General features: G+C 40.1%; 2 protein-coding genes across 6 annotated transcripts; one reads left to right on the plus strand and one right to left on the minus strand.

The window, feature by feature from the left end:
- Nucleotides 1-33,540: 33,540 nt before the first annotated feature.
- On the plus strand, nt 33,541-213,016 carry KMT2C (lysine methyltransferase 2C). Of its 3 annotated transcripts, XM_081344870.1 has the most exons (61): nt 33,541-34,068; nt 78,292-78,380; nt 84,257-84,295; nt 86,199-86,337; nt 87,487-87,696; nt 94,395-94,531; nt 96,574-96,683; nt 125,799-125,961; nt 126,785-126,956; nt 130,185-130,299; nt 131,517-131,689; nt 132,221-132,381; nt 132,767-132,904; nt 135,758-136,464; nt 141,782-141,898; nt 142,260-142,376; nt 142,852-142,953; nt 145,396-145,500; nt 147,732-147,913; nt 148,688-148,852; nt 149,780-149,889; nt 150,688-150,753; nt 151,369-151,581; nt 156,934-157,062; nt 158,342-158,461; nt 159,910-160,040; nt 160,789-160,975; nt 161,203-161,301; nt 162,206-162,253; nt 166,217-166,357; nt 166,512-166,544; nt 166,663-166,779; nt 169,046-169,184; nt 169,565-169,779; nt 169,946-170,019; nt 171,059-171,241; nt 172,109-173,923; nt 177,811-178,112; nt 180,814-182,561; nt 184,103-184,214; nt 184,734-184,812; nt 185,156-185,219; nt 186,313-186,545; nt 186,734-188,449; nt 189,700-189,909; nt 191,064-191,228; nt 194,287-194,428; nt 195,494-195,632; nt 197,028-197,206; nt 197,414-197,550; nt 198,596-198,848; nt 199,633-199,772; nt 201,468-201,575; nt 202,507-203,623; nt 204,623-204,759; nt 205,424-205,566; nt 205,836-206,004; nt 206,784-206,900; nt 207,544-207,617; nt 209,085-209,193; nt 211,059-213,016. In XM_081344870.1, exons 1-61 carry the CDS (start codon nt 33,932-33,934, stop codon nt 211,149-211,151), a joined length of 14,784 nt encoding a protein of 4,927 aa, XP_081200996.1. In that variant the 5' UTR covers nt 33,541-33,931; the 3' UTR covers nt 211,152-213,016. The 3 variants fall into 3 exon arrangements, with proteins under 3 accessions (XP_081200996.1, XP_081200997.1, XP_081200998.1); XM_081344871.1 differs by lacking the exon at nt 84,257-84,295; XM_081344872.1 differs by lacking the exon at nt 84,257-84,295 and having other exon boundaries at nt 156,937-157,062.
- A 208-nt stretch (nt 213,017-213,224) lies between these two features.
- On the minus strand, nt 213,225-239,102 carry GALNT11 (polypeptide N-acetylgalactosaminyltransferase 11). 3 transcript variants are annotated; one of them, XR_014028584.1, is made up of 12 exons: nt 238,597-238,825; nt 232,300-232,632; nt 231,361-231,484; nt 231,070-231,236; nt 229,888-230,013; nt 227,691-227,940; nt 226,568-226,685; nt 224,471-224,623; nt 223,439-223,657; nt 219,631-219,761; nt 216,310-216,447; nt 213,225-215,277 (listed from the first exon to the last, which is right to left on the minus strand). XR_014028584.1 is itself a non-coding variant. In XM_081344874.1 (12 exons), exons 2-12 carry the CDS (start codon nt 232,592-232,594, stop codon nt 215,146-215,148), a joined length of 1,827 nt encoding a protein of 608 aa, XP_081201000.1. In that variant the 5' UTR covers nt 232,595-232,632; nt 238,971-239,102; the 3' UTR covers nt 213,225-215,145. The 3 variants fall into 3 exon arrangements, 2 of the variants coding, with proteins under 2 accessions (XP_081201000.1, XP_081200999.1); XM_081344874.1 differs by lacking the exon at nt 238,597-238,825 and adding an exon at nt 238,971-239,102 and having other exon boundaries at nt 219,631-219,735; XM_081344873.1 differs by having other exon boundaries at nt 219,631-219,735.
- Between the last annotated feature and the right edge of the window lie 30,638 nt (nt 239,103-269,740).

The raw sequence follows: 269,740 nt of genomic DNA on the forward strand, positions 1-269,740 counted from the left end.
CCAGTACTAGTCAACGGACCAGGACTTGGGGACCCCTGTCCTAGGCAGTACAGCAACAGTTACGGTGCCAAGGGATCACAGGATTATCCAGTTGATCTTAGGAAGGCTCTTAAGCTGGTGAAACCTAATTTAACATGACTTGGTAATAAATCTACCAACATTTTTATTCTAGTAACAGCTGATTAGAACAGTGTTTCTCAAGCTTGGTCTTTTTAAGATTGGAATTTTGGCAGCTGAAAGTCCATACATCTTAAAATAACTAAGCTCGAGAAACACTGCTCTAATCAACTGTTACTAGCATAAAACTTACTTGCCTGCTTGAAGGATTTTACTCCTAATCTTCCATTCCCACCTACCCCCAGCCTTATTTTATTTCCAGTGGATTCTGCTAAACATCAGATTTTGCTTTTAGCTCTTATCAGACCCATCCAGAAGGCAGCTTGACATCATCTGTTTATGGTCTTGGAACATGCTGAGACCTAATCAAAACAAAATCCTCACCCTTTGACCAATCTTCTTATACATGTTCCTAATCTATCCATCACATCCAAAGGAGAATCTGTGCCTCCAAAACTTTGGTTTCTGCTACTCACCACCACCACTATCTTTAACTTAAGATAAGCTAGGGCATTTGAAGTCCACAGGTAAGCAAAGCCTTCATTCTTGTACTAAATTCCATTTCCAGATGCTTAAAATGGAAAATTAAGATGGAAAAACAAAGGCAGGTGAACTGCCTGATCCTTCTGAAAGATTATAGTGAAAAGCATGAACCATCTCTCCCCAGGCTTTCTGGCTGTGCATTAGCATGAAAGTTGAAGATTTTAGAACGAAACCAGTCATTATATCTCAGCAACGCAAGAGATTACAGCTATGAATCCTTTTGCTGATCTTGGGAAAGGCCAGCACTCAAAAGACTGTGCTGTGCTTGAGATGCTTGGAAAATAATTTGGACAGTGGCAACGAACCAAGTTCTTTTCATTAAAAGTCTGACAACTGTGAACTGGCCCTTCATCATGTGCTAGTCCTATAAAGACACCAGGAATGACTGTAAATGTGTCCCTTGTAGCATATTACAGAGAACATTACAGGAAGGCTGTTCCAATGCCAGCTTTTTCTTAGCTTAATGAATTTCTTTCAGGATCTCTGAACACTGCACTGAGACCACCAGTAAATTTCCTTCTAATCTTTCTTGGATAATCTTTACAAGGATTGGATGGAATTCAGAATTCTTTCCCTTCTTAAAGAAGAGAGGCAAAATGGTTTTTTTGGCAGGGAAAAATTAAGTCCTGTATGGCCTCTGATAATCAAGATAAATGTGGTTTAATAAAAACTGGGCACCGTCTTCATCCCTATCGTCAGCATGGAGAATTGGCTTTGTGGCCATTCAAGAGAGCAAAGAAATACATTTTATCTCAGGAAGGCATGCACTCATAAATCAAGCTGTACAAAAGGAGGCTATGCAGAGTGTTTCAGGGATATTTATTTGCCTATTCTGTATCTGTTGACTATCTTTTCAGGGATTCTAAGGTTATCCACGCTAATAGGCAAAATGAAGAGAAAACTAACCCAGGTTGGTTGGTTTTGTGTTGCTGCTCCCCTGACTTTTAGTACCACTAAAAGCAGCTATTTCATTAGGAATATCCATATACAGTCCACTCTAACAGGATCCTCGGAAAGTCTTGTAGTAAGAGGGCTATGAGATCTGGCACATTTTGTAGTCATTTCTAGTCTACAACATTCATAGAATGTAGAAGAGAGTCATAGGGCCGGAAGGGATCTTGGAGGTCTTCTAGTCCAACCCCCTGCTCAAGGGAGAAGACTTTATGCTATCCCAGTCAAATAGTTATTCAGTCTGTTTTTGAAAATCTCTAGCAATAGAGTATCCATAACTCCAGTACATAAGCCATTGCATGTATTAATTGTTCTCACTGTCTGATAATTTCTCCTTACTTCTAGACTGGATCTCTCCTTAACAAGTTTCCACCCATTACTTCTTGTCCTAGTGCTTGTCTGAACAAGTTTGCTTTGGAGAATAGGTCAGCTCCCTTTTCTCTGAGACAGCCTCTCAAGTACTGGAAGACAGCTGTCATGTCCCCACTATTCCTTCTCTTTGATAGATTAGACATTCCTAGATCCCTCAACTGTTCACCATACAATTTAGCTTCCAGACCCCTTATCATTTTGTTCCTCTTCTGTGCCCACTTTCTAGGGTTGCAGCATCTTTTTTGAGTCATAGTGAGCAAAACTGGTTGCAATATTCCAAGTGTGGTCTCGTTAGTGCAGTATAAAATGGTTTTGGCTGTGGTTTGTTCTCCAATTATATTGTTTTAATATAATTCCATTTCAAGCTACAAATATTTCCTATCATTTCAAAGTTATATCAGCATAAACTTATTGAGACCTGTTTTTCCACCAAAGGAGTAGTTAACAAACATGTTGATTTAGATCCAACATATCAAAATGTAAGAAACCGGACCATTTGAAGTGCCAATCAACAAGAGAACCAATCAGCTGCTCAGAATTCAAATATAGCTCCAAACAACTGGCCACACTGGCACACAAGACGTTTATGAGCTAAAGAGAATAGGACAAGTAAATCCTGCTGCTGATGTTACCTAGCTTGGTAACGAAATGTTCAGGAATTATATTAAAACAAGCTTGGAAAACACACCACAGCCAAGATCTAAAACTCAAGCTACAAATATTTTCTATTATTTCAAAATATAACCTGGTATTATCACTTCCTGAAATCTTGATGCTATCCCTCTGTTGATGCAACGTAGGACTGCATTGGCTTTTTTGGCAGCTACAGTTCACTGCTGGCTCATACTTAAGTGGTGGTCCACTAAGACATCTAGATCCCTCTAACAACCCCTTTAGAAGAATGATTCTAAACTATCCAGGTCTAGAAAGAAGCAAAGGGAGAAATGACAGCTCAGTTTTTATAGGGGAAGGAATGCTGACTTTTCCCTGAAGTTATGTGTCCCCTCATGCTATCTGTGACTGATTTTGAAAGATCCAGTGTCTTATTTTATGAAGCCAATGTGTTTTGTACACTTAGATCCAATTCTGTGTTGACTTTTTAAAGAAACAAAAAGGGATAAGGAAAATATATTTCGCACTACGGATTCAACCAGGCTCCTTGCCACCATCTCATCATCCATTTATGAATCATTTTTCCGACTTAGCAGAGTCTTTTGCTCTTGATGGAAGAGCACATAAACAACACCGATAAAGGAACAAGAAACACACTTGAGATTTACTACTGTTTTAATATTTCCTCGACTTGAATTAGATCAGGACTTGTACTTTTGGACACAAAACAATACATAAGCCAGCTTTCACCCAGAATATACCACAAGAACCACTATCTGTAACCCAGAAATTTTCAATTAAAATGGCATCCATTCTGGCTTATTAAACAGTTCTGAGTAGCCATCCAAGGGTGTTTAAAAAGTAGATTGTCAAGGCCAAATAGATGAAATGAAATGAAGAAATGTTTTGAAGAAATGAAGAATGGTTGCAAGAATTGGGTATCTCTAATCTAACAAAGAGAAGGACTGGGTGTGATATAATAGAAGTCTTCCAATATCTCAGGAGTGGCCACAGAGAAGAGGGGGTTGACCTATTCTGCAGAGCAGTTGAAGGCAGAATAAGAGATGCAAACTTTTGAAGGAGAGATCCAACATAAAATAAGGAAAGATTTCCTGACCGTAAGAACAATTAGTCATTGGAATAGCTTGCCTTCAGAGGTTGGGTGCTCCATCACTGGACATTTTTAAGAAAAGATTGGACAACCATTTGTTTGGAATGCTCTATGTTGTCCTGTTTGAGCAGAGGAATAGACTAGAAGACCTCTGAGGTCCCTACTCTATTATTCTGTTAAAAGAGAAAATTGAGATACAGCATGATGGTAGATTTCCAAAGGTTTGTCTTATAAAATACTTGTTCTCCATCTTTTTGCAGAGCAGCAGCAGAACTCCGAGACTGAAGCTACAAGGAAGTAGATTCAGGTTAGATAACAAGGAGGAACTTTGTAGTGACAAGAGCTGTTGAACAATGAAATGGGTTGCTTCAGTGGAGGTTTTGAAACAGGCCAAACAATCAACTGTCTGAAATGCTAGCAGATCCTGTGCCAAGCAGAGGCTAGATTACTTCCAAGACAGACCTAGAAAATAGTGACACTTTTCATCATCATAAGTCATTGCTAAAATCAGCCTGGCATATTCCCAAAATCTGATTTGAACACGTATGCTTCCCTTTCACAGGCTTGTGATAGAAAGTGTGCCTTTGCTATAAACAAGCATTCACTGTCTACTGCACATCACATAATAGGAAAAAAAAATAGGAACATGTTTTCATCTATCAAGATCTAGTCTTTTTTCAGTAGCATGTATTGGTTACAATGATCCATATCCTGGTAACCGCCAGGTTCTTTCATTGTAAGGTGCTACTTGTGTCATTGCCACTTCAAAGCACAACATTCAGCAGACAAAATTCCAACTGGTTAATATAAGTGAGACTATATTCTTCCCACTCCAATAGAAGTTGTGCCTATTCCTCTTTCAAATCTATTAGGACTCAAACAAGTAGCAGCTCTTGTTCTCTCAATTTGCTGTGTGCTAAGATGAACAAACAGGCAAGAAATAGATAACTGCAGATTAACACTGGATAGAGCAACCATAGAGGCCTTGGGAAAAATATTCAAATGCTCTGAGCTGTCTACACCTACAAAAATCAGAATCACGCAAGCCTTGGTAGTCCTGTAGTATTCTATGGAAATGAAAGTTGGACTTTGAAGAAGCAGGATAATGCCTTTGAACGTTAGTGTTGCGGAAGACTCCTGAGAATGCTATGGACAGCCAAGAAAACAAACTAATGGATCATCAAACAAATCAACCCATAATTCTCACCTGAGGCACAAGGTTCAAATTATCCTACACATTATGCAAAGGCCTAGCTCTCTGAAGAAGACGCCAGTGCTGGGAAAGGTAGAAGGAAAGAGACTCATAATGGAGGTCACACACTCAACCTGATTTTTATCTAAATGGCATGGGTCCGGGTTACTTACGGGAGCACCTGCGGCCGGCATCAACTTCCCTTCGTCCAGTGCGCTCCCACAGAGAGGGCCTCCTTAGGGTGCCATCGGTCAAAGAGTGTCAACTGGCGGCCCCCAGGGGGAGGGCGTTCTCTGTGGGCGCGCCAGACCTGTGGAACCGTTTACCGGTGGAGCTCCGGATGGCTCCCGACCTTCGCTCCTTCCGACGTGACCTAAAAACATATTTATTTGAACAAGCCGGCCTGGTCTGATGGGTTTAGGGGTATTTTAATGTTATTGTATTAATTGTATTGAATTGGGCTGTAATATTTAATATTTTTTTAACTTTTGTATGTTGTATTTTATTGTATTGCCCTGTACACCGCCCTGAGTCCTTCGGGAGAAGGGCGGTATAGAAATTAATTATTATTATTATTATTATTATTATTATTATTATTATTATTATTATTATTATTATTATTATTATTATTATTATTATTATTATTATTATTATTATTATTATTATTATTATCATCATCATCATCTCTGGGCAGTGGATTAATGATCTGGGTAGGGGTGATTTAACCATCCATCCCCTGTCATGGTCCAATCATTTTCTTCTCCGGCTAGACTTTCAGTACGCCACCCCCCGCCGCTGGGAGGCGGAACTGACCAGGTAGTTCCACCCCAGGCGCCTGATGGACCCTGAGAGGTTCTGGACGGAGCTTGGGACATTTCCTGCTTCCCTTGCCCACGGCTCTGCCGAGGCCCTAGTGGCAGCCTGGGAGAGGGCGGCTGCTGGGGCCTTGGATGTGCCTTTGCGGCCTCTGACCCGGCGTGGATCCTGGGTGGCCCCCTGGTTTACCGAGGGACTCCGAGAGATGAAGCGCCGGAAAAGACACCTAGAGAGTCGTTGGAGGTCCAGCAGATCCAAATCTGACCAAACACAGTTGAGAACTTATCTTAAGTCTTAGCTAGTGGCGATGGAAGCAGCAAAGCGTGCTTACTTTTCCGCTCTCATCGCGTCCGCAGATAACTGCCCAACCGCCCTGTTTAGAGTGACCCGCTCACTGCTTAATCAGCGACCGAGGGATGACCCCTTGCAGGGTAGGGCTGAGGAATTTGTACAGTATTTGCAGGACAAAATCGCTCAGATCCGGTCTGGTTTGGACTCTCACTGGGTGGAATCCGGCAGAGTAGAAGGGGCAGGTCTTGGTTATACCATCTGGGGTGAGTTTGATCCTGTATCTTTGGATGATGTGGACAGGATTATGCACAGACTGAGTGCTACAACCTGTTTACTGGACCCATGTCCCTCCTGGCTAGTTTCAGCAGCCGGGGAGGTGACAGGGGGCTGGCTCCAGGCAGTTGTCAATGCTTCATTGACAGAGGGTGTCTTCCCCTCCGCCTTGAAAGAGGCGGTGGTGAGGCCCCTCTTCAAGAAGCCTCCCTTGGTTCCGGCCTCGTTGAATAACTATCGTCCTGTCTCCAACCTTTGTTTTGTAGCGAAGGTTGTTGAGAGTGTTGTGGCGCGTCAGCTTCCGCAATTCCTGGATGAAGCGGACTATCTGGACCCATACCAGTCCGGTTTCAGACCCGGTTACAGCAGAGAAACGGCATTGGTCACACTGGTAGATGATCTTTGGCGGGCCCGGGACAGGGGCTGTTCCTCTGTCCTGGTCCTACTTGACCTCTCAGCGGCTTTTGATACCATCGACCATGGTATCTTGCTGCAACGGCTCGAGGGGTTGGGAGTGGGAGGCACTGTTTTACGGTGGTTCTCCTCCTATCTCTCAGGCCGTTCGCAGTTTGTATTGGCAGGGGGACAGAGATCCACCCCGAGGCCCCTTTCTTGTGGGGTGCCTCAGGGGTTGGTTCTCTCCCTCCTGTTTAACAACTATATGAAGCCGCTGGGTGAGATCATTTGTGGTTTTGGGGTGAGGTATCACCAATATTAACTTTTATTAACAATTTTAACTTTTGTACATTGTATTTTTATTGTATTTGCCCTGTACACTGCCCTGAGTCCTTCGGGAGAAGGGCGGTATAGAAATTAAATTATTATTATTATTATTATTATTATTATTATTATTATTATTATTATTATTATTATTATTATTATTATTATTATTATTATTATTATTATTAATATGCGGATGATACCCAGTTGTTCATCTCCACCCCAAACCAACCCAGTGATGCCCTTGACGTGATGTCCCGGTGCCTGGAGGCGGTACGGGTCTGGATGGGAAGGAACAGGCTCAGGCTCAACCCCTCCAAGACCGAGTGGCTGTGGATACCGGCATCTCTTATTGTCCAACATGTTCCATCTCTTTTGATGGGGGGGAGGTATTGCCCCCCTCTGAAAGGGCTCACAACCTGGGTGTCCTCCTGGATTCACGGCTTAATTTGGAAGAACATTTAACTGCTGTGACTAGGGGGGGCCTTTGCACAAGTTCGCCTGGTGCGCCAGTTGCGCCCCTTTTTGGACCGAGATGCCCTATGCATGGTCACCCATGCCCTTGTCACTTCTCGCCTGGATTACTGTAACGCTCTCTACATGGGGCTGCCCTTGAAGTACACCCGGAGGCTTCAGCTGGTGCAAAATGCGGCCGCGCGGGTACTTATGGGAGTTCCTCAATACTCCCATGTTACTCCACTCCTGCATGAGCTTCATTGGCTTCCGGTTGTCCTCCGGGTGTGATTCAAGGTGCTAGTAATTACCTTTAAAGCCCTACATGGCTTAGGCCTGGCTGTACGCTTTGAACCCGGGAAGCCTCCAGGAGATACTCACGGACAGGTAAACCTCCAGGTTAGCTTGCACTACTTCATTTCACAAACCTAATTTGGAAGGTGGGCGAAGATAAGACAAGTGAAGATAAATCTAGTGCCTGGGTTCTGTATCTTGAAAAAACAAGTCACAGTTGGTGTATTTGCGAGACCACCTGCTGCCATTGTCAACTTCCCATCGCCCGGTTCGCTCCCAGAGTCGGCCTCCTCAGAGTTCCGTCAGTTAAGCAATGCCGGCTGGCGACCCCTAGGGGGAGAGCCTTCTCTGTGGGCGCGCCGAGCCTCTGGAATGAACTGCCTCCGGAGCTGCGGATGGCCCCCAACCTTCGGTCCTTCTGCCGTGACCTGAAGTCATGGTTGTTCCAACAAGCGGGCCTGGACTGACTATGGTTTTAAATTTGGTTTTATGGGGTTAAATTACTATGTATTGAACATATCTACTGTTTAATTCTTTTTAAAATTTTGTATTTTCATGTTCTTTTTTAGTTTTTATTGTTGTGAGCCGCCCTAAGTCCTTAGGGAGAAGGGCGGCATATAAATATAATCAATCAATCAATCAATCAAGAAGGTGATCAGCAGCAAGGTGTATGGATTCAGTTACCGTGGCGATGGAGGCACCATTGAAGACTAGGTTGAGGCTAGATTGTCATGGAGAACATCTATCTCTGTGGTCTCCAAGAGTCAAAAAGAATCTGATAACGCTCAATCAACATCATCATCCAAATCCAGCCTGTACAGCCAGGTCAAACTGAATTGGTTGGATTGACTGTATGGCTCTATGATGCAAGTCATAAAATAACTTGAACGAAATCAGAACTACCATAGAACTGTGTGATTGTTCCAGCAGTTGTGGCTGTTGCAAGGTAGGAACTAGTTTTCAGGGTTTTATTTATCCAGGATGGGGAGAGGAGACAGGTCAAGGACTAATAGGTTTGTTTTTCTAATTGTCTCCAGCCTCTTTGGTGCAGATAAGGAATTCGTTGCTTGTAAATGTCAACAAATGCTAACCTAAAAGGGTGGGGGGAGGGGAATGATAGGCACTTCTCTTTTTTAAAAGCAGAATGTAAAGAAACTTTCAAATCCCTGATGGATTTCCCCAAAACTAAGTTTAATCCCTACAAAAGAGTCTACTTGGCTTAGACATTTCATCCAATTTAAACGAAGAAAGGTACACCATTTATGGATGGGGAGACAAAAAAACAGTAATGTTACGTGGGAATGACCTTGGAAGGCAGGAGAAAGTGTCGCATCTTTAGTGCGACAGTGAAATTTGAGTCTGAAGGAGAAGCGGGGGGGGCATCTCTCTCTCTCTCTCATATAAGTGAAGGGAGAAGGAATATTTTTAGATTTTCAAAATTCTGTTAATGTAACCTTAGAATAAAGATAGAACTAAGATTCTTGGCTGTGTTTCTTGTCTGGACTATTCAGAAGATTAACACAAACTGAGATATTTATCAAAATTTTAAAACAAGTCTTTTTAGCCAGACTATAAATCAAGACTAGTTTTAATGTAACAGTTATACTGACAGAATTTTGCAAGCCTGGTTGTGTTTCTCCCTCCCTTCTTTAATCTTTGCATGAATTAGGAAGGGTCTTGTCTTGACACTTTTTCTCAAACTACTGTCTGGCCAAGGATCAAGCCCCGTTTATCTGACTATTGCCTTAGTGGGGCTTCTTCCTTCTGTCCTGCAAAGGCATTCCCTATGCCTCTCTAAGTCTGAACTAAATACGATGGTTGATTCAGATCGTTGTACAAAAACCTTTTCTTCACACAAACTTTTTAAAAATAGTGTTTATGTGTGTGAGTTCAGCTAAATAGATACGGATGAATGCAGGGATGGATGGATGGAAGATAAAGAAGAATAGCTAGACAGATAGATGATAGACAGATGGGTAGATGGATAAATGAAGAGATAGAATTGGATACATGGATGACAGATGAAAAGTTTGATAGATGGATGGATGCATGGAAGATAGATAGATAGATAGATAGATAGATAGATAGATAGATAGATAGATAGATAGATAGATAGATAGAGATAGATAGATAGATAGAGATAGATAGATAGATAGATAGATAGATAGATAGATAGATAGATAGATAGATAGATAGATAGATAGATAGATAGATAGATAGATAGATAGATAGATAGATGCATGCATGGAAGAGATAAATGCATAGATTCATGGATGCATGGAAGATAGATATACAGACAGATGCATGGCAGATAGATAGATAGATAGATAGATAGATAGATAGATAGATAGATAGATAGATAGATAGACAGACAGACAGACAGACAGAGACAGGCAGGCAGGCAGACGGATGCATGGATTCATGGATGCATGGAAGATGATAGATAGAGATAGATAGATGATAGATAGATAGATAGATAGATAGATAGATAGATAGATAGATAGATAGGCAGATAGATACATGGATGCATGGCAGATAGATAGATAGACAGACAGACAGACAGACAGATACATGGATTCATGGATGCATGGCAGATAGATATGATAAAGAATAGATAGAAATGGATAGTTAGACCAGTAAGTATGTAGGTGGGCAGGCAACAAATAATCTTCCAGAAAGACCTTTTAGGAATGTCTCTCCTTTCCAAGCAAGGCAGATATATTAGCGCCCAATCAGTCAAGTTCAAGATATCACTGCAAATGGTGATCTTATTATGGGTTACAAATTAGCGCTGAAACTGTTATGTCCATTAAGCAATGGAAATCCAGAACTTTCTCTCTTGAGCTTTGTACTTATCCAGCCAATTCATAACACTGGCCTTTGACAAAATATTCTTGGAGGACAATTTCACTGAAGGGAATTATGCATGAGATGCTTCAGTGAACTGATTCCCTTTAAACATATATCCCCTATTCCCATTGTGTTCTCAACAAGCTTCTAGCCACAAAAGCTACGATGACAAAATAGTTCTACAGCAAATTCTACACCAGCCTTCACAGTCTTGATGCCTCCCACAAATGCTAAGGTGTGACTTCCAGTATCTTCCAATGAAGCTTTCTTTTAAAATCCTTGTGCAGTTGTAGAATAACACAAGCCAATCTCTTCCAGCCACAAAAGAATCTGAATTTTCTGCTTGTTCTTTATTCATGCAATGATTACATTGACCTCCTCTCCCCTCCCAATAAGGCTGAGTGTCATACCATAATGTAAACTTAAAGAGAATTAAAAGAAAAAAATAACCAACAAATCCCAATGCAGCAATTGCTTGCTGTAGGAAGGGGTCCTGGCATAAAATCAATTGCTAAAAGCTTTCTGGAACAAGCAGAGCTTGAGAGTTTTTCCTCAACACCAAGAGTTTAGGCGGAGAATTATTCCACAGAGAGGTGGCTATGAAAAAGGCACATGGCTTCTGCTGGCAGCATTCTGTTAAGGATGGGCCCCTCTTGGTGGTTTATTAAGTCTTGGATGGACAGACAACACTAGGAAGAAAAAAGCTTTGCAGTTGAGATGCTTTGTTTGACTTACAATCAACTTCATTTGATTCGATCTTTTTCCCAATCTTTGCTTCAGAGTAGAGCATGCTCAAAGATCACCGCAGATGGGGACTACAGCCAAGAAATTAAAAGACACTTGCTCCTGGGGAGGAAAGCCATGGCAAATCTTGACAGCACACTAAAAAGCAGAGACATCACCCTGTCAACAAAAGTGTGTATAGTCAAGGCTATGGTCTTCCCAGTTACAATGTATGGCAGTGAAAGTTGGACCATAAAAAAGGCTGAGTGCCAAAGAATTGAGGCCTTTGAACTATGGTGCTAGAGAAGACTCCTGCGAGTCCCTTGGACTGCGAGGCGATCAAACTGGTCAGTCCTAGAGGAGATCAACCCTGACTGCTCTTTAGAAGGCCAGATCCTGAAGTTGAAACTCAAATACTTTGGCCACCTAATGAGAAGGAAGGACTCACTGGAGAAGAGCCTAATGCTGGGAAAGGTTGAGGGCAAGAGAAGAAGGGGACGACAGAGAATGAGGTGGCTGGATGGAATCACTGAAGCATGAGGCTAAATGGACTCCAGAAGATGGTAGAGGACAGGAAGGCCTGGAGGAACGTTGTCCATGGGGTCGCGATGGGTCGGACACGACTTCGCAACTAACAACAACAGAGCATGTGTATGTATGTATGTATTAATTTTTTATAGGTAGTCCTTGACTTACAACAGTTCATTTAGTGACCCTTCAAAGTTACAAAGGCACTGAACAAAGTGATTTATGACCATTTTCACACTTACAACCATTGCGGCATCCCCAGGGCCACGTTGAACGATGTCACATGACATTGCGAGTTTGACATGTCTGTCTTATGTTAAGTCATATGAAAAACTGATTTCAGAAAACCACTAGATGGCAGGATCTGTAACTCCTTGCTGCCACCTAAAGGTCATCTGGAGCTCAGCAGTTCAGATCTAGTTCTGCCTGCTGCAGCATTCATTCCCTACAACATAACAGGTTAAAAACAAGAGATGAAAAGTAACACAGTGTTAGCCATCTGGCATTCAGAACAGAGCGTGAGTGACATCTTATACGGCTAGAACTCAGAAACGCAACTGCCAAAACAAATTGCTGGCATACCTAAGTAAACCCTGAGTTGTGAAATTTTAAATATTTTGAAGAGGAGGAGGAGAAAACAAAATCCATTATTGTTTGGTCTCCAAATGGCATTTATCAAACCACATAGGTGGAAAGAATCTGTATGAATTTCTTAAATATAGTTTTCTCAAGACAGGTTTGTTCCAGATGTGTTTAAACTATATTGCAATTGACCATGATGGCTGGAGTGGTAGAGTTGATGGTCTGACACATAATCAAAGTGCATCAGACTGGAGGACTTTGATTTACGTCCCCTGAGTAAGAGGGAGGGTTTAGGTTTAGGTTTAGGTTTATTAAATTTATATGCCGCTCTTCTCCCTGAGGACTCAGGGCAGCTCACAACAATAAAAAGTTAAAAGATATAAATACAAAAATTAAAAGAGGATTAAACAATATAAGAAATAAGAACAGTTTAAACCAATAAAAAACCAAATTTAAAAACTATGATCAGTCCAGGCCTGCTTGTTGGAATAACCAGGTCTTTAGGTCACGGCGCAAGGACCGAAGGTCAGGGGCCATCCGCAGCTCCAGGGGCAGTTCGTTCCAGAGGGTCGGTACGCCCACAGAGAAGGCTTCCCCCTGGGGGTTGCCAGCCGGCATTGCCTGACCGACGGCACCCTGAGGAGGCCAACTCTGTGGGAGCGGACCGGGCGATGGTAAGTTGACATTGGCAGCAGGTGGTCTTGCAAGTACCCTGGGCCTAAGCCATGTAGGGCTTTAAAGGTGATTATCAGCACCTTGAATCGCACCTGGAGGGCAACCGGAAGCCAATGCAGCTCGCACAGGAGAGGTGTAACATGGGAGTATCAAGATATTCTCATAAGCACCTGCGTGGCCACATTTTGCACCAGTTGAAGCCTCTGGGCACACTTCAAGGGCAGCCCCATGTAGACAGCATTGCAGTAATCCAGGCAAGAGGTGACAAGGGCATGGGTGACCGTGCATAGGGTATCTCAGTTCAAAAAGGGGCACAAGTGGCGTACCAGGCGAACCTGTGCAAAAGCCCCCCTGGTCACGGCAGTTATATGATCTTCCAAATTAAGCCGTGAATCCAGGACACCCAAGTTGTGGGCCCTTTCTGAGGGGGGCAATATCTCCCCCCCCATCAGAAGAGATGGAACCTGTTGGACAGTACAAGATGCCGATATCCACAACCACTCGGTCTTGGAGGGGTTCAGCCTGAGCCTGTTCCTTCCCATCCAGACCCGCACCGCCTCCAGGCACTGGGACATCACGTCAAGGGCATCACTGGGTTGGCTCGGGGTGGAGATAAACAACTGGGTATCATCGGCATATTGGAGATACCTCACCCCAAAGCCACGGATGATCTCACCCAGCGGCTTCATATAGATGTTGAACAGGAGGGGGGAGAGAACCGACCCCTGAGGTACCCCACAAGAAAGGAGCCTCGGGGTAGATCTCTGCCCCCCTGCCACTACAAACTGCGAACAGCCCAAGAGGTAGGAAGAGAACCACTGTAAAACAGTGCCTCCCACTCCCAACCCCTTGAGCCGTCGCAGCAGGATACCATGGTCGATGGTATCAAAAGCCGCTGAGAGGTCAAGTAGGACCAGGACAGGGGGCTGTCTAACAAGAGTAGGGAAGGAGAGTTCTGGGTAATAAATAATAATAATAATAATAATAATAATAATAATAATAATAATAAGAAGAAGAAGAAGAAGAAGAAGAAGAAGAAGAAGAAGAAGAAGAAGAAGAAGAAGAAGAAGAAGAAGAAGAAGAAGAAGAAGAAGAAGAAGAAGAAGAAGAAGTTGGAAGGGACCTTGGAGGTCATCTAGTCCAACCCCCTGCTCAGGCAAGAAACCCTATACCATTTCAGGCAAATGGCTGTCCAGTCTCCTCTTAAAAACTTCCTGTGTTGGAGCATTCACACCTTCTGGAGGCAGGTTGTTCCACTGGTTAATTGTTCTAACTGTCAGGAAGTTTCTCCTTAGTTCCAGGTTGCTTTTCTCCTTGACTAGTTTCCATCCGTTGCTTCTTGTCCTGCCTTCACTATGAGTGCAGCAGCAGCCAAAAAAACTAATACAATCCTGGGTTGCATAAACAGAGGCATAGAATCAAGATCACATGAAGGATTAGTACTGCTTTATAAAACCCTAGTAAGACCACACCTGGAATATTGCAACCGATTTTAGTCACCATACTACAAAAAAGATGTTGAGACTTTGGAAAAAGTTCAGAAAAGAGCAACTAAGATGATCAAAGGCCTGGAGACTAAAACATATGAAAAATGGCTGCGGGATTTGGGTTTGGCTAGTCTAAAGAAAAGAAGAAACGGGGTGACATGATAGCAGTGTTCCAGTATTTCAGGGGTTGCCACAAAGAAGAGGGGGTCAAAGTATTCTCCAGAGGGCAGGACAAGAAACAATGGTTGGAAACTAATCAAAGAGAGAAGAAACCTGGAATTAAGGAGAAATTACGGAGAAACAGTGAAGACAATTAACCAATGGAACAGCCTGCCTTCAGAAAGAGGGAGCTGCATCACTGGAGGTTTTCAAGAAGAGACTGGACAGTCACTTGTCTGAAATCCTATAGGTTGTCCTGCTTGAGTGGGGGGCTGGACTAGAAGACCTCCAGGTTCCCTTTCATTCTATTCTATTCTATTCTATTCTATTCTATTCTATTCTATTCTATTCTATTCTATTCCATATTCTAATCTATTCCATATTCTATTCTGTTCCGTTCCATTCTATTCTACTCTATATTCTATTCTATTCTATTCCATTCCATTCCATATTCTATTCTATTCCATTCCATATTCTATTCTATTCTATTCTATTCTATTCTTCATTCCACTATTCTATTCTATTCTATTCTATTCTATTCTATTCTATTCTATTCTATTCTATTCTATTCTTCATTCCACTATTCTATTCTATTCTATTCTATTCTATTCTATTCTATTCTATTCTATTCTATTCTATTCTATTCTATTCTATTCTATTCTATTCTATTCTATTCTATTCCTAAATTCTATTCTATTCTATTCTATTCTATTCTATTCTATTCTATTCTATTCTATTCTATTCTATTCGCATGCAGAGGGAGAAAAGGCTACAGCTCATGGCTTTCATCCCCACAAAATGAGGGCCAGTATACACGCGCAGACGCACGCGCTCTGCAACCGTCCTTGCTCTAACTGCCGTTTCGTGCAGAAAAACTCGGCTTCAAAGCCTTCACACTCCCTCCCCGGCGGGAGTCCCAACAGTCTGGTTGCAACATTGCTTTAGCCTGAGATCCTTCCACGCACACCGAAAAGTAGGGCCTCAGCCATTCTTCCCTTGGCCAACAACAGGGTGCGGAGGGAAGGCCCTTCAAAGGGAGGAAGAGAGCGCCCGAAAGACTCCTGCGAGTATAAGCCTGGCCCGGAAGGACCAACCGCTGGGCAGCAGCACCCAGCAGGCCAGGCGGGGCAGCTCATATTGCTGGATGCCAGATGGGCAAGGCATCCCAGGCGCGAGCGCCCTTGCCAACGTCAATTTGATCCTACGAACGGGCAGCCACGCTCTTTGGAAATCCCCGCGAGCGGGGAAAGTGGCCGGCTGGACATCTCCCCAATAGACCAAGGAGGGAAGCCACCTGTTGGTGCCGCCGCCCATCTTTCTTCAGCCAACTCTCTCCCTTGCAAATGCACCGCGGCAAACCCACGCGCTGTGATCTGGGTGGGTGGGAGACCCAAGTGTTTTAAGAATAAGTCTAGACACGCGCAAGGGGTGGAGGAAAGTTGTGTGTGTGGGGGGGGGGGAGAAAGACACTAGAGAAGGAACACGCGCAGGGGAGCTTTCTCCACGCCCGCGCGTGGGTCTGACGCCGAGGCGAGATGGTAGAGAGCGAGGCCTCCTGCGTGGCTGACCGCTGCTGTGGCCTCGAGAAGAGCCTCGCCTTCTTCGAAAGAAAGTGGCGCTGACAGGTTGGCCCGGCTGCCTCGCCTGCTCCCTCTCGCGGAGTTCGCCCAAGAGCCGCTGCGCCCTGGGAAGTTCCGCGCTGCCCGAGCAGTCCCCGCCTCGAGCGCTTTCCAGCTCCGAAGGATGACGCTCGCTCGCTCGCTGGTGCTCGCCGGACGGACCGTTTTCCCAAAAAAGCGAAGTCGCGCGCGAGAAAGATCAAGCCCCCTCTCTTCGCTCAGGCCGTGGGAACCGTAGGCCTCGATCCGAATCTGGCGAAGGACCAGGGGTTTGGGGGAAGGAGAAACGTCCCTCTGAAGCCCAGACGGTTTGGTTGGAGAGCCTCCTCATCGCTAGTTTTAGCTTCTACGTTTACAGCTTACACTTCCACTAGCAGAAGCCAACTTATTTTTCACTTATTTAAAACATTTATACAGCCACTGACATTTCAGTCAACTCTAGGCATCTCCCAAGGATGCAGACCAGAGCAAAGTTTTTTTGGGGGTGGTGGTAAATCGGGTGAGGATGAAGGAAAACCAAATTATTCCTACTGAGTTATTAGTGGGGAATGATATATGCTGCTGGGGCAGTCGTTTCGGTGCTGTATCTGACAAAAAGACTCCATTGACCATAGGTAAAAACAACCATAAACGAATCCCTTTTGAGAAAACAAGTGACTGTAGCTCTCAAAATAGGTTTATAATAGGTTCACTCCACTGTCATTTTAAACTTCAAGCAAATATTTAATTATAGACTTGCATTCAATACTTATAACGAGCTGCACTGGCTTCCAGTTGCCTTCCGAGTGAAATTCAAGGTGCTAGTGATGACATACAAAGCCCTACATGGCATGGGTCCGGATTACCTGCGGGAGCACCTACTGCCAGCCTCAACACCCCTCCGTCCTGTGCGCTCCCACAGAGAGGGCCTCCTCAGGGTGCCACCGGTCAGAGAATGCCGGCTGGTGGCCCCCAGGGGGAGAGCATTCTCGGTGGGTGCGCCAACCCTTTGGAACTGCTTGCCTGCCGAAATCCGGATGGCCCCCGACCTTCGCACCTTCCGGCGTGACTTAAAAACCTACCTATTCCAGCAAGCCGGCCTGGCCTGATAGATTCTGGGGTTTCATTTGTTTTACTATTGTTTTACTGTATACTTACCTTGCTCTGTACACCGCCCCGAGTCCTTCGGGAGAAGGGCGGTATATAGAAACAAACAAACAAATAAATAAATAAAACAAATAATAACTAGAGTGAGGAAATTTGGGGGTAAAAGAGATTGAAGATGAACCTAAATCTGTTTCCATCTCTTTTGGAGCATAGGCAGCCAGCTCTGATACAGGTGGCTACTTTGCCTCCTGTACTAAGCCAAACCTAAATATGGTGTATATTGTGTCAAGCAAATCATTGATAAAGTCAAGGTTAGGAAATCATGCTAAGGTTTGGTTTATTGGCTAAGCCATAAGTGGCTGTGTTGCACAAAACAAGCCTTGCTGGACAAACATAATGGCTGCATTAACAAGATATGCTAAGCCGATGCAAGAACTGTGGCTTAGAATTCAGAGTAAAATGAGAACAATGTATATTTGTCTATTGGCTTTAAAGGGGTTATTTAAGCCTGAAGAACAAGCTAGTGTACAAGAACTGTTGTGTAACATTTGTTCCTCAGCCCTCTGTGAAAACTCCCTGCCGTTAACAGATCCTGTGAAATTGAGCAATAACACAAAAAACTGCTTGTAGGCCAAGCAAAATTTTTTGCTCTGGTGAAAAATATATTAACTTCCAGAAGAGGAGAATTTCTGTAGCTCAGGATTGAACTGTGGAGACTTTGGTGCTTAATCAGCACTACTGAATGTGGCGTTTGCTCCCTCTTTATATATGGTAATTTACCCATGTTGGTGGGACTGAGATTTTTTTGATTGTTTGTCTGGTGTTAATCCCTGCTTATCTGAGTACTGGTTGTGGGAAGGAAGGAAGGAATAAATGAATGCATGCATTCATGAATGATTTGGACAGTCCAGCCTTGAGATATATTATTGGGTATTATAGCCTGCTGATGATTCCAGGCCCTCAGCCAATGGGTGACCTCCACTCAGCAGTTTCATGTAGATTTTAAATACAAGGAGAATCCTGAGGCTTTCCACAAATGATTCCCCCCCCACACACACACCCTGCACTAACTGGAACAGATCACAGAGAAAGGAGGTGTGCCACCCTATTAACAGTATTTCCCACTCCCAGTCCTTGCCTCCAGCCTAGAAGTTTCGGAATCAGTAAGAAGATCAAAGAGCACAAGGATGGATACACTTCTCCAATCCATCCCATCCATCAGCAAGTGTGACCAATGCCATGTCCATACTGTGCCTTGGCTCAAAACCTCACTGAAATGGGTCGAGGTGATATCTTTGTTCCGGGATTGTCTGGAGCTGTTGCTTGATCACTTCTCAACAACCTTCCCTTAAAAGGAAAAGTCAGAGGAGACTGGTCAAAAATAGTCCAGGATCATTGGCTACAGCTATGGCTTCTTAAAGAGGGGGCATGCCACGACTTCCTCTTTCAAAGCCAGAAGAAAAATCTCTCTGAAGGAAGCTGATTTCAGGACATGGTCCCAACCCACAGATCCACTCCTTAACCCAGGAGGAGCCTGAATCTATAAATGGTCAAGCTCACATTCTGAAGGGCATACTCACTTCTTTAGGAATTCCAGTTCAAACCCATTTTTGTGTTTATACAGAACCATGCCCCAGGGGCCTCAACTTTCTCAACCAGAGTGGATTTGAATGAATTATTCACCAAATATTCCTCACAATGGCTCTGCAGATGTTCCTTCCCCAGCAAAAACTGAGCTATCCTAAAGAGAACTAAACCGGTGGCTGCTGGAATTTACAATAAAGAAGAAAAATAATGCTGTTTTGTCACTTTTGTCGCCACAATGTCATTCTGAATATGGGGCTTTAATTATGCTTGATTATTACTCAAGGACACTTCTTTTTCTGGAGCTCCCCAAAAAACCAAAATGGATCCAAAATTGACACATAGGGAAAGGCCACAGAGGAATAATGGGGTTCAAGCACTCTGCCACTATCCAGTATAGGTTGCAACTAAAGTCTCAGATGAATTGCGCACCTGGTTCTTTGGGAAACAACCTAACAGGCTTCCTCTCCCTATAAGGTAAGGTCACATCAGTAAGGCAAAGGGCAATCAGAAAGTCATCTGGCCCCGTTAATGGACTCATATTAATGCCTTCCACTATTCAGCCTGGTGCAATTAAAGGTAAAGGTAAAGGTTCCCCCTCACATGCGTGCTAGTCATTTCCGACTCTAGGGGCCAGTGCTCATCTCTATTTCAAAGCCGAAGAGCCAGCGCTTGTCCGAGGATGTCTCCGTGGTCATGTGGTCGGCATGACTAGATGTCAAAGGCGCACGGAACGCTGTTACCTTCCCGCCATAGTGGTCCCTATTTTTCTACTTGCATTTTTACGTGCTTTCGAACTGCTAGGTTGGCAGAAGCTGGGACGAGTAACAGGCGCTTACTCTGTTATGCGGCACTCGGGATTCGACCTGCCAAACTGCTGATCTTCTGATCGACAAGCTCAGTTAGTGGGTTAGGACACCCACTGAGCCACCGCGTCCCTCTGGTGCAATTACCCTTAGGCAAAAATGGCTTCCAGAGTGTAACCACTGTAATGCTTTGGGGCCTTTATGACTTGAACAGGCCTATAACTGCCTGCTGTTTTCTACAGCCCGACCTCAACCAGATGACCAGAGTCACACAGATGACAGCAAATCTCTTTCCCCCCCTTCCCCAATTTTCCTGTCTTCCAGCTGGTGCCAAACCTGGGATTCAAGTGAGAAATGTTTCTAAGCGGGGAACTCTACCCAGCTCATGCAGGTCTTGGTAATACAAGTGAGATCAGCCATTTCATCCATGATTGAATTGTGAATGAAGACAGATTTATTACAGAGTAACCTAACATTCAGGACCAACATCCAGAGTTGTTAGGTATCATAACATGCTATTAAGGAGCCAAAATATAAAGTGATTACTGGGATTACCGAGGACTGAATGTTAAGACAGTTCTCAAATAATAATGGCCCTATGGCCTCGAGCCATCATATTCTCACATCTGTTACAATCTCAATGTTCCTGCTTGCCATCTCCCCACCCCCCGCCCTAATTTCCTCCCGTCTCTAGTTCCCCCTGCCCAGGCCAAAATACTCATATTCCTAACAACTACTAGCACCACCCCTCACACTACACACCAACTCAACCATAGGCAATCTAGCACAGGGCTTTTCAACTTTTTCACCCATTGTACCACTTTTAGGATATGGAAATATCCGAGTACCACCAGTCACCTAGCAAGGTGTCAAAAACTTGATGACCCCCACCCCCCACAAAAAGGAAAAAAGTGATAAAGTACAGGTAGTCCTTGATGTACAACAGTTCACTTAGTGACTGTTCAAAGTTACAATGGCACGGAAAAAAGTGACTTATGACCATTTTTCACACTTATGACTGTTGCAGCATCTCCAGGGTCTTGTGATTTACATTCAGATGCTTGGCAACTGATTCATATTTATGATGGTCACAGTGTCCCAGAGTCACGTGAAGTGACCAAAACCTGCTGCAACCACCCAGCAGATGGGGGGGGGAGAATAAAAACCAAACAGCCCCCCACTGCCAATTCTCAACAGAAATGCTCACACCAATGAAAACTTCAGACAGGAGAAAGAGCACAGGCAGCGGCTGGTGGCTTGTGGGGCGGGGAAAAGGGGGCAGCTTCACACACACCCCCAAAATGAAAGCAGGATGAAAACTCCAAAAAATGACCAGGAAAAAAGGTTAAAACGGGAAGAGTGTCTCTTCTGAACAAGAAAAAAAAGATCACATCCACATCCAGCTCTTGGGGGTGGAGTGGGGTTTTTTCATTTTTTGCCTCATTTTGCTCTTTTAAAAAGACTGCCCCCCAACACCAGAAGTTGCGCGCCATCACCGTTCGCCTGCTGCGCCCCCCATAGACCCAAATCCCTTCTTTCCCTTCCTTTGAAACAAACAACACCCCCCATCCTTCTGTTCCTCCCTTCTGAATTACAATGAAAGAAAAGTTTTTTCTTTTGTTTTTTCTTTTTGGAGTTTTCATCCTGCTTTTGTGAGAGGGCAGCATCTGGGGGGTTGAAGCTGCCCCCTTTCCCCCCCCAAGCCACAGCCGAGCAAGACACCTGCCTGCCTGCCCAGCGGCGCTCTTCCTCCTGTCTGAGGTTTTCATTGTTGTGAGCATTTCTGTTGAGGATTGGCACCAGGGGTGGGGTGGGGGGGTGTTTGGTTTTTATTCCCCCCCCCATCTCCTGGGTGGTTGCAGCAGGTTTTGGTCACTTCACATGACCCTGGGACACTGTGATCGTCATAAATATGAATCAGTTGCCAAGCATCTGAATGTAAATCACAAGACCCTGGAGATGCTCCAACATTCCAGCTGATCGGTGCTTCTTCTGGGCTCAGCAGAAGCGCCGGGATCAGCACCGAGCTCCAGCTGGAGACTGGCGCTCATCCTGGCACTTCTGCTGAGCCCTGGCAGCCCCGAAGAAGCCCCGATCAGCTGGAAAGCGGCACTGATCCTGGTGCTTCCGCTGAACCCTGACAGCCCTGCAGCTCCAGCCGTCTCTCATCATGCTTGTGCAGTGCCGCTGCCGGTTCAGCTCATTCCCCTCCCCCGCTACCACTTTTCTAGGATGGTCGTGTACCACCTGGCAGGTGCCAATGTACCACAGGTAGTACACGTACCACCAATTGAAAAGCCCTGATCTAGCAGACAGTTGTCAAACTTGCCACATCACGTGACGTGTCACGACGTATCGCAACTTTGCATTGCCGGCAATGGGGTGGGCACGGCTTCAGTATGATGAAACCAGCCCGTGGGCTGGCAGTTTGACACCCCGGATCTAGCATCTCACAGGAGCATCAGGGACACAACCTAGGCACTCCTGTCCTCATGTACTCAACAGCCTGTATGGGTCTATATTCTGTAACAAATTCTACTATCCAATGAAAAAAAAAATTCTGTAGTTCAGGATTTGAATTGTTGTGGTCTTGATGCTTTTTGAGCTTGGTTGTTTTCCTGCAGTGGTTTTGCTACTACCACGTTTCCTCAAAAATGAAACCTACCCCGAAACTATGCCCAAGCTTGATTTTTTTGAGGTTGGGCCTAATATAAGCCCTACCCACAAAATAAGGCCCAGCTATGGTAAGATCGTCAGCCAGATGGTGTGTGTGCAGGGAAACAAAAAGTTTGTAGGAGTAAAAAAAAAGTTCAGTCAGGTCTTCCAACTTTGCAAGATCTTTTTTTTTCCCCGTGAAAAGTTGGAAGGTCTGATTTTTTTTTAGCCCTACACTCTCCATCTCCTGTACATGAAAATAATAAGACATCCCCACAAAATAAGATGCAGTGCCTATTTTGGAGGCCCCAAAATATAAGACCAGGTCTTATTTTCGGGGAAAGATGGTATTATGTAATATAGATATTTTGTTACATTATCAGTGTAAGGGACAATGGAGTTTCCTGGTTGTTAACACATAGTCCCTTGCCCTAACACTCATAAGTAGGTTGTAGTTTCTTCCTTGATGATTCCTTTATTATGCTGTTTTCTTTTCTTTCCTGTTTTTCTTGTGCTGTTTCCTGCTTATTTGGTGTTGTCTGCTGGAGGGTGGGATAACAATAGTTTATATATATATTAATAATAATTTATTAAATATATATGCTATTTGACTCCCAGCAATTCTGGATGGTTTACAGTGGTTAAAAATATGCAGAAATCAATACAGAAATTGCGCATGCACAGGCGCGCACACACCACACCACACAACACAACAATAATTGAAAAACAAAACAAAAACCTTGAAGGAAAGACAAAAGAAGAAAAGGGTGTCAGTCATCCTTGCAAAAGATCTAAGCAAAGAGCTTGGGATGTGTTGTAGATTGTTTGCTTCTTTCTCAGCGTTTATTTGCATCTTTTAAATTGTACATAAAATTGGATGTATATCTATTCATTGACAACTGATTTGTCAGAATGCCAGGTTTTATCATGCAGCCTGTAGAACCGTAGCCCCTTCCTGCCTTTCCTATCCAGGTATAAAGATCACCACAGAAGTATTTATGGTTATGAAGGGATCCAGGCCATCTCCAAGTCTATGGGAAATGTCCAACCTTTACTCTGGGCAGCTGGTGAGGAGCAGATGAACACCTCAGGTGGTGTGCAGCTGGACCTCAATTGGAGCCAACGCCTGCTAGCCACCAGCCATTTTATGTTCAGCCAGCAGGGAATCTCCACTCCATTAAACTGCAGGGGTCTCTTCAGCCCAGCATCAGCCTCTGCCATAATTCTTCATGTCTCCATCATTGCTCACATGAATATCCAAGATGACTACACTTTCAAGACCTCCAAGCACTCTGCACATGTCAAAAGGTGTGCTGGCAAGTGCCCTGTGGGTCATTCCCAACCACCTACATTGACCTAAGTGTTATCACAACTTTTAATCACAGCAAACAATAAACTATAAAATATGCTATCTTGACCTGGTCAGCCAAACCCCTCCTACCCTATTACATATTTCCTCCTTCTCCTGATCATGTGCCTTACACCCCTCCCCTTTCTGGGATGGACTTCCTCCTTCTTCTCCCTGGGGACTCTCCTCCTCCATAACCGGCAGATACACGTGCTCCTCCATAACCGGCAGACACACGTGCAGACACTGGGAGTCGTTACTGTCTTTTGACCTTGAATACCGTCCATACATCATCTGTCTACACCTTGTCTGCTGTAATCTCATCTGCATGCAAATAAAGGTATTTCTGGATGATCAAGGTATTTCATGAGTTCTGCTATCTGGAAAAGAGCTGTTAACAGTGATAACATCTGCTTATACAGACCAGCACAGGGGTCTTAACAAAGGGATCAATCACAATACAGCAGTTTGATCCAGAATAGTCAAAAGACAATTAAATTCCTTCTGTCTGCAATCCATGTGTGTGCATGTTATCTGCAAGCAAGCTTAGTTAAAAGGCAACCCATATGTGTGCATGTTATCTGCAAGCAAGCTTAGTCAAAGGCATCCTTTGCCATTCAATTTCTAGCCAGCGTCTTAAAGTAATTTGGATAGACTTTGAAATGCAAATGAATTTCTGCTCAGATCTACTTTGAATGTTTACAAATGTTCCTAATTGCAAAGAGAGACTGTTTGTTTGTAATCTCCCTGTCTGTCTTCTCCAAGCTGCCTTTCACCCAAATTTGACTGGGAAGATCAGAGATATCCTGTGTTGCAAACCCAATTGTGTTCAGAGATGAATTTTACTCAAAGGGGGAGAAAAGTTGGTCAGTTTGCTAAACTCCCTTTGTTTAACAGACCTCTGAGGGCAGCCATAAAAGGGCCATAAAACAATTAGTTACCTTGGTAACTAAGACCCTGGTCTACTGCTGAGTGAAAGAGGCCCCTACCCTTAGAATGCAGAAAGTAAACAGCAAGCTTGGATTTATGTTAAAGCAGGCAGCGACCTCTGGTGGCCAAACTGAAACGTTTACACTGTCTGCAAATTTAAACTGCATGTGAAGCTGTATAGACAGAGAAAGATATTGATTCACACTTATGACAAGCCATGAAAGCATCTTTATATGGAAAAAAACAAGTGATTTAGCTAACAATCCTAAAATATATGTTTTGAATCTCCAGAAGGGAGATTATTCAGCAAGCCTACAGTTAAGTTACCTGCAACTGAACGCCTAAAGCAAAGCAATCCTACCCAGTCCCGCTAGCTCTAAATAAAGGAACAAGGAGCAAATTAACAGGCTTGCTTCCAAACAGCAACCTCTAGTGGTCAAAGGGTGAACTTTATTGAAGTACCCACTTATGCAAGCAGCACCCTGGTGGCTGCTCAGCAAATATAAGGCTTGTTCCCAGGCATGTGTAGAGTGTCCCCTAGTGGCTAAAGGGTGAACTTCCCTGAAGTCTCTAACCACACAGAAGGCATCCCCTCGTGGTTAAAGAGCGAAGTTTGCCAAATTAGTTAATAATACCTAGGAAGTTTTCTGTATCTATCCTAGCCATGGCGGAGTGTCCCATTGATTCAGAAGAGCTGGTTTGACCAGACAACCCTGATTTGTACAAAGATCATGCTGTAAAACCTAAGCGTACAATAAAACCAACCCAGAAACTCAGGGAAAACTATGAGGCAACTAGAAATGAATTTTCCAGTAATCTGTCAGAACTATGGGACAGAACTGCATACTGCATGTCAGTTTTGCTGAGCCTTAAGGATAATCCTGTTGAATTAAGAGGCTCTATAGGTCGTCTATCTGCAGCATATGAAAGTTACCAGCAGCTGTCTGCAAAATACACAGGCTTTTTGAATGACTCTAATGTAGATGATTCCTCAGCAGAACTAACCAACATTGATGAACTAAACCAGCAAAGAGATCTCCTAGTGCAGGGGTCAGCAACCTGAAACAGTGAAAGAGCCACTCGGAACCGGTTCCCTCACAAAAGGAAAAACTGGGAGCTGCAAAAAAATGTGTGCGCATGTGCGTACATGCATGCATGTGCAGAACAGGGTTTGACTGAAGAGTGGAGCCAAGGCAAGATATGCACCTACCCTGCATATTTGAATTGATTGGTTGAACTTTTTTAGTCCCACTTTTTTTTTGGACTGCACATGGCAGAGAACTGGGAGCCACAGGAGACGTCTGAAAGAGCCGCATGCGGCTCCGGAGCCACGGGCTGCAGACCTGTGTCCTAGTGCAAGATGCAAAGAATAAGGCAGAAATCCGTATTGCTGAACTGCAGGAGACCAGATCCCATAGATCCACATCAACTAAAGTCACAGTATGTTCTGCTAGATCCTCTCGCTCCAGGGCTTCAATGATACATGACAAGCTAGTGGAGGCCTGTGCGCTTGCAGAAGAAAAAAAAGTGCAAGTTTCCTTTTCAGGAAGGAAGCTGAAATAGAAGCCCAAAGCAAGCCCGCCAAGCAGAGGAAGAAGCCCACCAAGCAAAGATGCAAGCCCAAAGTGAAGCCCGCCAAGCAGAGGTGGAATACAAAATAAAGATTCTGCAAATGGAAAGGGAGGAGGCAGCTGCCCGAGCAAAGCTGAAGGTCTATGAACAGGCAGCGAAGGAAGGCACCGATGTAGATTGTTCCATCCCAATAGAAGTGGAAGATCCGATGGAATGCACCAGCCAATATGTGCTAAAGCATAATGTTTGCAACGATGCAGAGCCATCTTCTGTACTCCCCACGAACAACGCTGTCCTGACTCACCACACAGAGACCCCAGAACCGCAAAGGCCTGCACCTCTTCAACACCACAACACAAGTGCGCCAACTGTACTTCCTATGAACATCACAGAGACCCCCAAACTGCAAAAACCTGCACCTCTTCAACACTACAACGCAGGTGCGTCAACTGTACTTCCTACGAACAGCACACAAATCCAGCCTGCACCTCTTCAACACCACAACACAGGTGCGCCAACACTTCAAACTGCATCACCTCTCGCCAATGACAACGTAACTTCCAGCAATCAACAACGGTTGAATCGACAGCCAGCACAAGCCTTAGGGACTACACCACAGCTGAATGCTCTTGCAAGATCATTCTATCCTGGTACACTTCCCCCTTATTCACCAGAGAACTTTCACACCCAAGGGGTCCCACGAGTTTCTTTGGCATCAAGGAGTGAGGGGTCAGACCATTCTGACCATGCCAGACACATGATTCGCTGAGAGCTCCTCAACTCTAGCCTCTCAAAGTTTAATGACCGTCCAGAGACCTACAGATCCTGGAAAGCAAACTTCAAAGCTGCTATTGCTGATCTCAACTTCAACACCAGGGAGGAACTTGATCTACTCATAAAGTGGCTGGGCCCAGAATCTGCAGATCGTGTTCAAGGACTGAGAACAGTACATGTTGACTCCCCAGATGCAGGTCTCACTGCTGTGTGGGCAAGACTTGAACAAACCTACGGAAGCCCAGAAGCATTAGAGAATGCCTTATTCAAAAGACTACAAAACTTTCCGAAGATAGGCAACAAAGACAATTACAAGCTTCAAAGACTAAGTGATCTCCTCATGGAAGTAGAATTGGCAAAAAACAGACCCACGTCTAACTGGTCTGAGCTACCTGGATTCCTCCCACGGTGTCAATCCAGTGGTGTCAAAACTGCCATACGGCCTGCAGGAGAAATGGACACAGCAAGGCTTAGACTACAAAGAACAATATGGTGTTTTTTTCCCCCATTCTCATATTTTTGCAGGTTCATCAGCCACCAAGCCTGGAGAAGAAATGATCCCAGCTTCAACTACAGTGAACCCAGTGTGCCTGCTTCATCATCATCATCAAGGTATGTTAACACAGCAGCTCAACACAGAGACTCACGTGGAGCTGTGCTTACAAGAAGAACGGACATCTCGCCTCCTGTACCATCTCCTCCTCAATGGAGTGATTCAGGTGGTGGGGATGAAGATCCTAATCGTCAGTGTCCTATTCACAAAAAACCTCACCCTCTCAGGAGATGTCGTGAGCTTAGAGCTAAGACTATACAAGAGCGGAAAGAGGTTCTCCAAAAACTTAGAATATGGTACAGATGTTGTGCTTCATATGACCATCTTGCTAAAGATTGTAAAGTCTGTGTCAAGTGCACAGAATGCAATAGCGACAAGCACGTTACAGCTATGCATCCTACTCCACTTCTAGGCAATCCACAGCAACCATCTGCATCCAACCCTGCTTCAAATTATGGCGGGGAGCAGCATGGCAGGGAGCAACAAAGTCATGCTCCAGTCACAAATGTCTCATCTTCACCCCAATCTCAACTTAGAGACCTTGTTCTGCTCAAGGACCAACAAGCTCAAGAATTGAAAGGCACCAAAAGCTTTCATCAGACCCATCACAGAACTTGTCCTGCTTGTGCCTCTTGAAGACTGAACTCGTTGCCTTTCCTGGTTGGATCCCGTCTTCAAGAAGAAAAGTGATTTGAACCTTAATCTAGAATATTTTAGGCCTGAAATGGCAGTTCTTATTATTGCAATATGTATTTATTTATTTATTTATTTATTTATGCATGTTTATTTCTTATATCTCTCAGGTTTTTATGTCTTATATATCTCAGGTTTATTTCTTATATCTCTCAGGTGTTTTATGACAACAAGCAAATCACAAATGTGTATTTGCATTTGAATAACTGCCATTATATGATTTATATAGTGGTATTATGTAATACCACTTGGTGGAGCAGTGGGCTAATGCCTCCTTAAGTAACACCAGCTACCTGCAATTAGTGCAGGTTCGCATCCCACCAGGCTCAAGGTTGACTCAGCCTTCCATCCTTCCGAGGTAGGTAAAATGAGGACCCAGATTGTTGGGGGCAATTAAGCTGACTTTGTAATAATGCCGCTTGGGGGTGTGTGAAAGCCCTAACAAGCAGGCATATACATAGAATGAAGGCTACTGCTAAGCTTGTAAGCCGCCCTGAGTCTTCGGAGAAGGGCGGGATATAAATGTAATAAAAATAAAAATAAAATAAATAAATAAAATACCAGACGGGGAGTGTGCTGCCACCATGTGGTTGTTTGGGGAGATTATAATATGTTATCTTGACCTGGTCAGCCAAACCCCTCCTACCCTATTACATATTTCCTCCTTCTCCTGATCATGTGCCTTACACCCCTCCCCTTTCTGGGATGGACTTCCTCCTTCTTCTCCCTGGGGACTCTCCTCCTCCATAACCGGCAGATACATGTGCTCCTCCATAACCGGCAGACACACGTGCAGACACTGGGAGTCGTTACTGTCTTTTGACCTTGAATACTGTCCATACATCATCTGTCTACACCTTGTCTGCTGTAATCTCATCTGCATGCAAATAAAGGTATTTCTGGATGATCAAGGTATTTCATGAGTTCTGCTATCTGGAAAAGAGCTGTTAACAGTGATAACATCTGCTTATACAGACCATCACAGGGGTCTTAACAAAGGGATCAATCACAATACAGCAGTTTGATCCAGAATAGGTGGTATTGCAAGAATGTGAGCATTTTTTTTCATCCTGACCAGCAACTATTCAGAAGTATTGGCAAAGATAGATTATTATGAGAACATATCCATATGCCATACATATTCCAGATTTTGCAGCCATTACACTGTGCATGCCCATTATGCATGCCCATTGGCCTAGCTCATTTCCTAGCTCCAAATTTCATGGGTTGTTTTTTTCAGTCCAGTGTTTTGCAAAATATGTGGAAATGGAATAAATAAATAATATATCCCAATTTCTGTCTGCTGCCCTTCCAAATACTGGTGTTTTCAATAATGTTACCTCTTGCTTATGGCCTTAGAGATAATGTCCCTTTTTGAAAATAAGCCTTTTTTAACCAAAAAGATAAATATGGTTGTTTTAAATGCACACTCAGGAGATTGTAAGGTTTACCCATGATATCTTCAAAGGTCTTTGAATTATAGCAATTTTGTTGTTACTCTTAACAGGTTACATGACTCCACAGTAAGCAGACTCACTTAAAAGATGATAGTTCAATCTAAAACTGTTTTCTGACAAAAGAAAGAAATACTTTAAAAAGGTTGGGAAGGATGACGATCAGAAGCAAAATAAGCTTCTTGAATAACACATCAAGTGAATATTACATGATGCCAGAAATGTGCAGTGAAGTTCCTTCTAGTTATATGCAAGACAAAATATTGGAAAGTTAAACTTCTAAATTTGGCATAAAACAGGGAAATGGAGGGGGGCAGGAAAGGCAAATACTTTTTTGAGCACTTATTTATGAATGAAATGTAAATACGATCGACTCCCTGCTATAGTGCATCATCATCATCATCACCCCCTAAAATCCTGATTCTGGGATACGAAACTGCATACCCTTCCTCAAAATGCTCTCTGCCAGTAGAGTTTGGGCTGCATTCTGTACTTGGCTGGACAAGTTAAATCCCATGTAATGAGGCTTAACCCCCTCACTGAGCCTCAGAGAATCTGGGCAGGGGGCCAACCAGCTAGGCCCGTATCCCTGGGGAGCGGGATTAACACAAGCGCCATCCCCTTCGCCATCCCTCCCCCATCCCCGGAGCAGTGGCAGAATCAGCAGCTGTTGCAGCCAAAATTTCTGGAAACCAACCCTCTCCTTAGGCGCTCTCCCTCGCTCCTTTTCTCTCACACACTCTGTGCCAATTTCATTCCCCCGAGGCTTCGGTTACGCTGGCTCGGGTCTCTGGTCTGGAGCCAAGCGCCTCCAGTCAGCGCTAGAGGAAACACTCGAGTATCGGCAACGCCCTCTGTGTGCGTACAGGTAACACGCGCCCACGATGGCCACCTTTGCGGCGCGGCTCGAACGTTCCCCGCCTACACCTCTCCCCCACGTCCACCTGGTCAGTCTGCGCCCTTCCCTGTTTCCAGTCCGGCCTCCGCTGACCTCACTGTGGGAACAATCGGTCTGATGACGCTCCGCCTATTCCAAGGCGGCCAGTTTCTGAAGACAACCCGAAGGCTGGAGAGACGTCGAGGTGAAAATTACAGTTGTGGTCACGAAGTCCACGTGTGCATATTTGCTCAGCGTTTTGCCGGCGATTCTCCAGGCGCCCTCCAAGCGAGCTAGGTCTGGAGAGTCTTCTAAGCCAACCAGCGATGTCAGCTGGCCGCATCCGAAGCAGTGGGGAGTCGGTCCCGCTGAATTTCACGGACCAATTCGTCTGAATCCAGCCAAGAAGTGAGTCGGCTGCGTTCAGGCTGGAAAAGATAGCGAAGCAGCCTTTCCCAGTCTGACGCTGTCCAAAATATTGGACCAGCTCTTTTTATTTGTAGCCAGCAGAGCCCCACAGCCAACATCTCTGAGAGACATCAAGAGGATAATGTCTGGTGAATAGTACAGTATTGCAGCCAGCTTTCTGGTTTTGAAGAGTAACACTTCTATTGCAGCAATCATAATCTGATTCAACTTTTATATTAAAATCGCATTTCTATTTTATAACTCCCCTTCTCAGTTCTTTTATGAAAAACTGGAACAGATTCAAATATGTCTACCCAAGACTTGTGGATTGCTGTATGACTAAAGAACTAAGCCAACGTTTTCCAAACTTGGCAACTTTAAGCAGTGTAGACTTCAATTCCCAGAATTCCCAGCCAGTAGCCAAATCATTACAATAAATCATATTATACAGTTGGCACACAGGCTGAAGTTAACACTAACTGTAAACATTGACACGTTTCCTTAACTCCTTGTTTTAACCTCTTCACAAGCAAAGACTTTGTGTTATTTAATGTATCTGAGATAATACCATCCTGACTATATATCCAGAAAAGTGTTCAAATGAAACATTGTATTTACTCAAAATACTAAAACAAAAGCAGCTGAACTGCATTATAACTTATGCTATTTATTTCTATACCACCCTTCTAATGGTTTTCTGTGGGTTATAAAGTACAATATTATTAATATGTACTACTATTAATAATAGAAATGGAAAACAGAAAAGCTAAGACAGTGGTTTTGAAAGGCTTCAGAGAATAATTTTTTTGAGTAAGAGAGGGCTTGCTTCATTGTCTGAGCAATATAATTGTCGTATAAGTCTATAATATATAATAAAATCAAAATCATGAATTTGAGATGGACAGTCATATAAATTGAAATATGAAATTTAAATAAATAAGGGCTCAACCATGGCAAAGCTGGAAGGGTTGTCAAATGGACTGATAGGAACTAATGCTTTATGTTCAGGATAGGCTGCAAATTGTGTAAGGCTTTGAGTTCAGAAAATAAAGTTGGATGACCCCAAATAATTTTAGTTTCTTCAGTAAACTACTGTTTAGCAGACTCGATTTGAGTACACCTCTCAGCCATGGGGAAAAAAGTTTGATTCATAAAGGATAAATAAATTCACAATAGCTCAAATTCTTGAGAGGATGGAAAGCGGTAACAAAAAAATTGAAAGGTCCTGGGGGGGGGGAGGGAAGCCAGATGCCAAAGACTATCTTGTTCCCAAACCAGCTTCGAAGAGGGCGCCTCCGTTGCGGAGAGAGGTGGGCACGCCTGACACTTTGGCACCTAACACCTGCAGGCTGGGTTGAGACGCCTTGCAGGGTTGCGTGCAGCGGTTTGTTTAGCACAGCTGACAACTCGCGCGCGCGCGCGCGCACACACACACACACACACACACACGAGCGCGCGCGCTCTGCTCCTCGGGGGCCTTCCTGGGCTCCCCCAACTCCGGTCCGTTCGTCTCTCTGCTCCGGGCTTCCAGGTTTCCCGCCCAACCGTCGCCAGCAGAACCCGTGAGGTCAGCGACGGCGGCGCGTCGAATGAGCTGTCTGGGCTGAGAAAAAGGGGTGGCCGGTGGGCGGGTGGCTTGGGCAGGCGCAGTGTGGGGCCCTGCTGAGGGATGGAGGGAAGGAGGGGGAGAGAGGGCGGGGCGCAGATCGAGCGCCGCCACCGTCCTCCCCTCCTCCTCCTCCTCCAAAAGAGGTGTTGAGGAGAAAATATCCGCCCGCCCCTCAACTCTTGTTTGTGTGGGGCAAGCGAAGGGGCACACCGCCCCTTAAGTCGACGCGGAGCCCTCCTTGCGCCGTTCGCGACGTCGATGGTGGCTGCTCAGCAACCGCCACCTCAGGGGCGGGGGGGGAGGGGCTGGGTCGGGCAGCCCGTCAGTCAGCCGGGCCGTCAGTCACGTGCAACACCCTCTGAGGCAGAGCCGACGCTACCTCTCCCCTTCCCTCCCCCCCTCCAACTTCCTGGCTCGCGGCCGGGCCTGAGGGGACCGAGGGAGGAGGGAGAGCAGCCTCAGGTCCTCCTCCTCCTCCTTTCCCCCTCCCGTGACACTACAGACGCACATGTATGCCACACGCGGGGGCGCGCGCTCGCACGCACACACACACACACACACACACACACAGAACCCTAACCCCCCCCCGCGCCTGTCCGTCCGCCCGCCCTGCGTTCTCGCTCGCTCGCTCGCTCTGTCTTTCAGCAGCGGCAGCAGCAGCAGCAGCTGGAGGAGCTGTCAAAACTTCATCTCCACCGCCCTCCGCCCGCCCGCCGCCTCCACTTCCCCCCAGGGCGGGGGAAGGGCGCCGGGCCAACGTACAAGGAAGCGACGGACTCCTCAGCCGGAGCGCCGCCGTCTCCAGCGGCTCTCGAAGGCCGCGTTTGCCAGCCGCCCGCCAGCGCGCCCCAGAGGGGAAGGCGTCGGCCGTGCGCGAGGGCCTCCGCGGGCCCCCGCCCCCCCCCTCCGTCCAGCCCCGCCGGGGGTCTAATTGCGTGTGACTGAGGCGGGCCCTCCTCCTCCTCCCCATGCGGCTACCTGCGCGCTGGTCCGCCGCGGCTGAGGCCAGCAATGCGAGGCGGAGGTAGAGGAGGAGGCGGAGGAGGAGGCGGTCGTGGTGGCCGAGGAGCCGCAGGAGAAGGGGAACCCCAGCAGCAGCCGCCGCCGCCGCCGTGGCCGTTGGAGCAGGAGGAGCGTCGGGATCGCCCTCGTCCTCCCGCACTCTCGTCCCCGCTCGCCGCCCTCCATGCTTCCCCCCAGTCCGGCTGACTAGGATGTCAACCGAGCAGCCACCGCCGACGCCGCCACTCCGCGAGCCGGGGGCTTCCCCCACGGCCGCCACGACAGACAAAAGACCGAGGGGCCGGCCTCGTAAAGATGGCGCTTCCCCTTTCCAGAGAGTCAGGAAGAAGTAAGTTCCGTGCTGGCGTCGCTGCGGGCCAGAGGAAGCGCGGAGGAGCGCTGTCAGCCCCGCCGGGGCGTCCGCCCTCTCCTCGGCTACTCCGGTTGCCGTGTCGCCGGCTCCCCTGGCTCTTCTGCCGCCTCCTCACCTGTGCCCTTTGCCCTGCCCCGCTTCCCCCTTCTTTTGTTTTTGTCCTTTCCTTGCCCCAGTCGCAGTGCCATATTGGGAATGGCCCGTCTCCCCCTTTCCCCTCTACTTCCTTCTCTTTTTCCCCACCGTCCCCCCCACCTTCACCTCTCCCTTGCTTTCAACTTCCATTCCCCTTTCTCTCCTTTAACACTAAGGAGGCCTTTTCTATCCTTTTTTTTTCTCCATAACTTTCTTCTTCCTTATTTGTCACCCAATTTTAATCTAGTTTTTTTTAATTACTTCTAGCTTCATCCACCCACACATCCCCATTTTTAAAATTCCTAATGTTCTCTTTTTTTAAAAAAAAAATTATTTTGAAGTGATTCTCCCAGAAGTGGATTACTTCCCTTCCGCCCTTTTTGTGGTGTACATTGCAAGTCCACCAACCTTAGGCATATAATTGTGTAATGGGAAGCTCCTCCCCAGGAGCTGTCAAAAGCCACAGCAAGGGGTAGTATGCACAACTAGCAGAGAATGGCTGGTGGAAAAACTGGGTTGTTTGGGCTTTGTTTCTGGATTCTGCCATATTTTCCCACTTGAATCCCAAGAGTTAATAGAATTCTTTAATGTGCTGAAATCAAACTTGTGTCTCATTCTTGCAACACTAGTTGATGTAAGTGTGGAGGAGCATCCTGTACTTTGTATTTGGCAGTCAATCAGGTAGTTTCGGTTTCCCAAGAAATAGAAAGTACGAATATATTTTGTATAGAGGTTCAGGACTGCTTTAATATTCCTCTATATATTATGTTAATTTGGGCTCACATAATTCCTGGATTAATATGCTTTTTGTGTTCATTTTGGAAGAGTGCAACGTGCCACACAATCCCATGAGAGCAATGCTTTTCTTATGACGACTAGCAAACTTTGGAAAATAACTATTTTAGATTTTTATTTTCCCCCTCCCCCCAAATTAATGTGCTGTACTTACTTAAATGGAAAAGCTACATAGGAAAACCTATAAACCATTTTTATGCTTCTCTACATAATGTTGCTGTTTATATTTCTGTTTAATAATCTATTCAGTTGATGAGATAGTAAAACAAGCTTTTATCCGCAAGCAAAATTCAGACATGTATTTTTCATGTCATTTTTTACCTTCACTGCTTCTAGTATATTACAAAATGTTTAGAAGACAATGTATTTTTGCTTAAGGAAGGTGTCTAGTTTGTCAATTGATTTTTAAAGCACCAGAATACCATTAAGTCTTTGTCTAGAGTTCTTCACAGTCATGGCTAGAAGTTCTGGAAACCATGGTTCCAGCAGAAATGGAGAACAGACTGGATAAACTTTTCTGTAGTTGGGTATTTGACCACTAAAGTTTATAATATCTCATCTGCTAGATAGTTAAGACCATGATGCAAGAGAGAAGTATCCTATGACTGTGAAATTGCTTGTATGTATATAGTATGCATAAAAAAAACTATGGAAGGTGCTGTATAAGACAATTCTTCAGCAGGTCTGTATTTTTAAAGTAGTGCTTTAAATTAAAATGTATATAAAATTTCATAATGCATTCTTGTTGACTACATTACCATTATAATTGCATATTCATAATTTTAATTTCTTATTAAGTATTTTGCTAAAATGCTTTTCTTTTTGGATTAAATTGTATATGAAATTAGTTGTAACTTGCATTTCTCATTAGTTGCATGTATCATATTTATCTTTTTCCTTAAGAGCTAATATTTTTTAGAAAGTGGCCATAGGTTTTCAAGTATTCCTACAACAGCAAAAATTGGAAAAACAATTGTATTTTAGTGAAAATTTAAATTCAGAACAGGTTCATAATAATTATTACATTGATAGTATCTTTTGGCAATAACAAGTTGTCTTTCCCTCTGTTTCTACCAGGTTTGCAAAATAGATCCAGATAAGGTATTTTGGCTAGTACAACTTATGCATTTCTACTTGCTATTTGAACTATTGCTTACTTTCTATGATTGCTTACCACTCCCTTTGATAATGCAGCTGTTTTTATTTGGTTCCACATGTGGGTTATACATTTTATTGAATGATACTTATCAGTGACCTTTTCATCATAAAATAAGTCCTATTGTATTCCCATCGTATCTGCTATGTATTCAAAATGGACAGTGATTAATATTTATATGTATGTGTGTATATATGTGTATGTGTATATATATATATATATATATATATATATATATATATATATATACATATATACATATACACATATACACATATACATATACATATACATATACATCATATACATATACATATACATATACATATACATATATACATATATACATATATATATATATATATATATATATATATATATATATATATATATATATATATATATATATATATATATATATATATATATATATAGGATGCACACACACACAGTGCTTTTTTTCTAAAAAAAAAGGTGCCGGAATTCTCATCTTGTTAATCTTATTTATATAATTTTATTTATTATTATTATTATATATTTATATTATATATTTATATAATTTAAAAATTATATATTCAATTCTTAATGCATCTTTCAGGCATTCACCAAATAAACTATAATTTGTTGTGAGCATCTCCTTAAATACAAACAGCTCATAAGCCGGACCTATCTATATTACCAACCACATTATTGATGGTTTGTACATACCATTTTAAAGATATGATCACATTGGTTCAAGTGAATGAGATGCTCCTATAACCCAAAATGCATGCTATTAATTAATCCCTGCCAAAATAGTTATTTTCATCAGACTTAGTTCATGATGAACTTAGAACACTAAGTTCTGTTTTATCAAATTAATCATGAAGACAGCATAGTAGGCTGCCATGGGGTGAAAAAATGTGGGATAGCTCCCCCATGTTTATATACTGCAGGTGGGTATAGTAAAGATGGAATATTATTTTTTGTCTACTTGGAAAATGATGTGTTGCACCTTAATAGAGGAGGAGACAACTTTTGCATATATAGTATGACATATATTGAGTTCCTTTTGGAAGGACTAGCAGTGGGAGATAATAGATGTCTAATACAAGTGAATATGCTGCCTTCAACATATATGTGTTTAATTGATGGAGTCATGTTACTGACAAAATAATGAATTGCAAAGAAATTGTTATTAATATATAAGTTAAAACATTTTGTTTCTATTTCTTTACAACTGCTGATAAAAAATGGCCTGGCTATGTTCAAATTATACACACAAGAGAACTGACTGTCTGACTGTCAGGAAATCTCAGAGATGTAGGTTAGATTGGGGAGGTGGGGGGGGACATAAGGACACCATAAGGAGACAATGCAAACCAGTTATATACTGTTGCAAAAATAAAGGCTACCCAGATGTCTCCATGAAATGAACAAGAGAAGACTTTAACTGAAAAAAAGTTTACCTTGCTAATCCTGCATGGTTCTAAAATTAAGAAATGCCCTCCCTCGGGAAATGCATTTAGCTTTAACTTTTTTTAGAAAATGAATTAAGACACAGCTTTTTAATGAGCATTTATAAAAACATTTTTATATAATGTGTTTTTTAGGGTCCTACTTATTTGGGGCTGAATTTTGTATTATACTGTATAAACTAACAGCCAGCACCAGCCTGCAACCTGCCTAAACGCAGGGATCCGGCGATGGACAGGCACGGCCAGTGTCGTAATTCACAGGACCTTTAATGGGCCTCCCCCTCCCCCCAGGCCCTCTTCCTTCACACCTGCTGCTAAGCCGCGGCTCGGGCAGCCTCACGTGCCTCCTCTGAACTTTGCGCGCAGCCGACGCCGCAGCAGGTGTAGACATTTGAAATCAGTAAAAATAAAAACGAACTTCGGGATCTAAGAAAAAATTCTTTATTGCTGAGCTTTCGTCAAGCTGTTGACATCATCAGAGCAAGGGCTGAATGATAAGGGAGTCAGTACATACACTTATATGGTAATAATAACGGTCAAATTGTGGAATGTGGGTGTGGCCTACTCGTGACAAGCTCACTCGTGTATAACCACAGTGGTTCTGGCTTTGTTGTAAAAGCCGGTCTCTGTTTGATTTTTAAAAGTTGCGCCTACCAGCTTCCTTCCACAGCAGAATCAGGCCTGCGACGACCGCACGCGAGGGAACGAGACGACCTCCTTGACTCTACATTGAGCTAAGAGCCTGTCAGCCAGCGCATGACTGCCCGCGGGAAGATGAGGCTTACCCACCAAACAGCTGGTAGGCGCGACTTTTAAAAATCAAACAGAGACCGGCTTTTACAACAAAGCCGGAACCACTGTGGTTATATATGAGTGAGCTTGTCACGAACAGGCCACACCCACATTCCACAATTTGACCATTTTAACTGCCATACAAGTGTATGTACTGACTCCGACTTCCTTATCATTCAGCCCTTGCTCTGATGATGTTAACAGCTTGTTGGCGAAAGCTCAGCAATAAAGAAGAATTTTTTTCTTATATCCCGGAGTTCATCGTTTTTATTTATTTATACACACACACATTTTTAATGTGGGTCAATGAGCTCATAGTAAAAAATGACTATAAAAGTTTATCTATTGAAATTGGTAAGATTATTTCCAACATTTCCATAGTCAATTTTGTAAAATGCTTCAGTTGATAGATGAATGGATGTTATGTTACTGTTTGCCTTTTTTAAAAATGTACTTCAAGAGGTTTACTGCATTTATCTACAAAAATACAAAAGTAAATAGTAGGGAACAAAGATAGGGTGAAGGAAAAAAGAGAAGTGTGGAATAGAGGGAAAAGGAAAAAAAAGTGTTGGCTTCCAACTCCCTCTGTTGCAATAAAATAAGGTATCAACTTCTACTTTTCTATAGTGGTATAAACTAGCCATTTCTGTAATAACAAATCAGTCTAATCAGTAAAACTCAAAATCAATGTATCATTTTCCCCCCCTTAAGCACAAAGTCCAGAAGCGGTCTCCAAGTAGAAACAAAAGTACTTATATTCTTTTCTTTTATCAAAACAGTCAATGTAGTCATCTCCGCTAACTCCATTTTTGTAGCCATTCATCCATGGTGGGAATCGAAACATCCTTCCATGTTTGGGTGTAAAGTAGTCTTGCTGTCGTCAACTTATATAAAATAAGAGTTCCCAATTTTGTTTACACGTCTTTTTACATTAGGCCCAAAAGAAAGGTTTCTGGTTTTATCTTTATATTCACTTTAAAAATTTTCTGTATTAGAGTATTAATCCTACTCCAATATTTCTTTGTTTTATCACACATTCATCACAAATGATAAATAATCCCTTCTTTACATTTACATTTCCAATATTTCATTTGAGATACCTTTAAATACCAACAATACATCATTTTATAAAAGTTTTCTTTTACATTATAATTTAGTGTGGATTTTAAGCCTTTTGTCTACATATTCTCCCATTGTTCAGGCATCACACTATACCCAAAGTTCCTTGCCCACTGAATCATACAATGTTTTTCACATGTTCACTTTCCAAATTTAATTTCAATGAAGTTTTTAACAAAATCAAACCATAACTTTTTATTTAGTTTAAACCCTTCTTTCATTTGTATGTAAACTAATGACAGACATGATCTGATTCTAACTCTTCCTTAGACCTGAGGATAGGGTCACTGAAATTAAAGGATATTATTTTACCATAAGTCCACCAGTCCAGCTTCACCACCATTTCCTTTCTGAAAAAAGCTTCTTGGGGAGAAACCCATGGAGGCAACTTTATAAAAAACCTTGTTTTGTATTTGTATTTCTTATTTCATAGTATAAGCTAATAAAAACACTGCAATAAAAAAACTGGACATCCCAGGTCTCATCCTGCCTCAATGGCTGTACATAGCAAATATTCAGCAAATATTTCTGCAATACTGCAATAAATGCTGGGGTAAGGTTAAAAAAAGGACGCGGTGGCTTAGTGGGTTAAGACGCTGAACTTGTCGATCAGATGGTCGGCAGTTTGGCGGGTCAAACCCCGAGTGCCGCGTAACAGAGTGAGCGCCTGTTACTCGTCCCAGCTTCTGCCAACCTAGCAGTTCAAAAGCACGTAAAAATGCAAGTAGAAAAATAGGGACCACTACGGTGGGAAGGTAACAGCGTTCCGTGCGCCTTTGGCGTCTAGTCATGCCGGCCACATGACCACGGAGACGTCCTCAGACAAGCGCTGGCTCTTCGGCTTTCGAAATGGAGATGAGCACCGGCCCCTAGAGTCAGAAACAACTAGCACGCATGTGCGGGGGAACCTTTACCTTTACCTTTAAGGTAAAAAAAAAGTTTACAATCTTTATCTAAAACCAAAAAGGCAATAATTGGCTTTTAAAAGAAAATCCCTGTTTATCCCTGACCACCAAACTTTTATCTGAATTGTGTTATATGGACACAAATGTATCACATATATTGTGGGGCTATATATTTGTAAGTTTTCAAGAAGATACTTGCAAGCCACTATACACCTCTTTGTCTTTTTCAATCCTAACTGGTACATTAAAAGATATTGTAGAAGCGGCAGAAAATGATTTGTCCCAATATGCTAGTTCTAACTACTTAATGGCTTACAATTCAAAACCAAGGTCTTTGGTTGCATTGTTAAATTCAGTATATATGAAGAATATAGGTCTTTGGAGACACGTGATGTATAAATTATATGTTAACTCTAGTTTGTTTATATTCCATATTGTTAAATAGTTTGGCTTTCTGTCAGGAAGATTAGTTCATAGTTCACACCAAATAGATTTACTATCTAAGTAAAATTACAGGGTTTTTTTTCTTTTGATATGGTAAAATCATGAATGATACATGGTCTGGCTGGATCTGACAGGAATTGCAGCCTTCTTTAAAGATGAAACAATCAAAAATAGCTGCTGATTGCTGCCATTATCTCCAGATCTCATGATCCCAGGGCTATTTTTTTCATTAGTGCCTGAATGATCAGGGGACGCAGAACCCAATTTGTTAGTTTTTTCTATGGTTGATGAAAGCCACATGCGATAAATAAGCAACTTTGGTAACCATGGCTATCCTTTAGGATTAAAAGGGTATTAAATATATGCAGCTGTTATCTTCTAATTTCCAATTTTATATCTTAGGGATAATTATAAATTTAAAATATATAAAACCTTGTTATTTCTGTATCCATACAGTTTATTTTGAAACTATGCTTGCAATATTAAATTTTATACGACAATTATATTTTACGTTTCACATTCTAAAACTATTGCCATTCTGAATACCATTTGTTTAGAATCTAACTAAAAAAAGTGATTCTTTTGAAAAGACTTTCTAATTTTATGTGATTCACTATGAATTAATTTAAGAATTAAGTTAGAATTAAGGTAAAGTTAGAATTAAGGTAACTTATTTTGATATACTGGAAAATGTTTACATATATTGCATATGGTAATTTTAATGTCATAAACTTTAACGTTGAAATGAAATAATAATAAGCTACTAAAGAAAAGCTCCTAAAGAATAGGATACTTGAAAATCTGAGTGTTTATACCTCTTTACTTTGGTTATGTGGTTTTAAAAGACATAGAAAACAACAATTAGATTACTTAAGATTCTATTTGCTAGTCTGCCCAAAACATAGGAATCGCATTTTATTTTGAAACAATCCCAGTGAATAATATTTTGTGACTAAATCAACAATAATAAAAAATACCCCTTTTTAAATCTCTCCTATAATTAATCTTAAATGAATTTTGGTGTATATTTTCTTCCACTTATGCGCTTAAGTCTATTTAAGCATTTCATTCCAGCTAGTAGTATTTTAGAAAACTTAAGGCCTTTGGGCTTTTGGAAACCTTTATTCAACACCGTGATCAGTTCCCATTCAGTCCTCAGCCAGAGCTTTGACAGATGTACCAGCTCTAATGATTAGAAAATATTCCAGTATATTTAGGAACCCCCTCCTAAAATCTATAACCTTTGATTGTATGTCATCTTAGTTCCTCATTTCAACAAAAGTTCAGAATCCCTCCATTATGTTTGTTTTTCCACAAATATAATCAACAGGCTGGTGTGTATATTTGTAATTGGAAATGAATGCAAGCCTGCTTATAACACTGCTTTTCATAATCATCTATGAGCCTTGGTGGAGCAGTGGGCTAATGCCTCCTTAAGTAACACCAGCTGCCTGCAATTAGTGCAGGTTCGAGTCCCACCAGGCTCAAGGTTGACTCAGCCTTCCATCCTTCCGAGGTAGGTAAAATGAGGACCCAGATTGTTGGGGGCAATTAAGCTGACTTTGTAATAATGCCGCTGGGGGGGGGGCGAAAGCCCTAATAAGCAGGCATATACATAGAATGAAGGCTACTGCTAAGCTTGTAAGCCGCCCTGAGTCTTCGGAGAAGGGCGGGATATAAATGGAATTAAAATAAAATAAAATAAATCTAATTATGAAGTGAATGTAAATGAGGGACATCTCTCCCCCCCCCCCGGAGGTTATCTGTTCATTCTATTAAGTTAGATAAGGTGAGCACACTCCAGGTCCCTTCCCTTAAATCTTGTTACCTGATGTTTCAGTGGCCACTCCAGCCCTTTAGAATAGTCTCCCACTTTTAGCTTTCTGGAAGGCCAGGGCTGTGAAGATCTGGCTCTTTCCTCAGAGTATTACAGGGCTGTGATGGGGATTGGGCTGAGAGCTTGTTTGGTTTGGTGCCGGGGGGTAGTGGTGGTGGAAAGGGTACGTTCCTTTTTATCTGTTATTGTTATGAGCCACTTAGAATCATTATATCAGACAGGTGGCCATATAGGTCTTATATATGCATACCTACAGTTTCAGTTGTGGAAAGGCTATGTATATGAAAATTCACCGAGAGGTCCAGAAAGAGGTAAAAAGCCACGTAAGCAATATCTGATGCTTTCATTAGCAGTTATATTCTATCCCCACCTATGTTTCACACAAATGATGAGATGGGTGATAGAGCTATGAATAGTAAAATGAGAATGAAACTGTAGATTCCTTTGTTAGCATTACATATTATTAGGTCCTTAAATCTTTGCAGGTATTAAAAAAGTAGAGAATGTTCAGTAGATTTCTTCTGTTTGTTGGAATGCCTTATATCTTGGAAAAATAGCTACCTTTATTAGCATCTATAGCACAAAAAGAATTGTTGATATTGGGATTAAAATGTCTTTATTTGTAGTTTTTATTTTTACATATGTAGTTTTATTTATCATTTATATATGTAGTTTCATTTTTGTTGTTCAGTTATATTTTGTTTTTTTTTAAATACTGTGGACATTCCACGAAGGATAGTTTCAAAAACTTTGAAATAAATAGTAATTTAGTTAAATAATCCTCTCATAACTAATGTTTTTAAAATTATCCCCTTCCTTCTGGCCTGTGAATACTTGTATATTGCCACCAGACACCAAGAAGTACACTGTAGTAGCTTCCAGCAGATAAATATAAAGGTAAAGATAAATATAAAGGTAATTGTAATATTAGATATAAAAATAATATTAAAATTAACAACAACCAGAATTGACAGTAATATTTAAAAATCGCTAAAAAAAATCAGGTTGCTGTCCTTCTGGATATTCTAATGGATTAATCCTTGGGGATATTATTTTATAGTAGTACAAGTTCTTTCTCAACTAGGAACACCGAAAAGGGGTCTGGAAGCTGCTATATAATCCCTAATCTATTGACGTACGTCAGTGATGGCGAACCTTTTAGAGACCGAGTGCCCAAACTGCAATCCAAAACCCACTTATGTATTGCTGGGTACCGGGTGGGCATGGCCCATTGGGTGGGCATAGCTGTGGTGGTAACGGCAGACTGGGTGGGATTAAAAGTTCAATCAATCAATTCCAACTTTGCGAGATCTTTTTTTTTTCCTGGGAGAAGTTGAAATTGATTGATTGAACCTTTTTTTTTTGCACACGGCGGCAGAGGCCTAAAGGAAAAAAGTTTTATAAAACCCAGCTGAAGGCCTAGGACTGGGGCAATGGCGCGTGTGCCCACAGAGAGGGCTCTGCGTGTCACCTGTGGCACCTGTGCCATAGGTTCGGCACCACAGACCTATGTATTCCACAGGTTATATCATCTTCTGCCCTGTGATGTTTTATGTTTATTATAAATCCTGCAATGGGGGGTCCTTGGTGCTTTCTGAGCTTACTTATTTTCTTGCAAACATTTCATTACCCTAGCTAACATAATCAGTGCTAGTGTTCTTCCTAAATCTCTAGAGTGTTAGAGTCATGTATGAGCCATGTTAAAAAAAAACACCCTAACTTTCAAGCAAAACACCTTTGAGATAATTATGATCTGGATGACTGAGAATCTCCACAGACATCATCATCACTTATTTCCATAAAGAAACAATGGCCATCTGTACGATTTGGCTACGACATGCAGGACATCATAAAGCATGATGGGATGGGATCTGTCACTATGTTAGTGTGTGGCAGAAAAAGGGTACTTGTCTGTGTGTAGCTTGGGAATACAGCTAAAAAATATTCTCATTTTGAGAATCCCCCTTACACTTGCAATGTGTCAGGACATGAAATCCTGTCCTCCTCCATCAAACATTTTCCGCTAGAATTCAGTTTTGATGAGTTTCCAGGAAATCATCAGTGTGATTGCTAATCTATCCTCAGGGCTGAGTTTATGTCATAAATTGGGCCAGAAGTAAGAGATACTTTTATCATGATCCTCCTCCCATAATTTATTTCAAATAAAGTAGTCCAGGTGGATCAATTATGCTTAGATAAGATGCTCTGGAGATACCTGAGAGCCAAATCATGGACAACTTTGAACTGCAACTAGAGTTCTGTTGGCAGCTAAGCCAATTGGAGAGCCCAAAGGACAAGTGTTATAAGAGTGAGGAAGTTTTCATTTATCAGTAAGACATCTTCTGCATTTTGTGTGATCTTCAAAGGCAGTCCTGAGTAGACTGCATTGCAGTAGTCCAGATGTATACATGTGGGTAAAGAGTTGATCCCATCCCCTCATGCTTTATGATGTCCTGCATGTCCTAGCCAAGTGGTACAGATGGCCATTGTTTCTTTATGGAAATAAGTGATGATGATGTCTGTGGAGATTCTCAGTCATCCAGATCATAATTATCTCAAAGCTGTTTTTTTCAAAAGGCAACTGGGCTGTTTCTCCTTGAGGAAGAAGAAAATGTTTCACTTATCATTCCAGAAGCTTCATCTGTTGTGACGGTGAGGAGAGGGAAAGATAGGTACTGACAGTTGAGATGGTGGGGGGAATGGAAGGATGGAAGGATATAGTTCCATCTCCTCACCAGCCAGTTTCAACTGTCAGCACATCCTCCTGCTATCACAACTGATAAAGCTTTTTGGATGAGAAGGGAAATGTTTTCTTCTTCCTCCTCAAGAAAAAACAGCCCAGTTGCCTTTTGAAAAAACACTTTTGAGACAAATGATCGTGAGTCTTTTGATGGTGAACTTGTGTCTTTAAAATACAATTATATAATAATATCTAGCTCCCTTCCTAGATAAAATGTTTTAAATGATGGAACTGCATAATTTAAACATATTTGCAGGAGTGTGAATACCTTTCATCTTTTTCTGCCCTTATTTGTCGCATAGGATATATTTTTGTTGCTGTGATAAATTTATTTATTTATTTATTTATTTATTTATTTAGTTAGTTACATTTATATACCGCCCTATTCCCTGAGGACTCAGGGCGGTTTACAGGAAATTAAAAAATCCACCATACAAAAGTTAAAAAACCAAATTAAAAAATATTAAATTGACCCTGTATACTTAAAACCCCAATTAAAAATTTCTCCTCAGCCTGGGCCTGAGAGCTCAAAGAGCCAGGTCTTCAGGCCCCGGCGGAATGATCGGAGGTCGGGGGCAGTCCTCAGCTCCACCGGCAGCTGGTTCCAGAGGGCAGGCGCTCCCACTGAGAAGGCCCTATCCCTGGGTGTCACCCGCCGGCAATCTCTCACCGGCGGCACCCTGAGCAGACCCTCCCTGTGGGAGCGCACTGGGCGAAGGGCGTTTGATGCCGGCAGCAGGTGTTCCCTCAAATAGCCCGGACCCAGGCCATGTAGGGCTTTATAGGTAATAACCAGCACCTTGAATTTCACCCGGAGGGCAACCGGAAGCCAATGCAGCTCGCGGAGTAGAGGTGTTACATGGGAGTATCGGGAGACCCCCATTACAACTCGCGCGGCCGCATTCTGCACCAGTTGAAGCCTCCGAGTGGTCTTCAAGGGCAGCCCCATGTAGAGAGCGTTACAGTAGTCCAAACGGGAGGTAACAAGCGCATGAGTAACTGTGCGTAGGGCGTCTCGGTCCAGATAGGGACGCAACTGGCGCACCAGGCGAACCTGTGCAAAAGCCCCCCTGGTCACGGCTCCTATGTGGTCTTCAAAATTGAGCCGTGAGTCCAGGAGGACGCCCAGGTTGCGAGCCCTATCAACGGGGGGTAACACCTCACCCCCCATCGTTAGAGGTGGAATAAGTTGGTTAACCCGAGATGCCGATATGCACAGCCACTCAGTCTTGGCGGGATTGAGACGAAGCCTGTTTCTCCCCATCCAGACCTGAACCGCCTCCAGGCACCGGGACATCATGGAGAGGGCATCGCTGGGTTGGTTCGGGGTGGAAAGAAAAAGTTGGGTATCATCAGCGTACTGGTGATACCCCACCCCGAAACCACGAATGATCTCGCCCAGCGGCTTCATATAGATGTTGAACAGGAGAGGCGAGAGGACCGACCCCTGAGGAACTCCACAAATGAGAGACCTCGGGGCGGATCTCTGCCCTCCTGTCAACACTCTGAAAGATGGAAATACCATCATTTATATCCTGTGCCACTCAGTACTTTCAAAAAGTACCTATCCTGGTTGAAACCTAAACTGTGACTTGCAAGGAACTCTATTCTTCCAGTCTCTGCATTTTTCAATAGAAGTTTACAGAACGTCCTGCCAGAAAACAATTATCTGGCCTTGCTGGATGGCATCTGGGGCTCCACAGGCTTCATTTCATCCATTTTTTAATGTTATATATATAGAAATGAGTCAGGTCATTCACAAAATTAGAATGAAGTGTTTGTCGGTTACTGAAAACTTCCAAATTTACTTCTTTTTATTGGATCTTGTGGGAAGGTTGAAATCAATATGAAAATTTAGCAATAACCTGAATGATAGGCAACAAACTGAACTTAGGGAGCGTGTAGCTTCTGTTGGCGAGTCATTTGATTAAACAAGGTAGTAGAAATACCCTCCCTCAAGGATCAGATTTGTAGCTGGGTGTGCTTCTGCATCAGAGAATATCAATGCAGCCCAAGGCTTTTTTTTTCTGCCACAGAATATCTTTTCTCAACTCATGCTAGTTATGCTAGCCATGATGCCTTCTAGCATTTTGTGTTTGTGTGTGTAATTTAGGCTTACCGGTAGTATGTTTTTTTAATCCAAGTTATTCTTTGAAAGCCATAGTTTTTAGCAACCCCTAATTTGGGCACCTTCAAGATTTGTAAACATCAACTCCCAGAATTTTAATTAATGGACATGCTGCCTGGAGAATTCTGGGAATTAAAATCAACATATTGGGAGGATACATAGATTAAGAAGCTTGCTTTCTCATTTACTGTCACATCAAATCCAGATAACTAGTTTGATCAATAAACCATGGTTAAGTTGATTTATGAATCCAGTCTAAAGGTTGTGTTTATTTATTTAATTTTTATGTCGCCCATCTCACTTAGAGTGATACTGGGCAGCTTACAAGATAGTTTTAAGTAGATAATAGCTTTGAAGGGTTTTTGGATATTTCAGTTACTATAAAATGCAATAGCCAAATTGCTACTGAAAAAAAAAGTGGAATGTGGAATACAAGTTTTTAAATTTTAAACTATCTGTTTACACTATTTATAAAGCTCTAAGTGGACTGATAACTAGCTGCAATTGACTGTATCATAATTCATAGAATAAATGCTTGGGTTAAAAATGTTTGGGTTAACCCATGTTTGATTAACTATAGTTTATTGAAAAGCTCACAACTGATTTGGCTTGCACAAGACAATGTCATATACATTATGCTTTGGAGATAATAGCTACAATGACAAACTACAGTAAGCCAGACCTAAATAAACCACATGAGGCTTAGAATGCTGGAAAAACCCTACCACTATTTTTATTCTCTGGCTTGTCTTTGAATTCCTACCTAGAGCAGTTGAAGGAAGAAACCTCCAAGTTGTGGTTTCCCTACTTATAGAAAACATTCCGCAGGGAACTTTGCCTGCTCACTCCCATATCAAGCAGACATTTTATTGATATTCTATAAAGTAATCTGATTATTAATTACAGTTTATCACTAGGGCTGATTTTATGTTTTATTCCATCTGATTGAATTTGCTTCTACAAACTACAGGTGTCCCCTATGCCTCCTGTAATGTGATGTAGTCATATAATAAATGGAATAATTTAACATAGTGTAGTGTGGGAAATGCAAACACAGTTGCTTGGGAGGATAGTCGCAGTGTGATGAGGTTGCAAAACTTGGAGAATGCTATTTTTATTGCTGAGGAGCTGTGAGTGGCATACATGGGAAAGGTTTTCATAAACAAAATACTTGGATTTAAAAATTAGAATGTAAATATATGCATTTCACTTTATGCATTTTCAATTATATAAAATTATTTTAAAGCTTCTCTTAAAGAAAAACTACCTGCAATGTGATATGCTTCTTTTAGAATCTATGTATTGGCACAATAATGCTTCAGAAAGTTATTGAATGTAGGTAGCCCTTGACTTTTGAATACAATTAAGGCCAAAATTTTTGTTGCTAAGTGAGTTTTGCCCTGTTTTGTGACCTTTCATGCAACAGTTGTTAAGTGAATAATTGTAATTGTTAGTAAAATGTTTGTAAAGTGAATCTGGCTTCCCCATTGACTTCGCTTGTCAGAAGGTTGCAAAAAGTGATCACATGACCCCCTGGACACTGCCACTGTCAGAAACATCAGTTGTCTGAATTTTGATCACACGACCATTAGGATGCTACAACAGTTGCAAGTGTGAAAACAGTCATAAGTCACTTTTTTCAGTGCCATTGTAACTTTGAATGGTCACCAAATTAATGGTTGTAACAAGGACTATCTGTACTGAGCCAACATGTATATTAATTTTTAAAATTATAAAATTAATGTAGAATAGGATTTATTATGAAAGGAGACAGTTTGTCCATAATTATGTCATAAACAGATATAAACCTGAAGTGTATCAGGTGCTCCATGAGTCGATAGGGACTATAAGAGGGATTCTAAAATTTTATAATACCAGAATTCCTGAAATAATGAATTTGTGTAGACCTCTTCCCATTATTAAAATAAATGATTTCACTGGGGTTAGGGTTGGTGAAGAAATACATACATCACTTTTAATAATTCCATGTGTTAATCTGTATTTTACAAGGACACTCAAGTTTTGTGATACCCAACTGCCTACTGGGGCATGCACTGACAAAGGTGAGGAGAAAAGCCTGAAGCAAGTTGGATGCATTTCTACTCTGCTTGTGTATCAGATTATGATTAAAGCAAAATTATGACCCCTGTTTCTTATGATGACTAGAGTTCCCCAACCTATACTTTGAGAACACTTGAATTATGACATTGTGACCTATATTAGGACAATATTATTTTCAATCTTGGGTTGCACAAACTATGGTCAACAAAGTCATTATTTCCTACCCTTTATCTCTAAATTCTAGATCTTTGTGGGTTTAGTTATTACTTCATCTTACATGCTGTTCCATTTTCAAAGTCTTTGAATAGATTCCAAGTAAGAACATAAAGATAAACCTTAAAATCAAGAAAGCCATGATGTGGCAACCAAATTTTCAGTAGTAGTTACAGAGGTGAACCTAGGTATTCCCACAACTACTCAGGTCACTGCATGCTGCTGCATGCTGAACTAGCTGAAGCTTCCAGAATGATCTACATGGGTAGCTCAGCATAGAATGAATTGCAACAATAGGAGATGATAAGGCCATTAAAGATCAAGAGCAAAGCTCTCTGTTCTAGAGATGGTTGTAAATAGTGCACAGGATTTAAGTGCATGAAAACCTGACAACAACCTACACTTATAGTTCAAGCAGGAGCTGTGAATTTAAGAAAAACCCCAGATTGTAAACTAGCTTCATCTGTGGGAGGTAGTCCCATTGACAGTCCAAAATGGTTTATCTCTAGAAATAGTTGGTTTATAAATGTATAGCCAAGTGTATCTTTATAATTTATTTTTGCCTTTGTTCATATACTCTCAGTTAAATAAGGCTGTTTAATGCAATTTGAAATCTTGTCAGTGTGTTTTTGGGGGGAGAGAAGGAGAGAGTCATACCTATTTGCAATAATAAAACTATTATTTTAATTATTCCTTTTTATGTATTAAATATATCAGTGCATCTTGCAGCTTTTTGTGATTAATTATAAAAATCTTTGTAGAAAAATATAAAAAAATTAATGAACTAAGTAATTAGAATCATATGATAACATAACCCTGACTAATAAAGGAAAATATTTGTAGCTCAGAGTTGAAGTGAGAGATTCTTGGTGCCCTCTTGAGCCTTGTAGTTTTCTTGCAGACATTTCATTACCCAATCTATGTAACGTCATCAGTGGTAGTCATAGCACTGCTAGGTGCTACCAAGCTCCAATGATGTTACCAAGCTCAGAGAACACTAAAGACTCCTCATAACCCCGATTATCAGGGTTACCCTCGTAAATACTGAAAACCAATATTTAGCTTAATTAACTTCTAGAACACTGTGAAATGGGACACTACCAGCAGCTTCTCCAATAAAAATCACTCAAGATGAGTTCAGTCTGCTTGGAGAAAGTGGTACCAAATCATAAACACTTTTAGAGTAATATTAAATTTTTCCCCCAATGCAGCTGGAAACCTATTAGTATGAATGTGGGGCTCATAAAATTGATGCATAACACAAGCAAAAAGTAGACTGCTCCTTTCTCAGCTAATTATATTTCTGAATAGTCTTCAAAGAAAGTTCCACATAGAACACTTTGCAGTAGTCTAGGCAAAATTTATCTACTCCAGTAAGTGTGCAACAGACACATCAAATAAATTACATGATTTATAAATTTAAATGTCAAACCTTGGCAAAAGACCTGCTGGCCATGACCTCAACTGCCCTTCCAGCAGTAGCATGAATCCAAGAGGATCCCTGAATTGTAAACTTGCTAATTAGGGTGGGGGGAGAACTTCCCCATAAAGTGACAGCATTGGAGCTAATGGGACTCCAATGATCCAGTTGTCAGCCCATCTTCAGTTCACCCAAGGTCATTTTACCGTAGCTGGACTTAATAACTTCCAGGCAGGGGACAAGATTGCTATGCATCTTTAGCTAGGCCAAGAGTTCTGATATAGAATTGATTATCATAAGTATATGATGATATCTCATCCCAATCCACTAGATGACTTTTCCAGTGTGTGAAATTGGAGAAGAGATTGAGCTGTACATCTCCTGTCCTCAATTATTGACTTATAGAATCAAGAGGGAATGGAACTCCAGCCTTTTCAGCCAGTCCAGAAACTGTACCATGGTCAATGGCTTTAAAGCCACTGAGAGATCTAATAGGAAGGACCAGGATCCATGTTCTAAAAAAGATCATCAAAGTAATCATTGTAACTTAAGTTCCATTCCCATGCCTGAATCCTGACTAAAGAGTCCAGATAATTCCTTTAGCCAGTGTATCATATGGCTGGATCCTTGAAATGGAATATTGGGTCACTGGGCAAAATGGGCACATTGAGGGAAAGTTCTAAACAAAAGTGACATTCTCTGGTATGATGGTATTCCCTGATTCTGGGAATGTAAGTGGAAGTTTTCAAAATACTGTAAAACTAGGACAATAGACCATCTTTGTGGATTCAGATAAAAGATTAGCATCCTCCCCTTTAAACCACTTAAGGCCTCTCTATTGCCTTTTATCTTCTTTGTGTTTTAATGAATTACAGGTAGTCTTCCACTTACAAGCACATTGAGATCAGAAGCAGCCATGTGACTAAACCCAATTTTACAACTTTTTACAGTTATTAATTGTATCACATGGTTGTGAGATCATATCTCATGGTTTTTGATCATGTGGTCTAAGTTCGAATGCATTCTTTTGAATGGACTTCTTTTGCCAGAACCCTCAGATTTTGGTCTCAAAAAGTTGTATATCATGTTCATGTGACTTCAGGAAACTGGAACCAGTTGTAAATATGAGCTGGTTGCCAAACGCCCACAATGCAGTCATGTAAACCTATGGGAGGGTGGGGCATGTGACATTTTATGAGGGCTGGAAGTCCTTAGCTGCCTTAGCACCTTTTTTGAGGCACTGTACCTCCAAACTGTCATTTAAACGGTTGCAAGTTGAGTACCATCTATAAGTGAAAATAAAAAACAGTACAGATATGCAGTTTACAAGATTCTCTAATCTAACTCTTTCTCTCTACAAATTTGCTCTGAATCTTGCCTTTAAGCTGCTACAAAGGGCTTAATATACAGCTCCTTCAAGTGCCATTGACAATTTCCCAGATCCTATTTTTTCCTAGCTTTATTCAGCAACCAGGGAAGCATGGATTGAATCTACAAATAGAATAGAATAGAAAATGGAATGGAATGGAATGGAATGGAATGGAATGGAATGGAATGGAATAGAATAGAATAGAATAGAATAGAATATTAATACTATTAAGGTTTGTTCCATTCTATATAAGCTAGAGAGTGTCCTTTTCTTATTCTAGTTTTTTTATATATATATTTAATACTGTTAAGGTTTGTTTTATCCTATATAAGCTAGAGAGTGATGGATTTTAGAATTTATAGTTGTTAGTATATGGTTGCTTAGGTTTGCTTTTTTTAATATATATATACCTTGTATTCAGCTCTGGGAAGTAGGGGGGGGGAGGGGGGGAGGTAGGGGGGGGAGGAGGGAGGGGGGAGGAGGGGAGGTAGGGGGGGAGGAGGGAGGGGGAAGGGGGGTTTTTTAAAGGAAAATTGTATTTTAAAACTTTTCAATAAAAAAAAAAGAATAGAATAGAATAGAATAATAGAATAGAATAGAATAGAATAGAATAGAAAATGGAATAGAATAGAATAGAATAGAATAGAATAGAATAGAAAATGGAATGGAATGGAATAGAATAGAATAGAATAGAATAGAATAGAATAGAATAGAATAGAATAGAATAGAATAGAATAGAATAGAATAGAATAGAATAGAATAGAATATGGAATGGAATGGAATAGAGAATGGAATGGAATGGAATGGAATGGAATAGAATAGAATAGAATAGAATAGAATAGAATAGAATAGAATAGAGAATGGAATGGAATGGAATGGAATGGAATGGAATGGAATAGAAAAGAAAGGGAACTTGGAGGTCTTCTAGTCCAGCCCCCCGCTTAAACAGGAGAACCTATACCGTCTCAGGTGGTGAAGATCATGCCCAAGAGCACCGTATCCACTTCAGAATTCCCAATTCTAAACCACCAGCTGTCAAACTGGGTGCCATAATCTGGAAAATTCTCCAAGTGCTAGTAGCACCAGAAAGAATGAAGCGACTGGGCCAAAGCCGAAAGGATGCTCAGCTGTGTATCTGATGGTGAAAGGAAAGTTCGATGCTGTAAAGATTTTTTCTCTATAGGAACCTGGAATGTAAAATCCATGAATCAAGGAAAGCTGGACGTGGTCAAACAAGAGATGACAAGACTGAACATCGACATCTTAGGAATCAATGAACTAAAATGGACAGGAATGGGTGAATTTAATTCAGATGACCATCAGGTATACTACTGCAGGCAAGAATCCCTCAGAAGAAATGGAGTAGCCTTCATAGTCAATAAAAGAGTAGGAAAAGCAATACTGGGATACAATCCCCAAAATGACAGAATGATCTCAGTTCGAATCCAAGGCAAAATATTCAATATAACATTAGTCCAGGTCTATGCCCCAACCACCAGTGCTGAAGAGGATGAAATTGACCGGTAGAAAAATAGGGACCACTACGGTGGGAAGGTAACAGCGTTCCGTGCGCCTTTGGCATCTAGTCATGCCGGCCACATGACCATGGAGACGTCCTTGGACAAGCGCTGGCTGTTCGGCTTTGAAACGGAGATGAGCACCGGCCCCTAGAGTCGGAAACGACTAGCATGCATGTGCGGGGGAACCTTTACCTTTTTTTATGAAGCCCTACAGCACCTTATAGAACTAACACCAAAAAATGATGTCCTTATCATCATGGGGGATTGGAATGCTAAAGTAGGAAGCCAAAAGATAACTGGAATAACAGGCAAGTTTGGCCTTGGAGTACAAAATGAAGCAGGGCACAGGATTGTTCCTGAGGAGGAAAGCAATGGCAAATCTAGAGAACATACTAAAAATCAGAGACATCACCCTGCCAACAAAAGTGCATATAGTCAAGGCTATGGTCTTCCCAGTTGCAATGTATGGCAGTGAAAGTTGGACCATAAGAAAGGCTGAGCGCCAAAAAATTAAGGCCTTTGAACTATGGTGCTGGAGAAAACTCCTGCGAGTCCCTTGGACTGCAAGGCGATCAAACGGGTCAGTCCTAGAGGAGATCAACCCTGACTGCTCTTTAGAAGGCCAGATCCTGAAGTTGAAACTCAAATACTTTGGCCACCTAATGAGAAGGAAGGACTCACTGGAGAAGAGCCTAATGCTGGGAAAGATCGAGGGCAATAGAAGAAGGGGACGACAGAGAATGAGGTGGCTGGATGGAGTCACTGAAGCAGTAGGCGTGAGCCTAAATGGTAGAGGACAGGAAGGCCTGGAGGAACGTTGTCCATGGGGTTGCGATGGGTCAGACATGACTTCTCAACTAACAACAAGAACAACAAGTCAGAGTTACCTAGGATATGTACAATTACAATATTTTTAAGATCTTTATATCACATAAGCTGCAGCTGAAAGTTGTTTTAGACTCTTAGATTCTCTTAATTTTCCCCAAACAGGGTTTCTGGTCATGAATGAGATGTTTTTAAAAATCAATATTTGTCCCTATTTCTCTGTTCACAGACTTACCAGTGAAATTGCTGCAGGACCTCAAAAATGGGACAATCTCTCTAAAAAAAAGACATCCTTCCTTCATCCAACTGGGTTGCAGAAAGATTTGTTGGATATGTCTATTGTTCCATAATTAACATTGTGATTCTCCCCCCTCCCCTGTAGTCAGACTTAATAGTACAGCAGCAGCAACAGGAATTGAAACTACAGTTACCAGCTATCTCACAATCTAGACAGAGATTGGATCCACTAGATTAGAAGCTGTATAGAACTGTGTTAGCTTATGGTAACAAGAGTCAGATCAAGTCTGATACCACCTTTTCAGATTAATAGTTTTTATTAAAACCTCAAAATCTTTCACAATTACAATCTTTACAATCTCGACCTTCTTCACTACAATACTATAATATTAAGAGCTCTATTCAGTACATAAGCAGGACTAATATTATCAAGGGTAATATCTGGTTGTGTTTGCTGTGGATCCTTGTCTTAGTTTCTCATCTTAAAGGTAGTGAAAAATATGTGAATGTCCAAAAATGTTTTAAATGTGTTCAGGGAAATCTTGTTTTGAAGTCTGAAACGTTACTACTGTGCTCTATAGTAATTACTGTGAGATTTAGAAGTTGCTGGCTACACCAATTCTGTTTTTTATCTCTGAAATGTTCTTTTTAATTTTTTCTTCACCTTATTTCTTTTTGAAAATCATTCTGCTTTTTTTATTAGTCCCCTTGGGTCCAGTTCTGCAGTCCTGGTCTCTAAAATTCATTTGGAGTCAATGCTAGAATTAAATGAGCTTGAGATATTTGAGGCAAATCTTCCATTATACCAATCTATCATTGTTACCCCATTGTCACAATTTAAAAATATTAATGGCAGAGCATTTTATACCACAAAGATTTTTCTTTAATTTTATTCATTATATTTCAATATTTTTACTTCTCTTTCAGAGTCTTGCTTTTTAAGATAAACATGTTTGATTTATTCAGATCTACTGGTTCTTTGGATTGCTGTTCTAGTAATAACTTTTAAAATTGAGTTCAGTGACAGTTGCACAAGTGTAATAAAACAACACCAGATTGTGACCTTCATGTCATGAGCCAAATTAGAATATGGTAGCAATGCACGATATGGGATGGCATCAATTACTTAGCAGTTGCTCATCTTTTTTTTCTATAAAAATGTTTTTGGCATAGTGTCACATTGGACAAACAGTGTAATGGTGACACTATGAAAATTGTAACAGAAGCTTTGTATATATGCAGTACAGAAAATTTTACCTGTTATTTCTATGGGATGTCCAACACATCTTTCTGAGTGTATTCATTTTTATTGTTACACAATTCCCACTTATTTTATTTGTACCTGTTTGTTCTGAAATGTATATGCAGTTCAATTTCTAAAAAGAAGCTTATTTCAAAATGACTAAAAATAGTATCGAATTTGGTGGGAGAAAATATGAGACATAGTTGTATTTATGTTAAGTCTTGAGTGGGGGAGGGGAACCAGTGAATTTTTTTGGATGACAATGTAGCTTCTCATTTAAAAAGACGATGATGATGATAGTTGGAAAAGACCTTGGAGGTTATCTAGTCCAACCCCCTGCTCAGGCAGGAAACCTTATACTGTTTCAGACAAATGGTTGTCCAGTCTCTTAAAAACTTCCAGTGTTGGAGCATTCACAGCTTCTGAAGGCAGGTTGTTCCACTGATCAATTGTTCTAACTGTCAGGAAATTCCTCCTTAGTTTTAGATTGCTTCTCTCTTTGATTAGTTTCCATCTGTTGCTTCTTGTCCTGCTTTGGAAAGTAGCTTCTTCTTTGTGTGAACCCTTGAGATATTGGAATACTGCTATCATGTCCCCCTTCTTCCTTCTCTTCATTACACTAGACCACAGGTCTGCAACCCGCGGCTCCAGAGCCACATGCGGCTCTTTCAGCCGTCTCCTGCGGCTCCCAGTCCTCTGCATATGCAGTTCAAAAAAAAAAAGTGGGACTAAAAAAGTTCAACCAATCAATTCAAATATGCAGGGTAGGTGCATATCTCGCCTTGGCTCCACTCTTCAGTCAAACCCTGTTCTGCGCATGTGCGCATGTACGTGCATGCGCACACATTTTTTGCGGCTCCCAGTTTATCCTTTTGTTAGGGAACCGGTTCCGAGTGGCTCTTTCACTGTTTCAGGTTGCTGACCCCTGCACTAGACTATGTTTTAGCCTCCAGTCCCCTGATCATGTTTGTTGCTCTTCTCTGTACTCTTTCTAGTCTCTCAACATCTTTTTTACATTGTGGTGACCAAAACTGGATGCAGTATTCCAAGTGTGGCCTTACCAAGGCATTGTAAAGTGGTATTAACACTTCACGTGATCTTGATTCTATCCCTCTGTTAATGCAGCCTAGCACTGTGTTGGCTTTTTTGGCAGCTGCAGCACACTGCTGGCTCACATTTACGGTAAGTGATTGTCCACTAGGACTAAGATCCCTCTCATAGTTACTACTATTGAGCAAGGTACCTCCTATACTATGCCTGTGCATTTGGTTTTTCTTGCCTAAATGTAGAACCTTACTTTTTTTGCCATTGAATTTCATTTTGTTAGATAGCACCCAATGTTCAAGTCTGTCAAGATTCTTCTGTATCTTAAGCCTGTTTTCTGGAGTGTTGGCTATTCCTGCCAGCGTGGTGTTGTCTGTAAATTTGATGAGTTCCCCATCTATCCCTATTCCTATAGAATATATTCCTCTCAATTCCTATAATATAGGAAGCTGTTTTCTAGTTTGGTAGAGATGACTTGAAACAGGGGAAAGGAGAGCCCCCAGTTTAGATTGTGGCCGAAGGAGTCAAACTGGTTACTTTTTAATGATGTATTTGGATGAGGACCTGTTATTTTTAGAAGACAAACTCATGTAAAATAAGTTACATAATGCTTCCTTTGTTTCTGTTCAGCTGAACCTTGTTTTGGCCAAAGCCAGTGAAGGGGCTGGAAAAGGGACAAGAAAAAGAGAAGGGAATGGTATCAACTGTGGAGTACATGGTTGAATGGTAACTGTTTAGTATAAAAGTGTATGTAGCTTTCTGTTAAAATAACCTAAGCTGTAAGTAAGGGAGCTTATTGCCTGATGATGGAAATGTTTTGTTTTCTTAGAGAAAGAGTTAGCTAGGAAAGGAGAATAAGTTCCTTCTTGCCTCCCTCCACGACGATTTACAAAAATACACCTTTATAGAATAATTTTGCCCTGAGAATTTATGGAACTGAGGAGACATTTCCTTCCCAAGGATGTGTGTGTGTGTGTCTCATCCTCCTTTTGATGCCTTCCCACATTTCTCTTCCGCTTTATCTGAGGAGGCCTTGGTGGAAATGATTGGCTAATATAAGGCCAGTCGGCTCGTTCCTCATGTTTTCAACCGGCCGGTAAAGAGTTAAGGCAGAGGCCGTAAGCGTCTCTGAGACTGGCTGGCTATTCCGGTTGCTTGAGGGAATCCAGTCCGTGCTTTTGCATTGCTCGGAAGAGTCGGATCTACTTTCCCCATTCTTTCCCCCCTCCCACCACCACCACCACTCTCTCTCTCTCTCTCTCTCTCTCTCTCTCTCTCTCTCTCTCTCTCTCTCATCCCTTCCCCCCCTTCCTCCTCCTCCGACAGCTTTAGTCTGTGGTTGGAGGGGGCCGCCGTAAGAGCCAAAGTTGGGAGGCGGTTCGGGGGCTTGCAGAGCACTTCCCCGATCAGCGCCTGCTATGGGGGTTTAAACGAGACAGAGGAGCGCCGACCGCTTGGCTTCGCTGAGGCTGCTTGCGAAGTAGCCGGAAAAAGTGGAGCGCTGCTTGATTTGGAAGAGTAATATGGCTGATCCAGTGGAGTATGGAGCAATTTGTTTTTCTCCGTACGACGCCGAGTTTGGATTCTAATATGTATAAATAACTTCTGTCGGATTGTTAGCTTTGGGCACGGGTGCCAGCCAGCCTCTTTGTTCTTCCAGAGGGTTTTGGTGAGAAGATCCAGGCTGTGCATAATGTTAGGCAGACTGAATTGGACGTCGGTGAGTATCCTTGTCATTAACTTCTTTGTATTGGAGGGCTGAATATGACAGGAGCCTCGGGCTCTTCTGTATGGCAGGCTGTGTTATAGTGCCCTGGATACGGTTTTAGGTTTTAAATGAAAGAAAGAAATCCAGTAGGATCCACCCTGTCCTGGAAAGTTTTCAGGATTAGATCAGACCTTTGATATTGTCAAGCTGTTTGTTGATCGTGGGAATAGTTACAACAGTATCCGTTCAGCATTCTTTAGTGAATTCTTTCCAGTCAAGTGAAAAGATGTCAGAAATGTGTAAAAGTCCGCTGTCCACATATCTGGAATGCTGAAAAACTCTTTTATGCTGTTCATCAATCTTACCTGCTATATTGATGAATAGGCCAGGGTTGGGTTGAAGCCATTTTAAAATTATGGTAAGTTTTCTTTTTTTAAAAAAATAGACCATCTCTGAAAAAAATTGGTTATGTAACTTTTGTTTCAGTGAACTTAATAGGAAAAGGAAAATTCCATCCAACATGTAATACAAATTCAATTAATTTTGGATAATGTGTGCACAGTTAATTTCTCCAGTAACTTTATCATACTGTTCATTGCAAGTCCTTTAAAAGATACACATATTTTGATAACCATGTTTACATGTCAGTATAACTTAAACCTCTTAATTTTGTTTTATTTTTGAATATTTTGGAGATATTTTTTTAATTTTTCCAATATAATTCTGCCCACTTGAGTTATATTGAAACAGGTAGATCTTTGTGAGTGTTGCAAGGCAAAACATTTTCACAATACAGTGTGGGGAAAAAGGTGAAGAAATATGTCTCTAAATTAAAATGCTACGTATTGCATTTTGAAGTTGTCTAAGTATTTTATTTTATTTATTTATTTTAATTCCCTTTATATCCCGCCCTTCTCCGAAGACTCAGGGCGGCTTACAAGCTTAGCAGTGTTATTTTACTGCAAAATAAGACGAATTCTAGTAATAAATAGTGAGCTACTGTTGAAAATATTTTTATTTTCAATACTTTTTAAATGAATATAGATACTATTCAGTCAGCAGTGGTTATTACAACTGTATTGATGTCCTGCTAAAGTGTATTATATAATAGTTTTCTAATAGAGCAAAAACACTTGCTACATATCTTTAATACAGCAGCCTTGGACAATTTACTTTTATTTAAAAATTTGCCATCACAGCTTAGTGATTTTTTAAAATACAATTTATGTAAAATATTCAGTATCCGGTGAATATCAGCTTGGCACATAGAAACTTCCTGTGTTTATATATTTGCCACCTTCCTGTTGGAAAAAAAAGCAGTATAAGTGGTTGTGTTTACACAAAGTCATTTTTATAGTAAAAAATGTAATTAACAAACTATACAATTATTATTGTTTGGATTGTATGTGATAATCCTATACTTTATTTTCAAAAGTCAACACCATGTCATTCAGCAGAACTTATTTCCAGATTATAGGACAGCAGCTGAAGAAATGACATTACCTTGACATCTAGTCAGTTTATTCTTTAAAGTATGAGTTTCAAATACTGTTTTTTCCCTTTAAACCAGGGGTGTCAAACTGCCGGCCTATGGGCTGGATGCGTCACAATGAAACCGCACCCACCCCATTGCTGGCAATGGGGAAAAAGCTCTGATACATTGCGCGATGTCACGTGATGTCGCGAGTTTGACATGTCTGCCTTAGACTTATTGGTGTTGCTTTTGTTTTGCTTTTGTACTGTGGAACAGTAGAAATGTGGTAGTTCATGAGTTTACAAAAAAAAATTTAATCCTTAGCCATTACATAGTCAACATGGCACTAACCTTTTGTAGTTTAAATAGTAGGTGCTATTAGTTAGCTTTTCTTACTAAGTGGCTAATTCATTGCTACTTAATTTTCTTTAAGAAAAAAATGAGTATATTATCTTGACATTGTATGACATTTGCTTTTTGCTTTATTGATATTTATTGTAAATGTAGCAAATTACATATATTTTGTCACACAATTATGTATTCAATAAGGTAAAGAGAAAACACCGGAGTTTGGAAGATGTTAGGTAATTGAGGACAAGTTTTTAAGAACAAATTAATATGCTATAGTAATATTATTTGATAGAAGTAAAATCTTCCTAAGATTTTTTTTAATTTAAGAAAGGTTCTTTGTGAATGTAGGTTCAGTGGGTGAATAAATAAATAGGTTTATTCTAATATGTTGCATTCTTCTCTAGAGAAAAAAATGGATATTATAGAACTTACACGTTGCACTAAGCAATATTTATTTAGTTTTGGGATAGAGTCTTGTGGGAACACATTAGTTGCGGTGTTGCATGGTGTAGCCCCAGTTTATATGTTCTGATGCATTATATTCAGTTTGTATATCAAACACACCCCTATTGGAAAGTTAGTTATTGCTTGTTCACATTTTTTTTTTATTGAAAAGTTTTAAAATACAATTTTCCTTTAAAAAACCCCCCTTCCCCCTCCCTCCTCCCCCCCTACCTCCCCTCCTCCCCCCTCCCTCCTCCCCCCCCTACCTCCCCCCCTCCCCCCCCTACTTCCCAGAGCTGAATACAAGGTATATATATATAAAAAAAAGCAAACCTAAGCAACCATATACTAACAACTATAAATTCTAAAATCCATCACTCTCTAGCTTATATAGGATAAAACAAACCTTAACAATATTAAATATATATATATAAAAAAAAAACTAGAATAAGAAAAGGACACTCTCTAGCTTATATAGAATGGAACAAACCTTAATAGTATTAAACATATATTAAAGACAAAAAAAAAGGAAAAAGAAAAAAAAACCCTTCTCAACCCTATACTTATCCTAAATAAACTCCATCCATTTTATCCATTCCATGATATAACATTCTTACAAATAATTTTCCAAATTAACCAAGGATCCCAAATCAAAAAACTTTAAAGTCAACTCTTCTGTAATCGACCGTTCCTCTTCCAGTACCACATCTATAATTATTCCAAACACAACAAAAAAGAAAAAAGAAAAAAGAAAAAAAAAAAAGATTGCAAACAAAACTTGAACTTTAATCCAAAAAAGCTCAGCCTTTCCACAAAACCACCAAATATAAAAATATATTGCGTCTACACCCAAATCTTTTCCCCCCTCCCCTACTTGACTACTTGACTATATCGTAAAAGTTCCAAAGACTTCTGCGATTCCTGCTACTTTCTCTTCTTAGATCGTTTTGCAGCAGCACGCGTCACCCTCTGTTTTATAGATTCATCCGACGAGGTTATATCTTGATCTCCTCCAACACCGTTGTCTTCTATCTGACCATCTTCGGCCTCTTGATGCACTCCTTCTCCAGATCCCTTTCCAGCTTCCAAAAGTGTTAATGGCGTTGCATTTAAAACATTATTGTAGAAATCACGCGCTTGCATCACAGTAACCAAACGGTACTTTTTACCTTCGTGCGTCACCATCAACCCCACTGGGATCTCCCATCTGAACCTTATATCTCGCTGCTTGAGCTCTTGCACAAGAAATGTAAAATCCTTCCTTCTCCTTAGAATCTTTGGAGGAATTTCTTTTAGGACCAAAACTTCTTGATTAGCAATCATAACTTTAGTATCATAAGCAGCTTGTATAACTTCATCTCTAGTTTCCCTTTTTGCAAAATATACCACCACATCTCTAGGCAACTTCCTCTGTCTGGCAATCCATGAATTCACACGAAACACTTTGTCCATGCCTCCTTTTATTTCAGATGCTGGCTGTTTCAACACTATTTCAAAAGCCTCAGAAACCAGCTGCTTTAGATCTTCCTTAGTATTCTCCTTTAAGCCTCTAATTCTAATGGCAAACTGCATCTGGAAATATTGAGCAAGACACAGTTCCTTTTCCATTTTATTTTCATTCTCCAATACTTTTGCTTCTAATATAGCATTCTTTTGAGTCAAGTCTTCTAGCTTTTCCTCCAATTCTTCCACACACCGAGCCACTTTACACACTGAAGTCAAGATGTCTACCCTCATTGCTTTGAGCTTCTGTTCCATCCTCTCCTCCATTCTCTCCTCCAATTTCTCCAATTTCTCCTCCATCTGTGCAAATCTAATATTAATTGATTCCAAAATTACCTGGGTATGTTTTTCAAGAGCATCTTGTAAGTCCTTTGATGTCAATACATCAGGAGGATGCAGCGCCTGCAATAATGATTGTTGCACGGGAGAAGTTCCAGCACTCCGAAGAGTTTTAGGGGGTGGTTTAGCCGCCATCTTTTACCAAATATGACGCACTTTCACTTCAGATTTGTAATCCAAAAAAGTCCATCAAGCTGGAGAGTAAAACATAGTAATCCTCTTTACCATTTCCTCTTGTATCGCTCTGCCTGCTCCTTTAAATCATAGTCATTCCTTCAGGCAGGGGTGGTCGCAGACGGCTGGCTCTGCTCCAAGAGGTCAGGAGCAGAGGCGACGGCCAGCTGGGAGCAGCCCAGGCTACGGGGGAGTTCAATCCTTCAGCCGCCCAAGCCATAAGCTCAGGCGGCCCTGGAGAACTCTACCCCTACCTGGGAGCTCGCCCCCTCCTCTTCTCCCGAGGAGGGGGCTTCGGATTCGCCCGAACAGCTGATCGGCGCTGTTTCGGGCGAAAAAACAACAGCTGAGCCGCGGGCAGCCCGGGAAGGCTCCCTTCGTCGCCGCGGAGCCACCGGAAGTCCGCTTGTTCACATTTTTAATGCTAATTCTTCTATATTACTGTATTGCAGAATGAAAAAATGTTGCCATCTATGCCAGTTTAACATTTGATGTGCTGGATTTTTTCCAAACAGCTGCATCCATTCTCTGCTCAGAGGAACTTTCAGTTAAAAGAAAAAATGGTGAAAGTAAAATGAATATAAAATTCAAAATAGACATTACATTTACAGCAGTTGCTAACTTACAGAATAGCACAAAATGCTTTTCATGAAATTGTTTATTGATAGAGATTTACAGATTATTTTTGAGATATAAAACTATACCTAAGGCAGTATGAAAATGGCAGTTGACTGGAAACTTTTGACAGGCAGACAACCCTGAGTTTGGAAAATTGTCAGAAGAGATAGTTCATCTCTAATATAAAGCTTGACTGCAGAATTAGAGAAATTGTAATAAAAATTTTGGCACTGCTTAGATGAAGTTTCACTAGTGAGGTTTAAAATTGCAGGTGTTTTATAACTCAGTTGTGAGATAACAGGATTTGTGGTACACTGACAAAACAGCTGTGATTCAATTAAATATCTATGGAGTCAGGCCTTCTTATTGTCCAAAAAAGTCAAGACTGTTAAGACTTAGAAATACTTAGCTTGTTATTTCCAGGTATTAGTATCAATTGGTCAGACATTGCTGTAAAGACATGTTTGCTTGATTAACTGTTATGAATATAATAGGTATATTTTAAAAGATATATTTTGAAAATTTAATGCTGTAGTTTGATTTTTCTAGAAACTTCCCTTTTGATTCGGTGATCTGTAATTTGATCTTTTTCCTGGTATTGCCAGATAACGTGGACTGCCTGCCTAGTTATTTTAGGCTAGATTGCTCTATGCTGTTTTTATAGAATAGTATTATAAAGTGCCCTTATAAAATTGGCAGTCTAAAAATCATTGCACAAATAAATCATTGTCTACTAAAGCAAATAAGCTTCAAATAATTTGGTTAGTAGAGACGTCATATGACTGATACTTTTTGGGGAAAAGAAGCAAAAATAATGAAGTCTAATGGTACAAATGTTTGTCTCACTTAAAAGTGGTAGTTTCATAAGACACATTATGAAGTTGAAAGAATCAAGAAATGACATTGTGTACAGTAAAACTATGATTTAATTGCTCTTTCCACATGTGTAAATGCAAGGAAGGGTAACATAGTTCAGTGACAGCATGCATTCTGAATGTCAAAGGTAGCAATTGCTAATCCTTCCAGGATGTGCAATGCTTGGATCTCCAAAAAGTGCTTCAAAACTCATGAGAGTGCAAACATACTACCTTGTTGGCAAAACTATAAAACGGCTGTGCAATCGTGAGAAAATCACAGCTGCCTGAGGATGTATCACCAAGTGCTATTTTTGTGCTCCCACACAAACTGAAGTAAGCATCCAACCTTTTGGCTTGCCTAGGCTGCATTGAATGAAGAGGAATTGTCCTGAGCCACATACAAAATATATAGTGTGTACATATACACACACAATAATATTAAAGGTTTATAATCTTGTGGGCTAGATTACTAGCTGTCTAGGGCTGTGGACTAGACATGCCTGCTCTAAAATATCTATAAGCCAGAGTAGATCTGCGACTGGAGAAAACTACATTATATAAACATAATTGCTTTTCAAGACTATCCAGAGACCAACCGAGTATCTTTGGAGGATAGCAGGAATGCTTGGAGTATAAACTTTGTGTGTTTGTATACTCTATTGCATGTAAAGGCTTTGCTATGGACCGTGGACAGTTAGTGGTTGTGTTTAAGGCTTCCATCATGTCTGTGTGCAGTTTTTAAACTAGCTGATTAATTTTGAGAGACTTAAACTAAAGTAAGCTAGGTGTTGAATAATAGCGTTTAAGTGTCTGAAGGGTGTAAACTCTGGGGTAAAGCCTAACAGTGATCTTTGTGATAATTTAACTTCCAGTTAGGATGGTCAGATATATACAAAAGATATTTGTGCTTTGTTCTTTCTGTGATAATATTGTATATGCCTCTGCATTAATGTCAGAAGCACCTACCAAGGGGCTTCTGGGCTCCATGATCTCATATTAATGAAACTATTTTCTACATTGTAGACAGGCCACCAGAAAAAAACCCAAAATTTTATAGCTCATGGTTTTGTGAAATGCTTAGTTTAGCACACTTGTTAGCTGTGCCTTTAAGGAATCTATTTTAGTAGTATCATGGGGTGGAATCTGTTTGATGAAGATAGAAAGGTATAAAGATGCTGGATACTTCTTTCTTAAACGGATTTGAAATGTCTTTGTACCAGAAAGTTCGTAAAAGCTAAATAGGAATATACTCAATGGAAAATCCATATTTTCTAACACAGACTTGATTAACATATTAGTTAGCCATACTCAATACAGAGATATTATTTGGGAATATTTATTTATTTATTTATTTATTTATTTATTTATTTATTTATTTATTTATTTATTTATTTATTTATTTGACTTATATACCGCCCTATTCCTGTAGGACTCAGGGCGGTTTACAGGGCAATTAAAATCATACCATACAAAAGTTAAAAATTTAAAACAATTAATTAAATTTAAAGCCCAAAGTTTAAAAATTAAAACATTTAAAACCCAATTAAAACCCCTCAGTCTAGGCCCGACAGCTCAAAGAGCCAAGTTTTCAGGTCCCGGCGGAATGAGCGGAGGTTGGAGGCAGTTCTAAATTCCATCGGAAGTTGGTTCCAAAGGGCAGGTGCACCCACAGAGAAGGCCCTCTCTCTGGGAGTCACCCACTGGCAATCCTTCACCGGCGGTACCCTAAAAAGGCCCTCCCTGTGGGAGCGCACAGGACGATGGGAAGTGGATGCTGGCAGCAGATGCTCCCTCAGATAATCCGGACCCAAGCCATTTAGGGCTTTATAGGTCATCACCAGCACCTTGAATCTCACTCGGAGGGCAACCGAAAGCCAATGCAGCTCGCGGAGAAGAGGCGTTACACGGGAGTATCGGGAAACTCCCATCACAACTCGTGCGGCTGCATTCTGCACCAGTTGAAGCCTCCGAGTGGTCCTCAAGGGCAGCCCCATGTAGAGAGCATTGCAGTAGTCTAGCCGGGAGGTCACGAGCGCATGGGTGACTGTGTGTAGGGCATCTCGGTCCAGATAGGGCCGCAACTGGCACACCAGGCGAACCTGGGCAAAGGCCCCCCTGGTCACGGCTCCTATATGATCTTCAAAGCTGAGCCGTGAATCCAGGAGGACGCCCAAGTTGCGAGCCCTGTCAACGGGGGGTAACACCTCACCCCCCATCATTAATGATGGAACAAACTGGTTAACCCGAGATGCCGGTATGCACAGTCACTCACTCTTGGCAGGGTTGAGACGAAGCCTGTTTCTCCCCATCCAAACCCGGACCGCCTCCAGGCAACGGGACATCACGTCGAGGGCATCACTGGATTGGTTTGGGGTGGAAAGAAAAAGTTGGGTATCATCAGCATACTGATGATACCCCACCCCGAAACCACAAATGAGCTCACTTAGCGGCTTCATATAGATGTTGAACAGGAGGGGAGAGAGGACCGACCCCTGAGGAACTCCACAAACGAGAGACCTCGGGGCGGACCTCTGCCCTCCCGTCAACACTGACTGCGAGCGGCCCAGGAGATAGGAGGAAAACCACTGTAAAACAGTGCTTCCCACTCCCAACCCCCTCAGACGCCGCAGTAGGATACCATGGTCGATGGTATCAAAAGCCGCTGAGAGGTCTAACAGGACTAGGACAGAGGAACATCCCCTGTCCCGAGCCCGCCAGAGATCATTCACCAGCGCGACCAATGCCGTCTCCGTGCTGTACCCGGGACTGAAGCCCAATTGGTATGGGTCAAGATAATCAGTTTCCTCCAGGAACAGAGGAAGCTGATGCGCCACCACACTCTCAACAACCTTCGCCAAAAAGCGAAGGTTGGAGACCGGACGATAGTTATTTAAAACAGCCGGGTCCAGGGCAGGCTTCTTGAGGAGGGGTCTCACCACTGCCTCCTTCAAGGCGGCAGGGAAGATACCCTCCTTCAAGGAAGCAGTTATTACTGCCTGGAACCAGCCTCGTGTCTCCTCCTGGGCCGCATAAACCAGCCAGGAGGGGCATGGGTCCAATAAACAAGTGGTGGAGCTCAGTCTCCTCATGGTCCTGTCCACGTCATCGGGGGACACTGGATCGAACTCAGTCCTGATAACATGCTCAAGACCACTCGATTCCTCCATGTCAGACTGCCCAGTCAGAGTCCAGACCGGTCCGGATCTGAGCGATTTTGTCCGCCAGATGACTAAACTCCTCGGCCCGCCCCTGCAAGGGCTCCTCCCTTATCTCCTGATTAAGGAGAGAGCGAGTCACCCTAAACAGGGCAGCCGGGCGATTATCTGTGGACACGATGAGGGCAGTGAAGTAATTAGACTTCGCCGTCCTCATCATCGCGAGATAAGACCTTGTAAAGGTTCTTAGTTGCAATCGGTCAGATTCAGACCAGGTAGTCTTTGACTTATAACAGTTCGTTTATTGACTGTTCAAAATACAACGGCACTGAAAAAAGTGACTTATTTAATTTAATTTAATTTAATTTAATTTAATAACATTTATATACCGCCCTTCTCCCTGAGGACTCAGGGCGGTTCACAGGGCAGAATAAAATAGCAAATACAAACATTAAAAAGAGATTAAACAATTGCCCTAGTTAAAAACAATAAAAGTACAATTCTAAAAAACCCCAAGATAAAATTAAAAGACCAAAGATAAAACAACCCCACCGATCCCCATCAGGCTAGGCCAGCTTGTACAAACAAAAATGTCTTGAGATCGCGACGAAAGGAGCGAAGATCGGGCGCCATCCGGAGCTCTACCGGTAGCTGATTCCACAGCTCCGGAGCGCCCACAGAGAAGGATCTCCCCCTGGGGGCCACCAATCGACATTCTCTGATCGGTGGCACCCTGAGGAGGCCCTCTCTGTGGGAACGCACAGGGCGCAGGGACCAGTGGTGGGATTCATCCAGTTCGCACCAGTTTGGCCGAACCAGTAGCTAAGTTTTTTTGCCCAGGCCCAGAATGAACTTACGGAAGCGGCATCCACACAGAGAACTGGTTGTTCACATATTTGAATCCCACCACTGCTTACAACCATTTTTCACAGTTATGACCATTGCAGCATCCCCATGGTCATGTGATCAAAATTCAGACACTTGGCAACTGGATCATATTTATGACACGTGCAGGGGTCATGTGATCCCCTTTTGTCACCTTCTGACAAGCAAAGTCAATGGGGAAGCCAGATTTGCTTAACAGTTATGTTACTAACTTAAGAACTGTAATGATTCCATTAATGATTGTGGCAAGAGAGGACATAAAATTGGGCAAAATTTACTTAACAACTATCTCACTTAGCAACAAACATTTTGGGCTCAATTGTGATCATAAGTCGAGGAATACCTGTATAAACTGATTTGTATTTTAGAAGTATTTTGTAACGGTGAATATCTTCAAGATAAATGAAAAATCCTTTGGGGGAAAATAATTCTGAAGGCTGGAGAATATGATGTATTAACTTGTATTGTTCAGTTACTAATGTGTTGTCTCAAATGGTAAAAGAAAATCATATACAATCTTGCACAACTTTTTTTTAAACTAAGGTTACAATTTCAAATTGGAGATAAATTCAAAGGAAGTATGCAAAACCACAGGTATATAAAGATGTGACTGGAACTTTTTTCAGTATTTTGTATCATCACCTCTTCCAGTATCTATAATAGTCAACTCAAGTGAGCAGTTGAATTTAATAATAATAATAATAAAGTTGGAAGGTACCTTGGAGGTCATGTAGTACATCCCCCTGCTCAGGCAGGAAACCCTATACCATTTCAGACAAATGGCTTAAAAACTTCCAGTGTTGGAGCATTCACAGCTTCTGGAGGCAGGTTGCTCCACTGATTAATTGTTCTGCCAGGAAATTTCTCCTTAGTTCTAGGTTGCTTCTCTCCTTGATTAGTTTCCATCCGTTGCTTCTTGTCCTGCCTTCCAAGTACTTTGGAGAATAGCTTGACTCCCTCTTCTATGTGGCAACCCCTGAGATATTGGAACGCTGCTGTCATGTCATCCCTTGTCCTTCTCTTCATTAAAGTAGACATACCCAGTTCCAGCAACCGTTCTTTATATGTTTTAGCCTCCAGTCCCCCAATCATCATTGTTGCTCTTCTCTGTACTCTTTCTAGAGTCTCAACATCTTTTTTACATCGTGGTGAACAAAACTGGATGCAGTATTCCAAGTGTGGCCTTACCAAGTCATTGTAAAGTGGTATTAGTACTTCACGTGATCTTGATTCTATCCCTCTGTTAATGCAGCCTAGCTCTGTGTTGGCTTTTTTTGGCAGCTGCAGCACACTGCTGGCTCATATTTAAGTGATTGTCCACTAGGACTAAGATCCCTCTCATAGTTACTACTATTGAGCAAGGTACCTCCTATACTACAGCTGTGCATTTGGTTTTTCTTGCCTAAATGTAGAACCTTACTTTTTTCACAATTGAATTTCATTTTGTTAGATAGTGCCCAGTGTTCGATCCTCATGTATCTTAAGCCTATCTTCTGGAGTATTAGCTATTCCTGCCAGCTTAGTGTTGTCTACAAATTTGATGAGTTCCCCATCTATTTATTTATTTATTTATTTATTTTTGGGACTTATATGCCGCCCTATCTCCCAAAGGACTCAGGGCGGCTTACAACAATAAAAAACAGCAGTACAAAAATTAAAAAACGAATTAAATAACAGCCCCAAAATAAATTAACTACAATTAAAAATTAAAACATATTTAAAAACCCATCATCAATCCAGGTCAGCCTGATGGAAGAGAAAAGTTTTGAGGTCGCGGCGAAAGGACCGGAGGTCCGGGGCCATCCGAAGCTCAAGGGGAAGCTGGTTCCAAAGGGCTGGTGCTCCCACAGAGAAGGCCCTCCCCCTGGGGGTCGCCAGCTGACATTGTCTGGCCGACGGCACCCTGAGGAGGCCCTCTCTGTGTGAGCGCACTGGGCGATGGGAAATCGTCCCCGGTAGCAGACGGTCCTGCAAGTATCCCGGGCCTAAGCCATGTAGGGCTTTAAAGGTAAGTACCAGCACCTTAAATCTCGCCCGGAAGACAACTGGTAGCCAATGCAGCTCACGCAGGAGGGGTGTAATATGGGAGTATCAGGATGCTCCCATCACTACCCGCGCAGCTGCATTCTGCACCAGCTGAAGCCTCCGGGTGGTCTTCAAGGGCAGCCCCATGTAGAGAGCATTGCAGTAATCTATCCGAGAGGTAACGAGTGCATGAGTGACCGTACGTAGGGCATCTCGGTCCAGATAGGGGCGCAACTGGCGCACCAGGCGAACCTGGGCAAATGCCCCCCTGGCCACGACTCCAATATGATCTTCAAAACTGAGTCGTGAGTCCAGGAGGACGCCTAAATTGCGCGCCCTATCAACGGGAGGCAACACCTCTCCTCCCATAACCAAAGATGGAACCTCTTGGACAAGTCGAGATGCCGGTACGTAAAGCCACTCAGTCTTGGCCGGGTTGAGCTGGAGCCTGTTCTTCCCCATCCAAATCCGTACCGCTTCCAGGCAACGGGACATCACGTTGAGGGCATCACTGGCTTGGTTCGGGGTGGAGATAAAGAGCTGGGTATCATCGGCATATTGATGATACCTCACCCCAAAACCACGGATGATCTCACCCAGTGGCTTCATATAGATGTTGAACAGGAGGGGCGAGAGCACTGACCCCTGAGGCACCCCACAATTAAGGGGTTGACCTCTGCCCTCCTGTCTATCCCCTCACCCAAATCGTTGATGAAGATGTTGAAGAGCACTGGGCGCAGAACAGAGCCCTGGGGCACCCCAGAATTTGAATGGACCTATTCTCAGGTTTTTTCAAAGAGGTCCAAAGGTGATTTTAATCTGACACATAATCTTCATTTAGAGGAACCCTATGTTACAATAATTTAACATGTTATAATTTCTAGGTTAAATAGCCAATGAAGTGTAACTTTGAAAGACTTCAAAACTTTAATGGTTTTCAGACTACACAATTTTATGTAATAATAAATTCATTAATTCTTTGTGATGCAGTTTTTTTAGTTTATATAAATAATAGTAATGACTGTTACACAGTATAAATCAGCATTAGAGTTTACAGCATTATCTAGTTCTATTTATGTTTACCAAAACAGTTATTATCCTTCTTTGTTTGTTTAACCCACGGTTAATTCAAAATTTGTTGTCATTGAATCCATACCAGGCATGGATTCTCCATGCCCTTACTATAGCTGAAAGACTGATTGCAAAGATAAATGTGTGGCCCCGTTTACTCAATAGATTGAAGAGTTGGTTGCACATGCTGTTCAGGGGTGGATTGCTTATAGAGGTAAACTTTGTATGGATAATTACAATGAAATAAAGGATTCATTTACACAAAATATAATAGATTTGAGTATTAGGATATATTTGCATAAGTTTTCATTAGATAATTATATATGTGTTTGCAACTGTTTACCGTAACATACTTTATTTTTCTGTTTTTTGACTTGTTTAAAGAACATTATGTATTTTTTATGTATGTATGTGTTTTATTTCATTTGCTTTTTTCAGTTTTATTTTAAGAACGATAAATATTATTAAAAAAAGTAGTTGAACCCAAACCAAACTAAAAGGAATAATAAGTTAACTTCCACTAGAGTAGTTTTCAGAAGCTTTGTGATGATTCCTTAAAATCGTAGCTTCTATTTAAAAAAACCTTGAAAACTAGTTTTTAAGGGGTAACCCTTTCACTCTAATGTGAGTACTTCAGTTTGCTTTCAAGACTGTGAATTAGCTCTCAGTAATTATGTTTCCAGAAAGGTAGAATTCTCATTTTAAAATCTGTAGTGGAAAAAAAAAAGGAAAACAGATTTAATTGAATGGTTTATAAATATGCCAACTGAATAGTGTATCCAAGTGTTGTCAACCAAATAGGTAATTACTACTATCCATGGAGTATTTAGAAATCGTAGATTTTGCTATATTGAATTTATAAATAAAAATGTAGGTGTCCTTAAATTGTATCTTTCAGTGGAATCCTGAATGAAAAGAAGTTGAAATTATTTTGAAATGATACAAAGTTTTTAAAAAAATCTGATAATTTGAATATTTGGTTACTAAGTATGTATAGTTGTATAGAATTTCAAAATAAGCTTCTATGTGTACAAATGTTTGGACACCTTGTCAGTCAAGTACTTTTTATAGTAACCTCAGGGGGCAGAAATAATATCATCCAAATGTTTCCTGTAATATAGAGTTACTTTTGGATCTCCTCCCCTCCCCTTTTCCTTACAGAACTTTTCTAGTTCAAAATATTTTCAGGTTTTGCTACATATGCTGCATATTTGGTGCCCTTCCATAGATTTGATTAATATTCAAATATGATGGCACATAATTAATCGCTACTGTATAGGCCATTCCAAATCCTTTATGGTTGATTGGAGATAAATTTTGAATCTGTGTAGTTAAATACAGTATCTTTGAAATGTATTGTTTAAAATGTTAAACCAATAATTTAGAAGATCTTCAAGTCTTGCTTAGAATCTTCCATAAATATGTCTTTGACAGAACAGAACAAAGCAAAACTGATAATATATCCCCACTTTCAAGGGATTGGATGACTTTTTTCCAGAACATGTGGGAAAAAATGGGAGTCTGAAGTGGAAGAATATCAGAACTAATAAACTGAAAGGATGAATGTATCAGGTCTGAAGGCAGAATATGCACCCACACTGTAGATGAGAGTTTTCAAGTAGCTTGCTCTTATTTCGAATAAGTTGCTTAGGCTGATGTTCAAAGCCCAAGATTAAAATAGGACTTACTGGTTCTCTTTGTTACTAGGCAACATTGTAAGTTGTGACTTGCGCCAAGTACCTAGGAAAAAGAAGTAAAGAAACTTCTTTCAACTATCTTAACAAGAAACTTTTGAGCTGAAGCTAGCATTTTGTTTAAAAAAAATTTCTCTAAATTGTCTACTGTTGTTTACTGCAGTTTCGACATTTCCCCAGAAATAAGACTGGGCCTTTTTTTGCCTCTAAAAGAGGCACCAGATCTTATTTTCGGTGGGTGGCTTTTTCACTCACCTCCAGCACCAACAGTCCCAGCCAGCCAGCCCACTTCTTCTGCGGCCGAAGGAGAAGCTTCATTCTGCAGTGCAGAATGGAGCTCCAGCCTGCATTTCACAGTCAGGCCTTCTGGGGAGGTCTCTGCAGCAGAGAACCGAGCAATGGATTCAATCCATAGCTCGGTTCTCAGCTGCAGTGGCCTTCTGTAAAGGCCTGACTGCAAACTGCAGGCCTGTGGATGCCTGAGAAGAATTGGGCCAGTGAGGAGTGGTCTGGCTGCAAGGTTGTAGGGCAGCTTCCTCGCCCCGCCCTAGCTTGATTTTTAGGTGTGTGCCTTGCCCCAAAGCTAGGGCTTATATTAGCCCCACCCCAAAAAATCAAGCTAGGGCTTATTTTTGGGGTAGGCCTTACTTTCGGGGAAACATGGTATTTAACAAAAATTGGCCAGCAAGCAGCAGTACTTGGGAATAAGGGCTTTATTCCATAATGGAAACAGGATACAGTATAGGTATTGCAGGAATGTCTTGTGCTTAAAATTGTAAAAGGACTGTATAATTATATCTCACAGGGGTTTTGAAAAATCCTTTGTGGATAAGTTATACACCATAATATAACAACTCTTCAGAGGATTTTCATTAGATATAAATGTATTCTTAGACATTACAGTTAGGAAAAGTCAATTGAAATGTTTTCATGTACCGCCTATTAAAAGAAGTGGATGTAGTATTAAAATATGATCAAGAGCTACTCTAAAATCCTTGTAGTCACCTTTTAGTGTGATAAAAAGGTAGAAATGCAGTATTTTAATATTTAATGCAAATATTAAATATCAATCTTTAAACCTCTATTTCTATTAAATCTATTATTTTATATCTGAAACATTGATTTCAGAAAAGTTCTCTGAGCTTAACACAAGGATATGTCAAAGGAGTTACACTTGGAAAGTAGACTGGTTCCACTACCAGCTGTTGTAAAAGTTGCATTGGACATAAAGGGACTTCACATTTATTATGTAGGTGGAATGATGTCACTTGATTTGATTATGCCCCTTTCAAGCTGCTGTGATAATTACCTGCTTGTTACCTTCGGTACTTGTTTGCTTTTGCTGTCATGCCCTAATTGCTATATAATTTTGTCCCTGCCAATTATTACCATGCTGTAAATTTTTACAATGAGGAAATAGAAAAATAGGAGACACATCAGTGTGGTCTTCATAATTTTGACTGAATATTTTCAGTGATATATCTTGACATATTATCTCCGAGGTACAGGATATGATTGTAACTTTTGGAATATATCTTCTTTCTTCCTTCTCATATGAATACAACTTTATTTATTTTCACTTTTCTCTGAATCAGGATTGATTGTTAAGTTTATCGGAAGAATTAAGTTGAGTCTATTGATTTGATTCTTAAAATATCAATATTTTCCTAGATTTGAATAATGTTCACAGCAATAATGACCTATTATTCTCTCATGATTTCATTATCTTTCATGATTGCAAAAAACTTGCAACTGATCTGGAATTACCTATTGGTATTGCACAGATTTCTCTACTGCTTAAATAAGAAAAAAGTATTTACATTGGATGCTGTGTTTAGAGCATGAAGGATTACAAGCATCACACCTACCTTAATAAATTGTACTGAACACAAAGGAACTTACTTCAAAGGCCTCAACTGAAAGACTGTTTTATAAGAGTGCTGCATAAGGTTTTTTTTCAAATACATACAACTGTTAACTACAGACCATGTAATAAAGATTTTTCTTTGATCAAAACTAGCAAGATAGAGGAGAAAAAATACATATAAAAGGTCACATCAACCATAAAGCATCTGCAAATAGACCATGATAGTTTAATTTTGTTCTAGATAAATTGATATAAGCATTAAGAAACATTTTTAATATGCAGTATAAAACTCTACAAGACTCATATAGTGTACTGCATAAGCCTTAAATATTTGTATTATTTTCCCCCCAATAGCATTTATATGTTGTATAGATTTAGTATTATGGATTCTTAGACTGAAAACAAATAGTCATTTTAATAGAATCATTTTCCAAATCTAAAAGCCTACAGACAACTGAGAAATCCAAACATGTTATCATTTGTAATTTTAAATGCAATAGAAGGGAAAAATCATTTAATATTTTCCTAGAGAGAGAAAATTAAATAAACTTTAGTTAAAATTAAAAGCAAATTAAATTCAAACTAAGTTTTTTTCGGATCTATCCTCTAGAGCAGGGGCTAGATGCTTCGTGCCAAAACTGCGCCCACCCCATTGCCGACAATGGGAAAAATGTTGAGATACGTCGCAACATATCACGTGACGTTATGAGTTTGACACCCGTGCTCTAGAGTGTTTTACAGTGCATGGTTCTACAGTCGTATTGGGAGCACCAAAGTGCTTCCAGATTGAAAGAATTAGCTGATGACATCATTATTGCCCAAGGGGCACCTAGTTGGGGATTCCTTTCATGTCCCCATTAAGCTGCCCTCCAAAGTGGTACCCATCTATCTACTTGCGGTCACCTGCTTTCGAACTGCTGCTTTAGCAGGAGCTGGAACAAGTGATGGGAGTTTACCCCCTCACATGGCAAGCCTGTCAGTCGTCACCCCAGCATCCCAGCCATGTGAGCTACCGTGCTCCACTAACAGGATTGATTTATAAAGAAAAGTAATTTATAAAGAAAAGGTTGTGAAATATTTTTTTTAAAAAAGAAAGGAACGATAATGGGAAATGAGCATATGGATTTTTATATTAAGATGACACTAATCCACCAAAAGATTTTTTGCCATGTTTACTGGACCTCTCAGAGAATATTTTTAAAAGGTTGGCTGTTAAATTCTTTATGTTAAAGGAACTTACTTTCATCATCATATCCGCTTCATGAGTGTATATTGCATAAAAATGAAAATGAAAATCAAACACCAAGCATTGTAACGATCATTTTCATTGTATTACTCTCACAAATAACTGACATCAATATTTTAACTGCAGAATTATTATAAAATTAAAATACCAGTGAAAATATCAGATAACTGTTGAATTATTATAGATAATGGAAAGTATATTTGTGTGTCTTTTCTAATTTTTGCCCTTTTGATTTTGATGTTTTTCCCACCACTTTTCTTACAGTCTCCAATAATATTGCAAAGTTTCAAATTTTAGACCTACTTTTATCAGTCGAAAGCTTTTCAAGTTTATAATCTATATAAGTAAATATTTTTGTTTGCTTTAAGTTTAGAACAAGCAATCTCAGCTGCATATGCACAAAAGTACTATCTTATATTTGTATCAAAACAAGTTCTACAGATTCTACTTTTATTTATTAATCTAATTTATATACAGTAGCCGCACATCTCTTGAGAAGTGACTGGGTGTTGTGCTATTGCTGGATTAAACTTGGTATTGTTAATAATTGACCCAAAGACTTTATATTTTATTCATCAAATAAAATTGTTGCAGTCTTATTTTGAAGTTTAAAATATGGCCAAGATCCAAAGATAAATACTCAGTTAGTTTAGATCACAATGTTATTTAGAATGGAGAAATCTGTTAAAAAGATTTGCTCATTACTATTTAAAGGAGGGGATCCCCTTTAGGATCCAGACTCTTTTATTAAAGTACAGGTAGTCCTCAATTTACAACAGTTCATTTAGTGACCATAGCTACAACGGGACTGAAAAAAGTGACTTATGACCAGTTTTCACTCTTACGATCTATGATCGTTGTAGCACCTCCTGGTCAGGTGATAAAAATTCAGATGCGTGGCAACTGGCTCATGTTTATGACAGTAACGGCGTCCCTGGGTCACGTGATCCCCTTTTGCAACCTTCTGACAAGCAAAGTCAATGGGAAAGCCAGATTCATTTAACTAACCGAATGACTAGTGATTCACTTAACAACTGCAGCACGAAAGGTCATAAAATGAGGCAAAAGTCAGTTAACTGTCTCACTTTGCAACAGACATTTTGGGCTCAGTTATGGTCGTATGTCGAGGATATACTTGTGGTTTATTTGCTTCTGATGTTACATTAGGAGCAAGTAGAAAATGTATACCTCAACATTTCTCTCTGTTGTACATTTCACCCATTAGTTTTGGTAAGATTTAATGTTTTAGGTTTAAGAAAATTTATTACTGTAATGAGCAAAAATAATTTCCTGGATAATTTTGTGCTTCCCCCCCCCTAATATTATACATTGTATTTCTCTTTCGTAGGCCTCGAAATAGAGGAAAACCTACGGTGGAGGATGAAGACAGCATGGATGGATTGGAGGCAGCAGAAACGGAAAACAGTGTTGAAATTGGTAAGGCAAATAGAGTAGGACTGATACAGATAGATCTAGCAACTGTCCAAATTGAATTTACGCACTGGAATAGCTAAAACGGTAGCAGGGTCGATAGCATTTTAGCTTTAGTCGCAAAAGGGAACTTTAGAGTTGCTAGGCCAGAAGCATCACATCTGGCAGCCACTCTGAAAGCAGCCATGAGACAGGATGGTAGCTGCACTTGGAAGTGCCATTTTGGTATTGGATCCCAGTTGGAAGTGGGAGTCCTTGCAAGGGCTGCCAATCCCATTAGGCAACTTTGGTTCAGTGTGTCGTGTGTGAACCTAGCAATTCTATTCCAAAGGTGTTTTTTCCCCCCAAAAGGCTACTGGACCACTTTGTTTTTTTGTTTTTTTTCCTTTGAGAAACCTCTCGCTTCTCATCCAAGAAGTTCTTCAGTTCTAACTGACAGGTGAGGAATGAAAGGATTTCTATTCTTTGCAGTCATTCGGTTGTTAGCACTCTGAGATTCGTTGAGGCCACTTCAGAGTTGTCTGAATCCAAGTGTAAACCGGTGTGGAACCTTCCTGGGATTGCTGACAGGTGGTGTCGTATTTTCCTCCTCTGTTGAGGGAGGGTGTTCAATTTTGACATAAATGGCCTCTTCGACTTCTCTTTCAAGCCAGGGGTCTTTTCTGTCCAGAATGTGAACTTTGATGTCTTCAAAAGAGTGAACTTTCTCTTTCAGATGCAGATGGACTCCTGAATCCTGCCCTGATGGGATTGTTCTCTTGTGTTGTGTCATGCATTTGTGGCTCTTTCAGTCGTATGAATCAGGACATGATGTCAAACCATACATCATTTATTTGAGTACAGCAGGGGTGCCAAACTTGCAATGTAACGTGACATGTCATGACGTATCGCGACTTTTTTTGCCATTGCCGGCAGTGGGGTGGGCCCGGTTTCACTATGATGCATCTGGCCTGTGGGCCGGCACTTTGACACCCCTGGAGTACAGATAGTCCTCGAGATATGACCCTAATGGTGCCTATCCATTATGGTCACATGTCACAACAGTTGTTAAGCAAAACAGCCTCACTTACCAACCCCACTCCTTGCTTTCTTTGATGCAGAAATTAAATGAATAAGAGAATGGTGCCTCGGGGGTAGGGGAGGCTTCCCAAGGCTACCCCCACCACTTGAGGCACCCTATGCTCCACTTCTTGACAATCTTTCAGCTTTCTTCCCATCCAGCAGGCAAGGGAAGATCAGACCAGTTGCAATTTGGAAACTCTGGCTGCCTTGACCTCTCCTTGCTTGCTGGGTGAGAAGGAAATGGAGGCTTGCCAGCACCAGCTGATTCATGCCTGCTACAGCTGCCTGATCTCCAATGGGTGGATAAGTGGTTGCAGGGACCCAGCAGGTCTGAGCATCCTTGCAGTCAGTTGTAAGAGCAAATGACTGTGGGGTTACTGTAGTCATCGTAACTTTGAAACGGTTGCAAGTAGTTCTTGGGGAATCTGATGTAACTTTGGTTTGCTAACCGACCTGTCCTAAGTCAAGGACTATCTGTATTGAATGTTATACAAAAATACTCATTTGCATTGGGTGAACCCTGCCTTTGTGTGAGAGTTATCTATCCCCTTCATCTCAAACAGGTAATGCCTGCATGCTTTGTTTATGATGTGCCTTTAAATGGCTCACTCTGACATATTTGCAAGACACTTCAAAGATAACATTTACTTATTTCTGATATGACCTGGACTTCACTTTAATGTGCTTCCATAATGGCCTTTTGGTTATGGAATGGTTTCCTTGGACGGTGTTAATCAACCATCTACTACATCTAGAAGAATATCTATGTGGTGCCAGTTTCTTCTCATTTTTTTCCTTGAGAAGAAAAACAGGCTAGACTCTCTTGAAATAGTGATTACGTTGCTTTTGATAAAAGCTGACCATTATCAGTTATAGACCAGTGTCAAACAACATTGAGTCCGTCCATAATTTATAGATTGTTACTAACAAAGCTCAAAGGACTCTTGAGTTAAACTTATTTTTAGATTTATTTTGATTGGGAAAAAGATGAATTTTACAAAGTAATGGAGGGCAAGAAATACAGTCCTGTTTGTAGTTCTCTTAGTAGCCTTATTAACCTTGGATTGATTGTGTAATTTGGTTTTGGAGGTATATTATAATAAATTTCTGTGTTTTTGCGTTTGGATGGTTGATTCCCAAAAGTGATGCTTTGGGATTATTGTTCTGCTCTGTAGCAATTAAGATGTGTTCAAAACAGTTCTGTTCCATATTGTTTAGCATATATGTGAAACTGTATGAAATTTACCGAGGAATGGGGAATGGAATAACTAGAAATTGGAGATACCCCAGTTTCTTCAATGCACTTTGGAACCCTTGAACATTTTGAATCTCTGCATGGGATTTGTGATAAATAGAATGAGCTGGAACCTAATCCAAAGAAGACAGAAATGTTGCTTCATCTGCCCAGTTTTTGTGATTTGCAAAGTGAAGTGTTGAACAATGGCTTTGGATGGGACTTAGTTCAAGAATCAGATTGATAATTTAGGTATGCTAAATTGGCCTCTTCCATGGCAGAGATAGTTTTGTTATTTACCCAATACTTTGGTTGCCCTTAGGTAAGAAATGTCAAACTCGTGACGTCGTGCGACGTATCGGAGCTTTTTCCGAACTGTGGTGGGCGCGGTTTTGTTGTGATGCGTGCGGCCTGCGGGCCGGCAGTTTGACACCCCTGCCTTAGGTAGACTGTTACATTGAATTATTAGGCCTTGCAAAACAAACTGAAACTAATGAAGTGAGTTTATTATTTTTATTTTATTTATTTTATTTTAATTCCATTTATATCCCGCCCTTCTCTGAAGACTCAGGGCGGCTTACAAGCTTAGCAGTAGCCTTCATTCTATGTATATGCCTGCTTGTTAGGGCTTTCACACACACCCCAAGCGGCATTATTACAAAGTCAGCTTATTGCCCCCAACAATCTGGGTCCTCATTTTACCTACCTCGGAAGGATGGAAGGCTGAGTCAACCTTGAGCCTGGTGGGATGCGAACCTGCACTAATTGCAGGCAGCTGGTGTTACTTAAGGAGGCATTAGCCCACTGCTCCACCAAGGCTTATTAACGGGCACTGATAGATATTATCGCATTATGGCAATTCTGTCTCAACTGCAGTACCTGCTAACTTGTCTTGTTTGCCCGCTCTGAAGTTTTGTTACTTATTCTGTTCTGAAGTTGCATAAGATGAATCAAGATAAATCAGTCAAGTGAGCTGGCAGGGTCAGGGGGGATGTCCTTTGCCAGACAAGGCTGCAGGAAATAGGATCTTGCTGATTAAATTCCTTCTTGTTAGGCAGCCAGTTAGGATGATTGACAAGATGTTGTATGCATTGCCTAAGCACTGCTGGAAGGCTAGCTGCAGCCTTACCATCTGCATTTATTTTCAGTTTTGTTCAGCAATTATTATTTTTTCAGTGCATAAATTACAGTTTTCCATGCAAGGCATCTGGGTGATCACTTGGTCACTCAAAAGAATCTTGAGGAGCTCAGTCTTTACTACAGTTACAACTTTTGTATTGTTTCATTTTTGGGTGCTTTTGAGTCATCATTGACGTCTGGTGACACAAGTCCCTGCAGTTTTCTTGGCAAGATTCTAGAAATGTTTACCCATTGCCTTAAACTGTCCCAAGGTCATCCAACTGGGTTCATCCATAAAGTGGAATTAGAACTCGCAGTCTCCTGGTTTCTAGTCTGGTGCCTTAAGCACTTCACCAAACTGACACTCATATTTATAAGATGGAAAGGAGGTATTTTCTTATCTAGATAAAATAATATTTTAATTATAAGGGGCCTCTTATTAGTACAGCAAAGAAAATCATCTTTGCTGGAAATAAATTGCTAAATAAACATTTTTTTCCCCAGGGAACTAAGGATATATTCCTAGTGGACCGATGGAAATAGCACGTTTAAATACCTGGAGGTAGTTTATCATATGTCTGGCTCCAGAAAAATTGATCTAACAAATGTGACACAGAGTTCTCAGTGTACAAACTGCTTCCATACTTGTTTTTTTTTTCAGAACAAAGGTTACTGCTACATACGTGCAGCCTTAAACTTTTCTTAGCCAAATGCAAGGCACAACATTTATATGGAGCCTAGGTTCTTTTGATTGCTTTATCTCCTTGGAATGATGTGATATATTTGTATTTCTACCTTAATAATTATTGTTTTATTTATGTTTTAAGATGGAGTCTCCAAATGTGGTAACTTTAAGACTTGTTGATTTCAACTCCCCAAATTCACCAGCCATGGGGAATCCTGAGAATTGAAGACCACTAAAGTTGCCAAGTTTGGAGACTCTACCTTAAAACTTATATAATACAATAATTATTTTAACATGATTAAATCCTTTTCAAGAGTTAGGTCTATAGCTAGTGCCAAGATTATTTGAATTACGGTATATTCATGTGCAGCTCTTAATTCTATTGATTTTACCTTTAGTGTTATAACATTTATAACAACGTATAATTTTTAGACTTGCCCGCTGGCATTCAGGAATACAGGTAGTCCTCAGTTTAACAAACGGTCGTTTAATGACCGAAGTTAGGGTGGAGACTCCAAAATCTATTTGCAGGTTACAGGGGCTGCAGCCCTGTAGTCACTTGATCACATTTTGGATGCTTGGTAACTGGCTCAACTTTACTGCTGTTTGCAGTGTTCTGTGATCATATGACTATGATTTTTGACTTTTTTTGTCAGTTTCTGGTATTTACCTCTGGCCAAAAAAACATTATGATTCCTTCAATGACCGCCATGTTTGCTTAGCAACTACCTCAAAATCACCTGCTTACCAACTGCAAAAACTTAGGGCCGTAATTCCAAGTTCAGTTATAGTCATAAATCAAAGACTATTTCTGATTGAAACTGTAGGGCATGGGCTTCAGTTTTGATGTTTCTATAATGAAATTTTATCACCTACATCTAAATCTACTTCTAAAGAGATTTGTTGGTAGACAAGACAAATTTTGCATTTCATTTCTCTCAGATCATAATGGTGACATTAACCTTTATAGTTACCATTTTTCAGAGTTTGTATCATTAGGTAACAGCCAGTGAAACATGAGAATTATTATTCAGTCTGACCACGAAAAAAAGATGTGATTTAGCAATTCTATCTTAAAATTTTATGTGAGGGTTATTTTATATTACGGTATTTTATAACTGACAATATTATTTTATACTTTTGCAAAGTACTTTTGTAATTTATTAATTTAATTTTTAGTATTTAAATTTTTAAACCTGTAGTACTTATATTTTATTGCCTTACTTTATTCTTAACTAATTGAATCAGAAATGTTTATGTTTTTCCATCTGAATTTTATGAAAGCTATTATGAAGCTATAATAAAAGTGTTCCATTCTAGACTCATACATAGTGTTTCATTATAGTTTTATATTTAATTTACAGGTGTTTTGTGGTAAACATAAAAATTAATTAACACTGTTATAAATACAAAATTATGGATGAGTTTTGTATTATCAATTTTACCTTTTATGCTGGTCAAAGACCAAAGTAGGCAGACTGAACAAGCTGTATTATGTTTCATATTTCACGATACTATCGCTCAGGGTCCAATGTCGCTTGTAGTGAACATGACAGTCTTCCTGTTACATTGGCTAGAATGTTGCTGTATCTGAGACTGTTACTGTTCCTATCATAGATCAGCCTCCATATGCTGGCTGTTGCTTAGCTCTCTCCATCCCACAAACAATAGCCAGATTAATGGAAAAAATTGATCGGTCTCCATCATTCTGCTGCATTAAGAATTCTAACAGGAAATATCTTTCTTTCACTATAGCTGAATATTGTTTTTATTATTTTTAAGAATTCTCTAGTTTTGACTACCGTGATCAGCTATCTTTATGTAAGTACATAGCTTAATTTCATAGTACCTTGAGTTTTATCTGGAGCTAAGGAGGGACACAAATTTTAAAAAAATGTATTATAGCCTATTATAGCCTTCAACCAATATCAGCCAAACACATCAAACAAAGAACTGACTGATCTCACATTTTCAGGTTGAAGCAACAAGGGTGCTGGTTTTCTGGGGCAGGACTAATGCTCTGTAATAGCTGGGATTAAGCTAGCCCACTCCTTAATATTTCAAAAGCGTTTAAGACAGTTCCAGAATGTCTTCTGGAGCCACCTTTATTTCTTTTTAAACTATTTATAGTTTTATGTTTAGGTTATGTTCTTTTATTATTTTTATGGCTGTTATACTGTTAATGTTTTACATGATTTTTAGTAATGTATGTAAGCCTCTGACTGTCTTTGGATTATGATGGGTAGATAAATAACAATTCATGCTTAATTCTGTTCATTTGCTCTAAAAATTGTTTGGGGTGCTCATTAATTCTGTTTTTATGTCACAATAAATTCACAGTACTTAGTAATAATCTGCTTTGAAAAAGTTTTAAAAAATAAGTATATTCTCTCTCTCCCTCTCTCTCTCCCTCTCTCTCTCTCTCTCTCTCTCCCTCTCCCTCTCCCTCTCTCTCTACCTCCCCCCCTCAATATTTTTAAGGTGTTTTTTATTTTTGCATTTTTATATTTTATTTCTCACATTTCAGTTTGGACACTGACATGCCATTTCAGTACCCTTTGCTTTGTACTTCAGTTAACCTTGGGTCCTTTTTTGAATATATTTATTAATATTATATTTTCATAATCTGTGATGGATTTAGATTTAACTCTCCTCCTAGCCTGGTAGAAGTGGACTTTCCAAATATCCTTTACCTCATAACAATTTTTGTGTCCTACTAAAAATGTTACAGTAAGAGTGAAGCAGGTCTATTGAATGGGGTGAGACTGATAAGAGTTAGAAAGCGTTAAAGCTAATGAAGTTCTACAGGAATTGGAAAAGAACTTCCAACTATCATACTGTAGTGATTCACAGCTGCTGTGAAGACAGTCACAAATCAGTCTCTGCTTGTTCAATTGTACAGCCTAAATCTACATCCACCACATTGTTTACATTCCTGAAAGAGAGAACAACAATAATTAAATTTTGAGGCCTTGCTCATGGTCACTCACGACTTGGTCATTTCCTGTCTGGATTATTGCAATGCACTCTACATGGGGCTATCCTTGAAGACTATCCAGGAACTTAAACTGGTCCAGAATGCAGCAACGTGCACAGTAATGGGGGTCCCTAGGTTTGCCCATGTAAGGTCCTTGTTGCTTGAGCTACAACAGTATCTTTCAGCTTCTTTCTGGGTGCAGTTCAACATGCTGGTCATTACCTTTAAAACTAAATGGCACAGGGCCTGGTTATCTGTGGGACTATCTTTTCCTAAGGACCATCTTTCCTACCAGGTGAAATAGGATGGGCTTGCTCCTAGTCGCTTCCCCTCAATATCACCATCTGATGGGAAGCCTGCTCTTTCTATGGCAGTCCCTACTCTATGGCACGCTATCTCCCCTAAAGTTTGGCAAATCTCTATCCTCTTAGCCTTCCATAAAGATTTAAGATCTGATTCCCCCCCCCCCGCCCCCATCCAGTGTTTAGAGAAGATTGGATAATTAAAAGTTTGATTTGGTGCCAGGTCTTTGTTGTTTTTAACATTTTAATGTTTTGATCTATTTAGTTTTATAATTTTAATATTATTTTATAGATTGTTTTGACTTTCAATTGGAGCCACCCAGGAAAGTGGTATAACTGCTCTTGGTTTGAAAATGGAAAAAGTGGCTTAGAACAGAATGGCTTGTTTTGTTTAAACACTTTAAAATGAAATCTATAATCAACTTACACTCTCCTTGCTAAGCAGATACCAGGGAACAATTTACAGAGGAGGATGCCCAAACTGAAGTGGACAATGACAAGAAGCTAACACCAGATCTCCAGTGCTCAGTCGCTGTGGACTCTGCCAACACCGATTATTCGGTTGGTGTTGAAGCAAAAAGCAGGTTAGCAAGGCAGATTCAGAATGAGTGAGAGGATGGCTGAGACTTTTAATTGTCACCTGCTACTTTTTTTTAGATTATTTGTCTATAAATGGTTTAATTGTGTTTATTCTATTCATTCCTAACCAAGAGAAATAGATGGATGTTTCATAACTTTTCCTGTAACGCTACATTAATAATAGCGGTTATAATAGTGGTTCGGATGAAATAGAAATCAGAAATCAGTCACTTTATTAACTAAATTTTAAAATAGATTTATTCTGCTTTCTTTTTAAAGAAAAAGCACTGAAAATAGCTGTGAATCAGTTTGGATTTGTTTTTCTGCTTCGCAAGAATATTTTAGTAAATTTATTTATTTATACCTCACCTTTGGCAGCGAACATACCAAAATATCTCTTCCGCCTTCTCCTGTTTTCCTCATAAAAACGCTGTGAGGAGGATTGGGCTAAGAGAAAGTGACTGGCCCAAGGTCCCCAGCTGGCTTTCATATCTAAGGCAGTACTAGGATTCAGTCTCCTGGTTTCTACCCTGGTGCCTTAGTCCTTTGAACAAACTGACACACAAATTTGGTGAAAATGAGTTACTAAATGTCCAAGCTGTAAGTTTTTAGCAAACATAGACAACAAGGGAAGCAAAATTCTTGTCCTAGGGAAATATAGTTTTTCTCAAACTTTACGTTCGCTTCTCAGAGAATTGTGCCAAATTATAATTTTAATCTAACAGAAAAATCTTATTAAACACATTGTGCTTGATGTCAGTTATTTAAGTACTTAATTTTAAATTATTTTTTAAATGTAATTATATTCAAGATTAAATTTAGGGTTTCATCCCGGCTGTACAGTGCAGCTCTTGACGTGCTATTTCAGAGTCTCGCACCTTCAGCCTGAAAAGAGTTGCACCCCATAATACAGGCAATCCAAGAATGCTTAGCATTGGATTTTTTTTTAAATTCATCAGGGATAACTATTTGAAAACATTTACAGGTGAAGTTAGATCTAATTTAATTATTAATAATTTATTGACTGTATTTAATGTAATTGGATGGCAAAATTTCTGTTTCAATTTTTTTTTAAATTTGCATTTTTAAATACCATTTGAACTTTCCCTTTTGCCTTTCTGGTCTTTTTTTATTTTTGGTCCGCTTGTTTGTAGCAGTGAGCAGGTCTGCGCTTTTTGTTACTGTGGGGAACGCAGCTCATTAGGACAAGGCGAGCTTAAACAATTCAGTCCAACTCCAGGGTTTATTGCTCCATGGAACAACCAGCCTTTAAATATCAATGAAACTGTTGACAGCAAAGATACCATTGATGAGAATATTCCAAGGCAGAACCCAGTCCTCCACAAAGCAAGAGGACAAAAAAAGTAAGCATTTCTATCTGTTACAAAATAAACCTATTTTATCTAATATTTTCTTTCTAAGCATAATATTTTGAAGCAGCGTGGGGTTTTAGTCTGCTTATCTGTTTGTTTAATAAAACAAATGTTAGTTGTTAGCATAAGGTACATCCAGAGTGTTTCCTAAGTGGGAACTGAGAATCAAAAGCAGAAGTTTCTTACAGAATATAGGAATACATTGGTTGACAGGAAATGTCAAAGAATAAAATAGAAATAAACATACAAACACACACACAATCCTGGAGCACGGGTGGCTAGAAACAAGAGTGATAAGCCAAAGTGAAGCAGAATTTAGACAAAGAGGCTGCGATGCTACAGAATGAACATGCAAACTATACTGAGAAACATTCATATCAGAGGACTGTTGTATGGTTACTCTTTTATAATCTGTGGAAGGAGAAGGATACATATTAGTAAGCACAGCTGTAAGAACATCAAAAAACTGGCACTTCCTTTTTAATCCCATTTTCTTGTCTTCGTTTTTGCATTCATTTCATATTATCTGTGCCTAAGGAGCATTCTATAGCAGCTGTTTTTTGAGAGCTTGAATGATGCACTTATACATTGAAAAAAATTACTTAAAAGATTCTTGAGCTGATTAATCAAAGTTTTTGTAGCTTATGGGAAAGTGCAAAATTACTTTACTTGGAACAGCTAACCATCTCTGTCCCCGAGGAGGATGATGCAATCATACCCTAGTGCCATCCTGGCTGGGCTCCAAGTTTTGCCACTAAAGGGTTTGTTTGTTAGAGTTTCCTTATTGGTGGTGATTTCTGGGCTGATGCCAGTCAAACAAAAGCAGTGAAGTAGGAAATGAAACAAAAACTATGCAAAATAAGTATTTTGGACCAATTTAAAGTGGATCATTTTTAAGGAAAGTCTAGATTACAATATTTTAACATACTGAAAGTACTCTAACTTCTTATTTGAATATGTAATCTGTTTTCCCCTTTTTTGCTTCATCTTAAGTATAGAAACTTTTAAAGTAAAAAGTTAATTTATTCTACATAGAATTAATGGGTTGAATACGTGTCAACAAACCAACAACAGGTATTTGAACAATCTCAAATGTTTTGAATGTAGAGAGGTGAAATTTCCAATAACTTGAAATGTAATTAGGCATATTCCTGATCAGTATTAACAGTTTGTCACTCTTGTGGTGTTGCAGATCAAGGTACATTTTTGTTTTTTTTTATATATGTAATTTGTGCTGAAGTTTTTTCTTAAATTGAAATGCAAATTATATCTAGTCACATAAAATTTATATCTAGTCAGTAATTAATTTTAGTGAAATAATGTTCCCTGTAGAAAATAATGGAGATTACCTTGACAGAACTAGACAAGTACTATTATATAAGAAGGATGGGAGATAAAGCACTATCAGACTTACAAGATCCTGTTAGCAGAGCCTATCTCGCAAAGGTATAAGGTAGACATGTCAAACTCGCGATGTTATGTGACATCGTGCAACATATCGGGACTGTTTTGCCATTGCTGGCAATGGGGTGGGCGGGGCTTGCACGTGACGCATCTGGCCCATGGGCCGGCAGTTTGACACCCCTAGTATAAGGTATTCCTCCACTTAACAATTCATTTAGTGACCATTTGAAGTTACAACAGTACTGAAAAAAGTGACTTATAACCGTTTATCACACTTAATAAGTGTTGCAGCATCTCTGGTCATGTGATCAAAATTTGGCCATATGGCAACTGACTCATACTGATGATGGCTGCAGTGTCCCAAGTTCATGTAACCCACTTTTGCGACCTGACAAACAAAATCAATGGGGAAGCCAGATTCATTTAACAACCTTGTTCATTACTTAACAACTGCAGTGATTCACTTAACAACTATGGCAGGAAATGTCATAAAATTAGGCAAAATTCATATAATAACTACCTTGCTTAGCAACAGAAATTTTGGACAACCATTTGTCTGAATTAGTATAGGGTCTCCTGCCTAAACAAGGGGTTGTTAAAATTGGTGGGTAAGCCAGATTCACTTAAAGAACTGTGTTACTAACTTAACAACCGGGTGATTCACTTAACTGTGGCAAGAAAAGTTGTAAAATTGGCAAGCTTAGCAACAGAAATGTTGAGCTCAATTGTGGCTATTTGTAGTTCTAACCTTCACATAGAATGGATTTTTTTTTGGTTTGGTCTATTGGCATCAATCTTGCAAACCCAATGGTGCTTTACCACCTTTCCTCCTTATATCCCAATGAATCAGGAAGGATCTACCTGGGTCATTTCCATAAACTTACCTTCTTGGTACTTGCTAATTGTTTAAGAATGTTTCAGCCCTCTCTCCTTATCTAATGGTGCCTGCATATTTCTGTCAAGGTTATTGCCTTTATTCTCTACAACAGTAGTTACAAGTCTTCATAAATTTATTCCAGTCTTAACCTTGTTTTGCTTATGCAGTTGTTCCACAGGGATGACTCTAGAAATGTTTATGCAACTCTTGATAATCCAATTTAAACTTGTTTGCTTCACATTGAAGAATAGTTTATTTGTTGTGTATTTGGGTTCTGGGTTTTCTTTTAAATTGGAATTCTTACCTTTCTATGTAGCTTTCTGCCAATATATAAGGAAAGCATTTTTAATTATAGGGATGTTTAGGTTTTTGTGCTAGACTTTATTTTTATTTATTTGCACTTCTTATTTCTTAACCACCCATCTCCCTCAGAAAGGAGCTTTGATTAATGTACAATGCAGTCAATAAAATCAACTATTAAAATCAGAATAATTTAGGATTAAAAAATTTATTCACATAATTGATTCAAATGGATAATCTGACAAAGGTGGCTAACAACATGTTAAAGCAACGAAAACAATATTGGCAAAGAATGAAAAGCCAAAAAAGTCACCAAGGATAAATCCAACAAAATAATTGATGAGCTGGCAAAAGGCCATTTGATCTCAGGTCCTGAAGCACATGAGTGAGGGACCTTTTATGAAAGGCTAGGGATGGAGCCAATCTGATCTAGGATAAATAGAATGATTTGGAAGGTGGGTTCTATGCAACATACAGATATAAAAATCCCTGAAGCTATAGTTGGATTAGCGTGGAAAAGTTATGCATTTTCTTTTCCAAAATTGAAATAATCTGAAGAATACACAATATTTGGTACTCTCTACAAAGTCTGATATGTCTGAAAGATACTCTTTTTACTTGTTCTTTGCAAGTTACAGTTAAAGCAAAAGAGTTGTAGAGAGCAATAATGGACAGTAGGAATAACCTTGAGGAACAGGAGGAAAAGCAGCAACCAAGACAATGGTCAAATAAAAGTAACTTGAGTCCAGGATAGAACTGTAATCTGAGAAAACATCTCAGACTTGACCATTCCAAGTTCTGGCAAATATAAAGGGAAGTAGGGAGATAGAATAATCAGTCTGGAAAGAATCTTACGGAAAACTTATGCAAGTAATTCTTGATTTACAACTGGTCACTTAGTGACCATTCAGGACTATGACAGACCTCCACAAAATATTTATGATCCAGTTTTGAAATTCCCACATCACTCCCCCTCCCCTGCAATCATATGAATGCATTTTGGCCACTCAGTAACTGGCTCGTATTTATGACATTTGTAGTCTCCTGGAGTAACACGAACACAGTTTACAATGGTTTCATTACAAACTGGCATTTACTTCTGATTTCTGACAAACAAACAAAAAATAGTAAACAATGTGTTCGCTTAACAAGCACAGTATTCACTTAATAACTGCTACAAAAATGTTATAAAAATGGATCTAGTTACATGGTGGCCCACTTTATGACCATCGTGGCTTACAAATCTAATAGCGTATAGTAATATGTTGAGGATCACCTATAATAAACTAGTACCAGCATTCAATACCATTGGCCATGGTGTCTTTCTAGGCCAATTGAGAGAGCTGTGGGTGGGGTGGGGATGACACAGTTTTGTGCTGGTTCATTTCTTCCTCTGATTCCAGGCTCAAGCAGTGTTGATAGGGTACTTTATCTTGAACTCTGCTTTGTGGGATGCTAGGGCTTGGTGCTTTCTCTGCTCCTTTTTAATATTTACATGAATCTACTGGGTAAGATTATTTGTCACCATGGGGCGAGGAATCATAAGTACACTAATGATACCCAGTTATGTATCTCCATCCCAAATGAAGAGAATTATGCTGTGGGCATTCTTTTGCGGTCCTTGGAGGCTGTGGAGACCTGGATGGGGAAACAACAGACCTCAGCTGAATCCTAGTAACACGGGATGGCTATAGGAGAGCCCTTCTGTATCCAGGAGTTTATTATCTTTGGTCTGCACTACCCCAGAAAGACCCAGTTCATAACTTGGGGGCCTCTTGGACTCACAGTTCCTGCTCAAAGAACGGGTGGCAGCCATGCTTAGAAGGGCCTTTGCTCAACTTTGTATTGTGTGCCAGTTATGCTCTTTCTTTCCTGGGTAGGATGACTCTCCATTCAATCACTCGTGTCCTGCTCACCTCTCGTCTGCACTATGTCAGGTCCCCAAACCCTCATTGTTTCCCCTGCATATATATTCTACTTTTTAGGGCCTGCCATTCTGCTGGGGGGAGGGGGGGCATGCTTTCTCTTGGGATAACTTTCGCTTTCTACTTTCCCTCTTGCTTCTATCATCTTGAGAAAGGAATGTGTCTCCCTTCTCAGGGAGACGGTTACAGTAAAATGAAAGCTGGAGAAGACCGTGAGATGCACGCCAACTGTACCAGCCGGCCAGACTTCGTGCCACCTGTGGATTGGCTGGATTTCAAATGGACATTATGACTTTGGTGGGAGGAGGAATATCACTAGCTTAACTATACCGTTTGTGCAGGTTTTCCCCCAGATCTCGCCTTGACTTCCCTACTGTCACTGACCCATAATAAAAGTATCCTTTTGAGACTATGCCTGTTTCAAGAGTTCTGCTTTCTTGGGTGGTTAGCTGAGGTGGGTCCTTACAGACTATTTGCAACACACTTTTACATGGAGCTACCTTTAAAAAATATTTGGAAGCTTCAGCTGGTGCATAGAATGTGGCTGGGCAAGCTATACAGGTAGTCCTCAACTTAATTTATTTTATTTTATTTATTTTAATTCCATTTATATCCCGCCCTTCTCCGAAGACTCAGGGCGGCTTACAAGCTTAGCAGTAGCCTTCATTCTATGTATATGCCTGCTTATTAGGGCTTTCGCCCCCCCCCCCAAGCGGCATTATTACAAAGTCAGCTTAATTGCCCCCAACAATCTGGGTCCTCATTTTACCCACCTCGGAAGGATGGAAGGCTGAGTCAACCTTGAGCCTGGTGGGATGCAATTGAGTCCAAATTTTCTGTTGTTAAGTGAGACATTTGTTAAGTGAGTTCTGCCCCATTTTATGACCTTTCTTGCCACAATTGTTCCCCTTTGACTTTGTCAAAATGTTACAAAGGGATCAGATGGACACTGCAATCATCCTAAATATGAGTCAGTTATCAAATGTCTGAATTTTGATCATGTGACCAGGGGGATGTTGCAATGGTCTTAAGTCACATTTTTCAGTGCCGTTGTAACTTCGAATGGTCACTAAATGGACTGTTGCAAGTTGAAGACTACCTGTGTCAAAAGATGGGTGCATGTAACACCCTTGCTCTTTTAACTGCATTGGGTGCCAGTTTGCTTCCATGTCCAATTCATAGTGTTGGTTGTGACCTATAAAGCCCTAGATAGGGCCATTTGGAACTGTCTTCTCCCTGTTACATCGGCTTGTCCCACCTTGTCAGGCAGGCAAGTATGTTACAGATCCATTCAGATGCCTCCTTTTAAGTCCTAGATTTTCAAGTTTTATATATATGCTATTTTTATATTTTAACATTTTATTGCATATCATCCAGAGTCCCTTTCCGAGAGAGATGAGAAGTTCAAAAACACGAAAAATAAATCCATAGCTTTGGTTTCCTAGTCTGGTCTACCTCAAAGAGTTGACAACAGCATGTTGAAAGAAAATGTTCCGTTCATTCTCTGTCATCTTCTCATGCTGGTTTAACATGGCATAGTGAAGCCATGAAAAAAACTTGATTTTCCTAAAGCAGGAGCAGTTGCCCTTGAAGTTAGTATGTGACCTAGGAGAATTTAGTCAGCACCACTTCTCTGCGCAAATATGAGGTTGGGAGGGGGGGGTCACACTTGCTAGTTCTGGGGCTCTAAATTGTCTTTTATTCTACATGAAATTGATTTCTGCTAAGTGAAGTTACCATTTCGTGCTGCCTGCTGTGCAGCAGAAATATAATTTAGTTCACCAAGACATAGGAAAATACAGCACTTATTTCTTTTCTGCCTCTTTATTCCATGCTGTTGCCCTTTTTCTTCCATCCAAATCATCCTTTTAACAGATATACGGAGGAGACTGTTCGTTCAGAATAAAGTTCAGTTCATTCATGAAAGACCAAGTAAATTACAAAAATTATAGCTCTCCCATGAATAAACCAGCCTGCATTTTTGGGGAGGGAAAAAAAAGTTGGTAATTCACAATAACGGAACAAGTTAATTAGAAGTGCAATCAGGTTTTAACCAAATGAATTTTAAAAATCATATAATTATTTCTTTATTGTGTAAAACATTTTACTGTTATGTTAATGTGTAAAACACATCCTGTATGTGTTATCTTTAATTATATAAAAATTTCTTGTACTCTATGCAGAGACCAGAATATAACAACCTGTACCTGTAGAAGCATTGAAGCTACTCCTGATGATCAGGTAGTTGAAGTCTGGGATGAACTTAGAATGGTTGGCTTACCAGATGACATTGATGTTCAAGCCTTATTTGAACCAACAGGTATTCTTCACATATTCTTAACAACTTTTAACTCATTCAAAACATTTTTATTTATTTCTGTCATTTTGGGGTGGGGGGTGGGGACAATCTCATTCTCCTTTAAAAGAAAAAATAATAGTATTCTGCTATAATTGTAGCCATATGAGGCTCTAGGGATACAACATGAGTACATGTTGCAATATCTATCTTAGGATTCTAATGAACCTTGTGAAATACAGGTAGTCCCTGACTTACAACCATTTGTTTAGTGACCATTCAAAGTTACAGCAATACTGAAAAAAGTGATTTACAATTTTTCCTTGCACTTGACAACTATCACAGTATCCCCTGGTCAGAATTCAGACACTTGGCCATTGGGGTGTATTTACAAAGGTTGCAATGTCCCATGGTTATGTGATCACAGTTGGCAACCTTCCCAGCTGGTGTCTGACAATAGGAGTCAATGAGGAAAATCCAGATTCACTTAATAACTGAGCAATTCCCTTAACAATCATAGCAAAAAAAGTAATAAAATCAGGTATGACTTATTTAAGAACCACTTTGCTTACCAATGAAAATTCTGGTCCCAGTTGTGGTCTTAAGCCGAGGACTAACTATATTTAGGTAAAAGTTTCCATTTGAAATTTCAAACTGCCCTGTTTAACCCATTGTAATGTTTCATTTGTGTTACAGTTTTTCTGATGTGTGTATATATAAACATATTTTATCATTAGTCCAAGTTGGACTTGTCTCCTAGGCTTTAAAAGGGTCTTTTCAATCCTCCTACCTGTTTTAATAGAGCATGGTGGGCTGGAAGTCCAGAACTTTTAACAGGTATATGTTGAACTGAGTTTTGATACCCAAGATTAATACAACGGATAAATATTTAGATATTGAAATGCAAAATTTATATCCTATGCTTTTAAGAACAGCTTCTTAGATTCATTTTTCACGGTGACAAAGAAATAATAAGTAACTACTCTGAAGAGTTAGACCTTTTCGCAGGGTTGAAGGTGAATAGAAAGGTATGAGCAGGGCTTTTTTCCTCATAGAACGCTCAGAACGGAGTTCCGGCACCTTTTTTGGATGGAACCTTGTAGGGTAGGCAAGGCGGGTTGTATGACATGTGTGAGTTCCGGCACCTTTTTATTTTACAAAAAAAGCACTGGGTATGAGACTAGCCAAAACATTTTAGTTCTCTGGAAGATGATTGTTCCACAGTCTAGGAAGACCTTTGAAGAACACATAGCTCCGAGTGGAGATAGCCAAGCAGGTGACAAAACTCACAGTTTCACAAATGAATGGGTATAGATGGTAAGGCAACTAGAAATAAAGTTTACCTACTTACTTATTTGACTTTTAGGATAAGTGAGCTACACTAGCAACTCAAATGATAAATTGTAATCATTAAAGTTTGAATAGAACAGTAAAAATTGTTCTTTTTTATGATTATCTTACAAAATATTCCAGAAGCAAAGTTAGGCAGAATAATGTAAGCATAGTTTGCATCAGTGCTTTTTTTGTAAAAGAAAAAGGTGCCAGGACTCACACATGTCATACAACCCGCCTTGCCTACTCTACAAGGTTCCATCCAAAAAAGGTGCCGGAACTCCGTTCTGAGCGTTCTATGAGAAAAAAAGCCCTGGTTTGCATGAAGATAATATATTAAGAAAGAGACATGGGTGCAATATTTCATTTTAATATTCAGTTTAAAAACAAATTCAGATTAGGGATGACACACTAATTAGGCAGAAAGAGCTTTGTTCGTAATGGGGCCTTCTGCTATACTATTCAGAAATATCTTCATGTCACATGGTAGTAATACATGCAGGTATGATTTCTTATGAATTTTCTGAGATCTCAGTTTATAGAAATTCAAAAGACCCTAATATTAGATTCCAAATTTCATATTTATTTGAATTTCTGATAGGATCAAGTTATGCCATTTGTCTTTCTGTTATACATTGGTGCTTTTATCTATTCCCTTTGAAGCTGAAAGTTAGATATTACTTGGCAAAAGCAGTCAACCTAATTGATTAATTTGCTAACATCACATGTGTTAGGCTATTGTTGGGCTCATCACCGCTGTGCGGAATGGTCACTGGAAGTTTGCCAGACAGAAGAGCAGCTGCCAGCGAACGTGGACAAAGCTGTTGTCTCAGGGAGCACAAAAGTGAGTTTGAAAATGATTAAGATTACATATTCCCTAAAATAAAGTAAAATCTAAATCCTGTGTCATGAATGCTGAAAAATATGGAATGCAGTGATGATATTTGCATGTTACTTCAAAATACATATGAAATATATTTTTCAGTTATTAATTTCTAATAGGTCAGTAAAAAATAAAATGGGAGGTGGTACATTTCACTAGCAAAATGTCAGCCTCCAGGTAACTAAATAATCATTTTCTATCCCACCTCCCAGCCTTGCAAACGAGTACTTTAAAAAAAACACACCAAGATTTTCTATGTTTACAGTTGCCTTAAAGATTTTGGCCCAGTAAGCCAATCAATTTTAAATACATTGATTTTAGGTAAATATGAACACAGTTGCAATAAATAGATTTAGGTATTCTTTTAAATGTAATAAATTAAAGTATACATGATGTTCTGGTGAGATAACAAAGATTTTACTGAGGCTGGAGGAATTGGAGAGGATGAAATATCTTTAAGAATAAATTTAAATAGTGTATATGGTAACTTTATATTGGTACTAATGGGAGTGACGTTTTGTGAATTAGTTTAGAACACAGAAAATACTTTTTTTCATAACATTTTTAATTCACTTCAGGTTATTTGTTTTTTTTTGGCTGGGAGAGAATGTCTTTTGTTTTAATGCAATTACAATGTTTTCCCGAAAGTAAGCCCTACCCCAAAAATAAGCCCTAGTTTTGGGGTGAGGCACACACCTAAAAATCAAGCTAAGGCGGGAGTAGGGGGGGTGGAGCTGCACCACATGCTCCACACCCGCTTACCGTTGCATCCAGGCCTCCCATGAATTGACACCTGCCTCACCTCGCCAGCCCACTTTTTCTGTGGTTCCCCCCCCCGGCCTGCATTTTATTTATTTATTATTTATTTATTTATTGAACTTATATACCACCCTTCTCCCGTAGGACCCAGGGCGGTTCACAAGGCAATTAAAACAATATTACAAGACAAAAGTTAATAACAATTAAAATAGATTAAATTATCCTTGATTGAAAATCTAAAACCCCTATAACTCTGATTAAAAACCCAATTACAATAAGTTAAAAATTAAAAATTCTCAGTCCTGGCCGGAAAGCTCAAAGAGCCAGGTCTTCAGGTCCCGGCGGAACGAACGAAAATCAGGGGCAGTCCTGAGCTCTACGGGCAGCTGGTTCCAAAGGGCAGGCGCGCCCACAGAGAAGGCCCTCCCCCTGGGTGTCGCCCGCCGGCAATCCTTTGCCGGCGGCACCCTGAGAAGGCCCTCCCTGTGGGAGCGCACAGGACGAAGGGAACTTGATGCCGGCAGCAGGTGTTCCCTCAGATATCCCGGACCCAAGCCATTTAGGGCTTTATAGGTCATCACCAGCACCTTGAATTTTGCCATCAGAGGCCTTCTGGAAAGACCTCTGCAGCCGAGAACTGAGCTACAGATTCAATCCATAGCTTTGTCCTCGGCTGGATGTCAACGTGGAGCTCCATTCTCAGCTCCAGAGGCATTTCCTTCAGCCGCAGAAGAAGTGGGCTGAATGGGCAGGGCTATTGGTGCCGTGGCGGCAATGTGAGACTGTGGAAAAGACACACCCCAAAATAAGACCTGGTGCCTCTTTTGGAGGCAAAAAAAGAAAAGAAAAAAAGACCGGTTCTTACTTTGGGGGAAACATGGTATGTGATACTAATTTTTCGTTTCCTGATATGGTTAGTGGCTGTTTTATAACTCATACAAAAATGTAGCAATGATTAGATGTGATATGGAAGTGTTGAATATGCAGTATAAAACTTACAAATGTTACATGCAATTTAATGTTTATATCTAAGATAGGAAGACAATTCATGTCATATAACAGCAACATTTATTCTCTATTCAAATTGCTTTTCTGGGTCATGAATGGAGGTTGTTTTACATTTTTCTAAGAATTTAGATTTCCCCTCCTTGACTTATAAACCCCCTCCGTCATATTAATAGAGATCCCACCCCATGAAAAAAGTGCATGAAAATATATTTTGATGAATGCCCTAATTTGTTTTATCCTCTGGGATAAAACAGTATTCTTTTTCATGTTTAGTTGAAACATGCATATTTAGCAGCAGCAAAAAACCTCTAGTTTATAGATAAGTAAATAATGGTATATATAGTATGCTTTCAGTGTGTTTTCTTTAAGGAGATAGTTACAACAAATAAGGCCCTGCCAAAACCAAAGCACCTTTCCCTGCTTTGGATCCAGCTACAGGCAGTCCTCGACTTAACAACCCTTCATTTAGCAATCATTTAAAGTTACTGGAAGACACCAAAAAAAGGTGATTTACAATCAGTCCTTGCACTTATAGCCATCACAGCATCAAAATTTGAGTGGTTGACAACCAGCATGTATTTATGATGGTTACAGCATCCTGGAGTCATTTGTGACATTTCTAGTCGTCTTCCAACATAGTCAGTGAAGAAACCCTGATTCACCTAACAATCACATGATTCATTAACAGCTGCACAGATTTAGTTAACAAAATGTGGCACAAAAGGTCATAAAATTGGGTACAACCCACATATCTGCCTTACCAATAGAAATTCTGGTCCCAGGTGTCGTAAGTCAAGGACTACCTTTACATGCACATCTGTTTAAAAAAGCATACCTTTTAAAAACAGTCAGCTGCCTCACTAAAATTTTTAAAAGTTTAATTAAACTAATGATTATTGTTATGTATAAAATTTAAAATCTATTTAAATGTATGTAATTTCCTTTGTCAATGAATTGGCTAAATGTAACATCATTTTGAAATATGCCTTGCTTATGAAAGTCATTAATGATTGGCTTATCATGTGGCATTTGGAAATTGAAAAATGTGAACCTATGTCATTCTTGCATTTGTAGAAGTATTCTTAGTTTGTGAGCAAGATGGTGATTTCAAGTTAGATTATATCTCATTTTTATGACACTGCTTTTAACATATGATCTTACCTTTACTTGAATGGGCTTGTAATGATAACTCATATTTTGATCACCAACACATTTGGACTGCTGTAATCTTCTCTTAAGCCAGGCTGTTTTGGAAATGATTTGGAACTGGTCACTGGGCCAACATGTAGAAGTTAGATTTTGGCATGGCAAGCTTGCTGATGCAAGATCTTAAGGTTGCCAAACTCATTAGCAGTAGGCTATTGGGATGATATGGCAAAAACATAGTCCTTCTCTGTAGTGCCCCCCATTCTTTGGAAGAAAGTTACATTCCCCCCCACCCCCCACGACATGTTCATTCTTGCATTTTGTACATTTCTGTTGCTTTCGTATTGGAATAGCTTATATATAAGAAAAAAGAGATAGTTGATACTACCTGTTTTCTTACTACTTAAAATATTTTTTTCAGGGATAAATAATTATTTTTATTTTAACAAGGACATGTTCTCTTCAAGTAATAAGATTTAAAGATGACAATGTAATGTTTAATTTGTTCTTTAAAAATTAAATTGTGTTTGCAAATATGTATATGCTTTGTTTCATAGTGTATTCAGAGAGGGAGGGAGGGAGGGAAGGAAGGAAGGAAGGAAGGAAGGAAGGAAGGAAGGAAGGAAGGAAGGAAGGAAGGAAGGAAGGAAGGAAGATCATGTAAAGGTAAAGGTTCCCCTGCACATGCGTGCTAGTCATTTCCAACTCTAGGGGCCGGTGCTCATCTCCGTTTCAAAGCCCAAGAGCCAGCAGGTTTTTTCAGGTTTTTCAGCAGTACTAAACATTATAACAGCATAAGTAGATTCTAAAAGATCTCTTAATACAGTTGGGAATGCTTCTTCCAAATTCTGCAATTCCAAGGAAGGTAGCAGAGAGGGTTTTTTCCCTTTCTGGAAATAAAGCTACCTGCAATTGCTTTTTTCTTGGCAAAGCACAGAGAACCAGGCGTTCTTCACTTTCTCATAATGTTCTTTCTTGGGTACAGCATCTCTGCCAATTTTAGTGGCTCAATAGATGGAACAAAAGAACCCACTTCTGATGTTTCAGAAATTCTGAGATTCTATAGATACAAGTTTTCTCTTTCACATGAAAGAAAATATTAATCAACAAATAAAAACATCTCCAAAATAAAAGCTGTGGCTAAATCCCCCCCCAACTATTGATAATTGATTACAAGTTAAAATTTGTAAGAACTAATATATTTATTTCCCTAGAAAGAAAATTAAAATAATTTGCACTTGGCTTCATATGAGGAAGCTTTCTGTTCATTATGTCAAATGCAAAAAAAACTTTATTTGAATAACCATTATACTCTTTGGGATTAGTTTTATTCTGAATAATTGAGCTGCTGTAGATAACTGAAAGCTTGCTTTGGTTTCAATGAAGTCTGGTTTTAGGGTTTGCCAGATTATATTGCTATGAATGTTCTGGGATCTTCCATGTCTTAATATCCTTATTTTTATATTATTGTCCACGCATTCTGTCAGATTGCCTTTGAAGAAGGTCTTCAGCAACTGAAGAAAGCCTCTATTTATGCTTAAGTATTATTCATCATTGCACTCATGTTAAACCTCGCCTTTATTATGCCTACATAAATTAGAAAGACAAAGTATTCCACAAAGAATTTGTCCTACACCAAAATGCAGAACTCTTCTAAATTAAGCCTCCTTGAAACACAACAGTAGCATTTCATTTTTTTTTTCAAGTATTGAGTTGGCAGCAACATAACCCAAGTTGCCCAAGTTGCTTGAGATTTTTTTAAGCTGCCCTCCATCTTCTCCTTGTGAAGGAGAGCACAGTAGGGGACCAAGTACTCCATTCTTTGGTTTTCCCCCTTCATGTGTTTCACACTTGACCTTTAAGAAAACAAAGCCATCATGTGGAGAAGTCCCTTTTCTTCCTCAAAAGAGAAGAAAAAAGATCAAGCAGGTTAAAACGTTCAGCACTTTCATATGTGGCTGTTGCTCACCCTGGGACCATGGAAGGGGTGAGCAGGGATTATCCCTATCTTGATAGAAAGGGACTTTGATATAGCTCGGAGGGAGTGGTCAAATGAGCAGGTACAAGAATTGTAAAGAGCTCTCTTTGGGGCTACTTTTAGGATTAAGGAGATAGGAAGTGTGAGATGTAGCAACCTTTCATAGAATCACATCAAAGGATGGATGTGGGAAAGAAATTCTGCACTTGTTGCACTTCTGCTTCTACAGTAGTAGCAAAAAATTGAAAATTTGATTAGAGGCAATAAAAGCAGGAGGTTGAGGAAGAATTAATATATCTTCCTTGGAAACTGAAGCTTCCCTTTAACATGCTGACTGACGTCAGTAAGCAATATGTAGTTCTAAAGATGCTGCATCTTTCATTCTTGGTCAGGTTGTTCGAGGTTGTTTGGGAGGTACAGTTCAGGAATAATTAATTAAAATAAAATCATTAAAAGTGAGTAACTTTTATCTTGTAGTATGAAAAGTCTTCATTGTTGTAGCCCTTGAACTTATCAAAATGATCTTCATGAATCCCTCATCAACTTGAATTTGCAATCCTCACTTTAGAAGTTCAACTGCAGGTGGTCCTTGGTTAACAACCATTTGTTCTGTGACCAGTTGAAATTATAATGGGACTGAACAAATGGTATTTACAACCAATCCACAAAATTCTGGCCAGCACAGCGCAGCTGCAGTCACATAATTATAATCCAGGTGCTTAGCAACGGACTCATATTTACAATAGTTGCAGCCATCTGTACTCTTTCCTTCTGGCTTTCCACAAGGGAAGCCAATGGAAAATCCAGGAGAGAATAATAAATAATAATAATAATAATAATAATAATAATAATAATAATAATAATAATGATAATGATAATAATAATAATAATAATAATAATAATAATAATAATAATAATAATAATAATAATAAAGTTGGAAGGGACCTTGGAGGTCATCTAGTCCAACCCCCTGCTCAGGGAGGAAACCTTATACCATTTCAGGCAAATGGCTGTCCAGTCTCTTCTTAAAAACCTCCAGTGTTGGAGCACCCACGACTTCTGAAAGGCAGGCTGTTCCTCTGGTTAATTGTTCTCACTGTTAGGAAGTTTCTCCTTAATTCCAGGTTGCTTCTCTCTTTGGTCAGTTTCCAACCCTTGTTTCTTGTCCTGCCCTCTGGTGCTTTGGAGAATAGCTTGACTCCCTCTTCTTTGTGGCAGCCCCTGAGATATTGGAACACTGCTATCATGTTACCCCTCACCCTTCTCTTCATTAAACTACACATACCCAATTCCAGGTCACAAGTCTCTCTTACCTAGCCACTGGCCTGCTTGTGAATTGCCTGGGACATGCAACTTCCTTCCGCCTTCTCCACTGACTTTACTTGTTGGATGCTGAATGGAAGATGCAAGGAGTTCTTTGCTTAACAACCCACAAATCTCCACTTAATCATGGCAAGAGAGAGTGAAGACTACCAATATTACGTTTTAAAATTAGAATTGAATCGTTTTACTATGGCTTTTCTCTGGAGTTTTTCAGAGTGCTCTACTTTTTTGAGATAGATACTGTGCCAGCCACAATAATTGGTCATTCCATTGCTGTCTGGTTTGAGAGAATTTGCAAAATCACTTAAAATATTGTTGTTTTCAATTTAATGTTAAAATGTCAGTGAGAGTGTCCTGGATTTTTTCTCCCAGAACAAGTTTACAAATTACAACAATTTTTAGATATTTAAACCACCCGATGCTAGGAATTTAGCAGATGTTTTTGCCATTCAAAAATGCTTAATGAAACATTATGTTTGTATTTTAAACATATTAATAAAGGAAATTAATACTTCATATAATTCTTTAGCTTTTAGTATATTTCTGTGGCAATACATAACTTGCACTTTGTAAGTAACTTGGCTCTGTAAGAATTCCAACACATACCAACACATACTAGCTATCTGTTTTGCTTAATAGTCCCTTACAGTCCCTTTCTGACTTAGGAATCCAGTTAAAAAGGCATGGAATGTATGTGCGTTAGATTGAATAATACATGAAACTAATTACCAGAATCTAGCTAGCTGTGTTTTTTCAGAAATTACATAGTAAATAGTACTGTAATTCTACTGTCAAGCTTATTCTGATTTTCATTTACTTTTTTAAATAAATATTTTATTAATTTTCTAATTTTGCAATCATAAGTTCTTAACAAACAACATGTTGTCTAGGTCCATAAGTAATTCAGTAATACATATTAACTTCCTCAATCTTGATCCAATACTACACCTTCCAGTACTTCCTCTCTTCTTCCGGTGATATACATTTTTTGACACTAGGCAAATAAAATTCTTATTGCTGTTAATACATATACAATTGAATATCAACATCTTTATCACATTTTTCTAATAATATACATAATATGAATAGTGTCAGATTAAAATATCTTTTCTAACCAAAACATATCTCAATTGCATTTGCACTTAAAACCCATTTATTCAACCAATATCCTGTTTTTCCTGCTTTTTAAATTTTTTTTGACTTCCCATCAATGTTCAAAGTGTCTCTATCACTTATAGTTTTCTCATAATTATATATGGGTAACCAAAAGTGTCCCTTATTCAGACCCTGTTAGCATTTTCATATTTCCCTTCTCATACCAAAATATAATATTCTAGTTGCAATCCTATCCTTCTAGTTATAATAATACTTTTATTTCTAACAATTATCTATTACCCATGTTCAAACATCTATTTAATAATATAATATCCCATCTAATGGGTCAAAATCTCTATTTTCTTCAGTCTTATTCTAGCTTTCTTCCTTTGCCAACTAACTTTCCAAGTCAATACATTTAAATCATGAAGTAGTTCTTCCTCTATTTTTCTGTATATTGTTTGGAATAAGAAAAACAATTTGATTAAAGTATTTTTGGAAGAACGCTCAGCCCATTTATATTCATTAAACAGCCTCCCTCCTTCTCCAATTTTCCACAATTCTCCTAACAGTTTTATCTTCCGTCGATCAGCTCTTCTTCCTTATCCTCAAGTGTGTTCTGAGATTTTGACATGTTAGATATCTTTTCCATTTCCGGTATTATTGCTACGACTTTTAATTCTTTTTTTGTCTGAGTCTGTTGATTCCTTTAGGTCAGTGGTGGCAAACCTATGGCATGGGTGCCAGAGGTGGCACTCAGAGCCCTCTCTATGGGCACCCACACCATGCCCTGGAGGTGGCAAGTGTCCCTCTTCAACCAGTCACCTGCTAATTCACCAAGGTCCCACGTGGCTGAATGCATCCTGGCACGGCTGGTTTACCTCCCCCACATCCTGTCCCTCCTGTCCTCGCATGCTCTCCTTTTCCCAGGCACAACTCACTGCATCACCTCTTCAGCTGTTGGCCAATCATCCATCTCAGAGGTGGCTTCTTTGAACTGCTGGTGATGGGTTGCAGAGCCCCAGAGTGTGCCGGTCGAGGGGCTGGCAGGCTGTGGCTACTGACGGACACTGTCGGCCCCCATGCGCTCACTGGCCTCTGTGTGCAAGGGCCGATGGTGTCAGGCAGCAGCCGCCCAGCCCTTGCCTTGCCCCATGGCAATGGCATCCCCACCCTGCCTCGTCTTATCCTGCAGGATGAGCCTCCTGCCTACCGCCCCACCTGCCAGAGACCTCCTGGAGCTCCCCCAATTGTCTCTTATATTGATTTCAACATAGAAAGAATTTCTTTCTGAGATTCATCAACATTTTCTTGTTGGTATATCAAGCTACTGCTAAGCTTGTAAGCCGCCCTGAGTCTTCGGAGAAGGGCGGGATATAAATGGAATTAAAATAAATAAAAATAAATAAGCTGGGGGCTTTAAAGACAAGTGTTAGGGATGGTTTTTTACTATTTAAAGCTAAGTATGGAATATCCATTTTGTTTTTGTTTGTGGTCTTTATAATCCAATCTGTTTGGGTATTTAAAAAGTTTCAGTCAATTGTCATTTGTACTCCAAATTCTAAAGCCAGCCAATTAGTCCATCCTTAAACCTCCCCTAAACAAATATAAGCAAAATGCAAGTTTTTCTGTCCAGTGATAAACATATCCTTTCTGTCCAGAGAGAAAAAAGCAATTAAAAGTTGTTCATCAATCAAAGGTTTGTAATCCAAAGTATTCCGTCTTCTCAGTCAGTAATGCATGTTTTTTCTACAGGGAAATAGCTCCACGACACAGTTCTGAAAATCAGTTAGTATTTGTATTTGTAATCCAGGCAGGCCAGTTTCAAAATAGCTTTATCATCTCTGCCATACAGATAATCAGCCCAAGGGTTTTTTTTCCTCTTTTCCCAGCTGCAGTCTTCAAAAGTGAAAGTTTCCAAGGACACCAAAATTTTTATCTGAATCTGGGCTTTAAGCTAAGTTTCCTTTAAAAATAATAGATTGTAGTGCTGTGATTCACCACTAGCTGTCGTTGACACTGCCTTCCAGCTTTTTAAATCCAAACTTACATTGCAAGCTTATATTATATTGCAAGCTTTTCAAGTCTCTCTTCTGAAAAAGTCTCAAAAGCACTTTTACTCCCCAAATTTCAAAGCTATATATCTGTATTGATTCCAAATTAATCTTGTAATTTTCTCTGTTTTCCTCTAAGCAATTAGTTCACCGCTTTTCTTTTCCTTAGGGAATAGGGCAGACATTCCCCTTCCCTCTCTCATCGGGAGGGGGGTTCTTTGCTTTGGGCAGTTTTTTTTCCAGGAAAAAGTCTTAAAGTCATAAAGAGAAGATAAACTCTTACCCAGATTCATCCACGTTGCTCAAAAGTTGCTCATTTTTTTTTCTTCAGTTGTCAGCAGCTTCTGACTGGCCACACAAATGGATCAAACGGAAGGGCCACAGCCCCCTCCATGATCAACGAGGGTCCCCTCAGTCGCCTCTCCTGGGCAACCTTTGACCCTTTTTAGGGTCCCCAGTGGGGTAAAATTGAACATGGAAGACGGAGGCCCATCTTCCTGCGTCCATCACACCGCGACACCTAACCAGAAGCCTTTCATTTAGTTTTTAATAAGTTCAATGAATGATGAAGTATTTTAGGTGACAAATGTATCATTGCAATCTTTGGGACTTTTGTATTATACCAAAGTTGATCCTATGGCCATATATTTGTTAGCCTGTTTTAGAGGCACCAGCCATATGGAATACTTTCATTGCAAAGCCTTCTTGGCCATGTATACTAAGAAATAACTTTCTTTTTAGCAAACCTCTTTTTCCCCTCTACTGAAATGCTGCCTCTTAGTTTCCCATAAAGCATCAAAAGAAAATCCTGCTAGAAATATTCCATATCAATGCACTCTTGGCAGTGAAGCAGGGTAGCAAAGAAAGGCTTGTAAGGACTTTCATTGGTTCTTCAGTGATGTAGAAAAAGACCCTTTCTTGAACTCTACATTTGTACGTCTCTTCTAGAATGGAAGAAGAGAGGCTGTCCCTACAAAGAACTTTCAAAGAGAGTTTTGATGCTGAATAAAATAAAATAAAAAATGGAATGCTTTGCTTTGAGCCTAAATGCTCAAAGAAAAGACAGAGTGGACAAAGCTACCCACAAGTGAAGCTGACAGAAAACACACAAAAATACAGAAACAAAAGCCTGGCCGGACTGTCAGAGGTTCATAAAATAATCTATATTCCAGATGAATTCCGCTGTAATGCTATCAAAGCTATTTTGTGAATTCCTAGAATTAATATATCATGATAGAACTTTTACATACTTATTTTCATTAATTGATAAGGAAACATTTAAATATAGACTTGGATCTAGACGAGTACATAGATGTCACAGAATTGATAAAATTGATAAAAACAGGTTTCGCTTCTTCAGACCTCTAAAAACCCTCCTGCTCCCCCCCACAAATTTGTAAAGAGCAAGACATATCTGATTAATATATTAATTTTTTATTAGAATTTTAGAATGAAGACCTAATATACCTTAACTTTACCGAAGCAGTTTGTAGAGCATTTTATATTTTGATGTGAAAACCCAAGAATCACTTCTCTCCTGGTTTGAAATCATATTCATAGAGCACTTAGTAGTAGTTTAATATCAAACTGGAGAGATATTTCAGTGGGATGCCATGTAACTCAGTCCTGAGCATGGTACTTTTCAGCAGATTCATGAAATTTTGAATTGGATGCTTATGAATTTGCAGAAAACTACAACATAGCTAATATCCTAGAAGAAACAAAACTGAAAACACTCTTATTGAATTAGACAAGCCCATTAAAAATAAAAGGGACACGGTGGCTCAGTGGGTTAGGACGCTGAGCTCGTCGATCAGATGGTTGGCAGTTTGGTGGGTCGAATCCCGAGTGCCGCGTAACAGAGGGAGCGCCTGTTACTCGTCCCAGCTTCTGCCAACCTAGCAGTTCGAAAGGACGTAAAAATACAAGTAGAAAAATAGGGACCACTACGGTGGGAAGGTAACAGCGTTCCGTGTGCCTTTGGCGTCTAGTCATGCCGGCCACATGACCACGGAGACGTCCTCGGACAAGCGCTGGCTCTTCGGCTTTGAAACGGAGATGAGCACCGGCCCCTAGAGTCGGAAACGACTAGCACGCATGTGCGGGGGAACCTTTACCTTTACCTATTAAAATAATAATTAAACAAGGCTTAGCAGAGATACAGATGTATTCACTATTTACACACACACACACACACACACACACACACACACACACACACACACTCTTTAATCCTTAATTTTATTGATTAAATTGTATTGCCCAGACAAACAAACGAAGGAAAAGTAGATCTTGGAACTACAATAAATCACAACCTAAATATAAGTCGATACTGTGATGTGAATGCTAAATCTGCACTTTTCAAATACATCAATATAAAAGGATATTTTCCAAATAATGGTAAGAGGACATTTTATTTTATTCTGTGTCACTAAGACATTATCTTAAATATAGTGTCAAATTCAAGGCACTTCAATTTAACGAGAATTAAGAGAAACTAAAACTGGTGCAAAGAAAAGCAAAAAGGCTGAGGAGGAATTGGAAACTAAATCTTACATGGAAAGACTGAAAATACTAGGTGTGATTTCCCTTAAAACTAGTGGTAGTTAGGCTATGATTGGACTTCATTAAAGCTTGAAAGATTGTCACTCAGAAGATGATAATAAGATATCTTCTTTATAATTTTAAACTGCACCCAACAAAATAATGACCTTAAGTTATAAGAATGCAGATTCCAGCTGAATGCTAGAAACATTTCCTAACAATAAGAGTGATTAGTGACAGTGGAACCAATTATAGAAGAAATTGGTGAGCCCCTGTCCTCTGGATGTATTCAGGCAAGAAGATGAACTAAGACTGTGGTGTCACATCCATCACCACAGCAACCAATCACATCTGTCTTGCTTTCCTTTAAAAGAAGCTCGGGTAGCTGCAGTGCTGTATATTTGTTGTTTAGGTGAGACTTTGTGGGCAGTTTTGATATGGACGTAGTAAAGGTAAGTCATTTTAAACAATTGATTTCATATAAATTCATATCTTGCTTCATTTACAAATTGTAAATTACAAATTAAGATGTGCCCAGGTAATTTAAATAGTAAGTGGTGCAATTTGGATTTTAAAAACAAATATTTAAAGAATGTCAAGGATGCATCTATTTTGCCTGCTGATATTATGCAGAGAGTGACATATATTACAATTCGTTTTATTAATTTGCAAATGTGAATTAACAGCTATGGAAAGTTATAAGCAATAAAATCAGCTACGAAGGAAGATGCACTTTACACTGAAGTATGTATGAGGGAAGTTAATTTTCTTTAATTACTTAGTTACAAATAGTTTTTTAATAGAAATACAACAATAATGGGTAAAATAGCTTAAAGTAGAAAGTTTACTTGAATGTTTGCAAACAATTAAAAACAAAATAAAATCCTAATTCTATCACTTTATATACACATACACATAGTGTTATAGCAAATTGATTAATAATATGCAAGAGAAATAGAAATAGCCCTAGCTTCAGTATTGTTTCTAAGTAATAACCTTATTTCAGTGTTATAATTGTTATAAAGGAACTTATGTAATAAATTGTTGGCAGAGGTTTTTAAACATATTTCTTTATGGAATCCTTGTTCTGAAAAATGACTTCTCAAGAAAATGAGAAAACAATGTGTAAAAGATACAGCAGGGTTTTAAATTTGAATTGTGAATAGATTAGGCAATGGTAATAAATTTTTCCCCAGCATTTTCTGTCAAAAATTCATTAGGAAATTCTATTTTGCAATTTTGCCTAAAATAGATTAGATTATCTGTATGGAAGCAACTATAATTAGTTAAATGTAAATTGAGTTGGGTTCAACTCTTGTGAATATATGAACAGATTTGCATGACACTTAATAACCCTTTCAAAATCTGTTTAGTAATCTCGTTAATCCTGTTGCTTCAGCCAATGTTTTTCCTTTCTGCTTCCCCCCAAAATCAGCATTTTACTAGTCCATCAATTATTCTTATCATCTGTCTAAAATATGTAGTTTTTGGTTACTCACTGGAGATATGATTGCTGTATTGTTGAGGTTGGACTGCTAATTGGTTCTTACTGCAATATAATACCTAGAGCAATCTTCAAATTTATAATTCAAAATAATTTTTCTGTTCTGTCTCAGTGTCCAACTTTAAAGCTGTACATTACCATTAGAGTATTGCTTTAATTATTCTTATCTTTGTTGTGATGGAAATATCCTTATCCTTTATGATCTTGTCTACATTTATTATTGCCTTCCTCCTTAGGATTACTCTTCTTTATCATCCATTTTTATTTATTAAACCTAAGAAAACAAAACTGCCTACCACCTTCACTTCCTCACCATCAGTTGTAAGTTCACTCACATGCTGGCTGACATTATCTCTGCCTTCTTAATATTTAACTAACCAGGATTTTTCATTTCCCATTTTAATTTACAAAGAGCTCTTTTGAGTTATCTTAATATTCTGATAATAAAGTGATGTTTGCATATCTCAATTGTTAATATTTCAGCCTCCAAAGCTTCATCACTTTCAATCCTGCTTTTCAGCAAATAGTATTTGCTGAAGAAGTAAAACGCATTTAAGGACAATATGCATCCCTGTTCCACAGCTTTCCTCTTTGGAATGAAGTTGTTTCTCTAAATGACTTCTTTCAATAGCTTCTTGTGCCTTGCAAAAGTTCCTCAGATGGAATAATCAGTATTCTGGTACGCTCATTAGCGTTTTATGTCTTAAACATTCAGATATAATCTCCACTACCAAGTGAAATAAAGTAGCAAGGTAATAGTCAGCAAAGCAAAGGTAAATCCTCTTCTTTTATTTTGATATCTGATCTTGTGTTTCCAATTTTTTTAAAACCTGGCTGTTCATTTTTCATTTCTTGTCTTTCTTTCATATATGACCCTAAATAAAATATGGAAGAATTAGCGCAGTAGTTCAGTCATTTGCTGATTCTCTTCTGCCTGTGTTCTTCCACATATACATGATTTTTGCTATCTCTGGACTATACAATATTAATACATAAAGCAATCTTAAACTGCTGCTTCTTTTGTAACCTACTTCAGCAGCATCTGTCATACTTCACTTTTGTAGTGCAGTCAGTTCCTGACTATATTCTCTCTCTCAAGATGTTTCTTGTCATTCTAAATTCAGTTTGCAAAAGGTTTCTGTACAGTATTTCTATTTTTCTTTGACTTCATCTGTCACTGTTACATCTGTTCTATGGTTGTTGTTGAATATAACTTAGTTAATTTCAATATTGTTCAGTTAGTAATCTTCATGTGAAGAATATACTGTTATGTTGCTTGAAACAGCTGTTGCTGTGAATTATGAAGTGAATTCATAAATCTTGTATCCTGAATTAATCCATATCTTCCTGTGATTCCACTCCCCCCCCTAGATTTTGCATTCTAACTATCCCTGATTATGTTTCTGGACATTGCATCTAGCACTTCCTGCTGTTTGTCAGAGAATTCCTCAACATCTTCCTATATTATGAGTTTGTAGGTTTATATATACTTGCATAAAATTGATACTTATTGAATGTTCAGTCATTATAGTAGATGGTGAATAGCCAAGCAAAAACTTAGCAATGTTATTTTTTAGTATTGTTACCACTTTATTCTGTTATATCTATCACTTGAATTATACATTCACTTATCACTATGTAAAAATTCTAATTTGATATTTCAAGTTTTAGATGATTCCCACTTCTGATTCTGTTCCCATTATGGAATCTTCTTCAACGTCTTGCATCTTGCATGGTATTTGCGTAGTCTCACCTGTTATTGTCACTTCTCTTTTTGTCTCCATTTTTAATTTTTTTTTAAAAATCTTGCTTTCTACACAGAGTTCAACCTAAATCTGTTATTTGAAAATAAAAATCACCCCTTATTCCACCTAATGAAATTTCTTTCATTTAAATTTGTCAGAAAGAAGTACTCTTTTGTGTAACATTGTAACTGGGATTTTCTTGGGTACAATTAGATCTGTATTATCAGAATAGAGTATAGTAGAGTAGTGTAGAGTAGTATAGAGTAGAGTAGAAGTTGGAAGGGACCTTGGAGGTTTTCTAGTCCAATCCCCTGCTCAGGCAGGAAAGCCTATACCATTGCAGACAAATGGTTGTCCAGCCTCTTCTTAAAAACTTCCAGTGTTGGAGCATTCACCGCTTCTGGAGGCAGGTTGTTCCACTGATTAATTGTTCTCACTGTCAGGGAATTTCTCCTTAGTTCTAGGTTGCATCTCTCCTTGATTAGTTTCCACCCATTGCTTCCTATCCTGCCCTCAAGTATTTTAAAAAATAGCTTGACTCCCTCTTCTTTGTGGCAACCCCTGAGATAATATTAAAATGTTGTTTTAGAACTTGATGACAAAGACAGGAAAATTGGGAAGTCCAGGAAGTTCAAATGAATATAAAGATTATTGTAACCTCATGCTTCTTTATAAGAATCTGAACTACCAAAGTAGATGGATGGTAGATAAGAATCAATAGAATTCAAGGTGGGCTGGACCTAGATCTCTTGTGGGCACAAAGAGACTTGAGATTGTTGACTCCTACCTCAGGTTCATCCTGGTCATTTCCTTCATCTGATTACTTGTCTTATGACTAAGTATACAAAGACATCCATTGGAATGTTCCTTAATTTTGCAAAACCTGCATTGATTCTATAGGCGTATCAATCTGTCTCAATATAATCTTCCTCCCAATTCCAGAAATCCAGGCAGAGATTTAACTTCTTTTGCCTAATGTCCTCTCCATGTTCTTGTGGAATTTCTCTAAATCTTAAACAAAATTCTTTTCTTCCAAGTTCCAATAATAATAAATTGTTCAAATCCTTCTATATCTCCCTATTTATAATTGTTTTATTTTGCAAAACTTTGTAACTTCTTGTAAATCTGCAGCCCCTTGTTTTACAGATTCTCCAAACTTTCTTAACTACTTTTTGATGTTTTTTTAATCTCTGCAAATACTTCTTCCACTTCTTAGCTGCTGCAATCATCTTCTTACCAAATTGTTCAAACATTTTCTGCAATAAATCTGATAAAATACCCTTATCAATAAGTTATTCTAGTGAACCCCTGTGTCTTTCTCACAGTTTGGCAATTTTTCTTGTGGTTGCCATGGTGAGAATGTGAAAATATGTCAGTTACAGTGTGAGCATAAAAGGCAGGCTTCTTTTAGTCCCAATTTGGCTGTCTTTGGTCACAATCAGATTGTCTAACCCATATTATTGCAGCCTCTTGTTTTGTAAAATCCACAATTATTGTCTTTATATATAAAACAGTCCACCTTCCCACAGAGTTTGGTCTGCTAGTCTAATTACATTTACTATTTTCAAAGACACTTTCATCAAAGAAAAAATTATTTCTTCTATTCTTTAAAATATCATTGTTCTTTTCTGTTTGATATTTATAATAATATAATATAATAATAATGAGGTCTGAGAGTTATTACATGAAAAGCAAAAAGAACAAAATGCTTGAGAGGCAGATGAAATTGAGAGGGAAGCCAGGTTCTGCATTTCAGCATAAGGTGGTCAAAATCCCACTTTTTTATTTTATTTGGATCTGCAATTAACATTGGCAGCTCATTTATTTTATCTGCTACAAAAATGTCAAACTTCTTGAATTCTGCGTGGTAATTCAATCTACTTTGTTCATGTTTTTAATTGGACAATTCAGAGATGTAATAACGCTTCCTCTTTTCATCATAGGCTCTAGGATTAAATTGCAAGGTACTGTTATATGTATTGTGTATGGAATCTGGTATTCAATGTCTAAAATAATTAAGGAACATAGCCTTAAGAGGCAAACTGTTGTGCTTTTCTCAGTCTTTGCCATGGAAATAACCATGGGTGCTTTAACTTGAATACTTTATCAAATACCTTTTAGATGGGATTTATTTCATCGCAGTGTTCAAAGTTTCTATCCTTTTTGGTCTTTCAAAATCTAGGAAAAACAGTTGTTCAACATTGAATTACTAACTAATACTTCTTTTTCTTGGTTTTTAAATTGAGTTATAGTGTCAAAGATTCCCTCCATTTGATATTCAAGATTTACACAACAGGACTCACTTCTTTACGTATTTCCTCAAGAGATCTATATGTCTTCTTGAAGGTCTTTGCCCAGATGTCCCACAAAATTCAGTAAATTATCTTCTGTGTATAGAATATCTTCTGCAAAAAAGATTTCCTGACATGAACATTTGTATCTTTTTAGTCCCAGGAAAACACCATTCTTTTCTTAGGCATTAAATTTTTTCTAATTTAAATTTTGAGAATTATGAACCATAACGCAAGTATGACAGGTGTTATGTATTCTGCTTTTGCTTTATTACTATGTTTTTTTTAATTTTTAATTTTTATTGAAAAGTTTTAAAATACATTTTAAAAAACATAAACTCCCTCCCTCCCCCTCCCCGCCCACTTCCCCTCCCTCCCCCTCCCCCCCCCCCGACTTCCCAGAGCTGAATACAGGGTATAAACTTTAACCAACTTAAGCTAAAATATGCTAACCAACTAAAAAAGACACTAAAATTCTATCACGCTTTAACTCCTCTTAACATAACTAAATAACTAAATAATAATAACTAATTAATAATACATCATATAATATTAATACTTATTCATATACTAAATGAAACTTTCCAGTTCCATATTTATTCTGAATATAATCAATCCATCTTCTCCATTCCAAAATATATCTCTGTTGCGATTGTTCTTTCAAATACGCTGAAATCTTTGCCATTTCCGCCAGGTTTGAAACTTTTAAAGTCCACTCTTCTATAGTAGGCAGTTCCTCCTTCTTCCAATATTGCGCAACCAAGAGTCTTGCTGCCGTAATTAAATTTAACATCAATTTAGTATCTATAACAGTACAATCTGTAATAATACCTAACAGAAATAACTGTGGAGAAAACCTTATCTTTTTCTTAAATATCTTCTGCATATTCCACCAAATTTTAATCCAAAAAGCTTTAACTTTTTTACAAGTCCACCATATATGATAATAGGTTACATCATCACAACCACACCTCCAACATTTAGGCTGATAATTCAGATACATACATGCTAATTTTTTAGGATCTAAATGCCATCTATAAAATATTTTATAAAAATTCTCTTAAATTTTGTGCCTGTGTAAATTTCACATTTCTGACCCATATCTTTTCCCAGATATCCGTTATGGGCTCCTGAAAATTCTGGGCCCATTTTATCATGCAATCTTTAACAAGTTCCGTTTCTGAATGTATTTCTATCAGTGCATTATATATCATCCTTATATGCTCTGGACTTTGATCTCTTATTTGTTTAACCAAATTTTCATCAGTTATCGAAATACCAACTTTCTGATCTTCCTTCCAACTAGGTTGTAACTGCCCATACTGAAACCAAGTTCACACTATTCTTTCTTCTTTTAAAATATTAAATGGCTTTAATTGCCATACATTCCTTTCCATTCTAAGAATTTCTTTATATGTAGTCACATCATGTTTAAATCCCACACATATTTTCTATTGCATGTTTAGGTATTGCCCAAATTGGTATTTTATAATTTAGCTTATATCGATATTTTTTCGAGACTCGCAACAGGGCATACCTTAATATATGTGTCTTAAAGATAGTATCCACCTTCTTATCATATAATAAATATGCATGCCAGCCAAATAATAAATCAGATCCCTCAATATTTAATAATCTCCCTTGTGTTAGATTAAACCAATCACTAATTGATGATAAAGCCGCAGCCTCATAATATAGTTTAAAATTGGGCATTTTAAGACCACCTCTTTCACGTACATCTTGCATTATCTTAAATTTTACTCTTGGTCTTTTTCCTGCCCAAACAAATTTATTAATTGCCATTCTTCCAAATTTGAATCTTTTTTGAGTATAGGTATCATTTGAAACAAAAATAAAAATTTTCGTAAAACATTCATTTTCACTGCTGCGATTCTTCCCAATAAAGACAAGTGTAATTTTTTCCAACTACATAACTCTTTTTGTATTTTTAACCATAACAATTCATAATTATTTTTATATAATTTCGCATTTGAAACTGAAAGATATATCCCCAAATATTTGATCTTTTTAACTATTTCAAATCCTGTTAATTTTTCTAGGACTACCTTTTGTTCTGTGGTCATATTTTTAGGCAATATTTTAGTTTTTTGCGTATTTATCTTAAATCCAGAAACTTTTCCATATAACAATATTAACTCCATCAGGTCTACAGCCGACTGACTCAGTTGACTTAATGTAATAACCAAGTCATCCACAAACGCTCTCAATCTATCATCTTGATCTCTTATGTTAATTCCCTTAATTTTATTTGAATCACGTATCTTAATCAATAATATTTCCAGTGTTAAAACAAACAACAAAGGTGACAACGGACACCCCTGTCTTGTACCCTTTTCAATATTACATGGTTCTGTCAAACTACCATTAACTATTATTTGAGCTGTTTGCTTCTGATATATTGCTCTAAAAACCCATCCCCAAACTCCATCTAAATATAATAATAAAAAATAAATAAAATAAATAAATAAATAAATAAATAAAATAAATCTTCTCTAATACTTTAAATAAAAATTGCCAATTCAATTGATCAAAGGCCTTTTCAGCATCCAAAAAGATCAGCGCTGCAGAGACCTGGTTATTTCTCTCCAAAAGTTCCAATAAATCTACAATATGTCTCACATTGTTTTTCATTTGTCTACCACTTATAAATCCTGTTTGATCACTATGAATCATTTGCTGCACAACCTTCATTAATCTATTTGCTAAAATTTTAGCAAATATCTTATAATCAGTATTTAAAAGCAATATTGGTCTGTAATGGTTTGGGTAAGATCTTGATCTTCCTTTGGAATCAACGATATAAAAGCTGTTTTCCACGATGGAGGCACTTGTCCTCCAGATTGAATTGTTCTAAATAATTCTTTTAGAGGTTCCACCATTTCTAACTGTAAATTTTTATAATAAATGGCAGTCAAACCATCTGTTCCTGGTGCTTTACCCACTTTAAGTTGTTTAATTGCTAAAATAATTTCTTCAGCATTTATCAATTGATTCATCCCTTCCCTTTGCTCTTGTGTAAGTACAGGGATATTCACTTCTTGTAAATATCTATCTATATCTAAACCTTGAATTCTATCCCCAGCATATAACTTAGAATAAAATTCAACAAAAGCCTTTTTAATATAATTCTGCTGAAACACCTCTTTTCCCTTGTATTCTGTCTTATCTATGTTACGTGACCTTTGTTTTTTCCTTAACAAATAAGCTAGCCACCTACCCGGCTTATTAGCATTACAAAAAGTATTGTGTTTAACATACCGTAAGTTAGATGCCACTTGATCTGCCATCAACATATTAAACTGACCTCTTAACAAAGTAATTGCTTCCTTCGCCCTCTTATCAGATGGGTTCAAAATTAGAGCCTTCTCTTTCCTCTTGATTTCCTCCTCTAACTCTTTACGCTTATATTCCAATCTACATCTATATTTATTATTCAAATATATTAACACTCCTCTCATATAGGCTTTACTTGCATCCCAAACCATTTCAATGGGAGTACCCTTATGCATATTTTTATTAAAAAATTCTTTCATCTGTTTTTTACATTCATCCACATTTTCTTGATATCTAAACAAATTTTCATTTAATCTCTAAGACCTCCTATCTTTCCTCTCCTTATCAAATTCCAACCATACTGGACTATGATCTGATAAAGTTCTTGGACATATCTTGATCTTCTTAACCCTAGAAAAGAAATCATTAGTAGTTAATACAAAATCAATCCTAGAAAAAGATTGATGTCGATCAGAAAAAAAGTTAAAATCTTTTTCTTCCAAATTTTGTTCTCTCCAAACGTCTCTCAATTCCAAATCATCTTTCATCTCAAAAAAAGATTTAGGCAATCTGGCATGATTTGGAGTACTTTTAAAAAGACCTTTTTTATTTTTCTGTGTGTCCAGCACGCCATTCCAGTCTCCCATCAAAATACACGATTTATAATCCCATTGAATTATTTTATTATGTAAAAATTTATAAAATTCTCCTTGTTGTTGATTAGGTGCATATAGTCCAACTAAAAGTATTTTCTTGCCTTCTATTAAAAGTTCAATTATAACATATCTTCCTTGTTTATCAGCTTCAATTAGATTGGCTGTTAAATTCTTTTTTACATAAATAACTACTCCATTTTTCTTATCTGAAACAGACGCGCTAAACTGTACACCCACTCTGGAATTTATCAAATATTTTTGGTCTGATACACGAATATGCATTTCCTGTAAGCACACAACATCATTTTTAAATTGTTTCAAATACTGAAATACTTTCTTTCTCTTTTGCGGGGAGTTTAATCCATTAACATTCCAGGTTAGAAACTTTGTCGCCATCTTTTGCAACCTGAAGCTTTCAGAGCGCGTCTTGCAAAACCACAAGCACCTGCCTCTTCGGTCTCACTCCTCCCACTGCTTCACTATAAGTAGATTCTTGAGATATAATTGTGGATTTCTGTTCTTCTTGTTCTTGTCTCATTCGTCTGGTTGCAGTCCGTGTCATTCTTTGTTCCTTAACCTCTTCTGACGATGCCTGGGGCTGCACCATTTCCGAAGTTTGCTGAAGTTCTTTAACCATCCGCGAGATAACTTCTTCATCTCCCTGTATACTCTCCATTTGTGTCTGTCGCGCTCCATCTTCCTACCTTTAAATTCTGGGGATGGCGGAGAACCTGCTTTCAGTATATTAGAATAAAAATCTCGTGCCTTCAAAACTGTATTGAGATGATATCTCGTACCTGAATAATTCACCACCAAACCTATTGGTATCTTCCATCTGAACTGAAGCTGGTGTTTCTTTAATTCATCTGCCAAAAAAGTAAATTCTTCCCTTTTCCTTAAAATTCTTGGTGGAATTTCTTTCAAGATTAAAACTTCTTGATCAGCAACTTTAAATCTATTATTATAAAAAGCTTGAATAATCACATTTCTGATCGATCTCTTTGTAAAATAAACAACCACATCTCTAGGTAATTTTCTTTGCCTGGCAATCCAAGAGTTAACACAAAATATTTTATCTATATCTCCTATAATTTCTTCCGCTTGGCACCCCAAAATCGGTTCCAGGGCTTCTGCCAGTAACACTTTCAAATTTTCCTTTGGGTCCTCTTTCAATCCTCTTATTCTCAAAGCAAACTCCATATCTCTATATTGTATCATAACCACCTTGTCCTCATTTTTATCCATTTAATTCTCAGCTTCTGACATTTTAGCATCCAATCTCAAATTATTTTGATGCACCTCTTCCACACGTTCATCCAAACACTCAATGCAAACTGCCAGCCCCTGAAAAGCCACTAAAATGTCCTCTCGTATTTCTTTATTCTTCTCATTGATAAGTTCAGATATTTGCTGAGATTGATTTTTTTAAAGCATCTTGTAAATCTTTTAATGTTAATGCGGGTGCAGGTGCCACGGGGGGTGGCATCAATGCCTGTAGTGAAGAATGCTGAACTGGTGACGCACCAGCACTTCTAGGAACAGAAGCTTTAGCTGGTTTAGAAGCCATTTTAACACCCAATTAATTTTCGTTGCGCACTTTCACTTTTCCATTCAGCTTGCAACCTTGTTTCTCCCCTATTCAGGTTTCAGGTTTATTCAATTTCTATACCGCCCTTCTCCCGAAGGACTCAGGGCGGTTAACAGGGCATATATAAATAAATAACAGTACAAAAATTAAAACGAGATTAAACCAATGCCCAATTAAAATACAATGACAATAAAATAATAAAAAACCCATTAAAAAAAACCCTCCCCATCAGGCCAGACCAGCTAGTTCAAAGAAGTGGGTCTTCAGCCTGCGGCGGAAGGAGCGGAGGTCCGATGCCATCCGGAGCTCAACCGGCAGTTGGTTCCATAGTGCCGGAGCACCCACAGAGAAGGCCCTCCCCCTGGGGGCCACTAGTCGACATTCCCTGACCGGAGGCACCCTGAGGAGACCCTCTCTGTGGGCACGCACAGGGCGGAGGGGAGTTGACGCCGGCAGCAGGTGGTCCTCGAGGTATCCCGGACCCATGCCATGTAAGGACTTGAAGATCATAACCAAAACCTTGAACCTCACCCGGAAGACAACTGGTAACCAATGCAGCTCGCGGAGCAAAGGTGTAACATGGGAGTACCGGGAAACTCCCAAGACAACTCTCGCGGCTGCATTCTGTACCAGTTGGAGCCTCCGAGTGGTCTTCAAGGGAAGCCCCATGTAGAGAGCATTGCAGTAGTCCAGGCGAGAGGTCACGAGCGCATGAGTGATCGTACACAGGGCATCCCGGTCCAGATAGAGCCGCAACTGGCGCACCAGGTGAACCTGGGCGAAAGCCCCCCTAGTCACGGCCACTATATGATCTTCCAAAGTGAGTCGTGAATCTAGGAGGACTTCCAAGTTGCGAGCCCTATCCACGGGGGGTAAAGACTCACCCCCCCATAAGAAGAGATGGAATATTAAATATCCAAATCCTTAAATTCACTTTTAAAACAATTTCAAATACTTTGCGCAGAGTGACTTTAAAAAAAACACAATTTCTTCCTTCTCAGTCTTTATATTTTATGATATATTCCTTGTCCTTTTCTTTTTCACTGACAATTCACTCCTGTGCCATCTTTCTTCCTTTCTTTTAGTATAAACCACAGTTAAAGATCATATACTTGCTGTTTCAAAATTCTCCTGCACAGCTCTGCCTGCATCCAAGTAATCCAAAATACAATGTTGATTGCAGGGATGGTTGCAGCGTCCTGCTCTGTTCCAAAGCCTTGGAACAGAGGAGTCCCCGAGTCCGGAGCTAATTCAGGCTCCGGGGGAGCTCTCACCCTTCAACCCCCAGAATAACAAATGTCAGAAAAAATATTTGATTTCTCTGACATGCGATGGTGCCACTGTGATGATGGGATGTAAAAGTGGAGTGAAAAAATTGCTGTCACAACGTTTTCCTTCTATTACAGTTTGGCATTGTGCTAATCACAGACTAGAATTATCAGTAAGTGATGCTGCCAAGGAAACTTCAGGAATAAATAGATTCCAATCATTTATTAATAAACTGTATGTCATATACCATGCTTCACCAAAGAATAGCAGAGAGTTGCATTGATGTGCAGAATTACTGGGGACTGAGCTGCTGAAAATTAGAAGAATTTTAAGTACCCGATGGGTATCATCTAGTTTGCGTACAGTTTTGGTTGTATGGAATAATTTTGAATCCCTTGTGTATCATTTTGAACAAGCAATGCATGATCCTACAAGAGATAAAAATGATAAATGCACTTATGATGGCTTGAAGAGAAAAATAACATCTACAGAATTTTTATTGGACCTAGGATTGATGTGTGACGCTCTCCAAGAATTGTCAGATTTAAGTTTGGATCTACAGGACCGCAACATCAACTTATATAAGGCAAATAAGAAAATAAAAATACTGGTACAAGTTTTTGAAGAAAGAAGACAGAACTTTGGGCCCTATTATAAATGTGCTGTTGCTGCTGTAAGTGATCTTCGCTTTCGTGGAGTTTTACTTCACAAAAGAGATTCAAAAAAGGATCCTCCCATTGACCCAAGTATATTTTATACAAAATTGAAAGAGTCAATTGAAAAAAGATTACTTGATAGCAAAGATGATGAGTTGGGCGTATTGGTCTCTCGTACTTGATCAAAAACATTGGCCTGAAGATGTTAATACTCAACTGACATTTGGAGAAGTGGAAGAGAAATGATTTGTGGATTCTGTGAATATATTCTCGAAAAGACATATCCAGAAAAACTTGCATTTGATACGGACTCTGAATACCATTCCTATTTCTACAAGTGAATGTGAACGTGGGTTTTCACAGATGAATGTAATTGCCACCCCAACAAGAGCTTCGTTAAAGACTAAGACAAATTTCAGCACTTTTGTTCATCAAACTTGTCGGACCACCTCTGAGACTTTTCGATCCTTTAAAGTATGTTGATCTGTGGTTACTCAGAGGACGACATTCAGCCATAGATACTAAGAGCAAGGAAAGGAGTCAAGAAGATTTGCCAGACGAGAATTGGACCAAAGTTTGGAATTTTCTATGAACATTTGCCTTAAATACAATAAATTAAATGTATGTTAAGAATTGAATATATAATTGTTTAATTATATAAATAAATATATAAATAAATTTATATAAATAAAAGATTAACAAGATGAGAGTTCCGGCACCCTTTTTTTTAATAGAAAAAAAGCCCTGAGGCAAACTATAATAATACTAAATTTATTTAACTAGTACAACTTCTGCTAAGTGTTCACATAATGTTCTGCAGGATTTTTGTAAAACATTTTGCCAAATAGTTCCGTAAGGGTAGTTTTATTGATTGTTCAAAGCACAGAGACCAGTTGAAATATTTAAATTTTTATATTGCCAAAAAAAGGAAATTAGTAGAACTAAAAGATAGCGGAAAGTGGTTATGGAGAAAGAAAGGAAACATTTTTCTCCTGAATTCATTTAGTAAATGCTTGTGAAATAATATACTATGAAAAATGTAAAAATTATTCAACTAATGTAGTCAAATAGAGCAGTCCAAAAGGAAACAACAGGTTATATTAATATAGCTTTTGTTGGTGTAGAAATTAAGCTACTACTTTTTCATCAACTATTAATTTTCTCCAAAATTAGCTCTGTATATACAGCTTAGCAATAAAAAATTATGATACATCTGGGGAATCTTATTTAAAGGTAGAATGTTAAAGTTCTCAGAGAATTGATAAAGCCACACAAATGAACAATTCAGTAGCGAGGAAAGAAAGTTATCATGGAAGGACAAATAAATTTTTCCCTAGTTAGACTGTTCCTCATAGAGAGCTTAAATCACAATGTGTGGCTACAATGTCAGAAACACGTTTAGTAATTAGAACATAATCGTGCTGCTCCGTTCAGTATGACTTTCCACTCTAGGAAATGAGTGAGTTTTGTCTACTGAAAGGAGTCTGTGATCTCCTAGCAACCTCTTTCTTTATAGCTAGATGGGAATGAAGGTTGAGGCTTGGGGAGAAAGAGATGGGTGAGCTGCTCTGCTTTTTACTCCACTCTCCACTTTGTTTTTGTTTGGAGTAATTGGAGTGATTGAAATTCCAGATCATGAATAACTCATGAAAATGGTAAGGTTAACACGCAAGAAAAATACAAGTCAAAATAGCATCAATCTCCTAATTTTCCTATCATATTTGTTGTGATTTCTTCAATCATACTGTGTCAGGATTTTATCTTCTTAATATTAGGCTTGCTCATCATTTGATAAGAATGCACTGAAACTTGTACATAAAAATTATGTGTTGAAATATTTGCACTCTAAGAGGAACTCCAGTAGATCAGATCAGACAAATAGAGAATTAACCATGGCTAATCAAATGTCTCCAAGAAAGATGGGGCAGGAGAATGAATATTTAACTCAGTTAATATTTAACTCTCTCGGTAAACAATTGAAGCTGTGAGGTGAACCTGAACATGAGTCTTCCTATTCTTTACCCAGCCCTTTAACTACTACACTTCCATGAGTGAGGGGAACAGGACTTTGGCCAGGAGCTAAAAGAGATTAATTGGTCCAAAGTCAGCCAATGGGCTTCAGTAGTGAGAGGAGGAATTGAACCCAAGCTCCCCTATCCTACATCATTAGTGCTGATGTCATTGCCTAGTTTCAATAGCATAGCAATAGCATTTAGGCTTGTATACCGCCCCATAATGCATTATAGCATTCTCTGGGCACAGTTTACAACATAGAAGCATTATTTGCATATTGCCCTCAACAATCTGGGTCCTCATTTTACCGACTTTGGAAGGATGGAAATCTGAGTCAACCCTTAAGCCCTGTTGGAATCGAACTCCAGGCTGTGGACAGAGTTTGCCTTCAATTCTGCACTGCACCACCATGCTTTGCTTTGAAATACCAGTGTACTCTATGGCTTGACATTAGTGGTTTCAACCTTGGCAATTTCAAGACGAGTGGACTTCAAGTCCCATAAATCCCCAATCAGCATACTGGCTGGGGAATTCTGGGAGTTGAAGTTCATCCATCTTAAAAACACTGCTTTTATTTATTTATTTGTTTGTTTGTTTGTTTGTTTGTTTGTTTGTTTGTTTGTACCCCATCTTTATTATTTGTACAAACAATTCAAGGCTGCAAATATATCCAATACACTTTCCTCCTATTTTTCCCCCAAGAACAACCCTGTGAGATAGGTTGGGCTGAGAGAGAGTGACTGGCCCTAGTCAGCTTTCATGGCTAAGGTGGACTTGAGCGCAGTTCCGATTTCTAGCATGGTGCCTTTAACCACTAGACTAGGCTATGCTGGCTCAGGAATTCTGGGAGTTGAAGACCACGAGTCATAAAAGAGGCAAGGTTGCCTACCCCTGCAGTAGACCAAACAGGTCTCATGCTTTACATGATATACCTTGTGAATTATAGGTGGTTTCTATTTTTAAAAACCCCTTGTGAAACATTCCTCTGATTAAAAAATGGGGTTTTTTTTGTAACAATTTTAAAACCATTTTATTCATGTACTTTGTAAATTTTTCTTTGTTAAGAGTCAGACTGATATAAAACAATACACCCAAGTCTTTTGAATCTTAACCTCTTATTTGTAATATACAAATGTTTTTGCTGTGGAGAAAAAAATAAGATTCTTAGCAGCTGTTGCCAAAGCCTCCTGAGCATGTTTATTACATCTGGTAGTTGGCTGTTTTTCTGTATGAATTCTGTAAACCTTGGTAGCTTTAATGGTTTTGTATTTTACACACACACACATGTGCACGCGCACACACACACACACCACTTGGTTTATAAAGTGGGTTTTTTTTGGTAAAGTTGTAAAATGCTTTTAATTGCCAGCATACTTATATTATATGAGTTATAAAGATCAAATACAGTTAAATTTTCACTCTCTACCCATACTTCTTTACCTGGCACTATAAATTCTTTTCTACTTTTCTCAAGGCTAGTTGCATAAATAAAAATGTCAAAGTATAGGGCTTGTCATATGACTTAAAAAGCATAATGGAAAATGACAAATTATTCTCTCAACAGAGAATTTCCTGGCACTAGTTGGGGCACAACAAAAATTCTGCTCTACTTCTATATTTTCTTTTGCATGTTTATACATAAACAGAAAATCTACTCTGTGGTTAGATCTAAGGCACTAAGAATAAATGAAATTAATGAAATGAGCTGTAAGCCTTAGTGTGTTACAATGGCTTAATTGATGGATCAGCATTTGTTGTTTCTACATTTTAATCTCAAAATAGAAAACGTTTGAAGGTACAGGAAGGATTTTAAACGGGGAAAAGAATATTCTATTTATTTAGTGTACAGGTTGAATTCAATCCATTTATTGATATAATTACAATTTTAGAATATGGCATTTACTTGTTTATCGTTGCACCTGTTGAGTGGCTAATTTATGATATGAACAAAGTGTGTATTCCAGTTGCTATAATAAGTAGTGAATTTGGAAATAGGCAATCTAAGTTCTGGTAGGCAGCTATAAATTTTAGACAGATCTGAGACAAATTTCTATGTCTTCAGTTATTTCAAAGAAGGAATTAATTTAGGGGAGAAAGCAGAGTATTAAAATTCTGAGAAGCAGTGCTGAGGGGCCCTGTGTTTTGTATTTCAGCGATGTGCGTACTGCAAGCACCTTGGAGCCACTATCAAATGCTGTGAAGAGGAATGCACCCACATATATCATTACCCGTGTGCTGCTGGAGCAGGCGCATTTCAGGACTTTAATAACTTTTCCCTTCTTTGTCCAGATCATATTGATCAGGCTCCACGAAGATGTAAGTAACCGTGTGGTGGGATTCAATTATGTGAACAACCGGTTCTGTGTGTGGATGCTGCTTCCAGAAGTCCATTCTAGGCCTGGGTAACAAAAAATTAGCTACCGGTTCTGCCAAAGTGGTGCGAACTGGCTGAATCCCACCACTGAAGTAACCCTATTATAAAAGAAGTTCATAATCAAATGTTTGTTTAGTTATTTCAAATCTCTATGGATTTGATTGGATATTATTTGTGCAGATTGGTTTGGCTCCCTGGCTGTTGTTTTCCTATCATTGATTTTTTTAAAAAAAATGGAATTGGTTGCACAATGAGCATCTATATAAATTGAAGGAATAAATTAAAAAATAAAAGGAATTGGAATAGGGAGATCTGCCCAATATAAAGGATTATAGGCAAGGAAATGGTGCAAAATTAATTTTTCTTCTCTACTATCTAGTAGCAGTTCAAGTTAAATGTTGAGAAACGACAGAAGTCAGATTGCCTTATTATCAGCTAATTTAAGATCAATTTGGTCTGCTCTCTCATCTTGCAACATCTTTTTTGAAATATAAATGGCTGTTCCTGCTGCACTCATGTTTTAGTAATGGCAATAATTTCACTAGCACCTGCTTTAATTTTAAATATAATCTGTATATAATAACAGTCATATGGACATTAAATGTTTTATTTTCTGGGTCCATATTTTCATAATATTGCTTGCATAACCCTTATGTAACACCTGAATAAAATTTATAGAATTAAAAAAAAATATATCTAGCTGTTTCATCTTTTGAAGGTTATTTCCCCTATAAAATAACACAGAATTCTTCTATTAATTTGTAGCCAAGGAAGAAGCTAACTGTGCAGTGTGTGATAGCCCTGGAGACCTGTTAGATCAACTTTTTTGTACAACCTGTGGCCAGCATTATCATGGAATGTGCCTGGATATACAAGTGACCCCTATCAAACGGGCAGGTTGGCAGTGCCCAGATTGTAAAGTGTGCCAGAACTGCAAGTAAGCAAAACTGGAATATAAAGTGCTATGGCACTGGTATCTCATTTTAAATTACTGTGTGTAAGTAGCCCTTCTTTGTGACCACAGCTGGGACTAGAAACTCCTCAACTAAGTCCTGCAGTCAATAAGTGGAAAATTGTGATCATGATAGCCTCATGACTTCACTTCTGCTTTGTCATTAAGTGAATCATATCATTAAGTGGAATACCACATGATCATGACTTACAATTTTACTTCTGTGTTCTCCATGAACTCTGATTAGTGCTAATCAATTAGAAAGCACATAAATGCTAATCATTTGTGATTATAGGAAGTTGTGAGGGTCATATTTTTTTACACCCTTGTAACGTCAAACCATTACTAAGTAAGGCAGTTGGTAAGCGAGGTTTGCCTGTAGTGTTATGAAAAGATGAAGTAAAACCTATGGTTTTTTTTTTTGGGGGGGGGTGTTGGGTTCATTAGAAGATAGGTTGTTGTGGATATGACATTGTCAACAAATGACACTTTACTGTATTTGCTTTACTACATAACCTAAATAGGTTTGCTCCTAGAAATTTTGATTCTTCCGCCATTTTTGTTTGCCTGTAATGATTTCTCTTCTATTTATTTATTTATTTTATTTATTTAGATTTATATACCGCCCTTTCCCGAAGGACTCAGGGCGGTTTACAGGATATTTAAAAGAAAATCAATACAAAAGCTAAAAACAATTAAAAAGATTACATCATTCCCTGAGAAAAAATAAAAACCCCAGTTAAAGTTAAAAAAAAATTTCTCAGCCTGGGCCAGAGAGCTCGAAGAGCCAGGTCTTCAGGTCCCGGCGGAATGAACGGAGGTCGGGGGCAGTCCTAAGCTCCGCGGGCAGCTGGTTCCAAAGGGCAGGCGTGCCCACTGAGAAGGCCCTCCCCCTGGGTGTTACCCGCCGGCAATCTTTAACCGGCGGCACCCTGAGAAGACCCTCCCTGTGGGAGCGCACTGGACGAAGGGAGCTTGATGCTGGCAGCAGATGTTCCCTCAGATATCCCGGACCCTCGCCATTTAGGGCTTTATAGGTCATCACCAGCACCTTGAATCTCACCCGAAGGGCAACCGGAAGCCAATGCAGCTCGCGGAGTAGGGGTGTTACATGGGAGTATCGGGAAACCCCCATCACAACTCTGCACCAGCTGAAGCCTCCAGGTGGTCCTCAAGGGCAGCCCCATGTAGAGAGCGTTGCAGTAGTCTAAACGAGAGGTCACGAGCGCATGAGTGACTGTGCATAGGGCATCTCGGTCCAGATAGGGTCGCAACTGGCGCACCAGGCGAACCTGGGCAAAAGCCCCCCTGGTCACGGCTCCTATGTGATCTTCAAAATTGAGCCATGAATCCAGGAGGACGCCCAAGTTGCGAGCCCTATCAACGGGGGGTAACAACTCACCCCCCATCGTTAGAGATGGAATAATCTGGTTGATCCGAGATGCCGGTATGCACAGCCACTCAGTCTTGGCAGGATTGAGATGAAGCCTGTTTCTCCCCATCCAGACCCGGACCGCCTCCAGGCAACGGGACATCACGGTGAGGGCATCGCTGGGTTGGTTCGGGGTGGAGAAAAAAAGTTGGGTATCATCAGCATACTGATGATACCCCACCCCGAAACCACGAATGATCTCGCCCAGCGTCTTCATATAGATGTTGAACAGGAGGGGCGAGAGAACCGACCCCTGAGGAACTCCACAAATGAGAGGCCTCAGGGTGGACCTCTGCTCTCCCGTCAACACCGACTGCGAGCGGCCCAGGAGATAGGAGGAGAACCACCGCAAAACAGTGCCTCCCACTCCCAACCCCCTGAGATGCCGCAGTAGGGTACCATGGTCGATGGTATCGAAAGCCGCTGAGAGATCTAATAGGGCTAGGACAGAGAAACAACCCCTGTCCCGAGCCCGCCAAAGATCATTCACCAGCGCGACCAATGCCGTCTCCGTGCTGTGCCCAGGCCTGAAACCCGATTGGTACGGGTCCAGATAGTCAGTTTCATCCAGGAACAGAGGAAGCTGATGCGCCACCACACTCTCAACAACCTTCGCCAGAAAGCGAAGGTTGGAGACCGGATGATAGTTATTTAAAACAGCTGGGTCCAGGGCAGGCTTCTTGAGGAGGGGTCTCACCACCGCCTCCTTCAGGGAGGCGGGGAAGACACCCTCCTTCAAGGAAGCAGTTATTACTGCCTGGAACCAGCCTCGTGTCTCCTCCCGAGCCGCATAAACCAGCCAGGAGGGGCACGGGTCCAACAAACAGGTGGTGGAGCTCAGCCTCCTCCTCATCCTGTCCACATCATCAGGGGAAACAGGATGGAACTCAGTCCAGATAACATGCTCAAGACCATCAGATTCCTCCACGTCAGACTCTGCCCAGTCTAAAACAATCTTCTCTAGATGTGGTCTGTGACCTATGAAGAATGGAGAAAGTAATCTTTTGGGCATGTTTTTCAACCGAGTTAGAAATCCGTAGTGTAGTTTTAGATAAATGCTGAACATAATATACCGGTAATATAAAACAAAATGCATCCCCAACTTTTTACACTGTGTTTGCTATTTACTGTGTCCATGTCAGTTTCAGAATCAAGGCAAATCTGTATTACACTCCACAATTTATTTAACCACTGTTGATTTTATTACTTTTTAAATCTTGTTTCATGTTATTACATTCTGAAGAGACCTGATAACATAAAATTGCTGTATTTATTCCTTAATGTTTGTGAGGCCACATACACACATGCATCATGAATATAATATGCTTTAGGACAGGGCTTTTGAACCAGTGGTATGGGTACCACTATGGTATATTGGCACCTGGCAGGTGGTATGCGGCCATCCTAGAAAAGTGGTAGTAGGGGAGGGGAATGAGGTGAACCGGTGGCAGCACCGCAGAAGCCTGAGCGAGAGATGGCTGGAGCTAGGTGACTGGTGGTCCTCGGATGTTGCCATATCCTAAAAGTGGTACAATGGGTGAAAAGGTTGAAAAGCTCTGCTTTTTAGGATTGTGTTCTGTTTCTTATACTTGAAATGGTATATCCATTAGAAAAGGGTTGATACTATGACATTAGTCACAGACATTGTGTTTCAGTGAGACTTTAGCATTTCATTAGCCTACTTGCCTGCTCTTGTTGTTACATTCATCTGTCTTGCTTCATACTTTAAAGAATTTTATCTTTTGATCCAATGTAACTTAAATTATGGATCTATCCCTTAGGCAGTCTGGAGAAGACAACAAAATGCTTGTATGCGATACATGTGACAAAGGGTATCATACTTTTTGTTTACAACCAGTTATGGATTCTGTACCAACAAATGGGTGGAAATGCAAAGTAAGTTTAAATTCAATTTCCTAAATTTAGAGTTTGTGTCAAATTGAAGTGTAAGTTGATTTTAAGAGTAATATTCAAGAAGGCTGTTAGGAGTGATGTTCTTCTTCAGAGCCTTCTTTTTTTTTCTTTTTTCTTTTTTTTGAGAAATGCTGCTGCTCAAATGACAGAATGGAATTTTATTTACATTTTTAATTATTGGTTGTTATTACTACCATTATATTGTATTGAAAACTGCCCAGGCATTTTTGAGCAGGTGGCAGATAAATAGTTGTATAAATAAACTTTAACAATATAAAGATATCATTTAAAAGATATAAATTGCTGATCAGGGGGCAATTTAAAAATGGTCTATATATACATCTAACGGCCGTGACCAGGGGGGGCCTTCGTACAGGTTCGCCTAGTGCGCCAGTTATGCCCCTTTTTGGACCGAGATGCCCTATGCACGGTTACCCACGCCCTCGTCACTTCTCACCTGGATTACTGCAATGCTCTTTACATGGGGCTGCCCTTGAAGAGCACCCGGAGGCTTCAACTGGTGCAAAATGCGGCCGTGCAGGTGCTTATGGGAGTATCTCGGTACTCCCATGTTACACCACTCCTGTGCGAGCTGCATTGGCTTCCGGTTACCCTCCGAGTGCGATTCAAGGTGCTGGTAATAACCGTTAAAGCCCTACATGGCTTAGGCCCAGGGTACTTGCGAGACCACCTGCTGCCATTGTCAACCTCCCATCGCCCGGTTCGCTCCCACAGAGTCGGCCTCCTCAGTGTTCCGTCGACCAGGCAATGCCGGCCGGCGACCCCCAGGGGGAGAGCCTTCTCTGTGGGTGCGCTGACCCTCTGGAATGAGTTGCCTCCGGAGTTGCCAACGGCCCCTGACCTTTGGTCCTTCCGCCGTGACCTGAAGACGTGGTTGTTCCAACAAGCGGGTCTGGACTGACTACGATTTTTAATTAGGCTTTTTACTGGGTTAAATTGTCTTGTAATTTTGCATTTATTGTTTAATTCTCTTTTAAATTTTTTACTCTATGTTTTTTAATTTTTACTGTTGTGAGCCGCCCTGAGTCCTCAGGGAGAAGGGCGGCATATAAATTTAATAAAATGAAATGAAATGAAATATAAGCTGCATTGTTAGTTGATTGAAGTTGCTGAGTTAACTGATGTTTTGATACCATAAAATAATGTGGCTAAAAAAAGCTCATTTTTTGGACTTCCAGAACTGCAGGGTATGTGCAGAATGTGGCACACGGATCAGTAGCCAATGGCATTACAATTGCCTTATGTGTGACAATTGTTATCATCAACAAGACAACCTGCCTTGCCCTTTCTGTGAAAAATCACCCTATCCAAACTTGCAAAAAGAAAGGTTGCACTGTCATATGTGTAAAAGGTGAGAAGTGTGTTTTTTATTCTACCTTAATTTAATCCTCTACTTGTTGTTAATGGTTTCCAAATCATTTCAAGAAGAATATATCAATATTACTCTTTTTTGGTACTTACCTGTTGCATCCACTACTGATCTTTCTGAAAATTTAGCTTAATTTCACAGAATAGTAATATGCACAAGAACTGAGGCTAACTGGCCATGAAATTCAATTCTCAAACTCTCTCACCAACTTCTGTAGAATCATATATCATATTCTATAAAGGTTTGACTAAGAAGTGTGGTCGGCTTGTTACCATTTATAATGGAACTTATTTCTTGTTAAGAAATTATATATAAGCGTACACAATACTCTTTTTTTCTTCATTAGTGAGCATGGCATATTACACCAGTTATCCAAGTAAAACAATAAATATTAAAAGGCCTAATTTGAAATGATCCAAAATGTTGAAAAGACCTTTTTGTCCCACTGAAAATGTATATTAGTGGAAGAAATTAACACGTTAATCTGAATTCTAAACCTATTATTCCCTGCAGATGGATACACGTAGGATGTGATAAGCCTTCTGACAATGAATTGGATATTCATTTTAAAGAATATATCTGCAGTCTTTGCAAACATGCAGACGTAGATCAAGAACATACACAAATGTGTGACATTATGGAAACTGAACAACTTTTGCCTGAAGTTGACACAGGTACCATCCACCTCTTCTTTTATCTCTGCACCTCTTGTTGTTTCTTCACCTGAAGTCTACAGATTTCTTCCTTTTCCAGATTATTGCTGCAATAAAGCACAATTCTTTTTTAAAAGTCTATATTGCTGAAATGGCTAGATAAAATTTTTCAGGCCTCCAAATTTTAGTGTGACTGCATCTCGTATTTCATTTTCCTTCCCACTGTTTAACTCAAATAGGAACCATTCCTAATTCTTTACAATGTACAAACCTAATATAGAAACACTATTCAGAATAGAATGGTATTTGTTACCCAAAGTTTTCCGCATGAGTTGAATGAGAAAAATAATTAAATGTACAAGCTTGATAATGTCTTTACTTTTTTATATCTATGCACATGAAATAGAAATGGAAAACATAGGTTCAGAAGACATGGGAAACAAGAAACCGCTAGTATCTGAAGGTAGCCTTGATCAAGAATTGATGGTTGAGTCTTCTACAGATGATAAGGCCGTCCTTTCTTTGACAGCAGAAGATCATATATGTATGTATATAAAATGCAATCAGTGCTCTAAAATATTTAGAAAATGTAACATTTGAGCAGTGCATTTTCTGTTTACAATAATAAGGGTTTTAGAATAAATAGTTCCTAAAGATTATAGAAGAAATAGAACTGTGTTTTGTATAGATATTCACCCTGCAATCTTCTGATGAAATATATAATAAAACAGCAATTCTTTATTACAAAGACCAGAGATAAAATGTATAACTGAAAGAACAAAACAGAAAAATAAGACAGCTTTTAGTCAGTGGATTTAGTAACATATTTCTGATCTCCTTTTCTTCAATTGAATTTTTTCTGTTTGTCGTTCTCACTGTATAAGAGACTCATTATTTAGGGGCCATGATAGTTTTCTAAACTATTCATTTTTTGGTTGGTTGAATAATTTAAAAGTATCTTACATTATCATTTTATTGATTTTTTTAGTGATATATAAATGTGAATGAATAGCATTGCATAATTTTGTAAAATAAATAATTATTCAGTATTAGAATTAAAGCAGAACTTTTAAAAAGTGAGAATATTTTTATAGACAGAGAAAAGTCAGTAGGACCTTTAAGAAACTCGCATTTCTTAAATTATGTCAGTTTATGTAATACAAATTTGATATGTCATAATTTAGTTAAAATTGTCTGAATAAATAAATAGATTTTTACCCAGATCTGTTTCTGAGCAAGGTAGATTAATAAATAAATAAATAAACTAATGCTGAAATAAAATACTTTATGAGTTTCAGCTTATAACCTCTTTAAAATCACTTGAGTAACAATAGCGATAGCAATTGCATTTAATGGCTAAATTATTAACTGGCCCATAGCATTTTACAGCCCTCTCTGGGTGTTTTACAGTATAACATTATTTGCATATGGCGCCCAACAATCTGGGTCCTCATTTTACCGACCTCGGAAGGATAGAAGGCTGACTCAACTTTGAGTCTTTTCATGATCAAACTCCTGGCTATGGGCATAGTTTGTCTACAATACTTCACATTAACCACTGCACTACCAGGGCTCCCCTTGGATGTCAGCTAATTGTTCATCGTGATATATAAATTATTTTATAAACTATGATAATTTAAAAATCCATTAGACTTAATACAAGTGTGACAATGTAAACAAAAGACATTTGTCTACTTATCTAATTAGAGATGAAATATTCATAAAAATATAATTTCTAGTTTGCTGAATTTGATATTAACTTTATAAATGTTCTGGACCAATAAGAATAAAAATACAATATTTATATTATGAGATCCAGTTTGCTGTAGTGGTTAAGGCACTGGTTAGAAACCAGGATATTTTGATTTTAATCCCAGCTTGTGCACAAAGCCAGCTGGGTGACTTGGACCAATCAGTCCTAAAAAGCAGGCAGTGGAAAACCACTTCTGACATCCTGCCAAGAAAACTATAAGTCAGCAATAACTCAAAAGACATATATTATATTCTAGTTATATATTCTTATATATATATATATATACATATATACATATATATATATATATATATATATATATATATATATATATATATATATATATATATATATATATATATATATATATTCTTATACAGGTAGTTCTCGACTTACAACCATTCATTTAGTTACTGTTTGAAGTTATAACAGCACTGAAAAAGTGACTGATGACAGTTTTTAGCAGTTATGACCATTACAGCATCTCCATGGTTACATGATCAAAGTTCAGATGCTTGACAACTCATATTTATGATGGTTGCAGAGTCCCAGGGTCATATGACCCCCTTTTGCAACCTTCTAATAAGCAAAGTCATTGGGGAAGCCAGATTCATTTAACAACCATGTTAACCACTACAGTGATTTACTTAATACTTGTGGCAAGGTCATGAAATGGTATAAAACTCATTTAGCATCTGTCTTGTTTACAACAGAAATTTTGGGCTCAACTGTGATTGTAAGTCAAGAACTACCTCTATAAGTAAGGTGTGGACATGATATAAATATATATATTTATTTTGTGGCGATAGAAAATGTTCCCCCTTTTATAATGGTAAAACTCTGGGCTATTTAACTGACCGGACATATATTTGGTACCTAAAAATAAAATATATTTCTTATGTGGTATCTAGATGGTGGATTTTTAATTTCAAGTTTAGTTTAGTTTAGTTTATTAGACTTATATACCGCCCTTCTCCCGTAGGACTCAGGGCGGTTCACAAGGTTTTTTAAAAGAAAACAATACCACAATTACAAAAATTTAAACAATTAAAATGATTATATTAACCTTGAATATAAAAATCCTAATTAAAATCCAATTAAAACCCCAATTAATACCTTCAGTCCAGCAAAGAAAGCTCAAAGAGCCAGGTCTTCAGGTCCCGGCGGAACGAGCAGAGGTCAGGGGCGGTCCTAAGCTCTACAGGCAGCTGGTTCCAAAGGGCTGGCGCACCCACAGAGAAGGCCCTCCCCCTGGATATTGTCCGCTGGCAATCTTTTACCGGCGGTACCCTGAGAAGACCCTCCCTGTGGGAGCGCACAGGACGAAGGGAGCTTGATGCCGGCAGCAGGTGCTCCCTCAAATATCCTGGACCCAAGCCAAGTTGCGATAAGCTAATTTCTAGTTAGGTTAAGATAAATATATGAAAGGATAGGTTTATCAGTAATTAGCATCAGGATGCTAACTGGAACCATTTTTTCATACAGTGTTACAAAACTAAAATTCAGAATTAAAAAACAGTCTGTAGACATTTAGCTGCTTGCACTTTCAAGATTTAAAGGGGAAAAAAGTATTTTTGGAAGGATGTTGCTTTCTATAGCAGTACCATTGTATGAGACTAAAATACAATATCCTCATTTGATCAGGCCTCTCATTAGATGAAAAGAAATGTGAACTGGAGACACAGGTTTCCAGTCATTTTGATACAGAAGAAGGGGAAACATCTGTTAAATATACTCCTGCATCTGATATCAATCTCTCTGATAAAAAGAGGGAAACTTCAGAAAATGTTCCAGAAATAACACAGCAAGAATCAGATAAACAAGCTGAAGAAACAAAACCATTACAGACAAGCACTGAGTTGGTGGAAGTGCCCCAAGAGGAATGTCAGCTTCTTCAGATGGAACCAGAGAATATATCCAAGATACCTGAAACTTTCATTTTGGCCGGTAAAGAACCAGTCTCCAGTCCTAAGGAAGAACAGTCTGAAGCAGTGGTCGTTCTAGAAAGTACAAATGGAAGAGACACTCCAGAAGTGTCATCTCTTCCTCAAAGTGAAAGCTGTCCAACTGAGAGTTGCCAGTTGGCAGGCAAATCTTCAGAATCATCACCTGAGATGTTTCCCCCATGTCCATCATCTGTTAATATAAGCAAATCTGTTGATGCATCTTCTTTGCCAACATCTTCGCTAGAGCCAAGTACATCCCACGAGATGTTGCAATGTCATATGTCATCATTAGAATCTGCTGCAGTTCTTCCAGCCACATTTGTATCACTCACTCCAAAAATTGGAATGGGAAAACCTGCTATCACCAAAAGAAAGTTTTCTCCCGGCAGACCAAGGTCAAGACAGGTAAGCATGTTTGCTAAAACTCATTGCAGCCTAATACAGGTAGCCCTTGACTTCATTTAGTGACTGTTCAAAGTTACAACGGTACTGGGGAAAAATGAATTATGACCATTTTTCACACTTACAACCGTTGCAGCATCCCTGCAGTCAAGTGATCAAAATTCAAACTTGATAACTTGTTCATATTTATGATGGTTGCTCCATCTTGGAGTCATGTGATCACCTGTTGTGATCTAACAAGCAAAGTTAGAATAGAGCAAAACTCACTTAAGGCTCAATTGTGGCCGTAAATCAGGGATTACCTATAATAATCATTATTTTGACCATGCCTTCCAAACTTTTTACTATGACTTATAATTTCATTGCTATATATTTTTGTTTTGTTTTATTGTTTTTAGTTTTGTAAGCCACCCATATTTTCCTTGTGGAGGAATGGGCGGCAAATAAATTTAAGAATAAAAATAAAATAAATGATATTATTTTTTTTTAATTTTAATAAAGTTTATTTTAAATATTTACAAACACATACACACTAAGTATATACATTTCAAATTGAGAAAGAAAGGGAAAAGGACAAACAAACACTTAACAAGCATACATATAAACTGACTGGGGATTAAAATCCCCTGTACAATTATACATAATTACATCCCGGTAAATCTTAAATCTTATTTAACGTTGTCTATTTCGACTATTAAATATTATCATAAAGATTACTATGAAGTGTCATATTAACTATTCTAGGTTTGTTCTATTTTTTAACCAATCATACCATCGTTCCCAGTTGGTGTAATACATAGATTCTTGTTTCTGTTTTAAGATATAGGTTAGTTTATCCATTTCAGCACAATTCAGAATCTTATTAATTAACATTTGGTCCGTTGGAATATTTATATCCTTCCACTGTTGAGCGAAGGTTATTCTCGCTGCTGTTGTAACATGTACAAAGAGATACCAATCTTGTCTATTAATTAGTTTTGGTTTTATACCAAGTAGGTAAGAGTCTGGAAGCAGAGGGAAGATGACACCAGTTATTTGTTTTAACCAGTTTTGGACCTTCTCCCAATATTTCTTACTCTGAGGGCAAGTCCACCACTGGTGGAAAAAAGTACCCTTGGCCAGTCTACATTTCCAGCATTTATCAGAGGCGTCTGGAAACATTTTGGCTATTCTAGCTGGCGGCAAATACCATCTATAAATCATTTTAAAATAGTTCTCTTTGAATGCCGAAGATAATGTTATTTTCATCGTTCTGGCCCATATTGTCTGCCATTCATCTAGTTGGATCGACCTCCCTATGTTTCTCCCCCAGGCTATCATTGTATCTTTCACAATCTCATCATCTATATATCTAGCTAGGAGGAGATTGTACATTCCAGAAATAAATTTTAGTCCGGGGCCTTCCAAACTTTTATCGAAGGGTTGACTAGTTTGGGAGATGCCATATTCCTGTTTATCCTTAGAAAACCTAGTTTGGATTTGAATGTATGACCACCAGTCTATATCTATACCTTGTGTCTGTAATTGTTCTCTAGATTTCAGATTCCCTTCTTCGTCCACCAAAGTCTTGTAGGACCAGTTTCTTTTCAGGTTGTGAACGGTCGGCTGGGTTGTTATCTCCAATGGAACCACCCATTTGGGAATCTTAGTATACATTCGTTTTTTAACTTTTTGCCAAATTCTGATCAAAATTCTCCTAATGTAGTGGTTAGTAAAGTACTTGGATGGAGTTTTTTGATATGACCATAAAGTTGAGTGCCATCCTTGGTTAAGGTCAAAGCCTTCAATAGTTAATATGCGTTTCCTCGACAGGGATACCCAATCTTTAATCCAGAGGAGTGCAAAGGCTTGATAGTATAACTCCCAGTTTGGAAGTCCCAAACCCCCCCTTGTTTTGTGCTCCTGGAGCATTTTTCCCTTTATACGTGGTTTTTTACCCCGCCAAACAAATTTCCCTATTGCTTGATCCAATTTCCTAAAAAATTTGTTGTCTAAATTTACGGGGGCCGTTTGAAATAAAAAAATCCAACGTGGGAGGATGTGTGCCTTGATTGCGGCAATTCTGCCCAAAAAAGATAATTGAATATTTTTCCACCTGTCAAGGTCTTGTAGTGTATTGGCAAATAATTTATTATAATTAAGTTCTTTAATATTGGAACATTTATTGGTTAGTTCGATTCCCAAGTACTTTACTTTTTTAGCAAATTTTAACCCCATAATTCCTTCTATTTCTTTTTTCTTTACATCAGTTAAGTTTTTGGAAAACATTTTGGTTTTTTCTCTATTTATTTTCAGTCCTGCCACCTCACCATATTGTTCAATCCTTTTTACTAAATTTGGCCCAGAGACTAGGTAAAATAAATGATATTATTGATATTTGTTATCCTTGAAAGAGGGATTGTGGCATTTGAGTATGTTACTGTACCAATAGTTATCAAGGCATATTTATAATAATAAATGGAAAAAATCTCTAAGCTAATAGCATTTTGAAAAAGTCTAATCAAAATTAAAAACTGCTTTTAATTTAGTTCTGAAAACACAGTAGATGAATCACATCGTTTTTTTCTAATGCTGCTTTCTGTTAGTATATTAGGGATAATTATTATTTACTGGTTTTGCTAAAAGCTTTTTATATTGTTTTTTTTTGCTTGGGTTTTTTTCCCAACAGAAAGGATATTTTTCAGTTTTTGTTCTTTTTTGTTTAGGCTGTTTCAGTTTATAGAGCAAACCTTTATTTCTTGCAGGTAGTAGAGAGCTATGATCACAAAGATATGTAATACAACTTATTTAACTCGCTTCTTTAAATCCATCACCTTGCTTGTGAAGATAAATTATTTCACTAGTAATTGGTGAATTTATTCATATTTTTACATTCTACTAAATTTTATTTTGTTATTTTTATAATTTGCTGTCATGAGCTCCAGGCATTAAACTAAATGACTACATGTTATAACATAATGCTTCAACTACGCTTATCTTTTTTTCCCTACTTGTACTTTATAAAGAAGTTAAAAGGTAAAGGTAAAGGTTCCCCCGCACATGCGTGCTAGTCGTTTCCGACTCTAGGGGCCGGTGCTCATCTCCGTTTCAAAGCCGAAGAGCCAGCGCTTGTCCGAGGACGTCTCCGTGGTCATGTGGCCGGCATGACTAGACGCCAAAGGCGCACGGAACGCTGTTACCTTCCCACCGTAGTGGTCCCTATTTTTCTACTCGCATTTTTACGTGCTTTCGAACTGCTAGGTTGGCAGAAGCTGGGACGAGTAACAGGCGCTCACTCTGCTACGCGGCACTCGGGATTCGACCCGCCAAACTGCCGACCTTCCGATCGACAAGTTCAGCGTCCTAACCCACTGAGCCACCGCTCAGTTAACGTTAACGTTAAGTTAACGTTAAGATATGTCTATTGTAGTGTCTATGAATTGCAGTTTAATTCCTTTTTGTTCCACGCCAGGCCAGATACTATCCTAATATAGACACATGTCTGAATTGTCTATCAAGCAAGATTATTGTACCAAGTAAAGCTTAGAATATTTACAACATAAATCTTGCTTCTTCCATTTTGGTGGTATTTCATCAAAATATAGAAGCTCATTCTAAATAATATCTTAAAAAGAGATCACGATATAATTAACTCATTAAATGATATCATATGCTTTTGAATGCACGGTTCTAAAAAGAGACTCTTCTCTGAAAATCTTAAAGGCTGAGTGGAGTCCGTCTCCTAATCAGGCCCGAATAATAGCATTGGCTGTGCATAAAGCACAGACTGAAGGAACACATTAAATTTTCTGTATGAAATGAAAGCAAACCTTAGCTGCAAAAGAAAAGGAGATTTCCCTCGTAGAGCTCAGACTTTGCAGCAATAGCCAACATCCTGGCTGCAGAAACCAGACCTCTCGCTAGTGCTGACACCAAACAAACAGGGATGGAAAAAGTGGAAGAGGCAGCTCTCCCTTAGACACAGAAGAGATGGCTATATTGTAGAGACAGGTATCCACCCTGTGCTTGTACCTAAGCCACAGAAGAAGGCAGACAGCCAGAAAAGAAGCAAGGCTTGGGTACTTGGGCCGGTATTATTACAGAAATGTTGAAGCAACAGTAAGAGGGAAATCTTTGATTAATTTAAAAAGAGGAAGAAGAGTGGCTTTGAAGGGAAACAGAGAAGAAAGATAGGCTAAGAGGCAAAAGAGTCAACACAGGTCCCTAGACCAGGGCTCCCAAAAGCCCCAGTCCATGGACTAGTACTGGGCCGCAGCTTGCCAGCAACCAGTCCGCACAAACAAGCAAAGCCCCATCTGCGAGATGCAGGCAGTGCACAAAACCATGCACCCTTCAGTCCACGGAAAAACATATCTCCACGGTGCCCAAAATGGTTGGCGACCTCTGCCCTAGACAACACATGCAAACACTCGCATATTCCCAAATTGTTACTTAACTACTCATCACTTTTCTCCACAGCTGCTATTGTTACTCCTCCTCGTGAGTGCTGCAAGAGAAAATCATCCTTTTCTGGCTGCTTTCTGCTGCTTACTTCCACACACACACTTGTATTAAGTCTCATTAATTTTTGTAAGAAACAGTTATTTTAAAGAAGATTTCTGCCAGGATTGGAGCTAGGGATAATACGCCCTGAGTCTTCGGAGAAGGGCGGGATATAAATGGAATTAAAATAAAAAATAAAAATAAAACTCTGAATTTGGCTTTCTAGCTTAATGTGAGGGATGGATTCTTACATATGAAAGTTATATAGAATACAAAAAACATCGATATTGAATGAATGTTTTGAAAATATGTGAATGCAATCCTTAATTCTGAATAGTGTGTAATAAAATATATTGCTTTTAAGATATGTAAGAAAGTAGACATGATTGTTATCGATTTTATTTGATATATAAACTTAGTTACATACTATTAAAAATAATGCTTACACCACATACTGCTCAGATATCTCAACTGATCTCTTGTCTTTCATATTCATATTGCAACTTTTATTTTAAATGCTGTTTTGTCTGCTGTACTTAATATTTCTGGCTAATAATTTTGTTTCAAGTGATCTAATCTACTGTCTCCAATTTGCAGTCTGATTTTAAGAGTATTAAAGATCTTTATATAACAATTGGCAAAATGTCCCCAAACTTGTAAAAATCAAAGTTATAACTAAAGATGAATTGCATCTTTTTTATTGTCCAATGGCTTTTTATTTTCCTATCAATGTTTTTATATTTTTATCTTCAACCACATTTCTATCTTCATTGCAGCATAATCTTCATTTATAGATGTAAATGCTTTATACATTTATTTTCTCCTCTTACATTTTTAGGGTACTTGGAATAGCCATACAGCAAGCCCACCTTCCTGGTCCCCCGACATTTCAGAAGGTCGAGAAACATTTAAATCTAGACAACTTCCAGGAAGTGCTATTTGGAGCATCAAAGTGGTAATTAATCTTCGCTTAACTTTATTTCAGTCATTCACCAGAATAGGTAGTCCTTCACTTACAACAATTTGTGTAGTGACTGTTCAAAGTTACAGTGGCACTGAAAAAAAGTGACTTATGACATATAAAACTGTGGCCGCATCCCCATGGTCACGTGGATGATCAAAATTTGAATGCTTTGCAACTGACATATATTTCTGACAGTTGCAGTGTCCTAGGGCCATATGATCACCTTTTTGTGAACTTCTGACAAGCAAAGTCAATGTGTTGAGTTACATGTAGTGAACTACTGCCTGTCAGCTGTATATTACTGTAATTGTTAATTTGTAAGAACTAATTCAGTTGTTCTATATTTAAATAGGGTCGTGGATCAGGATTTCCTGGGAAGCGGAGACCACGAGGCTCAGGACTTTCTGGAAGAGGTGGGCGTGGGAGATCAAAATTGAAGAATGGAATTGGATCAATTCTTGCTCCGGGGGTAAGAATCTATGACACAGCATCTTAAATTAATTAGCCCAGTGCTAAAAGTCATTGCTGACTTTTCATAAAATAGTTGTTGATATAATACAAAATGTCATTAAAATATTTCCTGTGCTGATGTTTGACTGTGCTATGCAGTTCAACGTGGGCTGTTTTCAAGGCAGATACATCTCTGAATGTATCCCAACTTTTCCACTGAGACCAGTACATTAAAAGCTCTTCATTGTTGAAAGTGTTGAGGAAGAAGAGAGAAGATCTCTAGAAGGATGAGCCATGGGCCATAAACTGTCTAGTATATAAGATTGTGGAAGGGCTGCATGATGGTGCTTCGTTTTCTTCACTGAAAGACGGATGCAGTCATTCAAATGCATATGGCTTATTTGTATACATTTCAAATAATTTATGATCTGTTGTGTAACTATTAAAAACTGTTACTAAAGTATCTCATTTAATTCTTCTGTTCCATTTTGCAGGTCACAGATGTGGATAACTCATCCAATAAAGATGAAGAAGAAAACTCCATGCATAATACTGTTGTCCTGTTCTCTAGCAGTGACAAATTTACTTTACATCAGGTTGCAATACTTAGATGTACTTTGTTACTTTCTGTAGAAATCTATCTATCTATCTACCGTGTTTCTCTGAAAGTAAACCCGCTCCCGAAAGTAAGCCCCAGTTGAATTTTTTGGGGGTGGGCCTAATATAAGTCCTCCCCCTGGAAGTAAGCCCTACCTAAGAGCCCGCATGGGCGGGCTTCCTCTGACAAGGTGAAGCCAATGGGGGAGGGGAGATCCTTACCGCCACCGGGCTTGTTCTGCAACCTCATGGCAGTAGCATTGGGCAGGAATTGGCAAATGGCCATTTTTGGTGTGACGTAGCCATTTGCCACCAGCCGCAGCCATTTGCTGCCTCGCGCATCGTACCCAATGCGGCTGCCATGAGGCCTGGCGGATCCTCTCATGTTCTAAGCCACGTGCCATTATACCGGTTCCCTACCACCCCCCGGCTTGTTCTGCAGCCTCATGGCCACGCCTTTGGCAAGAGCAACGCGGCTCAGCTGAAAGCAGCCGCAGAACAAGTGGAGCAGGTTCCCCCCTCACCTGCCAGAGAAGAGAACTTCGCAGCTGTCAACAGAGCCACCAAAGCAGTAGGTGAAGCGTTGGAGGCTTGGGGAGGGGTAGGTAAGGGGTAGGTAAGGAAAGAAATCCTTGCTCCCCCCAGGAATTGCCTTTGCTTACCTGACTCCCAGTCCTGTGGTGTGTCTCCTTCGTGATCTGCTGCTGCATGCAGGGAAACAAAGTTTTCCTGGAGAAAAAAGGTCAGTCAATTCCAACTTTGTGCAAAAGGAAAAAAAAAGATCTCGCAGAGTTGGAATTGATCGATTTACCTTTGTTTTCCCCAAAAAATCTTCGTTTCTCTGCACATGGCGGTGGCGGATTTTGAAGGAGAAACGACTTGGGGCTGGGAGTCTGGTAAGTAAAGGAAGGCAATTCTTGGGGGAAGCGAGGATTGCTTTCCTTTCCTACTCGTTCTGCAGCTGCTTTCAGCTGAGCAGCATTGCTCTTGCCAATGGCCTGTTCAACCACCCTCCCCGAGCCTCTGGTGCTTCACCTGTTGCTTTGGTCAGCCTGGCGGCCCCCACCTCAACATTGTCCACCGCTGCCAAGCACAGCTGCCCCAGAGCTGTAGGGGCTGGCCTGGCACAGGAAGGGCACGCACCCAACCCTCCTGCCACTGCACAGGGTAAGGCTCCACACCTGCCCCTGCTCAGATGCCTCACCTCCCCCAAGCGTTTTTTTTACTAACCTGTCTTTCAGCTGCATTGCGTTTCTGCATTCACTTGTCAGCCATCGCTGCATGTTTGTGGGACTACTGTTAAAAAAAAAAGTTCAATCAGACTTTCTAACTTCTTGAGATCTCGTGAGAAGTTAGAAAGTCTGACTGAACTTTTTTTTTTTACCAGTAGTAAACACGCGGTGATGGCTGAGAAGCGAACAGAGAAACGCAATGCAGCTGAAAGGCAGGTTAGTAAAAAAATGCTTGGGGGAGGCAAGGCATCTGGGCGTGGATGGGGCACGGCAACCTTACCCTGCGTGGCTTCAGCAGGTGTCTGGCAGGGAGGGAAGCAACTCCATTCTCCCCCCCCCCAGCAACTTTACCCTGCGCGGCTTCGGCAGCTGTCTGGCAGGCAGAGTAAAGCAACTGGTCCACCACCATGCTCTCGCTATGTTGCTTCTCCACCCCATGCACAGGCCCCGCCTCACCCCCGACGCACTCACGGCCTACTAGTGCCAGTACCGGCAAAAAGTAAGCCCTCCTTACTTTAGAGTCCAAAAGAAAGTAAGACAGGGTTTTACTTTTGGGGAAACACGGTATCTATCTATCTATCTATCTATCTATCTATCTATCTATCTATCTATCTATTATCTATCTATCTATCTATCTATCTATCTATATATGAATACATACATACATACATACATACATACATACATACATACGTACATACTCAAACAGAAATCTCTTCTCTTCCACCCACCCCTGCCCAAGTCATGTCAGCATTACTAAGTCTATGGTTCAGTTCCGCAGATTTTATTTTTTTACATTTCTCACAGATACACTAGAGCAAAAAATATGGCTTTCTTGATTGTAACAGCCCACTCCATAATTCTGATTTTGTAGATCAGCAATATGCTTTTCTATTTAAACAATTGTTCTTTTGTATATTAAAAAAGAAATTAATTAGATTGAAAGGGGTTTTAGTGTCTTAATGTTATTTTTTTAAGTGGCTTAGGTATAAAATCAGCTTCCTTCACAAAAATGTGAAAATTTTACAATAATGTATATATAGATTATGGCAATAAGTGAACAGTGTACATCTGAATTTCTGAAAGGACATAAGGAACATTTTAAAAAGGATAGACATGGGTATATAGCCATCAGGTGCTCTTGGGGCTGGGTGAGGTTGGTTTGCCTAATGCTGTCTCTTGTATAAAGATACCTGTTTTATATTCCAGGATATGTGTGTAGTTTGTGGGAGTTTTGGACAAGGTGCAGAAGGCCAATTACTTGCCTGCTCACAGTGTGGTCAGTGTTATCATCCATTCTGTGTAGGTATTAAGGTGAGTGTTTTGAAATAACCGTCCTTGTATACCTATTTATCCTTAAAAGCCCTGTGTGGGAGAACATTCCGTTATATAATCCTACCCTACCTGATTGAAGTCATTTCACTGTGATTTAGAACTGAGCCCTTTTTGTAGCTTCTCCAGGTCTCTGGAATGCACACCTAGCTGAACTGAGAAATGCTTTTTTTCCCCCAGAAACATCACTTCCTGATAAGCTTGTTTTAATAATTAGCCAGATAAATTCATTTTTAATTTTTAGATTTTAACTTGATTAATTTATTTAATGAATTTAGATAGCTACCCAATTTACACATAGGCAACTCCAGGCAGCTTACTGTATTTAAAAAATACACCAAATAATAAAAACCCATAAAAAATCAACCACTTATCACCCACAATACAATTAAATCTACCACTTAATCAGATCATGCTGATTAAACATGCTGACAAAGCCATGTTTTTATGGCCTTTTGAAAAAGCAATGGGAGGGGTGTGGCAAATCTGTCTTAAAGGTAAAGGTAAAGGTTCCCCCGCACATGCGTGCTAGTCGTTTCCGACTCTAGGGGCCGGTGCTCATCTCCGTTTCAAAGCCGAAGAGCCAGCGCTTGTCCGAGGACGTCTCCGTGGTCATGTGGCCGGCATGACTAGATGCCAAAGGCGCACGGAACGCTGTTACCTTCCCACCGTAGTGGTCCCTATTTTTCTACTTGCATTTTTACGTGCTTTCGAACTGCTAGGTTGGCAGAAGCTGGGACGAGTAACAGGTGCTCACTCTGTTACGCGGCACTCGGGATTCGACCCGCCAAACTGCCGACCTTCTGATCGACAAGCTCAGCGTCTTAACCCACTGAGCCACCGCGTCCCATAAATCTGTCTTGGGGGCATGATATTCCACAAAGAAGGGGTCACCACTGAGAAGGCCATTTTTTGTGGTTCCAGGTCATTCCTAAGTGATAGGATCCATAACATAACCTGTCTCCCTGTCCTATTGGTCCAGGTGTATGTAATAGGGTAGAGGCTTATCTGTATTGTAGGCCACTGAGAGAATTTAATAGTATTTATTTTATTTAGTTATTTTTTATTTTTATTACATTTATATCCCGCCCTTCTCCGAAGACTCAGGGCGGCTTAGTAGCCAGTAATAAAAACATAAGTATCCTTATCTATATCTGACATTTAAGATTTTTTTAAATCTTTTAAATAATCCTTTGTAAATATGTCTATAATTTATTTGCAGTTTGCAAAATACTTTAGTGACTTTTATACATACTATAAAAGTGATATTACCTTGCTACAATGTTCTACATTAAATATAATGTATATAATTGACCTTTGCTGAGATTAACAGCAAGTGGTATATTTATTTAGTTTTTTACATTTATGAGACTAAATCTGGATTGTTAAAGATTTATGCAGAAATAATATATTATTTGCTATTGTATAAGCTGTTTTTTCAAATGTATTATTTTCACAGAAACAATTTTCCATATAAACAAGCATTTAACTTAAAATTTGCATAGATTTCATGAAAAAAATTGCCTTTCTAAAAGAATATAAATTTAAAACACTTTGTAAAGGAATGCCAGTAAAAGATATTCTAATTGGTTCTGGAAATCAAAATTCCAAATAACTAACAGAAAAGGCCAATTAACTAACATGAATGAGTCAGTTGTTCTACAAAATTTTTTAAAAATGATTTAAACACATTTCAACAAATGTAATGACAGATATTTTGAAAAAAAAATTTTAACCTAAATAATTTGGCTAAGCATGAAAGCTTTCAACGTTTAAATGTCCTTGATTGTCAGATTAGGAAGTGATTGAAGCACTTTAAAATTTTGCAATTTTATGTAACACAAGGGATTCCTGTTCCTGAATATAGGCACCATAGTAAGCATGGAAACCTTTTGTCTCCAGTGTTTCTCAATCTTGGTTACTTAAAGATGTGTAGACTTCCAATTCCCAGACTTCCCAACAAGCATAACACTGTGAACATCCAATTGCCTCAGGAAAATAATGTCATTTGAATGATGTTGATGGATGCTAAGATAGCATCACCCAATGAATGGTGATAAAATTTCTCCATTACATTTGAACAAGTCTTAGGGTTGTTGTTTTTTAAAAAAATCTGTCTATTTGGAAAACTACTTATGGCATATTTGACATCCCTGGAACTGACAAATTGAAGTTTTGTTAATTTTAATTATATGCTGCCTTTTCCTACACAGATTACAAAAGTGGTACTCCACAAGGGTTGGAGATGTCTGGAGTGCACTGTTTGTGAAGCCTGCGGAAAGGCTACGGATCCAGGAAGGTTACTTCTTTGTGATGACTGTGATATCAGCTACCACACTTACTGCCTGGATCCACCACTACAGACAGTTCCCAAAGGAGGTTGGAAGTGCAAATGGTGTGTTTCTCTATTTTTTTTTAATTCTGCGTATTGAATGGCTTCAAACCAAATCTTTATCATGGTTATAGACCAGCTTATTCATGAAGGGTTTTTGCCTGAAATTTAAACGTGCATTTCAGTGAACTATTGGGGGTGCCTAATAGCAGTACATAAAGTATGATCATATTTTAATTAAAGTTCAAATAATACCAGTGGGACAATCATACATGTCTTCCAGTAATTGAGAATCCCAAGCAGAATAATGTAGGATCTTAAATTGGGAATTAATTTGCAAATGCTTTGGAATTAGGGAACTTAAAGACTAGGATGATGTATCCTGCCCTTTAACATATATATATTTGGGCCATTGGAACTGGGGTGACTTAGAATATCATGGTAGCCATGACAACCACGAACATTTGCCGCCACATAGTACATTAATAAAAGAGTATATTTGTAGCTCAATGTTCAACTGTAGAGTCTGTGGTAATCTTTGAGCTTGCTTATTTTCTTGGAGACTTTTCATTACTCAGTTAGGGAACATATTCACAGAAGATGCACTAACGATGTTACCTAATTGGGTAATGAAACATCTGCAAGAAAATCAGAGAACACCAAGGACTCCTTATAGAATATCATCTTCTAAAATTAATTGAAATAGAATCTCTCTAGTTGGTGACATTTTGCGTAATTTTAACTATTAAATGAGAGGATTAATGTTTTGTTCATTGGATAGTACTGAAAAATAAGCAAATGCAAACTAAATGTTTTTCATGTGTTTGTGTTTTAAAGGTGTGTGTGGTGCAGACACTGTGGAGCTACTTCTCCTGGTTTAAGATGTGAATGGCAAAATAATTACACACAGTGTGCTCCTTGTGCAAGTTTATCTATCTGCCCAGTCTGCTGTTGCAGTTACAGAGAAGAAGAGCTTATTGTGCAGTGCAGGCAGTGTGACAGGTTAAAATTTCTTTTACATTGGGAACAAATTTTTTTTAATTTGCTTGGTTTTACTGTGTTCCTCTATATTTGTGGGATGAACTTTGGTTTTTTAAAAAAATCAAAATGATTCTTCATATTGGTTTTTATTACCTAATCTATAAAATAGTTAAGTTTTTATCAAAGTGTTTTCTTTCTCAGTCACGTTATGGGGGTTATAGCAATGACAGGAACATATTCTATAAATTCTTGGGTAGCCTGAAGATATTTTGAAGAATATTGTTTAAGTAACCATTAATTATTGATTGATTCTTCACAGCCACATAAATATATTTGGTCATAGTATGTCATTAACCTAGTCCTTCAGGTCTCCCAATGGTGCAGTATGTATGGAATAAACAGCAATCCCTTGAACAAAGAAATCACTAATTTAAAATATTTCCATAACTCAGAAAGTAATTGATAAAATTAGCAAGACCCCCTTAGATTCATTTTTATGTGCAACATTTCTTCATAATCTTCCTAATTTACCAACATAGACAAGAAATTGAACTCATTCCAATCCCAGGGACCTCAATCTCTTATCAAAACAATTATGCATGTCAATACGTCTAGTCAATCTCAAAAATTGAGGTCTACTGGCTCCTTCAGATTAAGTTTCAAAAAAGCTTCCTGATATAAATCATCCACCATTGGATCCTGAACTTATTGGATTCAATAAGTTTGTCTTATTGAAACAGTTTGGTTGAAATACATTTTGAAACATATTTGAGAATGCTGGAATTTTATAGCAATCCCCAGTTCAATTAACTGGCCCCAAAAAAATTTTAATAACTAATTTTAATAAGCATCTTCTGGGTTTTTCTTTCCAGGGACAATATTTGTATTGCATGATAAAATTGCATGCATTTCAATCAACTCCTTTTCCATCTATACTTTAACTTTCAGATGGATGCACACTGTCTGTCAAAATTTAAACACGGAGGAAGAAGTGGAAACCACAGCAAATAATGGTTTTGACTGCACCATGTGTAGACCATATATACCATCAGCAAATGGTAAATTCACCTGCCGTTTATCTAATGATAATCAAAGGTCTAGAGACTAAAACATACGAAGAACGGCTGCAGAACTTGGGTTTGGCTAGTCTAAAGAAAAGAAGAAATAGGGGAGATGATAGCAGTGTTCCAGTATCTGAGGGGCTGCCACAAAGAAGCGGAGGGGGGGGTCACGTTATTCTCCAAAGCACCAGAGGGAAGGACGAGAAACAATGGTTGGAAACTGATCAAAGAGAGAAGCAACCTGGAATTAAGGAGAAACTTCCTGACAGTGAGGACGATTAATCAGGAGAATAGCCTGCCCCCAGAAATCGTGGGCGCTCCATCACTGGAGATTTTTAAGAAGAGGCTAGACAGTCACTTGTCTGAGATGGTATAGAACAGGTTCTCCTGCTTAAGGAAGGGGTGGGACTAGAAGGCCTCCAACGTCCCTTCCAGCCCTATTCTAATAAAAGTACAGTAGGATTTGTTGTAAAGCTTCTCTCTGACAGATGTTGAGTTAACAAAAGAGACAGTGTTTTCTTTTGCCAAGGTATTTTCTTAATGTTGCATGATCAGTAATAAAAAAGGACATTAAAAATTGCCAGTTATCTTAAAGATATATTATTAGAAAAGGAATTAGGCGAAAATTGTAATAAAATGTTAATAAAAATAAAGTAAAAAAATAAATTGTTTAGAGTAACAGACATGTGAAAACTATAGATTAATGAGGATTTCAGTATTAAAATAATGCTATTGACAACTGCATAACCTGCTTAATTAAATGATAATTTTCACTGTTATTTTTTCTTTTTCTAGTGCCTTCCTTTGAATTCTGTGAATCATCTGTTGCAGCCCAAATTCCATCAAAAGCAAAGGAACTTGGTAACCATTAAAATTCTTCATTCTCTGCATCTAATTTTGTTTCTACTAATAATTCAATGTTGAAGCTAGAATTATGCCTTAAAATTATATAATCAATATAATTGATTATAATAGTTGGTTTTTGTTAGCTATTCCCTTGTTCATTTTTAAACCCAGCTGATACCTTTCATGAATAAATGTTCAAGTCCTCCTTAATGGAAGTTAAATTGCTTAAGTGAGCAAAAGATTTTACTTAAATAGATGCAGGCAAACCTTTCTCTGCTTGCCCTTTTAGATATGTTCTTTGAAAGCCAGATGCATAATTTGACAAAAATTGGAGTGATTTACTCAGTCTTTATCTTTCCCAATCTATTTATGGTAGAACTTATTATTCTCTGTGTAACTGTGTAACTTCATTTACATATGTTAGGTTGAATAATGTATGGAATAGAATCTTTGTAAAATATTATAATTATAATGTTGGTTTTCCTTTGAAATAATTGTGCTGTCTTCTCTCTTAATATTAGAACAAATAGTCTTCCATGGTATATTAATTGCAATGTTTTTAAATATTGTGCTTATAAACAAAATTATTAAAAGTGTAAATTCCTGTTGTGGTTCATGCCAATTTTATAGACCCACCGAAGACGTACACTCAGGATGGTGTCTGTTTGACCGAAACAGGGATGTCTCAGTTACAGAGCCTCAATGCTGTTGTACCAAGAAGAAAAAGGGCAAAGCCAAAGCTTAAGTTGAAAATTATAAACCAGAATAGTGTTGCTGTACTTCAGACACCACCTGATGTCCAATCAGAACATTCAAGAGATGGTGAGATGGATGACAGTAGAGGTAATTATTATATGCTCTCTTCCATTTTATTGAACTATTTGTTAGTGGGTATCATGATGCACTGTGGAAGAGGGAGGAATTCATATAACAAATCCAAAGCACAAAGCAGAAGGAATTTATAACAAGAACAATAGCTGGCTTTAAAATTGTATTAGTTGACCTGGGAAAAGTTCAAGATTTGTTGAAGCGTCCAAAAATCAGGGTGGTAAATGAACAGATGCCCAAGAGAGGAAAGGTGTCAACGATGCTAACATCAGATGTTCCTGCTTTGACAACAGATGGAAAAGAAACCATTTTTCTCTATTGCTTCTAGAGTTAGTTGATGCTGGGAGGGGAAATGTGGATGAGAGTCCAACTAGTCATAACAATAATAACTCAGCTGTGGAAATCCAAAGTCATTGGGCCCAGAGTTGATAGAGTTTTGGTGAGCTGAAGAGCTAAGGAGAAAGCCTGGGCATCAAGCTAATTAGGGAATCTGATTTATGACTGTTTATTGGAGGAGGGAATTGTGCTTTGATACTTTGTATCCAGGGGAGGGGAATTTAGTTTTTGGTTTCTACTACGTAGTGCCTATACTTTGTTTCTTGAATAAAAGATTCTTTAAGGTAAACAATGCCTCAAAGTTCTTTTGAAGAGTTTCATCTGTCGGAACCATGACAAAAGGAAGGGAAAGACTATCTACTTAGACCAGGGGTCGGCAACCTAAAAAAGGAAAAGAGCCACCGGGAACCGGTTCCATCACAAATTAAAAAAACTGGGAGCCGTGTGCGTGTGTCCATGCACGCGCATGCGCAAAAAACGTTTTGCGCATGCGCACACGGTTGCCATTTTTTAAAAAAGTGAGATGGAACCGGTTCCCGGTTGCCCGACGGCCCGTCTGCAAAGCTGCAGACGGGCCGCGGCAGCTTCCTCAAAGAGCGGCACCGCTGCCCGTTCGCCCGGAGGTACGCGCGCACCTCTCCAAAGGTTTGGGGAGGTGCGCGCGCACCTCCGGTCGTTCGGAGAGGTGCGCGCGCACCTCTCGGAACGGGCCGCGGCGTCGCTCTTTGAGGAAGCTGCCGTGGCCCATCTGCAAAGCTGCCGCTTTCGGCAGCTTTGCAGACGGGCCGCGGCAGCTTCCTCAAAGAGCGGCACCGCTGCCCGTTCGCCCGGAGGTACGCGCGCACCTCTCCAAAGGTTTGGGGAGGTGCGCGCGCACCTCCGGTCGTTCGGAGAGGTGCGCGCGCACCTCTCGGAACGGGCCGCGGCGTCGCTCTTTGAGGAAGCTGCCGTGGCCCATCTGCAAAGCTGCCGCTTTTGGCAGCTTTGCAGACGGGCCGCGGTAGCTTCCTCAAAGAACGACGCCACGGCCCGTTCGCGCGGAGGTACGCGCACACCTCTCGGAACGGGCCGCGGCGTCGCTCTTTGAGGAAGCTGCCGTGGCCCATCTGCAAAGCTGCCGCTTTCGGCAGCTTTGCAGACAGGCCGCGGCAGCTTCCTCAAAGAACGACTCCGCGGCCCGTTCGCGCGGAGGTACGCGCGCACCTCTCCAAAGGTTTGGGGAGGTGCGCGCGCACCTCTGGTCGTTCGGAGAGGTGCGCGCGCACCTCCGGTCGTTCGGAGAGGTGCGCGCGCACCTCTCGGAACGGGCCGCGGCGTCGCTCTTTGAGGAAGCTGCCGTGGCCCATCTGCAAAGCTGCCGCTTTCGGCAGCTTTGCAGACGGGCCGCGGCAGCTTCCTCAAAGAGCGACGCCGCGGCTCGTTCGCGCGGAGGTACGCGCGCACCTCTCCAAAGGTTTGGGGAGGTGCGCGCGCACCTCCGCCCATTCGGGGAGGTGCGCGCGCACCTCTCCAAACGGGCGGTGCCACTCTCCATTTGGAGAGGTGCGTGCGCACCGGGCGGCTGGGAGCCGCAGAAGACGGCTCAAAGAGCCGCATGCGGCTCCAGAGCCGCGGGTTGCCGACCCGTGACTTAGACTATATACTTGATCAAAATGGTGCTTACGTTGGCAGCAGATCTGAGAAGCAGTGAGTGTCACTGTATAATTTTTATTTAGCTGAATATAGGCAATCCTTGGATTTTCATCCCTCCACAGCCATTCCAAATTGCAACAGCCCCAAACTAGGGATACTTAGGATGGGTCCTTGGAATTCTGGCTGTCACAGTGTCCCTACTTGATGATTGTGATTTGGGTGCCCTGCTTGCCATTATGACAGCACAGCAAGCCATAGTCACCTAACTGCAATTTCTGATATTCCTAGTTGGTTTCCCAGAAGCAGAGTCAATGGGAAAACCAGCAGGAAGTTAGAAGTCCCAGTTTCTCATGATAGCTACCTATGACATTGAATGCATTGAAAAACACCAAGTATTTAAACTCATAATATCAGTGGATCAATTTTATACATTGGTGTTTGCTATTATTCTTTGTTGAAATGTATGACTTGAGCAATATCACACAGCAAACAATATTTTTACTATCCTATATCATTTAATGAAAAGAAAAAAATTGTCTACAAATTTGTAATGACGTGGTTAAATGTATGTAAGTTATTAATGATACCATAAATCTAAATCAGGAAAATGGCTGATTTAATATATTTTAAAATAAAGTATGCTGATTATTGGTTTACGAAGAGCTAACCTTCTCATGACAGATTAATTTACTTTTTTTTAAAAAAAATAATGCATTCTGTTAGCATTAAACAAACATGCTATAGAATGAAATTGGTAAGGCACAGTGATAGAGGTAGCAAAATGTTATATCAGGCAAACATAGTTGCCACGGCATGCCTTGTTCTTTGATCTCATGTACAATTCCAAGTATTGTCTATCCCAACAGGATTTTACTTTAGTCCAAGATCAGATGATAGAACAATATAGAAAAGCATAATATTGCAGTATTGATATGGTGAGCATAGCTGAATGGGAAGACAGTGAGAACAATATCTTGTCACTGTTAGGTAGCATTCCCAGTCATTGACTAGTGTTTCCTTCAATCTAGAAATTTCAGCTCTTTTTGGATTTCCACTCATCTTAGTGCAGAATGACTTCAGAATTTCTATGTGATGACATCATATAATAGAAAGAGACGTGAGATCCCCTGAAGACTTTCAAGTCTAAGGGTAGATAATCAGGAATATCTCCCTGTGTAATACATTAATAAATATAATAGTAGACATTGAATATTGAGTATATGTAGTCCTTACTTAATAATCACTCATTCAGCAACCATTCACCAGGTGGTGCTGAATGACTTGTAGTTTATACAAGGTCTCTGAAGTTACAGCCAATGCAACACCCTCACAGTCATTGAGGCGTTTGGTGGTCACCCACACAACAGCAGAGGCACTTCAACTCCGTCCCACCTATGTCCATCTCTACCCTTTTGGCACCCTGCACAGCGGCACTCCATGGCAGCAGCACTGAGACTGAGATAGAAGTCCAAGACCTTCAGTAGTCTCAGCCAGCTGCCATCATCCCCAGCCACTACTTTAGTTCTGCTGCCCATCGACCAGAGTGGGGAGTGGCACCTCAAGCCTGCACCTTGGCCATGCACCCAATGCCACAACGCAAAGCCCCAGCCACTCTGCATTCTTCAGATCCTGTCGTGCCTTTCTGACCTTTGTTTTCTTCCCACTGCTGACAAGATGCCCTTGGCCTGGCCCTGTGCCAACTGCTGCTGGTGCCAGGTTTTCAGGGAGCTACTCACACGGTTCTTCAAATAGTGTGCGTGCCATTTTCACTATACATCGGAGTCTGCAGAAGCTTTCTGAAGGCTTTTTGAAGCCTTACAAGAATGGCACACATGATTTGGACAAAGATGGCAAAGTTTCAAAAGTCATATGAAGTATGGTAAGAATGGCACGCACTATGGGCAATGCCATGAGTATCCTTGGGAAGAAGTCTTGGCATAGTCAGCATCTGAGGGACCATCTCTTGCCAGTCACAGCCACCCGACCCACTAGAGCGGGGAGACAAGGAATGTTGTGGATTCTGTCCCCTAAGCAGATACATCTGGTGGGACCTAGAAGAAGGGCCTTCTCTGTGGTGACTCACTCCCTTTGGAACATCATCCCTGCAGTAATTACAGGGGCCCCACTTTGACAGTCTTTTGGAAGGCCCTGAAGAGATGGTTTTGCCAGTGGCCCTGGAGAACCCATAGTGTGATCAAGCCTATCAAATGGCTTATTTAATGGTGTGCTGTTGCCAGGAGAAGGTGGTTGGGGGTCGTTTATTTTTTTCTAGATTGTGTTTTCATTGTTTGTAAGCTGCCTACTCTTGCTGTGAGCAAGTAGGCAGCTATATAAATTTTATAAGTAAATAAATAAATCTTCCTTGCTTAGACAAGTTTGATTATGTCTTGTCAATGAGATAGGAAGATGGCAAAGATCAGCTGGCACAGCAGGGCCGATAGAGTCATTAATATAAGAATATTATTGTCATTCATCGATATAGTGCCTAAATATTTTAAATACCTATTAATACCTGTACAACCATTATATTACAATGCCCAGTTGTGTCTTACAGCCTTTGTTTATCAGCTGCCCCTGCTGAATTCATTCCGAAGCTTCTTCAGGAAGTTGGGTTCAGTTATCTTTAACAGATAAGCTTCCATATTTTATTGGAGCACATTTTATATGGAGCTGTCTTTAAATACTGGATGGAAATTTCACTGGTTTTAGATGAAGCAGCAAAATTAAAATCTGGTATATATATTTGAGAAAAAGCCAAGCCAATACTTAAAGAGCTGTGTTAGTTATTATCTTGAACCAAGTAACAACGCTGTTTTGGGACTTTAGAGCCCTAATTAACTTGAACATCAGTTTGGCCTTGATGTAAGTTTGCTTTAATTTAATCCATTAGGGTCTCTGGGATGTAATGGGGTAAGTAATATTTTTTACATATATGCCAGCCTTTGTACAGTGGCACTCCTGTGAGGTAGGTTGAGCTGAGAGAAAGTTAATGGCCTTAAATACTTAAGGAGCTTCTGTAACAGAGTTATAAACTTAATTCTGAGTTTCCCAGGTCCCAATCCAGTATCTTAACCACTACACCATGATGCCTTACAAATAGAATATGGAATATAGAATAAGACTTCTTTAACTTATGTTCCTGTGATAGGGTTCCCTCTCTTTTACTATTTGTAAACATGCTACATAACAGCATTTAATCTTTTCTACCCTTTAATAATCCTAGTAACGGTATTTTCATCTGTTTAGTGTTATTAGTATTCAATTTTAATGGGATTTTGTTATGATTATTTTCAAAGGTTCTTAGTTAACTGAAGAGTTTTTTATGTGGGCAGTTAAGTGAAAGTGTATAAATAACTCCTATCTTTTTCTCCCTCACTTTTTAACTTTTTTTTAATTCAGAAGGAGATCTCATGGATTGTGAAGGAAAATCAGATACAAGTCCTGAACGAGAACCTATAGATGATGATCCTAAGGGAATGGAAGCAACTGAAGGGATCAAAAAAAGAAAGAGAAAGCCATACAGACCTGGTAGAGTACATAATCCAGATGTTTTCATGTTTATTAGGTTTATATGTATTGACTATATATTTATACATAATATTTTATTTAGAAATGAGATTAGTTAAGTGTTGTGGAGAATTACCCTATCTGGTGTATACTGCAGTTTCAGACAGTGGTTTTCATTTTCAAATACAGGTAGTCCTTGACTTACAACCATTCGTTTAGCGACCATTCAAAGTTACAACAGCACTGAAAAAAGGATTTATGATCAGCTTTCACACTTACGATTGTTGCAACATCCCCATGGTCACAGGATCAAATTTCAGGCCCTTGGCAATAGGCACCATGGTCATGTGATCACCATTTCTTACCTATCCAGTTGGTTTCTGACAAGAAAAGTCAATGGGGGAAGCCAGATTCAGTTAACAACTGTGGCAAGAAAGGTCATAAAATGAGGTTCAACTCACTTGACAATTGCCTGGCTAAGTATGGAAATTTTGGGTTCAGTTCTGGTCGTAAGTCGCGGACTATCTATACTGCCTCTATATCAAGATGCATATGCCAAAGTTACCAAACAACAGAATAACTTTTTATGAATTATTATTATTAAATAGATACATCTTGATAGCTTCCATGTAAAAGAGGTATAAACTTAGCACAGTTTGGTGATCACAAATTTTGATGTTTAAGAGAGAACATCAAAGAGATGTTCAAGAGAGAAGTGAGTGTTTTTTCAGCTGATATTTCTATTAATATACAGGTCATTGTTGGATTAATATGGGCAACTGGTGGATTTCTTATGCATTATATTGAATTCTTATAGAGGGGAGCTATATCATCAGGCATAAACTATAGATACTCAGTTTTTGTCGATTCCCTATTAGATGGAACTAGGAAAGAATTTTCTTTGTAGGAGGGCAGGCTGTGTAGAAAAGGGCCAGCACCTGTGCTGCTATTGTCCTGCCTCTTTAAGCCTCTCCCCAGCCAGCACAGCAATGTAGGCTATAAAAGCTGTGTTGAGAGACAGCTGGTGTGGTGATGCTGGTGAGAGGGAAGGAGGTGTGTGTTTGTATGTGGAAATAAAGCAACTACAAAAATTAAATACAGATTAAAGAATTGCCTTTAATGGCTTATTATTATATTTAAATGACATGTATTATGTACAAATGGCTATTTACAGAATGTCTACATTCCAGGATGTCTCTCTTTATTTAAATAATTATAATATAATTTAAGTAACACAGTCCCCTATGTGGAATGGCTATCTAAATTTTCTTAATAAATACTGTGAACATACCTTTTATAGGCATTGGTGGATTCATGGTACGCCAGCGGAGTCGTACAGGACAAGGAAAAATGAAAAGATGTCTCTCTAGAAAAGATTCTTCTGGCTCTGTAACTGAACAAATACCCAACAGAGATGAAAGTAGGCATCTAGCAATTTACTCTCATACTTCTGTGTTACTGCCATGTCCTGTAACACAAGATCATTATATTTTAATTAGTCAGTTACTTTTTTTTAACCTCAGTTTTTCCCCCAAAAAGCTTAATTCATTGTCATTCCTGAAGATACTACATGACTGCATCCTTGTATAAATTCATGTATTATAGTTTGAGACAATTTTCCAGTTTAAATTAAATTCTGTCAGATTTACTCTGAACATAAAAGCATAGTTCTACAATTAACCATTCTTACTGGAAACTTTTACTTTCTGGTAAAAAGCATCCTTGTGGCAGTTCATTTATGCAAAGCTAATATATCACGAACAGATGCATAATTTAGTAAACAGATGATAAATGGAAAAACAAGTGACTGCCTGGATAGGTTCCTACAGTTTTCTTGGCAAGGTTTTTCAGAAGTGGTTTGCCATTGCCTCCTTCCTAGGACTGAAAGAAAGTGACTGGCCCAAGGCCACTCAGCTGGCTTTGCAACTAAAGCAAGATTAGAATTTGCGATCTCCCTGACCTAGCTTAACTCTTTAACCATTACACCAGTGGCTGAAATTCTAAAGAGAGCTAATGGCAAAGGAAGATGATCATAAAATAATACCTTTAAAATATACCTAAAATATTTTAGCATATTTTGTATGTTAGTATATTTCTAAACAGAGGGATGCGGTGGCTCAGTGGGTTAGGACGCTGAGCTTGTCGATCAGATGGTTGGCAGTTTGGTGGGTCGAATCCCGAGTGCCGCGTAACAGAGTGAGCGCCTGTTACTCGTCCCAGCTTCTGCCAACCTAGCAGTTCGAAAGCATGTAAAAATGCAAGTAGAAAAATAGGGAACACTACGGAGGGAAGGTAACAGTGTTCCGTGCGCCTTTGGCGTCTAGTTATGCCGGCCACATGACCACGGAGACGTCCTCGGACAAGCGCTGGCTCTTTGGCTTTGAAACGGAGATGAGCACCGGCCCCTAGAGTCGGAAACGACTAGCACGCATGTGTGGGGGAACCTTTACCTTTACCTTTTATTTCTAAAATGGTCTGCACCTTTTGAACTGTCAGTCTGAAAGCTAGCTCTTTCCATGAGGATTGCGGATGACATTAAAGACACTTCCTTTAGAACAGGAGTGTCAAACTGCCGGCCCGCGGGCCGGATGCATCATGCAAAAGCCGCGCCCACCCCATTGCCGGCAATGGCAAAACCGTCCCGATACGTCGTGAGTTTGACATGTCTGCTTTAGAATGTGGTGCTAAGTTTTAGAGTCTTGCATACCAGTTCCACATGTTGCCTTTACATCACTTTTATCAGATTTTCAATTTCAACTTTTGCTATTTTTAAATCAGGAAAAGAATTAATCAGTAACCCTCCTCCTGTACTTCAGCTAGTCTGGAGTGAAATAGGATTATAATATTGTATATGTTTGATATTTCTAGGTTGGAGTGAACAACTGCCTGATACACTTGTTGATGAAACTATGTCTGTTTCTGAAAATATGGAAAAAATGAAAAAACGTTATAAGAAAAAGAAAAATAAGCTTGAAGAAATTTTCCCAGCATATTTGCAGGTACTCTCACAGCATGCAAAATATTTTCCCTAAGAGCATTATTTGCATGTAGTAGATAAACTATTTGTAATTTAAGAAATTGCTTTATAATTTGTAATCAATTAACACTAGTATTAATTCTGTGAATGATATTTTATTGTATTTCTGAAAAGTAAAATATTTATTTTAATATAAACATAATACATTATGTTTTAAATCCATTAATATAGACATATTAATATATCACTAGTTGATTATAGTCTAATTAGCTGAAAGAATGTTCTGTTTCTAGAATGAACACACTTTTGTACGTTACTGAATTAGCCAAGAAGCAATAAGGTTATTTAAATTTTTCTTATATAGTATTTAAAGAAACTAAATTAATGGCTTGAATTTTATGATAAATGAATGGAGGGAACTTCATAGACTGAGGAACCTGTCTGATAAATACTTTTCTGGAGAGTAGTTGTTGCCTTCCTAAACAGAGCAGAAAAGGATAGACAAACAAATCACATAAAATTGAATATTTTGAATGCTTTTAAATCAGAAGTGACCAACATCAACAATTTTACATATAGAATCATAATTGCATTAAATACGAGTGTGTTTAATGACAAGAGCAGTTACATTTATTAACTATAATCTTAACCAATAAGTATTTGAATCTGTTTCAGTTCAGATTCAGATTCAGATATAGGAATCCTGTGGCTTATAAAGACATTTTAATTAAATGCTTGCTTTCATTGTTTGTTGTTTGTATTAATTCTAGGAAGCTTTCTTTGGAAGAGAACTTTTAGACACCAGTAGGCAAAAAAAGCCAAGTTTGGATCATTTATGCAGTGAAAGCCTCAGCATTTCCTGCAAAGCAAGTCTGAAGACCAATTTCTTAGACCCATCCTCAGATCCACTGCTGAGTTCAGCTTCCACTTCCACTCCCTCAAAATCTGGTCCGCAAGGTACATAAATCTGAAGATATTTTGGCACAGGGTGGCCCTGGGCGCAGAGCAGATGAGGCCTTGCTAGAAGAGCCTTTTAGTAAAAGGAGCACCCGTTTTAATGTTGTAGTTACACTTTAACGGATCTACTACCCTGGGTAACTGAAATGTTTATTTACTAAGTTTGAATGTTCCATTCCTGGTGCCATCTTTATTATGTTTGCGTCTGAGCTGTCTATTTTCTAAAGGTACTCTGGATGACCCGTTAGCTGCTCTCGTGCTGAACACTGAGGACGACATCCTTGGAATTCTTTCAGATGATTTAGTGAAGCCTGGGGATCATTCAGGTATGATTGGAAAAATTATTCTTTGTGATGTTCATGATTACTGGCTACTTATACTTGAAACCCAAAGATGCTTTTTTCACGAGGCAACTGGACTTTCTTGTTTTTCTTTCTCTTATCCAAGAAGCTTCTTCAGCTCTTGAAACATTGAAACAAATATACTTGAAACATTCACTTAGGGCTCTTTTTGATTCACATCATGGTGTCTGAGAAGCCAAAAAGCAAATCATTTTGCTTTTAAACTTTCGTATTTCTTTCCTTGTGAGCCCTTCAATGTGTATGAATAGTCCTGGGCTTAGGACCACAGTTGGGATTTCCATTGCTATGTAAGGCAGTTGTTAAGTATGTTGTGCCCGATTTTATAATCTTTTATGCTACAGGTGTTAAATCACATTGTCATTAAGCAAATTCAGCTCCCCCCATTGACTTTGCTTGCTGAGAAGGTTGCAAATGGTAATCATCTGACCTCAGGATGCTGCAACTGTTCTAAAATAACATGCCAATTGCCAAGCCTCCAGATTTTAATCATGTGATCATGGAGCTGCTGCAACAGTTGTAAATTCAAGGATCAGTCAGAAGCCACTTTTTCCAGTGCCATTATAACTTCAGACATTCACTAAAGAAAGGGTTGTAAGTTTAGGACTACCTGTACATGTATTTGTATATATGCATAATTTTTAAATATGCTTCTATTAGTTGAAGCTATTATCTCTTGCTTTGCTTAATACATCTATCCTTTGTTTTTGTTATTGTCCTTTATTACTCTGGGGATAACTTTCAGTGTTTCTCATATCCATGAACTGTTTCAGCATGCAGCTATATACTTTTGATTTGTTCTCGCTTGCTTGCTTCATTTTATTTTATTTTTTGTTATAATCATCCATTTTATCTGGTTTGGATCCTGTAGGTCTTGATTTATGCACTTTCCAGGTTGAGAACTCCTCTTCCCCTTTTGGTAAGGAAATATTTAGTGGATGATCGGTGTTTAGAAGTAGTTCTGTTTCCTAATGATTTCAGCTAATTTTTTTATGCATGCATGGTGTAATAACTCTTCTGTTGCCTCACTTTCTTTCATTTTTCACTACCTTTGTGCAGTCTTGCAGTGTAAAATGCCTGTCTTTGTAGTGCATCTAGAAGAAGTTGATTTTTTTATTTAAAGAATATTGTGAATAACTACAGAATTGTCGTATGTGTGCATTTCACAATATCAAGTAACACATTTCTCTTGAACTTAAAGCATTTCCTGTTTCTGTTCAGAGTAGTGGACCTTTTATTTACTTCAATGACTATAAAAATATGGGGGGAAAATCCCATGTTTTAATTTGGCTTTGGAATGTTATTGCAAATATAAGTAAGAATATCATACATAACACCTAAGGTTCATATTTAGAAAAGAGTGATTTTGGAAAAAAAATTAAATGTACTATAAGAGCTCTAAAATTCTACAGTATTTTCATTTCTGGTAAGTGTTCTGCTTTTAAACATAAAAAGTCAGTCTTTTGAGATAGGCCAGGTCAGGAAAACATGTACTGCACAAAGTACAAAAACACTTCATTATTATAGGTTATATGTTCCCTGTTATATAATGACAATCATGTCAGGGTTATCTTGAGTTTCTTTCTCACCCCCTTTTCCCTCCCAGAACCCAGATTTAAGGGGATATAAATAGTTCTTGACTTATAACCATAATGGAACCTACCCATTAGGCTTGCAAGTTTTTATGGTTGTACAGCGGGTCATTATGTGACTGACCCAATTTCACATCCTTTTTGTGTGTGTGGTGGTTGTTAAGTTAATCAGAATGATCGTGAAGTGAATCCATGGTTGCTAAGTGAATGTCTCAGTCATTAAATGAACACCACAGTTGTTAAGTAAATTCTTTGTTTGCTATGTATCATTTTTGCTGAAAACCAGAAATAAAAGCTGGTATTCAGCAAAAATGTTGTAAAACACACTCATATGACTGCAGAGTGGCACAAACAGCCATAAATGCAGGATGGTTGCTGAACATCTAAAACACGTTCACATGGCCATAGGTGGTGGGCAATTGTCAGAACTTTGGAATTGGGTCGTAAATATCTGAAGGTTGTCTGAAGTTATCTGCAGATTGAATAATCACAACTGGACTAATTTTTGTTGTTAGTTTGAGAGACATTTCACTGCCCATCCAGGCAGCTTCTTCAGTCAGAGTAAGGCAGTTAGGCAGAGAGTCGTTGGAATGTGCCATCTCCTGCCACACCAACCTCAGGGGTTTCTTCCCCAAAGTGTATTGCAAAATGTTGATGAAGATTCTCAATCATGCAGGTAGAGTTGTCTGAAGGTTGTTTGAAGTTTTCTGAAGGGTGAATCATTGCAACTGGACTGATTTTTTGTTCTTAGTTTGAGAGAAGTTTCAACACACTTTGGGGAAGAAACCCCTGAGATTGGTGAGGTAGGAGTTGGTACATTCCAACGACTCTCTGCCTAACTGCCTTGTTCTGACTGAGCAAGCTGCCTGGATGGGCAGTGAAACATCTCTCAAACTACGATAAAATGTAGTCCAGTTGTGATGTTTCAACCTTTAGACAACAACAACAACAACAATGTTGGAAGGGATCTTGGAGGTCATCTAGTCCAACCCACTGCTCAGTCAGGAAACCCTATACCATTTCAGTCTCTTCTTAAAGACTTCCAGTGTTGGAGCATTCACAGCTTCTGGAGGCAGGTTGTTCCACTGGTTAATTGTTCTAACTGTCAGGAAGTTTCTGCTTAGTTCTAGGTTGCTTCTCCCCTTGATTAGTTTCCATCGGTTGCTTCTTGTCCTGCCTTCAGGTGCTTTGGAGAATAGCTTGACTCCCTCTTTTTTGGGGCAGCCCCTGAGATATTGGAACACTATCATGTCACCCCTCACCCTTCTCTTCATTAAACTAGACATACCCAATTCCAGCAGCCGTTCCTTATATGTTTTAGCCTCCAGATCATCTTTGTTGCTCTGCTCTGTACCCTTTCTAGAGTCTCAGCATCTTTTTTACAAAACTGGATGCAGTATTCCAAGTGCGGTCTTATCAAGGCATTATAAAATGGTATTAACACTTCACATGATCTTGATTTTATCCCTCTGTTAATGTAGCTTAGCACTGTTGGCTTTTTAGGCAGCTGCAGCACACTGCGGCCTCATATTTAAGTGACTGTGCACTAGGATTCCGAGATCCCTCTCACAGTTACTACTGTTGAGCAAGGCAACACTTATACTGTACCTGTGCATTTGTTTTATTCTTGCCTAAATCTAGAACCTTCCCTTTTTCACCATTGAATTTCATTTTGTTAGATAGCAGCCAATGTTCAAGTCTGTCAAGATCCTTCTGTATCTTAAGCCTATCCTCTGGAGTTTTGGCTATTCCTGCCAACCTTCAGACAACACTACCTGGATGATTGAGAATCCGCATCGACTTTTTGGGTGGAATCTGTCATAACTTTGAATGGTTGCTAAGTGACTGGTTGTAAATTGAGGACTACCTGTATTTACCTAACTAATGTTGCATTTCCTTTTCAACACTGGCATGCCTGTTCTCTCTCTTTCTCTACACACACACACACACACACAATTATGTAGGCTGCTGCAAGAACAGCTGAATAAAATTCATCCAAATAATTTCAAACAGTGAACCATATGGAATTTCAATTTGCCAGCATTGACTCGGCAATTTAACAAAAAAGAGAGTTCCACTCAGTGCCAATGCTGACAGAAAGAAGTCTGTTTTGGTTTTCAATTAAAGGGGAGGTAGTAAACACATGGTTGCCACATAGGCTTGAGAAGACCAGGATTAGGTCAGTTACAGAATAAATGATGACAGAAAGATTTTAATATAAAACAGCCTTCTGCAAAGGGAAGGGAAAACAAATTGGCAGAAAAAAATCAGGATGAGATACACAATGAGCTAGAATCAGGAGCAGTCTAAGCCAGCATGTTGTTTGGTATTTGAAATAATTAGCAATTTTATCAGACAAAAGGCCAAGCTGAACAAAAGTTTGCCTGAGCAGTAAATTAATGTAGTAAGCCAAACTTGGGATCAGGGTAAAAAGTTTTCTTTCACCAAAATGTGGTTTTTAAGCAGAAATCATGACAATTCCCACTGCCTCTTGTCTTGACTTTTGCAACACCTGTAAATTGGAAGAGAGTAAACCGTTTATAATCTTCTTAGTGGTAGTGGAAACATTCATTCCTCAGCCTACTAAATAATTTGAACTAATGCTATACATATCTGTTCAAAAACACAAGCTTTTATTTTGTTATAAACAATAGTCCATAGTTGTGGTCTACCACCTTTGATCAAACTGTATGCACTATTTGTGTCTAAATCATATTTAAATGTACTGACCTTTTTTAATCTTTTGAGTACTTCAGATATAGTTTCACAGCGTCCATAACACAGTTTCCATTTGTTGATTTATTTATTTGAAAAAACATCCCCTTAAGTGTAAAACACCCTTATCTATTTTTGATATATGTCAAATATTACAGTAGGTTTATTGTTATCAAGATTTTGATCTGTGTTTCATGATTAAAATCCATATGGAAACAATGCTTTCATTAGGTTAACTGAACATTTACAAAATAACTTATAGGCTTCAGGTGTTATTCATTAGACAAGATGGTTATGAAACAGGTTGAGGGCACAGAACTTAGTAAGTAATATAGCATTGTTTGAAAACCTGAAAGTTTGCAATTGCAGAGTAACCATTTCACTAATAAAGAATTTGCCACAATATATAATTGGTTTTGTTTTTCTGGTATTTTCTAAAATAAAATCTTGACTTCTTAAACTGCTCAAATGAAAATGAATACTGTTTGTTACATTTACGTCTATGCACTGTAGGATTTTTTCCTACCATTTAAGCCAATTAATGTTATTCAAAATTATACTTTTCTTTCCTTCAGCTGGACTAGATATTGGGCCTATCTCTGACGATCCCTCCACTTCGGTGCCTCTACAGAATGTCATCCAGAGTGCCCGGCCACTGAGTGAAGAACAGTTAGATGGGATTTTGAGTCCAGAACTGGACAAGATGGTCACAGATGGTAAATGGTTATATTTACAACAAGCCAGCTTGTTGTTTTGACATATTACCAGATATTTTGATGTCATGCTAGAAGTTCTTGAAATTAATGTGTTGCAATTATCTGAATGCAGTGATTGGTGATTGGTAATATTCATTGCTTTTACTTTATGCAGGTGCAATTCTTGGTAAATTATATAAGATTCCAGGTAAGTGACCTATTTTTCATATCTTTCTGCAAAGTTTATTTCACACACATATACATATGTGCATCCACACCTATATCTATCTGCTTCTGCTCTAATGCACCCTTGTTGTGTTTTATAGAACTGGGAGGAAAGGATGTGGAAGACTTGTTTACTGCTGTGCTGAGTCCTGCAGCTACTCAGTCAGCAACTTTGCAACAGCCTCCACCACCACAATTAATGCACTTGCACAATCAAGGTTTGCTTTTTATCAATTTAAAGTGTTTCACCCTAAACAAACAATATGGCAATTGAGAGCAGTTCAAGAATAGCCACTGCCTTGTAGAAGGTCATAGACATAGTCTTCAACTTAAAATATTCATTTAATGACACAATGGTGCTGAAAAAAATGTCAGGTGCCAGTAATCAAAACAACTCTGTGAATAGGCTCAAGCAGATACTTTATTGCTAACCGCTTATATTACAAGAATCTTGCCAGACAGGGGAAACAGCAGATTGATTGATTGATTGATTGATTGATTTTTTATTATTTATTTATTTATTTATTTATTATTTATTTGATTGATTGATTGATTGATTTTATATACCGCCCTATTCCCGAAGGGCTCAGGGCGGTTTACAGGGCGAGTTAAAACAATACAAATAAGTACACTTTAAAATAGAATTAAATAAGACTAGCCCACAATTAAACAAATTGAAATTAAAATTAAAATTTAAATTAAATTAAAAACCCCTCAGTCCAGGCCAGCAAGATCAAACAACCAAGTTTTAAGGTCCCGGCGAAACGAGCGAAGGTCCGGGGCAGTCCGAAGTTCTACCGGCAGTTCATTCCATAGGGCAGGCACACCCACAGAGAATGCCCTCCCCCTTGGAACCATCCATCGGCATTCCTTACCGGCGGAACCCTAAGGAGGCCCTCCCTGTGGGAGCGCACAGAATGCTGGGAGGCTGATGCTGGCAGCAGGTGCTCCCTGAGATAATCGGGCCCATGCCATTTAGGGCTTTATAGGTCATCACCAGCACCTTGAATCTCACCCGGAGGAGAACTGGAAGCCAATGCAGCTCGCGGAGAAGAGGTGTTACATGAGAGTATTGGGAAACTCCCATTACTACTCGCGCAGCTGCATTTTGCACCAGCTGAAGCCTCCGAGTGGTCCTCAAGGGCAGCCCCATGTAGAGAGCGTTGCAGTAATCTAACCAGGAGGTAACGAGCGCATGAGTGACTGTGCGTAGGGCATCTCGGTCCAAATAGGGTCGCAACTGGCGCACCAGGCGAATCTGGGCAAAAGCCCCCCTGATCACAGCTCCTATATGATCTTCCAAATTTAGCTGTGAATCCAGGAGAATGCCCAAGTTACAAGCCCTATCAACGGGGGGTAACACCTCATCCCCCATACAAAAATGATTCACCTGAGATGCCGGTATGTACAGCCACTCAGTCTTGGCAGGATTGAGTCGAAGCCTGTTTCTTCCCATCCAAACCTGAAACGCCTCCAGGCAACGGGACATCACGATGAGGGCATCACTGGGTTGGTTTGGGGTAGAAAGAAAAAGCTGGGTATCATCAGCATTTAAACCTAAGAACCTGGCCTCAGACGTTTCCTTCCTGAGGAAAGTATTGACTGAAGGTCAGAAGTTGTTTTTACTCCTTCTCCTTCAGCCTGTAGTTTCACTACAAAAAATGACTGATGTCCAGTCCTCACACTTGCAATGGTCACAGTGTCCTTGTAGTCACGAGATCAAACTTTGGGCATTTGGCATGACGAACCTGACACTGTCTTGGGGTCATGTGATCACCAGTTGCAGCCTTACCAGCTGGCTTCATAAAAGCAAAGTCAATGGAGGAAGCCGAAATCATTTAACCACCACTTAATTACCATAGTGGTTTGCTTAACGACCATAGCAAAAAAGGTTATAAAATTGGGCATAAGTCAATGACTGCCTTGCTTAGCAACAGAGGATCCCAGCCCTATTGTGGTCTTAAATCAAGGGCAACCTATATGAGAAATGTTTTTGGTTTTTTTAAGGATTTTTAACGTACCTTAGCTGCTCAATATAATTCGTAAAAGTTCCTCTTTTGAGAGGGGATGTAAGGACCTTTAATTCATTTGGTTTTTAATTACATTGTTGAGATTACTTGAAACCTGTGTGCAAATCAATCTCACAACAGTTCTTTTACATGTTCCCTTACCTATACAAATAGTGTTTTATTAAAGATATTAGTTAACACAGGCCCTGAATATATCTTTGTAAACTGTTCACAATATAATTGAAACTGTGTATTTGCTACTATGCCTTAGATAGATATATAGTTCCTTTAAAAGCTTTAATCTAATTCTATGAAACCATGAACTAGAGGTTTACTAGCCTAATGGATGTGAAATATTCTAAAACAGTAAGTATAGTTAAATTTTGTAATTAAACCTTAAGTTGTGTTTTCCTGCCAGCAACAAATTGGTCTTGAAGTAGTTATTAATTTTATTTTTCAACTTTTTTCTTCCAAGGGGAGAATGCATTTTCAAGAGTTCCACTTATGAATGGCCTGAATGGACAAACTCCCCATCTCTCTCATACACCCTTAGTGCCTGGAGGTGGATTAGGAACTTTCTCTACTATAACACAGACATCCTATGCCGATACCAGGTTAGTAAATTTTAAAGATCAGGTATTTTTTAAAAAAATCTTCTCCAGCCTTAAGTGTGAAAGGTACCTGGGTGACTTCAGCCCAACCCACTTTATACATGGTGACTGTTGTGGGGAAAACAAGAAGAGGAAGGGACATATTGTGTATGTTCACTGCCCTGAACTATTTATAAAAATAATGACAGGGTAAAATACATTTTTTAAAATCACAAGAAGTTACATTAACATGAAATTAAAAGATTGGGCTCCTTAATTTCTCCCTGAGACCAGAACATAGGGGTGCCAGTACTGTTAGTAATTTTAAAATACAAGGTTTGGGACAGTGTGGTTCTGTATGCAAAGAAATTATATCTATGCTTTCTTTTTCTGTAATATTTTAGAGATAAAAGCACAGTATTTAATGCAGTGATAAATGATCCTACCAATCCTTGGGTTGCATCTGCAACTCCTTTGGAAGGAGAAAATGATACCATGTCTAATGCACAGAGGAGCACTCTGAAATGGGAAAAAGAGGAAGCACTTGGTGAAATGGCAACAGTAGCACCTGTTTTATACACAAATATTAATTTTCCAACCCTAAAAGAAGAGTTTCCAGGTAGGTTATTAAGTTAAACTTAATTTTTGCAGGGCTGTCTACTTTGTTTCAGGGTATTCTAATTTTTTAACATATCCTATGAATTGTATAATATTCCATAATGTATCAGTAAAACGTCTAGTACCAATGAATGCATCTGCCTCCTTTCTCTTCTCCGTGTTCTCAGATTGGACTACCAGAGTCAAGCAGATTGCCAAGCTATGGAGAAAAGCAAGCTCTCAAGAAAGAGCTCCATATGTGGTAATGAAACTTTTCATTTTGATGAAAACACATTTCTCCTTTACCTACAGCGTCTGTTAATTAGTCTAAAAATTAGTTTAAACTGCATATTGTTTCTGCAGCAAAACCAACTTGTCAATTGGCATTTTTTGAGACTTCTCTGTGGATTACACAACGATCCATGATAATTCACTGAATTTAAATTGATTTTATGGATTTTTTTTCTTTTTGATTGGCTAACAACAATAAGGTTTGGTACATGAATAACCCATATTTCTTGGGCCCCTTGATTGCCCAAGAGGCAGAACAAGAAACACATAAGTGCCTGAACCCTTGAAGACCCTTTTTATTCAAATCTCACTCTCCATTGCATGTTCCCAACTTTGGAAGTGCCAAGTTGATAGATTAATTTGAAGAAACATTCTAAGAATAAGCATTGTCTTCTTTCATTCGTCAAGGACATAAATCAGTGGCAGCTAAGGTTTCTTACTTTCCTCAGTACTCACTGCTTTTTGATTTCCCAAATCTACTTTTTAGGCCATTCAAGGTTTGTTGTTCATATTTTGTGAATGCTTTGTGCAACATTTTATAAATACTTTAATATGGAAATTATATACAGATAATTTTTTGGTAACAGCATGATTGATTTGATCATCTGGAGATGCAGTTGGAAGAATCTTAGTCAGAAATAAGTGCTTAAGACTTTTGGAAATTATTAAAAACCCTGCTTGTGGCTTAGAATGAAGCAGGGACACATTTCCTGAATTTCATTTTCTGTTTAAAATTTGGCTTGATTAAAAATACTCCTTTTCTTTAGTATTTCAATATTTATTGGTTTGTTCTTGTTGATGGAACTTTGTCCTCCATCTGGTCTGCATAAATATATCTCCTGTGTATTTGTCGAGTGAAATAAATAGTTCCCTTTTTACTTATTAAATCATGGACACATTTTTAAATCAAATAAATACAGTTTAAAGTAATTGTGAGGTAATGATAAATAAATGAATGAATTATTTATGAATCAGTATCCAAGTAAATTCTGGTTTTGTTTTTCAAATAGCAAAAAGCCAGAGATAATAGGGCTGCTTTACGGATTAACAAAGTACAGATGTCCAATGATTCAATGAAGAGGCAGCAACAGCAGGATAACATTGATCCTGGATCTCGTATTGAAACTGAACTCTTCAAGGATCCATTAAAACAGAGAGAATCTGAACATGAGCAAGAATGGAAATTTAGGCAGGTATGTTGCACTTGCTGTTTGATCTCCTGTTTGTCTAGGTATGGAAGTTTATTTTTATGCTCCCATTCAGTAGGTATGGGCTGCCTAAATGTGATTTTGTATCATAAATAGAACCTTAAATAAGTTGGAACAAGTTCATGTTTCCAAACAGAAATCCCATATCATATAAGGTTGAGTAACTCAGAATTCATATATCTGTCTTCAGTAAAGATTCATTATAGGTGCAGAAGGAAGTAATGAAATATGTAATGTTTTTAGACGTGATAGGAATATGGAAGATACTGACAACACAGGCTAGTTTAGGGGTTAATAGAAGCTGTCTGAATTGTTTATTTCCATATTGTTACAATTGCATATTGCAGAATCTATAGTCTCTTCCATTGGGAAGTTTATAGGATGCATCTCTTCAGGGGACGATTTTGTTTTGTTTTACAGTATTGAGTTCAAACTTCACAATAACCAGATGAAGCTGAACTTATCTTTTGGGGGTGTCAGGGAGTGTTGCATGTCCTGCAGTCATATTTGCATCCACCTTTTTTTTAAAAAAAATTGCACATAAAGCAAGATTTGAATGGGAGATCTCCAAAAGGTGTTGGGTGGCTTGGGTGAAAATTTAGATAGGACGTGAAAGCATTTTTAATAGCATCTAACTGTCATGTTCACTTTTAAAATAATCTTCTGGTTTTCAAAGATATGTAATTTTAATAACTTCAATTTGGGACTTTATGAAAAAAAATAATTAAAACTTTGTCATTGGTTTCTGTGCTCTGGGTGTGTCTGTATATGTGAAAAAATAATATTAAAATATGTCTGTCAGTTTACTACTTTGTTTTTATTTAATTTTAACTTTTTTATTTTCTAAAACAGCAAATGCGCCAAAAGAGTAAACAGCAAGCTAAAATTGAAGCAACTCAGAAACTTGAGCAAGTGAAAAATGAGCAGCTGCAGCAGCAGCAGCAATTAGGATCACAGCAGCTTGTAAACCAGCCAGGCTTAGATACCCCTAGCAATGGGATGCAAAGTCCTTTAACCCCTCAGGCCAGCAATGGAAATATGTCTCCTGCACAGCAAGGATTATATGCAAAACAATTGCCTGGCCCTTCTACATCTACTCCTTCTGATGTTTTCCTAAAACCCCAAGCCCCACCTCCACCTGTGACGGCTAATCGAATGCCTGCTCAAGATGGTCATTGTCAGACTCCATCACAACAAACATTCTCTTCTTCCCCCTCTGCTCAGCCACCTTCTCCAATTGATCCATATGCAAAGATGGTGGGAACTCCCAGGCCACCACCTGTTAACCAAAATCAAAAATTTATCAGGAGAAATTCTGCTACACCAGCAGAGATCTGTCCATTGCCTTCAATATCCAGGCCGACTCAAGTTTCTGAATCAATGGGAAGAAGGCCATCACCAGCCAGAGATTCATGTTCCTTGTCCCCAGGCACCAGTGATCCTTATGCAAAACCTCCAGACACACCAAGACCTGTAATTGGAACAGAACAGTTCTCTAAACCTTTGGGGATGTCAAGATCACCTTTAATTTCAGAACAACCGGCAAGCAGTGACCAATTTACTAAGCTACCTGCAAGAACAGGAGGTGATACTTTTCAGAGACCCCGGATCTCTCCTACTGATTCATGTTCCCGGCCTTCATTGACTTCAACATCTGTTATTGAAGGGCATTCTAGCCCGTTTAAAACACCAGTGTGCCCAAATCCATCTTCGCAAGATTCTTACACAAAAATGCCACCTACTTCAAGGAGAGTAGCTGTGGATCCTTATGAAAGGCCTCTTTTGACACCAAAGCCTGTAGATAGTTTTGCACACAATCCATCTAATGATTCTTACAGCCAGTCTCAGTTGGCTTCACACTCAGCAATAAAGGATACTTTTGCCCATCCACAAAGAGTATTGCGTAATCAGGGTGATTATTCTGGAGCTCTTTCAAGAACAGTTGCTCAGGATCCATATGCCCAGCCCCCAAGCACTCCTCGCCCTGTCACAGATCCTTATGCCCAGCCCCCTGGTACCCCTCGACCTGCTTTAGATCCTTATGCACAGCCCTCCGGCTCCGCTCGACCTGTTCCAGTTGACCCATATATGCATCAGCCACTCACACCAAGACCTCCACAGACTGCAGATTTATTTGCTCAGGTTTCAGGTAATCAGAGGCATTCTGATCTGTATGCCCAGCCTCCAGGTACACCAATGCCAGTTACTAATGATCCCTATTCTCAGTCACCAGCAACTCAAAGGTCTGGAATTTCGGAAACTTTCAGTAGACCGATTCCCATGTCAAATCCGGATCCTTATCTGCAGGCATCACAGAGCAGGACTTTATCTGGGACTTTTGTCAAGCCATCAGATCCTTCTCAGTCTTCAAAGCTATCAGGGCCTACAGTGACAGATTCCTTTAGCCATGATCCCTCACGTGATCCTTTTGATCAGCCTCCAGTGACACCAAGATCTCAACCAGAAACCTTTGGAACAGCTCAGCACCCCCAAGAAGACCACTCTAGAAGTGGGTCAGAGGGAAATTTCAATTCCTCTGTAAACTCACCCATGAATTTGCAGGGAAAACTATTTTCACAGACTACACAAGCTTCTGTCCCAGGCCCAAGTGCAGGATTAACACAGAACAGCACGATGTCTCATACAGATGCAGAAAAACTAAGACAGGTGAATTTATCTTGTTTGATGTTATGCTGATTTATATTGGGGTGACATAGTTGAAAGGATATAAGAATAGCTTTTAGAAACATAAGAGACTGCTGGTCTCAATAAATCACTGCTTTTGCTAAGCTAAAAGATACAAATAATCAACTGACTAACTTCTGGCTAACATTGACATATCTTTATTAAATATTTATTGCGTGAATATTATCCAGCATCTCTTCTTAACCGGAATTGAAGGTAGAAATGAGCTTTAAAATCTTTATATTTCCCCCACCTTATATAGTTAGAATCAAGAAGCACTTATTTATCTAAGTTAACTGCTGTTCCAAGATTTGTAAAAAAATATTGTTTAATGCTTAAGATTCCTGCATTGGGCAGCATTTGTTGTTGTTGTTAGCTGCGAAGTCGTGTCCGACCCATCGTGACCCTATGGACAGCGTTCCTCCAGGCCTTCCTTTCCTCTACCATCTTCTGGAGTCCATTTAAACTCACGCCTATTGCTTCAGTGACTCCATCCAGCCACCTCATTCTCTGTCGTCCCCTTCTTCTATTGCCCTCAATCTTTCCCAGCATTAGGCTCTTCTCCAGTGAGTCCTTCCTTCTCATTAGGTGGCCAAAGTATTTGAGTTTTAGCTTCAGGATCTGGCCTTGTAAAGAGCAGTCAGGGTTGATTTCGTCTAGGACTGACCGGTTTGATCGCCTTGCAGTCCAAGGGACTCGCAGGAGTCTTCTCCAGCACCACAGTTCAAAGGCCTCAATTCTTTGGCGCTCAGCCTTTTTTATGGTCCAGCTTTCACTGCCATACATTGCAACTGGGAAGACCATAGCCTTGACTATATGCACTTTTGTTGACAGGGTGATGTCTCTGCTTTTTAGTGTGCTGTCTAGATTTGCCATGGCTTTCCTCCCCAGGAGCAAGCGTCTTTTAATTTCTTGGCTACAGTCCCCATCTGCAGTGATCTTGGAGCCCAGGAAAATAAAATCTGTCACTACCTCCATTTCTTCCCCATCTATTTGCCAGGAATTGAGAGGGCCGGATGCCATGATCTTGGTTTTCTTAATGTTAAGTTTCAACCCAAGTTTTGTACTCTCCTTCTTCACACGTAACACGAGGCTCTTTAGTTCTTCTTCACTTTCTGCCATTAGAGTGGTATCATCTGCATATCTTAGGTTGTTGATATTTCTTCCGGCAATCTTAATTCCAGCTTTTGATTCATCTAGCCCTGCCTTTCTCATGATGTGCTCTGCATATAAGTTAAATAGGCAGGGCGACAGTATACAGCCTTGCCGGACTCCTTTCCCAATTTTAAACCAATCAGTGGTTCCGTGTCCAGTTCTCACTGTTGCTTCTTGTCCCGCATATAGGTTTCTCAAGAGACAAATAAGATGGTCTGGTACTCCCATCTCTTTAAGAACTTGCCACAGTTTGTTATGATCCACACAATCAAAGGCTTTGGCATAGTCAATGAAGCAGAAGTAGATGTTTTTCTGAAACTCTCTAGCTTTCTCCATGATCCAGCATAGTATGTTGGCAATTTGATCTCTAGTTCCTCTGCCTCTTCAAAATCCTGCCTGTACTGGTAGTTCTCGATCCACATACTGCTGGAGTCTAGCTTGTAGGATTTTAAGCATAACTTTACTAGCATGATAAATGAGTGCAATGGTGCGATAGTTTGAACATTCTTTGGCACTGCCTTTCTTTGGAATTGGAATGTAAACTGATCTTTTCCAATCCTGTGGCCACTGTTGAGTTTTCCAAATTGGTTGGCAAATTGAGTGTAGCACTTCTACTGCATCGTCTTTTAAGATTTTGAATAGCTCAGCTGGAATACTGTCACCTCCACTAGCTTTGTTGTTGCTCAGCTTTTCTAAGGCCCACTTCACTTCACATTCTAGGATGTCTGGCTCGAGGTCAGTGACCACCTCATTGTGATTATCAGGGACATTAAGCTCATTCTTGTATAGTTCTGTGTAATTTTGCCACCTCTTCTTAATCTCTTCTGCCTCTATTAGGTCTCTGCCATTTTGGTCCTTTATCATGCCCATTTTTATTTATTTATTTTATTTATTTATGGGATTTGTATGCCGCCCTATCTCCCAAAGGACTCAGGGCAGCTAACAACAATAAAAACACAAAATACAAACATTAAAAGGTATTAAATCAAATTATCCCATAAATAGTCCAATTAAAAACACAATAAAACAAAATTAAGAAAACCTTTTTGCATTAAACGTTCCCTTCATCTCTCTAATTTTCTTGAAAAGATCTCTGGTCCTCCCTATTCTATTGTTTTCTTCTATTTTGCACTGTTCATTTAAGAAGGCATTCTTATCTCTTCTAGCTATTCTCTGGAATTCTGCATTCAATTGGGCGTATCTTTCTTTTTCTCCCTTGCCTTTCACTTCCCTCCTTTCCTCAGCTATTTGCAAAGCTTCCTCAGACAGCCATTTTGCTTTCTTGCATTTCTTTTTCTTTGGGAAGGTTTTGGTTGCTACCTGTTGTACAATGTTGCGAACCTCTGTCCATAGTTCTTCAGGCACTCTATCAGATCTAATTCCTTAAATCTATTTGTCACCTCTACTGTATATTCAACAGGGATATAATTTAATTCATACCTGAGTGGCCTAGTGCTTTTCCCTTCTTTCTTCAGTTTAAGCCTAAACTTTGCAATGAGAAGCTCCTAGTCTGAGCCACAGTCAGCTCCTGGTCTTGTTTTTACTGACTGTATAGAGCTTCTCCATCTTTGGCTGCAGAGCACATAGTCAATCTGATTTCTGTGTTGACCATCTGGTGATGTCCATGTGTAGAGCCATCTCTTGGGTTGTTGGAAAAGAGTGTTTGCTATGACCATCGTATTCTCTTGACAAAATTCTATCAGCCTGTGCCCTGCTTCATTTTGTACACAAGGCCAAACTTGCCTGTTTTTCTGGTTATCTTTTGGCTTCCTACTTTAGCATTCCAATCCCCCATGATGATAAGGACATCATTTTTTGGTGTTAGTTCTATAAGGTGCTGTAGGGCTTCATAGAACCGGTCAATTTCATCCTCTTCAGCACTGGTGGTTGGGGCATAGACTTAAACTACTGTGATATTGAATGGTTTGCCTTGGATTCGAACTGAGATCATTCTGTCATTTTGAGGATTGTATCCCAGTATTGCTTTTCCTACTCTTTTATTGACTATCAAGGCTACTCCATTTCTTCTGAGGGATTCTTGCCCGTAGTAGTATACCTGATGGTCATCTGAATTAAAATTCACCCATTCCTGTCCATTTTAGTTTGCTGATACCTAAGATGTCGATGTTCAGTCTTGTCAATTGGGCAGTATACTTGTGTGTAATTCAAAGCTAAATTAATTGAGACCTTTTGCATAGAGCCATTTCAATCTAATTTCTAGCCTGTCTTAATCTAGTGAATAATGGATTCTGTAAAGACTTGAGAATTGTGTAAACATTCATTCGTTTTATCTTCATGATATTCTGGATTGGCTGTCTGGACTTGGGGATTGAGGGCACACTATATTTCAGCACATCTTTTCTTAACTGCAGGATTTTATTATAAACTTCCCAGAATTACTGAGGTGAGATGGGCAATGTAGAAATGTGACAGAGAGAGAGAGAGGGAGGGAGGGAGGGAGAGAGAAAAATTCAAAACCAAATGCCAAAAGGCTGATATTAAGCCAGAGGATTAATGTTTTAAGATTTTGTAAGATGTTTTTCAAGTCCATCTAAAGTGTGATGGATGAGTAAAGTTTTAAAATAAGCAAATGCATGTAAAAAAGATATGTGGCCTACAGGTATGTGATCTATTGCAAGGAACAATATTTTATCAAAAGAAGAAAAATATTTCTAAGTTAACATTAGATTATAATTATTTTTGTTTCTTGTCAGCGCCAGAAGTTACGTGAAATTATTCTTCAGCAGCAGCAACAAAAGAAAAACGCAATCCGTCAAGAAAAAGCCCCACTAGAGCCTGCCGCAGCAACTCCAACAGCACTTATTCAACCATGGCAGCAAGAAAATCTGAATCAGATTTTCAGTCGACCACCACCTCCGTATCCAGGCAACATTAGATCATCTACCATTCCTCCAGGTGGACTAAGGCTGGCAGGTTTTCCTGTTGATGGGCAACTGAATAGACCTCAGTTTCCAGGAGATGCTGGTGGCATGGGGATGAGGCCTCATGGAATTAGGTATAGAAACACTTTATCACTCTTTACTAAATTTGAACTAGTTATAAAGAAATTCTACCATGTTTGTCATTCAGAATGACCAAGAAAAAATTGCATGTTCATTTTAATGCAGAAATTGTGCTATAGATATGATACGACTGAGCTTATGGGAAAGGCAAATGTACCTTGAGTGAGGGCTTGGCCATTCTGTCCAAAGTGCATCTCATACGGGTTGTTGATGGGCCTAAAAGGGTATTTGCCAATAAGTTTGGCTCTTGGCAAAGCAGGTATTATTTGGAATGTGTAAATGAGAAAAGGTCTATAGGTTTGGAATAAAGATAAAACAGAGGGGAGAATAAATGCAACTCTGAAACAGTAATCTAACATGAAAAATGTTATGAGGTAATGAGTAACAGGTATTGACTTACAGATGTAACTTCCTCTCTTCCACTTTTCCATTGGTGGCATTACTGTTATATGTTGAGTTTAGGAACAGAAACAACTATTTTTAAAAAAAATCTTCATTACTTTTAACAATCTCCTTAAATAGCACGTAATTTAAAATAGTACTTGAATGTAATACAAGCCAACATATAAAAATTTACATGCAGTCACTTAGACTTGAATTCATATTTTATTAAATATTGTTTTTATTTTGTGAAATAATGAACCAAGCACAAAAATATTTAACTTTTGAGGCCAAAACATTCTGGCATGTTAGGATATACTATTTGTGTTTAAATTTTAATTTTATAGTCTGTAAATTAAGATACGTAAATGTTTACTTTCTATGTCAGGGGTCAGCAACCTGAAACAGCAAAAGAGCCACTCGGAACCGGTTCCGTCACACACACAAAAAAGTGGGAGCCGCAAAATGTGTGCGCGCATGCGTGCACGTACGCGCATGCACAGAACAAGGCAAAACATGCACCAGCCCTGCCCCCGTCCACGTCTAGTATGGACGGCTCTGCCGTCCTGGCTTTTCCTCCCTCAGAAAAAACTGCTCTCCCCCCGCCCTGCGCTCTCTCTCTCTCTGGGACTTTTTTCTTTCCGCCTTTTGTGAAGCTTCGGGATCAGCTCCTTCCCTGGATTGCTTGCACTGCACTGATCCTCGGCAGCCCCGACACCGCGCCACATTCTGAGCCGCGCACACCTGTCGCTGCCCGGTGCCGCCAGCTTACGGAGGGGGGGACTCGCAGGCCGAGCCGCGCAAAGATGAGGAAGGAAACGGCCTTTCAGAGGATCCCGCCCGGGCCCCCCTTGGAGGCAACGGGCCCTTCCCCGGCTGAAGGAAGCCTTGCGAGCGTCTCCCGCAGCACGGCTCCCCCGAGCCGGGAGGCACCTGCGTGGCGGCGGGTCTCCCTGGTGATGGGCGCTGGGTCGTGGTGCCGCCTTCAGCCCAGGTGCCGCCAGAGCCACCCGAGCGACCTGTCCCTCCCCCCAGGGCCTCCAAACCTCCGCCACCCCATTCTCTCAATGGGAATGGGGCGGTGGAGGTTCGGAGAGCTGCTGCCTTCGTCCGCGTTTCTTTCAGCCCCGAAAGAAACGTGGACGAAGGCAGCAGCTCTCCAAACAGGGCGGCGGAGGTTTGGAGAGCTGCGCGGAAGGCAGCAGCTCTCCAAACCTCCGCCGCCCCATTTGGAGAGCTGCTGCCTTTGTCAAACACACACGAAGGCAGCAGCTGTCCAAATGGGGCGGCGGAGGTTTGGAGAGCTGCTGCCTTCCACGCAGCTCTCCAAACCTCCACCGCCCCATTTGGAGAGCTGCTCCCTTCGTCTGTGTTTGACGAAGGCAGCAGCTCTCCAAACCTCTGCCGCCCTGTTTGGAGAGCTGCTGCCTTTGTAAAACATGGATGAAGGCAGCAGCTCTCCAAACAGGGCGGCAGAGGTTTGGAGAGCTGCTGCCTTCGTCAAACACAGACGAAGGGAGCAGCTCTCCAAACGGGGCGGTGGAGGTTTGGAGAGCTGCGTGGAAGGCAGCAGCTCTCCAAACCTCCGCCACCCTGTTTGGAGAGCTGCTGCCTTCGTCCGCGTTTCTTTCGGCCCCGAAAGAAACACGGACGAACATAGCAGCTCTCCAAACCGCTGCCGCCTCGTTTGGAGAGCTGCTGCCTTCGTCCGTGTTTCTTTCGGCCCTGAAAGGCACCTGCTTTCCAAACCTCCACCGCCCCATTCTCTCAATGGGACTTTTTTACTCCCACTTTTTTTTCAGAACTGCACATGGCAGAGGAGGACTGGGAGCTGCAGGAGATGGCTTAAAGAGTCGCATGCGGCTCCGGAGCCATGGGTTGCCGACCCGTGTTCTATGTCATGTATAAATATGATTATGTCTGGAAAATACTGTCCTTGCTGCTAGAAATGTCTAGGTATTTTGGAGTGTAGGAATTAATTAGCCTGAGAATTCATTATAATTTTATTAATTGGCCTTAATTTACATCTTTTTCTGGCAATTTAATCAAGGTTTAAAGCACAACATGTTGACTTTTTAACTCTATATTTTTTTACACTAATTCTGTAGTTCTTCAAAATATGCATAAAAGGTTTTTAGTGGATTATGTACAGAGTGATCATCTATTTTTAGTAGTAAATGGATAATGTGAAAATCAGCTCAGAGATGTCATTAATTTTATTTATGTGCAAATTATTATTCATTATGTAGGAAATATTCTATAGGTCATTCAATTCAATTCAATTCAATAAAAGCTTGTTTTTCTCTTTTCCAGATTTGGCTTTCCCAGTAGTGGCCATGGACCTCTACCTTGTCAAGATCATTTTCTTGGTCCACCACAACAAATGCAACATACTGGTGCCCCACCACAGTTTAGAAGATCCATGCCTATAGATCTGCCTAGACTACCTAACAAACCACCAATGAATAATCCCATTGGCTTGTCACAGCATTTCCCACTGCAAGGTATCCAGGTTCAACAGCACAATATAATGGGGCAGGCATTTATTGAGCTTTGTCATAGAGCACCTGAAGTCAGACCAAGACTGCCTTTTAATTCTTCATCAACTACTGTTATGAACACTGCTCCTGAGCATCAACAACAAACTGAACTTCTACCTAGACAGGATTGCCAGGGGCCAAGACACCTAGAACCTACAAGGTGTAATTCTCAAAATTCAGATAATCCGTTGCAGATTTCAACAGGTTTGGAGCATTTATCACCATCCCAGCAGGATAAAATGAATCCAAGTCATCCACCTACACTAGTCATGTGTTCCTTAAATCATCCATCAATAAATAATGCATTTTCAGGAGTGCCAATCACGAGACCTACTGATGAAACAAGTGGCTTGCAAATGCCCAGTCAGCCTACTGATACCTTAGAAGAAAAACTCGATCCTGATGATCCTTCTGTGAAAGATTTAGATGTTAAAGACCTTGATGGTGTTGAGGTTAAGGATTTGGTTGATGAAGATCTTGAAAATTTAAATTTAGATGCAGAAGATAAAGGTGATGAACTGGACACATTAGATAATCTTGAAACTAATGACCGTCATCTTGATGATCTTCTGAGATCAGGAGAATTTGACATAATTGCATATACTGATCCAGACCATGATTTGGGTGACAAAAAGGGTATGTTTAACGAAGAGCTGGATCTTAATGTCCCCATAGATGATATACAGGGCAAGGGAGAAGACAGTGTGCAGAAACAACCAGATGATAAAACTTCTGTTCCTGAAGGGTCTGTTCCGCCTCAGAAAAAAGCTACTGAGAACAGTGAGACTAAAACAGAAGTGCTTTCTCTCATTGAAGAAGCTAAATGTAATCATGAAAAAATTGACAAAAATATCGCAGTTCCTAGTGCTCAGCACGATAGAGAAGCTAAATCTGTTTTGTCTTGTAATGTGGAAGCAACTGATAAAGCAGATATGAATGCCGAAACCACAGTGTCTAGTCCAGATGCAGTTCAGTTGCCGACTCAAAGTACAACAAATTCTTGTAATACCCCTGGATCTACTCCAGTTCTTACAAGCTTACTTGCTCATGGCAATTCAGAAAACCCTGACACAAGGTTATTGGATTCTCCTTCTCACTCCTTCCGGACAGCCCAAACAAATCCCGTAACTTTGATTACATCCACCAGTCAAAACATGGAAAATGTGTTACCTGATGTGAACATGGTTCCAGCAGTAAGCCATAGTTTTTCACAAGGGACTGCGGTAAATTCAGCCTTTATCTCTGGCCAGCCCCTCAATCCCAATTTGGGGGTAGGGCAGCCTGGAAGTCAAACAGGGTCTGTTGGAAATAGGCCTGCTCCTAGTGGTATTCCTGGTTCTCAGCAGCTGGTACTTCCTCAGACTTTGGTCCAACAGCAGAATCGGGAGAGACCTCTACTTTTGGAAGAGCAGCCTCTGTTGCTGCAAGATCTTTTGGATCAAGAAAGGCAAGAGCAGCAGCAGCAACGACAGATGCAAGCCATGATTCGCCAGCGGTCTGAGCCATTTTTCCCCAACATCGGTATGCTTTTGTTACTTTTCCAACCATGCTAATGTTGGCTGGGTATGCATACAAACTAGATAAGCAAATAAATCTCATTCTCAGTTGTCATGAATGTTAACACCTCTCCATTTCTGGGGATGTGTAGATGAGTTAAGGCACTTACGATCCTTAAATAGTTTGTATTAAGGGATCTTTCTGTAGATATGTATTCATGTGGTTGATTGATGGCACTGATTTTATTTCCTGCAGTTCATTAGCTTCTAGGTATAATTATCAAAAAACAATAACATAATTAAAGCAAACATTAAAACCATTACCACGAAAACTAAAAACTAGAGGAAGCTAGCAATTTCAGTACCCAGAAATACAACTAAACAGTTTTTTGCTGCCTTTCAAAAAGCTGAATATAAAGACAAAATTTACATGCAGGTAGATCTTGCCTAATGACCATAATTGAGCTCAAAATTTCCATAAACAAGACAGTAGTTAAGTGAATTTTGGCCCATTTTATAACCTTCCTTGCCATGGTTGTTAAGTGAATCATTGCAGTTAAGTTACTAACATGATTAAGTGAATTTGGCTTCCCCTTATCAGAAAGCTGCAAAAGAAGACCACATGGCTCCAGGATACTGCAACAGTCTTAAATGCATGCCAGTTGTTAAGGGTCAAAATTTTGATCCTGTGACCATGGAGATACTGCAACTGTCTAAGTGTGAAAAACAATAATAATTCCACATTTTTCAGTGCTGTTGTAACTTTGAATGGTTTGGAAACAAATGGTTGTAAGTTGAGGACTACCTGTATTAATTTTTCATACATAGTTTTTGTAAAAAAAATGTGTAAGGATCATGCAAAGAGTTGATTGCTTTTGTTCTTTGATTTACTATATGTACTTGTTTTGAGAATTGCCAAAATTGCCGAAATAAGAACAGAGAACATTCTCACAATTCATGATAATGCGCTCTCTCTCTCTCTCTCTCTCTCTCTCTCTCTCTCTCTCTCTCTCTCTCTCTCTCTCTCTCTCTCTCTCTCTGTGTGTGTGTGTGTGTGTATGTGTGTGTGTGTACACACAGACACACAGACACACTACACACAGAATGAGAAAAGACAGCATTATCATGAATTGTGAGAATGTTCTCTGTTCTTATTTCATCAATTTTGGCATATATACACATAAATATGATTACATCCCTTCCATTCTGAAAAAAAATTATATTTAATTCCTGGCACTAATTCAGTGTAGGCATTAAGGGAAAATTTGACAGTTTAGTGTTTCTTCTTCTGCCAAAATATTTATCTGAATCACCAGTTAGCTATCCAATTTTAGTCTAAGGTCATGTAAACTTTTGAGTGTAAAATGATTCAGTTTGTGGTCTGAAACAAATTCAATATATCCATGGAAACAGTTTTTCAAATTCACAACTTTTTTCTTAAAACAAAAATAACACTGAATTGATTAGCAGATACAAATTTGAAAAGATTATAGTTCAACAAAATTGTAATGAACATGACTTGAATATTTTGTAAACATAATATATTCTAACATTCTGTTTTCTTAGATTTTGATGCAATTACTGATCCTATAATGAAGGCAAAAATGGTAGCTTTGAAAGGGATCAATAAAGTTATGGCACAGAACAATATGGGGATGCCACCACTGGTCATGAACAGGTTGGTGAAAAATGATACTTTTGCCTAAAATGATACAGTATTGTTCTCTTAAATACTAATTTGAAAGTCTGGATTTTCTCCTTAATTATATGTTCAGATCTTGCTTGTGGAGATATTAATGAATTTATTTATAAAATTCTATCATTGAATAAGTTTATTTCCTTCTTATTTCTGTTCTGCATGATACATAGATAGGCAGGCAGGCAGGCAGGCAGGCAGGCAGACAGACAGGCAGGCAGCAGGTAGATAGGCAGGTAGGCAGGCAGACAGGCAGGCAGGGAGGCAGGCAGGGAGGCAGGCAGGCAGACACGAAACAACTGATAAGGATGAAATCAACTATAAATCAGCAGAAAAGGAAACAATCTTGATTGTGAAAGCTTAAAATAATGATAGGTACAGATGAAGAGATATCATCTGTTTTATATATTATGGTGGAATTGTTTGAGATTATGATCTCTTCATTAATACAAGTTGAATAACAAATAAACCAAATGGTTATTTTCCTTTACCTATTACTAGATTTGCCTTTATGGGTCAGGCAGGACCTGGAGCCCAGAGCAATGAAGGCCAGCATCTAATACCACAAGCTGTTACACAGGTAATAAAATATTTCCTGAGATCTGTAGTGAAGCCATTCAAAATAATAATTATTAAGAGCAGTGTGTTTAGTTGTTAAAGCAGGAACCAAATCCCCAGCTGTTCTGGTACAGAACTTTATAGATGGGTTTGGCTGAATATGAACTACTGCCTTTCCCTCTCTTATAGGTGATTGTTGCTTCTGATTGCAGTGATAGTGGTTTTATTTATTGGGGGAAGGGTTAGAAATGGAGAGAGATAGCTGATTCATCATTGTGCATGGAGGCTGCTTCTGCCCTGCAAAACTCCGCTTGCTGTTGCTCAGATCATCTCGAGTTTACTTAACTTTTTTTCTCTCTTTTAAGGATGGTAGCCTAACACCTCAGATGTCTAGACCAAATCCTCCAAATTTTGGTCCTGGATTTGTAAGTAAGTATAACTCTGTTCGTGCGCTATGTTCTTGGGGCTTGGTTTCTAAACTCAGCCATAATTTACAAAAATAATACAACACCTAAAATACAGTAAATTACTGAAATTTCTCCCAATAACTTTGATTATTAATGAGTAGTTAGATATTCATTCATGTGCTTAATTTTTTATCGTGTATTCAGCCTGATCACTGATTTTTAAAAAAAGTAATGGACCATTGGTTAGGTTAAGATAAACCTTATAAAAGCTACTTTGGCATTTCTTTAAAATATTTTATATTTTTCCCATTGTTTAAAACGTACTTTGAAAGGAAAATACGTTTCAGACTAAGTGTTAATACAGGTGGTCCTTCTTATTGGCCAGTCGCTTAGTGGTTGAAATTCTGATGGCTGCCCCCAACCTGTGGTCACATGATTGCATTTTGGACACTCGGCAGTTAGCTAGCGTTTAAGCTATTTGCAGGGTCCCATGGTCACATGACCACAACTTACGACATTTTGGGCTGGAAATTGGTTTACTTCTGGTTTCCATCAACAACTCCCAATTGCAAACAGTGGGTTTGTTTATTGGCTGCAGCATTCACTTTACAACTTCCACATTCTTTTAACTATTGCAAAAAAAATAATAACATAAAATTGGGTCAGTCACATGATCACCTGTTGAGGGCCTGCTCAGTTTATGACCATGATTCCAGGATAAATTATGGTAGAAACTACCTATAGCAGGGGTCTTCAAACTCGGCCCTTTTATGACTCGTGGACTTCAACTCCCAGAATTCCTCAGCCAGGCATGCTGGCTGAGGAATTCTGGGAGTTGAAGTCCACGAGTCATAAAAGGGCTGAGTTTGAAGACCCCCGACCTATAGTATGGTGAACATAAAACACCTTGGGAGAGCGCAAGTGCAGATCCCTTTTCTGTAGCTCACTTGAAAACATGTTTTATGGATGCTAGTAATTGCCTGATGGCCAGTGGAGGGATTCTTCCTAATAACAACATGGCCCAAAGCAACCTCACACACTTGAAAAATAAAGATCTCCCTTTAACACTTGAGTCTTTAGAAGGAACATGGGATTTTGTTTTCTTTTAAACCCAGATGATTCATATAGAAAACAATATGAAGAATGGCTACAGGAAACCCAGCAGCTTCTTCAAATGCAGCAGAAGTATCTTGAAGAACAAATTGGGGCACACCGAAAATCAAAGAAAGCCCTCTCTGCCAAACAGCGCACGGCAAAGAAAGCCGGACGCGAGTTCCCAGAGGAGGATGCAGAGCAGCTGAAACATGTCACTGAGCAGCAGAGCATGGTTCAAAAGCAGCTTGAACAGGTAAGAGCTGTTAGGTTCCATGTCATTCATAAAAGAATCTTGCAATACTGAGCCTTACTGGGGGGGAAACAGGCGAAGGAAGGAGTATTATGTATGTTCATTTCCTTGAGTTATTTATAAGAATAATAAAGGCAGGGTAATGATAATTAAAAATTATATTAGAATTAAATAAGAATTGAATTTTGCAGATACGAAAGCAGCAAAAGGAGCACGCAGAGCTGATTGAAGAATACCGGATCAAACAGCAGCAGTGTGGAATGGGGTCCCATTCAGGGATGCCAGGCCTTGCTTCACAGCCCCCCATGGTCCCGGGAGGGTCATCACCAGCCATGGGTCAGCAGAATTTCCCAATGATATCCCAGCAGCTTCAGCATCCACAGCACACTGTTGGCCAACCCAATCCATCTAGAATCCCAGCCTTGCCTGGCTGGCAACCTCCAAACACTCCAGTACTTTTCTCCCATAATGCACCAAGAATGCCACCTCCAATCCCCCAACTGCCAGTTAATCCTGGGACACCTGGTTCTGTGTTAGCCCCCAGCCCCAGCGTGCAGCCGGGTCCCCCGCCTCGTGTGGAATTTGAGGACAATAACCCATTTAGCGAAAGCTTCCAGGAACGAGAGAGAAAAGAGCGTTTGCGGGAGCAGCAGGAAAGGCAACGAATCCAGCTGATGCAGGAAGTGGATCGACAGAGAGCACTGCAGCAGAGGATAGAAATGGAGCAGCATGGCACAGTGGGCTCTGAATTAAATGCTAGAACATCCTTCCCTCAAATACCTTATCTCAGTTCGGATCGACCTGGTGATTTTATGAGGCCACCACAGCCCCTTCAGCAGTTTACGCAGCAACCGCCACCACCACCACCATCGCAGCAGCAGCAGCAGCAGATAGGATCAGTTTTGCAATCAGGACCCTTAAGCTCTCCTCCCACGGCCCCCTTTCCACCGTGCAGTGAGCAGCAGCAGACTGGATCTTCCCCTTTTGTATCTGATTCAGTCCCAGTTCAAGGTGGAAGCTCTGCTTACCATTCTGCTAAGCAGTCCCACGGAAGTATTTCTGGAGTCAGTTTTACCCTGTCCCTGCCTAGGCCTCAGTTTGCCACTGGTGTGCCTGCAGTTTCTCCAGGAACTAGCAGTGGTCCAGTCTGCGGTCAGGACTCCAGCCTGCCACCTGGAACAAACTTTGCTGGGACAAATTCATCTCTGATTCAGCTGTATTCTGATATCATTCCTGAGGAGAAGGGCAAAAAGAAAAGAACAAGAAAGAAGAAAAAAGAGGATGACACTGACTCTGTGAATACACCATCCACGCCTCATTCAGATATAACTGCTCCTCCAACTCCAGTAGTTGCGGATGCTGTGTCCACCCCAACTCTTAGCACTTCTGGTGAGCATGCACACAACTCGGGAGAAACGGAGAAAGAAGAACTGTCAGATGCAGCAACAGCAAATGCTGCAGAGAGTCAGTCTTCCTTAGAACTGAAAGGTCAAGTTGCTGAAAGCAATTTGCCACAAAACCAACTCCCTGAACCGTCAAGTCTAAACCCAGAAACAGACACAGTCAAGACCGATACTTCAGCAAGCCTTCAGGAAATTAGACCAGAAAAGGCAGATGATGATCAGTGCTCCAGTCAAGCTGAGACTAAGACAAAGACGGAAAAAGATGTTGATGTGGAAGATGATAAGGCTGCCATTCAGAATTCCCCTCCTACACAGAAGCTGGCATCACCTGTCAACACACCACCTGCAAAAGTGGAGTCAGGGAATGAACTCCTCAAACACCTGCTTAAGAACAAAACAGCCACCCGTCACATCAATCAGAAACCAGATAGCAGCTTCCAGCTTCCAGAGAATGCCGAGGAGAACAAATTAATTGAAAAACAGGACTTGGCTGAAAGCAGCATGGTAAACATTTTTTATAATAACGGCTTGACTTGCAGGATATTGGAAAATATATGGTAGGAAGTACAACCATTTGTTGCTGGGTGTAAGAAAGATATATCTTTCCTAGCAACTTAGATAGATTTTTACCACAGCTTTGCCATTTTTGCTATCTGTAATTTCATATATAACGTGGTTGCAAAAATTAAGTACATTTTTTTAAAAATACTAAAGTAATTAAATGCTATACAGTTTTCTTTGAATGAGGTGTCATTTAATGAGATTTACAACAATGTAGAAGGAGAATACAACTGTTCCTTTGGACTTTTTACTTTTTCTTGGTTATTAAGCTATGTCAGACATCTTATTTTCTCTTGATTATTAAGCTATTTCAGATATCATTATAAAACATGGTTTGTTATGATAGCACCATGGTTTTAGATTTGCATCATCCTCCCATTGTCCACATTCCACTCCTCTCCTAGCTTAGACAGGGAAGACAAAACTTTCATCTTCGATTAACAGGTCTTTAGTGATTATCCTCAACAGTGTATAGAGGGTAGTCCTTGCTTAATGTCTGCCCTGTTTAATGACCATTTGAAGTTACAACAGCACTGAAAGGTAATTTTATGAACAATCCTCACATTTGTAACCATTACAGTATCTCATAGTCATATAACATTTCTACGCTTCACAGTTGGCTTCCAGTGGAGAAGCCAGCAGTAAAATCAATAATCATGGTCACAGGATGACTTGCTTAACTTTAGTATTTTTAAAGTAATATCATTAATCCATCTTGGTTGCATGATGTCTCATTTAGTAACCATGTTGCTCAGTGTCTTGAGTTTGAGTCTCAGTTGGGGTTACTAAGTGAGGACTATTGCATTTAACAAAACAGGTGCTTTCCTCCCCAACATTCCAATGTATCTGGCCAATGGAAAAACATCTTCTAATCATGACAGTAATGGGGAAAGACTTGTGCTATTTGTTGTGACCTCTGAGGCTCAGTCTCAATCCAAGATTCTTTGGGAAATTGAAGGTAGTTGGTTTTCCTTTCAATTTTTACATCTGATTTTGAACTTGCTTAAGGGAAATGAGGATGCAGTTGAACTATATGCTCATCAATATTTATCTTTGTGATCATTTCCTTAAGTGACCTGGGTAGGGAGATAGATAGTCTTATCGAATTTAATGTTCAATTTATAGGGTCTGAATTTTGAACATTTAGGACTTCTATTAAAGTGGTATAATATATTTGCTTTTTCCTTAACCAGCCATTGGGGAACCTGTTACAAGGCTCATTTAGTTGTGGTAACAGCCAAGTTCAGAGAGGAGATTTAGGACATGAAATAAAGAAACAGAGGAACAAACGAACTCAGAGGACAGGTGAAAAAGCAACATCTCGGCCTAAAAGGAAAAAAAAAGAGGAAGAAGAAAAACACACTGTTTTTCCTAACACAGAAACTTTCATGCAATTGAAACAGGTGAGCACTGAAAAGAACAATCCATTATGAAAAGTTTTGGAAGAAACAGAAAAGAGCCATTGAAAATTTCATCTTATATTTGGCTTTTTACCTATCTTGTTCAAAGCTGTTACATATGTTTCCTTGTTCAAAGCTGTTACATATGAGGAAATACAGGCTTGAGCATTCCTAGGTTTCAATTGATGCTTACCCACTTCTTGCATTCATTATAAAATATTCTAGCAGATAATTTTCTTCTTGGTGACCCTTCTAATAGATCACTTTTTATTGGATTGATTGATTGATTACATGCCATCATGTAATCAAGTTGATGTTGACTCTTAATGACTAGAGATGGAAATCCAAAGTTGCTTTTTCAAGAGGCGACTGTACTTTCTTTGTTTTTCCTTGAAGACTTTTCACTTCTCATTCAAGAAACCTCTTCAGTTCTGAACCAGTGATGTTGCTTGGATCAGAAGTGAAACGTCTTCAAGGAAAAACAAAGTCCGGTTGCCTCTTGAAAAAGCACCTTTGGGACAACTATGACCTGGATAACGGAGAATCTCCATCAACACAGAAATAGAACTTCTTCAGGATGATCTGCTCCTATCCTGCCCCATCATTTTTTCCCAGTGGTGCACTCTATCACTGCTGTAATAATAGTCCTTGCTGCGGAGAGATATGTCACAAAAGAAGAAATGGAATAAAGGCTATATTGGTGAAGAAAAAAGTTTGTTGGGAGAAAAGATTAAAAACAACATTTTGTTATTGCTTAATTTTTTACATTAGCAGCTATGAAACTCTTGACAGTTTAGAACAAAACTGCAATCTGGAGATGAGTCTTGATATGATGATGGTGTTGATGAAAGAATTTTCATTAGATGCATTTTCATTGTGATCATTTTTTTGTATCTTGAAAATATAGTATTAAGACCAAAGCTTCTCCAGCAGTTGCTGCACTTGGGAGTTCTTGTGTTTGGCAAAATTATTTATTTTTTAAGAACAATAAAAGTTAGGATGTGCAATATTGGTAGATTTTGCTTAGTGTAAGGAAACTTTGAAATGCTTGTATCTGGATTGCTTAAGCTTTTAAAAGCAGCAGTCTTCTTAGTGTAATTTATCAATTGTGATCGGCTTGCAAAAACAATAATCATAATTATGCATCTTTCCTCCAGCAACTCTCCTTGCTGCCTTTAATGGAGCCAATGATTGGAGTGAGCTTCGCCCACTTTCTTCCGTATGGTAGCAGCCATCAGAGTAGTGGAAGTCGACTTGTGGGAGCTTTTGGTAGTGCTACGCTTGATGGGGTATCTGATTACTATTCTCAGCTAATCTACAAGGTGTATTATTTTTCTATGTAATTCTCTCAAAATTTTATAAGAAATAAAAGTGGGATTCATTATTTTATATACTTCAGGATTTCTTGAGACCATAACTGAAAAACTATGGCCAGTTTGCTCTAGTAGTTAAAGCACCAGGCTAGAAATCAGGAGATTATGAATGCTAGCCCCATTTTAGGCATGAAAGCTGGCTGCATGACTTTGGATCAATCACCAGGAGACAGTGAGTTCTACTCCTGCCTTTAGACATAAAAGCCATCTGTGAGTTTGAGCCACTCATTTTCTCTCAGCCTACAATGTCAGGCTCCAACAACAAGCTGTTTGGTCAATTTTACATCAATACTTGATTGATCCAAAAAAAGTGTGCCCTGCACTTGCAAGAAAACATTAGGAAAAGAAAAACAAATAAAGTCTATAACAGTAATCTATTAATATGTTTCCAAAACATGCACATGTGAAAGTTATAATCCTACTTTCCACGTATTAACAAACCCACTTTGGATTACTATGTCAGAGGAAAGGCAAAGTACTACAAAATGGTGAGTTAAGTGATGCTGTGACATCTACCTCCCTCTTGCTGTGCCTGGAGGCTGTTAGGGGCTGGATGAGGAGCAATGTGTTGAAACTGAACCCTGGCAAGACCAAGTGGCTCTGGGTTGGGGTTCTTTGGCCAATGTAGAATTGCCACCTTTGGTCTTGGATGGGGTGGCACTGCCCCAAACAGACCCTGTGCATAATCTGGGGCGGTCTCCTGGATTTGTGACTCCTGCTCAAAGAGCAGGTGGCAGTCATGGCCAGGAGGGCCTTTGCGCAACTGAGGGTTGTGCACCAGTTATGCCCTTTCCTGGACCAACAATCCCTACTCACGGTCTCTCCTGCCTTAGTCATCTCTCATCTTGACTATTGCAATGAGCTCCATATGGGGCTGCCCCTGAAGAGCATCCAGAAGCTCCAGTATGTGCAAAATGCAGCAGCACATGTGTCACCTCTTCTGTGGGAGCTGCATTGGTTGCCAGTTTGCTTCCAGGTGCAATTCAAGGAGCTGGTTGCCACCTTTAAAGCCCTTCATGGCTTGGAACCAGGTTCTCTGAGGGACCGTCTCTTGCCGGTCACATCGACCTGACCCACTAGACCAGGGAGGCAAGGAAAGTTGCTGGTCCCATCCCCGAAGGAGATATATCTGGTGGGACCCAGAAGAAGGGCCTTCTCCATGGTGGCTCCCTCTCTCTGGAACATCATCCCCGCAGAGATTAGACTGCCCCCCCCCACACACACTCTAGCACAGACATGTCAAACACAAGGCCCGGGGGCCAGATCCGGCCCGCGAAGTGGTTTCATGCGGCCCACGAAGCCATCCTGGAAACAGTGAAGGAACGGCCCCCACTGCCTTGGCCCTGGCCCAGAGACCCTCCTTCTGCCAGAGACCCTCAGATCTCTCCCACTCCTGCCCAGGCCCCCATAGGCACCCTTGATGAGAACGATGTAGAGCTGGCCACGCCCACCCAGTAGGCCATACGCACTTCAGCCACGCCCACCCAGTAGGCCACACCCACCCAGGCCACACCCACCCGGCCCCCTGAGGGCAACCGCAATGCTGATGCGGCCCTCAATGAAATTGAGTTTGACACCCCTGCTCTAGCACTCTTTCAGAAGGCATTGAAGAACCTGGTTCTGCCAGCGGGACTGGGGAACCCAGAGTGGGATGGAGCCCCTTTAATGGCTAGTTTGAATGTGTGTTGTCGACAGGGTGTGTGTGTGTGTGTTATTATTTTATTATTTTTCTTATTATTTTTATTCCTTATATGTGGTGTTTTTATATCTCTGTAAGCTGCCTTGAGTAGGTAGCAATATAAATTTTCTAACTAAATAAAAAATTAAAGGACTGTTTTGCGCAGATTTAAGAGGCCATCACGAGGCCCTTGCATAATGGTGTCCCCTTTTGGAGGTCAGCAAGAGGTAATTGGTGACCAGGAGATTTTCCCAGAATCTATTGTTGTGCCCCTTTCAGAAGCCAGCGAAGCCTCTCTAGTCTTCAAGGAGTTTTTTGAAATACCTGAAGTTGATGTTACTCTTGTTCCCCCGACAGCTATTGTTTTTATTCTTCTGTTTGTTACTGGTTAATTTACATATTGCTTTTAGAGATGTCAAAGCCACTTAACTCAATGATAGGATATGAAATCCATAACTAAAAAATAAAGATGGCAGCATTGCCTGAATGTCTCCTCCTGTTCTAAGGGGGCTTTTACTTTGCTTTTGCATGCTTTTCTGTAGAGTTTATGCCATTGATACAAGAATCAACCAATCAGAGAGAGTGTTACTTTAAACCCACATTTAAATATAGGTGTTTTGTTCATTAGATACATCTTTTCTGGGAAAACTAACAAAAAAAGCCAAATCAGCAGAGGGGTAAAACCCAGCAAAATAGAATTGTTCTAAAAGGCAAATGAGAAAACTCTAAGCAAATCAATATCTCCCATTCTAGTTCTAGGTTAATTTTTAAAATAGTGGTTTTTTGATGTATGCCTATTAACTCACTGGCACAAAGCTTCACGTTCATCAGGGTCCCACTTTTAGCAGAAGATTATCTGGTCTTGAACAAGATGCTTTCATCCCTCATTCTCAGTAAGAACTGGGGAGCCAGTTCTCAAACAAAAACAGCATGATCAATTTCTTTCCTTACTTGATATATATGCTCTAGATTACCTGACGCAGAACAGAACATGGAAATTATTATTTGTATTTGGCCTACAAGAAGTGCCAGCCATAATTTGTATGTTTGGCGAGTAATTGTAGTGTAATAGAAAACTCAAAAAAATAATTACTTTACTATTCTAGTAACTATTAATAGTTACTACTTACAGAGTGGAAATAAGAAAATGAAAGCCCTGTTACCTCGTTTGCATATCATACTACTGAAACTATGGCTTGGTGTTCAGTCTGAACTAAGTTAATATGTATGCATTTTGATTGCTACTTTGTAGTTAGTTTTATTATTAAATATGTGTGTTGACCCAACAATCCTTTGGAAAACTAATTGGAAATATCTTATCTCACGCAGCAAAATAATCTCAGTAACCCACCCACACCTCCAGCATCCCTTCCTCCTACACCTCCACCTGTGACTTGCCAAAAAATTGTAAACGGATTTGCAACGACTGAAGAACTTGCTACCAAAGCTGGAATGATGGGAGGACCTGATGGTAAGATGTTTGCTGTCACATCACTACATAGAAAGTCTGCCTATGTGGTTGCTAAAAGTCAGTAGTGATTTAATGGCAATAATCAATAAAATTAGAGATGTATAATAATATACCTGTTAAATTCTCTCAACTAATTAAAAAAATGGAAGACCTCCACCTTGGAAGCCAAAAAAGTCAGGGCTAATCTATCTTCCAAGGGAAAGCTGTTTCATAAATATGGACTCAATCATGGAAAACTATGGTTAAGGGAAAAGGAGGAAACTATGAGCTATTTCCCCCCCCCACCCCAAAGATGTTCTTATTTCGATTCAACCTTGGTTTCAACCAAGCAAGATTCTTCATGGGTCTTACAAATCAAATAGGACGAGATTGATGTATCTCATTCTTCTCTGCCCTTTTCCTCTGCTCCAGTCTCCCACCGATCAGCTTCCCTTCCCTTCCCTTCAGTGCAACATCCATAATTAAATTCGGACACAACGCAGTCCAGGCTAGAAATCAGGAGACTCTGAGTGCTAGTCCGGCCTTAGTTATGAAGCCCGACTGGATGACTTTGAGCCAGTCGTTCTCTCTCAGCCCAATCCACCTCACAAGGTTTTTGTCGTGGGAAAAATAGGAGGAGGGAGTATTAGCTGTGTGCGCGCTGCCTTGAATTGTTTATAAAAATAATAAAAACTGGATATTAAAGAAATAAATATAAATAATCCAAACTGGTCCAGACTTACTTGCCCTTCCCCTCAGTTGCCTCGAGCATCTTCCTTGCTTCACCTTTCACCATCGTTGCTTTTCTTTACATTTTCCCTCCTGTTTCCTACCTCTGTGGAACCTCTGTGCCTGTTCCAAACACATGTTCAAATTCAGGCAAAAGAAACATATTTTGGTCCAAGTATGACCTATTCCAAATTGAATCTGGGATGGCCTACACATAGAATATGCTGGATGTTATTAAATGTCAGCAAAACGTTCTCTGGCTCTTCAGAGATGCATGTAAGCATTCATTAATCCAGTCCAAACAGATAAATGTTTAAAATCATTTGTTTAATTTGTGCATCCTTTCTGTTGCCAAAGCTTTAGGTTCAAAGCAGTTTCAGCTGCCTTTCAGGCCACAGGATGATTTGTTAGCCAGGGCCATAATTCAGGGTCCTAAGAGTGTGGATGTCCCTGCTTCTCTTCCAACCCCGCCTCACAACAATCATGAAGAGCTCAGGTAAGTGTTTTTTTAAAAGGCATTAACATTATATTATGCTTAAAATTGCTCATGTGTTTTGATACTGAGCAGAATCTGCTCTCCCATAATGACAGTTTTGCTATTAAGTTAATTCATTTTCTCAGCAAGCTACCCCATCAACAGCACAAGCTGGGAATTTCCAAGGGCTTTGGTCTAGTTCAGCCCATTATTTTATAGTTCATCCATGTAATGTAGTTTTCAGCTTTCAAATTGGTTTTCAGTTTTGATCTGTTTCTCCCATTTTTAAAAATGAGAGTTAGAACTCTGTTCTGAACAAACTTTATTTGCTGAAAAAGAAAAATGCAAATTTCTGGGACCAGACTACAAAGCTAGTGTTGTCTAGTCCAGCCATCCCCAACCTTTCTAGCTTGGCAGCCTGGTCCAATGAGGGGCATGCGAGTGACAGGTGCAGGCGTATGCACTGCTCCAGTTATGATAGTGGTGGGTGCACACACCCTCCACTCACCCAAATGCAGCTTCGGGTGCGAGTGGAGGGCGCTTATTCTCACGCACAGAGCTCAACTCTCGTAAGTAGCAGGCATTTGTGCTCGTGCGCAAAGCTCTATTCACGTGAGCAGAAGGCGTTTGGAGGGTGCTTCTGCTCACATGCAGGCTTTCCACACTTGCAAGTGGAGGGCGCTAATGTGGTGAGCTCCATTTGCATAAGTGGCAGGCACTTGAACTCGCATGCGAGTGGAGAACACTTGAGTGGAGGGCGCTTGTGCTCATGGGTGAAGCTTCATTCGTATGAGTGGAGGGCACTAGCCCATGAAGCTCCATTTGCATAAATGGAACTTTGCATACGAGCAAAAGCGCCCTCTGCTCATGCCAGTGGAGCTTTATGAGCAAGCACAAGTGTCCTCCACTCGCACGAGTGGAGTTTCATGCACGTACGCTTGCCCATGACTCCCTCAGCCCAGTAGTGGTCTGTGGCCTGGGGGTTGGGACCCCTGGTCTAGTCAAGTAACTGAGTCTGAGAGTTAAAAATATTTCTTAATAAATAAATTTCAGGGAGATAATAGCTTGTGCGGGAAGAGATTGAGATTTTATTCTTGAAATGCTTTTTATTTTGTTTTCCAAATAAATTACTTGTAAGCACAGGACTGTAGAATCTTTGGAGAATTAAAAAATGGAACAAACAGCTAAAGTAATTAAGTGTGCTTATCAATAGATAGATCTACTGTAGTTTGTTTTTTTACATCACACTTCTTTACACTGTTAGTATACTTTGGCTGTAAAAAAAGACCTAACAAATTTGATTTTGAAAAAAATTGAAAGCGCCTCCACTTTGCTGTCACATTCCTGAATCACATGTTTGCTCTTCATATATGTGAACCATACCTACAAATGTCCTGGTTTTGCTGTGTGTCTTAGGATTCAGGATCCTTGTGATGATAGAGAAACCCCAGATAGCTTTGTTCCTTCTTCTTCTCCTGAGAGTGTCATGGGCATGGAAATAAGTAGGTATCCAGATCTGTCAGCAGTGAAAGAAGAGATGCCACAGTCCGTTCCATCTCCTATCATTCCAATTCTGCCATCCAGTACTGGAAAGGGTAAAGCCAACATTTATTCTGAACAATATGTATTGATATTCTCTAACCCAGTGGTGAGATGAGTAGACTTCAATTCTCAGAATTCCTTAGCTAACATGGCTGTCTGAGGAATTCTGGGAGTTGAACTGCACACATCTTAAAGTTGCTGAGGTTAGGAAACAGTGCAGTCTAACCACATTCCAATGTGACTTTAATTTCTTCTCTAAGGTTCAGAAGCAAAGCAAAATTTCATCAAAATGGAGCCTTGTTCAACTTTCTTCAGTTCTCAGCTTGGACTTGCCCCAAATAACACAGAATCCGGGCTTGTGTCCATTGCCATTACTTTGCATCCTACAGCTGCAGAGGTAAAGACACCACACCTCTAGGTGGACAATGTTGGGTGCAGTCCTCAGTGTGCTACTGATATATCTTGGTTATTATTTTTATTTCTACTGCAGTCAGTTGTAGTAAACGCTGCTATGCAATTTCAGTATGGTTTCAGTGAATTGTATATAATAGGGTCATAAAGGCTTAACTGAATAGTTTTGCTATATGCTGGATAAGGAACATTATTCTATTGGCCATTCGATTTCCAGTTCTTTTCCTAATCCAATTTTTTAATTAGTTTTTTATTGGGTTTTAATTCAAGCTATCTCCACTGTCGCTTTAAAATCCATTTCTTCATTAGTCAACTCATCAATTCAGATCCCATTAATTTAAAGTTAGGATTTTGTGGACTAAAATGCATCGTTTTATACATTCTTGTCCTTTAATTGCGTTTGCCAATTTGTTACCTATGTAACCAGTTTGATTTTACCACTGAACAATTTGGTATGTTCAGCAAAGATGGCTGCTTATTGCTTAGCTAAACCCCTTATCATTTATAACCAAACTGAAAAGCCCCAGACCTAACTCTGATGTCTTGAAAAACTTTTTGTATATGTTATGTGTTAAAACTGCCCATTTATTCCTAATTTCTTTTCTGATTCTTAATCACTTGTCAGTATATGGGAATGCTGATTCTTCTATTCTTTCAGCTGGGTTTGCTCACAATTCTTTAATTTGGTATTAGGGGAAGATTTTTTTTTAACTATCCAACTTAAGACAAATTATTGTGGCAGCTGTAGAGTCCCCACGGTCACACGATTATTTATGACCTTCATTGACTCCTTCTGATAAAGTCAAGAAGGAGACCAACAGGATGTTGCAAATGGTGATCGTGGGATGTTGCAACGCAACAGTGGTAACTAGGACTGCCAGAATGTCTTTTGTAAGCTGTTGTGGTCATGTGACAGTGTGCCTAATGACAACCTTGCTAAGTGATGAAGTTCCGAGTCCCTATTACGGGTGATAACTATGCATATCTTATTAATAACAAAGGAACCAAACACTCATTTTTCTTCACTCTAGAATATTGGTAGTGTGGTGGCTGCATTTTCCAATCTTCTACATGTCAGAATTCCAAACAGCTATGAAATTAGCACTGCATCTGATGTTCCGTCATCTATCGGAATCATGAATCCACACAGAACAAATCCAGCCTTTGAGTATAGGCAACGTGTACTACTTCACGGTCCTCAGTCAGGAACTGTCGGCCCTCCTGGATTAGCAGGGCCTTATGGACTCAAGCCACACAATGCCCCATTTTTATCAAGCGGAAATGGTGAGTCAGTGTGTGACCTGTTAATATTTTATTAATAAATAAGGTTAAGCCCAGCATTGAGGATTTTAAGAAAGGGATTTCAAGATAAAAAGTAAATAAGTTCCCTTTATTACATTTCTTTATTTTTGTCAGTAATATAAATTGAATTCTGATAAAAGATTTGCAGGATTGGTTGTTGTTCTGCTTCCAAGGCAACTAATCCAATATCAGTCATTAATCATGATTAGTTCCAAACTGTTACAGAAGGTACTGAGAAAAATGAACACCAAGAAGGACAATGTATAGGTAAGTAGTCCTCAACTTACAGCTTTTTGCTTAGAAGTTACATCACTGAAAAGAGCGACTTTCTCCCGTGGTGCCTGCCCTTTGGAACATTATTCCCCTTGAGGTGAAATGTGCCCTCCTCCCGCCTTAGCTTTCTGAAAGGGTCTGAAGACCCAGCTCTGTCAACTAGTTCGACACCCTGATAGGGCATCTCATTTATGTCCTGGCTAGTAGACCAGTAGAGGATCCCACCTCCGCCCCATGTGCGCATTGGTTGCTTTATTCACTTTGTGTTAGCTTAATGTTTTAACTTTGCTGTCCAATGTTTTAATCTTTTGATGTTTTAACTATTTTATATAATTATTTATAACTGTGAGCTGCCCAGAGTCTCTTGACAGTGAGATGGGTGGCATATAAATTTAATTAATTAGTGGTAATGGAGCAGGCATTTGTAGGGATAAGAATACTTAAAGTAGAATGATGAATACATTAAAAGAATCTGTATTCTTCTCACCTTCAGTTTTGTCAGGATATAAAGCACAAAGTCCAATTATTGCCGATGGTTCGACATTAAGGTCACAGTGGTGTTCTCATTGTAAAGTGGTAGTACTGGGCAGTGGAGTACGAAAACCTTTCAAAGAACTGCATTTCCTGAAACAGGTATATCTGTAATGACCTCCATTTTCAATGGTGTTTTTCCTTATTGTATTAAAGGTACAAGAAGGTTGGGAGTATTCCATTTCTTGTTGACTACGTTCAGTGGATAAAATTTGAAATCATTTGAATGCTGCCTATTCTACCTGAATAAAACTTGAAATGTATTAAATATTCCAGGTATACGGCACAACAAATAGTCAAAGCAAGCTCCTTGTTTTTTAATCCAAGGCCATAAAACCAGGTGTAGGGGGAGGCTATGCTAACTACTACCCACTGACCAATTTGCATTGATATTGACTAAGAGGATTATTTTCCAAAAAAAAAATTAAGAACTTATAGGAAGGAAGTCTTGTTGTTTGTTGTGTACCCACTTTCTTTTGTCTGTATTATAAGCTATACATCTGCAAAATAAGACACCACACGGTCCATCCACATGACCCCTAACTGAAATCATGCACTTTTAATAAAAGTATTGCTATAACCAGGGTTCTAACACTTTACCTGTTTTAAGGCAGTAGCAATAAAAACATGATAAGGCCCAGCTAGATTAGTACTTATTTTGGAAGAGGAAGGGGGGAAAAACAGCTCAGTCACAATCCACAAAACAAGTGTGTTTCAGGGCTCAAAATACTTTTCAGATTGTTCAAGATAATGCTGTCCTTTTGATCAAGTACAGAATGATGAGAATGTCCACTCAGAAAGTTTTGCACACCTGAGGTGTTAGAACTCTTTTTCAGACATGCTGGCTGGGGAATTCAGGGAGTGAAAGTCCGAACATCTTAAAATGCCAAGGCTGAGAAAATGACTATTGCTTTATTTTATGTAAAAATTTGCTCTTTTACTAGTGAATGGTCTCAGATAGTACAGGAATGATTTATACAGTACTGTTATTTATTTTCCTTTAATCTGGATTATGTTTCTGCCATTTAGGTGGCATAAAAACAGAAATATTGCTATGTATTATCAATGTTAGGGATGCGGTGGCTCAGTGGGTTAGGATGCTGAGCTTGTGGATCAGAAGGTCGGCAGTTTGGTGGGTCGAATCCCGAGTGCCGCGTAGCAGAGTGAGCGCCTGTTACTCGTCCCAGCTTCTGCCAACCTAGCAGTTCGAAAGCACGTAAAAATGCAAGTAGAAAAATAGGGACCACTACGGTGGGAAGGTAACAGCGTTCCGTGCGCCTTTGGCGTCTAGTCATATCGTCCACATGAACACAGAGACGTCCTCGGACAAACGCTGGCTCTTCGGCTTTGAAACGGAGATGAGCACCGGCCCCTAGAGTCGGAAACAACTAGCACGCATGTGCAGGGAAAACTTTGCCTTTACCTATTATCAAAGAATATTCCAAAATAATTGGCATGTCTTCAGTTTCTTATTGTCTATTAATTTTTATTTGGCCTGAGATTATGTTTACAATTAGTTAACAACCAGTTAAGCATGTAATCATAAAGCAACATTTTCTTTCTTTCTTTTTATTAATACATTTAACCATTCTGTATCTTGGAGAGCAAAGTTTATTTGTTATAAATGTATGTTATTAGCGAAATCCTTAAGAATGATAGCGTTGAATATTTTTCTAGTCCAACATAAAAGAAATTTCTCAAACAAAGCCATCTCTTAATATAAGCTTCTACAGCTAACAAAAAGCTTAATGTTTCTGTCATTTTATTGTTTTATTTGGTGTTTTTTTTTATTTTTAGGATTCCAAAGAAAAGTCTGAGAGAATCGACAAAGACATTGTCTTCTGTAGTAACAATTGCTTGGTTCTGTATTCAGCATCCATGCAAGCAAAATTTTCAGAAAGCAAGGTAAATACTTACCACATACTTGAAATGACACTGCTTTAATATAAATTATTTAGAAGATCCAGAGCAATGCAGCTTGTTTAACAAGTATATTTAATTTGTTTTCCATTTTTTGCTTTAATCTGCAATGAAAATTCACCTTTTTTCATATAGGACCTGTATATATGTTTTAAAGTGTCTTTAAGTGTGAAAACCAAATTATATATAAATCAATTTTGAAGAGAAAATGTGGACTCTTTAGATTATAATTATTTTAATTATATTCTAGATTTTATATAAAGTCAAACTCTTCAAACACCTGTAAATCTCAGAGTTCCTCACTTATACCTTACAAGATTTTGCAGTTGATATTGGGATCTATCACACTAATGGGAAAATATAACTGGTACACCGGAATTCCATTTAAACAGTAAAAGTGGGTTAAAAATGATAAATAAATTAAATTACTTCAGATTGTCATACCACCTCACACACAGTGTTTAATAAGAACACTCAGATTTGCCTCTACAAATAAAATAGATGCTGCTGACACTAGTAGTAGTTCACATCTTCAGTAGATTGGACTGTACATGGCAAAGAAAGAATATAATGTGATACATAACCATCTATTCATATATCTTTTGCATTTTCTGAACCTGGTCCAGGATAAATTGAAATCCGAATTTACAATGATAAATAGGGGTACAAGCTTATGTTTTATATGAAGATTTTATGTCATTTCAAAATCGAGATTCTTTTGGTTAAGAAGCTATTTACAAACATTATTTTAATACCCTCAGCTCTGAATTTTTAAAACCAGCCAGTCTTGCAAAGTGATTATTAAACCATGCAAACCATCGTTACTTGATACAAGACTGTGATCTGGTTCCAATAATGCTTGCACATAATTTTTACTGTGAACCTCTCTTCAACTGCTGTTCTGATTATTTCTCAGGAACCCATTCCTCCTGAAATGCAATTTCCAATGAAAGAACCTCCAAAAGGTTTCCACCAATACAATACAAACATCTCTACATTTGATGTTCACTGCCTCCCTCAACTGCAGGAAAAAAATTCTCCCCCCTCATCACCCCTTATTACGTTTCCTCCTGCCTTTGAAGCAGCCAAAGTGGAACCCAAACCAGAAGAACTTAAGGTAACTGTGAAATTAAAACCCCGCTTAAGAACCGTTCCCAATGCCCTTGATGACTGTCGACCAGTGAACAAGAGATGGAAAGGAATGAAATGGAAAAAATGGAATATACAGATTGTGATTCCTAAAGGAATCTTCAAACCTCCTTGTGAAGAGGAGATAGATGACCTTCTCAAGAAACTGGGCACAACCCTTAAACCTGATTCTGCCCTGAAAGACTACCGAAAATGCTGCTTGTGCCATGAAGAGGGTGATGGGCTGACTGATGGACCAGCCAGGCTTCTGAATCTGGATTTAGACCTCTGGGTTCATTTGAACTGCGCTCTTTGGTCTACCGAGGTTTATGAGACGCAAGCTGGTGCCTTAATCAATGTCGAGCTAGCTCTGCGAAGAGGCTTGCAAATGAAATGCATGTTCTGCCACAAGATGGGTGCTACCAGTGGCTGCCACAGGTTAAGATGCACCAACATTTATCACTTCACCTGTGCCATTAAAGCACAATGCATGTTTTTCAAAGACAAAACTATGCTTTGCCCAATGCACAAACCGAAGGGTGCTCATGAGCAAGAACTCAATTATTTTGCAGTCTTCAGGCGAGTCTACGTCCAGCGGGACGAAGTCCGACAGATTGCTAGCATTGTACAGAGGGGAGACCGAGAGCACACCTTCCGGGTCGGGAGCCTGATCTTCCACAGTATCGGTCAGCTGCTGCCCCACCAGATGGTTGCCTTTCACTCTTCAAAGGTGCTCTACCCAGTGGGGTTTGAGGCCAGCCGGTTGTATTGGAGCATACGATACACCAACCGCCGCTGCCGCTACCTGTGTTCCATTGAAGAGAAGGATGGCTTCCCCTTGTTTGTGATCAGGGTGATTGAGCAAGGGCATGAAGACGTGGTTCTGACTGGTCTGACTCCAGAAGGTAAACTAAAACCTGGGAATCCTCACTGAGCTATGCCAGGGTGACCTGATTGAATTGATGGGCGTTAATGTCTAAAATGCCCAGAGGAAACCAGCTCTGAGATAACCTTTCTAAGCACTGCATTTATTTACTTACAGTCACGTGAAAAAAAAAACCCAAATGCTTTCTATTTTACAAAAAGAAAGCCAAAACAAAGTGTAACATGTCATGTGTTGTCGTTCCTCTGAGGTTGTATTTACCTAATTTTAAGAATAGCTAAGGACCAGGTGATTTTTAAAATGTCCTGATACATAAAACCATAGAACTCAAAATGAGTGTGTTTTCTTTTTCACATTACTATACCTGTTTATAGTCATGTGGCATTTTCTGTTTTACTTTGGAGGCTGATAGCAAGACCAGCCTGAAATCACATCACCAGGGTTTGATTATTTTGCTTTGGAATGTTCCCATTCCATCCTTTAAACTCCCCTACAACCCCTCAAGCCTTTAAGAAAACATGAACTGTCCACCTAGCCAGGAAAAGATTGCTTGCTTGAGAATTCTGATCTTGATTTAATACTAGCTTAGGAATGCACCTAGACCTGGAAAGTAAGATTATTGAAGAATTCATCCCAATAATATGTAAGGCTATTTCCTATGATTTCTTTAGAAAATGTTAACTATCATTGTCACTGTCACTTGTGATCACATTCTAATTTGGAACATCTGACCAAAATAAATAATACAATGAATATAGCCTTTCTTGCGGAAATAACCACACTTTTAAAACCTGTTTGGGGAGGCATATAACCATAACCCCTTAAGCCTTGTCCTCTGTATCTTATACTATTCCAGCATTATGTCCAAAGCCGGTATAAAATCTAGTTTGGTGAACCTCTAATTCTAATAATAGATTTCCTACCCTAACTGTAAACAATGTCCTAATACAGTAATAAATTGAGCAGAGCATTAAGTTCTCTTTCTCTGTTTCCATTGCTTATTGTATTTTTCCCTATACAGATGTTTGGGATAAAATCCTAGAGCCTGTCGCATCTATACGGAAAACCTCCGAAATGCTCCAGCTATTCCCTGCATATCTAAAGGGCGAAGATCTTTTTGGCCTGACTGTCTCTGCAGTGGCTAGAATAGCTGAATCAGTGAGTCTTTGGGCAGTGGTGCCAGACTGAATTTTCATCAATTCCTGCTTAGTAATAATCAGAATTTGGCATTTGTGGCAATTTTTTTATAGGATGCATTAGAGAACAGTGCTAGAGCTGAAATTCATCCTTAGAAAAATAAATGTAGAGAGAGAAGATACACAGACACACACACACACACACACACACACACACACACACACTTTCTTTCTATCCTGTGGAAATAAATCAGAGCTTTCCCCGGTTGGTGCTGTGGTGGCAGTGGGAATGTAAATAAAGCCGACTGTATAGTTTCCAACTGCCAGAGTTGCTCAGCAATGATGGCATATATATTTAATAAATAAATAATATTTCCCACAATCTCCAGCAACACAGAATGTACCGGCCCTAAAATATTTCTCATCCCGGGAACATTTTAACCTGAAGTAAACTCCTTCCTTCTGTATTATAGCTGAAACCTGTAAACGGGTGAAGAAAAATCAGAATTGGTCTTGGTGTTACCTCTTTGTGATTCTATATTCTTACAAGAAAATACAAGAAAAACAGGAAACAGTTTAAAGCACACTTTGTACTTCTTTCATCCCCGTGAAGAAGATTGTTTTCTTTCAGGTATCAGTTGTTGGCTCTTCCGAGTTTCACTGACCTGGATTTCTTTGTGTTTCAGCTTCCTGGGGTGGAGGCCTGTGAGCGTTACACCTTCCGTTACGGCCGAAACCCCCTCATGGAGCTGCCTCTCGCCATCAACCCCACTGGCTGCGCTCGTTCTGAGCCCAAAATGAGCAGCCACGTCAAGAGGTTTGTGTTAAGGTATTTTCTTTTAAATTCACATAGTACAGCCCAGGGTTTATAGGCTGCGTAGGATACCTGTGCTTCTGTGTGCTGCTTACAAACCCTGCTGTCTTTGGCTGTGTATGTGGCCTGTCCAAGTTGGGGCTGCTGCTTTAGTGTCTCTGCTAGGTGGCTTTGAATGTCTGCTTACCCAGGAGCTTTTTTTTATTATTCAAAACGTTACAACTTTCAGAGAGATCTTCAGTTTTCCTTCTCTGTTTCTTCTGTTCTGTGACCCTTTGGTACAGGCCTCACACCTTGAATAGCACCAGCACTTCAAAGTCATTTCAGAGCACAGTTACAGGAGAACTAAATGCACCTTACAGTAAACAGTTTGTCCATTCAAAGTCTTCTCAGTACCGGAAAATGAAGACCGAATGGAAGTCCAATGTCTATTTGGCACGGTCGCGTATTCAGGTCAGTCTGGACCAGGAAAGTATTAACTATATTTTTGTGTTGAAAATACTAGATGTATTTAAAAATAACACTTATTTAATAAGCATATGTTATATTTATTATCTATTCATTTCATTTACATGTTCATGCTAATTTTTGCTTATGTTTATTTATTACTAGCCTCTGTGTGCTGCCCACTTGAACAGCTCCACTGATTAATCTCCACTGAACATAGTGGGACTTTTCTCTCAGTACTGGTTGTCCTCCACTTAGGACCGGTCACTTAGCAAACCATTTGAATTTATGAAGGACCTTCCTGTAGTTATTTATGACCTGGTTCCAAAGTTCTGATGGCTTGTGTTCCCCTTCCCTCATGATCACGTTTCATGCCCTTGGCATTGGCAGCCATTTGCATCATCCCATTGTCACATGACCACTATTTAATTTATTATCTCGTAAGTCACCATTTACTTCTTGCTTCTGGCAAAAAAACCCACCACCCCTTGAGTACAATGGGTTTGCTGTGGCACTCACGGCTTTGGCATACTTTTAATGACAGCCACAAAATGTCATAAAATTGGCACAGTTGTGTGGTGACCTGCCACAACGTATAGCCATAATTCCAGGTTCAATTACTGTTGCAAGTCAAGGACTACCTGTAATCATTGTAGCATTACTTGAAAAGAATTGTAGGATTGTTAAAGTATCTTAAGTGGCCATGCTGAGATTTGGGGATCCATTTAAATCAGCAGAGGAGCTCAGTGATGTGCTTTGTTACCAAATCGTTCCTGCCTTTTCAGGGCCTGGGTTTATATGCTGCTAGAGACATTGAAAAGCACACTATGGTAATTGAATATATTGGAACCATCATCCGCAATGAAGTAGCCAACAGGAAGGAGAAGCTGTATGAATCTCAGGTATTCCATAAGACAAGAAGCATTTGTGTTTTCAAGCTTTGTGGGACATGGAAGGTCTAATAGACAAGAGTTCCATGGGTTTCATTAAGGCCTTTGGCACTAATTGCAACTTTACAGGGTTTTAAATACAGATTTTCATATAGATTTTAATAGTATTTGTATTTTCATTGATAACATCATCCTAAGTGCCCCCTCTCCCTCTCCCCCTCTCTTCTCTGTCCATCCATCCATCCGTCATGCTATATCTCTCTCACTGTCTGTCTATCACGTTTCTGTGCCTATTACTTGAAGCAGTAAGGTATGTGTGCATATGTGTGTGTGCGTGTGTATTTAAGTGTTCAGATAAAGGGAATTTGTTGTGAACCAATCACAGCAACATTTGATTCTTTCCATTGTAGAGACTACATGTGACCGTGATTAAGTTATGTTTGAGCCTTCCCTGGAGATTCATTTTTGGTGTTTGTATTCTCAAACTCCTAACAAGAATGCTACTGTTTTGGAAAAAGACATTAGGGTTTCTGATGCTTTAATAAGCCTTTGGATTGTAATTACAATTCAGGAATGGCTATATATCATGTCTTTGCATATTGATAATTGTTACGCTGGCTCAGTCCTTTTTTTCTCTCTGATTTCCTCCCCACAGAATCGTGGAGTATACATGTTCCGCATTGATAACGATCATGTCATTGATGCCACATTGACTGGAGGTCCTGCAAGGTAGGTAGTTCTTGTAGGAAACTAGCGCTGGATTAAAGGTAAAGGTTTCCCCTATCCAGTCACGTCTGACTCTAGAGTCATCCCCATTTCTTGAGTGAGGGAGCATTGTCCAAAGACATTTTCTGTGGTCATGTGGCCAGCATGGCTATAGGCCAAAGGCACATGGAACTGTTGTGGCCTGTCGGCCGCTGGAGGACTCCGTGGAGGAAGCACCAGAGTGGGCATTGGGCCCAGCTCCAATGGGTACAAAGGAATGGAGCTGTCGCAGCCAGGGGCAGAGGTGGAGCCTGGACTGTCCGCCAGCCCCCAGATGAAAAGGCTGAGACCCCCCATGCCTTGAGGCAAGTGATTCAGGGGAGGAGGATCACATGGGGCCAGTGACTGATGCACGGTCACGGCGGAGGCTGAGGAGAGGAGAACAGTGAGAGGCTATGGGCCAATCTTCGGGGCAGAAGAGTCACCGCTGCTAACAAGAGCTCCACCCTCAGCTGTGGATAAAGGGCAGGGATGGAGATGAATAGGTGTGGCAGACAACTATTTGTCTCCCTGCTGGAACTCCTGACTCTTGTTTGGAAACTTGCTGGAGTTTTCCTCGGATCCTGTGGTGCTGGGAGTCAGAGCGCCTTCTGAGCGTGTGCGTGTCTTATGTTAGAAAAAAGCCACCTTGCCTGAAGGACTCCTGCTGCAAGCGTGGTGAGAGATTGAGATTAACGCTGGGTTTTGGGAAACCCCTGCAGGGGAAAAATGAGTGAGCTTCGTTGTTTGGAGGCAACTAAACACTTTTGACAGTTGGTTGTGTGAAACTGCTGCCGTTCCTGAATAAAAGAAACGTTGGAGATTTATTGGTGTGTCTGTTGTGTTCGGGGAGCCGGGTCAGGACAGGAACACTGTTACCTTCCCACTGAAGTGGTACCTATTAATCTACTCGCATTTATTTGTATGCCTTTGAACTGCTAGGTGGGCAGGAGTTGGGGGCAGGAAGGGGAGCTCAACCCGTTACACTTGGAACTCAGGTCTTGAACACGGGTTGTCAGCGTCTTTAACGGCTTAGCCATTGTGCCCCAGGGTCAGATTAGAATGGGTCAAATTCAGCCTTGGAAGCTCACTTGAGTGCCTTTGTGTCAGGCATTCTCTCAGCCAATTCTCTGCCTGGGAGAATTGTGGGAAAGATTGGAGGAAGGAGTGCTGTATATGCTACCCTGGGTTCCTGACAAAAAGGGCAAAAGACATCCAGGATCTTTGTACTTCTGAAAAAAAACCCCTTACTCGAAACCTTCTTCCCACAGCAGCCTTGTTTGGTATTGTCTTTATCACCAGTAGTACCTTCCTACTACATTGCAGCCTTATTGTCTCATTTCCTAACTTTAAATACATAATTTTATCTTTTGTTGCTTAAAGTATCATGTAGTAAAATTATTTTACAATGTATCAAAATATCTACACTTCTCTTCCCTCCCAACCTTATAGGTACATTAACCATTCCTGTGCACCCAACTGTGTGGCTGAGGTGGTAACCTTTGAACGGGGGCATAAAATCATAATTAGCTCTAGCCGGAGAATCCAGAAAGGGGAAGAGGTACGATTTATATGGTTTTTGGTACCACACATATATTCATATACTGAATATTCTGCTGCTTCTTTTTTGCAAAGAATAAAACATTTGGAATTGATGGCTGGTAGACAAGAGTCCTGCTCTTTAGGCTAAAGGCAAAGATCTGTAAGAACCTTAGAGTATGCTATCTAAGGGGAAACAGTTTCACATCTGACAGATGTGAAATGCCTTTTTGTTTTTCCTGGGATACATCCTATTGAAGGCTGGCATGTTTAGGATCTGGAATTCTTTTTGGCAGAAGACCCTTTTAGCAGCTGGAACAATTTGCCCTTTGTTAAAATGCAGGCCAAAGGCATTGTTTGCAACAACAAAAAATGTCCCTTTTATGGCAATGAACCGAGATTGAACTAACATGTTAATGAAATAATAATATGTTAAGAAAAAACAATTCAGAAACAAACTTTGTTCAGGAATTAATAAAGAAGGAGCTGAATTATATCCAATAGTTCCAGAACTAAAAGCAACATTCTAAGGTTCCCTCAAGACTCCTTGTCTTTTAAGATATTAAGATGCCCCTTATAGGGCTGGGCTGCCTATAGACCAGCTTGGTCTAGCGGTTAAGGCTCCAGACTAAAAATGTGAGTTGTAATCCTGCCTTAGGCATAAAAGCGAGCTGGGGGGCTTTGGGCCAGTCCCTCTCTGATGAGGGTGAAGATTCGTTCTCCGATCTCGTGGGTTGGTTTCTGAACGTTTCATCACCAGGCTAGGTAACCTCTTCAGTGGAGTTCAGGGGACATCACTGTTCATCTGTTTATAAGGGCTTCGTGTGGTCAGTAGGTCTTGTGATGATGGGTCAGGTGTGGGTGTGTGAAGTGAGGGTTTTGTGATGGGTCAGGTATGAGTCATCAGTGGGAGTCGTTGTGATGGGGAGGTTACATCAAGGATCATTGGAAAGTGAAGTGCAGGTTGGGGGGGGCTTGCGTGGGTTGGTTGAGGGTCGGTGCTGTCTCTGGTTGGCTGTGCGGTTGGTTAATTTAGATTCTGAGAGGTTTGTAGGCTGGTTGTAGGTCAATGTTGTGGAGTGCCAGGCTTCAAAGAACTCATGAGCGTGGCGAGTGGTAGCGTGGTCAATGACCTAGAACAGGGGTGTCAAACTCAATTTCATTGAGGGCCACATCAGCATTACGGTTGCCCTCAGGGGGCTGGGGTGGGTATGGCCAGGGTGGGTGTGGCCTACTGGGTGGGCGTGGCTAGAGTGCGTATGGCCTACTCGGTGGGCGTGGCCAGCTCTACATCATTCGCATCAAGGGTGCCTATGGGGGCCTGGGCAGGAGTGGGACAGATCTGAGGGTCTCTGGCAGAAGGAGGGTCTCTGGGCCAGGGCCAAGGCAGTGGGGGCCGTTCCCTCACTGTTTCCAGGATGGCTTCGCGGGCCACATGAAACCACTTCGCGGGCCGGATCCGGCCCCCGGGCCTTGTGTTTGACATGTCTGACCTAGAAGACCTACTGAGCACACAAAAGCTTATAAACAGAACACTGATATTTCCTAAACTCCGCTGAAGACGTTACCTAGGTCTGGTAATAAAATGTTTGGAAACCAACCCACAAGCTCGAGAGAACAAACCTTTCACCCTCATCAAATCACCCGAGCTACAGATACTTGCCACTGTGTCCTTGTCTCTCAGCCCAGCCCACCTCATAAGGTTATTATTCTGGAAAAATAAGATTATTAGATATACTTGCCACCTTGGGTTATTTATAAAAAGGCAGGATGAAAATAGATGGTTTGTACTTCTAATTTTTTATACAGATGTTTAATAAGAATGTTGAAAATGCACGCATCTTTTAATTCTGAAATAATAAAGCTAATTGGCCATTTTCATTTCAGCTGTGTTATGACTATAAGTTTGATTTTGAAGATGATCAGCACAAGATTGCGTGTCACTGTGGGGCTGTAAACTGCCGAAAATGGATGAACTAGATGCATTCCTTATTCCCTCCGAGGGCTGCGTGTCCCAAGGAAGAAGTGATTTTTGATGCTGTTCATTTGAAGGGTGGGGTGGGGGGATGTGTTTTGTGTATGAAAACAATCACTTCTCTCAAGTTATCTCTTCTACTCCGGTGTAAAATGAACACCAGAAGCCAGCTGGCAGAATATGGAGTTAGGCCTGGCTTCCAGGTACCCAAAAAGGAACTGATCTCCAGACCAGTCCAGCACTTTTGATTTCATTAAAAGAGAAATCTCTTTTCACTAAAGAGAAATCGGATTCGGGCAGAGAAGCTGGGGCTGACCTGCTGAAGGGCAGTGGGGCACTAATGAATGTAGACTGAAATCACCAGCGGTAAGGGAGATATCCAAAGTGCTGGCCACAGCCTTACTTATTAAAGGGGCAGGCCCTCTAAAAACAGGAAAAAAAATTAAAACGTAGACACCACTGAACAAGGAATGTACTGAAATGACTTCCTTAGGGATAGAGCTAAGGGAAAAATAACTTGCACTAAAATACATTTAAAATACTTGATTCCATGAGTCAGTTTATTGTAGTTTTGATTTCTGTAAAATAAGAGAAACTTTTTGTATTTATTATTGAATAAGTGAATGAAGCTATTTTTAAAAGGAAAAGTTAGAAGCCAAGCTGCTGCTGTTACCTGCAGAACTAACAAACCCTGTTACTTTGTACAAAAATGTAAATATTTTGAGTATAAAAGTACAGTATAAAAAAATAGGAGTTGACCAAATGCTACCAGATCTTGCAGCAGTTCGGGTGCTTATTAAACTTAATAGGGATGTTACAATATGATTTCATGTATTAAACATGTCATTACAATTGTCGTGGGTAACCAAAATCTCATTTTAAGAGAGATTTTATTTTATTTTTTTAATCTTTAAAGCAGGTTCAGTTATGCTGTATTGACTTTTTAAAGCAGCCCTTCAGATTGATTAGAGAGCATGTAAATTACAGCAGTGGTTTTTGTAGATGTTTGAGGAAATTTAGATTAATCTACTTTATTTGTATTATATTGTTACATCCCTATTTCTTAAATCAGGTTTTTTTTTGTGTGTAGAGTTTGTGATAACTGTGAATAACTGCTAAAACCACCCAAACTAGATGCTGAACACTGATTTTCTTTTCAACAGAAATAGTGGAGATTATATGAACTGTTCAGCTTACACTAAAATTATGTAATGAAACTAGGAATGTGTAGTTTAAGTCAATAGCTGCCTTCTTGAAAAGTAAAATCAAGGAAAAAAATTATAGGAATTGTGCTTTCAGCTGCAGGACTCTGCCAATAGGATTTTGAAAAAAAAGTAATTTAAAATGTGTTTGTATGAATTGTTTTTGTTTACATTTCTTTAAAAAAATAAACACTGTTTGTGTTTGCTTGTAGAACCCTAATCAACATTTTGAACCAGGTTAGCTTTTTTATTTTGTACTTTCAATTCTGGTACTGACACTTCACAGTCTAAATATTAAAAAAATGAAGTTTTTTGTGTGCACAGCTAAAGTGGACTGTAAAACTGGTAGTATATTCAGTGATACAGTTCTGAACTTGTAATGTACACGGCATGATGTATTTTTATCTTACAGAATAAATCATTGTATATATTTTTCTCTTGATAATAGCTGTATGAAATTTGTTTCTTGAATATTTTTCTTCTCTCGTACAATATTCCAACATCCTACCAGTATTTGTCTTACAGGTTTTTATTCTGTTCTGTATAATAGTTATCTAATGTTGGCAAAAATGAATTTTTGAAGTATACAGAGTGTTATGGGCTTTGAAATTTGTGGAAACAAATTTAGAAAATCGGCATTTACAAATAAAATATTTTACATCTATAAATACTTTAATATTTTCCTTTATATCAGGATGCAGCACATCCTGAATATATTATTTCCAGGGATACACTAAACAGGCTGTTTTTGCCATCAAGATGATACCTTAGATAGCTCAATGCTATATCCAAATCCCAATTCTACAAAAACAGATGCATATATAAAAAGCATAGAAAACATAATTGCATGGAGTATGTCTTATGCATAGCAAAACTTACATTATTTTAATATGTTAGTAGTTCTAGTTAAGTTTTTTCCCCATTTTGGACATCCTTATCAGTTATAGAACCTGCTCTATTATTTGTAATTTTAAAAAGTTTAAAATTTAACATGACTGTAGCCCTCTGTCCCACAAAGCTTTTGATTATATCATATGAACAGAGCCCAGCAGATTCTGCACACTTAATTAGGTAACCTGATGAACAGAGGACTAGGAAGAGCTTTCTATCACAAACAGACTGGCTGGTTTCATTAAATTAAAATAAAAGGTACTGTTACAAAAGTTAAATCATAAATGGCATAAGGTTCTCAAGCATTTAATGTACACTAGAGACCAAAGGGACAGTTGCTAATATGAGTGTCAGTAACACGTAGTGTTAATAATAAAAATGCAATACAAAATACATAAAAAATGATATCTGTTTTCTCTCCATGATATTGCAAAGACAAATCGTAAACATTTTTCTAAGCTACACTTCATATGCTGCCTGATTTTAAAAAGGAATACCAAAACCTTAACTAGAATCTAGAATCCTTAATATGGGCCTTAAACGTTCACTGCATGAATTAAGGACCAGGTTTCCCAATGAAAGTTTTCAGTACAATATCAAATTCAAGCTTCTCAGAAATACTTATGGGTATTTATATCTTTTAAATGTAAAATATCTTCTAAAATGTAAAAAGATCTGGTTTTTTTTTACCTCTTGGGGTAGAACTGAGTATAGTAAAAAATCAAGCAACGTACAGGTAAGTCCTGAACTTAGATTCATCACTTAGCAACTATCTGAAGTTACAACTGATCCAAAAGGGGACTTAAGACCTGGATTCCAAATTCTGATGGAGGCTTCTCCACAGTCACATCACCAAAATTTGGGCACTTTTCAACATGGCTCCATTTACCACCATCTGCAGCACAATCATTGACCATGTTTTATGATGGTTTTGCCAAAAATGTGTCTGTAGAGAACCACTGGTTTGCTTACCGACTGCCGCAAAAAAGTTATAAAATTGTTTTACAACTGTTACGATGTACAACCATAATGGGCAGTCTCTATTATAGTCACATGTCAAGGACCACCTGTAAACTTTTTAAAAATGCTGTTTTATACTGTGTAATTCCAAACTGCCTTACCAGAACCGAAAAGTCATGCCACTAGCCCTTTGCCCCTCATCCTCTCATGCAGAATTTCTCAACCTTAAGTTTAAGATGGTTGCACTTCCACTCCCAGAATTTTCCCAGTCAACATGCCAGCTGAGGAATTCTGAGAATCAACGTCCAGACTGTTTTAATGCTGCAACTCCCACAGTCACCCTATGGGCTTCCTGGCACACAAGGGAGCCTTGGTGGGGGCTGCATTGAAGCAGGCAAGTGCTACTTGGTCTTCGGAGTCATCAAAATGGCATCCTGAACTGGTTCAAATATTGCAGGACATGACAAATGGACATTTAAGTAGGTTAAAATGAATAAAATTATTTACAAGAAAGGCAGAGCTAAAACATACTTTTCCCCCAGAATTCCAGCCGTAAATGCAAATGAAAAAAGTACCATGATATTCTGCAAGAAATACTGGCAAAACACGGTAGGTTTCTGACAGACCATTTAGGCCAGCTTCATTAGATGCATCCACTAATTGAATTACATTGTCCTAATTATGACAAAGAATATTTCCATATACTGTTGAACTCCAAGTAACGTCATTGCACTTCTACGTCTGCAGAAAGAAGGGGCAAGAAAAGCAGCCACTTGTGCTCCACACTTGAAGGTTGCTGTCCATTGCGATTTCTAACCTTCATTAAAATAATTTCCTTTTTAAGTGTTCAGGGACAGAAATAGCAGCAAGGATTGCCAGCCTTAGAAAAGTAATGTACTACTAAGCTAAGAGCCCCTGTGCAAGTGGGCATTCCTTAAGGCGGCACTCAGTTCTCCAAGCGCCACTGCTGAAGGGAAGAGCCATCGCAAATGGCCATGGTGACGTAGCCTTTGAGATTAAGTGGATCAACCACCTTCATGCACTGCCCAACAGATACCTGATACAGCCGATTGTTTTTCTGCAGAGAGAAACAAAGCAGGTGAGATAAAATGGTTCCAAACCTACTTTTGCAGCCAAGTTACTCCTTTTGGCAGGCTGATAGGGTTACTTGGGGGCTCCTGTGCCAGCTCTACCTTTAATAGCAAAATAACTGCAATACTGCACCATTGTTCTTTACACTGTGGGCAGAGTTAGCCTGCAATACTACATTCTAACCACTGCACTACCAGGGCTCTATAGATTTTACATTTTAGTCTTAATAAACTACGACTTGCTCATCAAAAAGATTATTTTCAAAACAATCCTGTCAGCATAAAAAAACTATATTCCATGCTTTTCCCTATGCCCATGTAAACCTACCCATTTGGTCTTGAAAGGCCTAGTTTTGATTAACAGTACTTTCATTCTTCAACTAGATTTTTTGTTCCTTTAAGTTTATTAGTCACCAATAAAATTGAAATACCATGTGATAATTGCCACTTCACAATTCCAGATGTAGACCATGACCACTTCTATTAGTGAATGAAGGCTAGGTCTTTTTGGCACTATTCTGCTCCTAATAGATATTAATGGGCACCAGACTAAACACCAGGAGACGGTGAGTTCTAGTCCCACCTTAGGCATAAAAGCCAGCTGGTTCATTTGGGGCCAGTCCCTTTCTCAGCCCAACTCACAAGGTACTTGTGTGTGGGAAAAATAGAAAGAGAAAAAAGTATTAGGGATGTTCACCATGAATTACTTGTAAAGTAATAAAGGTGGGATAAAAATCAAATCGTGCTGAAAGGCAAGCATTTAAGCTTTCAGAAACATCAAACTGGACAAAAAAGGTTTTGTCCATGTGGCATGTTCCTAATTGGAGGCCTTGTGAAAGATTCATGGGCAGTAAGGTTAAGCTAAGCATTCTCATAAATATCTAGTTTTCACAATAATCTGGGTAAACAGGAACTCACCCGTGCACAAAGAGAACCAATTCTCAAGCTTATATAAACTTCTAACAATCTTTAGCCAGAGCTACACTACACTGAAATTTATCCTGGCCAAATTCACTTACCCCAAGTAGCCACTGCTGAGATCCTCCTGAGCCGTGGCATTTCATAAGGCGTGGCGGATCAGATGTTCGTGTTTCAGATACATCCAAACACAGGAGGTTATTTAAGATTAATTCATGATCCTCATTATACATCCATACCTATGAAATTGCAAATATTTTAGGATCACTAGGAACCAATGAACTGAGGATGATTTAATCACGAAGTTGAGAAATCTACATACACTTCTCTTTCATGGTGACATTAAATTCACCACATTTTCATCTCATGCTTGTTTTCCATCCTAGTCTTACAGCAAGGGAATCTTATTTAAGGTGGCATGATGTTCATTACTCAAGAAAATTATACAATTAACAAAACAACTAAATCGCCTCTGCTCATAGGACCCTTTCCCACCATCCAGATGGAACAGCAAGAAAAGTTCTCATAGAAATAGCTGCATTTTGCTTGTTTGGATGATCTCAAAAGACACCACCCACCTACCATTTGTTTCCATCTTTCTGTTCTACAGGCATGTTTCCAGCTTCATTAGATTTGTTTCAAGTAATATCTGCTTAAATTCAGAACATCTTTCCCCAAGTTGATGTTTTCCAGATGGGCTGTTATAATTTTCAGAGGTATTGCTGATCCAAATAGCAGCAAGTCCTAAGAAGAACTTGACCTAAGAAGGCCCTAAAGTATCCAGAATAATTTTTCTCCACCTGCCTCTGGAAAAGCTAAGAAACCCAGATTATACCACAAATAGCTCCTAGACCAACAGGCTTCTGTTATCGGAGGACTGTGGAATTAACAGCCCAACATGCCTAGAGAAACCCAAGCTGGATAAGGCTTATCCTAGGAACTAGCACATTGACATTCAGCATCTTAATTGGTTACCTTAGTCAAAGAACATGCTCTTAGATTGCAGTTCTGCAACCAAATCTTAGGCACAGCCTTCAATTTAGGAGTAGTTTTAAAGGCAAGATAAAATCAGCTAGTCACCAGCATTTTGAGGTGAATGATGTTCAAATGCAAATTTAAGCTTGTGTGATAAATGTCTGAGTGCCTTTCGCCTACCGGACAAGGCCAAGCTCTGAGCTGTATTTGCAGAGTACAGAGACGAAGAATGACTCACTGACAGGATCTTCCTATCGAGGGAATTCAGGACTGTCCTTAACAGAAGTTAAGAGAACTTGAGAGGCTAATCCCGAAAGGATCAGGCAATGTGGCTCCCGTTTTCTGCATGGGGGCTGTGGTGACCTTCAACCTTCTCTTCAGTAAGAAAAGTCAACCTATTGGGCAGTTCTAATACAAATCTCATGGCTTTCCTTCACAAACTATTTTTTGTTGACAACTGTTTGACAATTCTGAAAGCCACATATATCAACACGTCTTGTCCTAGATGGACTTATATTTTGTTTCTCTACAGTTCTGCTATGAATGATTAAAGCAGGCAAGCCCAACCCACAGCCTACAGGCCACATGCAACCCTGGGCAGCTAGTAATGTGGCCCCACAAGATAATAAAAATATTAAAGAAAACAAAGAAGCTTGGTATTTATATACATTAACCATATTCAGCCCTGCCTGAACTTCTCGATATCCTCTCGGGGTTGGTGATTGAGTTCCCCAAACTTATGATTTGGGGGGACTTCAATCTGCCGTCCCTGGGGGGGGATCATCAGAGTTGGCTCGGGAGTTCATGGCTTCCATGACGGCCATGGACCTGATGCAAGTAATTCAGGGCCCGACTCATGGGGGGGGGGTCACACGCTTGATTTTGTTTTTCTATCTGGACGGTGGTTAGATGATCCGGGTGGGGGTTCTCCATTATGCCCCTGTCATAGACAGATCATTATCTCCTGCGGCTGGCCTTCCGTTTTGCCACTCCCCGTCGCGCTGGTGAATGATCTCTGGCGGGCTCAGGACAGGGGTTGTTCCTCTGTCCTAGTCCTATTAGACCTCTTAGCGGCTTTCGATACCATCGACCATGGTATCTTACTGCGGCGTCTCAGGGGGTTGGGAGTGGGGGGCACTGTTCTCCAGTAGTTCTCCTACCTCCTGGGACATTCGCAGTCGGTGCTGGCAGGAGGGCAGAGGTCGGCCTCGAGGCCTCTCGTTTGTAGAGTTCCTCAGGGGTCGGTCCTCTCGCCTCTCCTGTTCAACATCTATATGAAGCCACTGGGTGAGATCATTCGTGGTTTTGGGGTTGGGTATCATCAATATGCTGATGATACCCAGCTCTTCATCTCCACCCCAAACCACCAAAGTGATGCCCTCAATGTGATGTCCCGTTGCCTGGAGGCGGTTCGGGTCTGGATGGGGAGGAACAGGCTTCGGCTCAATCCCGACAAGACTGAGTGGTTGTGCGTGCCGGCATCTCGGGAAATTCAGGCTGTTCCATCTTTAACCATGGGGGGTGAGTTATTACCCCCTGTAGATAGGGCACGCAACTTGGGTGTCCTCCTGGATTCACAGCTCAGTCTGGAAGATCATATAGGAGCTGTGACCAGGGGGGCTTTTGCCCAGGTCCGCCTGGTGCGCCAGTTGCGATCCTATCTGGACCGGGATGCCCTGCGTACAGTCACCCATGCGCTTGTGACCTCTCGCATAGTCTACTGCAATGCTCTGTACATGGGGCTGCCCTTGAGGACCACTCGGAGGCTTCAACTGGTGCAGAATGTGGCCACGCGAGTTGTGATGGGGGTCTCCCAATACTCCCATGTAACACCTCTACTCCGCGAGCTGCATTGGCTTCCAGTTGCCCTCCGGGTGAGATTCAAGGTGCTGGTGATGACCTATAAAGCCCTACATGGCATGGGTCCGGATTACCTACGGCAACACCTGCTGCCGGTGTCAACTTCCCTTCGTCCTGTGCGCTCCCACAGAGAGGGCCTCCTTAGGGTGCCGCCAGTCAGAGAGTGCCGGCTGGCGGCCCCCAGGGTGAGAGCATTCTCTGTGGGCGCGCCAGCTCCTGACCTTCGCTCTTTCCCCCGTGATCTGAAAACTTACCTATTTGAACAAGCCGGCCTGGTCAAATGGGTTTGGGGTATTTTAATTACTAATTTTTAATTATTTATTGTAATGGGCTAGTTCTATTTAATCTTATTTTTAACTTTTGTATATTGTATTTTTATTGCCCCGTACACCGCCCTGAGTGTATAGAAAATAAATAAATAAATAACATATTTTATATGCAGCCCAAGACAATTCCTCTTCATTCAATGCAGCCCAAAAGATTGGACAACGGTGGATTAAAGTAACATAGCCCTCTGGTAAATTAGGAACACTACATGTCAGAGAGATCAAAATTATCAAAACAATAAGAGAGCTGGGGAAACTTGCCTGATTTTTATTACTGTAGTCACATTCTCTGACCACCACAAGTCCTCCTTTTTGACTTGGGTGGCTTTGCGCCACCAGACATTTATTAGTTTGAAGGTGATGCAACTGCATGGAAAAGAAACACAAACACACTGAGAAAAGAACATACAATGTGAACAGAGGTCAAATTCTCAACCACCCTTCCTTAGATTCCTATTATATTCTCTAAGAACAAAAGAGTGAGGAACTAACTACAAGGAAGAAGTAGGGATTTTTCAAAAATAAATTATCATCCAACATTTTCAGCTTTATTTCACTGTGATATATCACCATGAAGTATTTGTATCATTCTATCATTAATATTTGCTACCATCCTGCTGTGCCAAGAATCAACTTGGTAAAAATTATATAAGATATGCAGGGATATATCTCCTTAAAAGCCATCCGACAACATTGTGTAGCTACAACTGCATAACTTAACCATGAAAAACATTACTTCTAGAAATGGAGACAGTGTAATTTATGAGAAATATTACTACTGGGTGGCTTTAAACTAACTGGCACAATGACTACATTTTTTAAAAAAAATCAGTACTAGAAGCCAATTTCTACAGAAGGACTTTATAGTGAAAGTATAGCAGTCATAGTGCAGCACAGACAGGATTAAATTTAACACAACCACATAACAAATAATCAGTAGTATTAAGAAGGGAGATGGGATGAAATGGTTAATTATACGCAAGCTACACAATCCCGAAGGATTGTCTGGATCCAGGGATGTATAATCGTTGGCACACATCTGTTGACAAAAAAAGGGCAAACATATATGGAGACTTGATATAAACATCATTTTGTATAGGGTTAAGAACCCAAAACTGATTCTGATACAGTACAACTTGTTTACAAAAAAGTAAAACTGAAACTCCATTTTTAATACTTATCCAACTCTTGCATTCACCATTTTCTTCCATCATTTCAAATACTGAAGTTAATCAACAGGCGGATTCCTTTTCTGAGGAACAACCTTACCTGATTTCAATCAACTTATACCAGAGGGCCCCTACCTTTTGGGCACCAGGGACCAGTTCTATGGAGAAAGGTTTTTCCACAGACCGGAGAGTGTGTGGTTTTGTGTGTTGCCTGCATCCCACAGATGGGGCTTTGCTTGTTTGTACGGACCTATTGCTGGCATGCCACAGCCCAATACCGGTCCACGGATCGGGGATTGGGGACCCCTGATATACTGGTGGCACTGAAAAATGTGACTGACAATCACAACTGGCATGTATTTAAGACCGCTGCTGTGTCCCAGGGTCACATGATCCCTTTTTTGTGACCTTCTGACAAGCAAAGTCAATGAGGAAGCCAGGTTCACTTAGAAACTCAACGGCATTTATTCACTTACCTGTGGCTAGAAGGATCATAAAATGGGGCAAAACTCACTTCACAACTGTCTCAGTTAACAACAGAAATTTAGGGCTCAACTGTAGTCAAGGACTAGCTGTATATGCTTAGGGATTTCTTCCTCAACAGCATGTCTGCTTTTCCACCTCAGTGTGGCAAGAACACAAAATGATTTAGTGATGTCTTCTTAGCCTGAAGCCATTTTAAAGACTTTGCCATGAGGCCAAAAAATTGTCTTACAGTCTGTGAAACAGGAATTATTAGACATAAACGTTTGATTTTTTTATGCTGAACACGAATTAGCCATCCAATTTAGTTGATGAAGAATAGGTTCAAAACTAAGAAAAAACTATCTTCTTTCAAAGTTTCTTGCTTTCCCAAAAACATAAGGAACTCAATTAGAGATAACAATGAGCAGTCACAGGGAATTTGATTTCCTTCCCTTTTTTCCCTTGTCCAGAAAAAAAAGGCCACTTTCATTCAAATTCAGCCTAAGTAGGGAAACAGAAAAAAACCCTTTTGTGTTCCAACTCATCCATCAGTGAGAGGACTAAGGGATTCAACACTCCATGCAGGATAAGAAGATACCCTTGTTAGTTAATGGTAGCCAAAAACTAAAGTCTGGTAGCGCTAACAAATTTTTATTATAATCAAGCGCTTGGTGGTTAAAATGTTTTTCCTGTAATTTTGTCCTTCAGATGTCAAACTTGTGTGCAGGATTCTCAATTACAGGTACAGTTATAATTACTCTGTGGAGGCTGAGAACTGCAGAATTCACATGCACAAAAGATTTCAGGCTATCTGAAAAGGTCTTAACCAACACGGTGGAGTCTGTATGTAGCATGTTAGTTACTAACTGACGGGGGTACCTGTAACCTCTCGCACATACAACCTGCTTCTGTAAAACTATCCTACCTCCCCAACCACAACTGCTTCATCCCAACATAACTCCTACTTCAGCTTAACCTTTTTGTACCTCTCATGGAACAGAATCACAGTTCAAAAGAGCTTACAATAACATTTGCTAGTCTGAAAAAGAGCTACTCTTTCTTGTTTACATAATTTTTGTTTGCTTGATTTCTATTAGCTGGTATTTTAGAAAACACCCTTTAGATTCTTTTACCTGAAAGACTTGGCACATTAATAATATAGAATTCCCTACAAGATGACAGCCATTAGCTTGACTGACTTAAAATGGATACTTAATAAGCTTATGGAGGGCAGGCACAGGACTGCTATGATGGCTACATAAATACAACTATTGTATTTTGAAACTCTGCTTCTAAATATGAATGGGTAGTAGACAAGAAAACAGGAAGGGCTGTAATTTTCAGAAATCCACCAATGGGCATTTTAAAAAATAAGATGGAGGCTCCTGGACATTATAATGTACTCTGCCTAGGATTTAGATTAAAAAGTCAACTCTTTTACAGCCCAGATACTGCTAGAAATAAATCACTTTGAATGAAAGCTGAATGTGTACTTTTACTCTGGTAAGTAGGGCAGCGGTCTGGTTACATCATCTATAGATTGATCCAAAAGGAAGAAAATGTTAGGCAAGCTACTTGCCTCTTGAGACTGTGCAGCCCTTGCTGATATGCTGGCTCCTATGAAAGAAAATCAGAGGGCAAAGTGTGCTGTGAAAACCAGATTTTTTTTAAAAAAAGACCACCACTGACCATCCAGTCATGATGTAGGGCAGGGGGTCTTCAAACCTGGCCCTTTTATGGCTTGTGGACTTCAACTCCCAGAAGTCATCAGCCAGCGTGTTCTCTCTCTCTCTCTCTCTCTCTCTCTCTCTCTCTCTCTCTCTCTCTCTCTCTCTCTGTGTGTGTGTGTGTGTGTGTGTTGTATAAGCAGAAGTTATAAGGAAGATTATAAGGAAGTCCTCATTATCTCCTTGGAAGAAAGTTGAGATCTAAATCAAATAAATAGAAAAGAAAGTATCTATTAAAATAGATACATGGGCCTAATTTTAATGGAATAAGATCAGAAAACTATGTCAGCAATATCACTTGGGTGATGTCACAGGTAGTCATCAACTTACGATTGGTCGCTTAGCAACCATTCAAAGTTATGACAGACCTACAACCTGGATTCAAAGTGTGCCTGGCTGAGGAATTCTGGGAGTTGAAATCATAAAAGGGCCAAGTGTGAAGACCCCTGATGTAGGGATTCTCCCTTACAGTTTTTAGTACAAGCTATAGAAGACATTCAGAAAGATTAAATACTGTTTGCCCAAACAGAAACTAAATTACACAACAGACATCTTTATTCCAATTACTGTGGTATATTATTTATTTCAGAGCTAAATTGCTGCACTGTACTAACATCCTTCCTTTCCCTTCGAATACCACTTTGAAATGTCCACATTCCACATTTTTAAGAGCTTGGATTTAAGCAAATCTGAAGAACAGCATCTTACCCTTCCTTGTTGCAGTATTTTTGGTCTTTTCTGTCCTTTATTGAAAAAGATTGGAGGTTGTACCTTGGCATTGGGCCCAGAGATCTGCATCTCTGGATACACATTGTCTAAATACCATTTAAATGATTTGCAGTTTAATTTTTTTCTCAATTCCACACGGTCAGTAATATTTCCATAGTTCCTTGTTCGTAGCTCTGGACGTAAGGCAAAATACTGTTCCTGTTTGAAAAGGATTAAAAATCGCAAAGAGATGAATTATTACTCCTGTTATGTGAAACTAAAGTCTAAGGAAAAGCAGTCCTCGCTGAACGACGGTAATTGGGGACAGATAACTGTTGTTCAGCAAGTGGTTGTAAAGCTTGATGTCATGTGACCACGGCAACTTACGCGGCAGTTCGGATTGCGGCTCTTAAGCGAATCCTGCATGGTCTTTGGTGTTACATGCTCGCCCTTTGCAACCTCTGGTGGCTTTTCACTGACTTTGTTCGTCAGAAGTGAAGGTCGCAGAGGCTTATTGTGTGTGACTGCAGGATGCTGCAAATACTATAACGTCAAACCGATGGCTAAGCACCTGAGTCGTGATTGTGGGGCCACAAATAAGAGGATCTGTTTTAAATCTCCTCATTCAGCCCTGTTGTAACTTCAAACAGTTGCTGAATGAGTGATCATTAAATGAGGACTACTGGTTAACAATAGCATTAGTGTGTGCGTGGGGGGGGGGGGGAAATGACCGACTTCTCTGAGCTATACATTCAAATTCTTCCCCAGCTAAAAATTACAAAATTAAGCTTTATATTGTGTTTCCAACATTTATGCCTCTGTGCCCTTCCCATGTGACATGTGTTCAAAAGCACAAATATCCTGGAAATGGAAGATACAACATTGCTTATTTCCTCCAAAAGCATAACATCAACAGATTTTTCAGGAAGGTGGCTCCTTCTTTTGCCCTCTTCACAGGTGCACTGAGGTATATCCCCCCCCCCGACACACACACACACATCACCCAGTAATATATAGTTGTGGCAGCCTTGCCTTGTATTCATCCATCCACACATGTGCGAGGCGTAGAGAATTGTGTGCCATTGTGTCCTGCCCGCCTGGAGACCCATATGGACGCCTTTTGCGAAAGATGTGCCCAACTCTTGAGCAAGGGATGATGAAAAGTTTGCCTCCACACATCCAAATCTGCTCAGAAATAAAAGGACTTAGTAAAATATTTTTATTGAAGACAGGTGCTATTAGACACAAGACCTAGTATCTAAAAAGGTTTGCTTATTTGCATAACTGTACACCTGGATCTTATTAATAGCTGAATGATCTCATTCAGGATGACAACTGTCTTAAAAGCTTAATGTTCAGCCACATACTCCTCCCCCAATAATACAGAATGAAAGCAAGGAGTTTTTGAGTGCTGTTATACAGATAGTCCTCGACTTACAACACTTGTAGCATCCCCATTCAGATGCTTGGCAACTGGTTTATGTTTATAACCGTTGCTGTGCCCTGGGGTTACGTGACCATGATTTTTTGCAACCTTCTGACAAACGAAGTCAATGGGAAAGCCAAATTCACTTACCAACCGGGTTACTAACTTATCAAATGCAGTGATTCACTTGAGGCAAAAAAGGTCGTAAAACGGGGCAAAAGTCGCTTAACAAACGCCTCACTTAACAACAGAAATCTTGGGCCCAATTGTGGTCATAAGTCAAGAACTACCTGTATTGTTAAAGCCCTCTATGGCAGGGGTAGGCAACCTTAGCTCTTTTATGACTTGTGGACTTCAACTCCCAGAATTCCTGAGCCAGCATGGCTCAGCTTGGAAACTCTCCCTTTCCCCTCAGCGTGGCTGGCTCAGGAATTCTGGGAGTTGAAGTCCACAAGTCATAAAAGAGCCAAGGTTGCCTACCCCTGCTCTATGGCATTGGGTCCAAGGTATCTGAGGAGCTGTCTTTCCCCAATAGGGTTAGCCTGCCCCACTTGTGCTGGCAGAAGGGCCCTACTGTGGACCCCATCAGCCAAGGAACAGGGGGCAAGATCTGCCCCCACTCCACCCCTTTTAGCCTTCAGGAAAAGCCTTAAAACCTGGTTATGCCAGCTGGCAGGGCGCCTTGCAAGAGAAGCTATTGGCTGGAGGTGGTTTGTGCACTAAGAGAGACAAAGCACCATCCCTGCTCTCCGTCATTCCCATGGTTTTCAGTTTCTTTTAAACTTTTGTAATTTTAAACTCTTTTTATATTTATAATTGTTTTTATATCTGTATGTTTTATTATGTTGTACGCTGTTCAAAGACACCTCAAACCATCAGTTGGGTGGCATATAAATTTAATGCATAAATCCCACAATAAATTACCAAGAGGACATGTGGATCTCTTTTTAAAGTAGCGTGCTCTCCAACATTTGCTTGTTTCCCACAAATTGATTTTATTTAAGAATAGGGTTTTTATATTTTACATTTTTCTGCTCAATTTCACTGGGTAACATAATCCCCAATATATCTGAGAACACTGTAAACAATCAAAGTTTTCTGAATTCATCATCCAATTGTTTTCACTCCACAAATATGTCAAATATCTAAATTCAAGCCCTGTCTTTTTGCAACAAAAACTCCACAAACCATATGTCTCCCAGTTCTTTATAACCGTTATATATAACGGTTTTAAATATAAGATAAATTTATATCTTATCTTATACAGTATGTAGTATATATAAAACAGATGGTAGCTAGCTAGATAACTAAACAGCAAGATAGCAAGAGAGAGGGGGGGTTATCTCTTATAACAGTTCTTCCTGCTTTGAGCTAAATAATTTCAATTACTCTCACAATAATTTCATGAATGCTAGATAAATATTTTGCTATGTTGCAATGGATGCTTTATCTAATCTCAGAGAAATGACTACTCTAGAATTACCGTTTACCTTTTTGGAGGGTATTTTTTGGGAAGCTCATTTCATCTTGTCAGAATCCTTTCTATTTAAAATAAGCAAAATTCACATTACTCTTGTCTTCAAAGCTGCAGAAGGTGACCACCCAACAATAATGTGTGAACACCTCCTGATTCTGAAGTGGCCTGCATGAACCTTCCAAGAACGAAAAAGAATGCCCACTAGTAAATCCCAAAAGAAACATACCCGAAATGATATTTCCAGATTTTCCCCTCCCCAGATGTCCATGCCACTGTCATACTGTCCAAGCGCATTGAAATATTCTCTGTCCATTGCGAACAAGCCTCCTGCCATTGTGGGAGACCTAAGATAAAAATGAAATCTTTACCAAAGTCAAGCCCTGACGGAAGGGGAATTAAGGAAGGGGAAAGACAGATCTACAAGAATTGGAAGGGAAGAGATTTAAATCTAAGCAAGCAGGAAAAGCAGCATTTTCCCATACTTTCCCTATACTCCAAATTGGACCTGGGCATTTAATGGCCCCTGGACATCCAGCCCTTTGGCTGTGCCTGTCCAGCCCATTTGAGATCAATAGGGAATCAAAAATGAAATGTAAACAAGCATGCTGCAGGAGAAGAAACCAAGTCCGGTCTGGCTCTGGGCAGTCACTGTGTGCTCCTTCAGATGGCCAACGGTCATGAGAAGGCAATTTCTGCATCTGCACAGCACTTGCCCCTTGCCTGGAGCAGCCTGAGGAGATAGCAGTGGTCATTGTATGAAGGGCTCAGGGCTTGGCCATCCAGTGGGGCTTTTGTCAAACACGGCTCTGCAGGTGAATGGGCGGAGTGCAGCTAGGAGCTACTGATTCGGCCCTCTAAGACGGTCCCAGTTCCTCATGTGGGAAAATCCTACTTCTAGGGTGGCAACAGAGAACAAGGTCTTGTTGCCCTATAAACCTAACAGATGAAATGAAAGAAGCAGTTGATTGTAATCAAATCAAGAGAGAACAAATGTTATAGTAACTATTCTTTACTGAACAAGACTGTTATTAACACTTTAAGGAATTATTCCAGAGCTCTGGCTTCAACTCTTTAGATAAACTGAAACAGTTTCCCTAGGAATGTACTATAAGTGGATATAAATGGATATATATTTATGAATAAATATTGAATGTACTGGCTTTTGTCTTCCCTCCAGCCTTCATTTTAAAATTCCATATAAAGCTAAATGTCCCTGGTTTGGCATGTCGTGGTTATTGTATTTTTAATCAAACCCCTTTGGTTGAAGGAAGCCCTAAAACCCCTTTTCAGGTTTTAAGTGAAGCCGTTCACCCCTTTAGAGGGTGGGATTTGAAACCGGGATGTCTCACTTGATGGGAGCAGTGGCTTGTTCGGGTCCTTCCATCTCCGACAAAGGAACGAGATCCCATTTAAAGTGAAGGCCCCAGTTGAATCCTCCGCGGACAACAGGAGAAGAGCTGTATGTCAGTGTGTCTGCACTGATGATATCAATCACAGGACAAACAACTGTCCTGCGAGATTCCTGGATGGGTGTCAGCAAGGGCTGCAACCACATCTCATTCACTTCACAATGGCTGTCCAGAAACACAAGCACTTTTCCTGAGAAAGTAAAAGCAGAAGAGACATATGAGATACAGAATAACAAAGTTGGGAGGGACTTTGGAGGTCTTCTAGTCCGACCCTATCCCCCCAAGCAGGAGACCCTATGCCAGGGGTAGGCAACCTTGGCTCTTTTATGACTTGTGGACTTCAACTCCCAGAATTCCTGAGCCAGCCATACTGAGGGGAAAGGGAGAGGTTTCCAAGCTGAGCCATGCTGGCTCAGGAATTCTGGGAGTTGAAGTCCACCAGTCATAAAAGAGCCAAGGTTGCCTACCCCTGCCCTATGCCACTCCAGACAAGTGGCTGTCCAGTCTCTTCTTTAAAAATTCCAGTGTTGGAGCACCTGCTAATTCTGGAGGCAAGTCATTCCGCTGATTAATTGTTCTGATAGGAACTTCCCCCTTAGTTCTATAGGCTAGTTCTCTCCTTAATGAGTTTGCATCCTTGCTTCTTGTTCGACAAGAGACAAGAAGACAAGAGACTAACCCGAAGCTCTCCTGAGAATACCATTATCTCAAGAATCTTCATTTACATTATGACATTTATAACTTGCACCTTTCAGCGTAAGAGAAATTGGGAATTAACACTGAGAATAACTGATAGGAAAAGAAACAGCGGGAGAGGGGGGAAAAACCCTCAAAATTAATGGGAAGTTTAACTGGAAGACACAGAGTGAACTTGTTTTGCTTTTCAAGTTAGGTATAAAAGCATACCCAAGAGATATTGTGGGCATGGTTCCAGAATACTGCAATAAAGCAAATTTGGGGTTTCCCAGTACTTATAAAAGTTATATTTATATTATACTATAGTCTACTGTGTGCAATTTCATTATGTCTAAAATAAGGTACATAGCTTAATTAAAAAAATACTTTATTGCTAAAAACTAAATTTGAGCTTCAGTAGTTATAATCTTTTTGCTGGTGGAGGGTCTTATAAAAATGCATTATCAGTGAGTCCAATAAAAAAGTGCAATAAAACAAGATATGCCTGTATTTCTATATATTTTACTTTTTTGTGGAAATTATTAGGTCCAAACTGAACATCACTGCTGTGATTTCAACATATTTAAATGACGGCCACAGCGTCCCAGGATCACTGTTGTGATTCAGGGTCAGCCTGTGGGTTCGGCAGTTGGGTTGGACGACTCAGAGGAGGAGGGGGGTGTTGAAGAGCTTGCTGATGATGGCTTTGAGGCTCCGCAGAGCCCTCAGCCAGGCCCCTCCCTCCTGGTCATGACAGAGACCCAGCTGTGTGAGCCTGACAGCGTGGATGAAGATGACCCACAGCTGGCCCTGTTCAAGGACGCCCGACGCAGGAGGCAGTCAATCAGGAGTAAACAGAGGAAGGCAATGGGGCACCTCGGAAGGAGGCAGAGAGAAGCCACGCCCTGAACTGTATAAAAGGGGAATGCATGGGAGGGCTGGTTTGCTGAAGGCAACCGCTTGAATAGTTCCTGTTTCATAGCTCCTGTTTCATGGTTGGTGTCTTGTTTTGCTCTGTTTTATGTTAATAAATTTGGCAGGCTTTATTCCAGCCTCTTGCCGTTTGTAAAGGGGTTGTCCCTGCTTTTGCTGCAGGGCCGGTAGCAGGCTGGTACAGAACAATCACGTGATCCCCTTCTGTGACCTTCTGACAAGCAAAGTCAATGGGGAAACCAGATTCACTTAAGAACAATGCTGCTGACTTAACCACTGCAAAAATCTCTTATGCGTTTCAATTAGCCACGGAAATTTTGGGCTCAATTGTGGTTGTAAATCAAGGACTATCTGTACGATATTTCTACAGGTTTCTGTAAACATCCATCAGTCAATTTACTGCAGTGATAAACCTCACTATTCCCAATAATTCAATTTAGGAGGGGCTGAAATACACACCACGAGGATGTAACATTACTACTTAAAGCCACAAGGTTGGTGCATTGTCTGCATTAGTGCTGGATGTTACCTGTCGCATGGGAAGCTCCAACCATTCTCCCTCGAATTAGCCCTTCGCGATTTTCGTTTCTTACTAGTTTCACCTTATTTGGAAGATTTTTTGTTAAATATATGTCCAAGTCTTCTTTTAAATCAGCTACAACAGGAGAAGGAAAGATTTAAAAAAATGTTTTACAGTCGTCCTAAACCTTTCCAGCTACTTCTCACATTTCTTCTATTTTAAAAGTCTGGCAAAACAAACTTCAAACGAAACCCAACAGCTGTGACAATTGTTAAGTGTTCTTCCTTGTGGAAGGAAATGAGATAGCCGACTAATCCTAGTGACATGTCTCTTCTCTAATAAAGACTGGAATTTAGAAAGGTATGTCGGTATCCGGGGCATAATTAGAAATGCAAGGGAACAGAGAATCAATCAGACTACCATTTAATGGACAGAATTCCATTTCTGGAAGCAGCTTCTGTCACCCATGCTGTGTATCCTTAACGCCTTCTCTGCAAAAGAATTGCCTAGTATAGGGTGGTGTGCAAAACATTTGAGACATTTTGTACTTGAAAAGCTGTGTTGAGTTTGAAACGCTCTGTTCATAATGGAGCAGCTGCCCTGAATGTTCCACAAGTGTTTTGAACTTAAAATGCCTCTCTTGTGTGTTCAATACACCTGTTTCAAAGAGATCTACTGGGCTCAAAATACTTCCATAATAGCTGGAACCCTGCCAACATATTTCCAATAATGCTGGGACAACCTGTTTCAAATACCAAATCACTGCTCAAAATTCGAAATACTTAATAGTATTGTTCTCATGGTACACATTGTTCTCATGGTACGTATTCCAGAGAGCTGAGATGGAGGCAATAAAACCTACAGCAGAATCATATTTTGATCCAATTCGTCCCTAGAGCTGAATTTTTATTTATTTATTTTATTTTAATTCCATTTATATCCCGCCCTTCTCCGAAGACTCAGGGCGGCTTACAAGCTTAGCAGAATTGGCAATCTTTTTGTGCACAGAAGTCATGCCATACACCAAGAACGGTGAAGCCATCATCAAAATGACTACCTAAGGAGGTGGATAGCCCTCTGTTTTGTGGTTTGGGAAAATATATTTCTTTTGGGGACCACACTCTGATGATGTGGGCCACAGGCCGAAAACCCCTACCCCAGAGTAACACAAAAAATCTAAGAATCTCTTACCTAATTCACTTCTATCGTCCACCAAAATAATTTCATGGAGAAGATGTGATGGTGTACGATCCAAAACACTATGAACGGTCCGAAGCAAGGCAGAGAAAGCTTCATTATAGAAGCAAATTATAATACTAGCAGAGGGCAGATCGTGAGGATATATTTTTTGTTTACACCTGGAGAAGGAAAAAGGCCTGTATTATCTTATTATTTTCACTTCACTTTCCCTATCCGCCATAAAAGTCATTTGGCTCTCGGAACAAAAGGTTTAATTTTGGATGAACCTATGACAGAGCTTACCTTCTGTCCCTCGTATCTGGCACGTCTCTATGATATCCCAATCGGTTGCTGATGAGCACATTGAAAGCATGTTTCTGATAGCCCAAATCTCTCACTTCCTGGTCCTGTTCATTGAAAATCATACCTGAAACAGAGGAGGCACTGATCCTGTTAATATGCTGCCAATAATCATTTTCTAAAATATCCCCTTAATCTTATAAAATTCCACTAAGGATGTTTCCCAAAACAAGCTACTCTTCCTCCAATGGTTTCGGTAATCTGTCTTGAATCTCAAGAAAATCGGCAGGTAAAATATGTAAATATATTCATCATAAATTCCTGGCACGAGCAATCACGCTATAATATCTGTAACAACATTATGATATTGCAGCTGTATTTTTCACTCTTTGCATTAAAAGCCATAATGTGTCTGTCTTTAATTTGGTCTGGCTTAATGCGAAGTGTGAACCCTACCACTGCGGCTTATATATCATTGGACTGATGGGCTGATTGCCCACCTTCCTTATTTTTTGCAAATGACTCGTGGCTGAAAACATATCCGACACACCTTCCTCCTCCTATTGTCCTCACAACAACAACCCTATGAGGTGAGTTAGCTGAGAAAGAGGGACTGGCCCAAGGGCACCCAACTGGCTTTCATGGCTATGGCAAAACCTGAACTCACCGTCACTTGCTTCCTAGCCTGGTGCCTTAATTACTAGATCAAACTGGCTCTTGTGCCAGTGTGTTAAAATGGCTGCTAACTCACCAAATTAGCTTTAAACCAAATTCTTCCTCTTGCAATATCTGAATCCATAGGGACCATTTGGCAGTCAACATCTCTCCAATGGCCTCCGGCCTGCTCTGTCAGGCTTTCAGACTATTCAAACATCTCTGCCCGGCCTTTCCCCATATGGAAATAACAGGTAGCTAATTTAGTGTTCTAGCCCTCCAACGTACCCATTTCAGGGGAAAACTCTGTATCGCGCTTGAGGAGATCCTGAGCAGCGTTGCCCAAGGGGTTCCTGATCTTGCCATATCTGGCCTTAGATTCCTGCATCTGTCCTGGTCCGTTCACAAGCTGGGGATGGAATCCTCTGGGGAGGGGCTTCTGGGGTTCAAGCCCCTTGATGGGCACATTTTTAAAAGACTGGGTCTCTTCGCTGAAATTAAAATAAACAAACAGCAGAACTGTCCAGGTTATGGACGTAAAGAGACAGCCATAGCAAAAATAGCGAAGTGTGACACTTCCCATTGTAATCCTAGCATTGTTGTTGGCACATTTTCAATCCCCTAAAAGAAAATCAAAAGGAACAAAAAGTAAGTACAGAGATTCTCTACTATTGTATATTAACAGTTGGCCTTTCTGAGACAGTTCCAGATTAATTTTATATTATAATTACCTCAAAGTGAGGCTGCATTTTCTTTTTACATAAAGGTAAGGAAAAAACCCAGCAACAAACATTATAAATTATATAATATCTTTAAAATCCATAACACTAACATGGCATTAAGGGAGGCATTTAATATGATTTAGAGTTAAGAAGAATTCTATAAAGATTACACTTTCAATTTATCAAGTATGTAAATATCTACCTTTGGTCTCACAGACTCAGGATGTAAATTAAAAGATTAGGAATTCTCATACTTTATCAAAAGCTCTCATCTAATTCCCCCCCCCCAATTTTTCAACTCCAAGACTGTGCCGGACTATAACTTGCTGTATTTTTGAATAATTGATTACTTGGAAGTTTAATTTGTAGTATATTAAAAACCAATATAACTAGAAGGTTAAAGATTTACTGCTTGAAGTATTTGTCACTTAGGTCAAGTAACAACTAATTTTTAACAGAAAAGATATTTTTAGCAAAAGTTTAAAACCAGCAACATTAGTTCAGCAACATTAGTTTTATCTCAATTCACCTATCTTTTCCTTTATAAAAACCTGAGACAGACATAGTATGTATTATGAGATTCTAATACAGGAATACGTCCTCAAAATACAGTAGGAGAATACTGTAGGTGGGGGAAAAGGGTCTCAAAAATCAGATTAAACTTGGGTGAAATCTATATAATCTACAGAGTGGTTAAAACTGCAAGCAAGATTTTTCTAAACTCTTGACATAATTTGTATTCAATGTCCTCTTTCTTACTGGTTTATAGCTCTCTCACTAACATTAGCAATTATATACATGTGAGTTATTCTTTTGAAATTCACAGTACTTTTTCTCTCAAACTCAAAGCACACAATCAGTATTCATTTTAGATTAAAAGTTTTTATAACTAGTCCTGCATCAAACACAACAGACCCACGGGGGAAATATTTAAATACACAGAAATAGTCTCTTTGAATCAGTCATATGATCCAGTTCTTCCTTTGCCTATATAAAATCCTTGAATACTTCAAAGATTATTATGTATTTTCCTAATCTTAAATATCTGTGATTCATCTAAGATGAACTCAATGATCTTGTAACATAGGACAGGGAGAAGAGAACCTATGAAGCATTCCTCTACAGCAGGGGTGTCAAACTCAATTTCATTGAGGGCCGCATCAGCATTGCAGTTGCCCTCAGGGGGCCGGGTGGGTGTGGCCTGGGTGGGCGTGGCCTACTGGGTGGGCGTGGCTAGAGTGCGTATGGCCTACTGGGTGGGCATGGCCAGCTCTACATCGTTCGCATCAAGGGTGCCTATGGGGGGTCTGGGCAGGAGTGGGACAGATCTGGGGGTCTCTGGCAGGAGGAGGGTCTCTGGGCCAGGGCCAAGGCAGTGGGGGCTGGTCCCTCACTGTTTCCAGGATGGCTTTGCGGGCCGCATGAAACCACTTCGCGGGCCGGATCTGGCCCCCGGGCCTTGTGTTTGACATGTCTACTCTACAGGGACCTGGAACATTCTAGAAATTACTGGAAAAAATACTTCTGAACTGGTATAACTCTTCACTCCTATTGACTGAAGCACCAATCTTTTATTCAGCCTTCCATGTTAAAAAATGTAGCTCTTTTAAGGTTTCAAAAATTAATGCAACTCCCAAATCAATGTCAATGAGGAAATCATAATCAGTCACATGATGTTGTGCCTAATAACTATGGATGTGTCACTTAATTACAATGTAGTAATCTGGTGCTGACACAAGACCGTTCACATGTTGTTTAGTGCAGGTAGTCTTCACGCACCATGGTTGGCTCTGTTGCTAAGCTTTTTCAGGTGGTCTTCAACTTTTATAAGCACAATAGAGATCAGAATTTCCACTGCTAAGCAAGGCAGTTCTTAAGTCAGTCACATCCAATTTTACAATGCAGTCAAGCACCACCTGTTTATGTTCTGGAGTATTTCTTCCAAATCAATTTTAAAATGTACACAACTATATTTGTGGTGGCCCACTGTTCTAAAACTTTAACAGACAATCTCTGTGTGAGAAGGCATAAAGTTTAATATTGTTTGAAACGAGCTAGAAAAATCATTTACAGCAGAGTAATAATCAACTAATGGATGGTGCAATTTCTCAAAATTGTAAGAATCCCCATTTAATCTGATCCATAAAAAAGGCTTATATTATTCCTTCATGCAGAAGAAATCTTGATTATCTGCATGTTTGGCAAAATCCTTAGTTACAAAGGGAGTACCTGGACCATTTGACTTATTAATAACTCTGAGCTTGAGCAAATCCAAATTCCCAAGGTGGTCACATATTTTCAAAATGCTACGTAGCTAGATTTCTTCTCTCACATATCTTAATCTTACCCCTTTTTTATAAACAAGATGCCTCATTGTTTTCATTCCTAAAATCTATTTAGGAATCACAAATCATTCTTTATTTTTTGATTGGTTGGTATGTAGGTATGTAGGTATGTAGATAGATAGATAGATAGATAGATAGATAGATAGATAGATAGATAGATAGATAGATAGATAGATCTGGGCCCAGCTGCATTTGGTGGCTCTTCCATCGGCTCCAGCCTCCCTGGAGGAACAAATCAGTCATCATACCTCAATATCATGTTGCCATGTTTAGGGACTGTTACAAAAATGAGGGAGTCAAACTATTTTACGAAGCACAAGAAGGCGGGACAAAAAACAATGGATGGAAACTAATCAAGGAGAGAAACAACCTAGAACTAAGGAGAAATTTCCTGACAGAGAGAACAATCAACCAGTGGAACGGCTTGCCTTCAGAGGTTGTGGGTGCTCCATCACTGGAGGCTTTCAAGAAGAGACTGGACAGCCACTTGTCTGAAATGGTATAAATTCTGCTCGAGCAGGGAGTTGGACTAGATGACCTCCAAGGTCCCTTCCAACTCTGTTATTCTATGTTATTCTAATGTCAGGCCACAAAAGGAGATGAAGGTGATCTAATGCAGTCCACAGCTTTGTCATTTTCTAAGTGAACTCCACACAGGAAAAAAGGTCAATGCTCAGACAGAATGTGGAAATTACTAAAGCGCAGAAACCACAGGAGGCAGCAAAGCTTTCTGCCCCTAGGAAAAAAAATCCTGTGGGATATTTAACTCCTGCCGTCCTCTAATCTTTGAAGTGACAATCAGCATAAATAAACTCACATAGTTTGGGCATTTGATATATAGTTTGCCAATTTTGCTTGGCATTTTTGAAGGAAACAGCACCAGGGGAAGACAACAGATTGGATGGATGGATGGATGGAATGAATCAGGGAGCTCACTAGTAAACCTTTAGTAAAACTTCAGATTTTGTTCTGAAGTTGGGTCCCAATATCAGATATCTTCCTATACAATCACCAGAAGTCAACCCAACTCAGCAGCATTTTAAACAGCTGACCTTATAGCACCTTAAACTCTTACTTTACCTGCCAACATTTCTCAGTACGACTTTTTAATCAAAACCTCAAATAAATAGCTAAGCTGCTCCTATTCTACTCAAACCATATTCATACATATATTAACTAGACCCTGCTGGGTCATTGTTTCAGAGGAATGTCCTTACCTAAACAAAAACACAGAATAACCACTGACGGGGGGGGGGGGGGGGGGAAACAGGAGTAACTTTGAGCTTCTCCATTGACTTTCCTTATGGGAACTTAGCAGAGCGCGTTGGAAGTAGCAGCACTCAAGTGGCCATAACTTAATCAAATTTTAATCCCACTGGAATAATGGATAATGATAATAATGGATTCCAAAGTTCGGATGAATTCTGTAAGTTGTTAGCCCATTTCAGATATATTGATTCACCCAATTGAAGATTACAAACAGGACTGTTTTAGTGTATATGGATTATGACTTGTATTTAACACGCATTTCCTTTGTGGAAGCTAAAAAATTGCATATTATTTTTATTTGTAATCTCCACAATAGAAATAATTTGAATTGATTTGCTATTCCTCAAAGATCATTTAAGCATTAATTCTTGTGTACTTCATGGAAGACTGCAAAGAAATTACTGTATGATAAAACCACCAAGAGTAGTTTATTGATAATATTAACACATTCTTTAGTGTATGTATGTACCTAAGAACATGGATCTCGCGTTTATATTCCCTTGAAGACATGTGAATCTACCAGCTTGTATTTTTCTATTATGCTGTTGACTTGACTTATTTTCCTGGAACTAGACCGATATCATTCACTCAAGGAAAAAAATATGTCAAATATTTGCAAACCAACCATTTCATCATGGAAACATCTCAGCTCATTTTCTGAGATTAAAAACTGGTCAGGTAATTTTTTAACTGCTAATTTAAAGCTGGTTCTGACAAGACTTCTACAAGTTATTTAATCCCACAGTTTTAAACTTATCAGATTCATGCAACTTCGACCAATTTTACAAACTTGAAATTTTCATGGCTGTTTGAGGAAAATATCAGTTCACTATGAATCAAATGGAAAAAAAATATATCACTATCTAAAATCAGGTAATAGCTTCAAAGCAAATTCAGTCCCTGACTGGTTGTATTCATTTTATAGTATAACCATCATGTTCCACAACAGGTTACTCATTCAATCCCCATTTAAGTATCTCCAGCAAAAAGAACAGCATTGCTTAAAGAGGGCTGTTCTGCTCTTACCCACAGCAACGTCTGTCTAATATTCAGCGGTCAATCTTTCTTTTAATTTCAGCTACCGGTAGTTCACCTTTCTTCGGTTTCAATAGAGAACACATTCACTTAAGCACTCTGCATGCAGCAGCCTTTTAGATCTTTGTAGACATCTCTTCCCTCAGCCTTTTCTTCTGCAACAGAAACATACTCAGATCCTTGAACCATTCCTCAAACAATCTGCCTTCCAGCCTCAACACTCTGGGTGCTCTGAAACAGTTCCTTTCAAAGTACAATGCCCGAACAATATGCCCTGAGCTGAAACCAACGCAGAGCATAGTGAAACAATTACCTCTGCTGATCTGGATGCAATTCTTCTGCCAATGCCTTGTAACACTGCACTGGCTTTTTGAGTCACTGCATCACTCTTTCATAACATTTCACCCTATGATCCACTAAAGACTCTTAAATCCTCTTCACAAGTCCTGCCTCCAAAACAAATTTAGTCAGCTAATCGTTTGCAAGGCTAACCATTTCAGGTATTTTCGTTTAAACAGGACCAAGGCATCCTTCTTTCCGGTTTAAACAGAAATGCAGCTCTGTATTATCAAAGCACAAATAGAAACAGGACCTTGACTGCCTCCAAAAGCCTGCAATTTGTCCCGCTCTTTCAGAAGCATTAAGAGTAGACCCAGCTCTCTGGAAAAGGCTCTGATGCTGGGAAAGGTGGCAACCCAACAGAAAGGAATGGCCATGAGGAATGTAAATGGACTCAGTTGCAGCAGCGATGGATGCATCAGCAGAAGAACTGCAAGACCTGGTTAGGGACGAATCTTTCCGTTGAAAACCTAGGTTGCTCAAAGTCAACCCCGATTTGATGGCACACACACTTAAATCAATCAACGCGGACGGTATGCGGCAAGATGATGAAAAGACACAGGATAGGAAGTCCTGATAGTCTCTCGAAGTAGACTCCGAGTCTAAGACACAAACATGCACGCATGCATTGCACGCACGCACACACAAACACACATCGCAAACCAACCAGCCTTTTACAGTGCAGTTGTCTTTTTGCTAAAGTTTCCCAAGAGCCCTCCCCCTCCCCTCCTCCGACACGGCCCACCCGTTTTTCCCTCTTTGGCCTGACCAGACCAGAACGGTCCGCTGATCCGGGAGCCCAGCAGCCATCCGCCTCCGAGACCCCCGGGCCGTCTGCCGTGCGGGGAGGAAGGCCAGGCAGATCAGCTGCTCACCTGGGGCAAGGACGGGGAGGGGGGCTCGGCGCCTTCCCTCCCTCTCTCCCCGCTTCCCTCCGGAGGAGGAGGAGGAGGAGGCGGAGGAGCAGAGGCGGCGTGGCAAGGGAGAGGGGAAGCCGGGCGGGCGGGCGGAGAGGCCGCCTCCCCTTCGCCGCCAGCAACAGCAGCCCCTCCGAGCCTCGCCCGGCCCTGCCGCTGGGCCAAGTAACCTGCGGAGGTTGTTTCGTCCTCCCGCCAATAAGGGGCGCTGCGGAGATATTTTTTTTTCCACCTCCCCCCCCCTCCCTAGGCCCGAGTTGGTTCCGCAGCGAGCCGCCGTCTGCGGAGAGAACGCCGCGCCTCCTCTTTCTCCGCCTCTGCCTCGCACTCACCCGTGTGGCCACGACGGTGCGGAAGGCGGCGGCGCGCCTCGAGAAGCATCCTGAGCGCCTCTCACGGCACTCGCTGCTACGGAGGGGGGAGCGCGAGCCAAAACAGACGGCGAGCCAGGAGGCGTGGCTTGTACGGAGGCCTGAGGAATTCTGGGGGTTGAAGTCTTACCCAAAACACTGGGAGAAACTAACTCCACTTAGTTCGACCAGATCGTGAGAACGGCGTGCTGTGTGGCTAAATAATTATGGACCTTTTTTTGTGGAAAAGAAAACCAGGGAAAAAATTCTTCCAGTTATGGATTGCAACCCATGGCAATTGCCTTTGGATGCCCCGTGGGCTAAAAAAAAAGACCTTAAAATAGATATTATATATACAACAGTGTGAAAAAGCAACGGACAGTACTTTAACTGATGTTGGCTTTCGAATGCATTGAGATCTTCTCAAGAACTTAGGACTGATTTAAAAATCAAAATTATATGACTACCCATTTCACAGAAGATGATTGGACAGTGTACAACAGTTGAGGGAGCTGTTATCCTGATAAAGTAGTTGGCCTAGTTACAGGGGTAGGCAACCTTGGTTCTTTTATGACTCGTGGTCTTCAACTCCCGGAATTCCTGAGTTAGCTGACTCAGTAATTCTGGGAGTTGAAGTCCACGAGTCATAAAAGAGCCAAGGTTGCCTACCCCTGGCCTAGTATGTGTAGATGCAAGCAGTGTGGAGTTTTTTAATAAATGGGTGGGAATTTTATCAATATGCAGTATTATTAGATTTTTTTAATCCATCTTTTTATATATAACTCAAAGCAGTGAACATGTCTAATTCTCCTGCTTCCATTTTTCCCACAGCAACAGCCCTCTGAGGTGGGTTGGACTGAGAATTAATTGATACCTGGACAAATGTACTTTTTTCATTGGAATCAACACAATACAATTGGGGGAGGGTTTCTCAGTTGGACACGCACACACCTTTATGAAAAGTTGCTCTAAAATTCACCTTGCACCAATAGTTTCAAATTGGAACAAGAAAAATAGTTGCTCAAACTGTGAGGTTACAACCACTTACTCTATGTTTTGTATTTTAGCTAGTTTGCTTTTGTTAAATGGCGGGTTCTTTAGCGCAGGAATGAAGATGCGGAACGGAGTACAGGGTAACTCATTGTTTATTTTGTGCTGGAACTGTACTGGGGGAAATGCCTGCAACTAGCCGCAATATATAGTCTAGCCCCTAGGCGGCAGCCAATAGGTTTGAATCAACCATTGCCGCCTGGAGATAGCCAATTGCAGCACAGGAGACTTGTAGTCTTGGTTGCTGGAGAGCCATTAGCTGCTCCAGCAACCCAAGTGGTATTTCACAAGAGCCCAGTACATAACAGTTTTAACTGTATTTCATTGTTTGCAGTAGTGGATCTTTCTTAAAAAATGAAATTGCATTAAGATTTTTTGGTGTCAAAATATAGATAATCCTTGACTTACCACCATTTGTTTAGTGAGCGTTCAAAATTACAATGGCACTGAAAACAGTGATTTACAACTGGTTTTCATACTTATGACTTGCAGCATCCTCATGATCACATGATCAAAATTTGGGTGTTTGGCAATTGGCATGTATTTATGACAGTTGCACTGTCCCAAGATCACCATTTGCAACCTTCCTAGCCAGCTTCCAACAAGTAAAATCGATGGGGAAAGCCAGATGCACTTAATTACCGTATGATTCACTTAACAACTGCACTTTTTTAATTAATAACTTTGGCAAGAAAGGTCATAATATAGGACAAAAAGTATTAAAAATTGCCTTGCTTAGCAATGGAAATGTTGGCCTTAATTGTCATAAGTCAAGGACTATCTATACTTCCATTTGTAACCAATAATAAACGTGCAGGAAACATGGTAGAGAGATTTCTGTGGAGAGGTGAGGGTTCACAAGCAAAATAATGGCCATACTTTCATAATTATCAGGACCCACCTCAATCCACATCTTAGGAAATAAGAACTCTTGGATGCAAGTTTAGTCCAAAAGGAAAATGTTTACTAGGATGGAATCGATTGTGGGAATACAAGACGGAATCTGAGAAAAGTTACATTTCAATCCTATATAAACCATTCCCATTCCAGCCCCTCCCCTCATCCATTTGGTCAGGCTGTCGTCAGTTGCTAGGTGTCAGGTCCTTCCATGGGAAAGGGAACTCTCCTTGGTTTTATGGTTATTGCTTTCCTTTTCAGTTGTAAATGAAGATACAATCCAGACCTGTCTGTCCCCCCTCCCTTCCCCAGTAAAACATCCCCTGTTGTTTGAAAATCGCTTTAGTAACCATCCTCTCCCCCCCCCCTCGGAGAGATGGCAGAATCCCCAGAAATAGCACGTTGTTCTACCTATACAATTATGAAATGTGATATAAATGGATTCTGACATTCGGCTCTCCTTTCAGAAAAAAGATGAGTCCATCTGTGGGGAAAGAAAACATATAAATGTTAGCCTGGTTTGTTTGGATATTCTGTATGAAACCTCTTAAGCAACTTAGGTGCTTTAACATGGGAGTTTGTTAACCCACTCATTTTCTGAGGAGGGGAGGTGTTTCCATGCCACTAAATATTGTATCGTTCCATGGTGTTTTCTGGAATCTAAGATTTCTTTCACTTCAAAATGTTGTTCTCCTTCCACCATGATGGGGGGTGGTGGTGGTGGGATTTTTTCTCGTAGTGGTGATTGTTGTTCTCTCTTTAATAGACTGCAGTGGAAGGTTGGGTGTATTCGTCTAAGATTTTTGGGTAGTTCTAATTCAACTGTTACTGGGTTTATGATTCTTTTAATTGGAAAGGGTCCAATATATTTTGGTCCTAGTTTTTTACAGGGTTGGAGTGATTTCAGGTATTTTGTGGATAAATATACCATCTCTCCTACCCTGAATGGTGTGGGATCGGTTCTTTTTTTGTCTGCCTGTGTCTTGTATGCTTTTCTGGCATCTTCCAACGCTTTCCTAATGATTGGCCATGTATTTTGTAATTGAGCAATCCATTCCTTCAGATCAGGGATAACCGGTTCTTTTGTGGTTAGTTCTGGTATTGGGTTGAAACTCTGGCCTGTAGCTACTTGAAAAGGAGTGTAACCTGTGCTTGAGTGGACTGCATTATTATATGCTACTTCTGCAAAAGGCAGTAGGTCCGTCCAGTCAGACTGCTGAAAATTAATATAGCATCTCAGATATTGTTCAAGTATATTATTAAGTCTTTCAGAAGCTCCGTCTGTCTGAGGATGGTGACTAGATGACAGTCCTTGGGTGGTTCCTAAGAGGGATAAAAATTCTTTCCAAAATGCCGACGTAAATTGCACCCCTCTGTCAGATATGATGCGTTGTGGTACCCCGTGCAATCTGTAAATATGCTGTACAAAAAGTTTTGCTAATGCTTTTGCAGTCGGGATTTTTTGGCAAGGTATGAAATGTACTTGCTTAGAGAACAGATCTGTGACAGTCCAGACTACGGTGTTTCCATTACTTTCTGGCAGTTCTACGATAAAATCCATGGCTATTTCTTTCCATGGGGCTGAGGGGTTTGCCACCGGTTGTAACAGACCTGGCGGTTTCCCTTGCAGTCTTTTGGCCATCGCGCAAATTTGACAGCTACCCACATAGCTTTCTATGTCCTTTTTCATATATGGCCACCAAAATTGCCTTTTAGTTAAGTGTAAGGTTTTTACAAAGCCAAAGTGTCCTGCTGATTTTGTATCATGGCACAGTTGCATGAAATTGATTCTCTGTGTGGCAGGTATATATAGCTTCTCCCCCACCCACGGCAGTCCATCTTTAATTGTGCACATATGTTTATTTTTCTGGAACCATTCATCACTTTCCAAAGATTTCCTGAATTCTATTCCAGTTTGGCTATCTACCTTCGGCTTCATTTTTTCTTGTGTCCTGGTAGTGACTGGTGCTGCCAGTTGTTGTTCCGGCACAAGTGGTTTAAAGTCAGTAACTCTTGTGCTGTTATATTGGGGCATGCGGGATAATGCATCTGCCAGGAAGTTCTTTCCCCCCGGTAAGTGTTTGAGAGTGAAATTGAATCAGTGAAAATGTTGGGACCAGCGGGCTTGCTTAGGAGTGAGCTTCCTGGGCGTTTTTAGTGCTTCCAAATTTTTGTGGTCTGTCCAGACCTGGAAAGGTATTTTATTTCCTTCTAAAAATTGGCGCCATGTTAGTAATGCCCACCTCAACGAGAATGCCTCTTTTTCCCATATTGGCCAGCGTTGTTCTGTTTCTGTGAGTTTTCTGGATGTGTATGCGCATGGTTGCAATGTCCCCCCATCATTTTCTTGTAATAGTACGGCTCCTACCGCTACATCACTCGCATCTGCCTGTATTACAAAAGGTTTGTCGGGATCTGGGTGTTTTAGGACAGGTTCAGCAGAAAAAAGTCTCTTTAGCCTCTCAAATGCTGCTTGACATTCCATTGACCATTTCAGAGGCTGGCTGGGTTTCACGGGTGACCCCCCCTTTGTTTTCAACAAATTTGTGAGGGGCATGGCTATTTGGCCAAATGCGGGGATGAATTGGCGGTAGAAGTTTGCAAACCCCAGGAAACTTTGCAATTGCTTCCGTGTGCGGGGGGGTGCCAACTCTAGTACTGCCCTGACCTTCTCAGGGTCCATTTCGATGCCCTCTGGAGATATGCATTATCCCAGGTAGTCGATTTTTTCCTGATGGAATTCACACTTCGATAATTTAGCATATAAGTGGGCAGCTCGCAACTTCAGGACTGCTCTGACTAGTTTGATATGTTCCTCTTTGGTTTCTGTGAAGATAAGGATGTCATCGAGGTAAACCAGGACCCGCTTATATAGGTGCTCTCTCAGCACGTCATTAATTAATTGCATAAAGACTGCGGGGGCCCCTTGCAGTCCGAATGGCAATACTTTGAATTGATAGCACCCCATTGGGCAGTTGAATGCAGTCTTCCATTCGTCTCCTTCCTTAATCCTAATACGGTAGTATGCTTCCCTCAGGTCTAGTTTGGTAAAAATCTTTCCTTTCGATAGGTGGGATAACATATCCTTCATTAGGGGAAGGGGGTACAGATTACATTCACTAATTGTGTTCAAATTTCTATAGTCCACAACCAAACGAAAGGACCCATCCTTCTTCTCCCTGAACAGAACCGGGGCGGCCACTTTGGGTTTGGCAGGCTCAATAAATCCTCTTTCTAAGTTTTTCTTTATGAATCTCTCCATTTCTGCCATTTCCCTTGGGCTCATGGCATACATCCTGGGTTTTGGGAGTTTTGCCCCAGGTTTGAATTCTATGGTGCAGTCTGTGGGGCGGTGGGGGGGAAGCTCATCTGCTCTTTCCTCACTGAAAACCTCAGTCAGGTCCCTGTATTCCTCCGGTATCTCTGGTAATCCCTTCTCTTTCCCCACTGCTGCTGTCTCCTCTGGGTTGGGGGGGTGCTTTTGGAGTCTAAGTTCTTCTGCCCCCCCTTTGGGAAATTGAGTTCTGCTGTCCTCCAGTTTATCCCGGGGTTCCATTTCTTCAGCCATTCCAGTCCTAGGATCATTGGGCATTCCATGCCTGGGGCCACTATAAACGTTATGTCCTCCTCATGGGGCCCCAGTGATAGGTGGATTGGTAAAGTGGCTAGGGTGGCTGGTCCTCCCCCTGCTATTGTCCCATCTAATTGACTAAAAGAGATTGGTTGTTTTAGCCTCCTCACTGGGATGCTCAATCTCTCCACCAGCGTTGGGCTGATAAGGCAGCGGATGCACCCAGAGTCTATCAGAGCTTTTATTTTGGCTGCTTCAGGCATAGGGGAAGCTAATATAGTCACTGTCTTAAGTATGGGTGGAAGGGGTCCACTTACCAATGGTTCTCCCTCTGAGCTGTCTTCCGAGTTGTCCACCATCTCTGCGGTGCAGGCCGGAGTCCAGTCCCAGTTCCTGGCAGGAATTGTGGACTCTACAGCCTCTGTCCCCTTCATGGAAGATTCTTTTGTGTTGCCTTGGGGCTTCCCCGGCTTCTTGGAGGATGTTGATTTTTTGGCTGTGGCTGGTGGTTTTTCCCCCTTGCGTGTTTGCTCGGGTGGCAGGCGGCCCCATGGTTTTCCTCTGCGGTGTCTCTTCAGTAGGTCTATTTCCACTTCCTCCGCCAGGATGTACCAGTCGTCGAGGTGGGGTGGGTCTCCTCGAGGCAGGCAAGCATCATACAGGTCGTAGTTCAGACCGTCTTTGAAGTGGCTAAGGAGGATGTCTTCTGGCCAGTTCAGCTTGCTGGCAATGGCTCGGAATTCTTGGGTATAATCAGCCACTGCTCGCCTGCCCTGCCTCACCGTTTTGATTCTCTCCCAGGCCTTACGGTCAGCCAAAGGATCCTCGAACCGTCGCCTCAAAGATGACATGAATCGGTTGAAGTCGTTGAGTTCTGGGGCGTTGGAGTCATGCAAATTCACCACCCAGTCTGCAGCCGTCCCGTCCAGGGCAGATTGCACAATTCGGATGCGTGTTTTGTCACTGGGGATGTCCCGTCCGTACTCTTCCATGTAGCTGAGGACTTGGGTTAGGAAAAATCCCAGTCGTTCTGGGGGGTGGGGGGGTGGGTACTGCTGAGGCAGCAATTCCTGTTCCATTGGATGGCCCCGGGGTTTCAGGTGTTGGATCCCCTCCGTTACCTTTCCAGTTGCGTCCCCAGGCGCTGCCTCGGTTGCAATTTTCAGCTCTCTCCTCCCTCAGTGAACTCAGGGTTGCTTTCATCAGATCAATGGCCTTTTCCAGGATCCGCTCCTCCTCGCTGGCGTGCAGGGAACTCTCCATCTCTTGCCTCCATTCCGGTTGGTGGTTACTACGCCTCAGGGTCGTTTCTCCCGAAGCCTTTTCCCACTCACTTTTCCTTCCAACGCCCATCGACCACCGGGGTTTTCAGTCGTACTGCTCCACCGCTTCTTCCCTGGGGGAATATGCTGCTTCAGCTTCCCATTGTCTCTGGGATTCAATTTGGGGGGAAGACTCCCCCTCCATGGGGCTTCCCTCCTCTCTTGCTTCGTCGCCAGACATTTTATTTGTTGCAAAGTCCCCCGGTAAGGTTTTCCCTTCCAGGTTGACTCTTAAAGCAGATTCCGTCTACTGTCAGGACCCACCTCAATCCACATCTTAGGAAATAAGAACTCTTGGATGCAAGTTTAGTCCAAAAGGAAAATGTTTACTAGGATGGAATCGATTGTGGGAATACAAGACGGAATCTGAGAAAAGTTACATTTCAATCCTATATAAACCATTCCCATTCCAGCCCCTCCCCTCATCCATTTGGTCAGGCTGTCGTCAGTTGCTAGGTGTCAGGTCCTTCCATGGGAAAGGGAACTCTCCTTGGTTTTATGGTTATTGCTTTCCTTTTCAGTTGTAAATGAAGATACAATCCAGACCTGTCTGTCCCCCCTCCCTTCCCCAGTAAAACATCCCCTGTTGTTTGAAAATCGCTTTAGTAACCATCCTCTCCCCCCCCCCCTCGGAGAGATGGCAGAATCCCCAGAAATAGCACGTTGTTCTACCTATACAATTATGAAATGTGATATAAATGGATTCTGACAATAATTGTAGCTCCAACTCCCTTTTTACCTGCAGTGCACACAACTCACATGTTAATAATGGTTGGGTTTTGATTGTGTTATCACAGACATCATCGTAACTCCTTTGACTCTTCCATCCAAATATCTCTCCACTGTATACATGTGTAAAGTTCTTTTGGATTAATATATATCTTCTTCATTAAAAAAAAGTGCCAAAAAGTCAAACAGAGGACATCTTGCGATTGTTCCATCTTTGAAAATTGTTTTTGATCACTTTTAATCAAGACTGTTAGTCACATTTCCACATGCATTAACTGAGTTTGGAAAGAACCCTAATCTTGTTTAAAGGGCCACCATTCCTCAGAAAAAATGTGATTTTAGTACTCTTGTTCCCAGTTCCAAAGCATATGAAATTCAAAATATAGTGAGGTTTAATATAAATCAAACCATTTTTCAGCGTCCAATTCTGCCTTTCCCTTTATGATCATTCCCACTTAACCTTTAGCAGAGTTCCTAGCTAGGAAAACATTTCAAAGTTCCAGTTGTCTCTTATCGACCTGGCAGATGTAATGAGAGATCTATGCCAGTGAATGTTTATTTGCTGAAGCCCAAATAGCATCTGATATTATGATTTGAAAAGAAAAAGCAAGCCATGTTGCAATATATTGTCCTTAATAACAGCAATATTTCTCTGCTAAAAGTGACAATTCTAATGGCTGAACTTGTCCAAAAAAAGGGAATTTAAGATCAGATCTTCATGGAGGGAAATGTTGCATATCTAAAAGCAGAGCCATCCTTGAAAAATAGTTTTGTCAACTACAAGTACTCCTTAACTTACAATAATAATAAAGTAAGTCATGACGGTTGCAAAAAGGATTTGTCATGTCACTGACTCAATTTTACAAAAATTTTGCAGTAGTCATTAAGTGAATGTCATGGTTGTTACCCCTTCATGGATTACTGCCTTGTCGTGGCGAAGGGGCTTGCGTAATTCAATGAAGCTATGAGCTATGCCGTGCAGGGCCACCCAAGACGGACAGGTCATAGCAGAGAGTTCTGACAAAACGTGATCCACTGGAGAAGGAAATGGCAACCCACTCCAGTATCTTTGCCATGAAAACCCTATGGACAGTACCAAAAGGCAAAACGATATGACGCTGGAAGATGAGCCCCTCAGGTCGGAAGGCGTCCAAATATGCTACTGGGGAAGAGCAGAGGGCTAGTACTAGTAGCGCCAGAAAGAATGAAGCGACTGGGCCAAAGCCGAAAGGACGCTCAGCTGTGGATATGTCTGGTGGTGAAAGGAAAGTCCGATGCTGTAAAGATTTTTTCTCCATAGGAACCTGGAATGTAAGATCCATGAATCAAGGCAAGCTGGACGTGGTCAAACAAGAGATGACAAGACTGAACATCGACATCTTAGGTATCAGCGAACTAAAATGGACAGGAATGGGTGAATTTAATTCAGATGACCATCAGGTATACTACTGCGGGCAAGAATCCCTCAGAAGAAATGGAGTAGCCTTCATAGTCAATAAAAGAGTAGGAAAAGCAATACTGGGATACAATCCTCAAAATGACAGAATGATCTCAGTTCGAATCCAAGGCAAACCATTCAATATCACAGTAGTCCAAGTCTATGCCCCAACCACCGGTGCTGAAGAGGATGAAATTGACCGGTTCTATGAAGCCCTACAGCACCTTATAGAACTAACACCAAAAAATGATGTCCTTATCATCATGGGGGATTGGAATGCTAAAGTAGGAAGCCAAAAGATAACCGGAATAACAGGAAAGTTTGGCCTTGGAGTACAAAATGAAGCAGGGCACAGGCTGATAGAATTTTGTCAAGAGAATACGATGGTCATAGCAAACACTCTTTTCCAACAACCCAAGAGACGGCTCTACACATGGACATCACCAGACGGTCATCACAGAAATCAGATTGACTATATGCTCTGCAGCCAAAGATGGAGAAGCTCTATACAGTCAGTAAAAACAAGACCAGGAGCTGACTGTGGCTCAGACCATGAGCTTCTCCTTGCAAAGTTTAAGCTTAAACTGAAGAAAGTAGGGAAAAGCACCAGGCCAGTCAGGTATGAATTAAATCATATCCCTATTGAATATACAGTAGAGGTGACAAATAGATTTAATGAATTATATCTGATAGACAGGGTGCCTGAAGAACTATGGACAGAGGTTCGCAACATTGTACAAGAGGTAGCAACCAAAACCATCCCAAAGAAAAAGAAATGCAAGAAAGCAAAATGGCTGTCTGAGGAAGCTTTGCAAATAGCTGAGGAAAGGAGGGAAGCAAAAGGCAAGGGAGAAAAAGAAAGATACGCCCAATTGAATGCAGAATTCCAGAGAATAGCTAGAAGAGATAAGAATGCCTTCTTAAATGAACAGTGCAAAGAAATAGAAGAAAACAATAGAATAGGGAGGACCAGAGATCTTTTCAAGAAAATTGGACAGATGAAGGGAACGTTCAATGCAAAAATGGGCATGATAAAGGACCAAAATGGCAGGGACCTAACAGAGGCAGAAGAGATTAAGAAGAGATGGCAAAATTACACAGAAGAACTATACAAGAATGAGCTTAACATCCCTGATAATCACAATGAGGTGGTCACTGACCTCGAGCCAGACATCCTAGAATGTGAAGTGAAGTGGGCCTTAGAAAAGCTGAGCAACAACAAAGCTAGTGGAGGTGACAGTATTCCAGTTGAGCTATTCAAAATCTTAAAAGACGATGCAGTAAAAGTGCTACACTCAATTTGCCAGCAAATTTGGAAAACTCAACAGTGGCCACAGGATTGGAAAAGATCAGTTTACATTCCAATTCCAAAGAAAGGCAGTGCCAAAGAATGTTCAAACTATCGCACCATTGCACTCATTTCTCATGCTAGTAAAGTTATGCTTAAAATCCTACAAGCTAGACTCCAGCAGTATGTGGATCGAGAACTACCAGAAGTACAGGCAGGATTTCGAAGAGGCAGAGGAACTAGAGATCAAATAGCCAACATACGTTGGATCATGGAGAAAGCTAGAGAGTTCCAGAAAAACATCTACTTCTGTTTCATTGACTATGCTAAAGCCTTTGATTGTGTGGATCATAACAAACTGTGGCAAGTTCTTAAAGAGATGGGAGTACCAGAACATCTTATTTGTCTCTTGAGAAACCTATATGCGGGCCAAGAAGCAACAGTGAGAACTGGACACGGAACCACTGATTGGTTCCAAATTGGGAAAGGAGTCCGGCAAGGCTGTATACTGTCGCCCTGCCTATTTAACTTATATGCAGAGCACATCATGAGAAAGGCAGGGCTAGATGAATCAAAAGTTGGAATTAAGATTGCCGGAAGAAATATCAACAACCTAAGATATGCAGATGATACCACTCTAATGGCAGAAAGTGAAGAGGAACTGAAGAGTCTCTTGTTGCGAGTGAAGAAAGAGAGTGCAAAAGTTGGGTTGAAACTAAACATTAAGAAAACCAAGATCATGGCATCCGGCCCTCTCAATTCCTGGCAAATAGATGGGGAAGAAATGGAGGTAGTGACAGATTTTATTTTCCTGGGCTCCAAGATCACTGCAGATGGGGACTGTAGCCAAGAAATTAAAAGACGCTTGCTCCTGGGGAGGAAAGCCATGGCAAATCTAGACAGCACACTAAAAAGCAGAGACATCACCCTGTCAACAAAAGTGCGTATAGTCAAGGCTATGGTCTTCCCAGTTGCAATGTATGGCAGTGAAAGTTGGACCATAAGAAAGGCTGAGCACAAAAGAATTGAGGCCTTTGAACTCTGGTGCTGGAGAAGACTCCTGCGAGTCCCTTGGACTGCAAGGCGATCAAACCGGTCAGTCCTAGAGGAGAGCAACCCTGACTGCTCTTTAGAAGGCCAGATCCTGAAGCTAAAACTCAAATACTTTGGCCACCTAATGAGAAGGAAGGACTCACTGGAGAAGAGCCTCATGCTGGGAAAGATTGAGGGCAATAGAAGAAGGGGACGACAGAGAATGAGGTGGCTGGATGGAGTCACTGAAGCAGTAGGCGTGAGCTTAAATGGACTCCAGAAGATGGCAGAGGACAGGAAAGCCTGGAGGAACATTGTCCATAGGGTCGCGATGGGTCGGACACGACTTCACAACTAACAACAACAACAACAACATGGTTGTTAAGTGAACCATTGGTTCACTGTGTGTGTGGTTTTGTCAAAAATTGGAAGTAAATGTCAGGTTTGGGCAAAACTGTCATAAAATGAGGTCATGTGGCCATTGGCCCACTGCAAACCAGCACCTGAAGTTCAGTCACATAACTGAGGGGGCCCTTGATGTCCAGAACTTTGAATCCGAGTTGTAAATAAACCCTAGTAGGTCTGTCATAACTTTGAACGGGTTGCTGAGCGACCAGTCGTACGTTGATGACTACCTGTGACATCCACCCAACGATATTGCTGACATAGAGTTTCCTGATCTTATTCCATTAAAATTCGGCCCATGTATCTATTTTAATAACGTACCGGTACTTTCTTTTGTGTTTATTTGATTTAGATCTCAACTTTCTTCCAAAGAGATAATGAGGACTTCATTATAGTCTTCCTTATAACTTCTGCTTATACAATACACACACACACGGTATGTACACTTTTGACTCATCAATTGAACAGTCATATGACATATGTTTAACAGAAGTTGCAACAAGATCCTTTTAAAAATAGTCATTAAACACTGATACAGAAGACATTTATTTATTTATTTGATTTTTATCTCACCTTTATAAATAACTCGGGGGGGGGGGGGGAAACATTCACAATACTCCTTCTTCCTCTTCCTTTTCCTTACAACAACAACCCCATGAAGTGGTTTGGGCTGAGAGTGAGAATGATTGGTCCAAACTCATCCAGTTCAGCTTCCATGTCTAAGGTGGAACTAGAACTCACAGTCTCCTAGTTTCCAATACTTTCTTTAAAGAGGCTGTGGCCTAATGGAACTTCTTTCAAACTAACCACTAGAATAGGAGATAACTAAAATTTAAAAACAACAACACAGCAACACAAGAAAGGAAGTTTAGAAGGAGTGAAGTTCAGGAAAAGAGGACTTGGCTCTCTTTGTTGACACTGATATTGTTGGATTTTCTCAAACGCAACCCCCCCCACCCCCCATATACCCTCTCTTTCTTTTTTGGCCAGATGTAATTCTCCATGCCTTCACTAGATGGATCTCCAAAACCATCTGATACTGGATCAGATGTGCTGTACTCAGCTGACAATAAAGTAGCAGGATCTTGAAGAATCAAAAATCAGAGAAAAAATTGAAAGAAATGACATCAACAATCTTCAAAATGCTGATGGTTCCACTCTCCTTTCAAAAACCAAACAAGGCTGGAAACATCTGATTGAAAGGATTAGGGAAATATAGTGGCTAGACAACATCAAAATCAGCACCAGCCAGAGCATTAAAATAACAGAAGTTATAGAAGATTGGAATATGAGGAGATATGCTCATGTATTTGTATGCTATGTATTTTAATTCTCCCTGTAAACTGCCCTGAGTCCTACGGAAATAGGGTGGTATATAAATTTAAATAATAATAATAATAATAACTGGTCCATAATATTGTTGAGAATTAGATATGGGTAGCCTTCTCCTCCTCCTCCTCCTCTTCCTCCTCCCAAAGATAGAAAATTATAGGAATGCCAATTTGTATAACTTCATTAATACTCAGACTTTCTCCATAGCTTTGTGGAATTTAAAATATAGGCAATTAACATCACTGTATTCAAAATAAAGGTAGAAAAGGGATGGTTTTCTACCAATGTCATTTTTGCTTTGTTATTTTGCAATTGATATTTTTGCTCCATTTTTAGAATTCCATGATATCTGCCAATAGATAAAGTCACACAAATTAAAATATGATGCTTTTCTGTTCCTCAGAATGGCTTGCTTACTTATTAAATCTCTCTCTCTCTCTCTCTCTCTCTCTCTCTCTCTCTCTCTCTCTCTCTGTGTGTGTGTGTGTGTATACACACAAAACCAATAAAATAGCATCACTGTGTGTGAGTTGGGCAGCTATATTCATCTGTTTAATAAATGATGATGCCCTACGCACAGTCACTCATGCGCTCGTGACCTCCCGTTTAGACTACTGCAACACTCTCTACATGGGGCTGCCCTTGAGGACCACTCGGAGGCTTCAACTGGTGCAGAATGCGGCCGCACGAGTTGTGATGGGGGTTTCCCGATACTCCCATGTAACACCTCTACTCCGTGAGCTGCATTGGCTTCTGGTTGCCCTCCGGGTGAGATTCAAGGTGCTGGTAATGACCTATAAAGCCCTAAATGGCTTGGGTCCGGGATATTTGAGGGAACACCTGCTGCCAGCATCAAGCTCCCTTCGTCCAGCGCGCTCCCACAGGGAGGGTCTTCTCAGGGTGCCGCCGGTAAAAGATTGCCGGCGGATAACACCCAGGGGGAGGGCCTTCTCTGTGGGTGCGCCTGCCCTCTGGAACCAGCTGCCCGTGGAGCTCAGGACTGTCCCTGACCTCCGTTCATTCCGCCGGGACCTGAAGACTTGGCTCTTTGAGCTCTCTGACCCAGGCTGAGAATTTTAACTGGGGTTTTATTTTCAGGGATAATTTAATCTTTTAATTCTCTTTTAACTTTGTATTTTGTATTGGTATGATTTTAAAATGCCCTGTAAACCGCCCTGAGTCCTTCGGGAAAGGGCGGTATATAAATCTAATAAAATCTAAATCTAAATCTAATCTAAATAAACAAAAATAAATAAAACAACATACTTACCAAGACCTACAAGCTCCAACAGATAATATCAGGTTCCAACTAAAAAGGGTAGCCGCCGTTATTTGTTATGATCAACCTTGATTCCCAGCAACTACAAGGACCATAACATTTTCTTGGCAGAGTTTTCAGAAGTGATTGCCAGGACCTTCTTTCTCGGGCTGAAAATTCAGTGTCATCTAGCTGGCTTCCTGATTAAGGGAGGACTAGAACCTGAATTTTCCTGTTCCTAGTCTAACGTTTTTAAACCCTGCACCACATGTGCTTTCCTGACATCATTGCTAAGATTAAAAACCCTAACCTAAACACAATCATCTTTCCCTCCTTATGAAAAGCAGCCAGGGGCACTTCTGGGAGCCAGAAGTGTTTCAAAGCACAAGAGTCGCCAGGGAGATGTTTCACCTTCTAGTCTACAATACAAACTCTCAAGGGAGACATTTCCTACGCATCTCTCCTCCCAATGACTGTTCTGGGAAATCCATGTGGACGAGGTCACCAGTAGGGTTGGTTACTCCAGAGACACATTATGTAGGGTTTTAGGAATTAAAACCATGAAAGGCACAATTGAGGAAATGAGGAAAATTATGGAATACATGACCTCACTTTTTTTTAAAAAATCCCATTTATATCCCGCCCTTCTCCGAAGACTCAGGGCGGCTTACAATCTAAGAAGCACAAATCAATGTGCTTAGCAATAGCCTTCATTCTATGTATATGCCTGCTTATTAGGGCTTTCGGCCCCATCTCAAGCGGCATTATTACAAAGTCAGCTTATTGCCCCCAACAATCTGGGTCCTCATTTTACCTACATCGGAAGGATGGAAGGCTGAGTCAACCTTGAGCCTGGTGGGACGCGAACCTTTGAGTGCTTGGCAACCAGGATGATGATGATGATGACAACGACGATGACAAAAACAACAACTCGGAAGATTTTACATTTTAAGGAGATACCTGGTTGATACCTAGGATGCTGGCAGCAACCCATGTGAACCATTAGTGCCAGTCAATTTGAGTATTCAGTTGACTGAGTTTCATGTTTAATGAACAAAAGTTTTATAATAATAATAATAGAGTTGGAAGGGACCTTGGAGGTCTTCTAGTCCAACCCCCTGCTCAGGCTGGAAAGCCTATACTATTTCAGCATTACTGCTGTTTGTAACATCCTGTGACCATGTGGCCATGTTTTATAACAGTTTTCAGCAAAACTGCACCCATAGCAAACCACTGGTTTGCTTAATAGCTACCGTATTCACTTAGCAACCACGGATCTGTTTAACAATTATGAATTTGGTTAACAATCACGTAATTTGCTTAACGACTGCTGCAAAAAAGTCATCAAATCAGGTTGGTCGTGTGACATGGCTGTCTGACCTCCATGACCATTAAAGATCATAACTCGAGGTAGTCTTGAAAGGGCATCGCTGTCCATTTTGATAGCAATAGTTCTGAAATGGGTCTTTAATCTTTAATTTGGTAATCAGAATATATTTATAACAATTCTGACCAAATAATTACTTGTGATTTTGGTTGGGGTGGGGGGAACAGGGATTAAGGTGTCAGTCGAGGAAATGAGAGACCCAGGTTTTTCTCAAAACGAAGCTTGACTTTCAGCCCATTACTTTACAAAGTTGTTGCTATTGTGCAGAAAAGCTATTGTATTGTGAGCATCTGGAAGAAGTGCAAATTTTAAACCTAAGAAAAGAATAAATCACTTGACAATACTACTTATGAGCCTGATTTTGTCACCTGATGCATAGTAACTCCAGTAGTGTCCACTTGATGGAGCTTCGTTGTGATTCTACCAAATTAGACAAAAGATGAACCTGAAAAAAACCTTCAACAGTTATTCTGGAGAAATTCCTGTGGAAAAAAACAGTTGATTCTGCTTGTAAGAGAGAGGGAGGAGTCCCAGGTTTGTTTGTTTTTTATCTGCTAGGTAAATCTCTTAGATGTTTTAGAAAAGTATAATAAAAATTACGATCATAAAATCCCTGTCTTCATTTTTTCCATGCCTAGTCATGGTATGGAGAGAGATTTTAGAGGAATCCTCCATAAATTTTTTTACCTACTTTCTCAAATCAGTTTTCTTGCATTTGGACTGGAAAAATTATTCTCGAAACAGAAGAAAATCTAAGCAAACCAATTAAGAATCCCTAGATTCTTTTATGACTTGGCTCTTTTATGACTCGTGGACTTCAACTCCCAGAATTCCTGAACCAGCATGGGGAAACTATGACCCCCTTCATGACTTGTAGACCTCAACTCCCAGAATTCCTGAGACAGCATAGCTCAGCTTGGAAACCTCTCCCTCTCCCATCAGCATGGCTGGCTCAGGAATTCTGGGAGTTGAAGTCCACAAGCCATAAAAGAGCCAAGTTTCCCCACTCCTACCCTTGACAGATCTTTGGCCCAGAAGTCACCAGTTCCTTCTCAGTGCTTCATAACGTTGAAACAGGGCAGGGGTTTCCAAACTTGGCAACTTTAAGACTTCTAGATTTCAACTCCCAGAATTCCTCAGCCAGCCAATTCTGGCAGTTGAAGTCCACAAGTCTTAAAGTTGCCAGATTTGGAAAGCCCTGAACAAAATACCTCTCTCTTGAGCAACAACATCAGACTAGAAGGGCCCTTGAGATGAACGGCTGAACTCTCTACAAGGTCCAAAAGGAATTTTCCCCTAAAGTTCCCAAGATTGAACTTATTGGTAAATAAGTTGGAAAATTGGGGGCATTTTAAGGCACATGCATCAGCCAGGAATAATAATCCCCCACCTGTGTTGTTGAAGGAAGCTCACATACAAATTATTTTCAGGGTATTCATGACATTGATTTTGTGCTGCAAGCAAATATCCAGGTTATTGAAATCTTTATTTACTTCATTTATTAGACTTTTTTATCTCATCTTTATAACTTGATAAGTAACTCAAGGCAATGAATATGCATAATACTCCTTGCTCTCCTTTTATTTTCTCCACAACAACAATCCTGTGAGTTGAGTTGGGCTAAGAGAAAGTGACTGGCAAAAGTCCCTCAACCAACTATCATGCCTAAGGCTGGACTAGGATTCAACGTGTGTTCCAACTGACCTGTTTTCTCTCTTGGTGTCTCTGCCCATGTCATGAATTCCTTTCAGCAGCCACAGTGTTGATAGAGTTGCCATCTTTTTAGTCCAAAGTGTCTTCCTTGGAAATCCAATGGAGGCTGTTTCTGCCAGCATTGTTACTACAGAGCCAAAAATAATATTCCTAGGTGCATTAGCAGGTAGAATCAAGATCATGTAGAGTGTTAGTACCATTTTATAATGCCTTGATAAGACCACACTTGGAATATTGTATCCAGTTGTGGACACTACAATGTAAAAAATAATGTTGAGACTTTAAAAAAAAAGTGCAGAGAAGAACAACAAAGAGGATTGGCGGCCAAAACATGTAAAAATGGTTCCAGAAATTGGGTATGTCTAGTTTAAATAAAAGGGACGCGGTGGCTCAGTGGGTTAGGATGCTGAGCTTGTCGATCAGATGGTCGGCAGTTTGGCGGGTCGAATCCTGAGTGCCGCGTAACAGAGTGATCACCTGTTACTCGTCCCAGCTTCTGCCAACCTAGCAGTTCGAAGGCACGTAAAAATGCAAGTAGAAAAATAGGGACCACTACGGTGGGAAGAGGGACGCGGTGGCTCAGTGGGTTAGGACGCTGAGCTTGTCGATCAGAAGGTCGGCAGTTTGGCGGGTCGAATCCCGAGTGCCGCGTAACAGAGTGAGTGCCTGTTACTCGTCCCAGCTTCTGCCAACCTAGCAGTTCGAAAGCACGTAAAAATGCAAGTAGAAAAATAGGGACCACTACGGTGGGAAGGTAACAGCGTTCCGTGCGTCATGCCGGCCACATGACCACGGAGACATCCTCGGACAAGCGCTGGCTCTTCGGCTTTGAAACGGAGATGAGCACCGGACCCTAGAGTTGGAAACGACTAGCACGCATGTGCGGGGGAACCTTTACCTTTACGGTGGGAAGGTAACAGCGTTCCGTGCGCCTTTGGCGTCTAGTCATGCCGGCCACATGACCATGGAGACATCCTCGGACAAGCGCTGGCTCTTCGGCTTTGAAACGGAGATGAGCACCGGCCCCTAGAGTTGGAAACGACTAGCACGCATGTGCGGGGGAACCTTTACCTTTACTAGTTTAATGAAGAGAAGGACTAGGGGTGACATGATAGCAGTGTTCCAATATCTCAGGGGCTGCCCCAAAGAAGAAGGAGTCAAGCTATTCTCCAAAGCACCTGAAGGCAGGACAAGAAGCAATGGATGGAAACTAATCAAGGAGAGAAGCAACCTAGAATTAAGGAGAAGTTTCCTAACAGTGCAACGACTTGCCTCCAACAAGTACTCCAACACTGGAGGTTTTCAAGAAGAAATTGGACAACCATTTGTCTGAAATGGTATGGGGCTTCCTGCTTGAGCAGGGGGTTGGACTAGAAAAAGTTGGTCCCTTCCAGCTCTATTATTCAGGTATTTTTCATGTCTAATGTGGGACTATAACTAACCATCTCCTAGTATTTGACCCAAAGTCACCCAGCTGGGTTCAGACAAGACTAGAACTCACAGTCTCCTGGTGATTGGCCCTAATTCCCCAGTCAGTTTTTCATGTCTAAAGTAAGACTAGAACTCACGGTCTCCTAGTTCTTATGCCAGCACCTTACTCACTACAACAAATGGCTCTTAAAACCTTATAGAATATCAGAAATTGGACGGACGGACGGATGAATAGTGGTATACCTCCATTTTTCAGGCATGACATCCTTCTTTTACTGTTTCCCAGTTGTCTTTCTGACGTACTGAATATATCTTCACCTTTTACCTTACTAAAATTCAATGCCGGATTTAGTGTTTAAAATGTTTAAAGCATACATTTGTTTATGCTATTTTATTCACCAGTTCCTCATCCAGCTTTCTGACAGCTTATCAGATTGAGCCTCTTTGACCTGAGTTGACCTGTATATTCAGTGACCTGTGTTTTTCCTATCCTGCCTAACTTTATTGCAAACTTTTAGGCTTCTGGATAACAATATTCCCCCTCCCTCTCTTCAAGCTTTTCCCAAGAATTCCCCCCTGCACTGGGAGTAGATTAGGAGAATGACCAACTCCAAAATTACTCAGTGATTAAATGTTTTACTTTAATATTTAGCAAGATTTACAAGACAGCCCTCATAGTAAGGAGTACTGTATTCTGGGAGTTTCTTTTATACAAAAAGTGAGAGAGAATAGATCAAATATTATGATAGCACAAACTGGTCAATTATTAGCTTTTCTACAATTTCAGGTCAGGCTCTACCTTACGAGGATGGCCATTAATATATGATTAAGTGGCAAAGGAATGAGAAAGAATGTTAAGTGCAGATCGAAGGTAAGGTGCTAAATCAGATATATATTTGTACCTGCAAACAGGTGTTATTTTTGTCCTCAGTATTCATGTTATTTTCTTTACCTATTGATAAGGTAAAGGTAAAGGTTCCCCCGCACATGCGTGCTAGTCGTTTCCGACTCTAGGGGCCGGTGCTCATCTCTGTTTCAAAGCCGAAGAGCCAGCGCTTGTCCGAGGACGTCTCCGTGGTCATGTGGCCGGCATGACTAGACACCAAAGGCACACGGAACGCTGTTACCTTCCCACCGTAGTGGTCCCTATTTTTCTACTTGCATTTTTACGTGCTTTCGAACTGCTAGGTTGGCAGAAGCTGGGACGAGTAACAGGTGCTCACTCTGTTACACGGCACTCGGGATTCGACCCGCTAAACTGCCGACCTTCTGATCGACAAGCTCAGCGTCCTAACCCACTGAGCCACCGCGTCCCTCTTACGTATTGATACATGGTAGCAAAATAGTAATTAAGATTCTCACTTCCTTCATGCTATGTATTTCATGACATTAGGGATTTCAGCTCTTCTTGGTAAGCAAAAGGCCACAGAAGTTGCCTTCCATACAATTAAGAAGTTTGTTCCAACTGAGCTGTTTTCACCCTCAATATCTCTGTCATGTCAGGAATTACTTTTAGCAGCACTGCAGAATATGCTTAGCCCAAAGTGTCTTTCCTTGAAAATCCAATGGCGGCTGTTTCGGCTTGCATCGTTCCTAAAGAGCCAAAAATAATCTTCCTGTGAGTCTTGAATGATTCTCGAGATAAGGATAACCCACAAAAGAAAAAGTGAAAAGACCCAAAGCTATGTGCAAAATGCTGTTGGCAAATGGACTAAACCAGCATACTCTGTGTTGTGTAGTGAATTCTTTGTGCAGGAAAGGAGATGAGGCAAGTGAGTTCAACAAAGATCATGTTTTATTGCTTGCAGGATCTGAACTGAGAATTGGGCTGCAGCTTGCAGCAATTTATAGCCTGGCCCCTAGGTGGCAGTCAATAGGTTTGAAGCAACCCATTGCCGCCTAGGGGCAGCCAATAGCAGCTCTGGAGACGGGGAGTCTGAGCTGCTGGAGAGCCGTTAGCTGCTCCAGCTAACCACATGGTGTTACAGCTGAGCCCAATACATAACACTCCGCAAATGGAGTTTCTCATTTTGCCGAAAAACAAGATTGAATCAACTGAAATACAGATGACAAAAGTAATTCCAAATCTTTAGGTTCTTCTTTGGAGAAACACTAGTCTAGATAGCTAAGCAGGATTATGCCTGGGTAATATTTAAGAGGGGAACCATTGGGAAATACTTATTTGTGTGTTGGTTTATTACAGACCTTTATCAAGGGATAATAAAAAGCAGAAAAATATCATAAGTACAGAATTCCATCTGATAATGTTTAACCCACAGCTTAACAGCTAACCCAGTAAGGCAATATCAACAAATGAGAACAATCAAATGCAACAGCTATACTTAATGAAATAATTCCTCTAGTACAATTAAAAAGGCATATGTCCACAATGAAAATAGAACAGGTGTTGGATGGAATAACCAGACTCTTCAACTAACTTGCAAAACAAATAATTATTTCAACCCCAGTTTAAAGGCCAACCAACTTTCATGAAAGTGAAGGGAAAAAGCAGGCTGATTTTAGAATTGTAAGTTCAGGTCCTGGAGAGATTGAAAACCTTTTGTGCATGTGTGGTATGTTGACACACATATAAAATGGGCATTGCTTTGATCCTATGGTCACAATTACCATCTTGACTACAGGTAATCCTCAACCTACAACCACAATTAAACCAAAAATTTATGTTGTCAAGTGAGACATTTGTTAAGTGACCTTTGCCCCATTTTACGACCTTTCTTGTCACAGTTAAGTGAATCACTGCAAGTTGATAAGTTAGCAACCCAGTTGTTAAGTGAATCTGGCTTTCCCATTGATTTAGGTCATAAAAGGGGATCACATGACCTTAGGACATAGCAACAGCCATAAGTATGAATCAGTTGCCAAGCATCTGAATTTTGATTATTTGCTCATGGGGATGCTACAAAGGTCATAAGTGTGAAAAATGGTCATAAGTTACTTTTTTCAGTCCTGTTGTAACTTTGAACAGTCACTAAGTGAACTGTTGTAAACTGAGGACTACCTGTATTTGAAAGCTGCTGACTCAAACTCAACTCAATTGTGACTTTACTTCCTCTCTTCCAATACAGTCACATAATTCTGCCTCAATTCTGAACCATGTCTTTTACTTTTAGTTACTTGCAATGGTGCTAATGCAACGGTGCCTTAATTTTTCTTAATAACTAAATTAAATTGTCTATATTTTTTATTAGCGAGCCAAAGATGGGGTCAACACTAAAGGATCATGCATACCTTACTGTGGTCTCAAAGCTTAGGAAATTGCATTCCGACAAAGACAGAGTCAGTGGACCCATTAAGACTATAGCAAATCAGGTTTGTTTTGAAACTGCTTGTTTGATACCCAAAAAATAACCATTGCATGAGCTCATTAACATCAGTTTTATCATTACCTTGATAAAGGCATAAAAAACGACAGCAGACGAACAAATGCTAAATGTTCTTGTCTGTTATTTATTTGGTGGGGGGTTTTTTCCCTTTTAGTTTTGTACACTGACTTTAAAAAAGTACTTTAAAAAAATGGGAGATGGATAGAGCAAGCAGAAAGTCCAAACAGTCCTTTACCAAAAAAACAAAACAAAAATATTCAGAAAGAGCACATATATTTCTAAAGAAATCATTCTGTTGTTAGCATCTCGAATTACCAGTATCACCGAAGCTTTTCGAATTCTCCAGAGATTTGTTTTATTGATTCAATAGAGCAGGATGGAAATAAGCTTAGAGACGCTATTAGTGGCTCCTAAAGCACCAGACAGATGAATAAAACGTCAGTGTTTGCTTTGTAGTGTTTATGACTTTGATCAGGGATAAGAAACCTTTAACTCTAAATATGGCCAAGGTGCTTTTTGCATGCCAAGTTTTAATAACAGCTGCATTTTCACTTTATGGGGATTGTTCAAACACAGCAGCCAATCCAGAGTGTTTGTTAGCTTTCACCCTGTTAAAATGTCCCCAAATCTCTGCTAAAGTTTGTAAATGCTTCAGCTCCATCCCTTCCTTTTAAGGCATGGCTAAAGGTACATCTGAAAATATCTGATAAGTTTCTGAGAAGAAATTACTTTACAGAAAGTAACGATGCTTTTGTTTTTAGGCTAAAAGCTTAATGATCCATTTACATGTTGTTATGGGATTGAAATTTCAGCATAGCCTCTGAAACGTTTCTGTAAAACTAACATTCTGTTGGCCAGAATATTTTTGGTTTGATTAAAAAAAAATCTGAAATTAACACAAATTTTATCTTGATTTTGTGTACTGCTGAAATTATGTGCAGTTTCAGACTGTAATTTAGCTTTGGGGTTGAAAGTTATTGATTCAAAATCATAAAGGGACACCTTCCAATTAGGTTATAATTAATAGCTATTATTTTTATTTTGGATGTAATGTAGTGGAATGATAATGGCCCCAGATTTTTGTGTCAGTTTCATGCATTCACATCAGTAATAAAGAATCTTTGTCTATTCCCTTCACTGTCCCAGTGAAGCTTTGCCTTCATGGTGTCATATGTCTTAAACAGATAGATAATTTCTGTTTCATTGCACTTCTCCTTCCTTGATGACTAAAGTCAGACCCTAGGTATTAAAAATTTCCATTTATTGATTGTCTGATACGATTCATTGAGACTTCAAGGCAGGTAATAGAATTTAAAGCAAGGACAGAATAAAAGAAGCAATAAATAGACAAGGATCTCAAAATCGCTTAATGGTGGTGAAAGAGATGTATCTTAATGATTTCCTAAGCTAGTGGCGAGAAACCAGGAGATGGTGAGTTCTAGTTTGGTCTTAGACATGAAAGCTGGCTGGGTGTCTTTGGGCCAGTCACTCTATCTCAACCCAACCCACTTTACAGGATTGTTGTGGGGAAAATAGGAGGGGAAAGGAGTATTAGGTATGTTCACCTCCTTATTTGTTAAAATAATAAAGATGGGGTTAAAAAAACTTTAAGTGGAATGTAGAACAAACTCATTTTCCAAGGGTTCTGTGCTTCTGTAATGCTCAGAAGGAAAATTCCCAACCTAGATGCCCTAAAGGCATCTTACAGTGTCCGGGCATCTTGGAAAGAATTTCTGATGCAAATCTTAGCTACCTGGAAGCTTTGTAACCAGATAGACGGTCCGTTAGATAATTGAAGAGACTGATAGGTAATACAGAGTTGAAGGAGACAGGTATCTTTTATCTCCCTGTGTGTCAACTAAAGGTTTGAGGCAGAATTGTTCTCCTTGTGAAGAAATCTGAAGAAAATGGGTAGGTCAACGCCCATCCCAGTTTTAATTCTTACATTCTGCCTGCCAGACAGACCTCTGGCTGGAACCAATGACTTTCAGGCATAATCTTTAGAATACATACAAAATAATTGGATTGTCTTAATTCCTCCACCTTTGAAATATGGGACTTTTTGAAAAGCAAACCAGAATGGTGGAAGGAAAGAAACAAGAAAAGATGTGTCTCTAAGAGTGGGAGGGAGGGGAAAGAGCGGCTAAGATTCTCCTCTAATATATGATTAAAGTTAGTATTTTCAGAAAGAAGGATTGTCCAGCTAACAAACAATCCAATTCTCCAGAGGCAACATCTGTTCCAGGGATTTCTATTTTTTAGAGGACTCGTAAAAAGTTTGCTAACAATTGGACTAACTTCAGTTTGCTTTCTGCTTCTCCTAGTTAGTCATATTTATTGTCACTAATAAAGGAGAATTTTTGTATATCAGTAAGGAGGGCTGTTCGCTGTCAGTTTATATTGTGTATTGCCCTGTTCACCACCCTGAGTCCTTCGGGAGAAGGGCGGTATAGAAATCAAATTATTAAATTAAATTAAATTAAATATTCTAGTGGCTTGCCTGCCAGTGTTTGGCAGTTCCTTGATTAGGGTATCGTTTACCTGTTTACTGATGTTAACCTTGGAGTTAATCTAGACTAATCTGGGTGCTGCCAAAGAAGCCAACGGCAAACAGCCCAACCAAAGAATTTCTAAGACCCCCCCCCACCCCCCCAGCAATAGTGGCTGGGCAAGCCACTAGAACTGGGGTAGGCAACCTTGGCTCTTTTATGACTTGTGGACTTCAACTCCCAGAATTCCTGAGCCAGCCATGCCATTATCTGCTATTCTCTTATAGCACAGTTGTGTTTTTGTCAAGTTTTTTTAAATATATATATATAATTTTACACATTCTGTCCAATGCTGAAAGAAAGTCAAGTGTGCTCCAGCATTACTTGACTGAAACCTAGCCTAAAGTATAAATTAAAAATAGTTCTAAGAATACTTTCATGTTGCATTCAGATTTAATTTACCTAAAGAAAAACATTAAAATCAGTTGTGTGTGTGAATAAATATATAGATCCAGCTCTCATCTTTCAAATTAATGGAATAATTTATTTTTATTAATTTGGGCTTGTGGATATATCAGAAGATTTATGAATCATCTCCCAAAGCCTGTGTGAGCAGCTAGAAGTTGCATATCTTAACAAATTAAGGTTCTAAGGGAATCCATGACACTTAACTGGAATGAAATAGGTAGCAGTTTGTAATCCAATGAAATGAAAAGGTAATGTTGCCGATATAAAATTCCTTTGCATTTGGTCCTCTGGGTAATAAAAGAAAAAAGAGAGAAAAAGTGTTGTGTATTGGTTTCGTTGCACAGGAATGAAGACGAGGCGAGTGAGTTCAGCAAAGATCATGGTTTATTGCTTGCAGGATCTGAACAGGGCTGTAGATGCAGCAATTTATACCCTGGCCCCTAGGTGGTGGCCAATAGGTTTGAAGCAACCTATTGCCACCTAGGGGCAACCAATAGCAGCGCTGGAGACGGGTTGTCTGAGATGCTGGGAGCCGTTAGCTAGCTCCCTGCTCCAACAGCCTACCAGCCATTACCACGTGGTGTTAACAAGGAAGCCCAATACATTACAAAAAGATTAAACAAAAGAAGAAGAATGCATGCAGAAAGCAAGTTAAAAATAATATATAATCAAAGTATCTATGTAAAATATGAGATTGGAAGGGAAATTAGATTAAGGGGTGACATATATATTTTAATTTTTTTTAATCCCAACTTTGTAATTTTTATAAATAACTCAAAATGGCAAACTTACCCTATTCCTTCCTCCTCCTAATTTCCCCACAACAACTCTCTGAGAGAGAGAGAGTGTGTGTGTGACTGGCCCAAAGTCACTAAGACAGCTTTTATGTCTAAAGTAGAAATTGAAATCACCATCTCCTGATGATTGATCCAAATTCACCCGGCCGGCTTTCATGCCTAAGGCAGGACTAGAACTCACAACCTCCTAGTTTCTAGCATGGTGCCTTTGACACCAAAATGCTACTAACTAGATCTGGGGTGGCAATATTGGCTTGAGTAGCAGTTGTTTCACATGATTTTGTTATAACTGCTGGTTTTCAAGTCCTCTAACCTACATCTGAGGTTATACTTCTGCCTGCCAAGATCATTTCCTTTAACACTATTGATGACGAAGGCCATGTGTTGCTGGACACAGCTGCTGTCTGGCTGAACAGGGTATGTGACCCTATAATTCCAAGGAGGGCTCCGACAGAAAGAGATGCAGCAATTTCCCAGAACTCTTCAATCTTGCTGAGCTTCTTGATTTAGCGATTAACACTTGCTCCATTGGGACTAGGAGATAGTTTATTTACCTCTGTATCTCCTTGGCGTGCCTCCTTCCTTCTCAGCGAGTCTGCGTCTTGGCATCTGCTTGCTGTGTATCTCTGCGGTAGTTGGAATCAGCCTAATTAATGTTTTTAATTCAGCGTATTTCTCAGGTTCAGCAACTTTAAGATGTGTGGACCTCAATTCCCAGGATTCCCCAGCCAGCATGCTGGCCTAGGAATCCTGGGAGTTAGTTAAATACGCTGAATTAGCATGCATGGCCCAGCTCCTCCCAACCAGGTACCAGCATTTAAGTGGGGTTTGCAGATCCCCCAAGATCTGCAAGGGCCCAGTTGAAATCTTTTGCCAGATGCAAAAGATTTCAAGTTGCAACCCCCCTCCACACACACAAACTAAAAGCTTTCCATTGAAAACATAAAAACAATAAGTTATCTGACTTCTTAAAATGATCAGATATGTCACAGCAGATTGCTATATCTCACCATGCTGGTTACTCATCTGGGACCATCTATGGTTATTGACTTGTCAGGGAATTAAAAAAAATATTAGAGGTTGCCAACGGGGATGCATTTTCACATTACTGCCAATTGAGGTGCAATTTTAATTTTTTTGTAAGATGCGTTGCCTTTTTCACCCACCTATATCACCTGGGAGAATTGAAAGCTTTGTACCCTACATTAACTTTTATTGTTAATCCCTCCCCTCCAGCTGTCCACCTTCCCTTCTTCTCCTGCTGGGGTGGTCTTGGGAAGTAGAGTAGGTTTTCTTGCAATAAAAGATAATATTTGTAGCTCAGGGTTGAACTGTGGGGTCCTTGGTGTTCTCTAAGCTTGTTTGTTTTCTCACAGACCCAACTAGATAACATCATCAGTACGTACTTAAAAGGAGTGAGGTTTGCTCTCTGTTTAAATAAGGAGGCTTTCCCTATCCGTGTTGGTGGGCGTATTGTTTTCTTCTTGGATTAACACCAAAAATAATACCAGACAGTCAAACAGTAAACAGTACCCCAATCAAGGAACTACCAACGTAAACAATTAAACAGTAAATAATGACCCAATCAAGAACACTCCCATCAATACTGACTGGGCAAGCACTAATATATAAACAGAGAGCAAATACCATTCCTTTCTAGCACTGATGATGTTATGTAGTTGGGTAATGAAATGTTTGCAAGAAAACAACCAAGCTCAGAAAGCACCGCAGATTTTTCTTCAACCCCACTGAGTCTTCAACCACTCAACATCAATGCGTTGGCAATTTGGCAGATGTTCAGGAAGCTGCTCATGCTGAGAAATAAAGCCATCACTTCAGGGGCAGATTAGCCCTTGTACCCAAGAATTTCCTAATTCTCAAGAATGAACAAATCCAAATATCAACATCTCCCTGGGCCATAGAACTTAAGGCGGGTGAAATTGCTGGAGGGAAGAATGGAGCGAAAGAGAAAGAGAGTGAGAGATGCTGAATAAAGAGCCCTCTACCCATTGCCTGGTCATTTTTGGCTGAAAATGTTGCCCAGCTACTGGCTTAACCTGAATAAAGGTAAAGGTAAAGGTTCCCCCGCACATGCGTGCTAGTCGTTTCCGACTCTAGGGGCCGGTGCTCATCTCCGTTTCAAAGCCGAAGAGCCAGCGCTTGTCCGAGGACGTCTCCGTGGTCATGTGGCCAGCATGACTAGATGCCAAAGGCGCACGGAACGCTGTTACCTTCCCACCGTAGTGGTCCCTATTTTTCTACATGCATTTTTACGTGCTTTCGAACTGCTAGGTGGGCAGAAGCTGGGACGAGTAACAGGCGCTCACTCTGTTACGCGGCACTCGGGATTTGACCCGCCAAACTGCCGACCTTCTGATCGACAGGCTCAGCGTCCTAACCCACTGAGCCACCTTAAATGTATAAGTCTGCAAATTGGGACTTTTCCATCACACCCAACCAAAACTGAAGAAAACTAAGGAGTAAGTGGGAAGGGGGAAAAATGCTGCCTGGAGATGCTTCCCAGAATCATGTTTGGAGCAGCAGACTAAATCTTTTATTTGCCTGGCACTGCAGCCTCTTGCATAACTGGTCTTAATCAGTACTGCATGGTTTAACTGTGGATTTTTATTTATTGTTTTTATTGAGAAGCGGCTGCTGTGTCCCTCAACTTTGAATAGAATCTGTGTTCGTGTCTCTCTGTGTTTGGGGTATGGTTTTGTTCTTTAACTCCAGAGCAGATTGTGCTGAAAGACAGTGACAAAATATTTGGGGGGGGGAATACTTTTTTTAAAAAAAGTTGTTGTTTAACTCCAAAGCCAAATTTATTGATTGTACTAAGCAATTGCCTGTTTTGCACTAAGCAATGGCTTGTTTTTGGCATGAGGCATGAGGCAAACCACAGCCACTGGTCTATTGCTCAGTGTTGCCATCACAGCCAGAGGCTTATTCAATAAATTATGATTAAACATACTAGCACAATATTAGCCCTGGTTCAGAATTCAGGGGAACCCTATGGGAAAGGAAATAGGCACAACTGGGTTTCTTGAATTCTTTTCAGCCATTTTTCCAACAGAGATCAAGGGCTGCCAATGTTTTCTTCTCTGCAATGAAGTGAAGTGTTGTATTTGTGGGTGTGCAATTTTGCTTTTTCCCCATGTTGCATTTCTATGCATGGGAAATGCACAAACAAGGTTCTACACTATAGAGGTAGTCCTTGACTTGCAACCATTCTTTTTGAGACCATTCAAATTACAACAGCAGTGAAAAAAATGACTTATGATTGTTTTTCACACTTACGACCATTGCAGCATTCCCCGTGGTCACGTGATCAAAATTCGAACATTTAGCAGCTGGCATGTATTTATGATGGTTATAGTGTCCGAGGGTCATGTGATCAACTTTTGCAAACTTCTGACAAGCAAAGTCAATGGGGAAGCCAGATTCATATAACAGCTGTGTTACTAACTTAACAACTGCAGTGATTCACTTAACAGCTGTGGCAAGAAAGATTGCAAAATAGAGCAAAACTCACTTAACAACTGTGTTGTTTAACAACAGATTTTTGGGGCTCAATTGTGTTTGTAAGTCAAGAATTACCTGTACGTATTGTGTCCTGGAGGAGGGGCTTAGAATGGACCAGTCAGCAGCTGATTGCAATCTCATAGGATTGCACTGAAGGGCTGGGGAATTCTGGGAGTTGAAATCCACATATCTTAAAATTGCCAAGACTGAGGAACACTGCTGTAAGGTTTTTGGGAGACTTTTTCTTCTGTAGTCCCACAGTAGATCTGCCCCATTTTCTATATTGAGGTCATCCCACCCTTCCCCCTAAGATGCTTTCAACATTTTGATAAAAATAGGAAGCTTCTGTGCATACCTAGGAGCAGGCAAGTGATGTCATGCATATCATGACCTCACGATACAAAGGACTGTAGATTAGGCATTCTGCGCCAGCTTCACTGGGTCTCTTTTAGGATCAATTCTCCACAATAAAGGACCAATCAGTGAAGAAATATGCTGCAGACTATCACTGGGTAGTGCAGCCATTAAGGTCTTGGAAAAGTATTTAAATACCCTGATGTGACTATAGCTACAAAGATCAGAATCATACAAGCCACAGTATTCCCTCTAATACAGGGGTGTCAAACTCAAATTCATTGAGGGCCGCATCAGCATTGCGGTTGCCCTCAAGGGGCCGGGTGGGTGTGGCCTGGGTGGGTGTGGCCTACTGGGTGGGCGTGGCTAAAGTGCATATGGCCTACTGGGTGGGCATGGCCAGCACTACATCGTTTGCATCAAGGGTGCCTATGGGGGCCTGGGCAGGAGTGGGACAGATCTGAGGGTCTCTGGCAGAAGGAGGGTCTCTGGGCCAGGGCCAAGGCAGTGGGGGCCGTTCCCTCACTATTTCCAGGATGGCTTCGCGGGCCGCATGAAACCACTTCACGGGCCGGATCTGGCCCCCGGGCCTTGTGTTTGACATGCCTGCTCTAATACTCCATGGATGTGAAAGTCAGACTTTTTAACAGAATAACAGAGTTGGAAGGGACCTTGGAGGCCTTCCAGTAGTCCAACCCCCTGCTCAGGCAGGAGACCTTATACCACTTCAGACAAATGGTTGTCCAATCTCTTCTTAAAACCCTCTAGGGTTGGAGAAGAAGAGGCAGGATAGGAAGAATATGGATACTTTTGAATTTTGGTGTTGAGAAGATTCTTGAGAATACCATGTACTTCCAAAGAAACAAGCTAATGGATCTGTAATGTATTGGGCCTGTTTCACTTGAACTGCACCACGTGTCTTTGA

Source organism: Vipera berus, assembly GCF_964194415.1.
Source record: "Vipera berus genome assembly, chromosome: Z".
Classification (NCBI taxonomy): Eukaryota; Metazoa; Chordata; class Lepidosauria; order Squamata; family Viperidae; genus Vipera; species Vipera berus.

What these genes read in the sequence shown, in the direction of transcription:
- GALNT11 (XM_081344874.1), bottom strand. Translation starts at nt 232,594, where the DNA reads ATGGGAAGTGTCACACTTCGCTATTTTTGCTATGGCTGTCTCTTTACG. An exon ending in CAAGCCACTGCTCCCATCAA is followed by an intron (nt 226,686 to 227,690) that starts GTGAGACATCCC and finishes TTTTTATCTTAG; the next exon opens with GTCTCCCACAATGGCAGGAG. An exon ending in AAATACTGCAACAAGGAAGG is followed by an intron (nt 219,736 to 223,438) that starts GTAAGATGCTGT and finishes TTTTCCATGCAG; the next exon opens with TTGCATCACCTTCAAACTAA.
- KMT2C (XM_081344870.1), top strand. Translation starts at nt 33,932, where the DNA reads ATGTCAACCGAGCAGCCACCGCCGACGCCGCCACTCCGCGAGCCGGGG. An exon ending in ATATATACCATCAGCAAATG is followed by an intron (nt 149,890 to 150,687) that starts GTAAATTCACCT and finishes TTCTTTTTCTAG; the next exon opens with TGCCTTCCTTTGAATTCTGT. An exon ending in CTCAAAATCTGGTCCGCAAG is followed by an intron (nt 160,976 to 161,202) that starts GTACATAAATCT and finishes TATTTTCTAAAG; the next exon opens with GTACTCTGGATGACCCGTTA.